We start from the raw sequence: 255,469 nt of genomic DNA on the forward strand, positions 1-255,469 counted from the left end.
AAGTGAAGTTGCCAGCCCTGTCTCCTGATTTGACCCCTCTTGATTTTTTTCTGTGGGGACCAATCAGACATAAAGCGTATGCTCGAATACCAACGACGCCAAGCGTGCGCTGATATCTCACGTGAAACTCTCGCAGCCGTTCACAAATTATTCGAACGGCGACTATAAATGTGCATTGCAGCAGAGGGGAAGCATTTTGAGCACATGCTTTAGTAATGGTTCAAATGGCTCTGAGCACTATGGGACTTAACATCTGAGGTCATCAGTCCCTTAGAACTTAGAATTACTTAAACCTAAGGACATCACACACATCTATGCCCGACGCAGGATTCGAACATGCGATCGTAGCAGTCGCGCGGTTCCCGACTGAAGCGCCTAGAACCGCTTGGCCACCGCGGCCGGCTGCTTTAGTAATGTTTTGTATCATGTACAGTTACGTATTTTGCATCTTTGCGTGTATTTGCTTCGCATTGTGATCAATAGTAAATATTTTCAAATAAAAAAAAAAAAAAAACAAATACATACGAAATACTTGTAACCAATAAGGGCCTCCTCATTTACATTTGTATTTCTTTTACTTAAAATGTATTAACATCTTGTAGTATTTTAATACTGTATGTTGTCTACTATTTTGGTATCACAGTTGTCAAATAACTGAATAATATTTGCGTGACATCATCAGTTAATTTTTGCGCAGAATATCGCAGTACGTATTACTATTGTCGGGTAAATGGGCGTGTTTGTGTAAGGACGGACGTTTACTATGTACTCTTCACAACAGGAAAGGTCGCATTGGACAACGCCGCTTCGAAGGATGGACACGATACGAGAACATATCTGTGTCTCAAAAACTATTCACCTAAATATTATGATATACACATATTTGAAACTGTCTTTTTAAACCCATCATGTTACGCTAAAATTTAACATAGGGTTCCATTTAAAAAAAGCCAAAGATGGCCTCATATCTCTGAAATAAAAAATAGCACAAACATGAGATGTGATGTATTCAAGTAGCCCTTGTCCCTGCAATTTACTGTCCAAACGGCATCTTTGTATCTATTACGGTTGCGTAGATACAAGGGGTGTTATGACTTAGCTGCCTCACCCTGTATAACATTTTTGTTTGAATAAAAAAAACCTTTCAGTGCTAAAATTTTTGCATCATGGTCTGAAAGGCCTTTCACCATTTTATTAACAGAATACCCATCTAGTAATGAAGAATGGATGAAAATGTGGTCTATGGTTGTGCTACTGTTCTCCTGGTCGCTGGTTAGAAAAAACACAGTTTTGCATCACATCATCATATGAATTTTCGAGATCTTCCAACATTCTTTTTCTTGCACAGGCACATACAAAATGAATACTGAAGTCACCACATAAAACAAATTTTTGGTACTTGCTATAAAGTGAACCAAGAACCCTCCCTAGTTTGAGTAGAAATGCTCTGAAGTCAGAGTTAGGGGTCCTACAAATAACAACAATTAAAAATTTCGTTTCACTAAATTCAATTCCCCTTGCACAACATTCGAATGCCTGTTCAATGCAGTCTCGTGATACGTCTACGGACTCAAACGAAATACTTTTTTTTTTTTTTCGCAATCAAACCTCGGTGCCGCGCTGCCGCATATATGATGCTGAACTTTGTATTGTCGCCGTAGCATCATTAGACTGAATCTCTGTCTCTCTCGCCCTTATTTCTCGTAACTTCATCCTGTACTGTGTACGTTAATTTTTCCTGTTGATGGAGTCGTGACCGCTGATCAGATAAGCTGTGCAAGCTGCACCGTCTGAGCACACTTTGCCAGTTCAGTACCGTCACGTCAACTAAGATTCTTGTTCGACCCGCCGCTTTGTAATCTCCCGACCTGTCCATAGTTTTTGGAGGCAAATATAAGCATGTGCATTTTGAGCTTCTCGCGGCGTAATGAATTGTTGTTGTTGTGGTCTTCAGTCCTGAGACTGGTTTGATGCAGCTCTCCATGCTACTCTATCCTGTGCAAGCTTCTTCATCTCCCAGTACCTACTGCAACCTACATCCTTCTGAATCTGCTTAGTGTATTCATCTCTTGGTCTCCCTCTACGATTTTTACCCTCCACGCTGCCCTCCAATACTAAATTGGTGATCCCTTGATGCCTCAGAACATGTCCTACCAACCGATCCCGTCTTCTGGTCAAGTTGTGCCACAAACTTCTCGTCTCCCCAATCCTGTTCAATACTTCCTCATTAGTTATGTGATCTACCCATCTAATCTTCAGCATTCTTCTGTAGCACCACATTTCGAATGCTTCTATTCTCTTCTTGTCCAAACTATTTATCGTCCATGTTTCACTTCCATACATGGCTACACTCCAAACAATACTTTCAGAAATGACTTCCTGACAATTAAAACTATACTCGATATTAACAAATTTCTCTTCTTCAGAAATGCTTTCCTTGCCATTGCCAGTCTACATTTTATATCCTCTCTACTTCGACCATAATCAGTTATTTTGCTCCCCAAATAGCAAAACTCCTTTACTACTTTAAGTGTCTCATTTCCTAATCTAATTCCCTCACCATCACCCGACTTAATTCGACTACATTGCATTATCCTCGTTTTGCTTTTGTTGATGTTCAAATTATATCCTCCTTTCAAGACACTGTCCATTCCATTCAACTGCTCTTCCAAGTCCTTTGCTGTCTCTGACAGAATTACAATGTCATCGGCGAACCTCAAAGTTTTTATTTCTTCTCCATGGATTTTAATACCTACTCCGAATTTTTCTTTTGTTTCCTTATCTGCTTCCTCAATATACAGATTGAACAACATCGGGGAGAGGCTACAAACCTGTCTTACTCCCTTCCCAACCACTGCTTCCCTTTCATGTCCCTCGACTCTTATAACTGCCATCTGGTTTCTGTACAAATTGTAAATAGCCTTTCGCTCCCTGTATTTTACCCCTGCCACCTTTAGAATTTGAAAGAGAGTATTCCAGTCAACATGTCAAAAGCTTTCTCTAAGTCTACAAATGCTAGAAACGTAGGTTTGCCTTTCCTTAATCTTTCTTCTAAGATAAGTCGTAAGGTCAGTATTGCCTCACGTGTTCCAACATTTCTACGGAATCCAAACTGATCTTCCCTGAGGTTGGCTTCTGATACTTTTTCCACTCGTCTGTAAAGAATTCGTGTTAGGATTTTGCAGCTGTGACTTATTAAACTGATAGTTCGGTAATTTTCACATCTGTCAACACCTGCTTTCTTTGGGAGTGGAATTATTATATTCTTCTTGAAGTCTGAGGGTATTTCGCCTGTTTCATACATCTTGCTCACCAGATGGTAGAGTTTTGTCAGGATTGGCTCTCCCAAGGCCGTCAGTAGTTCCAATGGAATGTTGTCTACTCCAGGGGCCTTGTTTCGATTCAGGTCTTTCAGTGCTTTGTCAAACTCTTCACGCAGTATCGTATCTCCCATTTCATCTTCATCTACACCCTCTTCCATTTCCATAATACTGTCCTCAAGCACATCGCCCTTGTATAGACCCTCTATATACTCCTTCCACCTTTCTGCTTTCCCTTCTTTGCTTAGAACTGGGTTTCCATCTGAGCTCTTGATGTTCATACAAGTGGTTCTCTTTCCTCCAAAGGTCTCCTTAATTTTCCTGTGGGCAGTATCTATCTTACCCCGAGTGAGATAAGCCTCTACATACTTACATTTGTCCTTGTATTTTTCGGGCATGCAGCCGTGCAAATAAAATTTCCTCCACTGATATTTCGGCCGCGTATCGTCAGGCCATCCTCAGAGTGGCTGCATGCCCGAAATTTAATGGACTAAATATAAGCATGTTTGCGTGAATCTTATTCTCTCGATCTTGTCTAGAAGTGCCCAGTTAATTCTCCAGCGCCCTTCAAAATCGTAAGGAGTTGCTTGGTGGAAGTATTTGAGGATTTCTGAATTCGAGCCTGAGAGATTTTTTTTATTTGTAGAGCTTTTAGATACATCTGTTGGACGAGAATGAGATTTTCACTCTGGAGCGAAGTGTGCGCCGATATGAAACTTCCTGGCAGATTAAAACTGTGTGCCGGACCGAGACTCGAACTCGGGACCTATGCCTTTCGCGGGAAAGTGCTCTACCATCTGAGCTAACCAAGCACGACTTACGACCTGTCCTCACGGCTTCAATTCTGCCAGTACCTCGTCTCCTACCTTCCAAGCCTCACAAAAGATCCTCTGCGAACCTTGCAAAACTATCAGCCCACACTCCGTTGCAGAGTGAAAATCTCATTCTGAAAATATCCCCCAGGCTGTGGCTATGCCGTGTCTCCGCAATATCCTTTCTTGCAGGAGTGCTAGTTCTGCAAGGTTCGCAGAAGAGCTCCTGTGGGGCTTGGAAGGCAGGAGACGAGGTACTGGCAGAATTGAAGCTGTGAGGACGGGTCGTGAGTTGTGCTTGGATAGCTCAGATGGTAGAGCACTTGCCCGCAGAAGGCAAAGGTCCCGAGTTCGAGTCTCGGTCAGGCACACAGTTTTAGTCTGCCAGGAAGTTTCACACGCTCTCTCTCTCTCTCTCTTTCACGTGGGCACGTGCTGTCGTGAATCACAGCCAGATCTGCCATCAGTCGCAATTAGACTGAACCACAAACAAAGCAACGTATACCTGGTAAACTCCAGCTGTTGTTGTCTTGGAAGTATTCCCTCACTGTATCAGATTGACTGACTAATTAGTTAAATCGATAACCCTTGTGTGGAACAATTTTTCCTTGCCTCCTATTGGTGCGTACCAGGACTGGTGTACTTGGTGGGATTTGATCCTGCAACCTGCCGGTTTTCAAAAGGTACTGGATTCCCCCCCCCCCCCCCCCCTTGCATCCTATTGGTCGATACTTACACAGTTAGGTCATTTGGTAAGAAATCCATGACGTTGGTCCGGCAGACAGTTTTAATCTGCCAGGAAGTTTCATCTGTTCGACGTCGTGCTCTATTCTTTGACTACTGCCCGTAATCATCTTACATCGAGCGTTGTATTTGATATGACGCGGAGTTGCAGAAGCGACAGGAGTGCTTCTAGATCATACGGGAGCGCAGTAGGCCTCAACAGTACACTCATCCGATTGTGGTGTCGTACGGAAGTTGTTTGTTGCGCTCCCCAGCTTGTTCCAGACCGCTTTCTGATAATGCAGTTTCTTCTTTTAGCTCATCCTCTTCTCTTCGAGTATTTCCTGAATAGAATATAAAAGAGAGCGATCGAATATTACTTGTAGTTAAAATGCGAGCCGCGGTTTAAGTGTGCTGTAGTTCTCCTTACGTGCAGCAGTACCATACAGATTTGTCCGTAGATAGCCTCATCCGACAAACTGCGACTGTTCGTCACCTGGCGACAGCAGCACAAACTAGGACTAATTGAAGCGTCACCCATTGGGAAGTGCTCGCTGCTTGCTACAAGACCCGTCTCGAGAGAGAGAGAGAGAGATAGAGAGAGAGCTGGAGATTTCTGGCGGGGCCCCTGCTCAGAGGCAGCAGACTTGCTCGTCTCGCGAGCAGCCACTGCCTCACCGTGAGGCCGCCCCAGCAGCATGCAAAGTCTCTCCCATCAAGGGAGTAGCGCCAGTGCAACGGAACGGAGCGGTCACGGTGTGCTCAGACAGTCTAATGGTAATGCGACTGCTAGTGCAAAGCAGGAGATCCAAAACGGAAGTACTAAGTAATCCAGTTTTTCCGTCCCGTCGACGAGGAGACCTTTAGAGGTGGAGAAGAAGTTCGGCAAATCCAAAGCTGGATCAACAGTCGGGGATTTGGACATCCGTCCTCCCAAATGCAAATCCGGACTGAGTTACAACCACCTTGCTCGGTGCCGGCCACGAATTTTCACTTCACGCTTCAGACAAATATCAACGCGGATACTGTGGCCAAAAAAACGGAATTCACACACACACAGAACCGTTCGAACTAAACTTATTTGAAGCACCTTGGAGCATTTTATTCTTCTGCCGTGGTTCTGCAATAGTATGAACTACTAATAAATTTCCAAAATGAGATTTTCACTCTGCAGCGAAGCGTGCGCTGATATGAAACTTCCTGGCAGATTAAAACTGTGTGCCGGACCGAGACTCGAACTCGGGACCTTTGCCTTTCGCGGGCAAGTGCTCTACCATCTGAGCTACCGAAGCACGACTCACGCCCGGTACTCACAGCTGTACTTCTGCCAGTACCTCGTCTCCTACCTTCCAAACTTTACAGAAGCTCTCCTGCGAACCTTGCAGAACTAGCACTCCTGAAAGAAAGGATATTGCTGAGACATGGCTTAGCCACAGCCTGGGGGATGTTTCCAGAACGAGATTTTCACTCTGCAGCGGAGTGTGCGCTGATATGAAACTTCCTGCAAGTTTCGCAGGAGAGCTTCTGTAAAGTTTGGAAGGTAGGAGACGAGGTACTGGCAGAAGTAAAGCTGTGAGTACCGGCCTGAGTCGTGCTTTGGTAGCTCAGTTGGTAGAGCACTTGTCCGCGAAAGGCAAAGGTCCCGAGTTCGGGTCTCGGTCGGGCACACAGTTTTAATCTGCCAGGAAGTTTCATATTAGCGCACACTCCGCTGCAGAGTGAAAATCTAATTCTGGAAACATCCCCCAGGCTGTGGCTAAGCCATGTCTCCGGAATATCCTTTCTTTCGGGAGTGCTAGTTCTGCAAGGTTCGCAGGAGAGCTTCTGTAAAGTTTGGAAGTTAGGAGACGAGGTACTGGCAGAAGTAAAGCTGTGAGTACCGGGCGTGAGTCGTGCTTCGGTAGCTCAGTTGGTAGAGCACTTGTCCGCGAAAGGCAAAGGTCCCGAGTTCGAGTCTCGGTCTGGCACGCGGTTTTAATCTGCCAGGAAGTTTTTTACTAATAAATTGTATTTGTTAAATACAATTCATTCAATATGAGCCATATTAAAAGAGCAACAACAACTGGCTAATGACTATCTGATACGATATCAAGTACAAAAATCAGTCAAGAACTGGAACTGAAAAGCACAAATGAACAGATAAAGGAATATAAAAATAAACGGAAAGATGATGTCAAAAGAATGAATGAAAGCAGAATGCCTAAAATAGGGATGAATTATCGACCTATAGGAAGATCAACAAGTAGAGCAAGAAAGATATGTAGAGATCAAATACTAACTAACGAAAGACTACAGAGGCACTGGGCAAGATGACTTTACAGCAATTGCTGCAGACTTTAGGAGAGGAGGAGGAGAAAAAGAGAAAGGAGAAGATAAACGTATTGCACACGCGCTACCAAAATAACAAACGTTACACAGGGTGATTCAAATGACCCTACCGCTGTCACTTTATGCAGCCCGAAGTGTTATAGCTGGCATTCATAAACCACGCGCGAGTTTTTCATATTCCCTCGCTCGCTACGTTCAAACTATTAGTCCGACAGAAAAAATGAACAGGACCTCTGTGTAGGAAATTTAATGAAGTTAAGTTTTTCATTAGGATACGTTTTTGCTACAGGCCGTAGTTTTCCAGTTTTTTAAGTACAAACGTGACCTTCAGACGCACTCCTATTCCCACACTCAGCCCCCACCAGTCAAGGTTCCCTTGTTAGTATGTTGTTCATAGTACTCCCTACTTCCACTGTACAAAAATCTCTGACTGCACTAGTTATTCCACCTTTTTGGTTTTCGATGTCTGGCCTTTTTACGCCATTCGCTTACTCACACACTTAGAAATTGTAAAATCGACGTTTGTGTAAACATTACTTAGCAAATTTGTGAATTTTAACAGCATAAAATAAAAAATCACATCATTCTGTTCGACAGGCCTTCTGACGACAAAAGTACTGTGCTTGTAGGGAATAATTTTGGATAGAACTGTTACCGTAATTAGTCCTAGCGTAACGTTTACAAAATCGTTTTTCGATGATTACCGTCACAGGCACGTTTAAATTAATAAAGTTAAGGAACTAGCCGACTATGCTGATGGTGTAATAGCCCAATCAATACAGACCAAAAAATGTTGAATATCGGGCATAGTTCGTGTAGTCGAAAATTTTTGTCGACTAGTAAGAAGGAGTGCCGTGATGATAGAAAGTCTGACTGGTGACGTCTGAAGATAACTTTTGTACGTTTGTTTTTTAAAAAAAAAATAACTTGACAAACGTGGCCTCCGGCGAAAATGTGTTCCAGTACAAATTTAAGTACATTAAATTTCCTACAAAAAGATCCTGCTCGTTTTCTCTGTAGGACTAACAGTTCGCGCCAAGCGAGCAGGAGAGAATATGAAAATCTCGCGCGTGGCTACAGTTACCTATAAGATTGCGAACTGCATGAAACGAAACGGTTAGCACTGTACGAAGCTACTGATGGCTGAATTCCGTGTCGGTTCCGTATTTCGTCTGGAATCTTAACTAAGTCTGTTAGCGTCTCTTGCTCAATCACCTTTCTTTTAGGGTCGGTAATGTTCACCTTTAAAGAGCACGATGTACATGTAACTCTGAAGAGCAAGACCAACACTATGCGAGTGCAAAGAGGCACTTTACACTTGAAGCTATTCTGTGTTTATTTCGCATGTTCTGAGGTCCTTGTAACTCAATGTTTGCGTGGAGCGCTTCCCAAGCGCCTCGGACATCTCTGTGGATTGCAAATACAACACAAACTGCAATGTCACTTTACCACTTTTATTGCTAACTTTCGGCTCTGATATTTAATGATCCAAAAGGCTGATTGACACATCTTTCCATTCAAGCTGAAATTTGTTTTTGTTTAAATCTCCAGTCCATGACATCGATGACGTTCAGTAGTCTGCAGAGGCTTTTTCTTCCCACTGTATTTGAGGCTAGCCAGTTGGGAAAAGAGCAATCGGGTTTGGTTTATCCCAAGCGTACAGTATGGTTTTGTTTACACATTCTTGCCAAGAAGTTATTTTACCATACAAAAACCTATTCGACGCCGATGCCCTTGCAACACTGGTAACACAATTTGCCGTCGGATCACCAAAGTTAAGCATGTCTGGCTCGGCTATAACTCGGACTGTGTGACTGTCTGGGTCTGCCGAGTGCTGTTGGCAAGTGGACTGAATCCAGACCTTGTGGGGCCAATTGAGGAGTTGATTTACTGACAAGAAGTGCCTCTGATCACGAAAACTGAGAACAGCCGAGAGAGCGGTGTGCTGACCACGTGCCCCTCCATAAGCGAATCCAGTGATGAGGGTGACACGGCGGTCGGTCGATGCCGTTGGGCCTTCCGAGGCCTGTTCGGACAGAGTTTAGTTTTAGTAACAAGCTAATCCTACACTGTTCATTTACTACTCATCACCAGCCACTGCACACACCAAACATAACACTCTCAGCTGACATCAGACCATGTCAGTGATGTTTGGTTTCCATTTTGTGTATTCAGACTTAGCAGTTACTTGCCTGGAAAACTGAAGCAGCATCTCACCATAATGAGTTGTATATCGACCTCAGAAAGAAGATAAGATGTTACTATTATCCACTGCAGTCGTTTGTTGGAATATTCCGCAAGCAGAAAGACAATGTGCAGAAGGGTATTGTGAACAACATAAGTGTTTCATTATTACTTACTTGTGTTGCATTTTTGTTACACCTCTACTTTGTGTTGCCTCAGCAATCCTTCACTGTACAGGAAGTATCGCTTAGCTTCACTCTTTGGTAGAAAATGCTATTTTGAGCTTTTGATTATTCTTTCTTGATAAATGTAATTTCAGTCTAGATGTTGTTCCGGCCATGGCTGTGGAGTAACCTGCTTTTGCAGTAATTATTAATAATATTTTTGATGTGCTTGATTGATTGGTATATTTAATTTTTTAAGAAATAAAATTGTTACTATTTATGGTAAATGTGATTTAAAAAGAAATAAAACCAATTACTATTTACTTTTAAAAGTGGTTTTCCAAAAACTTTCATCAAAATTCATAATATACATATTTTCAGTGTTTATAGCAAAGGTGGCACTGTCTTCTTATGACAGTACTTCCACAGAACAGAAAAAAAAAACATTATTGGTTGCACAAGATAGGTTTATTTAATCTTCACATGTGACGATCGATGGTGCCTATGACAGCCGAAACGTGTTAAATGTAAAGATTAAATAAACCTATATTATGCAACCAAGACTGCTTTTTCTGTTCTAAAGACCTATTACGGTTGCTATATCAGTGCCACTACGGTAGTTATGGAGTATATTTCCATAGCTTCCCCAGCTTCATTATTTGACTGTGTGTCTGAAATTTGGTAAAACATGTTTTTCTATTTTTTTTTTATAATAGCCATTGCTACTCTGTGGCCATGATAGTGTTCCATCGTCGATGTAGGCACACAAGTGGTCTTTTGAAAGATTCTCATATAATTTACAACTAAAGGTGACCTGAATCACCCGCAGTTTTCCATATTAACTGTTGCAATATATTTCGGCACACTGCCGCCATCAGATTCCAGAAGAGAGGAATAATCAATGAAAGATAACTTTGGCAAAATATCTTACCGTAATTATTTCTATCTTCTGTAAGCTGATGATGGCAGAATGCCAAAAAGCTTATAATAGCTGATGCTAAAAAATAGTGCTGTTCAGACAGTTCTTTCGTTGAGTAAATGCACTGTCACTGCTGATCGCATTCCAGATATTCTGCCTCTCACTCCAAAAGAAATGCACACTATTTTTGTAAAAATACAGTTTTCATTCTGCTTGTGTGAAAGTTTTACAGTGTGTAGATACATCCTTCCTGCTTGTTTTCAAACTTAGTTCAACGTGTTCCCGTGAGTGGCGCCGTCACAGCATGTCTTCAAGTTGGCTGCTACACTTGACGTTCGGCAGAAGCAACGTGCTGACATAGAATTCCTGTGATGTGAAAACGAGACAGTGGGAGAAATCCACAAGAGGTTGAAAAAGGTGTACGGAGATGCTGCTGTCGATCGCAGTACAGTTAGCCGGTGGGCAAGCAGGTTACGTGATGAAAGCGGGCACGACAAGATTGCGGATTGTCCTCGCAGCGGCAGGCCTCGTACTGCACACACTCCAGACAATGTGCAGAAAGTTAACGAATTGGTGACTGCTGACGGACGCATCACAGTGAACGAATTGTCACGCTACGTTGGGACATGGGAAGGAAGTGTTTGCAGAATACTGAAAGTGTTGGCGTTAAAAAAGGTTGGTACCAGGTGGGTTCCCAGGATGTTGACAGTGACTCACAAAGAGACAAGAAAAACGGTATGCAACGAACTTTTGGAACAGTACGAGAATGGTGGAGATGAAATTCTTGGAAGAATTGTGACAGGTGGTGAAACATGGCTCCGTCATTTTTCACTAGAGACGAAGAGGCAATCAATGGAGTGGCATCATGCAAATTCACCCAAGAAAAAAAATTTCAAAACTTCACCTTCTGCTGGAAAAGTTATGGCTACGGTGTTTTTCGATTCCGAAGGACTCTTGCTTGTGGACATCACGCCAATTGGAACCACCATAAATTCTGATGCATATGTGACGACACTGAAGAAACTTCAAGCTCGACTGAGTCGTGTTCGACCACATCGGCAAAAGCAGGATGTTTTGCTGTTGCACGACAATGCACGGCCACATGTCAGTCAAAAAACCATGGAAGCGATCTCAAAACTCGGATGAACAACACTCAAACACCCGCCTTACAGTCCTGACTTGGCTCCATGTGACTATCATCTCTTTGGGAAAGTGAAAGACTCTCTTCCTGGAACAAGGTTTGAAGATGATGACTCCCTTGTGCAAGCTGCCAAACAGTGGCTCCAGCAGGTTGGTCCAGAATTTTACCGTGCGGGTATACAGGCGCTGGTTCCAAGATGGCGTAAGGCAGTTGAGAGGGATGGAAATTGTGTGGAGAAATGAAAATATTGTTGCTAAAGGATGTATCTACACACGGTAAAAATTTCAAACATGTAGAATAAAAATGGATTTAAGAAAATAGTGTGCATTTCTTTTGGAGTGACCCTCGTACATCATGTCTTTTGTGTATATCAGAATCCTTTATAATCATCACATTATTTAAAGTTTTATTTTTGCGGGTGTCTGTCGCTTCAATGTGGTTTGAGAATGAAAACGTGGCCCAAGCAGGCTGTATTTTGTTTATTATCTGTGCAGTTAGCCAGTTTCAACCGTGGGTCATTTTCAAGCAACTATTTTAAGGCTCACGCTTCATTTCACATTTTAATATATTGCTGGTACATGCGGCCAGGTATAAGTCGTACTTCGGGGTGTATGTAACTCAAAAGAAATAGAATAGTGTACACAATTACATCCATTCGCCAATGCATACAGAAAGCTGCAACATCATAGTATGAGCACAGCTCTTATGGTATGACTAAAGATGTTGAGAGCCCTATAAATTACATCCCCTAAATGAAACTACTTTCCTCGAAACTGTAACTACTATTTCCATTTCACATCAGCTTGTACCTTGTACAATGCATAGGTCAGGCACGCTGCATGGTTGACCTTGACACTATAACTGTTCCACATGGCTTACTGTCGCAAGCAGGTGAACAGGTCCGCCAGCGGATCTGCCCTTACAATGCATCACGCTCACCTCACTGGTACTAGTAGGGTAAAGACAGTTCTGGGGCTCTCTTGATATCAAATTGATGTGCTAATTTTTAGTTAAATTGAACAAATAAACCACCTCTCCCCCTCCCCTACTCATTAATCTGTAGTTATGCTAATTGTTTTACGATGTCCTGGGGATAATCCATTTGTCTGAGAAATCTTGCAACCCTCCCACTCTCCTCTGACATAAGGGACACAAGTTTTTGGTATCCCTTCAAGTTCAGATCTGAGACTCCTTTTCCCCTCCTGGGAAATCTCCCAGACCTTCCCTCCCCTCCCCTCCCTCACTCCCCTTCCCCACATGGAAATTCGTGGGGAAAGGACTATCTGTGCTGAGCTGCTGGAGAGATCGGATCTCATGACACAAGACTGAAATCAGTGCAAATATATAATGCAAATCAATTTGTATATTCTTTATTTAATCAGTTTTTGGCTAACAGGGCACCTCCTCTCCCCCTCTCCCCTCCCCACTTCCCATGATGTAATAACTATTAAATACCACTGGCAGCGGACTAGAAGTCGGCATCCTTTGATATTTGATACCCAGGAACTACCTCTGCTCTCTCCCTCTCTCTTTCCCCTTCTCTCTCTGTTTGTCTGAAGTGGCTGCTTCCTGTTGTAACACTTACACCTCAAACCTGTAGACAAAGGTGACAACCCTACCTACCCGATGAAAAAATGGTTCAAATGGCGCTGAGCACTATGGGACTCAACATCTATAGTCATCAGTCCGCTAGAACTTAGAACTACTTAAACCTAACTAACCTAAGGACAGCACACAACACCCAGCCATCACGAGGCAGAGAAAATCCCTGATCCCGCCGGGAATCGAACCCGGGAACCCGGGCGTGGGAAGCGAGAACGCTACCGCACGACCACGAGATGCGGGCTACCCGATGAAACTCCATTTGTTTTTGTAGCCCTGAACAAAGCATCAGGTGGTGGCATTCCTTTATCAGGAAATTCCAGGCCCGTATCCTGTCTCTCTGAAGTGGCTACTTCCTGTTAATGTGTGAATCAATGTGTTCAAACACACAGATATAGGTTTTCGTCCCTCCGCAGAATACTGCACTCCTGTTAATTAATGCTGGGAACAAAGGGACAGCTGGCGAAATTGCGATATCAAAAATCGCTGGAAATAGTCAATTTGTAGTATCCTATCAAATTAATTGTTTCATAATGCACAGGAGTCAAATAGATATCTTTAAAGTACCCACCACCACCTTATGATTCTTCTTAATAAAACATATTTTCGACGTTTGAGAATCACACGCAAACATTTTGCAAATGAAGTAATTAAAGTTCCATCAAATTATAGCTTGAAACACTAAATGTATTTGAGATTTTGTATTCACTGACAATTGATAACAGAAACACCCTCTTCCCCCACAACGACTCCACCTTACACTAAACATATCTGATGGAGAACAAACCTGACTGCACACACTAGTGGTCAGGCAGCACACGCTGTCTCCTGACTTGTGGTTAGCGGTGCTTTCACCGTCTGGAGACATCCGTAGCTGTGCCAGCAGGCCGACAGCTACACCCCACTCCCCGGCATCCACATGCCGGCCATATCAGACGTTCAGAGGTCGGAGAGACTGTCACCACGACCACCAAGCAGTCAATCTATTAATATACATTGGGGGGAGGGGACTGCAGGAAAAAAATTACTCACAATGCAAAGAGGCTCTCAGAATCACTTTAACTGATTAGCCAATAAATTTGGTTTCAATATTGTGCTTCCAGGCGGGTGGAAGTGAGGGCGAGAGTACGATGGATATGATTTGCGAGTTGGAGCAGTAATCAGGGGTTTTATCGCTGTGGGAAGATGTTTCAACAAAGTTTCAATCTGCCACCTACACAGGGAGAGATGGCCATTACAATAAAATCAGCTATCTTACCGAATTTATAAAGTGATACATAGTATTAACCTGATATTTACCACTCCTTTGTGCTGGTACCTTAAGACTTTGCAGGTAATGAGGCATTGGGCTACTTTAAGCGACTTTGAAAGAGAGGAGGTTTCATGTGACAGGGATAGAACATGTTCTTAGCACTCCATCAAGATCCAAAAGTGAGTTTAACATTATATTCATGTGATGGAAGACATAAAAAATACTAAGTTGATAAGAAGACATTTTTTTACCGGGTGAGAAAATAATTAGAGGAAATATAGTCTAAGTCATACTGTTATATAGGATTTTCACAACAAGTAACTATACTTTAGCAATGTAAAAACGTGTCTATGTCGTGATTTCCTCCATACTCAAAAACAACTCGCATAAAAGGGAGGAATACACATTTTTCGTGAGAAATTCGAGTTGTATGGACAACAAAATCCCTGTTTCGGATTGGGTAAAATGGAATTTTTAAACTGCAGTGAGTATGTTGTGGGGCAGGGGGTAAAACTATAATTCCAAGTTGCAACTGCTGGTCTCACAATGTGCTGTGTCAGTTGCAGGAGAGGGCATGGGCACAAGGGTTCGTTCGACCAGAAGCCGCAGCTTAGCCTGTGATGACCAGTTAGCTACAAAGAATGCTCTGAGCTGTCAGCTTTTGCCCACAGACATAAGGACAAATCGCAGTGGCAGCGCCCTATAGATGGGTGAATAGCTAAGTAACCAGTATGTTGAGTGAGCGGCGACATAAAAAACGAATGTGTGTGTTACATGAGAAGATTCAATATGACGAGTATTTGCATTGGACAATTATTCCCCCCTCCCCATGTAAATTGATTGGTTGACTGCTTGGCAGTCATTCTTTCCAACCTCTGAGTATTCAGTACAGCTGGTGGGGACGGAGGAGCCGAGAGGATGGGGGGCTTCTCAGTAGGAAGTATTGTCCCTAAGGAGTCATAAATTAATTACCATAACGAAAGGTAAACCCATTAAAATCCATGGAGAAAAAATTAAAACTTTGAGCTTCGCCGATGACATTGTAATTGTGTCAGAGACAGCAAAGGACTTGGAAGAGCAGTTGAATGGGATGGACAGTGTCTTGAAAGGAGGATATAAGATGAACATCAACAAAAACAGAACGAGGATAGTTAAGTCGGGTGATGCTGAGGGAATTAGATTAGGAAATGAGACACTTAAAGAAGTAAAGGAGTTTTGCTGTTTGAGGTGCAAAATAACTGATGATGGTCGAAGTAGAGAGGATATAAAATGTAGACTGGCAGTGGCAAGGAAAACATTTCTGAAGAAGAGAAATTTGTTAACATCGAGTATAGATTTAAGTGTTAGGAAGTCTTTTCTGAAAGTATTTGTATTAAGTGTAGCCATTTATGGAAGTGAAACAAGCACGATAAATAGTTTGGACAAGAAAAGAATAGAAGCTTTCGAAATGTAGTGCTACAGAAGAATGCTGAAGATTAGATGGGTAGATCACATAACAAATTAGGTATTGAACAGAATTGGGGAGAAGAGGAGTATGTGGCACAACTTGACTAGCAGAAGGGACTGGTTATCAGGACATGTTCTGAGGCATCGAGGGATCACCAATTTAGTATTGGAGGGCAGTATGGAGGGTAAAAATCGTAGAACGAGACCAAGAGATGAATACACTAAACGGATTCAGAAGGATGTAGGCTGCAGTAGGTACTGGGAGATGAAGAAGCTTGCACAGGATAGAGTAGCATGGAGAGCTGCATCAAACCAGTCTCAGGACTGAAGACCACAACAACAACAACAGGTATCCCCAGGGAGGCATAAACGACTTACCAGAACAATAGGTTAATGGATGTGGGAGAGGAGGTTTAATGGATCAATTTAAATTGTTAGCATATCTATGATTCATAAAAGCGCCAGGACTCTCTTTGCCCTACTACTTGTGGCAGCTGTCCTTTAGATTCCCCCAACCAGTTCATCTGCCTCTATCATGATGTCTGCTGGTGGAGCTATAAGTCTGTTCCCCCTGAAAAGGCGACGTAGGCCAAAAATAGCCAAGCTCTGGTCGTGACATCCAATACAAAGCCAAACAGAGCACCAGAGACTTGGGGAGCCTGACACTGCTAGGTCTGCTGGAGGGTCCAAGGGCTATGGCAATGGTCGGTCCATTGGCAGAGGCGAGGCCACAACCACGAGCAAAGAGGGAGTGGACGGGTCAAAATCTATGAACCCCACATTAATGGGTGTGATAGCAGCTGGGGTCCAAGCCTGCAGGCAAAGGGATAGCAGCAACAGGGAAACAAATCACTGGACTGGAAGACCACAGTGACAATGACACATTGTGGCAGGGGCATAACTGATTTGCACAACAGGTCAGCTACTCTAGACCAACAACCACCACAAACAACTGCTGTACTTTTTTGATATTATTTTAGCAGCAGCCGCCGCTACTGCTGGCCAAAAGACAGTGCCCAAACAGAAGTTGTGGGGGGAAAATGCAGCAGGACACTATGGTCTAGCGGAGGTGGCTCAGGATGCAACAAGTCCAAGAGACCATCCAACTGGTGCCAATACATACAGTCTACCACACTGCATCCACTGACTGGATTTCCCCAGTAAATTACCAGAGAACTCGACCGTATATGGTATGGGAAGAGGTAGACACTACTTGTTCATTTCGGTCTGGAACATACACATGAGTTGGTACACCTCTGTGTAGAAGCTGTTTGAAACATAATGGTCGTTAGTTGCTGCATACCACTGCAAATGCAAAAGTCGTCAAACTACCACAATACAAACTGCCAGCTGTTATCGGACTGAGGGTCCTGGAGCATTCTTTGACTACAAAATTGACCAATCATGTGCAAATAGTGACAGCTGATGTGCAGACAGCTTGAAGTTGTGCGAGAAACTTGGTAATGGCAGCGTATCTTGTTTCTGCACACAGGCTCTGAAAGCCTGCATCTGATGTTCAAAGTTGCGATTATTTCCTGGCCAGTGGACGTGACTTTGCGCCAGCTCCTTCATACGAGTCATACTGCAGCATGACGTGTGGAGCACTCGGAGTATGCAGTACACAAAACTGCTAGGGAGACAACCACCTAACACGTTTGCTCCTCTGCGGCCAGCAAGAAGACCCCCCCTGGACAATGGGGAGTTGATCAAGGGAAGAGAAAAAAGTACTGTGCCACCACATTGGGTCAGCGGCTGAAGCACCCCACACAGTTACTGCAATTTCGAAAAAGCAGCAGATTATACTGGGCGATTTGCCATGTCCAGTTTGCAAAGTGGACTGGTAAATGCTACAGGGAGAGGCAAAAGTGAATGTCAGAAACACACACACACTGCCACGTACTACAATAAGCACTGGAGAGAGAACCTCATTGGCTTGGCTTTATTATTGAGAGTTGTCCCTAACCTGTTATTCACTGCCGGTGAAGATTTCGAGTTTATGTGCAAGAAATTAGTTGTACTTTGACAAAGTAATGCTTAAGGTAATGAGATATGCTGATCGTGACTGGAAACGATACCCTCTGTTGCAGCGGGCGAGGCGGTCAGCGGTCAGCGGCAGGTGAGCGGCGGCGGCCCGCCGCCATGCGGCAGCGCCGGCCCCGGCGGTCGTGTCCCCGGCCATGCTGAAGCACACGGCGCAGGCGCAGGGCCCGCCCACGGCCACCAACACGACCAGCTCGGGGACGCCGGCGTCGCTGCTGCTGGCCGACCTGCCGCGCGCCGTGGGCCCGGCCGCCGGCGCCGCCGTGGCCCCGCAGCAGGCGGCCGCTGCTCTGCGCGCCGCCCACCACCACCACCACCACCAGCACCAGCACCACCACGCGCACCCGGCCGCCAACCTCAGCCTCAACCTGTCGCAGCGCCTCAACCACTCGCACCTCTCCACGCTCAGCACCTCCAAGCACTCCCTCGGCAATGCCAGCAGCGTCAGCCCCGGAGGCGGTCAGTATATCTACACTGTCTCACATCTTCTACTTGTAACCTGCTATTCACTCGGTTCCGACGTTTCTGAAGGACTAGTGGCAGTCGGCGCCTATCCCAATGCCCCCGGCGTAAGCCTCGGCACTCGTTTGCAGAATAAGTCATCGCGGGGAGAGACGGAGAAGCGAGGTAGTTTCGCTCTGCCACTCAATTCCCCAGGTTGCATATTACCTGAGACTCTCCATGAACCGAGCGAGGTGGCGCAGTGGTTACCACACTGGACTCGCATTCGGGAGGACGACGGTTCAACCCCGCGTCCGGCCATCCTGATTTAGGTTTTCCGTGATTTCCCTAAATTGGTCCAGGCAAATGCCAGGATGGTTCAAAAATGGCTCTGAGCACTATGGGACTCAACTGCTGTGGTCATAAGTCCCCTAGAACTTAGAACTACTTAAACCTAACTAACCTAAGGACATCACACACATCCATGCCTGAGGCGGGATTCGAACCTGCGACCGTAGCGGTCGTGCGGTTCCAGACTGTAGCGCCTTTAACCGCTCGGCCACTCCGGCCGGCTCCAGGATGGTTCCTTTGAAAGGGCACAGCCTACTTCCTTCCCCATCCTTCCCTAATCCGATGAGACCGATGACCTCGCTGTTTGTTCTCTTCCCCCAAAGAACCCAACCCCCAACTCTCCATGAAGTGACAGTAAGGACCGGGACACTACTGGTGTTTGACAATAATACTATGGTGTCACCGCCAGACACCACACTTGCTAGGTGGTAGCTTAAATCGGCCGCGGTCCATTTAGTACATGTCGGACCCGCGTGTCGCCACTGTGTGATCGCAGACCTAGCGCCACCACGAGGCAGGTCTCGAGATACGGACGAGCACTCGCCCCAGTTGTACGACGACGTTGCTAGCGACAATACGGACGAAGCCTTCCTCTCATTTGCCGAGAGACAGTTACAATAGCCTTCTGCTAAGTCCATGGCTACGACCTAGCAAGGCGCCATTAGCCTTACCTAGTTTGAGAGTTATCGTATAAATGTCTCCAGAAGAACGTTGTAAACCCACAAAGATTAAAAGTTAAGTATAAAGCAGCTACGTACTTTTCTTGCTACCATTCAATAGTTATCCTGTTCCAGACTTGACGCCAGTCGGCGTGAGTGTACGCGTGCCTTTCGGCTCCCTTCTCAATGTGGCGTAGCTAGCTTGTTACGCCACAACAAATACCTTGCTCGACGGAACCCATTCTCCGTCGCTCTGCACAGGACGACGTGTGAAAGTTCCCCACCTGTTTTCTGGGTAGAAAGGAAGGCACACAAAGCTAAGGTTTCATCAAACCTGACGTTTCAGATGCTGCTTGGGCCACTTCCTACGTTACACCACAATTACAATACAGGAAAACAAAGTGATGTCATACAAAGAAACAGATGTCTTAATCACTCCCATCAATGTGATAATAACATTTTCAACGACTTTACAGTTTTGACAAGTGTGTATGGGAGTTCAGAAGATGATTGCATGAAAATTACAAAACGTACAGAATAGTAACACATATTAGTGGACAGAGCACCTCTCCGAATTTACATTCATAAGACTTATATTTGATGTAGTTGCACTAGTGGGTAGGCATGTCAGAACAGGTAGACAAATTATCTCCTCGATATTGTCACATCGAATTAATTTTCACCTGCAATAGGCAAAACAACAGATCTGAAGGGGGCTATTGTCGTGCCTTCAGGGCTGACGTCTCAGCGAATTCAGTGAATTGCACACATGTGTTGGCATTTTCTGCATCACAAATGCTGCCCATACAGAGCATCTGTAATGTGAATTAAAAACTTAGTGAGATGCGATATACACTGGTACCTGTCTATTTTCTGCACACTTCATAATTTTCAAGCAGCCATCTTCTGTAAAATTAGATATACTTATGAATAACACTGTACAGGAGGAAGATCGTGTATATAAAAGCTGATTTCAAAATAAATTCCATGTTTTATGACTCAGATGTGATACATCTGTAATAAACAGGCACATTATGAGAAATGGTAAAGCAGTATGCTAATACATTGAAACCATTTTAATTTTTTTGTAAACAGAGTCTTTAAAAATTGTTTTGAAATTCTTGTTATTGTGCCACACAATAAATTATTTTCATCAAAAAGTGGATATACTGTAGACACCACACACCTGAAGAAACGTGCTGACTTCCCTTCTCACAAAAATGTGACCATTTAGAGGCTAAAGGCAGTGGCAGTATTTGCGCGATATCTACCAGAGGTGACTGATTTTTTGTCAACTTTACTTGGGTCTGGATGCCAGACATAGAAGCTAAATGACGAACAGCCTGATGTGGCAACAGATGGGTTGTTTTGAATGGTGTGTGCAAGCAGGTATGAATAACGTTGTGTACCTGTTGTATGGATTACTAAGTGCCAGCAGGTGAGAGTAGCTGGGTGTACCAGTAGTGCAAGTGCTTTGTGTGCCTACAGGTATGAGTAGCCTGGAGTGTCAGTTGTATGGGTATGTAGTGCACCTACAGGTATGGGTAGCTTGGGGTGTCAGTAGTATGGGTGTACAGTGTGCTCGCAGGTACGAGTACACTGGGTTGCAGTGTGCTGGCAGGTTTGAGTAGTCTAGTGTGCCAATGATGTGTGTGTTGTGTGCCATCAAGTATGAGTAGCCTGGTGTACCAGTGTTGCTGTGTGATGTCAGGTATGTGTAGCGTGGTGTGCCAGTAGTGTGGGTGTGCTTTGTGCCAGCGGATGAGTAGCCTCTGTTGGTGTCTGCTAGCAGGTATGAATAGACTGGTTTGCCAACAGTATGGCTGCACCATGTGCCTGCAGGTATGAGTAGCTTGTGGTGCCAGTAGAATGAGTGCACTGTGTGCAGGCGGGTATGAGTGCCTGGGTTGCTGTGCACTGGGAGCTGTGAGTAGTTTGGTGTGACAGTAGTATAGGTGCATTGTGTGCCTGTGGTATGAGTGACCTGATGTATCAGTAGTGTGCATGCACAGTGTGCCAGCAGGTATCAGTAGGTGTGTCGTATGTTGGCAGGTGGCGGCATCGTGGTGGCCAATGGCGGGCCGGGCAGTACAGCGGCACTGCCCAAGATGGCAAATGGTGGCCTCCACATCTCACGGTCCTCGGCCCACCACACACAGGGAGCACATACTATCTCGGGCCGGCACCACACCTCCGGACATGCCTCACCCACTGGTACGTACCTCCTTCTACCTCTTGTTCTCTTATGCCCAGATCACACTTGTCCAGCAGTTGTTTATATGGTACCTACCGTGTACATAGCAGATGTATGGAAAAGCATATAGCGGCTTTCACATGTACAGGGTGCTGGCCGGTACCATCTAAATGGCAAGCAGTGGCCATGGAGCTGCTGGGCTCTCTTAATCAGTCTGGCATTAGTGTAAACACTGGCGTGTTCACAACTTTCAGAAAAGACTTTGCATAGCGATCCTTGAGGCTACAATAGCGTGTAAATCATGTCATACATTCAATTATTATTTGCTTTTCTTTTTGTTTTAGTAATTTCTCCTTGTACAGCTGCAAATAGCTTGGGAAATAGATGGATGGTTAATTTCCTTTGTAGAGGACGAAAGAAAATTGAGGAGGTAGCAGCAGTTGCCAGAGGAAGATAGAGGACCAACACTGTCCTCGTGAATGTGGGCAAAGCATTGTGTGACACCTGGGAAAGTGGTGATGAGGGTGCGTACGTGGTAGCCAACACCAGCCTGCTGACAGGTGTGGGCTCAGGTCCTGCAGACCCTATGAGTACCTGGGTACAGATACTCCTTTCTCAGCTGGGAGCCCACGTACAATGAAGGTGGAGTCGGAAAGTGGCATCCAGGGCGAGTTCTGGGTGATGCTCCTGGGTGGTGCTAAGCGCCTCATAGTCCAGGAATGAAGTGATGGTGCAGGTGCAGCTGGAACATTCAGCAACAACGTTGTCAATGCTGGCGAGGTTACATATGTCAGTAGTAAATTCAGACACGAGCAACAGCTGCCCCAAAATTGACATCGGTAGCACTGGTCAGTGTCTTTCCAGTGGGAAAATGTTACAGGCTCATGATTCGTTAAGACTGTTACATGATGGGCCTCCTCTGATAGCCAAAAGTATTTCATTGCATATGTGCTCTAGTAGTCTTGTGAAACCCCAGAGATAACTGTGAATAAACCTGTGCTCAGCAACATTTATTAACACCAGTATGAACAACTACATTTTTTTAAAAGAAGGCATATAATTGAGGTTTATATTTATATGATTTCCAATTTTAAAAATAATGTTGTAGGGGCGATATGTACTAATTTATTAGGGTTGTTTTCAGTTGGTATTACGAGGTGCATTCAAGTTCTAAGGCCTCCGATTTATTTTCTAATTAACTACTCACCCGAAATCGATGAAACTGGCGTTACTTCTCGACGTAATCGCCCTGCAGACGTACACATTTTTCACAACGCTGACGCCATGATTCCATGGCAGCTGCGAAGGCTTCTTTAGGAGTCTGTTTTGACCACTGGAAAATCGCTGAGGCAATAGCAGCATGGCTGGTGAATGTGCGCCCACGGAGAGTGTCTCTCATTGTTGGAAAAAGCCAAAAGTCACTAGGAGCCAGGTCAGGTGAGTAGGGAGCATGAGGAATCACTTCAAAGTTGTTATCACGAAGAAACTGTTGCGTAACGTTAGCTCGATGTGCGGGTGCGTTGTCTTGGTGAAACAGCACACGCGCAGCCCTTCCCGGACGTTTTTGTTGCAGTGCAGGAAGGAATTTGTTCTTCAAAACATTTTCGTAGGATGCACCTGTTACCGTAGTGGCCTTTGGAACGCAATGGGCAAGGATTACGCCCTCGCTGTCCCAGAACATGGACACCATAATTTTTTCAGCACTGGTGGTTACCCGAAATTTTTTTGGTGGCGGTGAATCTGTGTCCTTCCATTGAGCTGACTGGCGCTTTGTTTCTGGATTGAAAAATGGCATCCACGTCTCATCCATTGTCACAACCGACGAAAAGAAAGTCCCATTCATGCTGTCGTTGCGCGTCAACATTGGTTGGCAACATGCCACACGGGTAGCCGTGTGGTCGTCCGTCAGCATTCGTGGCAGCAACCTGGATGACACTTTTCGCATTTTCAGGTCGTCATGCAGGATTGTGTGCACAGAACCCACAGAAATGTTAACTCTGGAGGCAATCTGTTCAACAGTCATTCGGCGACCCCCCAAAACAATTCTCTCCACTTTCTCGATCATGTCGTCAGACCGGCTTGTGCGAGACCAGGTTGTTTCAGCTTGTTGTCACACTATGTTCTGCCTTCATTAAACTGTCGCACCCACGAATGCACTTTTGACACATCCATAACTCCATCACCACATGTCTCCTTAAACTGTCAACGAATTTCAATTGGTTTCACACCACGCAAATTCAGAAAACGAATGATTGCACGCTGTTCAAGTAAGGAAAACGTCGCCATTTTAAGTATTTAAAACAGTTCTCATTCTCGCCGCTGGCGGTAAAATTCCATCTGCCATACGGTGCTGCCATCTCTGGGACGTATTGACAATGAACGCGGCCTCATTTTAAAACAATGTGCATGTTTCTATCTCTTTCCAGTCCGGAGAAAAAAAAATTGGAGGCCTTAGAACTTGAATGCACCTCGTAGTTACTTACCACAACCAAAAAATATATTTTTGCTGGAGCAGAAAGTGAGTGGCTGCCAGGAGTTGGTAACATGCTGCTGCAGGAAAGCACCAATGACCGTCTGGCTGGCATCAACCACAACAGCGAGCAGGGCAGTGGGATGGGGTGTTGCAGCATCCATGGCACCAGCTTGTTCCCCTTTATTTTGGCGCTCAGAAGGGCAGCAGTGAGCGACTCTTGCGTAGCAGTGGCATTCCTTAGTTGACGGTGGAAGAAGTTTAGGCATGCTGAGGAATCAGCAGAGATACTTGAATGTGTCGTGGTGTGTAAAATCAGACATTTCTATGCCATGCTGGATAGGAACAATAGCCAGTGACATGATGTGGTGAAGGGGGAACTTCATTGCAGAGGTGAAAGGTCATAGAGCAGCTCTCATAGGGTCTAAACGGCATGATGTTGGTGGTCTTCTGGATGTCCTCAGGTGCAACTGGAATCTGGATGAAAGCACTGGTGCAGTCGTTCATGCTGAAGATTGCAGACTCGGCCAGCATGCTGTTTTAGCTACATAGGAGTGGCACTGGCTACCACTCAGGGGTGGTACAGGCATTTAGCTTCCAGTAATCTTGGCATGGGCGCCAGGAGCCAAACTTCTTATTAGCAAGGTGAAGAGCGGATGCCCACAGGCTCTTCAAATGAAGCAGGATTCCAGTAGCGAGCAGCTCGTCAAACTCAGCCTTTGTGATCTTGACTTTGTGCTGTGGTAAGAGAATCGCAGACATCCAGAAGTTCGCTGGACAGGTATGAGAGAGCAGAAAATTTCGCCAGGAGGTCTACATATGGGCCAGAATATGCCACCTACTTTACATCGAAAAGAACAGCTAAACAAGTGGTGCACATTTTTGATTTCGTGGTGTCATTAAGGTACCAGCCAGCAACATCAGGTAGCAGGTGGTAATGTCCGATGTGGGCCACCCTGTTGAAGGGGTCAGTGAGATCGAAGATGGTGAAGGTCAAGGAGAGGTTATGTTGAAGGCTGAGGTCGAGGGCATGATGATGTATGGCAAAGGTGTCGATGGTAGAGTTATTAACTGGCCTCAGTAGGATGGCTAAGGCAGTGCTAAGGCACTGTATGAGCTTCTATGGGAAGACAGAAAACTCAGAGTTGGTGTCTAGCAGGAGTGGCGTGGCAGAATGAAGGCCACAGATGAATAGGTGCTGGGAGACCGAGCAACAGTGTTTGCCCAATCCTGATTGCCTGTGGCGTTTGGGTGCTAAGAGCAGGGCTCCCTGCAGTTCACAGTGTCCGGTATCAAAACACTCGTGGTACCAGAAGAGGCCACCCATGTCGCAAGAGGTGTTGGCAAGGTGGCTTCAGATACAGCACTGGTCGCTGTCATTGCACTGGCGATTGGGGATGCTCAGGCAGCTGTGATCGGAATCAAGGCAGGCCACTGCCGCCTGCCATGTTGGGAAGGATTCATGTATAATCCCACCTGCTTCGTGCTTTTCTGAGGGCTGGTGACGATAGGACTGGCCAGTGATGTCATTAGCAGCACACTGATTGGCGAGGGGGAGCTCATAGTGGGGTGGCTGGCAAAGTGATGGCCACCTGACTGCAGAGGACATGGGTGAGGTGGTGACAGTTGCAGGCAGTGTGGCCAGAGTCGCACACACCCTGCCTGCAAGGCTGGCAGTGTCAGAGAGAGATGCTACAGGTATCAGAGGTGGGAGGCTAGCCAGCTCGATAGCACATGTGGCCCCATCAGGCTTCATAAGTGCTGTTGTAATTGCGACGATTGCCAGTTCCAACACTGCTCGAGGGAAAGGGGGGCCTGGATGTGCTGCATTTTCGACAATGTGAGTTACATCACGAGGTGGTACTGGAAGGTCTCATAGCAGTCTGTGGCTGGGGGCGACAAGATGATGTCATGGACCATCGAGATGGCTGATCACAAGAGGGAACTTGGTGGCATCCTGGGTGATGCCACAACTGATGAAGTTGGTGTCTGCTGAGGAAAACAATGTGTGGGGGTCCCGTGGGTTGAAGGGCGGCAGGTGAGCCACAACAAGGCCAGATGGAGTGGTGGCAGGATGTAGGGGATCAGGTGTCAAAGTGTTGACAATGGGAGGAATGGCGGTATTGGGGGTGCCAAATGCAGCACTGGTGCAGACGTCGGGGTGGAGTCTGGCACCAGGGATTGGGTAGCGTCACCACATGTTGTGCACGCGGGTCGGCATTGCAGCGTTCCAATTCTAGGAGCCTTGTGGTGAGCTCGGTGTTGATGTTGTGCGGAACTGGAGTGGCAGGCACATTTGGCAAAGTGTTGGTTGGGCTGATGGTAGAAACCGTGGTCGCTGGTAGGGTGGGGAAACACACACAAGAGATAAAGCTCATGATGTGAACTAGTGTCTGTAGCACAAAAATGGCAGTTACTGGTGGGGTGTGCAAGAGTCAAAATGTGCACAAATAGGATGAGGCAGCCACAAACATGCCGAAAAAGAAAACAAAGTTGACTGAGTTATGATCGGGGTCACTGTTGTAGGAAGGTTTCCCTACCTAACTTGCTAAATTAATAACGAAATCAAGAACGAAGGCATGATGGTACTGCAAAAAATTCAATGTCCACCCATAATTAAGAATTAAAACATTTATTGAAATGAGTAAACTACTATAAAAACACATGAAATGTTCTCAAAAATAGCAGTCAAAGAATGTCACTTGTAGATGTGATTCACTAGATAAAATCACAGCACGGGTGAGAATAGCGAACACCAAACTAAGTCACTTCTTCGTCCCAGAGCTTCCACCATCACCTCACTGAATTTTACTGTCACAAGACGTGGAGTTAATTGTCTCTCACAGGAGACAATGCCTGGGCAAGATAAGAATGGAAGGCACACGGTTAACACTCAAGCAAGACTGCAGTGAGACTTTTGAAAGAATTGTTAAAGGAGTTTTTGGAATTTTGCAGTGAGTTTGATTTCACCTTGCAGTAAATGTACTCGATATCTTAAGATGCATAGCAACCGACAGATAGGTTACTGATTGTTGATATTATGAAAGGTTGCATGATAGTGTGAATGTATTGGTGCGAAATTCAAAATTCAAATGAACAAATGAGTTTTAACAGTTACGAAAGTATTTTTATAAAAAATATACTTTTTTGGTTGTGGTAAGTAACTAATACCAGCTGAAAACAACCCTAAAAATTAGTTCACATCGGCCTTACAAGATTATTTTTAAAATTGGAAATCACATAAATATAAACCTCAATTATATGCCTTTTTTTTAAAAAAAAAAAACCTAGTTGCTCATACTGGTGTTAATAAATGTTGCTGAACACAGGTTTATTCACAGTTACCTCTGGGGTTTCACAAGACTGCATGAAAGCTACAAGACATACGAAAAACTGACACACATCAGTGGGCACAGTGTTTATCCAAGTTTTGACTTGTAATGTGTGCAGTGCTTAGTTGCACTAGTGGCATCCATTTCAGAATCATCCCTTCCATATTGCCGCATCGAATCAGTTCGCGCCTGCAGTTAGACAACCCAATGAACAATTTCCAAAGTGTGCTGCTGTCGCGCTTTCCCAGGCAGTTCAATCAGTGACCTGTGCCGTGTCACATGTTGTGCCCATATTGTGCACCTGTGATGTCAGCTAAAGGAGAGCTGCTCTATTCTCCCCTTATGTCCTGTAGCTGTCATGCAGTTATCTTCCGAAATCCCTTATGTACTTATGAAAACCCTGTACTTCAGTGATTTCATTTGTTATCTTTTTTTTTAATTTCTGTAGTACGTTTAATCAAAATTTTATATTAAAATTCTATACAATTAAATTATAAGCTGTCTATGTTGCATTGTAGCTCAGTGGTAAAGTGGCAGGCTACAGATGCAAAGGCCTTGCATTGGATTCATTCTTAGTTTTCGGATTTTTACCTGACATTTATCAATTCTTTAGCCTCTGTAAATGTTTGCTGAAAAGTGTTGAGCTGCACCATGGTTTGGAGACCATGTCAAACTGTAGTTAATCCTATAACTGGCTGGGTGAGTCAGTTCAAAGGTCGAAAGAAGGCAACAATACTCCACCTTCAACAGAATTACGCCTGGTAAAGGGCTATAGTGTCGAAGCCAACCGCAGATTCAATGACAGCTGTAAAATTTCTCATGGTAGCGACTGAACTGTTGCTTCAGCTTAGGAATCTATATCTATAGAGCCTAAATATGGGATTGCACTTATGGATTAGGTTCATAGTTCGAGTCGTGGTCCAACATTCAGTTTTAATCTGTCAGCAAGCGTCAAAATAGAGTGCCCACCACTAAAAGGTGAAAAATACATTCTGGGTGATTTTCCCGTATTTGTACAAACATGTTAGTTTTCCATCTTCTATGACAAAACACGAAACCATGAAAAAGACAGCAGCGTCTCAGTAAGAAAAGCAGCAATATGTTTAGTTTCTTGTAGAACATATGGTCGGTCATTGTTTCTTCCAGTACTCCACAGTATTTTAAATTGTTTAATTATATCATCGAGTTTAGGATGATTATAGAGGTGAGACTTCTCAAAGTCCCACCAGTATGCTCTCATTCACTGCGAATGCAATGGGTGTCTCAGAGCACATGCTGTAAACTGACGCACCCTCTAGTGCCCCCACCACATGATACAGAGGCACTTTACTGTGAGAGAATTCTTGCAGTAGGTTATCAGTGCCAGTTTGGGCCAAGATTCAAGGAACTAATAAAGGAGACAGTTGATAAGGAGGTATCAGATGGCACACCCAGTGGGCGACTTAAAATCGAGGACAAGCTCCCACTCTCAGCACCCCCCTCCCCCCCCCCCCCCCCCGCCCCTCTCTCCCAGGGAACCACTGGGAACTGATCAAGAACACCCAGATCAATCTCCTCCCCTTCGCCTTTCATCTCGCTGCTCCACTGAAACTGTAGCACATTGCTCCACCTTCGTCTTGTAGCACGGGAACACAGAGTGGGTGGGATTCACTATGGAGCTGGCTACAGTACTCGATTTTATGATTCTGATGCTTCCAGCAGAAGATATTATGTGTGTAAGAAATAGGATAGCACTGCAAAAATATGTCCCTATAGAGAGAGCTGACTGGTATCTGCAATCAACCCAGTGAAAAGCATGTCGCATGGTGAGTAGCCCACCTCTCTAAAGACTATGTTTGGAATATAGTTATGAACACTGCTCCAACCCACCAGTTACCAAGAAATTTCCATGATGCCTGTGTAATCGCCTCCGGCCTGGTGGCTGGGACAAAAGGCACTGTGACGCAATGAGTCATACAGGGAGGGGACATCTCGCCACAGCAGACCAGTCGTAACTCGCAGATGACTAAATGTTCAACAGTGGAAATCTGTGGACGACTTTGCGGATAACCGTTGTTGACAAGTTAAGCGCCAAACACTCTCTTCCGTCCCATCCCACCTTTCTCTTTGAAGCAACAAGAAGCAAACTCCCCCTCCTCCACAGCCATCATTCTTTTAAAACTGGCACTTATGCGTGGGCGACCCCATTTTCAGACAGACTGCAATCCCTGGTGGAATGAAGACATGTAATTATAATTGTATCTAAAAAATAAACTGTACTGTATTAGTAGTATATACAATATTACTCGTTTATTAACTACAGGAAAATCGGAGTATGCCCATCACTATTAACGTAATTTCGACTGCTCCATACAATTTCAAAGACAGATGCCAGATAGCTAGCACACTGCACAAAAGCGAGAATACTACTAAAACTTAATATGTGCATTAATACTGAGTGACAACGCTCGCGCGCACGCACACACACATACACACACACACGCACACACACACACACACACACACACACATATATATATATATATATATATATATATATATATATATATATATTAGTTTGACTGCAATACTCTCTTTCAAATTCTGAAGGTGGCAGGGGTAAAATACAGGGAGCGAAAGGCTATTTACAATTTGTACAGAAACCAGATGGCAGTTATAATAGTCGAGGGACATGAAAGGGAAGCAGTGGTTGGGAAGGGTGTGAGACAGGGTTGTAGCCTCTCCCCGATGCTATTCAATCTGTATATTGGGCAAGCAGTAAAGGAAACGAAAGAAAAGTTCGGAGTAGGTATTAAAATCCATGGAGAAGAAATAAAAACCTTGAGGTACGCCAATGACGTAATTCTGTCAGAGACAGCAAAGGACTTGGAAGAACAGTTCAACGGAATGGACAGTGTCTTGAAAGGACGGTATAAGATGAACATCAACAAAAGCAAAACGAGGATAATGGAATGTAGTCTAATTAAGTCGGGTGATGCTGAGGGAATCAGATTACGAAATGAGACACTTACAGTAGTAAAGGAGTTTTACTATTTGGGAAGCAAAATAACTGATGATGGTCGAAGTAGAGAGGATATAAAATGGAGACTGGCAATGGCAAGGAAAGCGTTTCTGAAGAAGAGAAATTTGTTAACATCGAGTATTGGTTCAAGTGTCAGGAAGTCGTTTCTTAAGGTATTTATATGGAGTGTAGCCATGTATGGAAGTGAAACATGGACGATAAATAGTTCAGACAAGAAGAGAATAGAAGCTTTCGAAATGTGGTGCTACAGAAGAATGCTGGAGATTAGGTCGGTAGGTCATATAACTAATGAGGAGGTATTGAATAGAATTGGGGAGAAGAGGAGTTTGTGGCACAACTTGACTAGAAGAAGGGATCGGTTGGTAGGACATGTTCTGAGGCAGCAAGGGATCACCAATTTAGTACTGTAGGGCAGCGTGGAGCCCAAGAGATTAATACACTAAGCAGATTCAGAAGGCTGTAGGCCGCAGTAGGTACTGGGGGATAAAGAGGCTTGCACAGGATAGAGTAGCATAGAGAGCTGCATGAAACCAGTCTCAGGACTGAAGACCACAACAACAACATATATTAGTGCAAAGCCAAGGCTTACTACTAATCTCTAATCTGCCACAACACAGTATATGTACAAATAAACCCTTCAATATTATTAGTTCGTGACGATTCTATAAGACTCGTAAATGCAATCCTGCAAGAAAATTAACTAGGGACGAGATGTATCAGGACTCCCAGGCAGAATTAAAAGACATGTAACTCTCGCAATATAAGTGTGCGACGTAGCTATAAGACTCGTAAATCGATACAGAAATAATCAGAAGTACTGTGGGTAATACCCACAGAGCAGCAACAATAAACTACTTCCACAAACACAGTCATAGACTCACAGAGGTCTCGCTATACGATAAAATACAACCATAGAGAGAGAGAGAACTGCAGAGTTCGTGCACCACCTGATAATAAGTCGATTCTCCAAAGATGAACAATTAACGTACCACCAAAATTATTCAAATTGTGAACAACATACACAGAATTACTGTTGGAAAAAAATGGCAAATACCTGATAACAGCAGAATCACTGCCATTTTTTCTCGATTCCTGCAGATGGCTCCTCTGCTGCAAGCCTCCAGGTAGCTCGGAGATGTCGTCACAACAGAACTCCCCACGTAAATGAAACGCCTAGTCCCAGAGAAGAATCACCGCTGCCTCAACATGCGAATACTGGCTGATGTTAACTGATGGATAACGTCCTGCGTGTCAGAGAACCGCTGCACTGTGTGTCCATCTAGTTCTTGGTCCAGAATTACTTTCCCCCCACCCACAATCCCCGCCTTCAGAACAGAGATGCTGTTCTGCGACCAGCAGTGAAACATATCTGAGGAGAGCCCACGCATTCTGGCGCGTCGTGCGCGCTTTGGGGCCTCTGTAGCGGACAGTTCGCTGATATGTTGCAGTCTAATGTCTTAATGATGGTTCGAAAGGATTCTTACATCCAATGGGTGTTTGTGCACTGCTTTATTTTCGGCTGTTTTAAGTGTCGTGAGCGTGTTTGCAGAGCGTTATACATGCATTATTTTTTGACAGTTTTAGTGTATTGAATGTGTCTGTGTATCAGTGTTCTGCATTATTCTGTGAACACGTCTGTAGGCTGTGCTATGCATTGTTTCGACAGTTTGCAATAAGTGAGTGTGTTTGCAGAACCTTTTAAATGCAATATTTTGACAATGTAGGAGTTGTTTGAGTGTCTGTACATCAGCGTACTGCATTATTTCAGTGATTTACGAGTAGTTTGCAGGTCTGTAGGCTGTGCAATACATCATTTCGACAGTTTACAGTTAATGGAAATGGAAATTTGTGGTAAGGACTATGGTACGAAACTGCTGAGGAAATCGGTGCCTAGGCTTACACACTACTTAATCTAACTTACGCACCCATGTCTGAGGGAGGACTCGAACCTCTGGCGGGGGGAGCCACGCTAACTGTGAAGGACGCCTCAGACTGCACGGCTATCCCACGCAGCTTTACAGTTAGTGAGTGTGTTTTTAGAGAGCATTTTACATGCATTATTTTGACAATTTACCAGTTGTTTGCGTGTGTATACATGAGTGTACTGCATTATTTTGGTAATTTACGAGCAGTTTGCATGTCTGTGGGCTATTTATTGTGATCCCAAGCAAGTCAGGGCGAGAGTTTTATAACAGCGTAATCAATAAATAGACTACGTGAAATTCACCCTAAGTAAGTTGTTCTAGTTTCCCACTGGAAATAAATAATGTACACTCCTTCCTCTCTTCCGCAGCTGGACACAAATTGACTTCTTTTCCCCATTTTTCCCCAGACCGTTATCTCGGATTACATCATGGGAGGGAAAAGAGTGACCTGTGTTGGGAGTACTGTGTACTAGGTATATTGGACTCCAGACCTCGTGAACACACTGGTTGGAGCTACTGCCTATGATGACTCAAATTGCTTAAATAAATAATGTATGCAGAATAAAGACTTATGTCCATCCTATTCAGCAGCTCAACACAGGCTGAGTCCTTTTTCCGCCAGTTCGAGGGAAGAGGTGTTGGTTGGATGACTTCGGTTAGTGGGGATAGCCCAAAGGACCTATTTTCCCGCCAAAATTTTCCTACTATTTTCTTAGGTTAGTGGAGGTAGCTCGAGTGATCTATTTTCCCGCTAAAAGTTTAACTTCCCACCATGGCGTCATCGTGACATTGCCATATCTACCGCCGCCATCTTGGATCCACCATTTTGAACAAATTTTATTACAATGCAGTGTGGAGTGGTGCTGTCTTTGCCCCACTACTCAGATCCCCATACTGGCAACCGACAAAAGCTCCCCTGTGTCAGACAATTTACTGCAATTCCTTTCCTACTATTCCTCTGACTTCGCAGTCCACTTCTGCATACAATTCTATAGACCTAGTCTTATTGGGAATGTCCATAGGTGGACCTCAGGTTCCCTTTGGCGTTTAACATCTGTGGCTTTGCCGGTCCCCTGCCTCTGGAACTACAGTGATATCTGCCTCTACTCCGACATTTCCAAGACTGGCGACGTTGCCTCCTCACATGCTCCATTTGTCCACACCTATAGCACGTTATACTGGCTGAAGACACCATCCATCTAATCTGCACCCAGTCGACATGTCAGTTTCTTTACATTCTATTGCTAATTTGACAGCTGCATGCAGATCAGTCGGACATCCTGTCCGTACCCTTTCTGACACCTCTGAAAGGTGTCCTCTTAAAAATGTGTCATGCGCCATATGCTCAGCCTCTCGTAATATCACCTCATTCACCATGGAACTGTATCCCAACTAGTATGTACACCCATCGATCTTCCTTACTCTGTCTGCAAATTCTTCCATCAATTCTGCGTGCTTCTTCGTTACCGTGCCCAACTGTTCGCTAAAGTTTCACAAGCTCTGTCATCGTCGCGAAAAAACAGTGACACGTATGTGTAATAAGTTTCCTTTAATCTACGTCTGTGGTCACAAACTGTTTGATAACGGATTACCAGTTTTGGTCTTTAATGACCATCATCAGATCTGTTTCATAAACACATTAGGACTTTGTTTTTATGAAACAGATCTGATGATGTTCGTTAAAGACCGAAACTAGTAATCTGTTATCAAACAGTTTGTGACCATAGACGTAAATTAAAGGGAACTTGTTCGCTAAAGTGTCTGGCAATATTCTGCTATGTATAAGACTGGACTAAACCATTCGTAAATTCCTTCAAACTTTCTGGGTCTCTTGAGAGAGTCCATATACCCCGCCAAGTTTTTGCTTCTCCTGTTAATCTCAACTTTGCTACCCTCGAAAGTTCCTTTCATCTCTGCCAAGTTTTTATGATCTTCCACAAATGCTTGCACATCCTCAGTTGATTTCCCTCAGAAGGGTGCAACTGAACTTGTTGCTAACAAATTTATACCTCGCTGTGGTGTCTGTGACTCCACTAGACCATGTAGTTCTGTATTGCCCGTCGTCAACTGTGCTAGCTTTTCCAATAACGTACTCTATTCAGTTCTGACACACCTTGCGTCCTCTGGCTTTTCTAGAAGCCTTGTCTTTTCTGACACACATTTTGATACATTAACAATTACAGATACACACAATAAAATATTGGGTGAAGAAAAAATGCCACACCTGCATGCAATACCTCATCCAGATTAAAGACAAAAGTTTATGTAGCAAAATCAGATACTATGTATTTTGATAACAAATGTATGGAAACAAAGAGCTGGCAACACTGCCACATCTCACAGCGCGTCAGAATGTACAGAGGAATGCGTGTCACCTCACAGCACTGGGCCAGTCGTCGCAGTTCACTGTGTAGACCGCTGGGACATCAAACCCATATACTGCAAGGAGTTGTGGTTCGATCCTTGCCAGGTTCCTTTTTTATTTTTTAGCCGTCCGTTCTCATTACTCAGTTAGTTGCATGTTCCATAGATAATTTGAACGATTCTTTTATCGAAATGTTGTGGGACAAGTCAGTTTACAGGATGTGTATATGAGGTGCATTCAAGTTCTAAGGCCTCCGATTTTTTTTCTACGGACTGGAAAGAGATAGAAACATTCACATTGTTTTAAAATGAGGCCACGTTCATTGTCAATACATCCCAGAGATGGCAGCACCGTACGGCAGATGGAATTTTACCGCCAGCGGCGAGAATGAGAACTGTTTTAAATACTTAAAATGGCGACGTTTTCCTTACTTGAACAGCGTGCAATCATTCGTTTTCTGAATTTGCATGGTGTGACACCAATTGAAATTCATCGACAGTTGAAGGAGACACGTGGTGATGGGGTTATGGATGTGTCGAAAGTGTGGTTGTGGGTGCGACAGTTTAATGAAGGCAGAACATCATGTGACAACAAGCTGAAACAACCTCGGGCTCGCACAAGCCGGTCTGACGACATGATCGAGAAAGTGGAGAGAATTATTTTGGGGGATCGCCGAATTACTGTTGAACAGATCGCCTCCAGAATTGGAATTTCTGTGGGTTCTGTGCACACAATCCTGCATGACGACCTGAAAATGCGAAAAGTGTCATCCAGGTGGGTGCCACGAATGCTGATGGACGACCACACGGCTGCCCATGTGGCATGTTGCGAAGCAATGTTGATGCGCAACAACAGCATGAATGGGACTTTCTTTTCGTCGGTTGTGACAATGGATGAGACGTGGATGCTATTTTTCAATCCAGAAACAAAGCGCCAGTCAGCTCAATGGAAGCACCATGAACACATCGATATGCTTTTGGTGTCGAGTGCAACCAATAACCAAGCTGCCACTGCAGCACATACATATGCTGCACAGCACCCTAATAGGCCCCAGCCCGATAGGAATGCTTTTCGTCACTTGAAGCAATGCCGTCACGAAACCGGTATTGCCAGTCCACAAGTAACTGACAGGGGTCGTTCAAAGGCTAGATGAACTCGACAAACACAGGACGCGATTCTTGAAACCGTTCTTCAGTCACCTCAGTGAAGTTCGCACGACATTGCAAGGCAGTTTCAGACGTATCAAAGACTAGCTGTTGAAGCGTTGCACGATGTGCCATGTGGTCGTCCGTCAGCATTCGTAGCACCCACCTGGATGACACTTTTCGCATTTTCAGGTCGTCATGCAGGATTGTGTGCACAGAACCCACAGAAATGCCAACTCTGGAGGCGATCTGTTCAACAGTCATTCGGCGATCCCCCAAAACAAATTTCTCCACTTTCTGGATCATGTCGTCAGACCGGCTTGTGCGAGCCCGAGGTTGCTTCGGTTTGTTGTCACACAATGTTCTGCCGTCATTAAACTGTCGCACCCACGAACGCACTTTCGACACATCCATAACTCCATCACCATATGTCTCCTTCAACTGTCGATGAATTTCAATTGGTGTCACACCACGCAAATTCAGAAAACGAATGATTGCACGCTGTCCAAGTAAGGAAAACGTCGCCATTTTAAGTATTTAAAACAGTTCTCATTCTCGCCGCTGGCGGTAAAATTCCATCTGCCGTACGGTGCTGCCATCTCTGGGACGTATTGACAATGAACGCGGCCTCATTTTAAAACAATGCACATGTTTCTATCTCTTTCCAGTCCGGAGAAAAAAAATCGGAAGCCTTAGAACTTGAATGCGCCTCGTACTTTGCCTGACGCATTAGAAAACGTTTCACTTGGTGTTCGGTGCCAGCTGTGGTTTCAGCATGAATGAATGTGTGTATGTATGTATCCAGAGAAATGGATTTGTCATGTTGGTCCAATATTCTGATCTACACGTTCCTGGGCCTTAATCCACTAGTGACTGGTGTCACTGCAAGGAGCAAGTTTATAGTACTCCACCAACGGATGTACACGATCTAATAGCTAGCCTGCATGCAATCGTAGACGCAAGTATGTTGTGTAGGGTCCAGTACAAATGTACTGTCTCTTTCTTGTAACAAGAAGTGCAGTAGTCAAGCTTCTTTTCCATGAGTAAACACTCGACAGCAATTAAATGACTCACTGTATCACAGCCTGAAGGTCCAGATGAAGAAGGTGACGTCAGTATACTGGCACCAGTGACACAGGACTAGTTATTTGCTTTTCAAATTCTTTTGTTATGGCTCTCCGCTGTGATTAATTACAAGCAGCGGCAGTATTGTTGAAGCATCCAGCTGCCTCCCATGTGTGTATGTGCGTCATGTCCCGCAATGCTGTCAGAGTGCGGTGTGGCTGATCAGGGAGCTGCTGTCGGCGACGTCCCCGGACTCGACAGATAAGGCACCAGTGGCCGAGGCAGGGTTGACGTTTCCAGCGCTCTGGGTGGCACGCTATATTCCTCGGATACCCCCGCGGCAACGACGTTGCGTTTTGTGTCTCAGGGTGGGCTGCCCTGTCGCAAGGTCAAACTGAGGACTCCGTTCAGCACTCCGGATGATTCCCCAACCATCACAGTCCCATGGTGGTGGTATTGCTGCGATACTAATACAAGATGTTTTCAGTACAAAAGTGGCTATATACACTCCTGGAAATTGAAATAAGAACACCGTGAATTCATTGTCCCAGGAAGGGGAAACTTTATTGACACATTCCTGGGGTCAGATACATCACATGATCACACTGACAGAACCACAGGCACTTAGACACAGGCAACAGAGCATGCACAATGTCGGCACTAGTACAGTGTATATCCACCTTTCGCAGCAATGCAGGCTGCTATTCTCCCATGGAGACGATCGTAGAGATGCTGGATGTAGTCCTGTGGAACGGCTTGGCATGCCATTTCCACCTGGCGCCTCAGTTGGACCAGCGTTCGTGCTGGACGCGCAGACCGCGTGAGACGACGCTTCATCCAGTCCCAAACATGCTCAATGGGCGACAGACCCGGAGATCTTGCTGGCCACGGTAGTTGACTTACACCTTCTAGAGCACGTTGGGTGGCACGGGATACATGCGGACGTGCATTGTCCTGTTGGAACAGCAAGTTCCCTTGCCGGTCTAGGAATGGTAGAACGATGGGTTCGATGACGGTTTGGATGTACCGTGCACTATTCAGTGTCCCCTCGACGATCACCAGTGGTGTACGGCCAGTGTAGGAGATCGCTCCCCACACCATGATGCCGGGTGTTGGCCCTGTGTGCCTCGGTCGTATGCAGTCCTGATTGTGGCGCTCACCTGCACGGCGCCAAACACGCATACGACCATCATTGGCACCAAGGCAGAAGCGACTCTCATCGCTGAAGACGACACGTCTCCATTCGTCCCTCCATTCACGCCTGTCGCGACACCACTGGAGGCGGGCTGCACGATGTTGGGGCGTGAGCGGAAGACGGCCTAACGGTGTGCGGGACCGTAGCCCAGCTTCATGGAGACGGTTGCGAATGGTCCTCGCCGATACCCCAGGAGCAACAGTGTCCCTAATTTGCTGGGAAGTGGCGGTGCGGTCCCCTACGGCACCGCGTAGGATCCTACGGTCTTGGCGTGTATCCTTTCGTCGCTGCGGTCCGGTCCCACCTCGACGGGCACGTGCACCTTCCGCCGACCACTGGCGACAATATCGATGTACTGTGGAGACCTCACCCCCCACGTGTTGAGCAATTCGGCGGTACGTCCACCCGGCCTCCCGCATGCCCACTATACGCCCTCGCTCAAAGTCCGTCAACTGCACATACGGTTCACGTCCACGCTGTCGCGGCATGCTACCAGTGTTAAAGACTGCGATGGAGCTCCGTATGCCACGGCAAACTGGCTGACACTGACGGCGGCGGTGCACAAATGCTGCGCAGCTAGCGCCATTCGACGGCCAACACCGCGGTTCCTGGTGTGTCCGCTGTGCCGTGCGTGTGATCATTGCTTGTACAGCCCTCTCGCAGTGTCCGGAGCAAGTATGGTGGGTCTGACACACCGGTGTCAATGTGTTCTTTTTTCCATTTCCAGGAGTGTATTTATACTGCCACTGGCTACATTCGCTTCGGATTTTCTGTGCCTTGCGGCATGTATACTAGACACTTCCACGTTTTCTGGTGTGGAAAGGCATCCACCTTCTTCGATTAGGTCCTGTTGTGTCAACAAATTCCACGCCTCACCTGGCCGATTCGCCTTGCAATGTGCAATGGTTGTGTAGTGGTTTGTAAGGCATAACATCTGTGCTAACCTACGGTTTATCTGGGTGTAATCTATTTCCTACTTCGCGCATTTCTGACCAAATACGGGCCATGCGCTACATTGTGATAGCAATTACCACTCAGCTTGACATGCAATAATGAGTCAAGGTTACGTATTTAAAGCTATATTTGTAGCAACCAAGGTGTGAGCCAGAAATTGTAGGAGGAGAGCATGGCACGCATCTGACGACACTTTTTCTCATTGCCTGCTGTTACGATTTCATAGAGTAGCTACCTTGTAAAGGGAAGTGCGTGCGAGGCCGTTAACTTCAAAGTCTGTCAAGAAGGCAAAAGTTGGTGTCATTCAAAGGCCTCACGCAGAAATTGATCTTATTAGGCAACCGCACAGTGACGGATTTCTGTGTGGTTTGCGTGTTAAAAGCGAGGTAGGAGCGAGCCTATAGAATTCGAAGACTTACATCGAGAAGCAAAATCACAACTCGGTGCATCACACTATAAACTCTAGGTCAGCTATCCAGTTTCTTTGCTATTTGGCTCATCGGAGTCATGCAGTTTAATGAACTGCCACAAGCAATTATAATTTCTGTAGTACATGATTCCAAATGTCTACTGCATGCAGTTCCTACCATAATGTTCACTTGGAAACAGGCTAAGTGGGTGCGCATTGACTGACAGCAGCAATTCGTGTTGCGTTTGAAACTGATGGTCAGGTTGCTGTCGGTTAGGATCTTTTTACAACGACTTTTGTTATAGTGTGGTACATATATGCGAGTCGTACACTATTCCTAACAGACACGTCCAACAGTCCTCTCTCAATAAGCAACAAATCTGGCAATTTCATCAATGGTGTGGTCACAGGCAGATCAAAATACGTCCATTGCTTTCTCCCACTCCGTCAAGACTCCAAGTCGTTCCATGTGATTGTGGTGATCCCGTCAAATACCTGGCAGATAGGGGCCATTTTACTGCCCGAGTTCATGCTAGAGGGCCACATGACAGTCTGATACCAGCTGTACACGAACTATAGCGTTCCAAAACGACCTGTTCTAATGGGTGACTGCATTTTTGTCTAGTGGACTTACTGTGATTAACGCGAACGCTATTCCTGCTGAGGAATCGACAAGTAATGTTAGTTAGTTTAGTTTAGTTAGTTACGTGTTCCATTGATCAATAGCATGGAAAACCGTTATGATGTGGAATGTATCAAATGTACAAGAAATGCACACAGGAAACAAGTTCCTTTTTCTTTTTTTTTTTTTTTTGTTTACATTATAGTGTTATACCTAAATATTTCTATTATCTATCCCATTCCCTTAAATGGCACAAAATGCATATATTATATCTCCAGATTTATTTACTCGTATTCAACAATTCATCTATGGTATAGACTATAGAAGGAGTTGTCAAGGGGGTATGATTTAAATTTGTTTTTGAAACTATTATTGCTGTCTGTTAGACATTTTATTTCATCTGGTAATTTATCAGAAAGTTTTATAGCAGCATATTTTACCCCTTTCTGTGCCAAAGATAGGTTAAGTATAGGATACTGTAGGTGTTTATTATTTATGGTATTGTAATCATGAATGTCACTGATGATTTTAAAGGTCCATGTTGTTGAGAAAAAATTTCATTACTGAGTAAATGTACTGTGAAGTAATTGTAAGAATTCCTAACCTTTTAAACAGGTGCCTACAAGATTTGCGACTATGAGCCCCTCACATTATTCTAACTACTTTCCTTTGAGCGGTCAATACCTTTTGCCTAAGTGCTGAGTTGCCCCAGAATATTATTCCGTATAACATCAGAGAGTTGAAGTATGCAAAGTATGTTAGCTTACTAATTTCTACATCCTCAAAATTGGCAATTATTCTGATTGCAAAAGTTGCTGAATCTAGTCGCTTTAGGAGATCCAAAATATGAATTTTCCAATTGAGATTCTCATCTATATGTACACCCAAAAACATAGTATGCTCTGCCCTAGCTACTGACTTCTTTTGATGTGTTATGTTTATTGAAGGAATTAAACTTTTTGCAGCAGAAAATTAGATGTAGTGTGTTTTTTCAAAGTTCAGAGCAAGCCCATTTGCAGAAAACCAATTAATAACTTTCCAAAGACCTTATTTGTATCATTTTCTATCAGACTTTCTTTTACTGGATTAATAATTATGCTTGTATCATCAGCAAACAGTGTCAGTTCAGCATATTATTTCACATAAGAAGGGAGGTCATTAACATATATCAAGAACAGGAGGGGACCCATGATCGAACCTTGTGGAACACCTAATGCAATTTCACCCCAGTTAGGTGAAGTGGCAAACTCCTTTGAATCACTTGAAGCATATAACCAGACTTTTTGCTTCCTGTTCTGTAGATATGACTTAATCCACTCATATGCTGTTCCATTTATACCATAGAATTGTAATTTCTCTAACGTAATGTCATGGTTCACACAATCAAATGCTTTGGATAAGTCACAGAATATTCCTACTGGTGACATTTTACTATTTAAAGACTCTATTATATGGACAGTGAAATTGTATATTGCTGTCTGAGTGGAACAGCATTTCTGTTCCGAACTGTGATTTACTAAGTATCCCATTACTGTTAAGATGGCTAACCACTCTTCAGTACATTACTTCCTCAAAGATTTTTGAAAATGCTGTAAGCAAGGATACTGGCCGGTAATTATTGACATCTGTTGTTTCCCCCTTTTTGTAGAGAGACCTGACGATGGCATATTTTAACCTGTCTGGGAAAATACCCTGAGTCAGTGATGCATTACATATGTGACTCAAAACATCAGCTGTAATTGCTCCACATTGTTTTAACAACTTGTTAGAGATGTCATCTGCTCCAACAGAACATTTATTTTTCAAAGATTTAATAATTTTCCTTATTTCACAAGAGGTTGTTAGATGAGACTTCATCTGGAGAGTGCTTGTCATGCATTTATGTCAGTGTGCCACAGAGGAGCAGTAATTCGGAGTGCTCAGTGAACCATGGGCTATTAATTAAACTCAACTGGAGAGTGATGGGAGGGGACTTCCACACGTGCAGCAAGTGTTGATCTCAGTCGGAAGATGACAATGAGCTCGAATGAAGGAAACCTTTACAACATGGCGGATGGACCCACTCGAGGCGTTCTCCCGACCAACCGTGACTCACGACTCGACTTCTGTGGCTGTTCCTGAGATGGGCGTGTGCTGTTGTGTTGTGGCAGGAGGCAGCCGGTTCTCGTGGCGCAGCTACTACCACGGGCAGCTGGGCCCGCCGCGAGAGGCGCTGGGGTCGCTGGGCCTGCTGTGCCTGGCCAGCCTGCTGCTGGCGCTGCTGTCGCTCATCTTCCTGCTGCGGTTGGCGCCCCTGCCCGCGGGGGAGCCCCCCTCGGACGAGTACGTGCTGGTGCACGACGCGACGCTGGCGCTGTGTGCGCTCGCGCTGTCGCTCAACCTGTGCTGCCTGCTCGTCTGTGCCGTGCAGGTGCTCTTCGCCGTCCGCCTCGTGCGATCGCCGCACGGCGCCGAGAGGTGAGTAACCACACTGCACCGTACCACTCTGTGACTCGAATAAAATGTTGTAGTTTTGTTCGTACAATATAAGCTTCCGTGACTGGCACTGAAATCACTTAAAACTTCTGGGCTATTGGGCCGTGGTCCATATACACTCCTGGAAATTGAAATAAGAACACCGTGAATTCATTGTCCCAGGAAGGGGAAACTTTATTGACACATTCCTGGGGTCAGATACGTCACATGATCACACTGACAGAACCACAGGCACATAGACACAGGCAACAGAGCATGCACAATGTCGGCACTAGTACAGTGTATATCCACCTTTCGCAGCAATGCAGGCTGCTATTCTCCCATGGAGACGATCGTAGAGATGCTGGATGTAGTCCTGTGGAACGGCTTGGCATGCCATTTCCACCTGGCGCCTCAGTTGGACCAGCGTTCGTGCTGGACGTGCAGACCGCGTGAGACGACGCTTCATCCAGTCCCAAACATGCTCAATGGGGGACAGATCCGGAGATCTTGCTGGCCACGGTAGTTGACTTACACCTTCTAGAGCACGTTGGGTGGCACGGGATACATGCGGACGTGCATTGTCCTGTTGGAACAGCAAGTTCCCTTGCCGGTCTAGGAATGGTAGAACGATGGGTTCGATGACGGTTTGGATGTACCGTGCACTATTCAGTGTCCCCTCGACGATCACCAGTGGTGTACGGCCAGTGTAGGAGATCGCTCCCCACACCATGATGCCGGGTGTTGGCCCTGTGTGCCTCGGTCGTATGCAGTCCTGATTGTGGCGCTCACCTGCACGGCGCCAAACACGCATACGACCATCATTGGCACCAAGGCAGAAGCGACTCTCATCGCTGAAGACGACACGTCTCCATTCGTCCCTCCATTCACGCCTGTCGCGACACCACTGGAGGCGGGCTGCACGATGTTGGGGCGTGAGCGGAAGACGGCCTAACGGTGTGCGGGACCGTAGCCCAGCTTCATGGAGACGGTTGCGAATGGTCCTCGCCGATACCCCAGGAGCAACAGTGTCCCTAATTTGCTGGGAAGTGGCGGTGCGGTCCCCTACGGCACTGCGTAGGATCCTACGGTCTTGGCGTGCATCCGTGCGTCGTTGCGGTCCGGTCCCAGGTCGACGGGCACGTGCACCTTCCGCCGACCACTGGCGACAACATCGATGTACTGTGGAGACCTCACGCCCCACGTGTTGAGCAATTCGGCGGTACGTCCACCCGGCCTCCCGCATGCCCACTATACGCCCTCGCTCAAAGTCCGTCAACTGCACATACGGTTCACGTCCACGCTGTCGCGGCATGCTACCAGTGTTAAAGACTGCGATGGAGCTCCGTATGCCACGGCAAACTGGCTGACACTGACGGCGGCGGTGCACAAATGCTGCGCAGCTAGCGCCATTCGACGGCCAACACCGCGGTTCCTGGTGTGTCCGCTGTGCCGTGCGTGTGATCATTGCTTGTACAGCCCTCTCGCAGTGTCAGGAGCAAGTATGGTGGGTCTGACACACCGGTGTCAATGTGTTCTTTTTTCCATTTCCAGGAGTGTACACTACTGGCCATTAAAACAGCTACACCCCACGAAGATGACGTGCTACAGACGCGAAATTTAACGAACAGAAAGAAGATGCTGTGGTATGCAAATGATTATTTTTCAGAGCATTTACACAAGGTTGGCGCCAGTGGCGACACCTACAACGTGCTGACATCAGGAAAGTTTCCAACCGATTTCTCGTACACAAACAGCAGTTGACCGGCGTTGCCTGGTGAAACGTTGTTGTGATGCCTCCTGTAAGGAGGAGAAATGCGTAACATCACGATTCCGACTTTGATAAAGGTCGGATTGTAGCCTATCGCGACAGCGCTTTATCGTATCGCGACATTGCTACTCGCGTTGGTCGAGATCCAATGACTGTTAGCAGAGTATGGACTCAGGAGGGTAATACGGAACGCCATGCTAGATCCCAACGGCTTTGTATCACTAGCAGTCGAGACGACAGGCATCTTATCCGCATGGCTGTAACGGGTCGTGCAGCCACGTCTCGATCCGTGAGTCAACAGCTGGGGAAGTTTGCAAGACAACAACGATGTGCGCGAACAGTTCGACGACGTTTGCAGCAGCATGGACTATAATTTAGGAGACCACGGCTGCGGTTGCCCTTGACGCTGCATCACAGACAGGAGCGCCTGCGATGGTGTACTCAGCGACGAACCTGGGTGCACGAATGGCCAAACGTCATATTTTCGGATGACTCCAGGTTCTGTTTACAGCATCATGATGGTCGCATCCGGGTTTGGCGACATCGCGTTGAACGCGCATTGAAAGCGTGTATTCGTCATCGACATACTGGCGTATCATCCGGCGTGATGGTATGGGGTGCCATTGGTTACACGTCTCGGTCACCTCTTGTTCGCATTGACGGCACTTTGAACAGTGGACGTTACATTTCAGATGTGTTACGACAAGTGGCTCTACCCTTCATTCGATCCCTCGAAACGCTACATTTCAGCAGGATAATGCACGACCGCATGTTTCAGGTCCTGTACGTGCCTTTCTGGATACAGAAAATGTTCGACTGCTGCCCTAGCCAGTACATTCTCCAGATCTCTCACCAATTGAGAACGTGTGGTCAATGGTGGCCCAGCAACTGGCTCGTCACAATATGCCAGTCACTACTCTTGATGAACTGTGGTATCGTGTTGAAGCCGCATAGGCAGCTGTACCAGTACACGCCATCCAAGCTCTGATTGACTCAATGCCCAGGCATATCAAGGCTGTTATTACAGCCAGAGGTGGTTGTTCTGGGAACTGATTTCTCAGGATCTATGCACCCAAATAGCGTGAAAATGTAATCACATGTCAGTTCTAGTATAATATATTTGTCCAATGAATACCCATTTTTCATCTGCATTTCTTCTTGGTGTAGCAATTTTAATGGCCAGTAGTGTATTAAACTTTCTACTTCCGTTTCCTCTCCAACTGTGGGAGACACCTTCGGATGTAAAATGTCAAACTGCAACCAGAACTCGACGGAGCGCCGAAGATATGGGCAGGGTAGAGGGCACCACAGTCCATCATTTGACGTCGGCTACGAGATTATCTCTGCTAGTGCCAACATTCTTGATTGAAAGTAATGGATCGTCATTCTTTGCAGTGTTGACATCCAAATATCCATCACGATAATGACATCCAAATATCCATCACGATAATGCACCCACATATTCATCGCTGCTGGTGCGTGACTATTGCACAAAAAACTAAATCACTGTGCTTCCTAATCCTCCATACACTCCAGACCTGGCCCTCGTGGATTTTTTTTATTTCGAAAGTTGAAAACTGCATTGAAAGGACAAAGATTTGCAACGATAGACGAGATAAAATTCGCAGAACAATGCTTTGCGCGATCCAGTAAGAGACGTACCAAGATTGCTTCTGTCTATGGAAATGATGTTGAAAGTGGTGTACCAATTGTGGAGGAGAGTATTCCGAAGTAGGCCATGCATAATAAGTAAAAGATAAGAGTAGAATAATTTTGTGGATAAAGTTCTGGAATTTTTTGAACAGACCTCGTAACAGTACTCGCAGTTGCCTTTTCGAGGCGCCAGTGCTCTTGCTATTTTTCAACGATTTTTGGAACAGCTTACAGCACCTCTGCTGGGTTGTGCAAACTGTTTGAATGAAATTGTAGTTTCTGGTGCCTCCACTGAGCAACATTTACAAAATCTCCATACTCTTTTTTTCTGTTGGTTGGGTTGGGTTGTTTGGGGAAAGAGACCAGACACCCAGGTCATCGGTCTCATTGGATTAGGCAAGGAAGGGGAAGGAAATCGGCCGTGCCCTTTCAAAGGAACCATCCTGGCATTTGCCTGGAGTGATTCAGGGAAATCACGGAAAACCTATATCAGGATGGCCGGATGCGGGATTGAACCGTCGTCCTCCCGAATGCGAGTCCAGTGTCTAACCACTGCGCCACCTCGCTCGGTTTTTTTTTCTGTCCTCTAAGCGGCTGGGTTGAAGTGTAATTTAGAAAAACATAAATTTTTTCAACCTTTTATCGTTTATCGTGGGTTTTCTCACGAGGGTCTGAAACCCTTGCACCAACATGTTTCTGGTATTGTGTTGCTTCCACACACTATGTCTGTCAAAGAACCGTAGGCTGTTCTCAGTAAAGTCGCCTACTACGATAAATTTTCATCTGCGACTGCGACAATTGCTCGTTCATTACATGCATTGCTGCATAAAGGGACTCAGTTTCACTGGTCGCAGACTTGTGAAACCGCGTTTTCCACCAGTAAGGCCATGTTGCACTCTCCGTCCTGCTTAGTGACGTACCATCCAGCCCTCCACTTGGCCCTTGCAACGGACGCTTCACGGTATAGATCTTTGTTTTAGTACCTGTATATGTGCAGTGCCGAAGTCTTGTGCTATTCCTCGAATAGGTGTCGAAAATGTTGAACTCAAATTTATTGATGGACTACCAGACTATTGCAATGCGTCGATAATATTTCGAGATATACGTGCTGAATGTGAGGGATACAAGAATCAGCTATTTTCCAAATACTGTACTGCTGCTGCACTGATTAAAAAAAATCAAGTAATTTTTTTCGATGTTGATGATAATTGTAGATGGTGAATAAATAAATATACACTCCTGGAAATGGAAAAAAGTACACATTGACACCGGTGTGTCAGACCCACCATACTTGCTCCGGACACTGCGAGAGGGCTGTACAAGCAATGATCACACGCACGGCACAGCGGACACACCAGGAACCGCGGTGTTGGCCGTCGAATGGCGCTAGCTGCGCAGCATTTGTGCACCGCCGCCGTCAGTGTCAGCCAGTTTGCCGTGGCATACGGAGCTCCATCGCAGTCTTTAACCCTGGTAGCATGCCGCGACAGCGTGGACGTGAACCGTCTGTGCAGTTGACGGACTTTGAGCGAGGGCGTATAGTGGGCATGCGGGAGGCCGGGTGGACGTACCGCCGAATTGCTCAACACGTGGGGCGTGAGGTCTCCACAGTACATCGATGTTGTCGCCAGTGGTCGGTGGAAGGTGCACGTGCCCGTCGACCTGGGACCAAACCGCAGCGACGCACGGATGCACGCCAAGACCGTAGGATCCTACGCAGTGCTGTAGGGGACCGCACCGCCATTTCCCAGCAAATTAGGGACACTGTTGCTCCTGGGGTATTGGCGAGGACCATTCGCAACCGTCTCCATGAAGCTGGGCTACGGTCCCGCACACCGTTAGGCCGTCTTCCGCTCACGCCCCAACATCGTGCAGCCCGCCTCCAGTGGTGTCGCGACAGGCGTGAATGGAGGGACGAATGGAGACGTGTCGTCTTCAGCGATGAGAGTCGCTTCTGCCTTGGTGCCAATTATGGTCGTATGCGTGTTTGGCGCCGTACAGGTGAGCGCCACAATCAGGACTGCATACGACCGAGGCACACAGGGCCAACACCCGGCATCATGGTGTGGGGAGCGATCTCCTACACTGGCCGTACACCACTGGTGATCGCCGAGGGGACACTGAATAGTGCACGGTACATCCAAACCGTCATCGAACCCATCGTTCTACCATTCCTAGACCGGCAAGGGAACTTGCTGTTCCAACAGGACAATGCACGTCCGCATGTATCCCGTGCCACCCAACGTGCTCTAGAAGGTGTAAGTCAACTACCCTGGCCAGCAAGATCTCCGGATCTGTCCCCCATTGAGCATGTTTGGGACTGGATGAAGCGTCGTCTCACGCGGTCTGCACGTCCAGCACGAACGCTGGTCCAACTGAGGCGCCAGGTGGAAATGGCATGGCAAGCCGTTCCACAGGACTACATCCAGCATCTCTACGATCGTCTCCATGGGAGAATAGCAGCCTGCATTGCTGCGAAAGGTGGATATACACTGTACTAGTGCCGACATTGTGCATGCTCTGTTGCCTGTGTCTATGTGCCTGTGGTTCTGTCAGTGTGATCATGTGATGTATCTGACCCCAGGAATGTGTCAATAAAGTTTCCCCTTCCTGGGACAATGAATTCACGGTGTTCTTATTTCAATTTCCAGGAGTTTATTTACACTCTTAAGTCTGTGTTTGTGTTTTTATTTCTCTAGGCAAAATGTCACATACGTTATTACACGTTAGTGCACATTTATGTACGTTAATGTATGTGACACTCTTCCCTTGAAATATACCACTTGGAGTTCATTCTATCGTGTAGCCTATTGCTCGCCAGCACCTAGCACAGTAGGTATCATGGCAGGCTGAGTGAAGCACCTTCGCCGCAAGGACTTTGTTGTGGGTGACTGGTCCTGTGATGATGACCAAGACCAGAAGACCAATAAGAAGAATGGAGCACTCCTTCCTGACGGCATACGAGCGATAATTGTAGGTCCTTCCAACTGTGGTAAGACAAATGTCCTCATGGCTCCTGTTAACGCACATAGACGGAGTCCGCTTCGAGTACCTTTTGGTTTTCTTCAAAACACTCTTTCAACCCAAGTACCAGTTACTGCAGAAAATATTAGATGGACTAGATGGTGTAACGTACAGAGCATTCAGTGAAAGCGACGACATCCGCCCACCTGAAGTGGTAAAGCCTAACACTGTCTTCATATTTGACAATGTTACTGTTGAAAAGCAGGATCAAATCCGTAGATATTTCTGCTTTGGTAGTGATGTGGGTATTGACGTATTTTATCTGAGTCAGACATATTCCAGGATCCCAAAACAGTTGAGGGATAACGCCAACCTCATTATAGCCTTCAAACAAGACAATCTCAATGTAAAACACATTTACCAGGCTCATGTAGGGACCGACATGTCATGCAATGAATTTGTAAAGATATGTGCGGATTGCTGGAATCATTCACAATACGGGTTTCTCGTTATTGATAAACTCGAAAATTGAGTGACGGTAGGTACAGCTGGAACTTACAGTTGTTTCCCCATATATAAATGTACAAAATAGGTGAGTGTATCAGTAGACACTGCAACACGGACAAATTTGCATGCATGGCGGACGCCCAGTCTGAATGCTCGCATGTACACAAATATGAAATTTAAAAATCTGGAGGGTGGAATCGGTAAGGCTGTAAGGGAATTAAAGGACACTCAGAAACTTCTTGCGCTTCACCAAAACCGGCTATAGAACAGAATTAGCGCAATTGAGGGGGAAGATACAAGCTGAGGTTGTTGTTATTGAAGAAGGGGATGCAGGAAAGAAGAAGAACAAAGCATATATAAAACCATGTGATATACAGAGCTCAGCTTAGTATGTGCTGAAATGTCGACAAAGGTGCGCAAAGCAGGTCGAGAGAAATTACGCTTCTTGAGGTTGGGACATATGAATCGGGAGCAAACACTGAGAGAAACTTTTATACCTGTTACCGAATCTATCAGGAAGATGGCTTCATGTGATAATGATCCAATCACTGAATTCACTAGCCGGTATGCGGTGGGTAGGATAGATAGAATATTTGGTTGGTGTCAGGAGGGAGATATCGAACATGCTAGGCTCTCAAACTATAAATTTAACCAATAGCACAATACGTATTGGGGATAAAGAGTTTAAAATAACACCTGGCTTAATTAATCTAATCTTCCTAAGGCCATCAAAAAACTTAAAATGCTCTACCAATGATCGCAGAGTCTATGGTGAAATCCTGCAGTTGACAGAGGTGCATAAAAAACCTGACAGAACACTGAGAAACCTGAAAAACTCTAAATACACAACCATTATACAATCTTTACTGAATGAGCAACCTGTGAGTGTGTAGACATTCAGCATAAAGGAGTGAGCAATCAACTCCCGCAGTATGTATATTACGATGAGCCGGATGAACTAATAGACAGACTTCGACTGTTGAAGGCTTTGGCTGTTGCGGGCAATACAGCAAACTCGAACGAGGTTACCTCAGTAATTTCAGAACTTAGAGAGGAATCATTGAATAATAATAGCGAATATGGAAACAGTGGTTCAGCAGCTGCACAAACTGGAAGAACATACCTGCGCAGACATGTAATGATTAAAGGACTAGACGACTTATGGCTGGCAGATCTTGTGGATATGGGTCTCTACTCCCGTAAGAATAAAGGTTTCAAGTATATTTTAATGGTAGTTGATACATACTCTAAATTCACATGGGCATTTCCTGTGAAAACTAAAACAGGCATAGATGTTGCTGTGGTGTTTGACCATTTGCTGCAGACAGGAACGAATCGATGCCTGGACAATCTTCAAACCGATGATGGTGGCGAGTTTTACAATGAACACTTCAAGAGTGTGATGGAGCGGTGCGGGATACACCATTACTCCACATTTACCCACCTGAAAGCTAGCATCGTGGAGCGTTTGAACAGAACAGTCAAAGCTCAAATGTGGATGCGGATTAATCTTCGTTGTTCATACAAGCGGACAGATATTCTCCCACAGATAACTGCATGATATAATCGAACCAAACGTAGTACAACAAAAATGAGACCAATCGATGTTTCCGATAATTCACTCATGGACACAGTATATTTCCGCATTAAAATGCTGGACCCATGCAAGCTGAGTTTCAATGTAGGCGACTTAGTATGTATTTCAAAACATAAGACAGCTTTCGAGAAATCGTTCTTACCAGACTGGTCAGCGGAGATATTCACAGTATCCAAAGTGCAGAGAACGAACCCTAGGACATATATCTTAAAGGATGGCAAGAGTGATGAAATTGCAGGATCCTTTTACACGGAGGAATTGCAGAAGAGTTCTGAACCAGATGTATTTCTCATCGAATGCATCATAAGACATCGTGGGAATAGAGCGCTAGTTAAATGGTTGGGATTTCCATCATCAGAAAACAGTTGGATTGCCACTGATGAGTTAGTTTATAACAGGGGGAATAGACCTCTATGTCGTCAGTAGCGTACCATGCATGATAGGAAGCACACCATAATAGGAGGTGGAGGTGCTATTCTCGACAAATCTCCTGTGGAATTGCACATTCCAGGATATAACTTCTGTGGACTTGGAACAAAGCTTCAGAAACGCCTGGCACGTGGTTATAAAGCTATTAACCTACTAGACTGCCTAGAGCATGACATCGCATATGCTGCAAATAAGGATCTCCCAGCATGCCACGTCGCAGACCGAATATTAGCCGATAAAGCAAAGAAAATAAGATGAAGAAAAGATCTCAGAATAGGTCAGCGCATTGCTGCATTCATAGTTGATAAAACCATGCATGGAAAAAACTAAGTTAGGCTTCAGGGAGATGAATTTCAAACGAATTATGAATGCAGCGTGGACAGCTTTGGAGGCGAAGAAGAAGAAACCCGCTTGTTTGAAAAGCTGTATTCTCACTTCGATGTGTGCAGCTAAATATATGTTGAAGGGCGAGAAGAAGAAGAAGGAGAAGAAGAAGGCTGCAATTAAACCACCTAGGGTCCTACCACTACCAAAGACATCAGGTGGAATTATTCCATTCCTCATTCCAGCTCTTGCAGCTTTTGTCAGCAGTAGGTTCACTTACAGGCGGAGCTGCAGCTATTGCCAAAACGGTCAAAAACGCGCCGAATGCGCAGGCGCAACTAGAGGAAACAAGACGACATAATCAGGCTGTGGAAGCAGCAGCTATCGGAAAGGGTCTCTACTTGAATCCATACAAGAAAGGACGAGGTCTCTTCATATATAAAAAAAAGTCCGTCAGTTATCCTAACTGATCGAGCGCTCATGAATAAAGATCTGATTAAGCTTGTTAAAGAAAAACTTCACATTCCCGGATTCCGTGGCGTCTTTGTGCGGGATACTTTACCAAAGACCATGTGGCGAACTAATGAGTGCGGAATTGTAAGTTTAGATGTTGCTGGGGGTCCAGGGACCCATTGGGTGGCATAAGTTAAGAAAAGTGCAAATACAGTTCAGTATTTCGATTCGTTTGCAGATTTACAGCCGCCTGAAGAATTACAACGCTACTTCACCAGCAAAAGACGTGTCTTCTACAATTCCTGGAGATATCAGGACTTTAACACATACCTGTGTGGACATCTCCGTGTTATATTCCTCCTCACATTCATGACAAATTAGCGTGCACCTGCAGCAGCGGACCTCTGGAATGAGTGCTATATTTAGACCAGGCGGATGGATGTCTGGAATGCACAATTTTTCCTCCTCAAAGCAGGTGAGCCAACATCCACACATATAAAAGAGCCATCACTGAACACACACCCATCATTTGAGGTTTAGATGCAATGTCGTACACTCTGACTTTAAAAAAGAGCGAGGATCAGTATTACGTCCAAATTTCTTTTCACCAATTGATTTAAGTGCATGCGGCTGGAATACTGTGCTGATTGGTCTGGAGACGTGTAACAGCATTCCAAATTTCACAAAGAGTAACAATAAACTGCATCTGGAAATTAAAAGTTGGAAGGAGATTCTAGAAATACAACCAGGTGCCTACAATACTGATGATTCAAATGAAGTCTTAAAACAGTCTGGGAAAGGTATTGAACTATTGGCAAACATCAATACGCTTAAATCTGAAATACGGGCAGAGAGTGCTATGATCGGCGTTAGGCGGAGATATTCAATAGGTCCACTGCTAGGTCATGTTTTGATGAAGGACCCCAGTAAATTTTACGCATCAGATCAGGCTGTGGACATACTTCCAGTCATACCTCAATGATAAATTGATTCACTCAATTTACAGATTCTTTCCTACAGTCGGTACTGGGTATAAAATAGTTCAAGCCCCCACAAACGCTATATATCTCCCAGTGACAGTTCAGACATTGGACTATCTAGAACTGTATGTTGTGGACCAGAATAATCAACTTGTTAACTTTCGAGTAGAAGAGATCATTGTATACGAGGTGCATTCAAGTTCTAAGGCCTCCGATTTTTTTTTCTAATTAACTACTCACCCGAAATCGATCAAACTGGAGTTACTTTTCGACGTAATCGCCCTGCAGACGTACACATTTTTCACAACGCTGACACCATGATTCCATGGCAGCGGCGAAGGCTTCTTTAGGAGTCTGTTTTGACCACTGGAAAATCGCTGAGGCAATAGCAGCACGGCTGGTGAATGTGCGCCCACGGAGAGTGTCTTTCATTGTTGGAAAAAGCCAAAAGTCACTAGGAGCCAGGTCAGGTGAGTAGGGAGCATGAGGAATCACTTCAAAGTTGTTATCACGAAGAAACTGTTGCGTAACGTTAGCTCGATGTGCAGGTGCGTTGTCTTGGTGAAACAGCACACGTGCAGCCCTTCCCGGACGTTTTTGTTGCAGTGCAGGAAGGAATTTGTTGTTCAAAACATTTTCGTAGGATGCACCTGTTACCGTAGTGCCCTTTGGAACGCAATGGGTAAGGATTACGCCCTCGCTGTCCCAGAACATGGACACCATCATTTTTTCAGCACTGGCGGTTACCCGAAATTTTTTTGGTGGCGGTGAATCTGTGTGCTTCCATTGAGCTGACTGGCGCTTTGTTTCTGGATTGAAAAATGGCATCCACGTCTCATCCATTGTCACAACCGACGAAAAGAAAGTCCCATTCATGCTGTCGTTGCGCATCAACATTGCTTGGCAACATGCCACACGGGCAGCCATGTGGTCGTCCGTCAGCATTCGTGGCACCCACCTGGATGACACTTTTCGCATTTTCAGGTCGTCATGCAGGATTGTGTGCACAGAACCCACAGAAATGCCAACTCTGGAGGCGATCTGTTCAACAGTCATTCGGCGATCCCCCAAAATAATTCTCTCCACTTTCTCAATCATGTCGTCAGACCGGCTTGTGCGAGCCCGAGGTTGTTTCGGTTTGTTGTCACATGATGTTCTGCCTTCATTAAACTGTCGCACCCACGAACGCACTTTCGACACATCCATAACTCCATCACCACATGTCTGCTTCAACTGTCGATGAATTTCAATTGGTTTCACACCACGCAACTTCAGAAAACGGATGATTGCACGCTGTTCAAGTAAGGAAATCGTCGCCATTTTAAGTATTTAAAACAGTTCTCATTCTCGCCGCTGGCGGTAAAATTCCATCAGCCGTATGGTGCTGCCATCTCTGGGACGTATTGACAATGAATGCAGCCTCATTTTAAAACAATGTGCATGTTTCTATCTCTTTCCAGTCCGGAAAAAAAATCGGAGGCCTTAGAACTTGAATGCACCTCGTACTTGCATCTAAGGAACGATGGGGCTAAAGTATAAAGCTAGCACACCGAGCTCACAACCCGTTAGTGCAATGCAGAAATGCAAGGTAATAACAAGTCTTAATTATAAATACCTTATTTCAGCAGGTTTCAAACCGCGAAACGACATCGCTCAATGTAACTCAGTCGGTAGAGTATGATGATCGAATTGTATGTCATGTATACCACTCATACAAACCCTACACATCAACCATATTTAATAAAAATGATGAAATTAGGATTGTTATCCAGCATCAGGGCCAGCCGGAGTGGCCGAGCGGTTCTAGGCGCTAGAGTCTGGAACTGCACGACCTCTACAGTCGCAGGTTCGAATCCTGCCTCGGGCATGGATGTGTGTGACGTCCTTAGGTTAGTTAGGTTTAGGTAGTTCTAAGTTCTAGGGGACTGATGACCTCAGAAGTTAAGTCCTATAGTGCTCAGAGCCATTTGAATCAACCAGCATCAGGACGCTGTAGCACTGCCTTGCAAGAGCTTCCCGTATCTGAACTGCACATTTAAGAAAGCTGACGGCACTGTGGTAATGCTCTCAAAGCTGATGCATAATGCTCTAGCATTCCGTTTCAGGAGATACGTTATGAACTTAATGGTATCTAAATCGACCACACATGTTATGTTGGTCTAGCATCAACCCTTAAGACATAAATTTCAGCCTCAGCGTCTGATTCAAACAGCTTGGAAAATGTGGATTGGTTCATAGATACCCCAGATGGTGAGGGGGGATACAACCGATTTACCGCATGTATGCCACTAAAAATACTTATGGGGTACTTTGAGGACATGCAGCGAATTATTATGAACGCTAACAGTAACTTATTTTGGTGCAGAGTGCAAATGACGCGAATTCATTCTTTCAAACAGCTGCAGAGAATTTTCAAATCAAGATTGATAGTATAGTATGGAAAATACCTCACATCAGTGTTGCTGACGAGGAACGCTAGAGGCTCTTAACTAACCTTTGGCTCATCGGAGCTTTTTGAATACCCAGCCCTACGTACAGCATCCAAATATATGTGGGCTATTAAAACATCAGTGCAGTTGGCAGTACCTCAATTCATCATACTCGCATTTCAAACTCAAAGGTGTGGGAATGTATCAAAGGAATCAACTGAATTTGACCACTGCAAGTTAACTAATGCCAGGGTCTGCTTGAATTCTGAATACTACCCATATGAGAATCAACATCTACAGTGGGGCAGCAATGTATACAGTCTGGCATGTGACATGTTTGAGAGATTCCGAGCATCTTACTACGAAGGTGTTGAAAATGACGGATGCCTACTCAGTCCACAGAATTTCAAGAAGCTAGCACCAATAACCGTGATTGACTGTTCAAAACAGAATGAGGTAATTAAATCAGGGCCTGTAGATGTGCGGTTTGAAATTGAATCTTCAACAAAATTCCAGATCACACTTCAGCATATGCTCTAGTTCCGCATGATTGTGTTGTTAACTACTGCCCACTCACTGGTGTAGTGCAATGAGTTTTATGAATTAATGGGTGCTCTGATAGCTCTAAGGCAGATCATGATGTTACCCCAAGGTGTGAGGATCGTAGTTGACGTTCAAGGATTTTACTACAATGAACGCAGGCGATTCATATTTAAAGACTGTGCATTAATAGCATTCACACAAAGTAATGGAATAATAGGAACATTTGCATCAAGCATTGCATCGGGGAAACCATTCAAGGATGTGAAGTGCATTAAAACATGTAGAAGTACAATGTGGTTAACACACTTCTATCATGGAATTCACTGGGATGACCCAGGCATCTCTTATAAAGATTTGGTGCGAGTGCTCCGAGTATTTAATCACAAGGAGACAATCATCTACGTTAAAGGTGATGAGAAGATTACCTGCCTGAGTAGAATCTACAAGTACGCTGCTATTCAAAACCTGGAATACTACGGATGTCCACCCTACCATCAACGTAGACGGCGAACATGTGAAGAAGAAAATACCGTTGTGTCTGCATATGAAAATGTAAAATTACTTTTAAGTTGGATGGTGATGTCCAAATAAATGAAATTTAATTGAAATAATTTGTGTTATTCTTTAATCTTCCATTAAATTCACAACTCTCTCTAATTGAAATAGTGTTTAAAGCAACATACCTTACAGACCTGTGCAGTGCAATGCGGATGTAACCGCTCATTGTACTGGAAATACATTTATGATAAATTCACAACTGTCTCTCTCTCTCTTTGAAATAGTGTTTAAAGCCACAGACCTTATAGACCTATGCAGTGCAATGTGGATGTAACTGCCCATTGTACAGAAATACATTTATGATTTTAATTAAAATAATGGTGATTGAGGTTTGAAATAACAAGATCCTGCATTTTTACAAAAAAATAAGTGAATTTATTATTAAACTCAGATTTACTTGTGAATATGTGATTCAGCTTTAACAATGTTTCGCGAAATATAAGTTTACAGATACGTGATTCAGATTTAACAATGTTTTGAGAAATATCAGTTTACAGGTATGTGATTCAGATTTACATTTTTTTGAGAAATATCAACATTCTGCTGTATACAGATACATGATTCAGATTTACATTTTTTGAGAAATATCAACATTCTGCTGTTTCCAGATACGTGATTCAGATTTACATTATATCAGTTTACACCTAATGCAGAGGTACTGCTACAAACTAATTACACTATCTTACAGGCTAAATACTACCACTAGTGAAATTCCACCAGAAACAGAAAAGACTTTGAGGTAAAGCTAAACATTTCTTTCTTCCAATACAACAAGCAGTTGAACATATTTCCCTGAAGTTGGTTGCTCTAAACATTTTCCGCTACCACAAGCAAGTGAACATATATTTCTGAAGTAGGTGGCTCTAAACATTTTCCACTACCACGTGCAAGTGAACTTATATAAAAAATAAACAATTAACTGTGTGGAACTCACATACTTAAAACTAGTTCTGACTGGATGGCTGGTGGCAGTTGAAACTTAGAAACTAAAATCTAATCTATAACCACCCACACACATACACATATGAAATCCGAAAACTTCCATGACACTTTTTGTTAAATTTTTCTCGGTTTCCCTTTTTCTTGGCATATTAATTACTAATAAGGATGAAATATATTTACATACAGACTTTTTTCCTTGACAGTTTTTAGTTTTTAATTTTTTTTCGTCTTTATGATTTTTTTTCCTTGGCATATTAATTTCTACTAATGAAGTTATATATTTACAGACATACATTTATTTCCTACACACAGCCTCCCACACTCATCCACTCACACACAAAAGCATGCAGACTGATACACATCACACACACAACCAATAATTACACTATGATAAAAGAGCCATACTATTAGATGCATAAACCCCTCATCCCATTCACACACTCATTCTCTCTATATATCTCAATCAGAGTCCCTCACCCCCTACTTTTGCTTCAAGTAAATAGTCTGAGTATGGGAGGGTTTCCACCCCATTCTCACAAATGTCTCTTTTTTCTCATCGTCATGAGAAGACAATCCGACTTTAGACTGCAGTACAGTGTACACTTTGTGACCTCTCCATCGAATACTAGTTTGCCAAACGATGTGATGAGGAGAACCTGGAATGCTGCGACCACACAGGCACTGCAAATAGTCTTCAGGCGTAAGTACTGAAGATGCTGCACATCTAACACCCTTTGCCCTCTTCTGGGTGCCCCCATTTATTGTATGATATGCATACATCTTGGACCTCAATCCCACAAACTTTACAACTGGTAAACCATTCGCCTCGTCTTTCATGAGACCGATAAACTTCTTATTCTTAGGAACAATACCATAAGGATTATCGAACTCTTATGGAGATGTGTCGAATTCTTTACCGTGGCACCTAATTACTTCATATGGATCGCAGTTCTTGATACAGTAGATAAATCTGTCTGTATCCATATAAAGCAACTTTGGTTCTATAAAATCAGGTTTTGCAACCACATAGTGGAAGCAGTACATGTATGCACAAACCCAAATAAATAGGCTTCATAAACTCTACTGCAGTCTTTGACATCTCCACAGCAATAAAGTTTTCATTGAAGATAGTGGCACACTTAAAATTTGGCCTGGCAATACAATTTCTCACGCCATAACGCCCTTCCCATGCGGTTCTAATCAAAATATCGTGTTCTTTTCTTACATTCTGCATAGTTCTCCCGAAAATGAAATTGTTCATTAATTTATAAAAATCTTTTTCAAAATCATTACTCGCGACCAGCCTCCATCAACCAGGGGGATTGCTTGAAGGAGATAGTCCGGATGATTCTAACAAGCTTCAGCCCTAAGCTGAAGCACTGCTGGAGCTTACGATAATGAATAATATACCTCTGCTTATCTCCAACAGTATCCAACAGTTTAGGGATGGTGCTTCCTCACGTAATTTGTTGCTCTGGACATAATGGCAAATCGCTTGTCTCTCCATGCAAATTATTAGGATATGTGATGTCTGCCTTAAGCACATATCCTACATCAGAATCTGCCGCAAGACCCATTATTTTCCACCTAACCGCTTCAATTCGTTTTCAGGCACCCATCGAAACCCACCAACCGGCAGTGGTTGCAATGTGGCACGCCGGTATAAGTTGTTCACATCTAAGTACATAATGTAACTCGAATCAAGGGATGCATTAAAGCTGACACCCATCCATGGGTTATTTGCCTTGTCATGCCTGTGGACGCATTGACAAAGTCCCACACGGATCCCGTGCTCAAAAAATAGAAGCATTGCAGCATTAGTCAAAAGTTCGATGCTGCCCCCCCATTTTTTTGAGCATAGCATCCCAGGACAACCCAGGTGCCGTGTAATAAAAGGTGGGGTTCAGAGAGTACGTCGCCATACATACACTCAGGAACTTTCCGAAAACACCTGCAAGCAAATGCACGTCTGTGTCCGTGTGTAGTCTTGCATATTCCCCCAAACTGGGGATGTTGAATTCCCGCCAGACATTCACGGCATGCTCATAATTTGCTATAGTTACAGCATCGCATGTGAGAGTACTGGTAAATGCAGATATGTTGGCAAGCTTGGTTTCATTGAGTTTTGCCATACTATTAACTTATTCGTATGGGAAAACTCCTTTCGTAGTCGCAAGTTGGAACTCTTCCTCATCAGGAAATGCAGATCGAGTGATATGCGTATCATTCTGAGGTAAAGTTTCAACGAGTTTCTGGAGTGAAGTGCATAAAGCGTAAATAGTCAAGGAAGTGGAGCGTAATTTTTGGCGTCATTCGTTTTGAGAAAGAAATGTACTTCTCAACAGTTTCAGGGAGGACACTGACCTGATCATTCTTCATACCGAAATTAGCCAGGTACTCAATGAGAACCGGCCGCGGTGGCCGTGCGGTTCTAGGCGCTGCAGTCCGGAACCGCGGGACTGCTACGGTCACAGGTTGGGATCCTGCCTGGGGCATGGATGTGTATGATATCTTCAGGTTAGTTAGGGTTAAGTAGTTCTAAGTTCAAGGGGACTGATGACCTAAGATGTTAAGTCCCATAGTGCTCAGAGCCATTTTTGAACTCAATGAGAAAATGGGCGTCATACCCATTCAAGTTATGAAGAAATACAGGTACATGCCATGGTAACTTGTACTTCAAATTGCATGCCTTATGAGCTGCACTGTGGAGCTTCCCGGTAAGATGGTAATGATCTCTACGGAGAGTTTCCACTTTTCTATCTAACGGTAGCCCACAAATATGACAATTAACCGCCTTTTCATACAATTCATCATCTTCTTTTGATATGGTCATGGGCATGTTGGTGATGTAGAGCTTATCAACTTCCCGTGAACGGTTTTCAAGCTCAGCGAGGAGCCAAACTACAAGATCATCTCCGACATAAGACTTGTAGTGGTTAAGTTTAAAGTCATATCCACATACAAGTTGGAACGCTGCTGCATAAGGTATGTGTTTTTGTGTGAAGGTTGCATGTGAGGCCAAGCAGGCCACAATGAGCCAGCAGGCATTCAAAGTCGGCGTACACAACTAAAGGACATCACTGCTGGTGGTGAGCATTTTGAAATTTAATGAAGTTATTTTCCTCTTTGGGCATAATAACACGTATCGGGTCCTTGGAAGCACAGTCTAATAGATGTATTGCTAATAACTTTTCTGATGAAAAATAATTCAGACACCTTAAACAAATATGCTTTTTACACCAGTTGTTACTTAACTGGGAATAAAGGAGGCGGGACATGTCTTTCATCCAAACTTAGTGATAATTATCACTCTATGAGAAGAGAATCATGTTTACGTGCAGCTCTCACACCCCTGCAAATTTTGAGAAATGGAGGGGGCCGACAATGGTGTGCTTGTCTTGCTCATTGACTTGTCGTTATTCTTATCCAGACCATAAACGGTATTCTGCACCTCAAATTTAGGTATGTCCTGGGTCTTAAATTTATAATATGTCTTAATATCACTGACTTTGTAACTGTTTGGATGCTGTGAATCTTTCTTGTAATTTCTCTCGCAAGCTAGAATTGTCCATGCAAAACAAGCTTGATCCTTTGTATTTTGGACATTAATGCATGCCTTCTTGTTAGCTATATCCTCAGGGAGCTTAATATCACTGGACCCTCCATTTACCGGATCATATACATGTATATGGATGTCAAGGTGTGGTATATGGCAGAGCACTTTAGCAGACCCATGTACTTCCATTGCGGAAAATCGGCCCATAATAGCACTCAAGGTGGATTCGCGATAAAACGCAGCAGTGGATGTGCTCCACGAAGTAACTCCATTATCACCCCATATACAGGGTGTTACAAAAAGGTACGGCCAAACTTTCAGGAAACATTCCTCACACACAAAGAAAGAAAAGATGTTATGTGGAGATGTGTCCGGAAACGCTTAATTTCCAGGTTAGAGCTCATTTAAGTTTCGTCTGTATGTACTGTACTTCCTCGATTCACCGCCAGTTGGCCCAATTGAAGGAAGGTAATGTTGACTTCGGTGCTTGTGTTGACATGCGACTCATTGCTCTACAGTACTAGCATCAAGCACATCAGTATGTAGCATCAACAGGTTAGTGTTCATCACGAACGTGGTTTTGCAGTCAGTGCAATGTTTACAAATGCGGAGTTGGCAGATTCCCATTTGATGTATGGATTAGCACGGGGCAATAGCCGTGGCGCGGTACGTTTGTACCGAGACAGATTTCCAGAACGAAGGTGTCCCGACAGGAAGACGTTCGAAGCGATTGATCGGCGTCTTAGGGAGCACGGAACATTCCAGCCTATGACTCGCGACTGCGGAAGACCTAGAACGACGAGGACACATTAAATGGACGAGGCAATTCTTCGTGCGGTTGACGATAACCCTAATGTCAGCGTCAGAGAATTTGCTGCTGTACAAGATAACGTTGACCACGTCACTGTATGGAGAGTGCTACGGGAGAACCAGTTGTTTCCGTATATGTACAGCGTGTGCAGGCACTATCAGCAGCTGATTGGCCTCCACGGGTACATTTCTGCGAATGGTTCATCCAACAATGTGTCAGTCCTCATTTCAGTGCAAATGTTCTCTTTACGGATGAGGCTTCATTCCAACGTGACCAAATTGTAAATTTTCACAATCAACATGTGTGGGCAGACGAGAATCCGCACGCAGTTGTGCAATCACGTCATCAATACAGATTTTCTGTGAACGTTTGGGCAGGCATTGTTGGTGATGTCTTGATTGGGCCCCATGTTCTTCCACCTACGCTCAATGGAGCACGTTATCATGATTTCATACGGGATACTCTACCTGTGCTGCTAGAATATGTGCCTTTACAAGTACGACACAACATGTGGTTCATGCACGATGGAACTCCTGCACATTTCAGTCGAAGTGTTCGTATGCTTCTCAACAACAGATTCGGTGACCGATGGATTGGTAGAAGCGGACCAATTCCATGGCTTCCACGCTCTCCTGACCTCAACCCTCTTGACTTTCATTTATGGGGGCATTTGAAAGCTCTTGTCTACGCACCCCGGTACCAAATGTAGAGACTCTTCGTGCTCGTATTGTGGACGGCTGTGATACAATACGCCATTCTCCAGGACTGCATCAGCGCATCAGGGATTCCATGCGACGGAGGGTGTATGCATGTATCCTCGCTAACGGAGGACATTTTGAAGATTTCCTGTAACAAAGTGTTTGAAGTCACGCTGGTACGTTATGTTGCTGTGTGTTTCCATTCCATGATTAACGTGATTTGAAGAGAAGTAATAAAATAAGCTCTAACATGGAAAGTAAGCGTGTCCACATAACATATTTTCTTTTTTTGTGTGTGAGGAATGTTTCCTGAAAGTTTGGCCGTACCTTTTTGTAACACCCTGTATAGTGCAGAGTTGTAGCCTCTGCATCACCTAGATGTTTAGGCGGGTGATTCAACTCGCAGCATAGTACTGCACTGCATTTAATGGCGTTAAATCTCGGATCATCTAGGACTTTGAGGAGCTCGGTCTCCAAGACAGGGAGGCACGCCTCTAAAAACCCGACCAGGTCGCAATACCTCCCTCCTGGATTCTCAATCCTTGTGAATGAGATGCACCCTTCAAAAGCCCTAGCAACTGCTGAGTATTCTAGAGGGGTCATTATACCATTATTCTGATGTCCTTCACTATCAATAGGATGGGGGAGAGCACTACCGCTAGCCACAGGATAATCAATATTACTACTACTACTACTGCAGGTAGGAGTCCATCCCATCGATAACAGGCCTGGTGAGGATGCATCAGCTGTAGGGAGGGGTATGCATCTTGATACACACACCTTTCGTTGAATGTGGGGGCGAGCTGTCTGAGGAAGCAGAGGCAGTGATGCTCGGTGGGAACAGCCGGGCTGCGGCGATGGCCCCCAGGGTCTGATGTCCACATTACCAACCACTGAGGTGGGAGGCAGATGCCCATGCTCTTCTTCTTCTGCCGACTGAGTTGCCCATGGGTGCCAGAGGGCTAGTGGTGGTGCGGGGGCAGGTGCTGTTCCTGCCTCTCACGCAGCTGTGATCGGCGCTGTACATGGCGCAACGTGTCTCTTTGGTGTGCGGCTGATTCCCACACCCACAACCACTGCTCTAGGTACACGATGCACTTCGTGTGATAAGCCTGTAACATAAATAACAATAAATAAGTTTAATGATCTAGATTTAAAACAATAAATAATAACACTAAATAATGGTAATTATTTGCTGTAATGATAAAGTTCAAAACTATTCACCTTCTCCACTCTGGCTCCATGGCTTGAGCAACTCATCAGCACATTCAGCGAAGTCTCCCAACCACTCAGGTATATCTGCCGCCTCATCTAAAAGGGCCATGAGCTTGCGCCTTTCGGATTCTTCTTTTTCATCTGCAGCGGCCGCCATCATGTGAACCCAATCATGGATTTCACCCCCGCCTTACACAACACCCTCGGCATCCCCCCTCCCTATGCACAGAATCGTCTAGAAAGAAAAGAAAAGAATATGTCTCAGCTCAATCTAGGCACTTGGGAAACCAATACATATTACACGAAATTATTCTATCTAAGAACTACGTTTTACATATGTACTTACATTCCCACTGTGCCTCAGCCCTCTCGACCTCTAGCTGATGGGTTAGCTCAGACAACATGCGAGGGATGAATTCTAGAAAGACGGAAAAGACTGAGTATAATATCCAGTATGCAAAAAAAAAAAAAAAATCTCTGTAGCCCACACATACACATACATACACACAATCTGTTAAAGGGTGCAGCAGTCTGTGTATAGTACGGTCCAAAACAGATATAACACACACAGTCCATTACAGGAGGCAGCAGTCTGTGTAGACTATGGTCCAAAACAGATATAACACACACAGTCCATTACAGGAGGCAGCAGTCTGTGTAGACTATGGTCCAAAACAGATATAACACACACAGTCCATTATAGGAGGCAGCAGTCTGTGTAGGCTATGGTCCAAAACAGATATAACACACATACAATCTGTTAGAGGTCGCAGCAGTCTGTGTAGACTGTGGTCCAAAACAGATATAACACACATACAGTCCGTTAAAGGACGCAGCAGTCTGTGGATTATGGCTCAAACAGATATTTGAGCACCGAAAAAGTACTTACCAGGTAATTGGTCTTCATCTCCTCAGTGGCACTTGCCGCTGCTGCTGCTGTTGTCGCTGCTGGTGCTGTTAGTACGGTTCATGATGAGGACGAAAGTACAGCGATTGATCTCTGTGTGAAGTACGTAAGCAGACTGAGGGCGAGTTCGGTTGTGGTTTGGCTTATATAGCTTCTATGACGTCGAATCACGTCACTAATGCAGTAGCCAATAGGAATGCAGCATTGTAGGGGTGGGGGGGTGCTACGTCATGAAAGAAAGAATGATGACTGCGCTCCCAGTGGGAAAACCTCCAACTTCTCATTTGATCATTGAATCTCCAAGTGATACATTCAGTTATCGAATATAATTAAAATTGGAATAGAATTAAATACTTAGGTAATTCATATGTTAGATGTGCTCCATTACAATCGTTAGCATATTTACAGAAGACGATCTGTGGCGTCAGTGTGAGCGTGCGGGCTGGAGGCCATGACGTCAGCATTCGCGCGCTCGTGGGCTATACATGTGGCGCATGCCCTTTTAGAAACGCATGAGAGAGAAAGCATTGCAGCATCTCTCTCTCAGCACTTGATTACAGGTCTGGTTTTAAAAAAAAGGGCTTTTTTTTAGTATTATCCATTCCGTGTGCACCTTCGTCAACGGAACGTATGGTCAGTCGCAGGTGAAGCAGATGGCAGACTTTGGTTAAGGAGTAATAGAGTAGGACAATGCAATGAGTCTACCTAAGAGAGAGCTTATAAAATACATGCGACTCGTCCTAGAATGCAGCTGAAGTGTGTGGGATTCGTACCAACTGGTCTAGCAGGGATACTGAATGACAGAAAGCAGGACAGCACCAGTGGTCACAGGTCTGTTGACTTGCAGGAGGGCCGTCACGTGGATTCAAATGGTTCAAATGGCTCTGAGCACTGTGGGACTTAAGTTCTCAGGTCATCAGTCCCCTAGAACTCAGAACTACTTAAACCTAACTAACACACATCTATGCCCGAGACAGGATTCGAACCTGCGACCGTAGCTGTCGCGCGGTTCCAGATTGTAGCGACTAGAACCGCTCGGCCACCGCGGCCGGCCGATAACCTAGACTGGCAGACACCGTATAAATGGAAATGTCGTGTGGCTAGGGCCTCCCGTCGGGTAGACCGTTCGCCTGGTGCAGGTCTTTCGATTTGACGCCACTTCGGCGACCTGCGTGTCGATGGGGATGAAATGATGATGATTAGGACAACACAACACCCAGTCCCTGAGCGGTGAAAATTTCCGACCCAGCCGGGAATCGAACCCGGGCCCTTAGGATTGACAGTCTGTCACGCTGACCACTCAGCTACCGGGGCGGACTGCAGACACCGTAAGACAGACGCCAACTTCTAGGGAAGGACTACTTACAAGTTTGAACAATCATTACTTAGTGGGCAATCTAGGAATTTACTACGGCGTCCTGCGTATACCTCTCCAAGAGCGACAAAGACAAGCTTTGGCTAGTTGTAGCGCGCACAGAGGCGTTTAATCTGTCGCTTTTCTCACGTCCCACACGCGAGTGGAACGGGGATAAACTCTGATGTATAGTGTTACGGGAGGTACACTCCATAGTGCTTTGCAAAGCACGGATGTAGATATAAGGATACAGGTAGTAAGGCACGTCTTTCCTCTGCACCGTTTGTCCAGCAGACAAGTTGCGAGTACGGCTCACTATAGCTCTACGACGTTATTGGGCAAGTAGAGCATTATAGAGATTGCGGCCCGAGGTACCGCAAATGAGGCTATTGTGATTCATTACTCGACGCGAGTCCAACTAAAGTCGGCAATATTGAAGAATGACACTGGCTGCAATAGACTACAGATTTTCTCACAAGTAGTACTGTCCTCTTCTTAGAAGCTCTGGTGTGTGCGTCACGAACTGTACGTTCCCGCGGTGTTAGCGCGAGCAGCGGAGTTCGAACCGGTGACCTTTGGCGAGGCGCTCCGGGACGCTGGTCGTTACCTGCAAGCCACGGCGGGAGCTGATGGAATGCGGCAGATTAGGCGCCGCCGCTAACGTCTCGTCCGCCGTCCATTCATGTCCTCTCCTAGCCGTGCCAGCCCAGCTGCCCAGGAGCTCGTGCGGCAGCCGTGTCCGGCGCGCTGTGGGCCACCCGTCCCGTATTCGTCGCGTCCGCCTTCTGCTTATAATCACGGCGTATTCAGATTTTATGGACTCTGAACTACCGCTTCGGAATATGTGTCAACAAACGTGAAGGTCTGTAGCTGGACTAGAGGCACTAACCGTTTTGTTCAGGTCTGGCCTTGCGCGTGCGTGGCTGCCGGCGTATTTGAAGAAGGGCGAGCGCCTCTTGTGTTAGTTGCTCTCACTGCAATCTACTTAGTATACTAAGCAAACAGTGTCGAGAGAATTTAATACAACCGTAACATGATTCAAATTTATTCATCGACCGTGTAAGAAACGTCTACATCCGCTGGGATTTATTGAGGCACTTTTCTACGCTGGAGAAGAAGAACACATGAACCACATGATGCTAGGATGTCCCGAGCCGAAAACGGAAACTAAATCAACCGAACGCTATACGGTACAAAGACTCCCCCCCCCCCCCCCCGCCGTTCCGCCACCATTGCGTTACCGGCCAGCTGGACACGAGAGACATCGGAGTTTAGAAGCTTCTGTACAGAATTGTCAAAAGATTTATTCTCTGCAGCAGACATCGCTAGGAATATACACTACTGGCCATTAAAATTGCTACACCACGAAGATGACGTGCTACAGACGCGAAATTCAACCGACAGGAAGAACATGCTGTGATATGCAAATGATAAGCTTTTCAGAGTATTCACACAAGGTTGGCGCCGGTGACGACACCAACAACGTGCTGACATGAGGGAAGTTTCCAACCGATTTCTCATACACAAACAGCAGTTGACCGGCGTTGCCTGGTGAAACGTTGTTGTGATGCCTCCTGTAAGGAGGAGAAATGTGTACCATCACGTTTCCGACTTTGATAAAGGTCGGATTGTAGCCTATCGCGATTGCGGTTTATCGTATCGCGACATTGCTACTCGCTTTGGTCGAGATCCAATGACTGTTAGCAGAATATGGAACCGGTGGATGCAGGAGGGTAATACGGAACGCCTTGCTGGATCCCAACGGCCCCGTATGACTAGCAGTCGAGATGACAGGCATCTTATCCGCATGGCTGTAACGGATCGTACAGCCACGTCTCGATGCCTGAGTCAACAGATTGGGACGTTTGCAAGACAACCATCTGCACGAACAGTTCGACGACGTTTGCAGCAGCATGGACTATCAGCTCGGAGACCATGGCTGCGGTTACCCTTGACGCTGCATCACAGACAGGAGCGCCTGCGATGGTGTACTCAACGACGAACCTGCGTGAACGAATGGCAAAACGTCATTTTTTCGGATGAATCCAGGTTCTGTTTACAGCATCATGACGGTGGCATGCGTGTTTGGCGACATCGCGGTGAACGCACATTGGAAGCGTGTAATCGTCATCGCCATACTGGCGTATCATCCGGCAAGATGGTATGGGGTGCCATTGGTTACACGTCTCGGTCACCTCTTGTTCGCATTGACGGCACTTTGAAAAGTGGACGTTACATTTCATATGTGTTACGACCCGTGGCTCTACCCATCATTCGATCCCTGCGAAACCCTACATTTTAGCACGGTAATGCACGACCGCATGTTGCAGGTCCTGTCACGCCTTTCTGGATACAGAAAATGTTTGATGACTGCTGCCCTGGCCAGCACATTCTCCAGATCTCTCACCAATTGAAAACGTCTGGTCAATGGTGGCCGAGCAATTGGCTCGTCACAATACGTCAGTCACTACTCTTGATGAACAGCCGGCCGCGGTGGTCTCACGGTTCTAGGCTCTCAGTCCGAAACCGCGCGACCGCTACGGTCGCAGGTTCGAATTCTGCCTCGGGCATGGATGTGTGTGATGTCCTTAGGTTAGTTAGGTTTAAGTAGTTCTAAGTTCTAGTGGACTGATGAGCACAGATGTTAAGTCGCATAGTGCTCAGAGCCATTTGAACCACTCTTGATGAACTGTGGTATTGTGTTGAAGCTGCATGGGCAGCTGTACCTGTACACGCCATCCAAGCTCTGTTTGACTCAATGCCCAGGCGTATCAAGGCCGTTATTACGGCCAGAGGTGGTTGTTCTGGGTACTGATTTCTGAGGATCTACGCACCCAAATTGCGCGAAAATGTAATCCCATGTCACTTCTAGTATAATATATTTGTCCAATGAATAGCCGTTTATCATCTGCATTTCTTGATGGTGTAGCAATTTTAATGGCCAGTAGTGTACTTTGGACCGATAAAAATCCGGACAAGCTCTGCGGTAGCTACAGTAAATGCGGATATGGGGAGTCCGAGCTGTCAACATCAGGAGGGATAACAAACGAGAAAGACATCGCTTGCAAGCGGCACTCCAACTGTCCTAAATGACACATGATCAAATGGCCGTACACATAATAGTAGGGCATACATGCAGCTAATGTTACTATATCAAATTGTACTACTTATTATTTTCTTTCCTCTTTAACTGCAGGAATTAAAACTTCATTATACAACGCATACCATCTAAAGGTATGTGGCGGGGAAAAGTCTGCTAACACCAACTGACCCCCCTTCCCTGTTCGACCCCCTCACAAATGGAGCCTGGCAAGAATGAATGTCGGCAAGCCTCTGCATTGGTTCTAATTACTCCAATTTTCTCGTCGTGGTCGTTTTGTGAGATGCATGTGGGACGAAGTAACCTATTGTCCGACTTTCGCCGGAATGTACTGAACAGCAAATCTCTCCTTGATGCGCAACGCTCTTGTTAACGTCTGCCACTGAATGTTGTTGAGCGCCTCCGTACGGCTCCCGCGCCGCCTAAACGGACCAGAGACGAAACGCGCCTCTCTTCGTTGGATCTTATCTCTTGTATCAGGACTACCTGCTAAGGACCCCACATTGGTGAACAGCACTCAATAATCGTTCCACCAAACGCCTTGTAAGCAACTTCGTTCGTGGATGAACTACACTTCCTTCAGATTGTAACCTCCCCGTCACTTATCGACCTTAATGACAGTGAAAAATTAAACCGCGTGTACCTAATGGAAATTTGGGAAAAGCAATCGTCTCCGAAGTCAATTTGTCGGTAAAGAGGGAGGAAAGCGTTACATCTAAATGAAAGGAAAAATGCAAATGAAACTGGTGGAAATTAATTTTGAAAAGGGGTAAAGTTAATAAAGAAAGTAAATGTGCGGCCGTTACGTTAACAATTAACTAGCGGTAATTAGATATTTGAGATTTGGGGAAAATTACGGTCGCCAGTCCTATGGACAACTACTATAATAACTGAAAAAGAAAGGTTAATGCACATATAATTAGCACTAAAAGCGTGGCAACTGAAGGTTGACACGTGTTGTGTGAATACTGAATGTTTGTCAGAAGTAATAAATTTCGCTACACTCTGACTTCATTTAGCAAAATAATTATTAAAACCGAAAAATTGAAAGTTAAATTAGTGACTGAAATTAATAGTGAACTTTGTTTCTGAAGCACTATGAAATTAAATAAAATAAGGTTAGTCTTGGGCTACCTCAACAATCATCTCAAAAGCAACGTGAATCTACGCAATTTAGAAATAAGAGATTTAACTTTGAACTTGAATTAAATGATTTTGAACAATAAACAATAGTAAAATTTAGTACGTACCAAGCTGAGCTGTAGTCACAGGTAAGCTAAAATATGATAACAAAACTCGCACTCTTAATTTGTGCTTGTGTAATCTAAATATAGTTTAGTTTGAGTATTGTAGCCAGCTATGAACACCTTAAATGAACTTTGAAATTAAAGCAGTGAAATGGAATGACATTACTTTAATGCTGGCGTTTGAATTTCAACGACACTCGGGTTCATTTCGGAAAAGGAAGGGACCCTGCTCGGTAATGCAATTGGGACAATGAGCAACAAAGATTCATGCTAAGTTGTTGTGTTTTAGTGATGCAAATGGAACAGTTTGAAAAGCTGAGATCTGCCATATAGTTCTAAAACTTTACGTTTTTTCAGTCTTCCTTGTTGGTTGATTGAAAGTTTGAAGTCGTCGATCGAGGAGGTGGCGACAGTCACTTATTGTCGGCCGTCGCTGTTACGGAAGCTGGATGTTGGCGCGCCTTCTTCTCGACACGGTCACCAGCCGAAACGGGCTCTTGATGTGTGCCAGCTAATGCTTCCCGTCCGCGACACCGTGCCAGAAACTATCATAGCAAGTCGAGCGCAATGACATGCTGCCAAACCCCGAAAGCGCGGCAACTCGCGGGAGCGTCACTCAACACACCTGCTCCACCGCCCTACTCCAGCCCGACTCCGCTCTGCCCGCGCTCCACGCGGCAGTGTTAACACTACCAAAGATCCTAAACACTTTGGATCTCCACACGACCTATCGATGTAACCGTTCGGTAGCATAGTTTTCCCTAGGCAAGACCCAGCGTAAAAATACAAATAATATTTACAAAACAAACCAATTATACATCGACACACACACACACACAAATATATATATATATATATATATATATATATATATATATATATATATATATATATATACAAACGGTAAAACAATTACAATATATAAAGACACAGAAATGTCATATGTCATATTTTCGGATAGCAAAACAAGGAAAAAATTTATGGTGCAATAGATGGGAATCGGAGGATACACATTTCCAGCGTCACAGGATTCTTTCTATGAAACTCAGTCTAGCATCCGCTTTTCCTTCTATTTGTTTTATGTGGTCATTCCATTCGCAATGGATAGTTACTCCTAGATATTTTACTCTGGATTCTGTTCCAGAAATCTGTCATCAATAGCGTAGTTGTACAGTAGTGGATTTATTTACCTATGTACGCGCAGTATGTTACATTTACTTACGTTCAGGATCGACAGCCACAATCCGCACCATTTATCAATCCTCTGCACGTTATGCTACACATCGATACTGTCTTCTCGCATAGCTAGTTTCTCATAGATAACCACATTATCTGCGAACAGTCTTAAAGAGCTTCCGACGCTTTCTGCTAGATCATTTACATACGTTGTAAGCAGCAGGGGTCCTGTCATACTTCCTCGGGGGACTCCGCAAATTACCTTTACATCTATCCATTTTGTTACGTTAAGAGCAACGTATTGAGTTGTGTCTGCAAGGTGGTATTGAATCCAGTCGCAAATCTGATACGATACTCGGTAAACTCTTTTTTTTGTTCACTAGAAGGCAGTACGGCACGTTGTCAAAGACCTTCCTGAAGTCAAAGAACACGGCATAAACCTTACCCTTGTTGCTCCAGCGATCTACGATAAACTGCTGCTAGAAGGGAAGAAAGTTGTTCCGCATATATATATATATATATATATATATATATATATATATATATTTAAGAATCTTCTAGGTATCTCATTTGATCCTGATGCCTTTCCACTACTAAGCAATTGTAGTTGCTTTTCTATTCCATTGTCGGTTATCTTAATATCTGCCATTTCGATGTCCGTACGATACTTGAAAGGAAGGACGGTGTTACGATCTTCCGTGGTGAAACAACTTCGGAAGACCGAATTCAATATTTCGGTGTCTTCTGTTTCGGTGCCTGTATGATCACTGAGTGAGTGAATAGAGTATTTCGAACCGCTTATTCATTGTACGTAAGGCCAAAACGGCTAAGGATTCTCGCTCACATAGCTTGACATAATTTACTTTCAAAGTCATCGAATGCTGCTCTCATTGCTTTATTTACGCTTATTTTCGGTTCGATTAGCTTTTCTTTATTAGCTAGATGTCTGCTTCTGTTGAATCTGTGATGCAGCTCTCGTTGTGTACATAGCAGTTTCCTAACACGGCCGTTAAACTACGGTGGTCTTTACCATCCCTTAAGACCATGCTCCGAACATACTTGTCTAAGGCATACTGAACGATGCGTCTGAATTTTTTTTCCATATGCGCTCCACATCTTCGCCTTCAGCACTGAATACAGGGTTATTACAAATGATTGAAGCGATTTCACAGCTCTACAATAACTTTATTATTTGAGATATGTTCACAATGCTTTGCACACACATACAAAAACTCAAAAAGTTTTTTTAGGCATTCACAAATGTTCGATATGTGCCCCTTTAGTGATTCGGCAGACATCAAGCCGATAATCAAGTTCCTCCCACACTCGGCGCAGCATGTCCCCATCAATGAGTTCGAAAGCATCGTTGATGCGAGCTCGCAGTTCTGGCACGTTTCTTGGTAGAGGAGGTTTAAACACTGAATCTTTCACATAACCCCACAGAAAGAAATCGCATGGGGTTAAGTCAGGAGAGCGTGGAGGCCATGACATGAATTGCTGATCATGATCTCCACCACGACCGATCCATCGGTTTTCCAATCTCCTGTTTAAGAAATGCCGAACATCATGATGGAAGTGCGGTGGAGCACCATCCTGTTGAAAGATGAAGTCGGCGCTGTCGGTCTCCAGTTGTGGCATGAGCCAATTTTCCAGCATGTCCGCGGGCTACGCGTGAAACTTGCACGCACGCGTTCAACCGTTTCTTCGCTCACTGCAGGCCGACCCGTTGATTTCCCCTTACAGAGGCATCCAGAAGCTTTAAACTGCGCATACCATCGCCGAATGGAGTTAGCAGTTGGTGGATCTTTGTTGAACTTCGTCCTGAAGTGTCGTTGCACTGTTATGACTGACTGATGTGAGTGCATTTCAAGCACGACATACGCTTTCTCGGCTCCTGTCGCCATTTTGTCTCATTGCGCTCTCGAGCGGTCTGGCGGCAGAAACCTGAATTGCGGCTTCAGCCGAACAAAACTTTATGAGTTTTTCTACGTATCTGTAGTGTGTCGTGACCATATGTCAATGAATGGAGCTACAGTGAATTTATGAAATCGCTTCAGTCATTTGTAATAGCCCTGTATTTGATACTGGCTACTCAGATACTTTGCAATATGTATCATGTCAGTCTTCTTAAGCATAAATATTTTCCGATTTGTTTCAACTTTCCTTGTAAAGCTGTAGTCGTAGTTGCTGTCACAGCCTTAGATTCACTGCTACCTTTCTCTACATTAACTGATAACTTTGGTATTAGTGTGTGTATACAGGGTGTTCCAGGAGGAATTGTCAGCATTCAGGGATATGACAGGAACGACCATTTGAAGGAAAAATTTCATAAGGGGCCATGCCCCATTCTACATCTAAGTGAGTACTCTGCAATACAGACCTAACTGCCTGGGAGAGGGCCCATCGAACCGCCTTCAACCTATTTCTCTAACGTTCCACTCTCAAACAGCGCGGGGGAGAAACGAACCCTTAAATCTTTCCGTGCAAGCTCTGATTTATTTTATTATGACAACCATTCCTCTCTATGTAGATGGGCGCCAACACAGTATCTTCGCATTCGGAGCAGAAGTTGGTGAGTGAAATTTGATGAGGAGATCCTGCTGCAACGAACACTTTGTTTTAATGATTCCAGTCCAATTCGAGTATCGTATCCGTGGCACTTTCACCCCTATTTCGCGATAGATGTAGAATGATACCGAATGATCTCCGAGTCAGAACAATTTCACTGTACATTGTTATTTATTTTCTGTATTAAAGTATAGACTGGCGGGTTTACTACATCTACCACAGTTAATAAACAATACAACATCCGTTTTAGAATCGTCAGTTGAAAAATGCACATTTTTAACACATTCACCTCTAAACATTAACGTACACGTCACATGGCCGGCGCTGTACAGTTCACAATAAATGTTGGAGTGTCTCACTGCCAGCTTCAGTGCAGTTGTGCGGTCTTGAGAGAACACGTTGTGTTGCTTGTCTGAATGCCTCTGCACCTTCCCTAATGAGAGCAGCAGCCCCCATGATGTGTCCAAGCAGTTCATCTCGCGCATTCACCTTTTATTTTTACTCCTCAGACTTCATCCAACCCCACGAACAAAAATCTAAATCGTAAGGTCTGGCGAACTTGGCCATGAGTTGATTGTACTACCGCGACCAAACCAGCGATTAGGGTAAGTACAGTTGAGATGTTACCTTACATGTCTGATAAAAAGTGTTCTGTCTCGGAAACCTTTCGGAATAGGGAATATGTCCATATGAAGATTTTTGCTTCAAATCAGCGTTCCTGTTGTATCCATGAGTACTGACCATTGGTAACACTCACATCTGACTCCTGTTAATGCGTATAAACTGTAGATTGCTGTATGGTAATGGAACTATAGGCCAAAATAACACATAGATTTAGCAAGCAACATTGGAAACGGGGAAGAAATCTGGAAATGCAGTTAAAAATCAAGGAAGCTTTAAGGTTTGCCATTGACATTGTGGTTCTGACAGAGATAGCAAGGACTTGTGTGACACGCTGAACGGAATGGATTAGTGTTTTGAAAGGAGGTTGTAAGATGGAAGCAGTAGACGTGTTTTGCTATCTGAGCAACAAAATAACTAACGACGTGCTTCAACCCGTCGTGACGTTTAGTCCCGTATGCTGTGTAACCATTTGCAGTTCTCCAGGCGCACACAGGCCCACACTGTGTTCAGTCCTACGGCGCACCGGTGCAGACACACACACACACACATACCGACGCTACTGGGGGGCGTCACTCGCAGAGTGGGTGGGGCCAGTCGCTCAGCAGTCTGAATATGTTCAGAACTCTGTGGCGCCTGTTCGCATTTCTTTCAACATACAGTATGCTTCCTATACCTGCACCTACCTTTCAAAAAGCCCCGTATGTGATCGACGTATATCACTGTGACGGTTTGGTATGGATTGTTCCCACGATCCCAGCAGTGCGTTTCCGAACTTCTTCAATGCCCACTGCCTTGCGTAATTAATAAAGATTCCAAACGCTGGAACAACTTGTGACACTCCCAAAGCACAGTCTTTAAATTACAATGTCCGCGTGATCCTCAGGCAAACAGTTCGAAAATAAGGCAATCGATTCAGAAACACAACCTTAATGAGATTGGGAGAAGCACATGTACGCCTCATTTTCTCAGCTTAAAATAAATATACAAGCCGATTTTGATAAATGTAATGCACATCACTATGACTTCCAAGCCCAAAAGTGCTGTCTAACCACAAGAATAGAAAAGAAGAAAATATTTATTGTACTAAAACACGGTTACCGATCAATGATCAACAATTAACTACTTTGTTTTCCCGCCAGAGGTTCTCGTTATTACAGGATGATTGAAAAAGAAAGAATTGCTTTCAATTGTTTATTACAAATTGTGAGAAAAAGAAACACACTGCGCATGTCACTGGATAGAGGAGAGTTCACAGTTTTACGTTCGCACTGATGCTATTTCATACACTCATTATGACTGTCATGCGTTGCTCGAGAAGCATCGAAACGGTAGTCCATTTTATTCCACACACGAATCTTGAGATCCCTGTTTATTCGGCCGACAGCTTCGGCGATTGGATTTCTAAGCTCTTGAAGAATATCTGCTCGGATGTAGGAGCCTCTACATAACGGCGAGAACGTTTACCATTTCTGAGACGTATGTTGAAAGCAGAACGTCGCGATTTCCAGGAGGGTTAACACATGACGGACAGGGTGCCTCGTTAAGACCATCAGGAAGAATGCAATCGGTGTTATTTTGGGATATTTTCCTAAACAGCACCTATTAGCACAAGAATTGCCATACAGACAGGATGAGACATCACAAAATCTCCTACAAAAGCAGCACTTCACTTGGCTTTTATTTACACTACTGGCCATTAAAATTGCTACACCAACAAGAAATGCAGATGATAATCGGGTATTCATTAGACAAATATATTATACTAGAAGTGACATGTGATTACATTTTCACGCAATTTGAGTGCATAGATCCTGAGAAATCAGTACCCAGAACAACCCCCTCTGGCCGTAATAACGGCCTTGATACGCCTGGGCATTGAGACAAACAGAGCTTGGATGGCGTGTACATGTACAGCTGCCCATGCAGCTTCAACACGATACCACACTACATCAAGAGTAGTGACTGGCGTATTGTGACGAGCCAGTTGCTCGGCCACCATTGACCAGATATTTTCAGTTGGTGAGAGATCTGGAGAATGTGCTGGCCAGGACAACAGTCGAACATTTTCTATATCCAGAAATGCCCGTACAGGACCTGCAACATGCGGTCGTGCATTATCCTGCTGAAATGTAGGGTTTCGTAGGGATCGAATGAAGGGTAGAGCGACGGGTCGTAACACATCTGAAATGTAACGTCCACTGTTCAAAGTGCCGTCAATGCCAACAAGAGGTGACCGAGACCTGTAACCAATGGCACCCCATACCATCATGCCGGGTGATACGCCAGTATGGCGGTGACGAATGCACGCTTCCAATGTGCGTTCACCGCGATGTCGCCAAACACAGATGCCACCATCATGATCTGTAAACAGAACCTGGATTCATCCGAAAAAGTGACGTTTTGCCATTCGTGCAACCAGGTCCGTCGTTGAGTACAACATCGCAGGCGCTCCTGTCTGTGATGCAGCGTCAAGGGTAACGGCAGCCATGGTCTCTGAGCTGGTAGTCCATGCTGCTGCAAACGTCGTCGAACTGTTCGTGCAGATGGTTGTCGTCTTGCAAACGTCCCCATGTGTTGACTGAGGGATCGAGACGTGGCTGCACGATCCGTTACAGCCATGTGGATAAGATGCCTGTCATCTCGACTGCTAGCGATACGAGGCCGCTGGGATCCAGCACGGCGTTCCGTATTACACTCCTGAACCCACCGATTCCATATTCTGCTAACAGTCATTGGATCTCGACCAACGCGAGCAGCAATGTCGCGATACGATAAACCGCAATCGCGATAGGCTACAATCCGAACTTTATCAAAGTCGGAAACGTGATGGTACACATTTCTCCTCCTTACACGAGGCATCACAACGACGTTTCACCAGGCAACGCCGGTCAACTGCTGTTTGTGTATGAGAAATCGGTTGGAAACTTCCCTCATGTCAGCACGTTGTTGGTGTCGTCACCGGCGCCAACCTTGTGTGAATACTCTGAAAAGCTTATCATTTGCATATCACAGCATGTTCTTCCTGTCGGTTAAATTTCGCGTCTGTAGCACGTCATCTTCGTGGTGTAGCAATTTTAATGGCCAGTAGTGTACATAGACATGTGACATCAGTATAGCACTGAGAACCTTTTAGCTGCTCCTGCATGGATGAGCTGCTATGCAGACATCTTTCGCTTGACACTGGACTTGCAGGTAGACGACGTCAGTCACAGTAAACATGTGCGCAGCCGGCGGCGTCTCACATGTCCCGTTGGGATCGCTAGGAACATTGTACCCTCTGCTATTCTGGTAAACATTGCAACAGATTTCTATAGTGCGACCCGTGACGTCAATACAGTATTGAGAACCTCTTAGCTTTGGCTGCAATGGTCAGTCACTCGGCGATTACGTCTTCGCAGTACCACAGGTAAAGAGGCATTGTGCCAGCAAAGGTAAACACGTGCGTATCCAAAGGGTGCTCTTAGATCCCTGTCTGACTACTCTCGGAAATCGCTACGTATTCCGAAAAAAAAATGGTGTTTTATTAGTGACAAGAAGAAGTATAAATGTCACTGTCAGTTGTTTCACGCACAATAATTTCATCTTTCATTTCTTGAACGTATGGAAGTCACGAAATCGGAGATACTCTTTACTGAGAAAGCGCTCTCTTAAGTGTAAATTACAACGAATATTTCAGAAAAATGCTTAACTTTGAAGATTAACTAAGCCTCAGAATGCGTTGCAAACACGAAGAGGCAATAAAATATTTTCCCATCGAGCAGTATACGAACCTACGTTCTTTGCCACGGCATTTCGTCGCTTTAACAACTTCACTATAACAGCTCGCGTGCTGCTGCCTCCTTAGTGTTTGTATTTCGAGTCGAGAAAGACGAAGTCACTAGTAATTTCAGGTGACAGTCATGTAATAATATACGTAATCATTTGATATTTAATGATCTTTAAACTCATAACTCTCATAACTGCATAAAATAACAGGTATTTTGAGTTAATATTGATCGAAAACTTTTTTTATTTTGTAGTCATTCACAGTAACAACCTAACCTAACCATATTTCTAACAAAGGAAAATAGTCTATATGAAATCAATTTCCAACCGATGCGTCCTATGGTGATTCTGTAGTAAAACAATCACTAAAACCAAAGCTAAAACTGGTCAGTATGTTTAAAATAACAAATTATTGGTGTAAATAAACCACAGGTAACCGAACGACAGCGCCATACCGAAATCCAAAACCTCTCGGTACAGTTGTGGAAAAATCGGTGGCAGGACTATTCGGTAACAGGTCTCCGAAGCTTACTGAACAGGATATTCGGGTAAAGTACCGAAAATGACGTCACTAGCGAGACTAACCCACTGCACCGATCGGTATGAAGGAGATAGAACAGAGTCCCAGGGCGACACAAACGGCAGTAGCACCGGAGGTTCAGCCTCTTCGGCTCCTACCCGGATCTGTTTAGGAGGATCAGGGAAACGCGATCCCGTCATCTGGAGGTCGAGCAACAGAGCCCTTCGCCCTGCAAGCAGATACTGTGTCTCTCAAACACGAAAAGGAACAGGACTTGCACACGGGACACAGGGCCGGCCAAAATATATGTCGTCCTCATAGTTTTATCTTTTTTTTACTACTTTATGCCCTGACAGGTCCCAGGATTGACATGTTTGTACACATTTTATAAATTTGAAAACAGACTGGAAAGTTGCACAGGTCACACCAATATTCAAGAAAGGTAGTAGGAGTAATCCACTAAATTACAGGCCCATATCGTTAACGTCGATATGCAGCAGCATTTTAGAACAAATATTGTATTCGAACATTATGAATTACCTCGAAGGAAATGGTCTATTGACACACATTCAACAGCCGGCCGAAGTGGCCGTGCGGTTAAAGGCGCTGCAGTCTGGAACCGCAAGACCGCTACGGTCGCAGGTTCGAATCCTGCCTCGGGCATGGATGTGTGTGATGTCCTTAGGTTAGTTAGGTTTAACTAGTTCTAAGTTCTAGGGGACTAATGACCTCAGCAGTTGAGTCCCATAGTGCTCAGAGCCATTTTTGAACACATTCAACATGGATTTAGAAAACATCGTTCCTGTGAAACACAAGTAGCTCTTTATTCACAGAAGTGCTGAGTGGTATTGGCAAAGTATTTCAGATCGATTCCGTATTCCTGGATTTCCGGGAGGCTTTTGACACTGTACCACACAAGCGGCTCGTAGTGAAATTGCGTGCTTTTATGGAATATCGTCTCAGTTATGTGACTGAATTTGCGATTTCCTGTCAGAGAAGTCACAGTTCGTAGTAATTGACGGAAAGTCATCCAGTAAAACAGAAGTGATTTCAGGCGTTCTCCAAGGCAGTGTTATAGGCCCTTTGCTGTTCTTTATCTATATAAACGATGTGGGAGACAATCTGAGCAGCCGTCTTCGTTTGTTTGCGGATGACGCCGTCGTTTATAGACTAATAAAGTCATCAGAAGATCGAAACAAACTGCAAAACGATTTAGAAAAAATATCTGAATGGCGCGAAAAGTGTCAGTTGACCCTAAATAACGAAAAGTGTGAGGTGTTCCACATGAGTGCTAAAAGAAACTCGTTAAACTTCGATTACACGATAAATCAATCTAATCTAAAAGCCGTAAATTCAACTAAATACCTGAGTATTACAGTTACGAACAACTTAAATTGGAAAGAACAGATAGAAAACGTTGTGGGGAAGGCTAACCAAAGGCTGCGTATTATTGGCTGGACACTTAGAAAATGTAACAGACCTACTAAGGAGACTGCCTACACTACGCTTGTCCGTCCTCTTTTAGAATACGGCTGCGCAGTGTGGGATCCTTACCAGATAGGACTGACTGAGTACATCGAAAAAGTTCAAAGAAAGGCAGCACGTTTTGTATTATCGCGAAATATGGGAGAGAGTGTCACAGAAATGATACAGGATTTGGGCTGGAATCATTAAAAGAAAGGCGTTTTTCGTTGCGACGGAATCTTCTCACGAAATTCCAATCACCAGCTTTCTTCTTCGAATGCGAAATTATTTTGTTGACACCGACCTACATAGGGAAGAACGATCACTACGATAAAATAAGGGAAATCAGAGCTCGTGCGGAAGGGTATAGGTGTTCATGCTTTCTACATCTACATCTACATTGATACTCCGCAAGCCACCCAACGGTGTGTGGCGGAGGGCACTTAACGTGCCACTGTCATTACCTCCCTTTCCTGTTCCAGTCGCGTATGGTTCGCGGGAAGAACGACTGTCTGAAAGCCTCCGTGCGCGCTCTAATCTCTCTAATTTTACATTCGTGATCTCCTCGGGAGGTATAAGTAGGGGGAAGCAATATATTCGATACCTCATCCAGAAACGCACCCTCTCGAAACCTGGCGAGCAAGCTACACCGCGATACAGAGCGCCTCTCTTGCAGAGTCTGCCACTTGAGTTTGTTAAACATCTCCGTAACGCTATCACGGTTACCAAATAACCCTGTGACGAAACGCGCCGCTCTTCTTTGGATCTTCTCTATCTCCTCCGTCAGACCGATCTGGTACGGATCCCACACTGATGAGCAATACTCAAGTATAGGTCGAACGAGTGTTTTGTAAGCCACCTCCTTTGTTGATGGACTACATTTTCTAAGCACTCTCCCAATGAATCTCAACCTGGTACCCGCCTTACCAACAATTAATTTTATATGATCATTCCACTTCAAATCGTTCCGCACGCATACTTCCAGATATTTTACAGAAGTAACTGCTACCAGTGTTTGTTCCGCTATCATATAATCATACAATAAAGGATCCTTCTTTCTATGTATTCGCAATACATTACATTTGTCTATGTTTGGTCCTCCGTATCTTGAGGACCACGTTGTCGACGTGGCGTTAACCTCTGATCCTCCATCCTTCCGACACATCAGCTCTTCCACTAAGAGTCCCTGAAAGTGATATTGCGTGTAGGTCCTATTAGAGGTTGCTCCTCTTTGTTATCCCCTTAATACGAGGCGTGTTTTTAGAGTAAGTACCGTTTTGAAATTTAAAAAAAAAAAGAAGTGCTAAGATATCTCAATAATTTTAGTTTTACATGAAAGCTTGTACCTTAATCTACTCTTCTACAGAATTTTCGTCAATATTGAGGCACTTGTCACAACGTTGTACCAGTTTTTTAATACCCTCCTCATAGAAGTCTGCCGCCTGACTTATTAACCACTGCATCGACTTCGTCATCGTCTTGAAGACGCTGACCGCCCAGGTGTTTCCTCAAGTGCAGGAACAGATGGTAGTCACTAGGCGCAAGATCGGGGCTGTACGGAGGATGATCTAGACCTTCCCATCGAAAAGATGTGATGAGATCTTTGGTCTGATTCGCCACATGCGGACGGGCATTGTCTTGCAGCAAAACGAAGCCCTTGCTCTACTTCCATGGACTGTTGCTTTGATTCTGGTGTGACGTAGGCCACCCATGTTTCATCGCCCTCAACAATTTGGCTTAAGAAATCATCACCGGCGTTGTGGTACCGCTCAAGGAAAGTCAATGCACTCTCTAAACTTTTGGTTTTGTGCACATCCGTCAACATTTTCGGTACCCAACGTGCGCACAATTTTCGGTAATTCAAGTGCTCGATCACAATGCCATACAAAACACTACGAGAAACATTAGGAAAGTCATCCCGCAAGGAGGAAATCGTAAAGCGTCTGTTGTCTCACGCCTTATTGTCCACTTCCTGCATCAAACTTTCCTTAACGACCGAAGGACGCCCACTCCGTTGTTCATCGTGCACATTTGTGCGGCCGTCTTTAAATGCTCTCAACCACTTTCTTATCATTCCATCACTCATGATGTTTTCTCCGTAAACTGCACAGATCTCACGATGGATATCGATCGCTTTTAGGCCTTTAGCACTAAGAAATCTTGTAACAGCCCGTACTTCACAGTCGGCGGTACTCACGATTATCGGAGGCATCTTAAACACTCAGTACACAACGTAAACAAGGAAGAATCAGACTGTAACGGCGTCAGTGCGTAGATTAAGGTACAGGCTTTCATGTAAAAATAAAATTATTGATATATCTTAGCACTTCTTTTTATTTCAAAACGGTACTTACTTAAGAAACACGCCCCGTATTTCAACAATATGTGCTCCAGGTGTAGGCAAGTGATCTTGTAATCTGACAGTCCCGGATTCTTCCTCTTAGTTATACACATCATCTTACGTTCAAAGAGAGCGGCCATTAAGTACACGTAGTGGGTACCTGGTGGATGCCTCCGTACGCCCGTCGACGATACTTTCCTGCAGATAACACCACCAGAGCGATCGGTGGGACAGTGCTCCTGAGTCAGCGCGGCGGACTGTTTACGTGTACTCATAAAACTACAACTCCTGTGACTCGCAATGTTAACTTTTGTTTCTGTGCGACATCATAGGCCAGTACAACGTACTGGGTGCTACAGTAAGATTAGATTAGATTAGATTAATTATTCATTCCATAGACTCATAAAAGAGGGAAACCTCCTGGGTGTGGAACATGTCAGATAAACAAATTACAAAAATGTAATTAGAAAAACTTGAGATTCGTTAATTTTAATATTCCTCAGTAAAATTATGTACATGAATTAAATTTAAACTTGTAATATTTACAGGTTTAATACTCACATCTGCTTTCATTAAATCCGTCATTCAGACATTTGTTAGTTTCTTGCTATTACAATCAAGTATTGTCAAAAATTAAAGTAGATTATTCATTTCAGTGATCGTCAGTTAAGAACAGTCAGATTATGTACAAGATCTAAAATTAAACTTCCACTATTTACAGACTTAAGACTTTCATCTGCTTTCCATCATTACACCATCATCATCCTAATACATCCATCATTTACATAGTAGGTAGTTACTTGGCTGTTACTACCAAGTATTGTCAAAAATTAAAGTATAATGAATTTTCATTAAAATCGTCTACTGCACTTGTTGAGAAGCTCATGGATGGAATAGAAGGAGTTGGCCACCAAAAATTTTTTAAAATTATGTTTACATTGTGCCTTGACTGAAACTAAACTCTTAATGGTTGCTGGTAACTTATTGAAAATATCCGTTGCTGAATACTGGACTCCTTTCTAGACAAGAGTAAGTGATTTTAAATCTTTATGTATATTGTTCTTATTCCTAGTATTGATACTGTGTACTAAGCAGTTAGTTGGAAAAAGAATGGATTATTTACAACAAACTTCATTAAGGAATAAATATACTGATAAGCTGTGGTTAATATGCCCAATTCTTTGAATAGGTTTCGACATGATGTTCTTGGATTCACACTACTCATTACTCTTATTATACGCTTCTGTACTCTAAAAAGTTTTCTCTGGTTGTGGAGTTACCCCAAAATGTGATACCATATGACATAATGGAGTGAAAATAAGCAAAATATACCAGTTTTTTATATTTATATCTCCTATGTCTCACATCATTCGCATTGTAAACACAAACTTGTTTAGGCGCTTTAGCAGTTCGTTAGTATGTTACTCCCAACTGAATTTATTCTCAAGTTGTAATCCCAAGAATTTTACACTCTCAACTTCTCCTATTTCCATGTCGTCATATTTTATACACACACCGGAAGGAAATCTCTTGGAAGTTATGAACTGCATATAGTGGGTCTTTTCAAAGTTTAATGACAGTGAATTGGCTATGAATCACTTATTAATGTCAGTAAAAATTTGATTAGCTGCCCTTTCTAAATTTATATTTACTATTTATTGCAATGTTTGTATCATCTGCAAACAAGACGAACTTGGCATCTGGTAATGTAACAGATGACAGGTCATTAATATACACAAGAAACAGTAGTGGACCTAGTATGGAACCTTGGGGAACACCACATGTAATTTCTTCCCAATCAGATGATGTCTGATTGCCTACTGCTGAAGTGTTATGTAATGACACCCTTTGTTTTCTATTAGTGAAATATGACTGAAACCACTTTGCAGCACTACCAGTGACACCATAATATTTTAATGTACTTAAAAGAATGCTGTGATTCACACAGTAAGACGCCTTTGACACGTCACAGAATATACCAGTTGCCTCTAATTTGTTGTCCAATAAATTAAGGACATTTTCGCTGTAAGTGTACGAGGTGTGGCTAGAAAAAAACCGGACTAGTACTGGTGAAACAATAAAACGAATGCAATAAGGCTGAAAGTCGCGTGGCCTGTCACGTGACTCTCGCTCCGCCTACTGCTCGAGTTTCATCTGCCTCCTGCACTCAGTCTGCCCGTGGCGTCTGTTTTAAGTAGTTGACGTTTTGTCTGTGCGTCGGAAAATGTTGAGTGTACAGAAAGAACAGCGTGTTAACATCAAATTTTGTTTCAAACTAGGAAAATCTGCAAGTGAAACGTTTGTAATGTTACAACAAGTGTACGGCGATGATTGTTTATCGCGAACACAAGTGTTTGAGTGGTTTAAACGATTTAAAGATGGCCGCGAAGACACCAGTGATGACACTCGCACTGGCAGACCATTGTCAGAAGCCGGCCGAAGTGGCCGTGCGGTTAAAGGCGCTGCAGTTTGGAACCGCAGGACCGCTACGGTCGCAGGTTCGAATCCTGCCTCGGGCATGGATGTTTGTGATGTCCTTAGGTTAGTTAGGTTTAACTAGTTCTAAGTTCTAGGGGACTAATGACCTCAGCAGTTGAGTCCCATAGTGCTCAGAGCCATTTGAACCACCATTGTCAGCAAAAACTGATGCAAACATTGAAAAAATCGGTAAACTTGTTCGACAAGATCGCCGTTTAACAATCAGAGCAGTGTCTGAGTTAACAGGAGTTGACAAGGAAAGTGTTAGGCAGATTCTTCATGAAAGTTTCAACATGAACAAAGTGTGTTCAAAAATGGTTCCAAAGTGTCTCACAATTGAACAGAAGGAACGCCGAAGAATGATTTGTTCTGACATCCTGGAAAACATTGAAAGTGATCCCACCTTCTTACAAAATGTTATTACTTGCGATGAATCGTGGTTTTTTACTTACGATCCCGAAACTAAACGCCAATCGATGCATTGGAAAACTCCTGGTTCTCCACGACAAAAAAAAGCACGAATGTCAAAATCGAAATTCAAGGCAATGATGATTGTTTTTTTCGACATCAAAGGGATTGTGGACATTGATTGGGTACCAGAGGGACAAACAGTGAATCAGCATTACTACATTAGCGTCCTGGCTACCCTACGTGAGCGAGTACGGAGAAAACGGAACGATTTGTGGAGAAAAAAGTCATGGATCCTTCACCAAGACAATGCCCCAGCTCACAGTGCGTTGTCAGTGAAGACGTTTTTGGCAAAACACAACATTCCCATCTTTGATCATCCACCCTACTCACCTGATTTGGCCCCCTGTGACTTTTTTTCTTTTCCCTAAAGTCAAGTCAGCTTTGAAAGGAACTAGATTTGAGACTGTTGAAGCAGTAAAAGAAAAAGCGACGGAAGTAATGTATGGACTTACGGAAAATGATCTGCAGCATTGTTATGAACAGTGGAAAATTCGTATGGAGCGGTGTAGAGACCGAGGAGGAGAGTACATTGAAGGAGATAACATGAAATTGTAAATAATTGTAAATAAATGTTTTTTCCAGCATCAGTCCGGTTTTTTTCTAGCCGCACCTCGTAAATAGGTTTCTCAATATCAGAACCTTTAAGAAACACAAACTGTGACCTTGACAGTATGTTATTTTCACTGAGGTGCTTAAGCAGACGCTTGAACATAACGTTTTCAAAGATTTTTGAAAAAGCTGGCAAAAGTGAGATCGGTCGGTAATTTGACGGCATTTCTTTGTCCCCTTTCTTGTGGAGAGGTATAACTTCAGCATATTTAAGCCAGTCCGGGAATGTTCCTGTGACAAGTGAATGATTACACAAATAACTTAAGATATGAGTAAGCTCACATGAACACTCTTTTATTAAACTCGAGCAGTCCACGGGTATGCTGCCGGTTCATAGTGTCCAACGGGCACAATATTTCGGCGATCAGACACGTCGCCATCGTCAGGTACGTCGGTGGCGCAGCTTGTCGACTTTCTTCACACTGCGATACATCTCCTCCCCGTAAGGTATATGATGTGACGATGACGACATGTCTGATCGCCGAAATATTGTGCCCGTTGGACACTATGAACCGTCAGTATACCCGTGGACTGTTCGAGCAACAAATACGCCGGGAGAAACTGAAGAATCACATCAATCTTTTATTAACTTTGTAAAAGTTGGCTGCTAATCAGGTTGTGGCACAGTGAAGAACTTGTCAACGTGTCTGTTAGTTTCAAACTCAGGTGGACTGTTTGTAGCAAATTTCGTTAAGTGATCTTCGCTTGAAGACGTAACGAGCTGCCGTTTTAATTCGCCCGCTACAGTGGCTACTGGCTCGTTGGATGACGGTACTAGAAATGGGTAGTTCGCTAAAGAACGGGTGCAAAGGAACGGTTCACCAAGATGAACGGAAGGACCGAGGAACGAATTTCAAGGAACGATCGGTTCATAGTTCACTTCGGTCGCGGCGGTCTACTAATATTTCCCGGGAACGATGAACGATCGGTTCATAGTTCACTTCCGTCGCGGCGGTCTACTTACAGTTCCCGGGAACGAGGAACGATCGGTTCGTAGTTCACTAGTTCACTTCGGTCGCGGTGGTCACTTGAGCAGTTCTCGTTCCAGCCTCGGTCGCGTGCTCGCCTCAGTCCCGGTCTCCCTCGGCCGCACTCGTCGTTCTTCGCATGACCACCTGTCTCAGTTCCACTGCCGACTGCTCCTAGTTAGTTCAGTATCCAGTTGTTCGTTTCGTTCACTGCGCTCGCCCATTTTACATTTGTTCCAAACTGTTCTTGCACTTGGGTCTGGCTATTCAGCGTCCACGACCGGTAATCAAAAAGTATTTTATAGTTATGTAAATTACATAAAAATTACGTTGTATGTAATAGGTACGTCTTTTCAGGTAACAAAAGGGCATATCAGCTCACTTCATTATATCGATGAACAGCGGAAGACATACTTACAACACAGCAGGTTTTTCTGTTATTCATATATTTTTTGGTTTCATCGACTTGATTTAGCAACTAACTTTCAATAATTTGGTTAATTTTTAGTGTAAGAAAATTCATATAAAACGATTTTCGTGTATCTTACATATGCAAAACATTACATTTAGGAAGGCTCTAATTATTTTTATGTTTGGTTGTTTCCAATTTGCATTACCTGCTAGTTTGGTTCCTTTGAAAAAAAAAAAAAAAAAAAAAAAAGAAGTGGGTTGTGGGTCATTTTGGCTCAGTAGCAAAAGCGGTGCCTCTCCGTTTGAAAAGACATAGAGTGCCATAAAATCTTATTTACTTATTATCTCAAAAACATTTGTTCAGAAGGAGGTTTCAAACCAAAAACTTTACTACTGCGAACTTAATTATTATTATTATTGGTGCATTAACTTTAATAATGCAACATAAAAACATAATTTTTACTAAGCGTGTGACTTAAGTATGATGAGAAAACCACATATTAGTTTATGCTTCCATAAAGTCTACTTCGCCTACGAACTCAGAGACAACGTGAAGTATATATAGGGTGTAAACGATTATTGTTTACAACGTAGCATAGCTATGTAGTGGAAGTCGAAACGAAGACTTTTATACAAGACACTTGTGGTCTATTAAGTTGGGAAACCCCTATATTATTTCCCTGCGATCAGCTACACAACGCTGCAGTTGGCTAAACGAGAGATTCTGCAGAATCACAGAAATTACTTCTAAAAGTGTGTAAGAATTCTGTAATGAATAAAAATTCTATACTCCAGGGGGGAGGCAGGTGCCCCCTCTTGGTGCCCTCCATCCTTCAGTCACCTACACTACTAGTTTTCAGTTTTTCATAAGAACCATATACCAAGCACAAATGAACGGTGGACGAGTAAAAATGAACGGTTCCCAAAAGAGAACGATCAACAGTGAACTAGTTCCCAAGGATGAACGAGTTTGCCCCTCTCTAGACGGTACCGCAACAGCAGAGAGTGTCGGGACCCCCCCGCCAACGCCGCCGCGCCGCATGTGTCCCTCCGCCAAGTGTCCGGCGTGTGGTTCGGCCCTGGCCGCCCCTCTCTGTGGAATGCGCCGCGCCGCTCCCACAGGACGCTGCCCTGCCCTGCCCCTTCCTGTTCCTGTTTCTCTCCCGCCTCCCTCTCTCTCTCTTTCTCTCTCTTCCTGCCTCGTCCACTTCTAGACGAGGATAATTCCTTGTACCGTTGCGGCCCGCCCGGCGCGCCCCAGCCTAATGAATGGAATTACTAAACAAACTTATTACAGGCCCTTTTGCCGCCAGCGGCGCCGCTCCCACACGCTTGCCGCGCTCCCTGCACGAGATGGGACGGTGCGCGTCCCCTCCTGCGGCTCCTATCGGGCTCATCGACGTCACGTCGCCTACTCGTAGCGTTGCAGATACGTCATCTATTTTTGTTTACCGCTGTGGCTTTTCTCTTCTGGGAAGGTGGGCAGAGATATATTCAATATCGGCCTCTATATGTTCGCGCACTCCAAATCCTGACCGCCAAAGACTTCTACACTCCGACAGAGCTAAAACTACCATCAACACGGGCCTAAAGTTTAAAGTCCCACACTACGATCAACATATTATTAATTTGAGATTATCAGTCACTGTGCCTGGTATCTGCATTTGACGGCGTGCTAAAATCACTTTTTCCGTACGCGAATCTGAAATTCAAGTCCGTCAACATTATACACTACTGGCCATTAAAATTGCTGCACCAAGAAGAAATGCAGGTGATAAACAGGTATTCATTGGACAAATATATTATCCTAGAACTGACATGTGATTACATTTTCACGCAATGTGAGTGCATAGATCCTGAGAAATCAGTACCCAGAACAACCCCCTCTGGCCATAATAACGGCCTTGATACGCCTGGGCATTGAGTCAAACAGAGCTTGGATGGCGTGTACAGGTACAGCTGCCGATGTAGCTTCAACACGACACCACAGTTCATCAAGAGTAGTGACTGGCGTATCGTGACGAGCCAGTTGCTCGGCCACCATTGGCCAGACGTTTTCAATTGGTGAGACATCTGGAGAATGTGCTGGCCAGGGCAGCAGTCGAACATTTTCTGTATACAGAAAGGTCCGTACAGGACCTACAACATCCGGTCGTGCATTATCCTGCTGAAATTAGGGTTTCGCAGGGATCGAATGAAGGGTAGAGCCACGGGTCGTAACACATCTGAAATGTAACGTCCACTGTTCAAAGTGCCGTCAGAGCCGACAAGAGGTGACCGAGACGTGTAACCCATACCATCACGCCGGGTGATACGCCAGTATGGCGATGACGAATACACACTTCCAATGTGCGTTCACCGCGATATCGTCTAACACGGATGCGATCATCATGATGCTGTAAACAGAACCTGGATTCATCAGAAAAAATGACGTTTTTCTATTCGTGCACCCAGGTTCGTCGTCGAGTACACCATCGCATGTACTCCTGTCTGTGATGCAGCGTCAAGGGTAACCGCAGCCACGGTCTCCGAGCTGATAGTCCATGCTGCTGCAAACGTCGTCCAACTGTTCGTGCAGATGGTTGTTGTCTCGCAAACGTCCCCATCTGTTGACTCAGGGATCGAGACGTGGCTGCACGATCCGTTACAGCCATGCGGATAAGATGCCTGTCACCCCTACTACTAGTGATACGAGGCCGTTGGGATCCAGCATGGCGTTCCGTATTACCCTCTTTAACCCACCGATTCCATATTCTGCAAACAGTCATTGGATCTCGACCAACGCGAGCAGCAGTGTCGCGATACGATAAACTGCAATCGCGATAGGCTACAATCCGACCCTTATCAAAGTCGGAAACGTGATGGTACTCATTTCTCCTCCTTACACGAGGCATCACAACAACGTTTCACCAGGCAACGCCGGTCAACTGCTGTTTGTGTATGAGAAATCGGTTGGAAACTTTCCTCATGTCAGCACGTTGTAGGTGTCGTCACTGGCGCCAACCTTGTGTGAATGCTCTGAAAAGCTAATCATTTGCATATCATAGCATCTTCTTCGTGTCGGTTAAATTTCGCGTCTGTAGCACGTCATCTTCGTGGTGTAGCAATTTTAATGGCCAGTAGTGTAGCTCTAGTCTAGAAACAGATGTTTTTCTCTACTCGTCATTATTTTCCCACATTAAATGAATCTGTTTCGCATATGATGCTCCGTTGCTCGCGTGGGATCACATCGTCATCCACATGATTTTCCCGCTCTTTTTTGTCTGACTGAGTTCGCGCCATTTTCAGTACCTTTCCGTTAATTCTCCATTCGTCAGCTTCAGCCATCATTGGCTTCGGTTAAGCAGGGTTGTTTGGTTCGTGAAACATTATTTTAGCTTGGAGGACATTGGTCATCCGCATGAGCTCTAATGCTACAATGTGAGAGAAAGTGTATGTCACTTTACTGGTTTTCTAGACTGAATCCAACTTTCATGTGCGTGGTTTTAGGTTATCGAAACTGATTACAGTCAATATGTTTTTACCTAGACTACTTATCTATGAAGAATATTCTGTCCGCCTTTAGTTTGTGGAATAAACGTCAAAGTTAAAAAAAAAAAAATCTTGGGCAGATTGTTGCAGAGGTTTTGATGTATGGCTGCAATCGTTCCATAGCTGAGAGATGAAGGTCTTGAGAGAACGTATTTCTTTTAGGAAAAAAATGCAAAGCTAAATGGAGGGAAACTAAATATCCCACCAATGTCAGAACAAGATCTTGTAACATTATTGCGCATTTAACTGGGCCCAAAAATAGAGCTCGTAGACAGGGTGACATTTATTGAGCCATATGAAAAAAAAAATCGTCGTAAATTCTGAACGGTTTGCGTCAGGACATTCTATCTGCACGGTTGGCCGCGGGGCATGATGGGAATTATTATGCACTGTACAGTTTGGTATAGCGACGAAGCCCATTTTCATTTGGATGGGTTCGTCAATAAATAAAATTGGCGTATTTGGGGGACTGAGAATCCGCATTTCGCAATCGAGAAGTCTCTTTAACCTCAACGGGTGACTGTATGGTGTGCAATGTGCAGCCAAGAAATAATCGGTGTTGTGTGATGTTCTTAGGTTAGTTAGGTTTAAGTAGTTCTAAGTTGTAGGGGACTGATGACCATAGATGATAAGTCCCATAGTGCTCAGAGCCATTTGAACCATTTGAACCAAATAATCGGTGTTATATTCCTTGACGGCGCGGTGACTACTGAACGGTGCGTGAAGGTTTTGGAAGATTTCATCCCCATTATCCAAAGTGACCCGGAGTTCGACAGGATGTGGTTCATGCATGACGGGGCTCGACCCCTTCGAAGCAGGAGAGTGTTTGATGTTCTGGAGGAGTACTTTGGGGACCGCATTCTATCTTCGGGGTACCCAGAGGCCACTGGTATGGGCCTCGATTGGTCACCATCTTCTCCGTATCTGAACACATGCGACTCCTTTTTATGGGGCTGTATTAAAGACAAGGTGTACAGCAATAACCCCAAAACCACTGATGAGTTGAAAACAGCCATTCAGGAGGTCATCGACAGCATCGATGTTCCGACACTTCAGCAGGTCATTCAAAATTTCGCTATTCGTCTGGACCATATCATCGCCAATGATGGCAGGTATACCCAACATGTAACCCAAATGCGAATATCTGTAGTGACGTTTACATGTTGAATAAAGTGTGTGCACGCCGTAGTTTGTAACTATTTTACGTTTTTTTCATATAGTTCAACAGTTGTCGCCCTGTACGAAATCGATATTATGAAGTTATTTTTGGATGGAACTATAATAGCCCTTACTGAAAAATGTGCTATTGTTCACATCAATGAAGTTCGTGATATCTTTTCTAGGGAAAGGAATTCTAAACAAACAGATGTTATGGAGATCACAACTTTCGTTGGTCTGTAATATCAGTGTGGACCTCTGAGATGTTCTGGAAAGAATTTATCAAAGTTGTGGGATAACTCGAAAGGGCAACGGACTCGAACCATGCTACTTATGCATGTGTGAAAACCGATTCAGATTGCACTTGAAATGTCTGGGGTTTTATAATATTCTTGATAGACGTGTTCGCAGAGACGATGACAAGTTGGCTCCTATCTGAGAGATACTGGAGCTATTTGCGAACAATCGGCAAAAATATTTATCACCTAGTGTATACCTTACTGTATTTGATAAGTGTATTACATTTAGATTCAAATAAAGTACTCCTAGAATCATTCATTTACACCGTTCAAAGGGTCCAAGCACACCATTTATGTTGTGGATGACACCTACCATCTGGGCGATTGACCGTGTCAGAAATTATCGCGCGAGTAACAGAGGGTTAAACATCACATCTAGAATTACACAACAGCATTCTACGCCGGCCTCTTCAAGCTACTAATAAGAACGGAGCCAGCTGTTTTTACATAGTTTTAAATATATTCCCGGAAAAAAGTTATACGCACTGAGCCTTATTTATTTATTTATTTATTTTGCGTGGCGATCATTTAAGAATTCAGACATTAACAGTTTCGTTTACAATAGTGTGGCCTGGTGCACATCATGACGCATTAAGGAATCGTCAATTTGCTACTGGAGGGAAGCGTGAGGCGTAAAAACTGTAGGGGGACAGGGAGCCTGGAATACAGTGAGCACGTTCAAATGAATGTAGGCTGCACACGATACACTAGCGTGGGCAATTATACCAAACCCGCGTTCTGACTGGGTGGGGTCAGATACGAAGTTTTAAACAGCGGGGACAGGGTGGTTATCGTTGGCGCGTATCCAGCCGCATGCGACCCCACCTCCTTTGCCCTCTTTTACCCTGTTTTAATCGTTTTTAGATGCAGTTTGCCCTGTTTTCCGTTTCTGCGGGAGCACCCCGATGAACAGGCGGGTGCTGTTCCCAACTTAACACCTCGATTATAAAGGAGAGGGGGTGGGAGGCGTAGCCCCACCCACCTGCTGTCTCGGTTATTCCTCTCACCCCAGTCCCATTCACTTCCTGTCCACTGGTAACCCTATGCACCAATCTGTTAGCCAACACTCTCCAGTAGCACCCCGTTTCAAAAGCTTCTGTCCCTTTTCTTTCTGAACTGTTTACCGCCCACGCTTCGCTTCTGTAGAAGGCAACATTCCACACGAATAACTTCGGAAACAACTACCTAACATTTCAATTTATATTGAATGTTAGGAAAATTTCTCCCTTCCGGAAATACTTGTCTAGCTGTTGTCATTGTGTAAGTTGCGTCATTTCTACTAGGGACATAGTGAGTTGGTTTGCTGTCCAAATTGCGAGACTCGTGTACTGCTTTAGGCTCTCATTTGCTAATCTAAGTTGTTAAGCACCTTCTGACTTGCTTCCACTGCTTTCCATTATTCTTGTTTTACGATGCTGATTTCATGCTATAATCTCTTTTCAAGAAGCTGCTAATAGCTGCAGTACTTGCCAATAGTAGGGTATCATGAGGTGTTTTTTAAGGAAGTAATAAAAGTAAAACAAGCAGACTTTTTTAGACAATTTTATTTTTTACCTGAAAGCCTGTACATTAATATACTTCTCTATGTAATCCCCACCAATATTACGCCACTTAACGCATCGTAAAATCAGCTTTTGAATACCATCTTCGTACAAATTTGCCGCGTCACTACGCAACAATTGCATAAAGCGCACTTCTTGGCACTTGAGGAAACTCAGGACATATCTTTGAAATCATAAAGCGTACGTTTTCTCTCAGTTTTTCATCTACTTTCTGCACCAAATCGTCAGTAACGACTGAAGGGCGTAGGGCGTCCACTTCGTTCCCCATTATGCGCGTTCGTACGGCCACCTTTAAATTTATCAATTTCAGTACCATCCATCCCTTCACAAGTGTCAAGAAGTGTGCTTTATTCAATTGTTACAGAACACTTAAATTATCGTTATGCTGAGGCGTCAGATATCTACGAAGGTGGTATTCAAAAGTTGATTATACGATACTGTGTTTGTCGTGAGTAGTTAGAGTGAATCGGCTATTGACAGGGTTATGGGACTTTTTTCATTTTTATTTTTTTCAGTTCGGTTATATTGTCGCGACCCCGACGGTACGCTTACGAGAAACAGTGGCCGTGTCCGGGTGGGGGCAGCAGCGGCTGCTGCCAGACACACACCTGCCTACGTTCAGTTCGCGTGGACAGCGTTCCAGATCGGGCACTGCCGGGCAGCGGAAGCTATTGCGAAAGCACTGCTAACAGAGGGGAGCGTCGAGGTGCCCCACTGCCAGCCAATCGGAGGGCCAGAAACGGTCACATAGGGGACGTGTTTCCGAGCTCCTCTTGTAGGGCACAGAAGTTCCATGCGGCTTTTCGCGGATGATGCTGTGGTATACAGAGAAGTTGCAGCATTAGAAAATTGCAGCGAAATGCAGGAAGATCTGCAGCTGATAGGCACTTGGTGCAGGGAGTGGCAACTGACCCCAAACATAGACAAATGTAATGTATTGCGAATACATAGAAAGAAGGATCCTTTATTGTATGATTATATGATAGCGGAACAAACACTGGTAGCAGTTACTTCTGTAAAATATCTGGGAGTATGCGTACGGAACGATTTGAAGTGGAATGATCATGTACAATTAGTTGCTGGTAAGGCGGGTGCCAGGTTGAGATTCATTGGGAGAGTCCTTAGAAAATTTAGTTCATCAACAATGGAGGTGGCTTACAAGACACTCCTTCGACCTATACTCGAGTATTGCTCATCAGTGTGGGATCCGTAGCAGGTCGGGTTGACGGAGGAGAAGAGAAGATCCAAAGAAGAGCGGCGCGTTTCGTCACAGGGTTATTTGGTAAGCGTGATAGCGTTACGGAAATGTTTAGCAAACTCAAGTGGTAGACTCTGCAAGAGACGCGCTCTGCATCGCGGTGTAGCTTGCTGTCCAGGTTTCGAGAGGGTGCGTTTCTAGATGAGATATGAAATATATTGCTCCCCCCTCCTTATACCTCCCGAGGAGATCACGAATTTAAAATTAGAGAGATTCGAGCGCGCACGGAGGCTTTCCGGCAGTCGTTCTTCCCGCGAACCACACGCGACTGGAACAGGAAAGAGAGGTAATGACAGTGGCACGTCAAGTGCCCTCCGCCACACACCGTTGGGTGGCTTGCGGAGTATAAATGTAGCTGTAGATGTAGATCGTGCGCCCTGTCTGCTGCAGCAGCCTCCTTACGCCACAGGACGCGTAATTTTTATGCCTTACCAGTAAGGTATGGAGGCAAAACCCCTCTTGTGACAGGCATTCGTCTGGTCACGGTCTTCATTTTCAAAAGCTGCTGGAAAACCCGGATGACCGCATCCCGCCTCAATCCCAACTCGGCCGTACCTGCACAGTGATAAATGCCCTAATATCGGTAGGAATTGTGTGGAAAAGTGGGTTAAAGTAGAGATTTTCATGTAAAAATAATACTATGTCCATTATAATTATACGGGCTGTTATGCCGTGGTCGGTTGATGCATTCTGTGTCAATTCCCAACGTTTCGTCCCTGTTTGCGGGGGACATCTTCAAGGGGGTCTGTAGCTCGATGGAAGGTCCAACACACCCACTGGCTCGCTACCGACTGCCGCTAAATTCCGTATCCGAGCGCTCCCGCGCCGAGGCGTGACGTCACGTGTTTTGAAAACGTCAGTGCAATTGGCCGCTGTCCGTCGCCGTAGATCGCCGTTGTCATCACCCAATGGTAGACGGGTGGTACACATCTTCTTCAAAACCGGCATCCATATACCGTCTAATTTCACGCCCTCCTCCTTTCGATTGAAATTATCAGGGTGTTTGGCGATTTCGATTGCCTCCCTGTAGAGCCTTTCGTAATATCCGCTTGTGGACGCTAGTACTTGCGTCTCCTCGAAACGAATATTGTGGTTACCTGGCTGGAAAGCATGCTCCGCAACAGCTGATCGTTCCGTTTCTCCTCTTCTACAATTGCCCTTGTGCTCTTCCAAACGTTTTGAAACAGTTCTCTTAGTGTTACCGACATAAACATCTCCACAGGTGCATGGTATCCTATACACTCCAGCTTTTTCCAATGGTTTGCGAGCGTCCTTGGCAGGCTTAAGGTATACCTGTATCTTCCTGGTGGGCTTGTAAATTACGCTAATATTCCGCTTTGTCAAGATTGTCCCTATTTTTTCCGTTACATTTTTAACGAACGGCAGGAAAACCCTAGACTTTGCAGTACCCTGTACGTCACTACAGACCCCTTGAAGATGTCCCCCGCAGACTGGGAAGAAACGTTGGGAACTGAAACAGAATTCATCAATCGACCACGGCATAACAGCCCGGATAATTATAATGGACATGACATTGCCGGCCGTGAAAGTCTACATTTTGGTAAAAATAATACTAGAATGAGATTTTCAAATGGTTCAAATGGTTCAAATGGCTCTGAGCACTATGGGACTTAACATCTGTGGTCATCAGTCCCCTAGAACTTAGAACTACTTAAACTTAACTAACCTAAGGACATCACACACAGCCATGCCCGAGGCAGGATTAGAACCTGCGACCGTAGCAGTCGCGCGGTTCCGGACTGCGCCCCTAGAACCGCTAGACCACCGCGGCCGGCTGAGATTTTCACTCTGCATCGGTGTGTGCGCTGATATGAAACTTCCTGGCAGATTAAAACTGTGTGCCGGACCGAGACTCGAACTCGGGATCATTGCGTTTCGCGGGCAAGTGCTCTACCAACTGAGCTACCCAAGCACGACTCACGCTCCCTCCTCACAGCTTGCCGGCACACAGTTTTAATCTGCCAGGAAGTTTCATATCAGCGCACACTCCGCTGCAGAGTGGAAATCTCATTCTGTAAACATCCCCCAGGCTGTGGCTAAGCCATGTCTCCGCAATATCCTTTCTTTCAGGAGTGCTATTTCTGCAAGGTTCGCAGGAGAGCTTCTGTAAAGTTTGGAAGGTAGGAGAGGAGGTACTGGCAGATGTAAAGCTGTGAGGATGGGGCGTGAGTCGTGCTTGGGTAGCTCAGTTGGTAGAGCACTTGCCCGCGAAAGGCAAAGGTCCCGAGTTCGAGTCTCGGTCCGGCACACAGTTCTAATCTGCCAGGAAGTTTCAAAAATCATACTGTGGAAAGCAGGCTACATGTTTTATTTTTATTTCAGACGATACCTTTTACCAAACACACCTCGTTTTATTGTAGTTCTGGCCTCAAGCGAGGACTTTGAGCCGAGACCACAGAGCGCGAGACCCCAATTGCCGGTGGCGGGGCAGGGTCAGAGAGCCGCGTGTGTCTGGCTGGCTGGGCCCTGCGAGGGCGGTGCCGCAAAGCCTCGCTGCGGTCTGCCGTGCCCTGCGCTGCCCTGCTGTGTGGCGCGCCCTCTGACACACGCACACACACACACACGTGCGGCGCAGCAGAGCGGCTAATCCGCGCCGCGCAGCCACCGAGCCGCCACTGACGTCTGCCTCCCGTGTGCGCCCCACCACAGAGTTCAAACGCCACAAAACACAAGCCAGCTCCCGGCCGCTGCTGGGCCTTGCCCCTCAGTAAAGGCATCTTCAGCACTTTTGCCCAACTCGTTGGACCGCACGTAAGGATTAACCACCTTCTCTCACAACGCAATCTCGGTTTAAACAAACGCCGGCCGAAGTGGCCGTGCGGTTAAAGGCGCTGCAGTCTGGAACCGCAAGACCGCTACGGTCGCAGGTTCGAATCCTGCCTCGGGCATGGATGTTTGTGATGTCCTTAGGTTACTTAGGTTTAACTAGTTCTAAGTTCTAGGGGACTAATGACCTCAGCAGTTGAGTCCCATAGTGCTCAGAGCCATTTTGTTTAAACAAACATTTCGCCGAAATATATTTATTTTCCTCACATTACAGTCATGCTAATTAACCACCTTCTCTAAGAACGCAACTGCTGTTTAAATAAACATTTCACCGAAATACACTACTGGCCATTAAAATTGCTACACCAAGAAGAAATGCATATGATAAACGAGTATTCATTGGACAGATATATTATACTAGAACTGACATGTGATTACATTTTCACGCAATTTGGGTGCATAGATCCTGACAAATCAGTACCCAGAACAACCACCTGTGGCCGTAATAACGGCCTTGATACGCCTGGGCATTGAGTCAAACAGAGCTTGGATGGCGTGTACAGGTACAGCTGCCCATGCAGCTTCAACACAATACCACAGTTCATCAAGAGTAGTGACTGGCGTATTGTGACGAGCCAGTTGCTCGGCCACCGTTGACCAGACGTTTTCAATTGGTGAGAGATCTGGAGAATGTGCTGGCCAGGGCAGCAGTCGAACATTTTCTGTATCCGGAAAGGCCCGTATAGAACCTGCAACATTCGGTCGTGCATTATCCTGCTGAAATGTAGGGCTTCGCAGGGATCGAATGAAGGGTAGAGCCACAGGTCGTAACACATCTGAATAGTAATGTCCACTGTTCAAAGTGCCGTCAACGCGAACAGGAGGTGACCGACACGTGTAACCAATGGCACCCCATATGAAGACGCTGGGTGATACGCCAGTATGGCGTTGACGAATACACGCTTCCAATATGCGTTCACCGCGATGTCGCCAAACACGGATGCGACCTTCATGATGCTGTAAACAGAACCTGGATTCATCCCAAAAAATGACATTTTGCCATTCGTGCACCCAGGTTCGTCGTTGAGTACACCATCGCAGGCGCTCCTGTCTGTGATCCAGCGTCAAGGGTAACCCGAGACGTGGTCTCCGAGCTGATAGTCCATGCTGCTCCAAACGTCGTCGAACTGTTCGTGCAGATGGTTGTTGTCTTGCAAACGTCCCCATCTGTTTACTCAGGGATCGAGACGTGGCTGCACGATCCGTTACGCCATGCGGATAAGATGCCTGTCATCTCGACTGCTAGTGATACGAGGCCGTTGGGATCCAGCACGGCGTTCCGTATTACCCTCCTGAACCCACCGATTCCATATGCTACTAACAGTCATTGGATCTCGACCAACGCGAGCAGCAATGTCGCGATACGATAAGCCACAATCGCGATAAGCTACAATCCGACCTTTATCAAAGTCGGAAACGTGATGGTACGCATTTCTCCTCCTTACACGAGGCATCACAACAACGTTTCGCCATGCAACGCCGGTCAACTGCTGTTTGTGTATGAGATATCGGTTGGAAACTTTCCTCATGTCAGCACGTTGTAGGTGTCGCCACCGGCGCCATCCTTGCGTGAATGCTCTGGAAAGCTTATCATTTGCATATCACAGCACCTTATTCCTGTCGGTTAAATTTCGCGTCTGTAGCACGTCATCTTCGTGGTGTAGCAATTTTAATGGCCAGTAGTGTATATATAGTCATCGCTTCTGTTCAGACACACAAATGACCAATGAAACGGCAACATAAGAATTTAGCTTCCAACAAACGCCAAACTGACACGAAATGTTGTACATGCTCCGATGTGAAACGATTACGACATTAGCTAGACGGTAGACAATAGGTGTCTACGCTCTGCATGTGCCTCGTGTAAGGAGGTGGAATGCCTTCAGTTTGTGTCCCATCGAGAATGAGATTCACCGTTCTGCGTTATTGGTGTTCGTGTTGTTCGGGATCCCACGACTGTCACGCGAATATGGAATCGATGGCTTCAGGGGTCAAAAGACGTAATCCTCGCTCGGCCGTGCAGGTTCGTACACGAACGTCACCTAAATTGAGTCGGAAAATGGGCTTGTCTGCAGCGAGACAATTATGCATCCAAAGGGGCAGTGTGGTGATGTGTGGAGAGCCGCGAGCTGTCAGCACGGCAAACGCTGTTGCGGCTTCTCTCGACACGTCAGCACCGACAGCGGCAATCCCAACGACACTGCGCACACAGGGGTGGCATCGCGTCTCTTCAGAGGACTCACAGTTCTGCGTACAGGATTGTGACGGACGCATCCGTTCGGTTGGACAAAAGTGTGCAAACATCAACGACACAACACATTACCGTGCGTAATAATGTGGAGGAAACATGTTAGCATTCAAAACAGCTTCCAGTCTTGAAACAGATGAAAACAGGTCCTGTACAGTTATCAAGGAAAGCTTATACCATTCGTCCTGCAAAATAGTGGCAAGATCGGGTAACGGTGCATGCTGTGGACATGTGCAAAAGACGATGGGTGCCGGACTGAGGAAGCAACGAAGAGAAATGAAAGGAAAGTTGCTATCTGAGGGAAAATCTCTGTCTGGCCGAGGCAGATTGACAGAAACTGAAATAGACCTTCTTCAGAGTTATTATGAACTAGCCATTAGACGAACTGCACCTCTGAATGATGTTACAGCAACGGGAAAAGCTGTATGGGCCACCTACTTTCATAAGTTGTCCACAGATGACCACCGTGTTCACAGACTTTGCCCTAAAGAAGCAGATTCTTTGGTGTGGTTACCAAAAATCGAAAGAAAGTGGTCAAATATACCACCATAAGCATTCTCTTGCCGAGCCTGTTATGAATGAAATAAAACCAATTTTTAGAGACCTGGGTGACCCTGTTTTGCTTACTAAATGTCTTCATGGGGGCACTCAGAATACAAATGAAAGTTTCAACCATTGTATATGGGAAAGGTTACCCAAGAATGTTTTTGTAGGGCTAGATACATTAAAAGTTGGTGTACTAGATGCAGTAATATGTTTCAATGATGGAGTGATAGGGAGGCTGGAAGTCCTGAGAAGTGTAGGCATAAAATGTCGCTCAAATATGGAAGATTAGTTGCTTGCGTGTGACAGACAGCGGGTGCATGAAGCTGAAAGATTCGCTCTTCAAGTTACAAAAGAAGCAAGAAGTGATAAAAGGAATGCCAAGAGGAAGCTTGAAGATGAAGAAATGCTGCAGGATGAAGACTATGCTTCAGGAATGTTCTGAGGCACAGTGTAATTGGACTCATATCTTCATTCGCAATTTCCTGCAAGTTTTATTTTTCAGAATTCAGGTATAAATATTTCCTATAGTTTAAGCATTGCTCTCTAATTTTTTTCTGTAACTTGCAATAGTGCACACTTATGTAGTAGACTTAAGCTTTATTGCACAAACAACTAAATTATAGAAAAAATAACATTTTTATTAGCAAAAAAATATAAAAATTAAAATGTACGATGTGATATCTCTTTTATCCTTGTAATATACATAATAGGTGGAATTAAATAGGTCTAGTACCTCAGTCATCATGTCATGCATATCTGGCAAAAATTTGGTCTCCTTCAAATGTAATGGTACCTCAATTTAAGGAAGCATTTTGGAAAAAAATGGTATCAAATTCTTTGTAATTTTTTAAGAACCCTGAGCAGGTTCAAAAATATTCAAAATATTTCTAATTTGTTTTGAAAGTGTGCTGCATTACCTGATATCAACAAAAGTCTGTAAAACATATACATTATAAACAATGCCTGAAAGAAATAGGTGTCGATTTTACATAATATTGAGCCGGAAAAGTACCCTGTGTCCTTAAGGCGAAGGCCGCAATTGAGCTACCCGAACTGGTCGTTGGAGAGCTGGGTGCGTTTAACCTAACCGTGTCGCACTGTGGGTGGGCGAATAGCTGATTGTGTGTGTAGCAAGTATTCTCCGACTTCTATGTGGAAATTTGAGAAGATTCAATATGGCGAATATTTACGCTCGATGATTATTCCCCACGTACGTAAATTGATCAGTTGACTGCCTGTACTACCATTCTACACATTTCCCATCTTTATAAAGTACGAGGATAATGTGGAATGCGTTATATCATTGGCATCAATATTTGTAAGAAAGAAAAACAAAAAAATGGAGTGGAACTTCCACTTTCCCCTATTTTCAAGTTTTCGCGTAAAAATCTTCACAGACAAGATAAATTTCTAGTTACTCAGTGGTTTGCAGGTCGTCCCACATAATGACCTCGCTAAAGTTTGGGCCTTTTAGAGATATAATTTCCACTCTATATCTTCGGAATTATACAGTTCAATCGATCGGTTGCGTACTGCCGTGTGGTTGACATCGAGAACAGTCGCGTAATTGGAATGATATTTTGGAAAATCATGTGAAAACACTTGAAGTTGTGGACATTTTCATGTGCTACTTGATGATATCAGCATAAATGATCACAGATATGTGGTTTTCTGGCGTGTAAAATCGGATACTGCAGCTGATATCGGTTTCGAGATCGGTAAATTAATACGCAATTGGCGAAGCATATCTCATTGAGAGAGATCAGAAAGTAAAAGTTGTTGTAATCCCAGAGTCTGGAGACGGTCGCAGATCGTTGCAGAAACCATGGGAGCAAGCGGGCTAGACCACGCGAACAGTACTGTTAGCGGATGCCTTTGTGCGGTTAGGGGGGGGGGGGGGGGACCAATCCAGCTATAGTACAACAATTTGCTGAGTGATCGCTGTCCGCGAAGCGTGCTCTGATCGCATATCAGGCCAGCATGTGCGCGGGGAAGTGACCATTGGCCGCAGTTGCTAACCGACCTACCTAATAGGGGTATCTAGTACTGCGACTATATATGGTGCCTGTGCTTATGTTTTTCGGATCTGTGTGTCTTTTCGGTATACGTATGAGTGGGTCGTGGTCGACAACTATGCGAAGGATGCAGAGGTGATGATTTTCTACGGTGCAGGATACGAATGGTGTTTGCGGCAACAATGTGGTACGGGGTACAATCGTTTGTGGTGATGTTGCCTGTTTGGTTATCGGTTTCGCGCCGAAAAATTCAAGCTTTCCTTGACAGTAGCACAGCAGTGTAACTGACGAAATATCTTTGGCGATAGTTTCTTTATTTTATGATCTGTAGACCACTTTTGCATGGTTTACTGTCAGTGCAATATGACTGCTGTGTTTTTCGCTCCATACAAAATAGTTTGCCACTGAAATTCTCGTAATTTGTCCATCTGCAGAAAGTGGCGGAGAGTGCTCCACAGCAGCAACAGCAATTTGGCGGGTAAACTCAGTAAGAACCAATCAGAATGCTGAAACCACAGGAAGTTCCACGTCAGAGCGTCAGAAAACATTCTGCTTGGGGGGAGAGGGGGGGGGGGCATAGGAGTCTCTAGAGACTGGTTCGAACAAGACAGGGGCAGAACAAGGCGTTCACGGAATGTTCGTTGATGTCATTGAATCGCATGTCTTCTTTCTTCGAGTGTTCAAATAAAAAATGGCTCTGAGCACTATCGGACTTAACAGCTATGGTCATCAGTCCTCTAGAACTTAGAACTACTTAAACCTAACTAACCTAAGGACATCACACAACACCCAGTCATCACGAGGCACAGAAAACCCCTGACCCCGCCGGGAATCGAACCCGGGAACCCGGGCGCGGGAAGCGAGAACGCTACCGCACGACCACGAGCTGCGGACTTCGAGTGTTCAGAGACAAGTCTAGGCAGACCAGCCCCCGCTGATTCAGACAGGTTGGATACTGTCCGCCCCCCCCCCCCCCTCACCCCCTCTGCCCCGCCCACTGCCATTGTGGCTTTAGAACATCTCCAAACAAGCAGTTGTAGTACATAGAAAATTCACCGAAAATTCCTGCCATTTTTCTCATCTGTAGGACAGTGCTTCGAATTATAGGAAAATCCTTTAGACATCGCATCTGTGATGTTCTGGTTTTTTTTCACTATCTTTTGTGGGATTCGAAGTATGTCATGAACTTATTGACTTGTAATTGTTCTGATTTTCCCGTCTGTGCTGAGACACCAGTGTGCTTCAAAAAGTAAGGAAACTAAAAGCTTAGTGCCTTAACGTCCCCAACTCCAGCTCAAAATATAAACTTAGCCCACTCATCATTTTAGAAAAGTAATGAACACAACATCAGCTGTAGGACTCACAAGTATTTTTCTCTCTGATAGTGCTTTCAAACAAGCAGCTAAAACTCGAAAAGTGGTGAACATTCTATTTAGAATTACATATTAAATATTTATTTATTTACTTCGAGTTGTAGGTGAAGGGAGCGCTCCATGTAGAGATTGAGTCTGCCTGCTACTAGTTTCTAGTGATAATGTGACTTTTTTTAACACCAGTTGTGTGACATTGTCAGTTTCAAGTTGTATTGTGATCTTTAGAAACAAATATATAAACTGTGTGAAACCCATCTCTGCAATTTTTTGAAATAAACAATATCTGCACTGCCTTGTCTTCTGCAAATTGTTTAAACAATATTACAATGTCTTAAATAGTTCAGTGCAGTGTGTTTGTGATATATTAACCTACTATCATAAGATCCTCCCAGAGACTGAGTGATTTTTCCCATCATTTTGTTCTGGGAGGGGTGGGCAGGGATGGGTTCAAAAAAATGGCTCTGAGCACTGTAGGACTTAACATCTGAGGTCATCAGTCCCCTAGAACTTAAAACTACTTAAACCTAACTAACCTAAGGACATCACACACATTCATGCCAGAGGCAAGATTCGAACCTGCAACCGTAACGGTCGTGCGGTTCCAGACTGTAGCGCTTAGAACCGCTCGGCCACCCTGCCCGGCCAGCAGGGATGGGGCGATATGTGGGACATCCTCTGGCGGTGCCATTCCTATTTGTTTAAATTAATTAATTAATAAACAGAGTGAAATTGTTTAAATAAATACTATATTGATCCTACCAGTCTGGTAGCTCAACACAGAGTAAGCACATTTCCTGTCCTCTCCAGGAGAAGGGGGAGGGGGTGATGGGAGGGATGGGCAGGGATTTCCCAGTGGGATGGTGGTGGAAGGTGACACGTGCCTGCCACTGAAAAGCCATGATGTCATCAAGGAATGAGGTAATTAATTGACCAATTAATTCATTTGCATTACTAATTTGATATAAATTTGACACCAAAAGTGTCCCAGAACCTGCTTTGCCCCAGTACTCACGTATGCATTCGACCAGCTTCGCCATTTTCGAGATACTCGTTCATATGCTCCCCGCCATAATAATCTGCTCTTTGACAAAGTCGCTTATCTCAGTGGACTTCTCCATTTGAAGCGCATATCTACACCAGGATAATGCCCCTATCTGTCTCTGATCAGCTTGCTCACTTTCCTGACTGCGTCATGTGCCTGCAACGCCATCAGGGGGCATGCAACCTTGCAGTGGGCAGTGGTCATAATGTTTGACCTATCAGTGTATTTCAAATGCTGACTGCGCCGATATGGTATTTGTTTACGGGTTTTGTACTGAAAACGCGAATTCTTCTGGTTTAGTATAAAATAAACCATTTGCTAACCACAGAGTACCATATTCAAGTGTGCTTACCCGTGTTTCCAGTAATCTGCGTGAGACTGCTGCAGTGTCCAGCGATCATATCCCTTCTGAATGTGCGAGCGAACAGTGTGTGGATGATGTGGAAGACATTATTCAGTTGGCAGAACGTTGGCCTTTGACAAAAACACACACAATTTCCATACGTATCGGTGTTACGTGACTGAAATTTTGCTGTTGACTATTTGCAAATCGCCAACTATCCCCATTAACATTCTTGACGCACACATATTTTCAAGAAAGCTTCTCTATAAACAAGTGTTGTACTGGGACCGACAAGCTGTCGATTGGGCCAGTTGTAAAACTGCTTCGTCTTACAGGGCTTATTATGTAGACTTTTAGGAAAACTAACTTCCAGCTCCTTTGGCTACAGGGATGAGTATATTTTTCCAGCATGATTGGACCCCTGCATATTCTAGTCGTCATAAGGCACACGGTCTAACCTAACAGTTAATGGAAGATGGACCAGCAGATATTGTCACATTAGTGATGAGGCAAGTCGCGTGCTGAAACAATTTGTTAGTGTGGTTGCATACATTCAGGGGCAAACTTGATTGTTTTATGACCTTAACCTATTGTTTTGTTCATTGATTTATCATCACTTTAAGGTTGATTTATGATCCCCAGGGGATAAAATGGTTCAATTGGCTCTGAGCACTATGGGACTTAACATCTGTGGTCATCAGTCCCCTAGAACTTAGAACTACTTAAACCTAACTAACCTAAGGACATCACACACATCCATGCCCGAGGCAGGATTCGAACCTGCGACCGTAGCAGTCGCGCGGTTCCGGACTGAGCGCCTAGAACCGCTAGACCACCGCGTCCGACCCCAGGGGATAATCAGCCCCCTTTTATCACCTTACAGTTTGTCGCCATAGTTTATCGGAGACAAACTTGCAGCGAGTATGTATGTCATGTACTGGAAATATATTTCTTTTGGAATATTAACAGCATTGCATTCCAGTTGGCAAATAGGTCGGAAACCGGGCAGATCTAACATTATAGTGTGTTTAAGTGCAAAACCGTGCAGGCCTTGGACTGTGTGTTTATATTTTAACATCATTTCTCTCTTTCCAATAACTTTTTAGTAAAGACTCCAGGCACTAAAACAATACTCGTGAATAGATAAGATAAGTGATTTACATAAAGTGTTTCAATGTCCGTCCATGTGGATCCCCATCACCCATAAGCCACACATTTCTTCTCCGTCTTAAGTATCAGTTATATCACCACAACACTGTCAAATTTTTTGGACTTGTATATGTTACACACCAATAGAGTGTGCTAGCCTCCAGAGTAAGCAAGCATCTAGTGAGATCATGTGGACTTGGATGCGTACTGTGAGTAAGATTGGTACAGAACAGTCTTCACTGAATGGTAGTTACAATTCTGGGATGAGAATATCGGTCTATTTCACTGGTGTTAGTCGGTTGTGCCAATGTGGAGCAAGTATTATGCTCTTTCAAAGCAGAATATCAGAGTGTATTGAATACCTCTTTCAGTTTCCATATGTTGCAATGTCTTCTACATTTTTTCAATAAGCAAACATCGCCTGTGTCTTTTTTTTTTTTTTCTTCCAACCTGTGTAAATGATGTGGGAGCAGCTTACCACTGTGCAGTGTCCAACTTGGTGAGATAGCCAATCCATCAAAACGTTTTAATATCGGTTTAGCACCTGACACAGACCTGAAAGTCATGGTAGAAAATAAAATAAAATGTATGGCACTGTACACAGATGATGTCATACACAGCTTGTCTGTGATACAGTGAGAAAACAATTTGTGAAACTGCTTATGAAGCTGTAAGACAAGAAACTTCTATTGTGTATTATAGCATGCGGTATATGGTCTCGTTCCAGTACAGGCTATGACACTTTACACAAGTTTATCATAGAGAAACCAGGAAGAATGATGTATGTCATGCACCTGAAAAATATTTCTCACAATGAAATATTAACAATGCTACATTCCATACGACTGATAGGTCGTAAATGCTGGTGATCTAACATTATAGCCCGTTTTAAGTGCAGAACGTAGGTCGGAAATGCAGGCGATCTAACATTATAGCCCGTTTTAAGTGCAGAACGTAGGTCGGAAATGCAGGCGATCTAACATTATAGCCCGTTTTAAGTGCAGAACGTAGGTCGGAAATGCAGGCGATCTAACATTATAGCCCGTTTTAAGTGCAGAACGTAGGTCGGAAATGCAGGCGATCTAACATTATAGCCCGTTTTAAGTGCAGAACGTAGGTCGGAAATGCAGGCGATCTATCATTATAGCCCGTTTTAAGTGCAGAACGTAGGTCGGAAACGCAGGCGATCTATCATTATAGCCCGTTTTAAGTGCAGAACGTAGGCCGGAAAAGCAGGCGATCTAACATTATAGCCCGTTTTAAGTGCAGAACGTAGGCCGGAAATGCAGGCGATCTAACATTATAGCCCGTTTTAAGTGCAGAACGTAGGCCGGAAATGCAGGCGATCTAACATTATAGCCCGTTTTAAGTGCAGAACGTAGGCCGGAAATGCAGGCGATCTAACATTATAGCCCGTTTTAAGTGCAGAACGTAGGCCGGAAATGCAGGCGATCTAACATTATAGCCCGTTTTAAGTGCAGAACGTAGGCCGGAAATGCAGGCGATCTAACATTATAGCCCGTTTTAAGTGCAGAACGTAGGCCGGAAATGCAGGCGATCTAACATTATAGCCCGTTTTAAGTGCAGAACGTAGGCCGGAAATGCAGGCGATCTAACATTATAGCCCGTTTTAAGTGCAGAACGTAGGCCGGAAATGCAGGTGATCTAACATTATAGCCCGTTTTAAGTGCAGAACGTAGGCCGGAAAAGCAGGCGATCTAACATTATAGCCCGTTTTAAGTGCAGAACGTAGGCCGGAAATGCAGACGATCTAACATTAAAGCCCGTTTTAAGTGCAGAACGTAGGCCGGAAATGCAGGCGATCTAACATTATAGCCCGTTTTAAGTGCAAAACGTAGGCCGGAAATGCAGACGATCTAACATTATAGCCCGTTTTAAGTGCAGAACGTAGGCCGGAAATGCAGGCGATCTAACATTATAGCCTGTTTTAAGTGCAGAACGTTGTAGCCCTAGGAGTGCACGTGTTTATGTTCTCTCGTCGCAATACCTTCCAGGTACCGATCCTAGACTCTAGAACAATACTTTAGAGTTAATATATTGGTTGATTTACGTAAAAATGTGTCGAACTCCATCCATCTGGAGCTAGATTGCGCATAAAAATAATTCGTTTCTTGTTCTTCTTAACTGTCTGCTATTACATTGCGGCGCTTTGGAATCTGTTACTATACATCTATTGAGTCTCAATGTTTAGAGGCACAAAACGCGTGGGTGTTTTCTGTGGTGTCACCACCAGACACCACACTTGCTAGGTGGTAGCCTTTAAATCGGCCGCGGTCCGTTAGTATACGTCGGACCCGCGTGTCGCCACTGTCAGTGATTGCAGAGCGAGCGCCACCACACGGCAGGTCTAGAGAGACGTCCTAGCACTCGCCCCAGTTGTGCAGCAGACTTTGCTAGCGAAGCTACACTGAGCAATACGCTCTCATTTGCCGAGACGATAGTTAGCATAGCCTTCAGCTACGTCATTTGCTATGACCTAGCAAGGCGCCATTACCAGTTTATATTCAGTGTAATAATGTCTAAACAAGAGCGATGTTCTCCAATTGTGAATTAAAGTTAAGTATTCCAAGAACTACGTTCTTTTCTTTATAGGATAATTACTTTATCTTGTTCCAGACCTCACGCCAATCTGCGTGAGCTTAACGCTTGGCTGTCTTGCCACGCCACTACATTTTCAGCTCGTTAGTAAATGCAAATAAGTAGGAGGCCGAGTTGACAGGAGCTGAAGGAGTCCAGGTTGCAATGATATGCGGTATGGCACACTGTTAGAGAGAAGGATTATTATTCAAGAAACACATAGTACAATGAAAATTACTTATCTTCAGTATTTTGCAAGACTGCAGCTGTGGCTATGAACTAACAATCTCAAAACATGGAATACCATGAGCTAATACAACATATTCTCAGAGACTAAGCCTGATTGAGTGCCGATTATGAAAGTGCGTCTTCTTGGGTTGAAATCCAGCTAAGAAGTGAATGAGGCACGCTCCAGTTCCGTCGAGCTGCACAGCCCGCTAGAGTGCCCTGTGCTCGGCAGGCGACGAGCTGCCAACCTTGCGTTGGCGCGGTGTTGTAGTAGTATCTGTGGCAATGATACTACACCCCTCCCCCCCAAAATGTCGTGGCGTCGTGGAATAAGGCTTGCGACGTCGGAAGGAGGGAACCGGTGGCGCCAGAAGTGGGGGGGGGGGGGGGGGGGGCGGACGGAGGGACTGCCGGGGATGACTGCCCGCCCGCAGTGCCGCATTCACGCGGGGGACCGAGGGAAAAACCCGGTACAAAAACCTCCTCAGACCGCGCACCTCCCTCAGGTAGGCCCGAAGGGGACGGGCAGAGCTCGACGTCCATGGGCGACGCCGCGGCGGCGGAGTGACCGGCGAGGCGGAAGCCTGAGCCGGCGGGGGACCCAGCGCCGCTGGCGGAGGTGGCGGGGGCGGCGTCCGTCATCTTGAATAACGGTAGTCGCGTCTTCAGATGACGTCATGGATGACAGCGCCCTCTGGTGCCGGTTCTGTGTACTAACTCAGCTGGATTCTGGAGCTCTTGGTGAACACATTGTATGCCGCCATCTTGGATAACGCTACTTGCGTCATCACTTGATGTAATGGCAGCGCCCTCTGGTGCCGGTACTGTGTACTAAGTCCATACCTCGTGGTGAACGCAGTGTTTGCCGCCATCTTGGATTACATCACAGATGAGAGCGCCCTCCAGTGGTGGCGCTTTGTACTAAGTCAGTTGGAGTCCGGATCTCGTGGTGAACACACCGGATGGCCGTACTGCTTGAAATTGTTTCAATATAGTCTTATGTCCAAGTCCTTTTCCCACGAATCCTTAGCAGGAGGAGGCAGTCAGGTGACTGAGGCTAGTGCACGTGTCCTTTCTTTCGCGCCATTTTCTTAGGTTGGTCGCGAAACCCCAAGTGACCTTTCTTTACTGCCAAAATTCATACTTGGCGCCAGTTCCTAGGAAGAGGTGGCGGTCAGGTGACTTAGGTTAGTGGAGGTAGCCCAATTGTCGTATCATCCTGCGATTTTGTTATATTAGTATAGATAAATGTGGTGTGATGCATTATCCTGTTGGAATTTGAACTTGCCGCCATTTTTATGGGGGAGGGGAGGGGTGGATGGCTTGACACTTTCGCACTAAAATTCAAACTTCCCGCCAAAATCCGCCATCTTTGGTGATGTCATGTGCTGTTGCCAAGTATACAAGCCGCCATCTTGGATGACGTCATCGCCGCCATCTTGGATCCATCTGGCGACAATGTAGAGTGTGCCAGCACCTGATTTGTTTCAATATTGATGGAAGATGACTTTCTCCCTTGCTAAACCTGGCATTTTTTCACAAATCTTTTGTGCAATCTGACCAGCATGTTAGCATAGTATTCTCCAGTAACTGGGGGGATAATCTACAAACAGATTCCCCTTCGCATCCCAGAACACTGATGCACATGACCTTTTTCGCTAAAGGAATTGCCTTTGCTTTCTTTGGTGGCGGAGAATGAGCATGTTTCCATCGCTTTGACTGGTGTTTTGTATCAGGGGTATAGCAGTTCACCCAAGTTTCATCTGTGGTCACAAACCGGCGCAAAAAATCTTGCTCGTTTCTCCTAAAACGGCGTAAACATTGTTGCGATGTGTCGATTCTCTTGCGTTTTTGATCCAGTGTCAAAGAGTCGCAGTATCTTGCAGATAGTTTTTTCATTTCTAATTCTTCATTTAAAATGTGATATACCCTTTCAGATGACATCTGGCAAGCGTGAGCAGTTTCACGCACTTCCCTGCGCGTATCATCCTCTAAGCTCTGCCGACCACATTTAAATTCATTTGTCCACTTGGCAACAGTTGAATATGAAGGAGCAGAGTCCCCCAGTGTATTCTGGAAATCGGCATGAATGTCTTTTGCTTTCATACCTCTCTTTAGGAAGTACTTAATCACTGCTCGAGTCTCGATTTTTTCCATCTTCGCAAATCACTACGCGGGAAGACCACCACAGCCACGTGACCGCCACAGCTCTCTTCCAAGAGCACTGACGTGGCACGTCTTTACATGCAGCGGTCCAACGAATATTACGAAAACAGCTCGTTGTGCTACCGCTGACCTATCGTGGTGATTCCTCCAACTCTTCAAACCACCCTCGTAGAAGCCACACTTTTAACTAGCGCTCCCGTTTTTGTTCTGGCACAACTGTGCTTGGAGTCTGTTTTGGAATCAGGAAACGTTTTCTTGAAGAAACGTTCTGCATGGTCACTACATGCTAAAGGCAAGTTGTGCTCGAAAAGGAATGTCGTAAATAACTCTGCGTTCGTTACCAAACTTTCAACTTCCGAGGATTTAGTAAGAATTATTAAATTCATGTTCGTGTCCCTCAGCTTGACTGTATCTGAATGAATTTTTCTGTCCACGTGTTTGCGGCAATCGTTTCGTCCACCATGCGCAACTGAAAAATCCTGGCTACACACACTACAAAACAAGTGTGAATCAGATTTGAGGAGAGCAGTGAAGAGGGCCATGCTTTCGAATGTTCCTTCCCATTTTTTTTATTTTTTTTCTTAACAGTGTCACTAGTCCCGATACCGTCACCATACACATTTTTGCTGCATCACAAAACACTTCATCGTTTATTTCAAAATCTTTCGAATATATTTTCTCGTCACACGCTTAGTATGAACTAAAGGAGGATTGTATGTTAATTTGTTTACGATAAATGCAATAGCCGCTTATTAATATGTCAGACACGCACGCACATACACACACACACACACACACACACACACACACACACACATTATTCAGTAAACAGAGGTTGACTCTAGTTCGTCGTCACAACAAAATGCAGACTCCTGCGCCGGAACTCGCCAGGAAAAGTCATCATGTGACTAGCAAAAAAGAACAACCACTTCATACGTAGTTATTCGGTACGATGAGTGAAGTCATCGACCATATAAGATATTTGGTGTAATCAAAATACAAATATACGAATTGTTTACGAAAAATGTGGAAAGAAATATTGTTGAGAATTTAAGTTGTAAAGAATGGTTTTATCGTGTGCATCCTTTGGAGTATTTTATATGCTTACACCAAAAATCGAAAAGAAATACGATTTTTGCCATGTCATTCATGAAGTTGTAGCTACTGTAGTAAATTCGTAATTATTACGGTTGATTCGTCATAGTTGGTATGTCTGTGTCTACCGTTTATCAACAGGACATGCGTCACGGTTGATGTGGGTCATTGCCAAATAATGATCATGAGAAACTGGGGTCGCCGTACATGTTCCCTGTCGCGACTGCAACGTGGAGATCCACTAGACAGTCATTTTAGCAAAGATCCACTAGACAGACATTTTAGCACATTTTAGCAGGATCGTTTGCGAACCAAAACTGTGTACCATTAGAAGAATTAAAGCAAAGCTACGTCCAAAAAACTGTTAAGTACTTCGTGACGTATCTTTTCCAGGCCTGTAGGAACGAGATGTTGGAGGTGAAATTATCATCATTTCTCCTAATAAAGTGCAAACAACTCCACCATATAAACAGCAGCTTAGTGGAGTTATTTTGTCTACTCGCGTAAGAGAATTGAGCTCGCATTTTAACCCGGATAGTAATTTTAGTTTTGTGAAGTGCAGTGCGACAGAATTCCGTACCAAAAATCTGAGCAGTGTGAGGCGCTCGGGAAAACCTTTAATGCACGGTGATTATTTCGTTCACTGACGAGGTGAACACAGCAAGTGCCATAACCTTATTTCCCAGATATTTCGCTCAGTGGAATAAGCCAACATGTGTCTCGGCTTATCCATAGATACTCGACCGTTTCTGAGAAAACAACCGTCCAAGTTTTAGAGGCACTTTTATATGCATTCCAGTGAGGAAATAATTCAACCGAAGCGATGGCACAGCGTTGCGGTTTCACACTCTTCGATCCCTGATTATCATTTTTGTTTTTATCTTTCATTTATCTACAAATATCCATAGAAGATACTAAACGAATCTTTTCCAATGTACATTGAAACAAGTTGTCCTTATTCATCTACTAATTGTATGTCTAGTGAATGAATTAAAAAAAATAAAGAACAATAAATGAATGGGAAAATTATTTGAAATTGTCTTCGGTGGAATACCTGCGGTGTATCTTGATACGTAATCAATTGCAAGCTCCATTTTTCGGTAAAGTAATCCGTCATGCGTGGTTTGCCGCGAAGTTATTGCCAATGCGTGGAATCTTTAGCAATGTTAACGATCTTTCTTTGCCGAATCACATTCATATGAAGAATTGTCTCTGTGGCAAATCAGCCTTCGTGCGATGCTCGTGGTGTTCGGAATTTCTATGATCGGTATAGTCCAAGGAAATGCACCTATTCTTCCTGAAGAATAAACATAAGAATAAAATTATTTATATAAGAACCCCCGCCCCATGGACCATGGACCTTGCCGTTGGTGGGGAGGCTTGCGTGCCTCAGCGATACAGATAGCCGTACCGTAGGTGCAACCACAACGGAGGGGTATCTGTTGAGAGGCCAGACAAACGTGTGGTTCCTGAAGAGGGGCAGCAGCCTTTTCAGTAGTTGCAAGGGCAACAGTTTGGATGATTGACTGATCTGGCCTTGTAACAATAACCAAAATAGCCTTGCTGTGCTGGTACTGCGAACGGCTGAAACCAAAGGGAAACTACGGCCGTAATTTTTCCCGAGGGCATGCAGCTTTACTGTATGGCTATATGATGATGGCGTCCTCTTGGGTAAAACATTCCGGAGGTAAAATAGTCCCCCATTCGGATCTCCGGGCGGGGACTACTCAAGAGGATGTCGTTATCAGGAGAAAGTAAACTGGTGTTCTACCGATTGGAGCGTGGAATGCCAGATCCCTTAATCGGGCAGGTAGGTTAGAATATTTAAAATGGGGAATGGCTAGGTTAAAGTTAGATATAGTGGGAATTAGTGAAGTTCGGTGGCAGGAGAAACAAGACTTCTGGTCAGGTGACTACAGGGTTATAAACACAAAATCAAATAGGGGCAATGCAGGAGTAGGTTTAATAATGAATAGGAAAATAGGAGTGCGGGTAAGCTACTACAAACACCATAGTGAACGCATTATTGTGGCCAAGATAGATACGAAGCCCACGCCTACCACAGTAGCACAAGTTTATATGCCAACTAGCTCTGCAGATGACGAAGAAATTGAAGAAATGTATGATGAAATAAAAGAAATTATTCAGATAGTGAAGGGAGATGAAAATTTAATAGTCATGGGTGACTGGAAGTCGTCAGTAGGAAAAGGGAGAGAAGGAAACATAGTGGGTGAATATGGATTGGGGGTAAGAAACGAAAGAGGAAGCCGCCTGGTGGAATTTTGCACAGAGCGCAACCTAATCATAGCTAACACTTGGTTCAAGAATCATAAAAGAAGATTGTATACATGGAAGAAACCTGGAGATACTGACAGGTTTCAGATAGATTATATAATGGTAAGACAGAGATTTAGGAACCAGGTTTTAAATTGTAAGACATTTCCAGGGGCAGATGTGGACTCTGACCACAATCTGTTGGTTATGACCTGTAGATTAAAACTCAAGAAACTGCAAAAAGGTGGGAATTTAAGGAGATGGGACCTGGATAAACTGACAACCAGAGGTTGTACAGAGTTTCAGGGAGAGCATAAGGGAACAATTGGCAAGAATGGGGGAAAGAAATACAGTAGAAGAAGAATGGGTAGCTTTGAGGGATGAAGTGGTGAAGGCAGCAGAGGATCAAGTAGGTAAAAAGACGAGGGCTAGTTGAAATCCTCGGGTAACAGAAGAAATATTGAATTTAATAGATGAAAGGAGAAAATATAAAAATGCAGTAAATGAAGCAGGCAAAAAGGAATACAAACGTCTCAAAAATGAGATCGACAGGAAGTGCATAATGGCTAAGCAGGGATGGCTAGAGGACAAATGTAAGGATGTAGAGGCTTAGCTCACTAGGGGTAAGATAGATACTGCCTACAGGAAAATTAGAGAGACCTTTGGAGAAAAGAGAACCACTTGTATGAATATCAAGAGCTCAGATGGAAATCCAGTTCTAAGCAAAGAAGGGAAAGCAGAAAGGTGGAAGGAGTATATAGAGGGTCTATACAAGGGCGATGTACTTGAGGACCATATTATGGAAATGGAAGAGGGTGTAGATGAAGATGAAATGGGAGATGTGATACTGCGTGAAGAGTTTGACAGAGCACTGAAAGACCTGAGTCGCAACAAAGCTCCGGGAGTAGACAACATTCCATTCGAACTACTGACAGCCTTGGGAGAGTCAGTCCTGACAAAACTCTACCATCTGGTGAGCAAGATGTATGAGACAGGCCAAATACCCTCAGACTTCAAGAAGAATATAATAATTCCAATCCCAAGGAAAGCAGGCGTTGACAGATGTGAAAATTACCGAACTATCAGTTTAATAAGTCACAGCTGCAAAATACTAACGCGAATTCTTTCAGACGAATGGAAAAACTGGTAGAAACTGACCTCGGGGAAGATCAGTTTGGATTCCGTAGAAATATCGTAACACGTGAGGTAACACTGACCCTACGACTTATCTTAGAAGCCAGATTAAGGAAAGGCAAACCTACGTTCCTAGCATTTGTAGACTTAGAGAAAGCTTTTGACAATGTTGACTGGAATACTCTCTTTCAAATTCTAAAGGTGGCAGGGGTAAAATACAGGGAGCGAAAGGCTATTTACAATTTGTACAGAAACCAGATGGCAGTTATAAGAGTCGAGGGACATGAAAGGGAAGCACTGGTTGGGGAGGGAGTGAGACAGGGTTGTAGCCTCTCCCCGATGTTATTCAATCTCTATATTGAACAAGCAGTGAAGGGAACAAAAGAAAAATTCGGAATAGGTATTAAAATCCATAGAGAAGAAATAAAAACTTTGAGGTTCGCCGATGACATTGTAATTCTGTCAGAGACAGCAAAGGACTTGGAAGAGCAGTTGAACGGAGTGGATAGTGTCTTGAAAGGAGGATATAAGATGAACATCAACAAAAGCAAAACAAGGGTAATGGAATGTAGTCGAATTAAGTAGGGTGATGCTGAGGGAATTAGATTAGGAAATGAGACACTTAAAGTAGTAAAGGAGTTTTGCTATTTGGGGAGCAAAATAACTGATGATGGTCGAAGTAGAGAGGATATAAAATGTAGACTGGCAATGGCAAGGAAAGCATTTCTGAAGAAGAGAAATTTGTTAACATCGAGTATAGGTTTAAATGTCGGGAAGTCGTATCTGAAAGTATTTGTTTGGAGTGTAGCCATGTATGGAAGTGAAACGTGGACGATAAATAGTTTAGACAAGAAGAGAATAGAAGCTTTCGAAATGTGGTGCTACAGAAGAATGCTGAAGATTAGATGGGTAGATCACATAACTAATGAGGAAGTATTGAATAGGATTGGAGAAAAGAGAAGTTTGTGGCACAACTTGACTAGAAAAAGGGATCGGTTGGTAGGACATGTTCTGAGGCGTCAAGGGGTCACCAGTTTAGTATTGGAGGGCAGCGTGGAGGGTAAAAATCGTAGAGGGAGACCAAGAGATGAATACACCAAGCAGATTCAGAAGGATGTAGGTTGCAGTAGGTACTGGGAGATGAAGAAGCTTGCACAGGATAGAGTAGCATGGAGAGCTGCATCAAACCAGTCTCAGGACTGAAGACCACAACAACAACAACATATAAGAATTGATAGAAAAGAGGAATATAAGAATATGAGAATTTAAAAAGATCGTAACCTCTGAGAATATCGTACACACCTATATTATATAACAAATGTATGACACTTATTGTGAAACCCAGTTGTAGTTTTACAATTAATACAGCGCTCTTGTACCCCTAACTTAAGTAAGTACGTAAACGAAAAAATAAAATAAATAAAAACAATAATCGTTTTTTGAACACGAGGTGCAAACGTGAAAGACAGCTACGCTAGTCACTATGCCACCATCTCGGCTGATATTATAACGCGCTAAAGGCAACCGAAGTATATTGTTTTCTCAGAAACCGTGTAGTATCTACGGGTAAACCGAGACACGAACTCCTCTTCCACCGAGCAGAGTTTCCGAGAAATCAGATTATGGCAGTTGCCATGTTCTCGTGAGCTGCTGTTGCCGGAGAACCAGACTTCGCTGTGTTGTCATCTGGAAGTCGTGTCCAGTGGGCTAACTGCTTGGGATTAGGAACACTGAGTACCAAACGTTCAGCTACACTGGTCCAAGAACTTCTTGTTCAGCCCCTTGGGTAATCTCCGCCAATACGAGACCAAATGGCACGCACAGAGCCTCGGAGATTTATTGCCATAGGAGTGCCTCGATGTGTATTCGTCGGAACAAAAGACGACTTTTGACTAGTTCCACACTGTCCTCTCACCTTTTCCCATCTGCGTTAATCTTTTGGCTGCTATGTAACTAATGCCCCGCAACATGGGCTGTAATCTGTTCCGCATGTTCCAGAGTCTGCTTGGATGTCTCATACAGTTGTCCCTCGTCCCAACCAGTGTCTTCCACAGCCCCTCTTCCTCACCGATTCTTTTTAGTACTCCATTAGTACTCCTGTATTTCTGTATTTTATCTATCGCCTTAATTCTTAATTTAAAAAAAAAAACGAAAGCGTCACATTTGAGCTCACCCAGTTCGTTAACAACGGAGAATTTCACGCTTAAACGGCACTGGCAGTTGTACCTTCGACACTGCACCGAGAGATATATTTTTTCCGCTCGCCAGCTGCAACTCATTAGGGTCGTTGTGCTTGGCGCTCTACCGTGAACAGGGAGCTGTGTGCCCAGCGGCGTGTGAAATGAACGCGAGAGACTACGCCCGCCGTTGCGCCAGCCTGAATCCTATGGCATGCCCTTCGCTCATTGCTTTGAATGGAAATCGTGTACGAATTTGTGACTGAAATTTGGAACGTTTGCTAGCTGAAGTGACACGCTGTATATGCTACAGAAAACTTGCGTGCGAGATATCAAGAACATGAAGGGAACAGGGTAGTGGGAGAAAGTGCCCTCAAACAGAGCAGAGACTGACATTATTCGTGCTTTTCACGAATCTGGACAGTTTCACCTGGCGAACTGTAGTTCGAAGCCCCACTTCAACTGCTGGGGTGTGACTTAAAAAATGAGAGCTCCAGCGGAACTTCTGCAGTCGATTCGAAACAACCTTGGCAAATTATCGCTCAAAAGAGGAAAGGCCGCGGGACCTGACGGGATACCAGTTCGATTTTGTACAGAGTAAGCGAAGAAACTTGACCCCCCTTCTTGCAGCGGTTCTCTAGAAGAGCGTAGCGTTCCAAAAGATTGGAAAAGGGCACATGTTATGCCTGTTTTCAAGAAGGGTCGTCGAACAGATGTGCAGCACTATAGACCTATATCTGTAACGTCGATCAGTTGTAGAATGTTGGAACACGTATTATGTTCGAGTATAATGACTTTTCTGGACACTAGAAATCTGCTCTGTAGGAATCAGCATGGGTTCCGAAAAAGACGATCGCGTGAAACCCAGTTTGCTCTATTCATCCACGAGACTCAGAGGGCCATAGACACGGGTCCCCAGGTAGATGCCGTGTTTCAGGACTTCCGCAAGGCGTTTGATACAGTTCCCCACAATCGTTTAATGAACAAAGTAAGAGCATGTGGACTATCAGACCAATTGGGTGATTGGATTGAAGAGTTCCTAGATAACAGAACGAAGCATGCCATTCTCAATGGAGAGAAGTCTTCCGATGTAAGACTGATTACAGTTGTGCCGCAGGGGAGTGCCGTAGGACCCTTGCTATTCACAATATATATAAATGACCTTGTGGATAACATCGGAAGTTCACTGCGGCTTTTTGCGGATGCTGTATTATATCGAGAGGTTGTAACAATGTAAAATTGTACTGAAATGCAGGAGAATCGGCAACGAATTGACGCATGGTGCAGGGAATGGCAATTGAATCTCAATGTAGACAAGTGTAATGTGCTGCGAATACATAGAAAGAAAGAGCCTTTATCATTTAGCTACAATATAGCAGGTCAGCAACTGGAAGCAGTTAATTCCATAAATTATCTGGGAGTAGGCATCAGGAGTTCAAAAAAAAAAAAACGGCTGGGACTTAACATCTATGGTCATCAGTCCCCTAGAACTTAGAACTACTTAAACGTAACTAACCTAAGGACAGCACACAACACCCAGTCATCATGAGGCAGAGAAAATCCCTGACCCTGCCGGGAATCGAACCCGGGCGTGGGAAGCGAGATCGCTACCGCACGACCACGAGCTGCGGACAGGCATCAGGAGTGATTTAAAATGGAATGACCATATAAAGTTGATCGTCGGTAAAGCAGATGCCAGACTGAGATTCATTGGAAGAATCCTTACAGTACACTTGTTCGCCCACTGCTTGAATACTGCTCACTAATGTGGGATCCGTACATGATAGGGTTGATACAAGACATAGAGAAGATCCAACGGAGAGCAGCGCACTTCGTTACAGGATCATTTAGTAATCGCGAAAGCGTTACGGAGATGATAGATAATCTCCAGTGGAAAACTTCGCAAGAGAGACGCTCAGTAGCTCGGTACGGGCTTTTCTCGAAGTTTCGAGAACATACCTTCACCGAGGAGTCAAGCAGTGTATTGCTTCCTCCTACGTATATCTCGCGAAGAGACCATGAGGATAAAATGAGAGAAATTAGAGCCCACACAGAGGCATACCGACAATCTTGCTTTCCACGAACAATACGAGACTGGAACAGAAGGGAGAACCGATAGAGGTACTCAAAGTACTGTCCGCCACACACCATCAGGTGGCTTGCGGATTATGGATGTAGATGTAGATGGAGAACATACGAGTCTGCTCGCCTGTGCACTGACTGTACCTCCCCAGCATTTCTTGTCCAGTTCTCTTATGTCAGTAGACAAAATAACTCCGCTAAGCTGGTGTTTATACGGTGAAGTTGTTTGCACTTTATTAAGTTAGGACTCAACTTGCAGCTGTTAAGATCTTTTATGTAAAATACGTTTCTATAAACAATGACTGAGAAGTGGATAACTGTGTGCCGTTGTCAGTGACCTTGTAATATTGGTCGGAAAGGGACTGCATTGGTGAATGTGGCACCTTTCTGCTATCACTGACAGCATATTGTAAAGCCGTAAAATTGATCGTAATCACATGGTAGAGAATTAATGAATGGCCAGAAGGTTACTACAATTCTCTCAGCATTAACAGTGTTACTGGCAGATTGCAGAAATCTCTTCCATTCACGAATTGCTAGTAGTAGGGCAACGGCGCTGTGGCCCCACTCTGCATTGTTGTCAAATTTATTCAAGATTGTGGCAATACATGTGGCAATATCGCAGTGATGTCACTGTGAGAAGTTCAAATTTTGGTCAGGGAATAGGGCAATTGGGTTATCTCCACTAACCTAAACCCCCCCCCCCCCCCAATTGTAAATACAGTTTGTTAGGGTTTCAAACACCTAATCAGTTTCGCAGAGGGTCAATAAAGCGATCCATTCTGTAGTTGTATATTGCTGGTAATACAACAGTGTCCCGCAGTTCATCGCCCGTCTGGTAATATGCGTTGGCTGCCGGGCCGTGTTACAGCCCAGCCGCCACACCGGCTGGGCCTCAGCGGTGCATTAATCCCCTCCCCAAATAAAAGCACACTTCCTGTAGCGCAGGAAGTACCTCAGCCTTCTTTCTTTGCGACCACATGAAGCCGGCAGCAGACGAGAATCCACACTGCCTTCCTCTCTGAACCATCCGCGACAGATACAATGTTTAACGTGGTTCACCACAAAAGGGATAGTAAGAAATTTATCTGTATGTCGGATCACAAGCCCAGGTTTGACCCTAAAGTTATAGGCAACCATCTTATAGATTTTGATAAAGTGCCCTTAGCTAAAGAGCGCTGGATTACCAGCTCTGAGACTGCATTACTTTACTACAGAATGAATCACTTGTTTGATCCTGTGCAAGACTGATTGTGTGTTTTAAGTCCTAAGAAACAGTATTTACAATGTGCTTCTCTGTATTCTCCACCAATCGCAACCTTGCGGTATCACCTAAACAGTTGCTGTATGGCAACGTTCTACTTTATGTCTACTGAGGTAATGGTGAGGTAACAGGGAGTTGACCACTGTTTTTGATGCTTTCCTGGAAAAGAGAGAACCGTCTGCCTCTAAACGGACTCGCATCTGCGATAAAGGATGACAGAGAGTGGATGGAGTGATAAGTTGAGGAGGAGTTGTAGCAAGGTACATTTAATGGTAGACTGATGATGCATTTTAGAGAGAGAGAGAGAGAGGTTGTTGCTGCAGGTCATTTGACCACTGTTTTCCATTGTTCTGTCAGGCTGCATCAGTTGTGTGACATAGATTGCGTTCCAATTATATACAACTGCATGTTCTGTATGTAACTTGGAGCACTATCTACCTGTAATTGTTGACAGCAAACGTCTCAGTCATCAGAGAACTTCCAACTTATGTGTAATGATGATGAAACATGTCTATTCTGTTTCAGCACCGTCCTGTAGATGAACAAATATTTGTGCAGTGTATTCCATTCTGTTGTTGCGTCATGGCCATAAAATCGAGTCATCAGTTTCATAACTATGGTGATTTTAAGTTAGTGACACGTGTTTCTGAGATACTGCAATTCTTGTGTATACATCTGCTTGCCAGATGTCCTGTTTATGGGGTTAGTGGGAGTTGTGACGTGTAATTTCACATGTCAAATACCGCTGCTACGCGTTTGTTTCCTTGTGAGAGGCATTCTCCATTACTAACAATCTTTTTTTTTTATTGTACTGATGCGAGCACAGTATTATTTCTCAGTCATGATTGCATATGAATGGTGGACGGTATCACATCTGGAAAGTTATATTGAGCATGTATCACAACACCTCTACTTTTTTTTCTTTGTTGTAGAAGCTATCTTCTTGAAGTTTGTCACTATAGTGAGTGGGATAGAAAACTCGCAGGTTGATGTAAGTCAGGTAATGGACATGTATGACCTGCATTAGAGCGCGTGTGTTTATGTTCTACGATAATTTCTCTTTTAACAATACCTTCTTGGTACTGACTCCAGAAACTAGAACAATGCTTTAGAATTGATAGCGCAGTTGATATACGTTAAATGCTTCAAATTCTGCCCATCTGGAACTCCATCATGCATAAAAACCACACGCTTCTTCTTTTTAACCGTCTGCTATATCACCACAACACTTTCATATCTGCTATTCACCGATAATGGGTGATTACCTCCTTGACATGCTCGCATCTGGAGAGATTTTGTGCACCTGGATGGGTGCCATGCATAAGATTGGTCTGGAACAGTCTTCGTTGAACATCAAGTATAGACTTGCCTCGCTGTGCTCGTTCATGAGTCCTGGAATGTAGCGGTCTAATTCTGGTCAACACAAATTAAATCAGTAACAGTGTTTCAGGGAGGGTTGGTCAAAGACAATGTGTGCAGACCTTTCAATCTCTAACTTTATTCTAAGAATGCGAGAATGCTCTGCGGGTGTGATGTGTATAGGAAAAGACGGCTAATCATAATCGTAAATTACACACTATGGTCGAGGTGCTTGAAATATGTAGATAAGTGTAGGATGCTGTCGGGTGTGTGTGTGTGTGTCTGTGTGTGTGTGGGTGTGTGTATACCAGTGTTTGAGAGCTAACAATGAAACGATGTATTGCACAGTCACCTAGCTACATTCGCAATGGTACTCGCAAAGCAGTGGAGGGGTGGTTTAGCGATGATACAGAAACTGAGAAGCATGCTGATGTGTCATTGGTTGGTGTTGAAATTATGCATAAATAGGTAAAATTGCAAAAATTGGTCACAATATCAACTGTGATGTTTCTTACGGTACATCAATGGTTTCTTTTCCATCCCATCTGTCCACGGGTACAATATTGATTACCACGTAATGATTGACTGACATCACTTGTTTGAGATGGAGAAAGAGTCTTAGTGGAGGGGCAAAACCTGGGGTGATGGCTAGTACCACAACAATGATCACGTACATGACCGCAAAATGAAAAATCAACCAAAATGAAGCACTGAGCTATCTGCTACCCCATCATTGTGAAGGATGAGTTTAAATATAGAGGTCTTCAATCACCTTCGGACAGGTGTTAGGAAATGCTCCACAATGCTGCAAAACTCTTTCAGTTTCCTAATGCTGTGACTCTCTTTTATTTCAATCATTCTGTGTGTGTATTATGAGAGCAGCAGCATAATTTGCACTGTGCAATGTCCAGTTTTCTGTGAGAGGTAATGGATCTAAATGTGTTAATGTAGGTTTATAACATGACACAGACCGCAAAGTAATGGTGGAGAAACCAAAATGTATGGTGGTTGACAAAGCTGTAATCATACAGTACTTGGATGTGTTACAGCAGAAAAAACAACAAAACAGGGACCCTGTCTTGCCACTGACAGTCTGTGGGATATGGTCCTCCTACAGTAAAGGTGATGAAACTTTACTCCAGTTTGTGCAGGTGACTGAGTGGATCAATACACGTGTATTTAATAGGATCACCACATATACACGATGCTAGCGCACACATGGTATTTGCTTTTGATATGTATATATTGTAAGAGAAACATGCTGTAAAAAACTTATTGAGTTCTCTGTCGGATGACATCAACAGAGTTTTTACATTTCATAGTTTTTTTTCTCTGTTGGAGGGTACAAAATAACGATGATAGAATGTTTGGTGAAAGACATGAATGCATCCTGAGGGATGCAGATCTCCTTTGGACTGCAGTACCTTTATGTATTTGGAAACACATTGCACTGCAGCAGCAAAATCCTTGTCCTCCCAGTTCCCATAACTGCTCATACCGCCTTTAATAGTACCTCATGTTGCATGAGAAAGCTTTGTTTGGCACTGGACTTACACTCTATACGAGGTTGGTGGGGCTACATGTTCTCATTTCCACAGAGTGCTCAAAACATGGCCCTGTTGTATTAGCTCACCCTGTTTCTCCACAGTTTGCAGGAGGTAGATATAGCACTCTCCAACTTCTGCTCATTTCAGACTTATATTGGGATGATCAAATGCACAAAGCTGCAGGGAGGGCAGGGCAGAGACTGAGGGAGAGCTACAAGATGCAGAGGGACTGTCTAAAACCCATGTAGGAGTTCTGCTCCATGGGGTCCTTAGCAGATAGGTTCGATAAAGGTGACTGAGAGTGCCACGAATATGATTCTCTAGCGACTGTAATCACTAAAAACATCTCCATAGGATCCAATGCATTTTGTTGAATGGAATCATGGAGATGATTACTGTCGAAATTCGGTGAGTTTATGTTCCAAGTAGAGTCGCGACTCATACTTCCTCCCTCCTTACATGACGAGGATGGGTGTATGTTATACGAAGGCTTGCCCACAGTCATCCACCAATCGCACTTTGAACAGGAAATGGGGGATGTAATAATAATAACGATGATTGCGAGGAGCTCAGCGGTCTGGTGCAAGGCTTTTGCTTCGACGGCTCTTTGGCGACTTACTACCCCAGTAATACTAAAGGAAGCGTTCCAGATTGGGTGCCTTTGGTAGACTAGGTCCTCTCGGTTTTTGTGCACTTCAAACAGTGAGAAAATAATGAAGGAATATCTGGCCACACATGAACGTTAGGTGCAGCAGTTTGTGACGAAAGAACTTCTTATTGTTGCTAAGATTTGCAGACTCCCATGCAAGCACAGTTAAATCGTAGAAGAACTGCAAGTACTGGAGTAGCTCGGCAGCGAGCTGCGTGGAACTGACTCACCTGGCGGAAGTTCCTGTTTACAAATCACTTACAGAGGAGCTTTGAACTTCTGATGAGGATGACGGAATTCTTGTCGAGACTGGCAACAACCCTGTAGCTCTACTAGCCGCCAGGAAACACCGAAGACACACAGAGGAAGAAGACACGGCACATGTGATGATTCGTGACCTGGATTCCCCTTACTGCCGCCCCGATCCGGCATTGGGACTTGTAGGGAAGAAAATTACCAGAGCCGGGACAGTCTCGTAGAGAATAAGTACTCGTTCTGTCTCACTACTCACTTTTTTACTTCAGACTGACGCTGAAAGAATAGAGTGTTAGATAGTATGTGTAATTTTCGAATTTTTCATTGGTCGATTTAGGATAAAGGCATTATAACATTCTACTGTGAAAAAATTGATGTTTCGAACATTCAAATGTTCATATAGGTATTTCCATTGTTTGAACACCTATTGGCGTGTACTGAGACATGAAAACTACTTCTAGCACTGCTGGAGACTGAAAAATTTCGTAAGTGTGCAGGTGCTTGAAAAGGAAAAACGTGAATACACCGCGACTAATGAAATTCTGTTGTTCACTGGGGCTGGAACGCGAATGTGTTGTATCACATAGCAAATGCCCCAACCATTATGCTGTCTGAGCTAGTTTCCAAGCTCATACTTCCTTAACCACTCATGGCACATGTTTTAAATTGTTATTACATCCCCATTATTGATTATGAATGATAAAACTCACTACACTGGTAGAATATTATACAATACTGTAGAATATTACACCAGTGTCGCGGGTTTTTTGATCCATAATGTGTAATATATTTTACGAAGAACGAACTAAACATTCACTTAATGCAAATACTCATTACTGGTTTCGATTTACTTTTGAAGACATCTCCAGATCTTTCACTGCGGCAGTAGTAGGTCTAATTAATAAGTAGGTCGCTTTGCCACAGCTTAGCAAAACTACACTACTGGCCATTAAAATTGCTACACCAAGAAGAAATGCAGATGATAAACGGGTATTCATTGGACAAATATATTATGCTAGTGAGTATCATTTTTACGCAGTTTGGGTTCATAGATCCTGAGAAATCGGTACCCAGAACAACCACCTCTGGGCGTAATAACGGCCTTGATACGCCTGGGCATTGAGTCAAACAGATCATGGATGGCGTGTACAGGTACAGCTGCCCATGCAGCTTCAACACGATACCACAGTTCATCAGGAGTAGTGACTGGCGTATTGTGACGAGCCAGTTGCTCGGCCACTACTGACCAAACGTTTTCAATTGGTGAGAGATCTGGAGAATGTGCTGGCCAGGGCAGCAGTCGAACATTTTCTGTTCCAGAAAGACCCGTACTGGACCTGCAACATGCGGTCGTGCATTATCCTGCTGAAATGTAGGGTTTCGCAGGGATCGAATGAAGGGTAGAGCCACGGGTCGTAACACATCTGAAATGTAACGTCCACTGTTCAAAGTGCCGTCAATGCGAACAAGAGGTGACCGAGACGTGTAACCAATGGCACCCCATACTATCACGCCGGGTCATACGCCAGTATGGCGATGACGAATACACACTTCCAATGTGCGTTCACCGTGATGTCGCCAAATACGGAATCGACCATCATGATGCTGTAAACAGAACCTGCTTTCATCCGAAAAAATGACGTTTTGTCATTCGTGCACCCAAGTTCGTCGTTGGGTACACCATCGCAGGCGCTCCTGTCTGTGATGCAGCGTCAAGGGTAACCGCAGCCACGGTCTCCGAGCTGATAGTCCGTGCTGCTGCAAAAGTCGTCCAACTGTTCGTGCAGATGGTTGTTGTCTTGCAAACGTCCCCATGTGTTGATTCAGGGATCGAGACGTGGCTGCACGATCCGTTACAGCCATGCGGATAAGATGCCTGTCATCTCGACTGCTAGTGATACGAGGCCGTTGGGATTCAGCACGGCGTTCCGTATTACCCTCCTCAACGTACCGATTACATATTCTGCTAACAGTGATTGGATCTCGACCAACGCGAGCAGCAATGTCGCGATACGATAAAGCGCAATCGCGATAAGCTGCAATCCGACCTTTATCAAAGTCGGAAACGTGATGGTGCGCATTTCTCCTCCTTACACAAGGCATCACAACGTTTCACGCCGGTCAACTAATGTTTGTGTATGAGAAATCGGTTGGAAACTTTCCTCATGTCAGCACGTTGTAGGTGTCGCCACTGGCGCCAGCGTTCTGTAAATCCTCTGAAAAGCTAATCATTTGCATATCACAGCATCTCCTTCCTGCCGGCGGGAGTGGCCGTGCGGTTCTAGGCGCTACAGTCTGGAACCGAGCGACCGCTACGGTCGCAGGTTCGAATCCTGCTTCGGGCGTGGATGTCTGTGATGTCGTTAGGTTAGTCAGGTTTAATTAGTTCTAAGTTCTAGGCGACTGATGACCTCAGAAGTTAAGTCGCATAGTGCTCAGAGCCAATTGAACCAGCCTGCTTCGTCCTGTCGGTTAAATTCCGCGTGTGTAGCACGTCATCTTCATGGTATAGCAATTTTAATGACCAGTAGTGTATATTTGTGATAATATTTGAATAATTTTAGATCCAACCTGATTTCGGGCATTTCCAGTCAAATCTGGCTGTGTTAAACAATCTAGATGGATTTAACCTCAATAACGGAGACTATTGGTGAGTGGTCGCCGTAGTTGGCTGACATGCGGAGGACTCGGGCTCGATTCCCGGTACCGCCAAAGATTTTTCCTGAGGAGCTGGCTGGCCGAGTAGTAGCGGCCCCACGGGCTGCAGAGACGGAAACCGACCGAGGGTGGCTGTGTGCTGACGGCATGACAACCCCCCCCCCCCCCCCCCCCAATACCACAGTCGCGTGACTGCGCAAGGCAGAGAATGACACGGCGGCCCGTCGACGTCCACTGAGCGTTCACTGTCTTGAAGAGGAGCTCGTTTAATGGAGAGTATTCCTGTTGGATATTGGGTTACTGGTCGCAAATTTTCCTTCGCGGAAGACAAAAACGGGCGCTTTTCTTTTATTTGCCGCTGGACGGCCGGCGACCGGCAACTTGGTAACTTTCGCAGCGCGCAGTCGTTTCAGTGCAGGGGGGCAACGAGGTTTGCCGACGGTTGCTGCGAGAGGAAAATTCTTTGGTATGTTGTGCTCCACACAAAGCATCCGTTATCAACCCTATCACAGCTCTCGGAAGTGATGAAATTAGAACTATTTCGCGTTCAGTTCTATTCTAAACAATCTAGGCAAGATCGTGACGTAACGCACGATGTACTCGCAAATGGAACAGTAGAGTTTAGAGCTAGGGACATCGGAGAACCCGTAGTCTCCAGCAGTGGCCAATTTTTTTTATAGAACATTTTGAAGAACTTGCAGTAAATTTGGCTGCCCTTCGTCCATCTTCATTTTATCGTTATGCTGTCGACACGTATACAGCTTGGCCACACGGCGTAGAAGCTCTTGAGCACTTTCTGTAACATGTGAACAGCATCGACCCAAACATCCAATTCACCGTCGTGACAGAGAAAGAGGTAAGACTGCCATTTTTAGATGTTTTAGTACAACGAAAGTTAGCTGGATGTCTCGGCCACTCAGTGTACCGCAAGCCGACGCACATTGATTTTTATCTTAGCGCCCGCAGTTTTCACTATCCAGTCCATAAGAGAGCAGCTTTGAATGCGCTGGTACACAGAGAAAAAACCGTTTCTGGCGAGGACCACACGGATTCCGAAAGTAACCATCTCCATCTACATCTACATTTATACTTCGCAAGCCGCCCAACGGTATGTGGCGGAGGGCACCTTACGTGCCACTGTCATTACCTCCCTTTCCTGTTCCAGTCGCCTATGGTTCGAGGGAAGAACGACTGCTGCAATGCCTCCGTGCGCGCTCGAACCTCTCAAATTTTACATTCGTGATCTCCTCGGGAGGTATAAGTAGGGGGAAGCAATATATTCGATACCTCATCCAGAAACGCACACTCTCGAAACCTGGACAGTAAGCTACACCGCGATGCAGAGCGCCTCACTTGCATATTCTGCCACTTGAGTTTGCTAAACATCTCCGTAACGCTATCAAGCATACCAAATAACCCTGTGACGAAACGCGCCGCTCTTCTTTGGATCTTTTCTATCTCCTCTGTCAACCCGACCTGGTACAGATCCCACACTGATGAACAATACTCAAGTATAGGTCGAACGAGTGTTTTGTAAGCCACCTCCTTTGTTGATGGACTACATTTTCTAAGGACTCTCCCAATGAATCTCAACCTGGCACCCGCCTTATCAACAATTAATTTTATATGATCATTCCACTTCAAATCGTTCCGTACGCGTACTCCCAGATATTTTACAGAAGTAACTGCTACCAATGTTTGTTTCTCTATCTTATAATCATACAATAAAGGATCCTTCTTTCTTTGTATTCGCAATACATTACATTTGTCTACGTTAAGGGTCAGTTGCCACTCCCTGCACCAAGTGGCTATCCGCTGCAGATCTTCCTGCATTTCGCTGCAATTTTCTAATGCTGCAACTTCTCTGTATACTGCAGCAACATCCACGAAAATCCGCATGGAATTTCCGACACTATCTACTAGATCATTTATATACATTATGAAAAGCAATGGTCCCATAATACTCCCCTGTGGCACGCCAGGGGTTACTTTAATGTCTATAGACGTCTCTCCATTGAGAACAACATACTGTGTTCTGTTTGCTAAAAACTCTTCAATCCAGCCACACAGCTGGTCTGATATTCCGTAGGCTCTTACTTTGTTTATCAGGCGACAGTGTGGAACTGTATCGAACGCCTTCCGGAAGTCAAGGAATATGGCATCTACCTAGGAGCCTGTATCCAATATTTTCTGGGTCTCATGAACAAATAAAGCGAGTTGGGTCTCACACGATCGCTGTTTCCGGAATCCATGTTGATTCCTACAGAGTAGATTCTGGGTTTCCAGAAACGACATGATACGCGAGCAAAAAGGTATGTGTTCCGAAATAACGGCTATGGGTCAGGTGACATGAAGTTAGCATTCTCCACAAAAAGGAAACGTGAAAATGTTGAAAATTTACGTAACGAGTTGCATTCCCGACTTCCGAAGACGATAAAGTAGATGCTACGCCCTGTTTAGATCAGTCTCGGCCGCAGGATTCCTGGAATTTACGACGTATCTTGTGATTGTGGAAGCAATTAAATCGGTCAGTCCATCCGTACCGCTTCCAACCGCTGTGCACCACGTCATCGACATATTAAAAACAGATAACTGGAGAAATGTGCAGTTACGGTGGACAGCCTCACAAACAAACATAAAATACTGTTTGGCGAAACAAAAGGTTTGTTCCAGGCTGTCGAAATAAAAAAGCATGAGAAAATCTTCAACCGTGACAGCGGACATAATCTTAGCGGTGCGTGGAAGCTAGCTCTCGATGCAGAGAGGACCAAAGATATTCGTCGCAATATTTACGCTGCGGTGGAAGCGGTGGCGCAGACGTTGACACTCTCTGCGACAGCATGACGTAATTACCGACCAATCAGAAGCCGTCTTTGGGCTATGAAGGTCACCACAGCAGCACTTATGGCTATCAGTTGCTCCAGACGAAGACGATGGAGGTAATCGTCGAAAGCTGGAGGTTTTACCCTGAACTGACTCGGCAAGAAGCCCGAGAGCGCTGCTTTTGGAATGTTCGAAAACAATGGCTGAAAACGAAAAATGACGTGGCTGAACGATTTAGATATTTTTATTTTGACTGACAAAGGTCTAGGTAGCCATCAAATGTTTTTAAGCTAGAGAGTGCTGCATTTCCCAGATGTTTTTGGCAGAATATCGACTTTTATCTGCGTTATTGCACTATCCCCAAAGTGTGAAAACAGTAGTCCTGAGCAATAAGGCTACAGCGAAGGCAGCCGACGTACGCAGATCCTTGTCAGCGGCCAGAGCCCACTCTCTTTGGGAAACTCATTGTGTGTATCGCCTGCATTGTACTCCACAATGGACCGCACAGCGGTGGCGGAACGCCTAGCCCTCTCTCGGCCATTTCCCAGCATTGTGTTATGGCGGAAAGCTTGAGAAAGGTGTTCACTGGAACCCGTAACTTCGCTCACTGCAGCCCTTTCATCTTGCTTCTGCTTGGGTTGTGTGAACAGTTCCTATTTGTGACGCGTTCATGCCTGTTCGTAAACATAATCTTTAAAAAAAAAAAAAATTCCCTTGTGTACCTCGTACAGGAAGCTATGAACATGGAGCGGGCTCAAAAATATTCGACGAGAGGAAGTGTGACAGGGAGAATCACAAAAATATGCGAACGTGGGCAGTAGCTGAAGACAAAAAACTGAGAAGTATTATAAGGAACATTAACAGTACACTGATGAAGCAAAACATGAGCACCAGCTCACCAACAGAGTTTCGCACATTGCCAAAAGTTTCGACTGCCTGGTCGCTGGCAACAAAGCTTTGATAGATTGTTTCAGAACATCAATATGTTTCTCGGAACTGCTAAAGAAACTTCAGATGGATTGTACTGTCTCTATGCAGTTTCTGATAGCATTCAGAGAACACGAATCAGTTCACATGGTTCAAATGACTCTGAGCACTATGGGACTTAACATCTGAGGTCATCAGTCCCCTAGAGCTTAGAACTACTTAAACCTAACTAACCTAAGGACATCACACACATCCATGCCCGACGCAGGGTTCGAACCTGCGACCGTAGCGGTCTCGCGGTTCCAGACTGAAGCGCCTAGAACCGCTCGGCCACTTCGGCCGGCCGAATCAGATCAGATACGGCTAGGCTTAAAGGGTGGCCGTAGCAATGTACATTAACAGCCATTGGGCTTTTTTTTTTCTAACGAAGGATAGTGTGTCCCGTAAACGGCCGTTCATTGCGGCTACTCTGTGGTCTCTCTGATCCACCGAAAATTAACACTTATCACCGATTTGTTTCAAATTGTATAATGTTAAGTTCGCCAGCCCATGCCTACTTAAGTTTGTAACAGGTATAAACATCAAGGTAGCTTCACGAACGACATTTCACTCTAAAATTTCATACCGAGCGCACAAAGACAGATGTTCAGTTCTTGCAGTGTTGTCGTTCAGTCAGCAAGAACGGCGAAGCGCTTAGAACTGTTCACTCTGTGGACAATTTGCTTTTTTCTAATATCACCACAAATTTCTATTACCTGGTTTTCTTAGGACCATTTTGAAGATGCCTTTGCGGAAGTAAATCGCTAGCTTCAGTTCGGAACTTCAGGGGAGATCGAAATCCCAATCATTTAACTCACCGTCATGTGACATTAAATTTCCAGAATCGTGTTTGGCACAATAATCCTGTTCCTGCCTGATATTTCAACAACTGTTCTTTACAGGTGCCATCAATATGAGCTTCCTTCACATTTCGTCCGATATCTGGTTTACTACAGCTAATTACTGTGTTCATTGTAACGTCACTTGCGTCAGAATTAATTTGGAGGCTGCTGCTATCAACAGAATTTGCGGTACGCAACTACTTCAGAATGTTCGTTTCTGACTACGAAATCCAATACAAGTAAATGCTTGTCTCCCATCTCCTTCACTGAACTCATTCCATTAAACGCGTTGGTTGGTCACATCCAAAAGTTGAACTTGCAACACTTGCGGAAATCCGACACATACGTATACAGGAAGCGCACTATCTTTCTTCCGCGCCACTCAGTGTTAATAGGATGAACCGTTACACACATCTACCTAGGCAATGCTGTGTGTGACGTAGGTATATGCATTGACGATTAGGAACCTGTAAGATTCATGTTGGTGGCCCACGGTGGGAAGGTGTCCCCAGTCGTCCGCATGCACGCACACTGCAGGTCATTTCCCGATAACAAACGCTGTGAAATTTAATATAGCCTTCCAGAATAACACTAGTTAACTCCTGTACGTTTCAGTCCTATAGCTGAAGTAATTTCAAAGAGATCCAAAATTACCTAAAACCTAAATTTTTTCATAATTACACTACTGGCCATTAAAATTGCTACACCAAGAAGAAATGCAGATAATAAACGGGTATTCATTGGACAAATATATTATACTAGAACTGACATGTGATAACATTTTCACGCAATTGGGGTGCATAGATCCTGAGAAATTAGTACCCAGAACAACCAGCTCTGACTGTAATAACGGCCTTGATACGCCTGGGCATTGAGTCAAACAGAGCTTCAACACGATACCACAGTTCATCAAAAGCAGTGACTGGCGTATTGTGACGAGCCAGTTGCTCGGCCACCATTGACCAGACGTTTTCAGTTGGTGAGAGATCTGGAGAATGTGCTGGCCAGGGCAGCAGTCGAACGTTTTCTGTATCCAGAAAGGCCCGTACAGGACCTGCAACATGCGGTCGTGCATTATCCTGCTCAAATGTAGGGTTTCGCAGGGTTCGAATGAAGGGTAGAGCTGCGGGTCGTAACACATCTGAAATGTAAGGTCCACTGTTCAAAGTGCCGTCAATGCGAACAAGAGGTGACCGAGACGTGTAACCAATGGCACCCCATAACATCACGCCGGATTATACGCCAGCATGGCGATGACGAATACGCGCTTCCAATGTGCGTTCACGGCGACATCGCCAAACACGGATGCGACCATCATAATGCTGTAAACAGAACCTGGATTCATCCGAAAAAATGTCGTTTTGCCATTCGTGCATCCAGGTTCGTCGTTGAGTACACCATCGCAGGCGCTCCTGTCTGTGATGCAGCGTCAAGAGTAACCGCAGCCATGGTCTGCGAGCTGATAGTCCAAGCTGCTGCAAACGTCATCGAACTGTTCATGCGGATGGCTGTTGTCTTGCAAACGTCCCCATGTGTTGACTCAGGGATCGAGACGTGGCTGCACGATCCATTACAGCCACGTGGATAAGATGCCTGTTATCTCGACTGCTAATGATACGAGGCCGTTGGGATCCAGCACGGCGTTCCGTATTACACTCCTGAACCCACCGATTCCATATTCTGCTAACAGTCATTCGATCTCGACCAACGCGTGCAGCAATGTCGCGATACGATAAACGGCAATCGCAATAGGTTACAATCCGACCTTTATCAAAGTCGGAAACGTGATGGTACGCATTTCTCCTCCTTACACCAGGCATCACAACAACGTTTCACCAGGCAACGCCGGTCAACTGCTGTTTGTGTATGAGAAATCGGTTGGAAAGTTCCCTATATCAGGACGTTGTGGGTGTCGCCACCGGCGCCAATCTTGTGTTAATGCTCTGGAAAGCTAATCATTTGCATATCACAGCATCTTCTTCTTGTCGGTTAAATTTCGCGTCTGTAGCACGTCGTCTTCGTGGTGTAGCAATTTTAATGGCCAATAGTGTAGTAATGAATGAGCGTGCGAATCACATTGTGTAAACATGGCGTGAGTTAAGTGGCATGAAACGCTTATTGTAGAACAAACAGTTCAAGAATTATAAAAACGAAACCTTTACTTCTGTCTTTAAATACAAATAAAGATGACGTTGCCTGGAGTTTTTTTTTACTTTTAGAGAGATACAAAGTTTGAGAAATAATTAGATGAAATTCAGAGTTGGTGACTGACAAAGGAAGGAAATTACCGTGCTGCAAGTGAAAAAGTATTAAATTATTAAATGGATTAGCTATATTACATTCCAGCCAATCAGAGAGGAGAACGGCTGTGTGTTCCGGAAGCTGGCGAGATTTGCACTCGCTGCTCGCGAGTAGTGATTGAGCTTTAGTTGCGCGATGACGTTTTGTTCCGTACTCTAATGATGTTGCGCCCCCACCTAATGTGTCTCCTCTCTAATCGTGTCCAGCCACATCTTTCTTGGACGTCTAACTGCTCTTCAGCTGGGCTGCATCCATTCCACATGACCAGACCACTTCAGTCTCACGGTCAATTCCACATGAAGATCTCTCCTGTTTCTGCTCCTGCCTCCCCCTGTCTTTTGAGGAGCACACCTAAGGAATCTCATTTGTAAGCTTGTAGTTGACTTGAGTGTCTTTTCGTTACAACACAGATCTCCAAACTATAGGATATGATGAGTAGCAATGCTGGCCTCTAGGGAGATACTTGTCGTTCGATGAGATTTCGGGATTGCAGCCGGATCACGTCGACTTCTTGCTACGATATTTCGGCTAGCAATGGTCCAGCCATCTTCATGCGAGTGCCCGACACGGGAGATTGCAAGTTCCTGGAGTCAAGTCTATAGCGAAAAATTCGCGCGAAAATACATGCGCATTGGCCTCCGTCACAGGAGCGTCCTCTATCGAAATCCACGCTCTCTGGAGCTACTGTTCTCTCAGTGGAGCGCAGGCGCATGCCTAAAGGTGAAAACTACATGTCCGCCCACTGTCGAAATGCGCGCCCACGTCGCTAAAAACGGACGTCAGATGTCGCCAGACGTGTCATTATGAATAAACTGTGTTCTCTCAGAGGAAATTAGAGAGATCACCGGGTCCCAAATCTTGTCCAGTTGAAAACCGCCATCACGATTTATAAGATTTTGCGCTAGGCGTATATCCACAGATACTTTAATTACTGAATCCCAGAAAGTTTTCGCTGGGGCCGAGATTTTCGTGGCAGAAAAATCCATAGCGTGTCCTGTGGTAATACAGTGCTCAGCTACGGCAACTTACTGGGCTGCGACAGGCGAGTGTGGCGTTCGTGTTCAACGCACCTGTCACGTACTGTGCGTGTCGTCTGACCGATGTAAGATTTGCCACACTGGCAAGGAATTTTATAGATCCCGGCCTTCCGCATACCCAGATCGTCCTTTACTGAACCGATAAGGGCACTAATCTTCGCCGGTGGCCAGAAGACTACTTTAACTTGATGTTTCCTTAGGATCCTGCCAAGTTTAGATGAAAGGTTGCCGGCGTGTGGAAGGAACGCCCTGGACTTGAATAGCTCTTTATCTTCTTGATGTTGTGGGTGGTCTCGCTTCTTCCTTCTTAGCGCTGTTATAATCTGATGTGGAGGGTAACCATCACCTCTGAACACCGGCTCTAAATGTTCCAGCTACTTTGTAAGGCTGTCTCCATCAGAAACAATATGAGCCCGGTGCACCAACGTTCTAAGGACGCCGATAGTTTGCGAAGGATGACGGCAACTCGACGCTTGCAGGTAAAGGTCCGTATGTGTTGGCTAACGGTAGACAGAATGCCCTAATGAACCATCCACTCTCTTAGTAACCAAGATGTCCAAAAACGGCAAGCAACCATCCTTCTCTATTTCCATCGTAAACTGGATGTTCTTGTGGATTGCATTCATATGTTGCAAGAACTGTGACAGTTCTTCTTTACCGTGGGGCCACACTACAAAAGTGTCATCTACATGTCGCCAGAAAACTCTCGGTTTAAGTTGTGCCGAATCTAGTGCCCTTTCCTCAAAGTCTTCCATGAAAAAGGCGAGAGAGGACTGCCCATGGCAACACCGACAGTCTGCTCAAAATATTCGTTGTTAAATAAAACGTAGGTTGAGGAAAGGACGTGATGAGAAAGTGCTGTTATGTCGTCCGTGAACTTATTGCTGATGAGCGCAAGAATCACATGAGATACTTGTCGTTAGATTAACAACCTGACCGGCTCTTTGTATTAGGAATGCGTTAGGCACTCTGACAAATACACTAAGTGTGAAAACACGTCGGATCCAGAGATGCAACGTGCCGATACCGTGCGAAGGCCGAAACAGATAGCTGCGGTAATGTAGAATCCATGAGTCGCTTAGAATGCCTGAGGCTCTACCGCTGAACCGCCAATCCCTCTGCCCCTTCAGAACGACCACGGTATGTCACCCAACTGGTGCCGACTTTCTTCAACTACCAGCGGCACCTTCGAAAAATCTTCTCAGCGTAGTCAAATTACAACTAAGGATCCGTATCCCCGAGTGACTTGGCAGCCTCTGCGATGTTGAATCTGATTTGTTGTTACAAATTGTTCACAGATGGCTCTGCAGAGGGTCGTGTGTCTCTGTAAGGGTCTGTTTTTTAATGATTAAACGGGATGCGGGCAATGTTTCTTGATACTTAGAGAAACACACGTATTAACCGATGAGTTTTTTCCCCATTCATCAATCTGTTCTTTTATCCAGCCGATTTACAAATCAACAAAGTTTTCGTTTGGCGGGCATGTAACTTCAGTTAGTGCGCAGTATGTTTGGCTTTCATACTGGCCACACGCAGGAACTTGCATATTTAATGTTCACTTTGGCTTTACTACTTTTCGACGTGGTTTCGTTATGTATTTCAATGTTTCGATTGAATTAGACTGCCAAAAGCACTCCTGAAGATGAAACTGTATTATTTTGAAATCGATCATGTGAATTAAATATCATCAATAAAACAACTGAATAGATTATCCAGTAACAGTATATTACTTTTTTTAACGCTACTGTAAACTTATATGTTCAAAACTGGTTTTTTTTATTACGTATAGTGCCTTGTATTCTACTGGTGAAGTCCGACAAATGTTGCGTTTAGGTACGGAGTTGTATACAGTACAACTGTATACAACATCCAATTAAGCTCAGCATGTAATTTAACGCCGTACCTAGTCGAATGGGATTTTCCCGAAACCAAAAAATGAAATTCATCCATTCATCCAAATTGTTGACATGGGCGCAGGGGCTTCGTCGAAACGCTTACAATATTACCTGTTGGCATGGTCCTCTGTATTCCGCGAACTCCATTGAGTTGGAGAGACGTGTATTATTATTTACGCGTGTTTATGTACGCTTTGCCTTTTTTGAAAGAGCCGACGTGACGTATTTTAGCCGTGCTGTATGACTCTGACTGAACACAAATTCACTCTCCAGCCGGGCTCCAGACGAGGCAAGTACGGACAGTTTCATTAAGTCCTTTCACGTACTCGTCAGTTGCCATTACCGGTGAGGCAATTTTTCTCCCTTTTCTGGTTGATATAATAGGAACCTAACGGTTCGTGTTCGTAAATATGCAAGACCCATGTATTATTAACTTGGACGACGTTTATCGCTAATACCTTCCGCACCCAGCTGCCCCCCTCCCCCCACCCTCCCCCCATCCTTACCGCCACCTTGTAACTAGCCACGAGAGCTCGTCTGTTTTTGCAGGTATGAAGCCTGCCCCGATCTTTCGCAGTCGCGCACAAATTTTTCTTCTCTGCCGGAAGGAATGCAGACCATCTTGAATCGCTTGTACGCCAAGGAGATCTGATTCGAGATAAGAGAGCAAAACGAGATGTAAAATACTGCCGGTGAAGTGATTCGTGCTTCTTTAACGAAGAACCGTACCTTCCAGATATAGCGTTTTTCGAGGTCGGTTAATAGCTGTGCAATAAAGCAACATTTTCAGCGATGCCTCTATCTATATATTACAGTGAGGCCGTTTAGCGAACAACGGCCGGTCGATTACCGTAATGATATGCCTATGACCGTATATCTTGCCGGATAATTGCGTATAATACCCAAGCGGGAGGGCGTTACAGATTTTTCAACAGATCATCGAACAGTCTACTAGAAAGATGGAATATTAAATCAAGATTAATTACTCCGCGCGAGCGTTACCGTAATGGTAACGGTGGGTAACACACGATGGAAAATCCCTGAATTGAATAAGTTCCCGATCTCCGTATGTTAAAACACGCCTCTCCCATGATAATACTCGAGGCACGTGCCCTAGTAATGTATTCGTCTGTCTTTACTACAACTGGATTTACGGTCGTTTCTGTACTCTTATATACGGTAAGTTTACTTTTTTGAATGTCGGATAATACACGGCCACGCAACAGTGTCTGATGTACACAGACGGAACGGGACAGCTCGTATTTCTAAGAAAGCACAGTCCAGTAGATTGCATGTGCCATTTATGCCGCGACTCGCATTACTTTTACTAAAAGACAGCTGAGGATGCACCAAAACAAGTCTACAAGTTCCAGGAGACAGGAAATGTGTCAGAAGCGGGCAAAAGTGGTCGATTGAAAGTGCTGACACCAGAAAAGGTAATCGACGTGTAAGAGGCATGCCTGAGACTCCAACGAAGTCGCCCATCCAGCCAGTTTGCACTTTTCGTTCGTAGTGCACACAACGCATCCCAAAGAATTCGTGCTGTTACTGTATTTTTGCCCTAAATCAATATAAGACGTGTAGCTTTCTGTCAGTGTTTCACTTCTCTGTAAAGCCCAGATGGGGAAGGAAGATTTCGATGTTTGCTGTAGGTCCAGGGGCGAATACAGTAAGGACTTGGGGGGCGGGGGGGAGGGGGAGACGACGAATGATCCTTTTGCCCCCTCCTCCCCCGGACCTGCCTATGTTTTAGTTTGATATTGATGGATAGATGAATTTACGCATTTGGTCTAGGAAAAAAACACTAGTTGCTTGAGGTCTCTGCACACGCCATAAGAAGGTGGAACTACAGCTGCGCTCAAAATTACTGTTCCGTTCATCAGAAACGCCAACTTTAGGTTCGCAATAAAAAATTATTTTGTCTTTCTGACATCTATGATCCACAAGCTCGTCTATAAAATATCTTAATACAAAAAACTAGGAGTTTAATATGAAGAAACGAGAGCAAAATAAAGAATTGTATACTTTGCATTTCTTAAGAAAACAGAATAACAAGGTGGGGTAAACAATTACCACAGTCCAAGTAATTTGTTATCCTATTTTGGTACTATTGGCTTCTTGGGCGGGAGTGTTTGTTTACCTTCCCATTCAGTATTATAGTTCACCTTCGGCATGTTATAATCTCTCAGGCTTCATTCTCCGTTATCCTTTAACAGGGGAATTAGGAAATTTTCCGTCGGGGTAAAAAAAAATCACCCTGCATTGTCACTTACATACACTCCTGGAAATGTAAAAAAGAACACATTGACACCGGTGTGTCAGACCCACCATACTTGCTCCGGACACTGCGAGAGGGCTGTACAAGCAATGATCACACGCACGGCACAGCGGACACACCAGGAACCGCGGTATTGGCCGTCGAATGGCGCTAGCTGCGCAGCATTTGTGCACCGCCGCCGTCAGTGTCAGCCAGTTTGCCGTGGCATACGGAGTTCCATCGCAGTCTTTAACACTGGTAGCATGCCGCGACAGCGTGGACGTGAACCGTATGTGCAGTTGACGGACTTTGAGCGAGGGCGTATAGTGGGCATGCGGGAGGCCGGGTGGACGTACCGCCGAATTGCTCAACACGTGGGGCGTGAGGTCTCCACAGTACATCGATGTTGTCGCCAGTGGTCGGCGGAAGGTGCACGTGCCCGTCGACCTGGGACCGGACCGCAGCGACGCACGGATGCACGCCAAGACCGTAGGATCCTACGCAGTGCCGTAGGGGACCGCACCGCCACTTCCCAGCAAATTAGGGACACTGTTGCTCCTGGGGTATCGGCGAGGACCATTCGCAACCGTCTCCATGAAGCTGGGCTACGGTCCCGCACACCGTTCGGCCGTCTTCCGCTCACGCCCCAACATCGTGCAGCCCGCCTCCAGTGGTGTCGCGACAGGCGTGAATGGAGGGACGAATGGAGACGTGTCGTCTTCAGCGATGAGAGTCGCTTCTGCCTTGGTGCCAATGATGGTCGTATGCGTGTTTGGCGCCGTGCAGGTGAGCGCCACAATCAGGACTGCATACGACCGAGGCACACAGGGCCAACACCCGGCATCATGGTGTGGGGAGCGATCTCCTACACTGGCCGTACACCACTGGTGATCGTCGAGGTGACACTGAATAGTGCACGGTACATCCAAACCGTCATCGAACCCATCGTTCTACCATTCCTAGACCGGCAAGGGAACTTGCTGTTCCAACAGGACAATGCACGTCCGCATGTATCCCGTGCCACCCAACGTGCTCTAGAAGGTGTAAGTCAACTACCCTGGCCAGCAAGATCTCCGGATCTGTCCCCCATTGAGCATGTTTGGGACTGGATGAAGCGTCGTCTCACGCGGTCTGCACGTCCAGCACGAACGCTGGTCCAACTGAGGCGCCAGGCGGAAATGGCATGGCAAGCCGTTCCACAGGACTACATCCAGCATCTCTACGATCGTCTCCATGGGAGAATAGCAGCCTGCATTGCTGCGAAAGGTGGATATACACTGTACTAGTGCCGACATTGTGCATGCTCTGTTGCCTGTGTCTATGTGCCTGTGGTTCTGTCAGTGTGATCATGTGATGTATCTGACCCCAGGAATGTGTCAATAAAGTTTCCCCTTCCTGGGACAATGAATTCACGGTGTTCTTATTTCAATTTCCAGGAGTATATATATATATATATATATATATATATATATATATATATATATATATAATACAAAGTAGGCGGTACCTTTGTTTGAAGACGTAGAAAATCTCTTCTGTCAAACTAATAAGTACCACGGAGGAAATGATACGAGAATTTGAACGTCAGGAGGCCTCAAATGAATATTATAGTGACTCAAAGAAGATGTGAACGAACCTGAAGATGGTCATATCACCGACGACATGGAGGATGATGAATTCGATCTAACACCTTTTGAGACTGATTCATCAGATGAAGATGATCAGCAGGTAATGGAAATTTTGTATGGCATAAATGGGTGCTGTTGTAACACACACTCTTTCCATAAAAATGCGTCCAAAGTGCTAGCAAGGAATATAGTGGTACGAATACCTCATGGTAAAGCAAGAAAGCAAACATCGCCTCGAATTTGAATTGTTGTTTACTGATCACATGGTTTCACCGTTAGTTACGTATTCAACAAAATTAGTGATGCAAGGACAAAATTTACATCGTCCTAAAGATATACTGTAGATACCAGCCAAAAAGAAATAAAAGCATTATTTGGCAATTTGGCATACTTTTTACGAGTGAGGCTCTAAGGAATGCCCATGGCAGCTGTGTTGATGCTTGATCTGTGGTATACGGGTCCCCGTTTTTCCGAGGTGTTATGACGAAAAACCAATTCGAATTTTTGATCAATAATCTAAGATTTGATGACCAAGAACCACGATTGCAAAGAAGAACAGCAGACAAATTCACCGCATTCCGTAATTTATGGCGTGTGTTTGTCAAGTGCAGTCAAGAACTGCACGCTCTCTTCAGCTCTCCTAACCACTGACGAGGCACTCCTTAGCTTCCGAAGTAAATGCCCATTCAAAATATATCTGGGAAGCAAACCAAACAAATATGGACTAAAGATAATTTATTTATGTGATGTGAAGGCGTATTATTATTAAGGGGCCGCCCCATATTGGGGAAAAGAAACTAGGGATAAAGATGTTTCGATTCCTGCATATTATGTGATCATATTTATGGAATCAGCCGGAACAATGGAATCAGCCGGAACACTGCGATGGACAATTAGTTTGCTTCTTGTAAAGCAGGCGACAAAAATTTGGCAGTGGTGGTACCTTGTGGTACCTTGAGCACAAAAAAAAAAAAAACCCGAATCCCAGCATGCTTCAAAGCAAGAGCAGGTCTGTTTCTTCGCCTACATTCATATGCAGGAAAGAGGAAATGCTACAATCATAAGTTAAGAACAGAATGTTATCCTACTGTCAACGTTGCATGAGATAGGTAAGTAGATGAGGAGGCACAGAAATCGAACATAGTACTTTTCTACAACGATAACTATACCACAATAAGACCACGCCACGAAAAACCAGGCGCTGCCTGTGCTATATATGTGTGGTCTTTTAGATACGGTAGGGATAATCGCCTGTGTGTTGTACAAGGGGAACGGCGGCACAAACAACCGAAGCAATTTTCTCCAAGTCCTTGGCGGTTGGTCTGGTCGAAGGAGAAATGAAAGACAGACTCATGAAAAAAGAAGAGGCAAAAATGCCTAAAGAGCTTCGCATACCGTTGGAACAGATTTTGACGATTTTGCGAGCGCTATTCCAGCATAGTGAACGCATTATTGTGGTCAATGTAGACACGAAGCCCACGCCCAACACAGTGGTATATAATAAGTTCACATGCCACCTAGCACTGCAGGTGATGATGATATTGAAGGAATGTATGACGAGATAAAAGAAATTATTAGATAGTTAACGGAGATGAAAATTCAATTGATTGGGGACTGAAATTCGATAGTACGTAAAACAAGAGAAAGAAAAATAGCAGGTGAATATGGCCTGGGAGAAAGAACGAAAGAGGACGGCGCCTGTTAGAGTTTTGCACAGAGCATAATTTAATCATCGCTAAGATTTGTTTTAAGAATCATGAAAGAAAGCTGAATATGTGGGAGAGACCTGGAGACAATGGAAGATTTCAGATTGATTATATGGCGATAAGACAGAGATTTCGGAAACAGATTTTAAAATACAAGAAATTTCCAGGGGCAGATTTGGATTCTGATCACAATTTATTCGTTAGATTAAAACTAAAGAAATTGGGAACAGCGGACGGAAAGAAATTCAGCAGAAGACGAACGGGTAGCTTTGAGACATGAAATAATGAAAGCAGCAGAGGATCAACAGATAAAAAGACAAGGCCTGATAAGAATCCTTAGATAAAACCAGAGATGCTGAATTTAACTTCTGAAAGGAGAAAATATCAAAACGCAGCAAATGAAGCAGAAAAAAGGGATTACAAACGTCTAAAAAATGAGACTGACGGGAAGTACAAAATGGCTAAGCAGGAATGGCTAGAGGACAAATACATGGATTTAGAACCATATTTCACTAGGGGAAAGATGCACTTCTAGGGGAAAGATGCACTGAAGCACCAAAGAAACTGGTATAGGCATGCGTATTCAATCACAGAGATATGTTCAACAGGCAGAATATCGCGCTGCGGTCTGCAACGCCTATGTAAGACAACAAGTGTCTGGCGCGGTTGTAAGATCGGTTACTACTACTACATTGACAGCTTATCAAGATTTAAGTGAGTTTGAACGTGGTGTTATAGTCGGCGCACAATCGATGGGGCACAGCATCTCCGAGCTAGCGATGAAGCGGAAATTTTCCCATTCGACCATTTCACGAGTGTACCGTGAATATCAGGAATCCGGTAAAACACCAATCTCCGACATCGCTCAGGCCGGAAAAAGATCCTGCACGAACGAGACCAATGACGACTGAAGAAAATCGTTCAAAGTGACAGATGTACAACCTTTCAGCAAATTGCTGCAGATTTCAATTCTGGGTCATCAACAAGTGTCAGCGTGCGAACCATTCAACGAAACATCATCGATATGGGATTTCGGAGCCGAAAGCCCACTCGTGTACCCTTAATGACTGCACGACACAAAGCTTTACGCCTCGCCTGGGCCAGTCAACGCCCACATTGGACCGTTGATGACAGGAAACATGTTGCCTGGTCGGACGAGTCTCGTTTCAAATGGTATCGAGCGAATGGACGTGTTAGGATATGGAGACAACCTCATGAATCCAAGGACCCTGCATGGAAGCAGGGGACTGTTCAAGCTAGTGGAGACTCTGTAATGGTGCTGGGCGTGTGCAGTTGGAGTGATGTAGGACCCCTGATACGTCTAGATAAGACTGACAGGTGACACGCCACCTGCATCTATTCATGTCCATTGTGCATTCTGACGGACTTGGGCAATTCCAAGAGGACAGTGCGACAACCCGCACGTCCAGAATTGCTACAGAGTGGCTGCAGCAACACTCTTCTGAGTTTAAACACTTCCACTGGCCACACAACTCGCCAGAGATGAACATTATTGAGCATATCTGGGATGCCTTGCAACTTACGGATTTATGGAAAGCCCTGCAGGATTCATGGTGTCAGTTCCCTCCAGCATTACTTCAGACATTAGTCGAGTCCATGCCACGTCGTACTGCGGCACTTCTGCGTGATCGCGGGGGCCAAACACGATATTAGGCAGGTGCACCAGTTTCTTTGGCTCTCCAGTGTATAATAAGAATACAATAAGCAGATTCAGAAGGGTGTAGGTTGCAGAAGTTATTCGGAGATGATGAGGCGTGCACAGGATAGAGTAGCATGGAGAGCTGCATCAAACCAGTCTTCGGAAACTGAAGACCCCAACAACACTCCAGGATCAGCAACACGAGAACCAATTAAAAAAAAAAAAATACTGTGTCTGTTCGAAGCCAGTGTGCAAATTTTTGTCAAAAATGTTGTAACAGTTTGGTTGAAAATATTTTGAATATATAAAATTTCATCAAATTTTGAAATTAATTTATTTGCATTCGAAGTTGTTAGCTTTATTTGTTTCTGCCGATATACAAATTACTGTGCTAAATAATACTTTTTTTGATTCAGTGACTCTCCTTGTGTTTTATGACATATTCTCCTGTGTTTTGTAATGTTATAATAAAACGATTAATTTATTGCAAAAGATAAGTACTATCTCATAGCTCCAAAGATTGGAACAATGCTATAATAAAACACATTGACATTATAATTATTATTGGCTTTGTCATTTTGTAAAAATTAACAATACCTTGTAATAATTGTTGTATACTGCTCGTTTATGACTTTATTTCACTCCAGAACCTTTTTTTAACAGAAGTAATTTAGAAAATCATGGGTTAAATTTTTATCACATTTTGTTATTCATGTCCGGAATTTGTACCTTGTTATTCTAGGGGTGCTATACTGATGAACCAAAACATTATGACCACCTGCTTAATAGCTTAATAGCTCTTTGGAACGAAATACATAATTGATTCTGCGTATCAGCGATCCGACAGTTTGTTGGTAGATTTGTGGAGGTACGTAGCATTAGATGTATACATACAGGTCATGTAATTCGCGGGAAAAACGTACCGCTGATTTGCGTACGCGGTGATGGCGCCCTATAGCTACCCAGATGGGTTCCATTGGATTTACATCAGGCAAATTTGGTCGCCGAGGCAGCAACGTGAGTTGCTTCTCAAACCACTGTAGCACAGTTCTGCTTCCGAGACACGGACACTTTTACATCCTGTGAGCCGGTGTAAAATCAAGTGTAGCTACATACTGTGTTTATTTGTGTACATAGCGTATAAATGCACGTTATACGAAGCAATCTGATGTGAATACCACAAGGCAGTGCAGTCCACACTAGCACCGCATCTAGCTACACTTGGTCCACTAGACAATGTTTCTCTAACACCCCTATCTGAAGATGAGCCTCCAGTGGCTCGAAAACATGAATAAATCGTAAAAAAAGAAACTGGTTGCATATTTATTAACAGATAAACGCCAATTTAAATCACAGTCACAGTTCATCATCCACAATGGATATACTGAAATTAAGAGGAGTAAATCCAGATGTGAAACATTATAAAAACTACTGCACTGTATTAATAAAAGTTATTAAAAGTCCAGAAGTATGTGTATTATGTTTGAGATTAGTACATCTGTAAAATTAAAACAATTTGGAATATAGATGAAAGAGAAATGGGGCAACCTAGAGCACAGGAAGCTGTATTTCTATCAAACCCAATGAAAAGTTTGTTAACAAGAACTCAGAAGTAGAAAACATTTTTATAATCATTTTTAAGTGTTGTAGAGAAAATACACTCCTGGAAATGGAAAAAAGAACACATTGACACCGGTGTGTCAGACCCACCATACTTGCTCCGGACACTGCGAGAGGGCTGTACAAGCAATGATCACACGCACGGCACAGCGGACACACCAGGAACCGCGGTGTTGGCCGTCGAATGGCGCGCTAGCTGCGCAGCATTTGTGCACCGCCGCCGTCAGTGTCAGCCAGTTTGCCGTGGCATACGGAGCTCAATCGCAGTCTTTAACACTGGTAGCATGCCGCGACAGCGTGGACGTGAACCGTATGTGCAGTTGACGGACTTTGAGCGAGGGCGTATAGTGGGCATGCGGGAGGCCGGGTGGACGTACCGCCGAATTGCTCAACACGTGGGGCGTGAGGTCTCCACAGTACATCGATGTTGTCGCCAGTGGTCGGCGGAAGGTGCACGTGCCCGTCGACCTGGGACCGGACCGCAGCGACGCACGGATGCGCGCCAAGACCGTAGGATCCTACGCAGTGCCGTAGGGGACCGCACCGCCACTTCCCAGCAAATTAGGGACACTGTTGCTCCTGGGGTATCGGCGAGGACCATTCGCAACCGTCTCCATGAAGCTGGGCTACGGTCCCGCACACCGTTAGGCCGTCTTCCGCTCACGCCCCAACATCGTGCAGCCCGCCTCCAGTGGTGTCGCGACAGGCGTGAATGGAGGGACGAATGGAGACGTGTCGTCTTCAGCGATGAGAGTCGCTTCTGCCTTGGTGCCAATGATGGTCGTATGCGTGTTTGGCGCCGTGCAGGTGAGCGCCACAATCAGGACTGCATACGACCGAGGCACACAGGGCCAACACCCGGCATCATGGTGTGGGGAGCGATCTCCTACACTGGCCGTACACCACTGGTGATCGTCGAGGGGACACTGAATAGTGCACGGTACATCCAAACCGTCATCGAACCCATCGTTCTACCATTCCTAGACCGGCAAGGGAACTTGCTGTTCCAACAGGACAATGCACGTCCGCATGTATCCCGTGCCACCCAACGTGCTCTAGAAGGTGTAAGTCAACTACCCTGGCCAGCAAGATCTCCGGATCTGTCCCCCATTGAGCATGTTTGGGACTGGATGAAGCGTCGTCTCACGCGGTCTGCACGTCCAGCACGAACGCTGGTCCAACTGAGGCGCCAGGTGGAAATGGCATGGCAAGCCGTTCCACAGGACTACATCCAGCATCTCTACGATCGTCTCCATGGGAGAATAGCAGCCTGCATTGCTGCGAAAGGTGGATCTACACTGGACTAGTGCCGACATTGTGCATGCTCTGTTGCCTGTGTCTATGTGCCTGTGGTTCTGTCAGTGTGATCATGTGATGTATCTGACCCCAGGAATGTGTCAATAAAGTTTCCCCTTCCTGGGACAATGAATTCACGGTGTTCTTATTTCAATTTCCAGGAGTGTATTATCCAGCTATTCATTAGAAACTGCGAGGCAGTATATGGAAGAGGCAATACCTATCCAATTTGATTACAGTGAAATTCAACCCACTTCTCCTACTGAAATTAGGAAAATAATAAATTCACTCAAAGGTAAAAGCTCACATCTAATTGATAGCATTTCCAACAAAGTACTAAAAGCTTGTTCCCTACAGATAAGAACGATTCTCAGCCAAATATGTAGTAGCTCACTGAAACAGGGCATTTTTCCAGATAGACTGATATATGTTATTATTAAACCATTGCATAAAAAAGGGAATAGCTCAGATGCTAACAACTACTGCCCAAACTCACTTCTAACAGCTTTATCCAAAATTCTTGAAAAAGTAATGTATTCAAGAGTAGCATCACACCTTAGTAAAAATGAAGTACTAACAAAATGTCAAATTGGTTGTTCAGCAAGGCTTTTAAATAGAAAATAATATAAATGATTTCACTGTTCAAATATTAAATGCATTGGATAACCTAACATCACTCATTAGAATATTTTGTGATCTCTCAAAGACTTTTGATTGTGTGAATCATGAAATTCTTCTAGATAAGCTTAAGTTTTGTGATATGAGTGCGACAGTGCACAAATGGTTTAATTCATATTTAACTGGAAGAATGCAGAAGGTTGAAGTTAACAGTACAGATAGTCTGCAAAAATCAACAGAGTCCTCTAACTGGGGAAATGTCAAGAACAGTGTCCCACAGGGTTCAGTTTTGGTCCCTTATTGTTCTTAATATATGTTAATGACTTGCCACTTTATATTCATGAATAAGCAAAGCTAGTTCTTTTTGGAGATGATACAAGTACAGCAATTACGCCTAACAAACAAGAATCAGCTGAGGAAATTTTAAATAATATCTTTCAGAAAATTATTAATTGGTTCGTTGCAAATGGACTCACACTAAATTTTGAGAAAACGCAGTATATACAATTCTGTACAGTGAATGGCATAACACCATTGATAAATGACTATGAACAGAAGTCAGCTGCTAAGGCAGAATATACACAATTTCTGGGTGTGTGTGTTGATGAGAAATTGAATTGGAAGAAACACATCAACGATCTGCTGAAATGTTTAGGTTCAGTTATGCAATTAGGGTCATAACAAATTTTGGTGATAAACATATCAATAAATCAGCCTTCTGTGCCTATTTTCATTCACTGCTTTTGTATTGCATCATATTTTGGGGTAATTCATCATTAAGAGAAAAAGTATTCATTGCACAAAAGCGTGTAATCAGAATAATAGCTGGAGCCCACCCAAGATCAGTTTGCAGACATTTATTTAAGAAACTCGGGATATTCGCAGTAGCTTTTCAATACATATATTCACTTACGAAATTTGTTATTAATAACCCATCCCAATTCAAAAATAATAGAGAAGTGCATAGCTACAACACTAGCAGAAAGGGTGATTTCACTATTCTGGGTTAAATCTGACTTAGGCACAGAAAGGGTTGAATTATGCTGCCACAAAAATCTTTGGTCATTCGCCAAATAGCATTAAAAGTGTGACAGAGAGCCAACCAACATTTAAAACAAGTTAAAAGAATTCCTGAATGACAACTCCTTCAACACAATAGATGAATTTTTAAATATAAAGTAGTAGCTTGAGAAAAACTGTTTTGTGCACAGAGAACTTATGTTTATAGCGACATGTTCCACATCATAATGAAACGTCGGCCGCGCGGAATTAGCCGAGCGGTCTTAGGCGCTGCAGTCATTGACAGTGCGGCTGGTTCCGGCGGAGGTTCGACTCCTCCCTCGGGCATGGGTGTGTGTGTTTGTCCTTAGGGTAATTTAGGTTAAGTAGTGTGTAAGCTTAGGGACTGATGACCTTAGCAGTTAAGTCCCATAAGATTTCACAGACATTTGAACATTTTTTGAACGAAACGTCGTATTCATGATCTATGGAACATGCATAAATATATGTATGTATTTATGTATGTAGGGGAAGGCGTAATAATACTATTTCTCAATAGCAATATAACTTTGGCCGATTCGTTTTTTATGATAATCACGAATATAAACGCATTCCTCGTATGGCAAGTTAGTAAGTATAAATGACATCATGTTTATTTGGTATAGTGTAATGTGCATGATCCATTGAAATGGATGTGTGGGAGGATGGGAGGTTAAATTGCAGTCCCATCTTAAATAAATCATTAGAATTGGCTGCAGCAACATCATTGACAGTTTATGATTTTTCACATCATATACAGTTTCTAATTCTATAATGCAAACACTGAATTAAACAGAAAAACATTGTTGCAGACAACAATCCACAAATCAGTTGCCCATTAAAGCAAAATTTCCTCTAACTTGGCAACCCTGCCGGAACGCAATTCTTTTAGCACCCCCCCCCCCTTTTGTTCAACCCAGTGTTTAATTTCCAAAATTTTTGCTGCAGGAACACACCTGTTCAACCACTCAATCTCCAGCCATAAAAATCATCGTTAAGATTTTTGGAAACTAGTGATAAAACCTAAAATGAGAAATCCTTTTTTTTTTTTTTTTTTTTTTTACAAAATGCTGTTCTGAAATTCAGTTTTCTTATAATCAAACAATAAAACCATAATAATTGATACAAACAACAGGTGCCACCATCTGTTCTCGTGACAGTGTCACTTTGCTCCTTGGTTATGCTCGATACCATCTTCATAAGGGGAGGGACCCTCCCCATGGTATACATTCACTGCAAAGAAACTTCTAAAGAAACGGAGAGTACTGCATAATACAAAGTCTAGGGCTACAGATACAGACATGCTGAATGAAACGCGTTTGGCTGTCACGAAAGCAATGCATGACGCCTTCTGTGACTATGGTAGCAGAATATTGTCAAATGGTCTTCCACATTACCCAAAGAAATTCTGGACGAACGGAAAGGTTAATAGTGGTACCAAAGTTGGCGCCCAGTTCCTAGCGAATGAGACAGGAACTGAAACTAAGGGTAGCAAAGCAAATGCTGAAATGCTTAATTGCGTTACCAAATGTTCTTGTACAAAGGGAAACGCAGGAGCATTGTCCCAATTTAATCCTCGCACCACTGAGAAGATGAGTGAAATAAGTGTTAGCGTTAGTGGTGTTGAGAAACAGCTGAAATAGTTAAAACTTAACAAAGCTCTAGGGCCCGATGGAATCCCTGTCAGATTCTATACTGAATTTGCGGCTGAGTCGGCCCCTCTTCTAACTATAATCTGTCCTAGATCCCTCGAGCAAAAAACCGTGCCCAGTTCTCGGGAAAAAGCACAGGTCACACCCATCTACAAGAAGAGTAGTAGAAGTGATCCACAAAACTACCGTCCTATATCCTTGGCATCGATTTATTATAGAATCTTAGAACATATTCTGAGATCAAAGATAATGAGGTATTTTGAACAGAATGACCTCCTTAATGCCATCCAGCATGGATTCCGAAAACGTCGATGATGTGAAACCCTACTCGCATTTTTCTCGCGTGACATACCGAAAGCTTTGGATCAAGGCAGTCAGGTAGATGCAGTATTGCTTGATTTCCGAAAAGCATTTGACTCAGTCCCACACCTACGCTTATATTCAAAAGCACGATCATATAGGGTATCAAGTGAAACTTCTGACTGGATTGAGGACTTTTTGGTAGGGAGGACGCAGCGTGTTGTCTTGGATGGAGAGTGATCGTCAGCTGCAGAAGTAATTTCAGGTGTGTCCCAGGGGAATGTGTTGGGACCGTTGCTGTTCACGCTGTATATCAATGACCTTGCAAGACAATATTAATACTAACCTCAGACTTTTATGCAGATGATGCAGTTATCTCTGATGAAATACCGTTTGAAAGAAGCTGCATAAATATTCAGCCTGATCTTGACAAGATTTCAAAGTGGTGCAAAGATTGGCAACTGCTTTACATGTTCAGACATTTAAAATTATGGACTTCAGGAAACGTAAAAACGTTGTATCGTATGACTATAATATCAATGAGTCACTATTGGTGTCGGCCAACTCATACGAATACCTGGTTGTAATACATTGTAGGGATATGAAATGGATTGGTCACATAGGCTCAGTTGTGAATAAAGCACATGGTAGACTTCGGTATATTGGTGGATCTGGGGAAGTGCAAACAGCCTACAAAGGAGATTACTTACAAATCACTCGTGCGACCGGTTCTAGAATATTGCTCAATTGTGTCGAACCCGTACCAAATAGGACAACAGGAGATACTGAACGTAAAAGAGAAGGGCAGCACAAATGGTCAGACGTTTGTTTGATCTGTGGCAGAGTGTCACAGAGATACTGATGGTACTGAACTAGAAGACTCTTGACGACAGATGTAAATTATCCCGAGAAAGTCTATTAACAAAGTTTCAACACCGACTTTAAATGATGATTTTCGGAATATATTACAGTCCCATACGTATCGCTCACATAGAGATTGAAAAGATAAGATTAGATTAATTACTGCAGGTACAGAGGCATTCACACAATCTTTCTTTCCGCAGTCCACACTGAATGGAACGGAAAGAAACCCTAATATCTGGTACAAAGGGACGTACCCTCTGTCACACACTTCGCGGTGGTTTGCAGGAATTGTCGTAAATGTAGATCTTGGTTATACTACAGATCTCTGAGGTTGCTGGCAGTCGTAAACAAAAGACAGTCGACACGAAGATTACCGGTACGTTCCGATCACAACTTCGGAACTAAGCTCAACTTATCTTGTGTATGCTGTACACACACATCACCTCGCCTTACACCCCTGCCCATCGCATCACGCTGGGCCGCCCACTGCCACGTTCACTGCTGCAAATTATAGTTACGTACATTACTTCAAATCTGCGGAGCCGACTTGTTCCAGTTAGTTCGAAAAAAGGTTCCTGGACGTTGCCAGCCGAAAGTAAGCCCTGGTTCAACCTGCGGATTGAACAGCATGGGAGATAACTTGTCTCACTCCTTTCTCAGCTGCTAGTTCCCTTTCATATCTTTTTACTTATCTGTAATTTGGTTTCTGCACAAGTTGTAAATAATCTTTCGTTCCCAGTGTTTCATCCTTGCTTACCTTCAGAATTCGAAAGGGTATGTTGCAGTCGACATGGTCGTAAGTAGGCCTGTTCTCTGAACTCACAAAAGCTGTAAGTGTTGGTTTGCCTTTATTTGATCCATCTTACAAGATAAGTGGTAGTGTCAGTACAGCCTTACGTGTTACATTTCTCTGGAACCTACAATGATCTTCCCTGTGGTCAGCTTCTACCAGACTTTCGATCTTTTGCAAAATAATTCGTGTTAATATTTTACAATCATGACTATCAAACCAATCGTTTGATAACATTCGCACGTGTTCTTGGGAATTGCAATTGTTACAGTTGAAATGTTAAATTGTACTGTTGATTTACTAATAATTTCAAATGAATCATTTATAAAACTTTATACAGAATACTATCTGCTGTCTGTATATTGACCAAGTCAAGATTTGATGATACAAACATTGGAGTTAAGCAGAATTTACATCCCTGAGCCCAGTTCTTCTGATAAATCATGGGAGTCGTTACTTTGTAGTTGAACGTAAGGCGATTATTAATTTCCCGCCTGATGCCCATCGGCAATCTATTATATTTTCAACAAAACACAAATCATCATTCTGAACTACACATAGGGTTTCAAAAATTATATATTTTTATAGATACCGTTATTACTTCATGTTAACAAAACAGCAAAGGAAAATTAGCTGCAGTGGGCAGTCCAATTCATTTCAATAGCAGCAGCGTGTTTCACTACATATTTTTGGAAAAAACTCAGTGTAAAAAAACCGAGGCTATGTGACTAGGAACATGACAGACGCCGTTAGGAAGGGCTTGTAAGAGACAAATTCCTGATGAGTCATGTTATTTGCTACGTATTTGTTGCTCTAGACTTCTTCAGATGCTGTCTGGTAGGATTTCATGCAAACATACGAGGGTCACTCCAAAAGAAATGCACACTATTTTTTTTAATCCATCTTTTATTCTACATGTTTGAAAGTTTTACAGTGTGTAGATACATCATTTAGCAACAATATTTTCATTTCTCCACATAATTTCCATCCTTCTTAATTGCCTTTACGCCATCTTGGAACCAGCGCCTGAATACCCGCATGGTAAAATTCTGGACCAACCTGTTGGAGCCACTGTTTGGCAGCGTGCACAGGGGAGTCATCATCTTCAAACCTTGTTCTACAAAGAGTCTCTTTCAGTTTCCCAAAGAGATGATAGTCACATGGAGCCAGGTCAGGACTGTAAGGCGGGTATTTCAGTGTTGTCCATCCGAGTTTTGTGATCGCTTCCATGGTTTTTTGACTGACAAGTGGCCGTGCATTGTCGTGCAACAGCAAAACATCCCGCTTTTTCCGATGTGGTCAAACACGACTCAGTCGAGCTTGAAGTTTCTTCAGTGTCGTCACATATGCATCAGAATTTATGGTGGTTCCACTTGGCATGATGTCCACAAGCAAGAGTCCTTCAGAATCGAAAAACACCATAGCCATAACTTTTCCAGCAGAAGGTGTGGTTTTGAATTTTTTTTTCGTGGGTGAATTTGCATGATGCCACTCCACTGATTGCCTCTTCGTCTCTGGTGAAAAATGATGGAGCCATGTTTCATCACCTGTCACAATTCTTCCAAGAAATTCATCTCCACCATTCTCGTACTGTTCAAAAATTTCGCTGCATACCGTTTTTCTTGTTCCTTTGTGAGCCACTGTCAACATCCTGGGAACCCACCTGGCAAAAACCTTTTTTAACGCCAACACTTTCAATATTCTGCAAACACTTCCTTCCCCTTTCCCAACGTAGCGTGACAAGTCGTTCACTGTGATGCATCTGTCAGCAGTCACCAATTCGTTTACTCTCTGCACATTGGCTGGAGTGTGTGCAGTACAAGGCCTGCTGCTGTGAGGGCAATCCTCAATATTGCCGTGCCCGCTTTCATCACGTAACCTGCTTGCCCACCGACTAACTGTACTGCGATCGACACCAGCATCTCCATACACCTTTTTCAACCTCTTGTGGATGTTTCCCATGTCTCGTTTTCACAGCACAGGAATTCTATGACAGCACGTTGCTTCTGACTGAACGTCAAGTGTAGCAGCCATCTTGAAGACGTGCTGTGACGGCGCCACTCACGGGAACAGGGTGAACTAAGTTTGAAAACAAGCGGGAAGGATGTATCTACACACTGTAAAACTTTCACACATGCAGAATGAAAACTGTACTTTTACAAAAATAGTGTGCATTTCTTTTGGAGTGACCGTCGTATATTAGCAGTCATTGCTCCCGGCATGTATTCAAAAATCGTATGAAGAACAGTAAATGGTGCAATATTAACTGCACAGACATGACATTACATAATGCAGGTGACACAGAAACTATCTTTTATGTTTTTCTTTCCTTTCGGCGATAATTCCCGTTAACTTTGTTTTAGTGAAGCATCGAAAATGTATGTCCATTTTGTAAACATATTGGATGACTTTACACTGTAACACAAAAAAAGCAACGATGCACCACGAACGTTATCCGAATGGGGCAGAAATCAGTAGATGTTGTATACTTGTACAGATAAATGATTTCAATATCAGAAAGAATTAATTATTTATTCAACAGAAAGTGCTTCACAAATTGACCAAGTCAATACCGCATTGGTATTCAAGCAGTTACTTGGCTTGGCACTGAGTGATCGAGTTGTTGAATGGCCTCCTGGGGGAAATCGAGCCAAATTCTGCCCAATTGGGGCGTTACTTTGTCAAACTCCCGAGCCAGTTGAAGAGCCCTGCCTGTAATACTCGAAACGCTCTCAATCGGGGAGAGATTCGGCGACTTTGCTTGCCAAGGTAGGGTTTGACAGGCACGAGGCCACGCAGTAGAAACTCACACTATATGCAAGTGGACATTATTTTGCTGAAGTGTAATCTCAGGATGGCTTGCCATGTAGAGCAACAAAACAGGGAGTAGAATATCGTTGATGCATCACTATGCTGTAAGGGTGCCGCGGATGACAACCACAGGGGTCTTACTATGAAATGAGATGGCGCCCCAGACCAATCAGTCTTGGTTGTCAGGCCATATGGCGGGCTACAGTCTGGTTGGTATCCAACCGCTGCTCGGAGAATCTCGAGACGGCACGTCTTTGCTGGTCTTCGGAGCTGGACTCATCACTGAAGATAATTCCACTCCAGTCAGTGAGATTCCAGGCCGAACATCGCGGCACTACTGCAAACGGGCTTGTTGGTGTTCAGAGGTCAATGTGGTCAGTGCAAGGGGCGCCGTGAGCTCAACCCCCTTTCTGTGAGCTGCCCGTTAATGGTCCTTGTGGTGACTGAAACACCAGTTGCACGTCGGATCAACGATAACGATGACCCAGGGCTCCGAATGCCTCTCTGACAATTCCCGTCTTCACATTCTACGTCGACTGCTGTGTTCGGCACGGTTCACCCATTCCTGCCAACACGGTTGAATAGTGGCATCGCTCCTATTCAGATTGTGCTGATTACTACCCCTTTCAGCCCAACTACAGATCCTCTCTCAAATCTGCATACGTTGCTCACACAACTGTATGTGAGGCATAGTTGCTGTCCAGCTGAGTACATGGAACAAAATTTATAATGACTTTGTGCCCTGATATCGAGATGTCCCCTGTTAACTATTCTTGCCAGCTGTGCAGTGAAATTGCATTGCAGCATCACACATTCGTCTGTCAGCCGCAAAAACATGCAGGTTTGCATTTTCTGTCAAAGCCTGTATGAATATTAATTTGTGGCCAATTTACTTAACACCTTGGTGAGACATCATTTCTTTTTTGTCTTGGTTTGTATGTTATGTCGTGTTAATTTCTTTTATTAACAGAATATGTCATTTTTGTTCCAGAACTAACAAGTACCTGCAAAAATCATCAATAACAAGAATGTGCGCAGTAAGCGGATTCTTCATTTCCATTCCTGTTTTCCTCACAGGTAAGGGAGTCAATTATATATATCTTCTGATCTTGACCGTACTATTTTTGTAAAGGAAGCATTTTAACTCACCTTATTGTTTATCTTTCTGATAATGTGTTTCTTCACCATACACACTGTCCCAGCTAAGCCTCGGTACATCTGTGTATGTCTTGCAATAGTTAACTCTGAAGAATGACTTTGTCTCTAAGCTCAGCAACATTTTTGGTGGTGTTTATGTGTCAGATGACTGTTCGGTGCCTCAGCTTTATAGTGAGTGGTTGCCCTTACACCTTCCATTATTTACGCCCCACTCAGGACTGTCCAGCATCATATTAATGACTATTTATTACATAATGAGGAGTTGCTCTTTTTTAATTGTAGCCCAATGACTTGTGGTAGCATCTTTTTCTTGTCTGTTATTTCTTTTCATAATCTTTCATGCCAAAGTATGCCACTACTACACAACAGTTCTTCTGGTGTACTCTACTTTAAATGTAGGCAATCAGCTTAGATTCTGAAATTAATGTCTGCAAACATAATTTGCACTTTTTCACATGATATCCACAAAGTTATGGATCAATCCTGAAAGAATCCAGGTAGTTGGGTGGATGCAGCTTTCCTTCACTTCTGAATAGAAGTAAATTTGTGTCTAGATTAAGGACTCTTGGCACGATAGGTGCAGCACATTATCTGAGATGGAGAGTCATTGACAAATGTGGAAGTAATTTCATAAATGCCCTGGGAAGTATGTTGTGACACTTGCTGTTATCATTACACGGTTTAGTAATCATCTTTCTGATAACTTTTAGTAGATGATGCAGTTATCTGTAATAAAGCACTGTCTGAGAAAACTTCATAAATATTCCATCACTGTTCATAAGGTTTCAAAGTGCTGCCAATTTTGACAACTTGTTTAAAATGTTCACAAATGTAAAATTGTACATTGCACAAAATGAGAAAAGTAATATTCTATGACTGCGATGTGAGTATGTCACATCTGGAATTGGCAAACTCACACAAATAGCGAGGTGTAACATTTTGAAGGGTTATGAAATCAAATGGTCACATAGGCTCAGTCACAGGTAAAGCAGGTGGCAGACTTCGGTTCACTGGTAAGGTATTAAGAAAATGTTATCTACACAGTAAATTGCTTACAAAATACTCATGTGACCCATCCTAGAACATTGCTCAAGTGTATGTATGAGACCTGTGTCAGGTAGTACTAATGGGATATTGAAAATACATACACATAGGGTCATCACATCCATGCAAGAGCGTCATGCGACACGATGCATACATTGCAGCGACATGATGCATGCCCAATTCTTCAGTCAACATTCGTTGATATGTCTCATAACCAATACCCACTTCGTCCTCAAGGTCTTGAATGGTTTGAAGGCGATCTGCACGAACCAATTGTTGAAATTTGGCAACAATGTCTGGCATTGTGTGGGTAACAGTTCTTCCAGTTTGAGCATCATGTTCGACGTCTGTACAGCCGGCCCCGAACCGAGCATGCCACTCAAACACATGCGTACGACTCAGTCTCTGTCCTCCAAACACTTGTTGAATGATTGAAAGGGTCTCCATATCACTTTTCCCGAGATTCACACAGAATTTGATACACGCGCTCTGTTCTGTTCGCGGATCCATCATAAAATCGCCAACCACCAAACACAGAGTATTATGGAAATCACTGTGGACACACAACATGTCCTCCCAGCTGAATGCCGCTCCACACACAGACTCATCAGATACGCAGCTCTCGCCACCTAGTGGTGCAAATATCTACTACTCATACTTTCCAGATGGCAGCACCAGGCATGAAAATTTGGAATCCACCTCGTATGTAATTTTTGCCATGAACTTTTACAGTGTATCCTTGTGGCATGTTAGTCACAGCTCGAGCCACACAACAGCACTTTATGTACTGTGCTTAGCCTTTAGAAAACAGTAATTGAAATTATCTTCATACAAGCTTAAGCAGAAGTAACTACATAACTTTCACATTTGAAGGGCTTACCATTATGGTTTGAAGCGCAATAAAAATCAACAGATACAAGGGCTCCTGCCCATTTATATGAGGAACTGCCAAATTACATACATATGTATGTCTGTATGTATGTGTGTAAATGTGTATGCATACACTTGTGTATGTGGATTAAAACAACATATGCTGGAAGGATGATAAAGGCTTAGTGTTTCATTGAAAAATAAATCATTAGAGTTGAGGACATGTATATGTACACTGCCTAGGTAAAACAATTACATGGAGTTGTATTCTGAATTTATACTAGCAGCATTAAATAAAAAAATAAATGATATACAAATAAAGGCATTGTGAGCACAACATTTTTTTGGGGGGGGGGGATATAAAAATAGCTGGGATTAACATTTGTGTGCAAAAAAGTGATAAACTAGCCACTAGACAAAGGAGTGTAATTCATAATTCTTTATGAATGCATCTGCGAATGAAATATGACATCAAGGGATCACCAATTTAGTATTGGAGGGCAGCGTGGAGGGTAAAAATCATAGAGAGAGACCAAGAGATGAATACACCAAGCAGATTCAGAAGGATGTAGGTTGCAGTAGGTACAGGGAGATGAAGAAGCTTGCACAGGATAGAGTAGCATGGAGAGCTGCATCAAACCAGTCTCAGAACTGAAGACCACAACAACAACAACAACAACAACAACAACAACAACAACAATGTCCAAAATAGAAAGAGGCTTAAGAATGAGAAAACTTAATCTACTGAGAAAATAATAAATTTTTAAACATGAAAAGAAGAGGTTCTGGGATATTTGGGTATGTTTTAGAAGTCTGAAGAAAAAATGAAGGAATACCATTGCACCTGGAGGTGATAGTGGACATGTGTCAATGATAGGATTTCAAGTTGCAGGTGCTGAATTCAAAAATGAAATCAGGTTTTGTGGACATAATTTTCTCTTGGCGACCTACCCTCTATGTATTAACATTCTTGATAACACTACACGATGGTTGTTCTTCTGTGGCATAACATAAATATTCCACTAATTTAACTGTTGCAAAATAATAAAAATATGTACAAGGGATTTCCACACATGACCCTCAGTTCAGGAGTCAACCTTCAGGAAATTTGGGTGGTTTGGCAGCACTGCCACTGAGTCATGCGTGAACATGTAGAATCATGTTGCATTTGTTAGCATTTTCATTTCAGCATTTCGAATTCTGACAATTGCTGGAAGTGAATGCTTGCTATTTTAAGTACATGAAGGTTGTGTTCGTCTGATAGGAAGAAATGCTTTGTATCAGAGTAAATAATACAAATTCTTTATGTTACATCTGTACGGAGTTAACTTTGAAATCGCAAAAGAAGAATCTTAATCTTCTTGTTAAGAATTACTGTGAATTTTATTTCAGGTGGAAGGTTGGTGCCTCAGGACAAGAACTGTCATCCTGCTGCCGCCCCCCCCCCCCTTTCCCACCTTATATGCTTTTAGTCATGTTATACACTACTGAAAAGCTGGGTAAAAAGGTAATGTCACATGATCTTTGCTGTTCCCATCATTTCGAAGAGATTAGATTAGATAAGTACTTGTTCCATAGATCATGAATACGACAGTTCATAATGATGTGGAACGTGTCAGGTTAATAAAAGATGCCTATCCAAGATATTACATTACACAAAATATTACATGACATTTAATTTTTTTTTTTTTTTTTTTTTTTTTTGTGTGGGGGATGGGGAAATTACCCACTTACTATATCCAAAAATTCATCAAATGAGTAGAAGGAGTTGCCATTCAGAAATTCTTTAAATTTCCTTTTAAATGCTATATGACTATCTGTCAGACTTTTGATGATATTAAGTAAGTGACGAAAGACTTTTGTGGCAGCATAATTTACCCCCTTCTGAGCCACAGTTACATTTATCCTTGAGTAATGACGATCATCCTTTCTCCTAGTGCTGTAGCCATATACACTGCTATTAGTTTTGAATTCGTTCAGATTGTTAATAACAAATTTAATAAGTGAATATATATATTGTGAGACTATAGTGAAGATCCCTAGCTCTTTAAATAAGTGTCTGCAGGATGATCTTGGATGAGCTCCACCAATTATTCTGATAATACGCTTTTGTGCAATGAACACTCTTTTACTCAGTGATGAGTTACCCCAGAATATGACGCCATACGAAAGCAGAGAATGAAAATAGGCGTGGTAAGCTAATTTACTGAGATGTATATGGCCAAAATTTGCAATGACCCTAATAGCATATGTAGCTGAACTCAAACGCTTCAGCAGATCTTCAATGTGTTTTGTCCAGTTCAATCCCTCATCAATGCATACACCTAGAAATTTTGAATATTCTACCTTAGCTACCGATTTCTGATCGAAGTCTATATTTATTAATGGTGTCATTCCATTTACTGTGTGGAACTGTATATCCCGTGCTTTGTCAAAGTTTAACAGACCACACAAAATACTCACATTTGTCTGACAGAAATAGATGGCATCCCCTCAAAAACAAGCAAAATTGTACAATATTCTAATTAACCATTTGCTCACTGTGAAGAACTCCCAATACCAGTGTCCTCTGCAGAAGTCAGAGATAGAGATATGTATGCTGAGCCAACAGTTCGAGGCCACTGTGAATCATATGTGCAACACTTTTTGTCTGAAGGGATTTCAGTGATATTATTCTTGATTTAAATATGTCAATGCAACAGGCTGAGCTTCTATCTTCATGATTAAAAGGATGGAATCTTCTTATAAAAGTGAGTTTTTATCATGACTGTCATGCTGTTTTTTCTGAACATTTCTCTAATGAAGGTGCCATGGTTTTTCATAATGATATTAAGTCCATCATCCGACTCTTCATCATGATTTCTGTGTAAATGAGTTGTGCTTGTTCATATATTCCGGCAAAGTTTGTCTGAAAACAATAATTCTCCACGATGAGAACAAGTTTTCTTCTTTCCGAATTACTTATGAATGATGAATACAAAAGAGAAATTTAAATTGCCACTGGTGGGGAGGCTTGCGTGCCTCAGCGATACAGATAGCCATACCGTAGGTGCAACCACAAGGGTGGGGTATCTGTTGAGAGGCCAGACAAACGTGGTTCCAGAAGAGGGGCAGCAGCCTTTTCAGTAGTTGCAGGAGCAACAGTCTGGATGATTGACTGATCTGGTCTTGTAACATTAACCAAAACAGCCTTGCTGTGCTGCTACTGTGAACGGCTGAAAGCAAGGGGAAACTACAGCTGTAATTTTTCCCAAGGGCATGCAGCTATATTGTATGGTTAAACGATGATGGCATCCTCTTGGGTAAAACATTCCGGAGGTAAAATAGTCCCCCCATTCAGATCTCCAGGCGGGAACAACTCAGGAGGACATCGTTATCAGGAGAAAGAAAACTGGCGTTCTATGGATCGGAGCGTAGAATATCAGATCCCTTAATCGGTTAGGTAGGTTAGAAAATTTAAAAAGGGGAATGGACAGGTTAAAGTTAGATATAGTGGGAATTAGTAAAGTTTGGTGTCAGGAGGAACAAGACTTCTGGTCAGGTGAATACAGGGTTATATAAATACAAAATCGAGTAGGGGTAATGCAGGAGTAGGTTTAGTAATGAATAAAAAGTAGCAGTGTGGGTAAGCTACTACAAACAGCATAGTGAAGGCATTATTGTAGCCAAAATAGACAATAAGCCCACGCCTAGCACAATAGTACAAGTTTATATGCCAACTAGCTCTGCAGACGACGAATAAATTGAAGAAATGTATGATGAGATAAAATAAATTATTCAGATAGTGAAGAGAGGCGAAAATTTGATAGTCATGGGTGACTGGAATTCGATAGTAGGAAAAGGAAGAGAAGGAAACGTAGTAAGTGAATATGGATTGGGAGTAAGAAATGAAAGAGGAAGCCACCTGGTAGAATTTTGTACAGGGTATAACTTAATCATAGGTAGCACTTGGTTTAAAAATCACGAAAGAAGGTTGTATACCTGGAAGAGGCCTGGAGACACTGGAAGGTTTCAGATAGGTTATATAATGGTAAGACAGAAATTTAGAAACCAGGTTTTAAATTGTAAGACATTTCAGGGGCAGATGTGGACTCTGACCACAAAAATATTGGTTATGAACTGTAGATTAAAATTGAAGAAACTGCGAAAAGGTGGGAATTTGAGGAGATGGGATCTGGATAAACTGAAAGAATCAGAGGTTGTAGAGAGTTTCAGAGAGAGCATTAGGGAACGATTGACAAGAGTGGTGGAAAGAAATACAGCAGAAGAAGAATGGATAGCTTTGAGGGATGAAATAGTGAAGGCAGCAGAGGATCAAGTAGGTAAAAAGATGAGGGCTAGTAGAAATCCTTGGGTAACAGAAGCAATATTGAACTTATTGATGAAAGGAGAAAATATAAAAATGCAGTAAATGAAGTAGGCAGAAAGGAATACAAACATCTCAAAAATGAGATTGACAGGAAGTGCAAACTGGCTAAACAGGGATGGTTAGAGGACAAATCCAAAGATGTAGAGGCATATATAGATACTGCCTACAGGAAAATTAAAGAGACCTTTGGAGAAAACAGAACCACCTGTATGAATATCAAGAGCTCAGAACGTAGATGAAGATGAAATGGAAGACATGATACTGCATGAAGAATTTGACTGAGCACTGAAAGACCTACGTCGAAACAATACCTCAGGAGTAGATAACATTCCATTAGAGCTACCGATAGCCTTGGGAGAGCCACCCCTGACAAAATTCTACTATCTGGTGAGAAAGATGTATCAGACAGGCGAAGTACCCTCACAATACCCTCACACTTCAAGAAGAATAAAATAATTCCAGTCCCAAAGAATGAAGGTGTTGACAGGTGAAAATTACTGAAGTATCAGTTTAATAAGTCACATGTGCAAAATACTAACACGAATCCTTTACAGAAGAATGGATAAAATGGTAGAAGCCAACCTTGGGGAAGATCAGTTTGGATTCAGGAGAAATGTAATGTGAGGCAATGCTGACCCTACGACATCTCATAGAAAATAGGTTGAGGAAAGGCAAACCTACATTTATAGCATCTGTAGATTTAGAGAAGGCTTTTGACAATGTTGATTGGAATATTCTCTTTCAAATTCTGAAGGTGGCAGGGGTGAAATACTTACAGAGGGGCATGAAAGGGAAGCAGTGGTTGGGAAGGGAGTGGGACAGGGTTGTAGCATATCCTTGATGTTATTCGATCTGTATACTGAGCAAGCAGTATAGGAAACAAAAGAAAAATTTGGAGTAAGAATTAAAATCCAGGGAGGAAGAAATAAAAACTTTGAGGTTTGCCGATGACATTGTAATTCTCTCAGAGACAGCAAAGGACCCGGAAGAGCAGTTGCATGGAATGGACAGTGTCTTGAAAGGAGAATATAAGATGAAAAGCAAAATGAGGATAATGGAATGTAGTCTAATTAAATCAGGTGATGCTTAGGGAATTAGATTAGGAAATGAGACACTTAAAGTAGTAGATGATTTTTGCTATTTGGGCAGAAAAATAACTGATGATGGTCAAAGCAGAGAGGATATAAAATGTATACTGGCAATGGCAAGGAAAGCGTTTTTGAAGAAGAGAAATTTGTTAACATAGAGTATAGATTTAAGTGTTAGGAAGTCTTTTCTGAAAGTATTTGTATGGAGTGTAGTCATGTGTGGAAGTGAAACACTGACGATAACTTGTTTAGACCAGAAGAGAATAGAAGCTTTCGAAATGTGGTGCTGCAGAAGAATGCTGAAGATTAGATGGGTAGATGACATAACTAATGAGAAGGTACTGAATAGAATTGGGAAGAAGAGGAATTTATGGCACAGCTTAACTACAAGAAGGGATCGGTTGGTAGGACATGTTCTGAGGCATCAAGTGATCACCAATTTAGTATTGGAGGGAAGTGTGGAGGATAAAAATCATTCAGGGAGACCAAGAGATGAATACACTAAGCAGATTCAGAAGGATTTAGGTTGCAATAGTTACTCGGAGATGAAGAAGCTTGTGCAGGATAGAGTAGCATGGAGGGCTGCATCAAACCAATCTTGGGACTGAAGACCACAACTCAACACACTTACACTTATCCGTACCAAATATGAAAAATACAAACAGTGTGTATGTGGAGAACTCAAGGTAGTTATAACTCTTCTTGGCATGCACATCAGAACACAAAACATGGGTGCTTTCTATGCGAGTAGTGCGGTAGAGAGAGAGGAAAAAAAAAACACACACACACACAAACAGTTATGGAAAAATGGCCTACTAGGAACGAACTACTGCCTGGACAGATCAATGTAGTGTACACTTCTCTTGTTGTATCTACTTCCACAGAACATTAAATTGGCACTCGTAAAGACTTTGTGAAGCCGTGAAAAGAAACTTCACTTGGATTGACATACTGGTGAGAGAAGGTTTCAAGAATCAATGGAGCAAAAATAAATGGAGGAATGTTTGTAGGACCACATATTAAATAAAGGACATCTGATGAACATTGATTTGTCGAGTTATTTTAAATGAATGGCATGAATGTCTTTCACAAGTGTCCTCGAGACAATTTTCGACAACCATAGGGTGGAGAACTGACTCAATACTGGCGAGAACTACTGAGATTATGCCACCTTATATGATGTGATTTGTCAATTAAAATACATTTTTTGAGCGATCATTTTGACTACTTCCCAGATAATCTTGGTGCAATTAGTGACAAACATGGAGAAAAGTACCACCAGGGCTTTCCTCAAATGAAAAAGCATTATCAAGGCAAATGGAGAACCACTATGTTATCCATCTAGTACTGGTCCTTATAAAGTGATGCTCCTGAGGCAAATTATCACAAGAAATAGTTTTAGATATGATTCTTTATCTTTCTTTACTCTTACTGTAGATTTTATTTCATTCCTTTGCATACTGACAGATTATTTGCTGTTCGCATATAGAAATCTTGTCGAAAGACTGAGTCATTTTGTCAGATACGTTTAATTACAGGCTGCCATAAACATTTACAAAAACTATTATTACCCAAAAGCTGTGGCTAGTGCAGAAAATCTGAAATTAGATCTGAATTCAGAGATCGAATAACAGTTTATATGGTTCTTGTAACTAAATTTTTTAAGGAAATTTCAATGTTTTGGTTGATCTATTTAATTAGCATGTATAGGATCATTGTTGCACTCTTCCATCCAGGTATTTATTTCCTGTAGTTAGCCAACAGCCATCCCCATGTGATGTGTGTTCTGCAGCCCTTTGAGTTGCAGGAGCCAGAAGCAGGATTATCTGCCACACAAATAATATTGCGACCACTCCTCAAGTCTGTGTCCACATAGTTGGAGTGGCAGGATATTTGAAATAACAGATCAGTTGGCCTTATATCCTAGGAACATCAATTCTTTTTTTACCAAGATGTTTTCTTTATCTGCACTTCTATAGTTACACACATTTTTGTCTCTGTAATTCTTGATATATATTTTGCTGGTGGCTCCAATTGATATTCAATCAGTTTTATTCTTAAGTCTAGCAGCAGTAATTCATAATTAATAATCAATAATTAATGTTATTTCACTACATGCTAATTACTAAGCAAATTTCTCTCTTTCCAGGAATCATCTTGTACACATTCATCCAATTCCATTCAACTCCAGCCATAATAACCAGCGTATTTATTGGTGTTGGTATTGTGTTCTGTGGTTGTGCCATGGTTCACAATGTTTTCGTGTGGCAAAGGGTAAGTTTTACAAGGTATTTCATCATTGATTGAGTCAAATACGAAAGATATCTAAAAAGTAATCCTCCATTTTCTTGTAGCATAGGAAGTAATGTGGGGGTACAGAACAGCTGCTACAATCATGCAGTAGATGAGTAAGCTTAGAGCTGCAACATTAATTCTTTATGGCTCCAACGTTTATTTGAAACAAAACTAGCAATTAAATATCCCTCCAAATGTGATACACATTCAGTAATACTGAGTTTGCGGTTCGATGTGAAATCTGTGGTGCATACATCTAACAGTACAAAAAATTCAAGAAATTCATAAATTTATGAAATTATGAGAATGATTCTGGAAGCAAAGCTGAATGGAACTTCGTGATGAGCCATGGTAAATCACCACATGATGGAATTACTGGAAAAGCAAAATGACTTATAGCATGTGCAGGCTTTGGCAGCCCAAGGAAAAACAAATTTTGATACTGTTTGACTCGTTCACATTTTATGATAAGAATGTGCATGGGATCAAGTTTTGGAAATGACGAAATCACTTGTGAAAGAGAGACATTCACCAAACTGTGCCAATTGATGGAAACCAAATTCAGATCAGCAAAGTTTAAAATGATACAGCTTTTTTATAGCTAAACTGACCATTCCATGACAAGCTGTTTTGGGGAAAAGATTTTCAGTCTCCAATCTGGACAATATATAACCTGTATTCATGATGATAAATGGTGGATTTCCTACACAACTGAACTGACCAGAATGAGAAACAAGGCTGGAAGTGACAGGTTATGTGAAATGTGTAACAAGCTTGTAAAACACACGGACGTAAGTGTGATTTGTGGACTGTGGTGTAGGAACTTCTTTCACAGTGTTTGTGTTAACCTTACTAACAGCAAAGTTCACTTGGTAAATTGTTCAAAAGAATGAATTAAGTTCTGCTGTGATGAATGTGAAGCTAAGTAGTAGTAGTAGTAGCTTAATTCATCCATAGATCTCTTTTTACTAGGATATAGGAAATGTCAAAGAAATTACAAGTTTAGACCAAATTAAAATAAGTTAAACCATATACATTTACAGACTTCTAGTTGGAGACAATCATTAGATTTACTCCTGGTATACAATACTTTTTTTACAAATAAATTATTAAATAATGTAATGCTACACTGTTCACTCATATCTCACTATGTCACTACACACACAAACATACCCTGGTAATCTCTGGGCCATTTTCTGTACCACAACTTCCCATTTGCTATCCTGAAAAACTGAGTCAGCATCCCTCTATAATAAGTGGTATGTTGCACTCAGAAAGAGGAAGAGGTGTTAGTATTGTGCAATGCATAGCTTGGGGACAAGCTTTTTTAGAAAAGGAAGAAAGAAGGGAAAAACATAGTGTGAAGGTGTTATGTGGAACATTGGATGTTTTATAATCATTATTACTATTTTACCAAACCCCTACTCTGTTTTATCTAAGTAATCCTTCAATCTATAAAATGTATTGCACAACAGGTACTTTGTATCTGCCTGTTTAAATAAGTGTATTTTTGCAATTTTTTATCTCTTTTGGAAATTTTTTGTACAGTTTTATTTCTCGGTAAAAAATTCTGTTTTGAGTTTTATGTTTATTTTTTCTTGGCAAATGTAAGTTGAGTCTTGTTCCATGGCCATGGACAGAACAGTAATTACCAATGTTATTTTTGATGTGTACAACTGACTGGTAAATCTTTTCACACGGAGCTGTTAAAATACCCAGTGTTTTGAACACATCTTTACAATGAGCTTAACTACCACTTTTGGTTATGATTCTTATGGCTCTTTTCTGGAGTTTGAAAATTGTGTTCATATTTTGTGGATTTGTTCCCCAAAAAAGTAATGCCATAGCTAAGAATTGAGTGTACATATGAATAGAATGTAACTAAAAGACACTGCATGTTACACACTGATAAGAGGATTCTAAAGGCATAACATGCTGATGATATTGTGTTTGCAAGTACCTTTGTGTGTTCACACCACTTCAACTGAGAATCAATATTCATTCCTAGAAATTTTGCATTTGTTACACAGTCTATAGAGGTGTCATTTATGTTTAATTTAACATTGTCATTTTCCCTCTTCAAACTGAAATTCATGGCATTAGTTTTCTTTATGTTCAATGTCACTTTATTGCTTATTGACCAATCATAAACTTCCCTGTGAGCTTCATTTGCTTTCTCTGCAAGGAGTTCTTTTGTTTTCCTAATGCTGAGATCTATTTGAAGTATGTGTTATCTCTACTCTTTGTACCCTGTCTGCTAGATATGACCGAAACCAGTCATTGGCCACCCCTCTTATTCCTAATGATTCTAATTTATTCAATAGAATCTTGTGGTCACTGTATCAAAGGCCTTAGAAAGATCCAAAAATATGCCTGTGACACACTAATCTTTGTCAAGAACAACAAATACAACCTTTGTGAATTCTACTATGGTTGGCTTTGTATTTTTTGCCACTTCGGAAACCAAACTGTGATTCACTTAAAAGATTGTATTTATTCAGGTAATTCATTAATCTGTCTTTCATTACGGCTTCTGTTATTTTTGAGAATGGTGACAGCACGGAAATGGGCCAGTAACTTTCTGTCTTCTGTATTACCTTTCTTAAGCAAAGACACAACTCTTGCCTGTTTTAACTGCTCTGGAAATGTCCCTGATGTGAAGGATTCATTTATTATATTTGTTAAGGGGCATTGCATAATCTCTATGCATTGTTTCAGTACACACATTGGTACTTCATCTAAGCCTACTGACATTTTATTTTTTAAACAGTTTTATTGACTTCATTCTCTGTGGTCGGAAGTAACATCATTGTATTTAGTGCAACATTATTTGCAGGTGTTATATTTGTTTTGGGGAATTTTTGCTGTAACTTCTCTGCAATACTTGAAAAATGCTCATTTACATAGTTTGCTAAGTGTTGTGGATCATTTATTACCTTATCCCCCTCCCTTAGCAGTATGTTATTCTGCATTTCTTTGACTCTCCCCATTTCCTTTTTTTATAACATCCCAGACTGTTTTGCGTTTATTCTCTGAATTATATATTATTTTGTCATTAAATGACTTTTTTTGCAGCAATCAGCACCTTCCTATAGATCTTTTTGTATCTATGACAGAAATTTAAGAATTCTGGATCATTGCGGCTCTTTTTCATAGAACTGAGGTATTTAAGTGTTTGGGAGGACTTCTTAATACCTGCTGTTATCCATCTGTTTTTGTGAGTTGTTGATACAGACATGCATACTTTTGGAAATGCCTTTTCAAAGTTCAATTTAAATAATGTGGAGAATTTAGAGAATTTCATATTCACATTGGTTTCCTTATACACTTCATCCCAGCTTTGTTTTGTTGATTCCTATGAAAAATCTTTTATTTTTATTTCTGACAGATGTTGTTTGTAGGCTTGTACTTTAGGGAATGATTCGATGCCTGGTTTTACTGTTCTTATTTGACAGAAATGGTCTGATAGTCCGAGATCTTTTACAGCTACATCATATTTTTACCTGTCCATATTTGTGGCTATATGGTCAATTACTGATGCAGTCACTGTAGTAACACTTGTTGCACTATTGACCAATGACATGCCAAAACTTTGAAGCATATTTATGAGGGTGCTGCTGGGTTCATTTATGATATTAGTGTTGATGTTAATGTCCCCACACAGAATTACGTTGACCTTTGTACTTGGGACTTTATCTAGAACTTCTATTAATATATTGAAAGAAGTGTCCGCACTATCACAGGAAGATCTATACACACATAAAATGAATAATTTCTTGGTGATATCAAGCCCTGTGAATTCAATAGCTGATATTTGAAAGTGTTTGTCTTCGCTTGCTTTACTGAGGTCATGTCTTGATTTGAACTGTGTTCCTTTTCTGATATAAATGCATGATCTTCCACCCCTTGAACCAGTTCTGCAGTAAGAGTTTGCCCTTTCATATGATGATAACACTACATGCTGGATTTCTGTCTCTCTGCACCAGTGCGCAGTAACACAAACTACTAGACTGGAGCTCAACTTCTAATAGTTGTATTTTATTTTTTATTGATTGCATGATGTTTTAAGTCGGTGAAATGCCCCATTTTACTCTTTCCTATTGTTTGTTTTTCTTTGTGACATCTGGTATGTGTGATATTTGGAGTTATAAAATCTGTCTTGTGAGTGATTGTTTCAGTATTTTTTAAACTACTGGAGATACTCTTTAGGTGGGGGAACCTGTTGTCTGGATTTATCCTAAAAAAGACTTACTTTCCCTATCCATGACAATAGGTATTTGGCCCTGTGTGGCCCGAGATCCACCGCCTATACCTGTGTGTATCAACTGTACCAATCTTCCCTTCCCAGCCCTGTTTCGGTGTAGGCCATGCCTAGTGAAACCCCACCTGTTGATAGTTCCGACAGGCACCAGAGAAACTTGAGAAAAGTTGGCTGCCCTCAGAGCCATCCCTAACCCCACACTGATTCGCCTCACAGCCCCATCATGGTGTGGTTGATTATGATGCTGGAACAGCTCAAGAAAGTGTGTGTTGGTGCAGTGAGTCAGGGAAGCTATCTTGTTCAGGTCACCACCTATGTCATATGCCCCATCCTTGTCCAAACTGTTTCCCACCCCACCCACCATCGCTATCACCCACTTTTATAAAGTCCTTACATAAAGACCGTAAGTCTTCTATCACATGACTTAGCCCTGCATTTGGTTTGGAGATACTGGTGGCCTGGTACACTGCCCCTAAACTTTCCTGTAACTGAGGGCCTTCACCTCACCCACAGCTACTATCTACCAGCAGCACTTTCTTCTTCCTAACACTTTGTACACGCCTAGGCCTCTTGGCCTCGGTTGAAGTGTGCAGCACATTTTCTGCTATAAGTTCCTTCCTCGCTTCCTATTCCCAACCTAGATGCAGTTCCAGGAGAGAACCTCTTCTGTTCTCCCAACATTCTCCCCACTGAACCACCACCCCACCCCCCAGTGAAAATATTTCCTACGAGACTAGCAACAAATCCTTCTACTCACTAATCTATAAAAGCTCCCACATTTCTCACTCATGGTCAGTTTCGAAGGAATACTTAAACAATGTTTTAAATGTAAGTTTAAAGAATGTTTTAAATTTGTCAAGGATGCAAGATTGGATGTATGTAAACAAATAACGACACAAAGGTCTTATGTGCGGCGGTTGTTGTTTTTGTACTGATTTAGAGATACAATGACAGAAGAATGAATTAGTAATTACCTTTGCGTTTAGAGAATTTACGTATCAAGCGTGTATGGTTAGGTTTTTAAATGTTTATAACTTGCAAAATTTACGTCTAGATCGCATCTATCTAACTAGTAAACAGTACGAAGTGAGTTAGTTAAATGTGATTTAGAAACGTTAATTACACTTTTATTGCGACGAAAGACACTGATGAAACTAGCAGCTGTTTTTTTTTTTTTTTTTTTTTTTTTTTTTTAATGTCACGCAAAATTTCTTGTTATGTCGCGATTATCGGGACTTCAGATAACCCTACGTTTTTTCAAGAACAAGCTCTGCTTGGACGTTAATACTCAGTTGTGCGGCAAGAACGGACAGTGCAGCAAGTACACGAAGAAAATTTAAAATTTACGCTATTTCCTCTTAAATAAGTTATTTTAGCTGACGAAGAAAATACTTGTGATCTCACTCGTAGGCCATCTTGGAATTTGCCTTAAATTTCTATATTTCTCATATCTTCAATCAGTACTTCGTTAGGATAGTGAAAAATACTGTCAGTGGAATTCCCGACTCTGGCTTAGATTGTATAGCTCATATACAAAATTCCAGTTGTTGCACTATTTAAAACTGGAATTTAATGCATCCGATGGACATTGTAAAGATAGTGAATTCATACGAGCATTAAGAGAGTGCAGATAGCCTTGCCTTGCTCAGTCCCAAACAAAATTATGCTGCAGCTTGCTCAGCCACCAACCATATAAATCGACAAATGTTTACCGTTTGGTGTCATGCATGAATTTCCGAAACTGGTACAGACTGTACCAGTCTACAACAAAGGTGAGCCATGTGAAGTAAACACTCTTAGACCGATTTCAATAATCCCACATTTAGCTAAAGTTATGGAATCTGTGATGAAATACCATACACTAAGTTACTTTCAAGACAATAGACTCTTCCAGGACACACAGCATAAAGTCAACACTTACAGCAGCATTGGATTTAATTACAAAGAAAAGTAGGGTTTTGAGGACAGAGAAAATGTGGTGCTGATACTCTGTGACCTTAGCAAGGCATTTGACTGCATCTCGTACAAGATGCAGCTTAATAAGTGAAAGATGTTGTTCTGGCAATTCTTCAATCTTACCTTGCAAATTGAAGGCAAGTAGCATCAATCCATGGAGCAATCTCCTAAGAACAAAAATTGGAGCTTGGCATACACTAGGGATCTTCCGTGCTTCTTATTCATGTCAATGACATAGGCCTTAACAACCACATGTTAGTTTCCTGATGACACCACCCTCTTTGCCACAGGAGAAACTGCTGCACAGGTTCTAGAAGTAACAGATGTGCTTTTTAAAAACATCAAAGAGTGGTTTCTGAAAAATAAAATAAAAATGAAGAAAAAAATGCACCATCTGATATGCAGCCTCAGCATTGTTGCATGCCAGGATAATGTGGAGGCTGCCAAACTGCTGGGCTCCATGACTGACAACAAACTATCAATGAATGAGCAAAAAGATTATGTGTGCTGCAAGCTGTCCCAATGGGGAGACCAATGGTTGTATTAACTGACCAGTACCTTACATCATTGTATTATGCACTATTTCACAGCCACATTAATTGTGGCCTGCTGTTACAGGGACACTCCTCATGTTGCAAGGGCATGTTAATGCTGAAAAAAAAAATGCTGTAAGGATCATCACTTCAAGCAAAAGATTGGAGTATTGCAAGCCTGTATTCACGCGGATACAAATAATGACCATTTTCAGCCAGTATGTGTTGTTTTCCAATGGTTGCTCACAAAAATGTTCAGCAGGCTGCCTCAGGAAGTGCAACGTCTGCCACCAGAATTATTCAAAAGGAAAATTGCATGTGACTTGAAACAGCATCTAATCTACTCTATTGGAGAATTTTTCAACAGTGAGCAAAATGACTAACAAAAATAAAGTTCTTTTATCTGTTATATGTCCTTATGGTGAACAATTTTCTTTAAACATCTTATAAAAAACAAAAAAAACTCGTATGTGTGTACGTAATATTGAGACAGTCCATCCAGTTGTGACTGGAAAATGATGCAAATCTGGGATTAAAGTAATATTTAGTCAGTTGTTTCAAATGAGTATCATGAGAGCACTAAATGCTACTTAAGCAATTTCTGCACACACTGTACCAGCCGATCTGATGAAAATAGGGAATAAGAATTTGGGTAAACTTTTGAAGGACCCAACCTGGCAATGGCCAGGTAAACACTGACCACAAAAATGGAAGTAGCTGACAGAATATTTGAACCCTGTTGTCGTATCAGCAGTGCTGCATTCCAATACTTTTATTCTCAATTCACTCCTTGTAAGAGAGTGACTTTCTATATCATATTGTGGCCACCTTTCTTGTTTTGTATTTACTTTTTATAGATATTTAAGACAATCATACCTTTTTTAAGATTGTGTTCCATTTCCTGTATACATAATCATTTGAGTCAGTAGATATTTCAGTGTCTACTTACACTGATGTGCAAAAACATTATAATCACTGTGCTTAACAAAGAAACTACACCACAACTGGTGAATCAACAATATTTTATTGCATACATGGCCACTTTTGGAACACTTAAAAAAGTTCCATCATCCGGTATAAACTGTGACAATGAAAATATTATGTTACAAGGCATTGGGAGGGCACCCTAAAGTTTTTAAAAGTTCCATATAAAGGACAAGCTAGTGGACACTGTTCTGTTTTCCAAGATGATGTAATAATATTAACAGAATCTTCCGTCGGTTCTTGGTAGAACAACATTATAATAAATGAAAAGCACCAGTTTGCTTTTGTTCTACAATATTACTTTTATTGTAAGCCGAAAACCGGTTTACAATAAAAGTAATATTGTAGAACAAAAGCAAGCTGATGCTTTTCATTTATTATGATGTAATAAGATAGATAGACAGATATTCAGCGATCACAGGCTCTGCACGCCACGCACTGCTTCCACAAACTGTCTCCACTCCTTCCCGTTTTGTGCCCGGTTCCTCCAGGTGTCTGCAGTTCCCAGGGCTGCTAGGTCCTTCGCCAGGTTGTCCATCCAGCTCTGCCTTGCTTGTCCACGGGGCGTTTGGTGTTTGGTTTACCGGCAAGTGCCATCTTTGCCTGTCTGGCATATGGGCTACATGGCCCACCCATTGTATTCTTTTGCTCTGTATCTTCTGTAGGATAGTTGGTTGTCGCATCAGAAGGTAGATTTCCTCGTTTTTCCTCCTCCTCCATTCTCCCTTATCTAAAACTGGTCCCCATGTCTTCCTCATTACTCTTCTTTCAAATATTAATAGTTTTTCCCTTTCTTGCTTAGTCATGCTCCATGTTTCTGAACCATACATTACTGCTTGGCATATCACTGTGTAGTAGATTTTCATCTTACTGTTCACTGAGATCAATTTAGAGCCAAGCATCTCTCTGAGGGAATGCATGCATTTCGTTCCCACTGCTATTCTTTCCTTGATGCCCATTTTTATGTTGTCTGTGGTAAACAAAGATCCCAAGTATTTGAACTGGTGTACTCTCTTGAACCTCTTGCCATCTGTCTCAAGAAGTTCTACCTGCTCTTGTCTTCTTCCTAATTGCATGAACTCTGTTTTGTCTCAATTCACTTTGAGCCCTACCTTCTGTGCATTATTGTCCATTTTCTGCTACATTTCTTTCAACTCGTGCTTTGATTCACTTAACAGTACTATGTCATCTGCATATGTGAGACAATTGAAGTTACCGTCCATCTCTACTCCAGCCCACTTCTATTGCCTACACTCCTTTATTACTTTCTCTAAGATGGCATTGAACAGAACACATGACAGAGCATCCCCTTGTCTGAGGCCTGTCTCAATCTTGAATGTTTCTGATGTGGCTCCTCGGAAACGTACCGCTGCCTTTGACCCTTCCATACAAGCTTGCACCATTTTCACTAGCTTCTCAGGGATTCTGAAGTCCCACACTGCATTGTATAGGCTATTCCTGTGGATGCTGTCATATGCACATTGAAAATCAACACACGGGCTGTAGATATCTTTATCGTATTCCCAATGTTTTTCAAACAATTGTCGTAGTGTGAAAATGTGATCTGTTGTCAATCAGTTTGGCCGAAAGCCAGTGTGGTACTCTTGTATGTTGTTCTTTATGAATGGTTGCAATTTTCTGAGGATAATGATGGACAGTACCATATACATTACATTCAACAAGCTGATTCCTCTGTAGTTACCGCATTCCATTTTGCTTCCCTTCTTGTGTATTGGGCATATTACAGCCAATTTCCATTCTTCTGGCAGTGTCTCCTTCTCCCATATCAACTGGATCAGTTTATATATCTCTATTTGTAAGCTCTCACCTCCCTCCTTGATTAATTCTGATGTTATTCCATACTCCCCTGGGGCTTTGTTATTTCTGAGTCCTTTGATTGTGGTTTTCAGGTCTTCTTCACTAACTTCCCATTCTTTTTCGTCTTTCCTTTCTTCCGTAGTGTTCACACTAAGGCCTTCTTTATTCTGGAGAGCAATCAATGACCCCCTAAAATAGAGTCTGAGACTGAAAATAAGGGCCTCGGATTATCACACAAAAAGGATATTAGTGCTGACAGTAACACACCTTTCGTTATAGAAAGTGTTTAAGTTATAAAACCAAGTTCAACCTTTTATCATTCTTTACAGAAGAAGTGAAACCAGATGTTTGATATATCTATGAGCAGTGGTTGACTGGGGCAGAAGGTGACTATTACAGAGTTGTTGAATATTTGGATATTGAACTACTACAACTAATGGCGGCCTGTCAATGTACACAAACTTTTGGTGCAAAGGAAATCAAATCAGTTGAATCTGGTGGTCAAACATCAACATGAGTTTGCTATCATGCTCTGCAAAGCTCTGTAGCATGTTTCTGGCTTTGTGACATGGACAGTTATCCTTCTGAAAAACGGCATCGCCATCAGCAAAAACATCAAGCATGAAGGGATGCGCAGTAATGTTTGTGCAGTCCACAGCTGTCATTGTGTCTCCAATTACTACCCCAAGTCCCACAGAAAACCATGTGACTCCCCCACTGGCTGGTGTGAACAACATGGTGCATTATTCAAGCAGCCATTTGCTTGGATTATGGTGTACCCAGATACAACCACTGACCTGGTATTACAAGAAATGTGATTCATCGGACCTAGTGACACATTTCCACTGATCCACGTTTGAAACTTGATGATATGGCTCCTAGTACAATCATTACCGATGATGGTGATGATGATGTGTTGTTGGGTCAAAATGGAAAATGTAGCGATCACCTGCTGTGAAGCTCCTGGTGAACAGTGTCCTCTGAAACACTTGTGCCTGCACTAGTGTTATACTGTCATAAAATCTGCTTTACAGGACGGGCGAGCCTCTGCCCTCCACATGCAGTGATGAGGCACGGGTGTCCAGCAACTTGACAGCTACTAACAGTTTTGCCATCCTTCACCCACTTTCTGTAGACTCTCACAACTGTACCGTGCGAACGGCCAGCCAACTGTGCCATTACCGAGTTGTTCATCCCCAGGTGCAGGACCCTAACAATCTGCCCTTTGTCAGTGGATTTCTCCATTTGTGGCTAGTGCTATCACAAGAATGCCTCCCCATTCGCCTCAGCTCAGCTCTTATAATTCCCTTACTGTGCCACATGTCCACAGTGCCAACAGGCGTGACTCAGTCTCTGGTGGGCCATGGTCATCAAGTTTTGGCTCATCAGTTTATTCCCATTGACTAAGACAACATCAAAACATAAGTTATCTTCCATCTCTTCAGTTCTCAGTACATTATTCAGTCCTCTTTCTAGTTGCATATTATTCAGAATGCTAATTTTCAATGAATTACGAGTAACCTACAACAGCACATTGTATAGCTTACCGGTGCTACAAAAATGGAAAACACATTACAAATTTAAAGAGACATACTTATCCAGTGACGGCAATAGGAATTGATTACAACAAGTCAAACATATTAAAATATTTAATGAAGTACAATGAGTGTTATTCCTGTAGTTTTTTGCCAGCTTTATCTGCATGTCGGCAGTAATTTCTCAATCTGTATGTCAGCTTGTCCAAAGACAGCACTTTTTGCAGCAGTTTGAGACAATAGAGGGATTTATATTGACATGAAATCTAGAAAACCGCAAATTTCATGTACCTGAGACAATAATTCATACATCTCATCTCACTATTATGTCTTTGCACTTACTTCTCTACAATGTTTCAGCAAGGCAACATTTATTGTGATGAAAAAGAATTGACCATTCAACCAAGCAACAGTTTGGAGCTCTTGATGAACCAAGAGAACAGCGTACCTTGTGCCCCCATGCTTTTTTGTGGCAATGTATATTCTGCTGGGGGCCCACCGTCAACAGCCAAAATCTCTGTCCAAAGATGACAAACTGTTGTTGAAGGACTGTGATTCCAGTGATGCAATCTGACGTGGTACCTCACAGTCTCACAGGCATTTATTATGTTTGAAAAACCTTTGGTCACAGCAAACAGTTGAAAGTTTGAACCCACACAAGTTCTGGCTCCCTGCATAGGGTCCAAGATGGAGTCTGTCCACCCTTTACTTCTGTAAATACTTTCTTGATTATTCAATAATGATTGTTACTTTCCAATAATACTTCGCAGGTTTGCATAATTTTTGCCAAACATGAAGTATCTGGTGAAAATAAGGTGGACAGCATTAGTAAAGCAACAATTCTATAAGATGCTGATGTACTTGTTAATTATGTAAAACGCTGATTTGTAGTCTTTCTTGATGTGGGGTAAGGTACCCTCAATAAGTAACACATCCCACTTGTTGTAAATGATTAAAAGATGTTATAATAAACCGTTAGAAGCAGGCCATTAAAGGTGCACTGTTATTATATACTGTATTTTAAGTCATTCTTTATGCCTGAGTGTGTTCATTTATGATGTGGAAAGTCACATATGAATGACACAGTGATTGAATGACTCAGTGACGTGATTGCACTTTCGATCATTCTGATTGGTAATGGTACTTACCTTGCCAACAGCTTCCTCAAACCCAAATATTTATGGAGGGTGTCATATACCCATTTACTTCAAATGTATACTCAGATCTGGTCACTTTCTAATCTGTACTCAGCCATTTTCCAACACAATGTCATAGATTTTTACCCATTTCCTCACTTGTCACTTTCAGTTTCTTGTCAGTTTGTTGAACATTTTCTTCATGCAAGAAGCAGTATTTTGGCATCATTCAAAACCCACTTTTCCTCATGCCTACAAGATATAATACGCTCTTATGCCACAATTTTTTTCACTTAAAATTCTGTCAAATGAACTGATCCAAATTTATGTAATCATGCAAAAAAAAAAAAAAAAAAAAAAAAAAAAAAAAGTACCATCAAAGACAAAGTGAACATTCACTTTGAGTGTGATTTTACCCAAAAGTCTTTCACATTCAGAGACTGGAATACTGTTTAATGCATGTTAATTAAAATTGTTACCCATTTCACTCGAAACTGGTTGTACAATTTTTTTTTAAACATTTTTTTAAACTAGTCTAAATAAAAGGTAGCAAGATACGAATATCACAGTTGCACATTTGTAAGTTCAAATGTAAGAAATAAAAATTCTGTTTTGAAAATTCCACCTGTTAGTGTAACATTTCATTTCTATTCATGTTTATAGGAGAAGACAAATGCAGTTCGTGCCTTGGCACTACAGCAACAGCAACAGCACCAACACCAACCGTCGCTTCGCCAGCCGACGTCCCCCACACCGTCAGTGGATCTTTCCAAGGTTGCCTCTGGCCTGCCTCGTGAAGCGAGTGGTAGTGTGAGTCCGGGTGTTCCTGTGGCTACTCTAGACCTCAGCACAGCTGTGTCACCACACGAATTATCGACACTTGTGTGAAATGTCAGTTTCATAAATTTACTTGTGTAACTGGTGCTTGGTGATTTTTTTTGGCCTGCTCACAAACATGTTTTACAAATAGATATCACAGGATGAAATGTGTCAGTGCCAGTGTTATTTACAAGGTGAAAATAATCAACGAACTGATTTGCTTGCACTTTGGGTTCCTGTGCAATGTAAGCTGCCCCCGCTCGTGTGGTCGTGCAGTGAGAGGCAGGCTGCTGAGAGGCTAAACGTGGGTAGTCTCTGGAATTCTGAAGTCCACTAGATGGTACCTAGTGATGTCTGATGTACCTGGGGCTTGTGTCGTACAAGTTCAGAGTCCACCTTTGTGTTTGCTTTTGGCATTTTGAACACACATATACCCTTTGTGGTCCTTCAAGAGTATGAAACAACACTTTGACCTTACACATGCACTATTCCCAACATTTTGTTGCATTTATGATACATATTAACTAAATGTAAAAAGACATAATATATTCTGTGTGAGAGTTATAGCATTCCATTCATATTGCAAACCAGACAAAGGAATTTTTTTCTGGAAAATTAACTCACTGTCAGTATTGTGCTCAACATTTATATCTCACATAGGCAGAAATTCATCACAAAGATAAAAACGGATATATAATTTATCATCTTGAAGCAGGTTGTAGTAAATCTCCAAAAAATGTCATTCTATTCCTACATCCATAAGATGTATACAATCTTTTTTAAATGATGCTCCACAGCTTTTATAAAAGACACGTGGATTATACCAGTGCAAATCTGTCAGGACCATTATTATACTGCATCTAGTTTGGACAGATGATGATGTAAACTATTTGGACAGATGGTGTAAACTGTTGAAACAGGTTGCAGTACAACAATGATTTTAGCAGCTTTGTGACAGTATACATAACACTGCCATAAAATCCAGGTACCTATCACAATATTAATTACTCACCCAGTAAAAACTATTAAGTATTAGCAAAATCAAAGATAAAATAATTACAAATAATTTGTGCTCTTCTCTGTTCTGTTACTTTTGTGTTTATTCAGTTATGTTGCTATTCCAGACAGTCTGTATAACAGTTATTGTGAAACACTTGTTGAATGAGATCACGTGGCAGATTAAAAAGATCTAAGAACTGAACGTTATGTGGAAACTGTAAGAAGTATTTTAAAGAAACAATGAAATGAATGAATTAATTAATTTTATATGAAATGATTGTTGGGTCCTTTAATGTTGTGGAATATTTAGAACTGATAAAGTTCTATGCCACAACCAGTTACATATCAGATGCTCTGAAGGGTAACTTGATAGCTTTGTTTTTTCAAAATGAAAAAGTTGCACATCTTTATATGGCAATAAATAAATCTCTATTTATTTGAAATGTGCCACTTAAAGCAAGTGAAATATAACAAAGTGATATAAGTTGTATGTTCTCATTTGCATGGAGAGCAACAACAAGAGATGCTAGTCATTTTTCCATAATAGTTGTGTATTATGAGGGAGCAGAGTAGCTATAAGTATGTGACACATCACTTACAAAATAAGCCCCCAAGAAAAAAGATAGTTGTTATGAATATTAGATCACAGGACTCTATTGAACGTAAATATTAGGATTATGAGGTACCGTGGGGACATTTTCCAGTATACCTTTTTCTCTTTCCAAAGAAAGTGATACAAAATGGTATGTAATCTTATTGTACAAAGTAAATATGAACATAATAGTGAAGACTCTATTGCAAACAAGAGCTCTTAAAAATACTTGTGTAATATAACCTATTTGTATAAATATCCTTTAGTATATGTAAGTAATTGTAAAAATATCTGAAAGAGGAACAAAATATGGGGTAGCATACATCGTATTGTATCTATTTCTTGTGTAATGCTAAAGGTAACTAGATTACTCATGTTATTTTACTGCAGCAGTTCCAGTCATCAGACACCTATCTTCTTCCCAAAGAACCTAGGAAAGGTTGGTCTCCAGTGAGATACATTATTTATATTGAAGCTGAATGCCTAATGAGTCAAATTTTTTTCTGGTACTAAATTGCATTAAGAAGTAGAAAAAGCCAGTTTTTGCTTTACATTCACATCAGTTTGGACCATGATGAATTAACATGTGTCCATCTCTCTTGGTTTTGTTGTACAAAAGAAGTCATTCAAGCACCATCATCTCCAGACATTTTAGGGAGGGAGATGGGAGGCAGGCAGCCTCTGAAACTTCCATTCTGTGATAAACAAGCTGATCAGTTAAAGACGACATACCACAAGAAGTAAATTTTATAGATGATATAAAGAGCTTCATATCCCATGGAGCTAATGGTTATACACTCAATATATGTTACAGATGGATTTCGTAATGAATAAAAACTCTGTACTTCATATTCTCATATTCTGGTTCTGGGGGGAAGGGCCAGGCAAGCACTCCCTCTTCAACCCCCCCACCCCCCACCCCCCTCCCCCCCGCCCCACCCCACCCAAAAAAAATATCCCTTGAATCCCTTGTAGATGACTACGCAACATGGTCAGTCATTTATGTTTTGTATTCAGAGCTGCAGCAGTACACAACTCAAAAGTGGCCACATTTGCAAACCTGATACATAGAGTTGCCACTGCCTATCAGTGCCCTTTCACTTGTCAGCAATTTTGCCACATACAAAATTCAGTTAATTTTACTTCAGAACAGAACTAAATAATGAAAAATTATCGTTTATTGTGGAAAATGATCGTTTATTGGCTTTCAGTATGTTTATGTACTCTTATTTAGCCTGACTACTGGTCTTCTTAAACACAATGAAATTACTTCTCCTTTCCAAATGCTTTTGTTTTGGAGTTTTGAGTTTTATCATCTTTCACTAAAACAGAGTTCTTGTACATAGCTGCAAGCAAAGAGTGAATTCATCTATGTTGCTTTTACTGTTGTAAAATATCTTTGACACATTTTAATATAGAAAAGTGATATCATAACAGTTCCAAGACTCTCTATACAAGTACAAATTTCAATTAATCTGTAACAGATTATATTTGTGTAGCATATAATTCCACCATAGAAGACATACAGTTACCTATTGACACTGCCATATGGCATTTTGGGATGAGTTGTAAGTCCTGCAGTAATGCACTAGTTATGTTTCCACAGCTGATCCCTAGCTGCCCACAGACTGTATCCTCATTCATTCTGAAACTACGTGGACAAAGTAAGAGCAAAGAAATTCATCTTTAATAACATGGTATCCAGAAAAATATGAATGAACTACAGTCCATAACTACATTCACTATTGCTTGCTCTGCTTTCACTTTATTACATTATCAATGCTTCCAATGTCCTAAAGTACATTATATAGTAGATAAAATTCTGTATCAGAAACATTCCTCTCTTTTCATTTCTTCAAATGCACATGGATAAATCGTACATCTGTCTGTATTTTCAATCTGCAAATTATTTATAGAAAATTGTTACCAATCTTGTGTTACTTATATCCTACATAATTCATATCCACATTGTGTTTCATATGTCACAGTTTGAAAGATTTTGGAGTCATGGCTTCACTGTAATACAGTATTTCCACTATATTCTGGTGACAGTTACAGAGGATCCTATTATTGTTTTTCTGCAACCTGTTTGAGAATGCTATAATGATTTTATTAAGAAAGTGAGAAACAGTAGAAATTTTTGTCTGGTAGTATGTTTTCCAAGATTCCTGTGAGAAAATTGAGAAATTATGTTTATGCTATACTGGCTAGGGAATTTATTTAAAATGTCTGGTTATTTAAAAACAATTCCTTTCTTAAAATTTTTGACAGCATATTATATTGCCTGGAACACAGTTAACAACTCAGAGTTTAGTTTATATGAAACAGATTTTAGTCATGTTTTGTTTATATCTTCACAGTTAATGACCATCAGTTCAGTTTGCATAAAATTAATTTTTGTCGTATACCTAGCAGAAAATACTTTGATGACATCTTCTTCTTGACAACTGTCCTCTGTGATACAATCTTTTTGTACACCCTATATTTTGATACTGTTATGTGAATAAAATTCTAGTGGAACAAAGTTTTACAACTTGTATAATGCAAAATGTGAATTTTTGTGTTTTTGTTGTTGACATATTATAAACTGTCATTTACATAAGTGTTATATCCCAAATGAATGTAAACATCAACAAATTTCATTTATTCTTTGAGTTCTGATGTAAATATATAGTCAGATACAATAATACAAATGTATGAAGAAGAGTCACTGAACAACCTGATGATTATGGACTGTATTATGATTTATTTATTATCATAGCTTGCAGATGGAAATAAAAAATGTTACACAATTTAAAACTACTATTTGTTTTTCATTTTATACATTAAAAAACTGATTAGTAATGAAATATCTTCAGCACTAATTCTCCTCCTGTCTGTGTTGCCAGTACATCTTCATGGTGGTCACTTGAGAACTAATGTTTTTGTTGGCCATTAATATTATTTTTTATTGTCTGGTAGAAATCTTTTAACAGCAATCTTAGAGATTTCTGTCTACTCAAAATTGTGAGGATAAAGGCAAAACCACATAATTACAGCAATTCTGTACCCAGTTCCACAACATTCAGTTCAAACTCACTTGAGTGGGCATAAATAAAAATAAATGTAATTTCCCTTCATTCTCATGGCTGTTTTAGAGACTGAAACATATGTTAATTGAGAGCAGATTGCCTTGGAGTGGAGATACTAACGCATTAGAGAGGGAAGAAAGAAAGAAGACAGAAAAGCCCAACGAAAACACACAATTTTCAACTTTTTGTTTATGTACCTATTGTTCATGATCCATGACACACACTGCTGAATTAACATGCTTTAGTTAGGATGTGGCAAGTTTATGGAATGCACAAGATTATACACAATGGAACTTTAGAGAACAGCAACAAGGTAAAACAAGTTCTCACCGACGGAAAACAAAGAGCTGACACACATCCTCATAGCAATTATTATTGAATTAGCAATTTCGAGAAAAGGTTGTCACTAATAACCAGTAATAAAAGCTTTATCTAACACTGCCTCTAAAACTTCTGGTTACTGACATTAAGAATGTCTACCCTACATCATGCCAGATAAATGACACTAATGTCCCCACTCCTCACACAGTGTATTTCCGCATCCACCGAACATACACAATATACTTCCCCATCCTTACACAACTCCTGCTTCCAACCCCTTACGTCATGGCTCATACCCCTGTAATAGACCTAGATGCAAGACCTGGCCCATACAAGCCTCCACCACCACTACCTACTCCAGTCTGGTCACAAACATCACCTATCCCATCAAAGGCAGGGCTACCTGTGAAACCAGTCATGTGATTTACAAGCTAAGCTGCAACCACTGTGCTGCATTCAATGTAGGCATGACAACCGACTAGCTGTCTGTCTGCATGAATGGTCACCAACAAACTGTGGCCAAGAAACAAGTGCACCACCCTGTTGCTGAGTGTGCTGCCTAACATGATATCCTTCTTTTCAATGACTGCTTCACAGCCTGTGCCATACAAATCCTTCCCACCAATACCAGCTTTTCTGGATTGCGCAGGTGGGAAATTTCCCTGCAATACATCCTATGTTCCTGTAACCCTCCTGGCTTCAACCTTCGTTGGTCATTGTCTTCACTCACCCAGACCCTTCCCTGTTCCCATTCCAGCACTACACAGCTGTCATTCCACCATCACACCCAGTCTTTTTACTTCTCCCCTTTGCTGCTACTTCTGCCCCCCCCCCCCCTCCCCACCCCGTCTCTCCGCTACCCTCTGCCTAACCTGCAGCACTTCACTGTCCACCACCCCTACCATGCTATTGCTTCTCCTGCCCATCCCAGCCTTCTCATTACCTCCACCCAGTCACCACTCCCATCATGCACTGGTGCTGCTGCTTGCAGTGTGGTTTCAGTTGCCTGAGACTACCTATCTGCAACTCAGCACCTCTGCTATATGGCGAGTAGCAACTTTCCTTTTCATAACAGTGTTACACAGAATGGCTTTGCAGAAATGTCTGCCACTTGACATTCACTTGATACATGTTCAACGTGCATTTTATCTTCTCGAACTAAGTCTTTCACACAGCAGAAATGCGCATCAATATGATTTGAGCATTTGCGATATTCACCTTCCCTTGGCAACTGCACAGTGCTTGTAAGTGTCCACTCATATAATGGGTACATCTTTGAATGGTGCAACTTCACTGAAGAGACGAGCCAACCATACAGCATCTTTTCCAGCTTCACTGGCAGCTACAAACTTAGCTTCAGTTGTCAACAGGGACATAGAAACTTCACACTCATTACCCCTTCTTACTGCTCCATTGCTGTAGTTGAAGAAAGTCCAGTTATGGGACAATGAGAGGTTGTTTCAGAGGCATAATCACTGTTACTAAATGTTTCACACTCTCAAGATAGTTGAAAAGCTCTGTGCCTAAGTCCAAGTGACAACATCCCTTACATATATTTTAAAATACGTTTTACCAATGATCAGTGACTATCTTTTGACTTCTCCAGAAATTAATAGATAATTTACAGGAAGACTGATGTCTGCTTGTGTTGCTACTGGCAAATACATCAAACAATCCATTATTTCTCAATGCGGAGATACCTGAAAATTCTTCCAGCTGCAGATATGTTTCAGTTGGTGTTGAGACAAAATTGGCTTCTGGTGTATTAAACTGATCGTGCGTACCATCTGCATAAGCCTTTTTACTGGTAAAAACTAACATACTAACTAACATACTGAACTACTGGACTGAATATTTCATGGTAGTCAATGCCTTCATATTGACTATAGCCCTTTTAATGATAAATTTCCCCATTAGCATCTGTTGTTCTTGTGGTCTTTAGTCCTGAGACTGGTTTGATGCAGCTCTCCATGCTACTCTATCCTGTGCAAGCTTCTTCATCTCCCAGTACCTACTGCAACCTACATCCCTCTGAATCTGCTTAGTGTATTCATCTCTTGGTCTCCCTCTACAATTTTTACCCTCCACGCTGCCCTCCAATACTAAATTGGTGATCCCTTGATGCCTCAGAACACGGCCTACCAACCGATCCCTTCTTCTGGTCAAGTTGTGCCACAAACGTCTCTTCTCCCCAATCCTATTCAATACTTCCTCATTAGTTATGTGATCTACCCATCTAATCTTCAGCATTCTTCTGTAGCACCACATTTCGAAAGCTTCTATTCTCTTCTTGTCCAAACTATTTATCGTCCATGTTTCACTTCCATACATGGCTACACTCCATACAAATACTTTCAGAAATGACTTCCCGACACTTAAATCTATACTCGATATTAACAAATTTCTCTTCTTCTGAAACGCTTTCCTTGCCAATGCCAGTCTACATTTGATATCCTCTCTACTTCGACCATCATCAGTTATTTTGCTCCCCAAATCGCAAAACTCCTTTACTACTTTAAGTGTCTCATTTCCTAATCTAATTCCCTCAGCATCACCCGACTTAATTCGACTACATTCCATTATCCCCGTTTTGATTTTGTTGATGTTCATCTTATATCCTCCTTTCAAGACACTATCCATTCCGTTCAACTGCTCTTCCAAGTCCTCTGCTGTCTCTGACAGAATTACGATGTCATCGGCAAACCTCAAAGTTTTTATTTCTTCTCCATGGATTTTAATACCTACTCCGAATTTTTCTTTTGTTTCCTTCACTGCTTGCTCAATATACAGATTGAATAACATCGGAGAGAGACTACAACCCTGTCTCACTCCCTTCCCAATCACGGCTCCCCTTTCATGTCCCTCGACTCTTATAACTGCCATCAGGTTTCTGTACAAATTGTAAATAGCCTTTCTCTCCCTGTATTTTACCCCTGCCACCTTCAGAATTTGAAAGAGAATATTCCAGTCAACATTGTCAAAAGCTTTCCCTAAGTCTACAAATGCTAGAAACGTAGGTTTGCCCTCCCTTAATCTTTCTTCTAAGATAAGTCTTAGGGTCAGTATTGCCTCACGGGTTCCAACATTTCTACGGAATCCAAACTGATCTTCCCCAAGGTCGGCTTCTACTAGTTTTTCCATTCGTCTGTAAAGAATTCGCGTTAGTATTTTGCAGCTGTGACTTACTAAACTGATAGTTCGGTCATTTTCACATCTGTCAACACCTGCTTTCTATGGGATTGGAATTACTATATTCTTCTTGAAGTCTGAGGGTATTTTGCCTGTTTCATACATCTTGCTCACCAGATGGTAGAGTTTTGTCAGGACTGGCTCTCCCAAGGCTGTCAGAAGTTCCAATGGAATGTTATCTACTCCGGGGGCCTTGTTTCGACTCAGGTCTTTCAGTGCTCTGTCAAACTCTTCATCTACATCCTCTTCCATTTCCATAATATTGTCCTCAAGTACATCGCCCTTGTATAGACTCTCTATATACTCCTTCCACCTTTCTGCTTTCCCTTCTTTGCTTAGAACTGGGTTTCCATCTGAGCTCTTGATGTTCATACAAGTGGTTCTCTTAATTCCAAAGGTCTCTTTAATTTTCCTGTAGGCAGTATCTATCTTACCCCTAGTGAGCTAAGCCTCTACATCCTTACATTTGTCCTCTAGCCATCCCTGCTTAGCCATTATGCACTTCCTGTCGATCTCATTTTTGAGACGTTTGTATTCGTTTTTGCCTGCTTCATTTACTGCATTTTTATATTTTCTCCTTTCATCAATTAAATTCAATATTTCTTCTGTTACCCAAGGATTTCTACTAGCCCTCGTCTTCTTACCTACTTGATCCTCTGCTGCCTTCACTACTTCATCCCTCAAATTTACCCATTCTTCTTCTACTGTATTTCTTTCCCCCATTCCTGTCAATTGTGCCCTTATGCTCTCCCTGAAACTCGGTACAACCTCTGGTTCTTTCAGTTTATCCAGGTCCCATCTCCTTAAAGTCCCACCTTTTTGCAGTTTCTTCAGTTTTAATCTACAGGTCATAACCAATAGATTGTGGTCAGAGTCCACATCTGCCCCTGGAAATGTCTTACAATTTAAAACCTGGTACCTAAATTTCTGTCTTACCATTATATAATCTATCTGAAACCTGTCAGTATCTCCAGGCTTCTTCCATGTATACAGCCTTCTTTTATGATTCTTGAACCAAGTGTTAGCTACGATTAAGTTGTGCTCTGTGCAAAATTCTACCAGACGGCTTCCTCTTTCATTTCTTAGCCCCAATCCATATTCACCTACTATGTTTCCTTCTCTCCCTTTTCCTACTACCGAATTCCAGTCACCCATGACTATTAAATTTTCGTCAGCCTTCACTATCTGAATAATTTCTTTTATTTCATCATACATTTCTTCAATTTCTTCGTCATCTGCAGAGCTAGTTGGCATATAAACTTGTACTACTGTAGTAGGTGTGGGCTTCGTATCTATCTTGGTCACAATAATGCGTTCACTATGCTGTTTGTAGTAGCTTACCCGCATTCCTATTTTCCTATTCATTATTAAACCTACTCCTGCATTACCCCTATTGATTTTGTGTTTATAACCCTGTAGTCACCTGACCAGAAGTCTTGTTCCTCTTGCCACCGAACTTGACTAATTCCCACTATATCTAACTTTAACCTATCCATTTCCCTTTTTAAATTTTCTAACCTACCTGCCCGATTAAGGGATCTGACATTCCACGCTCCGATCGGTAGAACACCAGTTTTCTTTCTCCTGATAATGACATCCTCTTGAGTAGTCCCCGCCCGGAGATCCGAATGGGGGACTATTTTACCTCCGGAATATGTTACCCAAGAGGACGCCATCATCATTTATCCATACAGTAAAGCTGCATGCCCTCGGGAAAAATTACAGCCGTAGTTTCCCCTTGCTTTCAGCCGTTCGCAGTACCAGCACAGCAAGGCCGTTTTGGTTATTGTTACAAGGCCAGATCAGTCAATCATCCAGACTGTTGCCCTTGCAACTACTGAAAAGGCTGCTGCCCCTCTTCAGGAACCACACGTTTGTCTGGCCTCTCAACAGATACCCCTCCGTTGTGGTTGCACCTAAGGTACGGCTATCTGTATCGCTGAGGCACACAAGCCTCCCCACCAACGGCAAGGTCCATGGTTCATGGGGGGCATTAGCATCTAATGTGTCACATTAGCATCTAATGTGACACAAAAAACACAATGATTTAGAGACTGCTTTGCACCCTGGTGATACTTTTGTTAAAGTCAAACAAAATTCTTTCTCCAACAATACATTTCCTTTTCCATTGCTGATTTCCAACTCTTAATTTTTCAGAATAGATCCTTGGCTCATCTACTTCTATTCGCATACATTCAGTCGCACATTTGGGTTTTTGAATTTGCTCCTTGTTTTGAAGTTGAATATGTGCTCTTCCAGATCGTTCTGAATCCACTGTATCGTACTGTGATGATTATTTTTTGATAAGCATATCTTATGTGTTGCACGATAGCTTTTTCTTTTCTTTTTTAGCATTTCCAAAAATTGCTTCTGACTGCACAGAGCTCACCAGTGAAGCTACAGTCTTTTTAAAATTTTATTTAGTTTTTCTATTTTTGCAATTCAGCTGGCATCGAAAACATGTTCTATTAGATTATTGAACATAAAAGCACGTAAAACAAATCTATACATGAACCTGATATATATCCAAGGTATTCCATGCCATAAGATAATCATAGCCTTGGTGGAGAAGTTAAATACATCATGTATTTGTGGCCAGTGCAGTTTGTCTAATGGGAGGGACACTGTTGTAAGATAATTGCAGTTGCTTAAGTAGAATGGAAAATGTCCTAGTGAAACACTATCATTGGATAAGTAGTGAATATGCACCACAGCAGTTGTATTTACCATAAATCTCTGTCTGTATTGACATACTATTTTATACCTGAATATAACACTTTTAAAATTGAAGTATTGGAGCTCATTAGAGTAATGAGGGCTTGATGCAGTTCACTGGAGGAGCAAGTAATATTTGTGTCAAAAATTCAACATAAAGTATCAGGAGTAATTTTAACGCATTAAAAGCAGCAACTGTGCATGCAGATGTGGCCATTGTTTCATGTTGTGCATAAGCCATAGCTTAACAGTAGTATAAAGTAAATTAATTAGAAACCAAAAATTTTGGTGCCTGGGCCAGTATTCCTCTATCCTTAACAGAGTCTATGTTGTGATTAACAATCAATGACAGATTAAAATAGTGTCCTGGGCCAAGACTCAACTCCACTGGAAGGAAAGAGTGCTGATAGACCAGCACTACAGCAAGATCTTCTGTAGAGCTCCGAAAATATGGAGGAAAACAAGAAGCACGTAGAAACTTTGAGTTGGTGCCTAAGACTTGCATGGATAGTGTACTTAGTAGCATACTGCATGCAAAAGGTGTTGGGGTTCCAGTTTCAAGCTGTGCTCCGGCACACTATTTTAATATGGAAATGTTTTTCAGACACTGCTAACAGTCTCTGAAAAACCTTTTCATGTTTTTGAAACAGTTGTGACAAGTTAACAGTATTATGGCTTTAAAAACACTATTTAAAATTTTTCAGGTTGTAGCTTTGGCTCATGTTATTGTTTTTTGGAAGTTGAAATACACAAAGCATAGATGACACTTTTTTGAGAGGGGACAAATATGTTGACAAAGAAGATAATTTGTGCCACGATCACACACAGCAAATTTCATGTTGTTCCACAAGTCAGAGGGGTACCTCTCACACACAAACATCTTCATTTGGATATCTGTTACTAATAGAGATTCCAGTTACTAAATTTCCAAACATGTATAAAAAAATTATATTGAAAAATACATTTTGCACAATACTTCAAATTATTTAAAGTTATGGGGATGGGTGGGCTGGTTCTCTTGTCTGTTTGAACTGTTTACTGTCAATGTTGTTGTTGCGGGAAGGTATTATCTATGGATGATTCTAAGGAAACACACAACTTGAGATAGGTGACTTCTTTATTTTTGATTCCAGAACCTGTATAAACTTGATAAATGTTAAAACGGTGGTTATGCTGGGACTGTAAGCTTTTGTCAAATTTAAAATTTATTTATATATCCCAGTTTTTGTTTTAGGGGACACTATCAAGTCTTACAAGAAGCAGACAAATACATCAGCTGTGCAGTGGTCGCATTATAGTACGACCATTACAGAAAGGTGGGGTGTCGTTTTTCTCATCATTCAGGATGGTGTAAATGTTTTCCCACCCAAGTGTTGTGAGCTTGATGGGTTGGCAAGGGAGACAGGAGTCTATTGGAAGTGAGAATTGCCGCATAAAGGTAGTTCGTATTTGGAGCTTATGAAAATTCTTTATTATTATTATTAATCAGGCTGGAGGAAATAGAGGTGCACATCCTCATCTGATAGGCACAGCACGATGTCATTCCGTGAGTCTTTGTAGTGGTGCAGTAGAGATGGTCATCTCTGAAGGTCATGCACTCTGCTGGGAGGCAGTGCAGTTGCTTGGTGGTGATGGTAGCCACAGAGTGGCCTCACCCTTTTCATTTGATGGACAACAGCCATGAGACTGCACTTGTTGAATGCAGGATGACTTTACCGGCTAAGCCAGGAGTATTTGTACTCCCTCTAGCTGGTTGTGTTGTCAGAGGAGGCAGGCTCCCATCACATACATGAGTGTGGAATGCCAGTTTGTGCTACCATGTAGCAATAAGGTCAGAACACAGTGTTTCTGGTTTGGTTGGTTCGACGACTGCTTGTGCCAGCACTAAGCAGTCTGCAGATGACCTGCATATTATTCAGTAGGTCATGAAGGCCCACTTCCACTTGCAGCTTAGACCAAATCACTACTGGTGCCTTGGAGAATTCGATTATGTGAATTCCAGATTGCTGCTAAACCTGTGCACTGGTTAAAATGATGCGGTACCACTGTGTCTACAGGTTTCCTTGCCCTCTCTCCCACACAACTATTAACATTTTTTACACTTTATTCAGTCTTCACTGTATAATACATTACTATACACATGGCAACTGGTACACCTAGATGTTCCATCACTTACCCTTTGTTTTTGGGGCTTTGGGTTAGTAGATAATGGACTGGAAGACTGGGTGGGCAGACGACTCTCAGCTGATGGCAAACAAAAGCCACACAAGAACGGTCAGAATGTCGAAGTTTCCACTATCATGACATCGTGCTGATACCCACAGCAGTATTACTCGATATGCTGAAATAACTATTCTGCACTAAAGCTCTCATTCTGTGCTGTTATTTGTTTTTCAATGTTAAGTATGCAGTGATCAAGATAGCATTTAGGCAGGACAGGTTCTTGGCTGGCAGTATTTCAAATAGATTACTGAGTAGATACAGTAGCTTGCACATTAGTTTCAGTGTCTTAGTCCCTATTATTACCAGTGGTAGTTGAAAAGTTGGTCCACAGATGTTACATAGAATTATGTTTAACATTGTAACTATGTTAACTATGACTAATTGTACACTGTGTACACCCAGTATGATCTTTCTGAAAATATGGGTTGGTGTGTGTGTGGGGGGGGGGGGGGGGGGATGTCCTGTTTTGGGATGTCCTATGGGCTCCTCCCTAAATCTGTTCCCCAAAGGAATAGTTCTATTTTGCATGGACCTACGATAGTGGAGGGGAATATGGTAACCTCTGCCTTCTGGCAATGAAGCAAAGTTGAAGTAACATCTTCCAATATCTGTGAAACTGATTAACTTACTGGATAATTAATGTTAAAGCTCAAGAGCACCTGCATTTTCCAAAGCAGATTGGGCAATTATACTTACTTGATTCCACAGTTTACTGCTGTATTTTTGTTGTCCTATTTTTTTTCCAAATCAGATGACACTTTTCACTACTCAACTGTGCCATTAATTAAGAGATGCATAAATTTGTGTTGATTATTATAGATCTAAAGGCAGTGCCTGCACTTGTAAAAAGGTTATTCCCAGCATGAATTTACAAAATAGTTCCATGCTCTTTTTCATTTTCCTAAACCACTACATATTTTGCAAACCTGATTACTGACATAACATACAGACCATCCAAATTAGCGAAAACTAACCCAGCTGTTTTTAGAGCAACATGTGTTTTTCAAAATACTAAAGTGTTCATACAGCAGTCATTATAAGACCAATCCCACACCAAAACTTTCAGTCCAGGTTTGGAAATCTTAGAGGCAATGTATTTGCGGAAGTTTGAGGATTCGTAGACTGTCAGTGTCTGCAACTGATCACTATATGACAAACATCATAAAAATTTGCCATCGCATTCCTGTAATTAGCATCTTTGTAGTAACGTGTGCTATATTCAACTCCTCTGAGTCACTCAATGAATGAGATTAATTCTGATAGAGTATTTTTGTCAAAATCATGAACATCTGTCCTTTATTGTCATGTACCTGGAAATTTGGTGTGTTAATGGGGTGTGTATTTGAAAACCAACTTTGATACTGAACTATGAGAATTTATTTGGGAAAGTGCACTGTAGGTGATTTGCCACTGTCATACTGTGTGATGGGGTCATGAAAGTGACTAACTTTAAACAATCTTATGTTAAGGGCTGGACCTGGTCACTGTACTGTTTACAGTGATATTGGAAGCTTTCCTATAGTTCCAGTTTTACAGCAATTCAGCAGATGTTCTAAAATGAGACACCAGGGGCAAAATAAAAATTTGCAGGTATATCATGTTTGGACAAGCAGTTTACATGCTCCAGGGATAAACTTTCCAGCCGTGTTGCAGCTTTCCTTACACGGAACAGTGCCCCATCGAGTTCTACCATACACCAGCCATGGAAGTCAATTCTAGTGTGATGTTCAAGCAAGAAATTTAACACCGAGGCCGAACCATAACCATTACTTATAAGAGACAAAACTTCCTGCAAGCTTGAAAATGTTTTTCTCTGACCTGAAAACTTACCAAGCTGAATTCAGCAAACTTACATTATTTCTACCTGCTTCACTTAAATTACACTGTGAAGCCCAACATCGTATTCCCCACGAGGTCCAAATTTGCCACAGACACCAGCTATCCCCCTCTGGTAGATTTCTCTCTGCATTCCACATTCCGAATGCCCTATTCATCTGTATTTCCTACATTGCAGTTGACAGCATTCCTGCCCCATGTGGCCTATCTCTCAACATCTACCACATTTAGCTCCTGTGATGAAAACTCTCATCCTATACCGAACTTGGGACACAGTGTTTATCTCCTCTAATGCTGCCACACTGTCACAATAGCTATGGCTTACACTAAGTTTTTAGAAAGTCTCCCGGTACTTTTCTTGACACATCATGTGATAATCCGTACAAAGATGCATATAATGCCCTCTATTCTGACTTCTACAGGAGGTCCCTGTTGGTATCATTATTCTCCATTAATTTCTGTGTTGAAGTTTAGCTTTGATGACAGACATACCCCTTCAGTACAAAAAGTTTTGAGACTGGATTAATAAAAAAAAGAGAGAAATGTTAAGACAGTGATTTTAATGCTTCAAGTGTTCTACATAGTCTCTCCCCACATGAATACAACCATGTGAAACTTCTGAAATTTTCCTGGCATATTTCTTCTTCCAGTAATTTTCGGTTTTGCAACCGGATCCCATCAACATTCTGCCACGATATTTCAGCCCAGAGACATCCGGCCATCCTCAGATGAGTAGACGAAGTACTGATGAGACCTGATGCAGTCATGGTATTTATAGCGAGTTCTGCACATGCGAATGAATCGTACTGGCAGTTTATGGCGCATGTGTTAGGGGGTGACATGCGCGAGACAGCCAAGTTGTGTGTCCTGCCCCCAGTGGTGAAGTAAGAACAGACTAATCGCTGAGTATTGACTGAGCATCTCGGTTCCATTGTGACTGCTTAATTGTAATAATATAATTCCAATTTTTATCAGGCTGAAAGCCATTATCACAATTCATTAAATTATCAGCAAGACATATTTACACGGATTCTTTAATTACAGAGTCCCTGAAGCTGGAAACTGTTGTTAAAATTTGGTATTATTGTGTTCCGTTGAATGTCCCATGGAAATGCAATGTTCTGCCACTGCTGATTTTAAAGGTTGCCGCATACAGGTGTGTCTTTCGTGTTCTACACAGCTTTCCTGGACTGTTCGTGTCATCTGACCTATATATGCAGAGTCATACGCACAGGGTATTTTATCAACACCCACCTTCCTCAACTGTAAATCGTCTTTAACGAATCCGACTAAGGCCCTGCTCTTTGCTGGTGAATGGAAGATGACATTAATGGAGGAGATTACTGTTTAACGTCCCGTCGACAACGAGGTCATTAGAGATGGAGCACAAGCTCGGATTAGGTAAGGATGGGGAAGGAAATCGGCCATGCCCTTTCTAAGGAACCATCCCGGCATTTGCCTAAAGCGATTTAGGGAAATCAAGGAAAACCTAAAGCAGGATGCCCGGACGCGGGATTGAACCGCCGTCCTCCCAAATGCGGGTCCAGTGTGCTAACCACTGCACCACCTCGCTCAGTGATGACATTAATATTATTTTTCCTAAGCAATCTGCCTATTTTAGAAGACATGTTCCCAGCATATGGAAGGAATATAGTTGATTTATAGTCATCATCAGTGTCCTCAGAGCATTCCTTCTTGGTCTATAATTGTGCATGGCCTTCTGTATTTGATGTGAAGTATAGCCATTATCTTTAAAAAACCTTCTCCATATGCACTAATTCTTTGTGAAGGCTATCAGCATCCAAAATTACACGTGCACAATGAATTCAATGAATTAAAATACTGAGAACACCAGTGGTTTGTGCGGGGTGATGGCAGCTGGATGCCTGAAAAATACAGATCTGTATGTGTGGGTTTTCTGTACACCAAATGTCTCAAAGACCCATCATTCGTATGGCGTACTAACACATTTAGAAAGGGTAAAGTCCCATCTTTCTCAATCTACATGGTAAACTTGATGTTCTCATGTAAAGAGTTTAGATGACAAAGGAATTTTTCCAATTCTTGTCTGCCAGGAGACCATAAAACGAAAATATCATCTACAAACTGCCAGAAAACCATAGCTTTTAAGATGGCAGACTCAAGAGCTTTCTCCTCAAAGTCTCCCATAAAAAGACTGATCACCACAGGGGACAAGGGACTCCCCACGGTGACACCGTCAGTTTGTTCAAAAAATCGTTATTAAATAAAAAAATAAGTTGAAGAGAGAGTATGTTCAGACAAAGCCATCAAATCATCACTGAACAAGTTACCAATAAGATGTAGCGAGTCAAATAAAGGCCCTTTGGTAAAAAGGGAGACCACATCGAAGCTAACTAGTAAATCCGAGCCTCTCAGCTTAACAGTCTTCAAACGATTGATAAAATCCTTAGAATCATGTATATGGTGTCAGCACTTGCCCTTATACAGCTTGAGTAAGCAGGCAAGATGTTTTGCAGTTGAATAAGTAGAAGCACCAGTATTACTCACTGTCAATCGTAGTGGAACCCCATCCTTGTGAATCTTGGCAGCCCATACAGTCTTGGTGGAACAGCATTGTGTTGTTCAGCTTCTTGATAACTAGTTCAGGTAAAGAACTATAATTTACAAGAGCAACAGTTTCTCTGGATATGTGGCTCGCTGGGTCCTCATCGATTTTGCAGTACATAGAATCACGTAGTTGACTGTATATCTTCTCGTTGTAGGCTTCCCTTGTCAAAAGGACTGTGGTATTACCCTTATCGGCAGGGAGTACGACTGTACCAATATTTTCATGGAGGTTGCGAAGAGCAGCTCTTTCCCCTGGAGAGATATTACTCCGTTGTGGCGCACATTTCAGCAAGGTACTACATCATTCCTGATGAACTTTGTCTGCAGAATCCACGGGAAGCGGTCTAACAGCCTCCTCAATAGAACTGATGAAATCCTTTAAAGGAGGTATAGAAGGTGTAGCAGCAAGTTTAAGCCATTCGCAAGCACTGACATTGTTGCACTGTCAAACGCTTTCTCCGTGAGATTCACAATGGATTGCCCAGAAGAGGCTTCTTTTGACGTCTAAACTCTTTATATGAGAACATCAAGTTTACTATGGAGATTGAGAAAGATAGGACTTCACCCTTTCTAGATGTGATAGTACGCTGTAAGAGTGATGGGTCTTTGGGACATTCGGTGTACAGAAAACCCACACATGCAGATCTATATCCTCAGGCGTCCAGCTGCCATCACCCTGCACAAACTGCCCATATAGTACTAGGGACCAAAAGTTGGCTGAAACCAGACGTAAACAGTAATGAAATCCTAAACTCAGATTGGAATGCATACCGCAGAGACAGGCTGGACAGTCAAGGGGGAGGCGTGTTTATAGCGATAAGAAGTGCAATAGTATCGAAGGAAATTGACAGAGATTCGAAATGTGAAATAATTTGGGTGAAGGTCGTGGTTAAAGCAGGCTCAGACATGGCAAATGGATGTCTCTATAGGCCCCCTGGCTCAGCAGCTGCTGTGGCTGAGCACCTGAAGGATAATTTGGAAAATATTTCGAGTAGATTTCCCCACCATGTTATAGTTCTGGGTGGAGATTTTAATTTGCCGGATATAGACTGGGAGACTCAAACGTTCATAACGGGTGGCAGGGACAAAGAATTCAGTGAAATTTTTCTAAGTGCTTTATCTGAAAACTACCTTGAGCAGTTAAACAGAGAACCGACTCGTGGCGATAACATATTAGACCTCCTGGTGACAAACAGACCCGAACTATTTGAAACAGTTAACACAGAACAGGGAATCGGCGATCATAAAGCAGTTACTGCATCGATGATTTCAGCCATAAATAGAAATATTAAAAAAGGTAGGAAGATTTTTCTGTTTAGCAAAAGTGACAAAAAGCAGATTACACAGTACCTGACTGTTCAACACAAACGTTTTGTCTCAAGTACAGATAGTGTTGAGGATCAGTGGACAAAGTTCAAAACCATCGTACAATATGCGTTAGATGAGTATGTGCCAAGCAAGATCGTAAGAGATGGAAAAGAGCCACCGTGGTACAACAACCGAGTTAGGAACTTCACAGCAAACACAAACATAGCCAAAGCCTTGCAGACAAACAAAAATTACGCGAAGCGAAATGTAGTGTGATGAGGGCTATGCGAGAGGCTTCCATGAATTCGAAAGTAAAGTTCTATGTACTGACTTGGCAGAAAATCCTAAAAAATTTTGGTCTTATGTCAAAGCGGTAGGTGGATCAAAACAAAATGTCCAGACACTCTGTGACCAAAATGGTATTGAAACAGAGGATGACAGACTAAAGGCCGAAATACTAAACGTCTTTTTCCAAAGCTGTTTCACAGAGGAAGACTGCACTGTAGTTCCTTTTCTAGATTGTCGTACAGATGACAAAATGGTAGATATCAAATAGACGACAGAGGGATAGAGAAACAATTAAAATCGCTCAAAAGAGGAAAGGCCGCTGGACCTGATGGGATACCAGTTCAATTTTACACAGAGTACGCAAAGGAACTTGCCCCCCTTCTTGCAGCGGTGTACCGTAGGTCTCTAGAAGAGCGTAGCGTTCCAAAGGATTGGAAAAGGGCACAGGTCATCCCCGTTTTCAAGAAGGGACGTCGGACAGATGTGCACAACTATAGACCTATATCTCTAACGTCGATCAGTTGTAGAATTTTGGAACACATATTATGTTCGAGTATAATGACTTTTCTGGAGACTAGAAACGTACTCTGTAGGAATCAGCATGGGTTTCGAAAAAGACGGTTGTGTGAAACCCAGCTAGCGCTATTCGTCCATGAGACTCAGAGGGCCATAGACATGGGTTCACAGGTAGATGCCGTGTTTCTTGACTTCCGCAAGGCGTTCGATACAGTTCCCCACAGTCGTTTAATGAACAAAGTAAGAGCATATGGACTATCAGACCAATTGTGTCATTGAAGACTTCCTAGATAACAGAACGCAGCATGTGATTCTCAATGGAGAGAAGTCTTCCGAAGTAAGAGTGATTTCAGGTGTGCTACAGGGGAGTGTCGTAGGACCGTTCCTAATCACAATATATATAAATGACCTTGTGGATGACATCGGAAGTTCACTGAGGCTTTTTGCGGATGACGCTATACTATATCTATAGGGAGTAACAATGGAAAACTGTTCTGAAATTCACGAGGATCTGCAACGAATTGACGCATGTTGCAGGGATTGGCAATTGAATTTCAATGTAGACAAGTGCAATGTGCTGCGAATACATAGAAAGAAAGATCCCTTATCATTTAGCTACAATATAGCAGGTCAGCAACTGGAAGCAGTTAATTCCATAAATTATCTGGGAGTAGGTATTAGGAGTGATTTAAAATGGAATGACCATATAAAATTAATCGTTGGTAAAGCAGATGCCAGACTGAGATTTATTGGAAGAATCCTAAGGAAATGCTATCCGAAAACAAAGGAAGTAGGTTACAGTACGCTTGTTTGCCCACTGCTTGAATACTGCTCAGCAGTGTGGGATCCGTGCCAGATGATAGAAGAGATAGAGAAGATCCAACGGAGAGCAGCGCTTCATTACAGGATCATTTAGTAATCACAAAAGCGTTACGGAGATGACAGATAGACTCCAGTGGAAGACTCTGCAGGAGAAACGCTCAGTAGCTCGGTACGGGCTTTTGTTAAAGTTTCGAGAACATACCTTGACCGAAGAGTCAATAAGTATATTTCTCCCTCCTACGTATATTTTGTGAAGAGACCATGAGTATAAAATCAGATATTAGAGCCCACACTGAAGCATACCGACAATCCTTCTTTCCAGGAACAATACGAGACTGGAATAGAAGGGAGAACCGATATAGGTACTCAAGGTACCCTCCGCCACTCGCCGTCAGGTGGCTTGCGGAGTACGGATGTAGATGTAGATGATCTCAGTACTTTAGTTCATTGGGCACATGTAATTTTGGATGCTGATAGCGTTCACAAAGATTTAGTGCATCTGGAGAAGGTTTTTAGATAATGGCTATACTTCACATCAAATACAGAAGGCCATGCACAATTATAATGACAAGAAGCAACACTCTAAGGAGGTTGATGGTGACTATAAATCAACTATATTCCTTCTATATGCGGGGAACGTGTCTTCCAAAATAGGCAAATTGCTTAGGAAGAATATGAATGTCATCTTCCATCCACCAGCACAGAGCAGGGCCTTAGTCGGATTCGTTAAAGACGATTTACAGTCGAGGAAGGCGGGTGTTGATAAAATACCCTGTGAGTGTGACTCTGCATATATAGGTCAGATGACACGAACAGTCCAGGAAAGCTGTGTAGAACACGAAAGACACACCTGTATGCGGCAACCTTTAAAATCAGCAGTGGCAGAACATTGCATTTCCATGGGACATTCAACGGAATACAATAATACCAAAATTTTAACAACAGTTTCCAGCTTCAGGGACTCTGTAATTAAAGAATGCGTGTAAATATGTCTTGCTGATAATTTAATGAATTGTGATAATTGCTTTCAGCTTGATAAAAATTGGAATACTATTATTAAAATTATGCGGTCACAACGAAACTGACATCCTCAGTCGATACTCATCGATTAGTTTGTTCTTACTTCAGACATAAAGGACTCCTGAACACAATCATAGAGGGATATGTCAAGGGAAAAAGACCAAGAGGAAGACCACGACTGAGGTACATGGATCAAATCGTGAAAGATGTGGGATGTGACACCTATAAAGAAATGAAGAGAAAAGCTGAAAGACGCACAGAATGGAGACAAGCTCCCATTGTAGCTGTTGCAAACCAATCCTTGGATTGACCACTACAGAAGAAGACTTCACCACTGAGGGCAGCACACACAACTTGGCTGCATCGTGCATGTCACCTCCTAACGCATGTGCCATAAACCACCAGTACGATTCGCATGTGCAGAACTTGCTATAAATACCATGACTGCATCAGGTCTCTTTAGTACTTTGTCCACTCACCTGAGGATGGCTGGATGTCTCTGGGCTGAACTATTGTGGCAGAATGTTGATGTGATCCGGCTGGAAACCCAAAAATTACTGGAAGGAATATGAGAAACTGCCAGAAAAATTTTTTTTGGGATGTTGTTCAACTCGCACGTTACATTGTTTTGAGTGTCTGTTATATTGTCAAAGTGTTGACCACTCAAGTGAATTTCTGCATGTCGATGTTTCATGGTAGATTTATATCAATAACATTTTGCATTTCAATCAAGTTGCAGCAGGTGTCCACATGTTGTTTTTGTTCAGGAGTCAGTGTCTGTAGGACAAACATGTCTCATACTTTTCTCTTCTTGCAAATATTCTGAAGAATGTCTTGAACACTTTACTTAGAGATACTGCTCCACTGCAATTAGTGGCACAACAACACTGACACACTAGGGTTGCATGTCCAGTACGTAACACTGCTTGCTCACAACTGACAGTTCAAATACATGTTTTATTTTATTTTATTTTCAGTAAACTTCACCAACAGCTGTATACTTTAAGATATTTTATTTTATTATGAAAGCAACTAGTTTCTGCAATTCATTTTGCCGTCTTCTGGCCCCATATGCTTTTATCCAAATATATGAACATATCATGTAGCGCCATAAAACACTGGATATCGTGAATTCCAATCGTTATACAAATGCTTCATTTGAAGACCTGACAGGAACTCAGTTGTGGTATAAGCAAGAAATTATGTCACAAATATTAATCAGTCTAATAATAATAAGATTATTTCTGGAAAATTACGAGAATAATTACTTCTCTAAAACCCAAAAGTTTTCTTAGGTTTGATAATAATTTAAGGAGCTTGCTCTGCTGAGACAGCTACTTAATTCACCCATGTATGTACTTCATTTTTTTCACATAGATTCTGTGTTCCACTTTTTATTCATTAGCAAAGTTTATCTAAACTCTGTACAAAGCAGGTAATGTAATCAGCAAAATGAAGGTAATTCACTTTTCATGAAGATATGCTCTCTCCTCTTTTTTTACAGTTTAGGGACCTAAAACTTCCTCCTGAGTTGCTGACTATAGTTTTGGAGATATGGACTCTCCTTGCTTCACTCCTCTTTTAATTTTTGATTTATCACTTTCTCTGAATCTTTTTTAGAAGCATTTGTATTGATGTACACGAAATACGTTCAAAAAGAAACTGAACGGTTGCTACAACATCTTTATTGCTTATTGTACAACAATTTTAGTCCCCTTTACTGGTGAGACACCATTCCCATTGTCTCTTCCAATTTTTGAGAACCTGCTGGAATACGTTTTCTGAGGTGGCACAAAGGTCTCTTAATGCCTTTGTAGTCAAAGAAACTCAATTAACTTTTTTTTTCTTTTTTTTGTGAGGAGACCTTATGCCCATCCACTGTGTTGATTGCATCTTCAGTTCAGTAAGCAATTACAATATCTCTGTGAAAGTTTGTAGCAAAATTACACAGATGCATTATTCTTCAAGTTCTTTCATTATCACTAATCCAATGAGCAGTTTATGCACCTGCTCATTTCAGTGGCTTAAGGTCAGAGTGAAACACAGAAAATGGCAGTTTGTTGTTTAAACCAACCCCTATGTAGGCTCACTAGCCAGAGTACACCCCCTCTACCTGTTAGTGAGCTGTTTGAAAAGTCTGGTTTCCTTTTGAACACACCTTGTATGTTCTTCAGTATACTAACATAAGTTGAAGCAATGCCTTGTTTCAGGGTGGTTGGTCCATAAGCGGTCTGTTCAAAAAAGTCCGGAACTTTGTCCACAAAATTTTCCTGTGCTTATCTTTTACCTATTGTGCATGGTCTCCTTCAAAAGACTCTCCTCCACAATTGATACACTGCTGCCAATGCCATTTCCACTTCTGGAAGCAGTCTTGGTACGCCACTTGCTGGATCACGTGAAGTTCGTTTTTTGTGCGATAGACACGGGCCAACAGAAATGAAAGAGTGAGCACGTTATCGTGATGCAAGAGCCAGGAATTATCTCGCCACATTTCAGGCCATTACCTTCTCATAGGCACTGCAGCACAGTTTGTCCCTGTGGCACGAATTCATGAAGAACAAATCCTTCAATGTCAAAGAAAGTTACGAGCATGGCTTTGACATTTGAGCTGATGAGCTATTTTTGATCTTGGAGAATCTTTCCCGACCCTTTGTGAAGACTGTACCTTGGCCTCAACATCATAACTGTAGATCCACAGCTCATCGCCAGGTACGATTTTCTTAAGGAACAACGCATTCTCATTTGCGCGATCCAAAAGCTCTTCACAGATTGCGAGGCGAAAGTCTTTCTGGTCTTGACTCATGAGCCTTGGGACGAACTTGTCGGCAACACAATGCAATCCAAAATACTGTGTCAGGATTTCATGACATTATCCAACTGAAATATAAAATTTTTCTGCAATCTGTCAGACAGTCAGTCTTTGATTGGCACACACAGTTTTGTTGACGTTCCTGTCATGAGCATCGTCGGTAGATGTCGAAGGGTGTCCTAAACAAGAGTCATCTCTAACTTCCATCCAGCCATTTTTAAACCATGTGAAGCATTTGTAACACCGAGTACAGCTTACCAACTCATCACCATCGCTTCCTGCATCACTTGGTGTGCCCCTGTAAAGGTTTTCTTATGTTTCATCCAAAATTTAATGAAGATGTGTTGCTCCTGTAACTCTGCTATCTCGGAATTCACAACCTGTACGACACAACATTCTACTCAATACAGCACTGAACAATAACTAGCAGACATGCAACAAAGAAACAACAATAAAACATCCGGCAGTTACACATCAAACACATTGGATTTGGCACGAAATTACGAATATTCCGAATTTTTTGAACAGACCTTGCATTTTGCTGAAACTGTCTGAACAGCTGTCTCACAGTCTATGAATCCTGTACAGAGTTGTAATCTATACGCACTGCTCCCTTCTACAACTTCATTCATGACTTGAAAATGCAGTTTTTACCTTGTGCTGATTTAAATACAGCGTTTTTCTTAAGTGGTTAGAGATCCATCTAATACAGAACTTATTCATCAAGAAGAACCTACTGTTACATTTAACAATATTATGAGAAGGAAAGTTGCTACTCACCATATAGCTGAGTAGCTGAGTTGCAGATAGGCACAACAAAAAGACTCTCACAATTATAGCTTTCGGCCATTAAGGCTTTCATCAACAACAGACAGACATACGCGGGTGCACACACACACACACACACACACACACACACACACACACACACACACACACACAGGACTGCAGTCTCAGGCAACTGAAACCACACTGCGAGCAGCAGCAAAAGTGCATAATGGGAGTGGCGACTGGGTGGGGGTAAGGAGGAGTCTGGAGTGGGGAGGGGGAGGGATAGTATGGTGGGGGTGGCAGAGAGCGAAGTGCTGCATCTTAAACTGAGGGCAGGGGAGAGGTGGGGAGCGGGGTTGGGGCGGAAGTAGCGGAAAAGGAGAGAAATAAAAAGACTGGGTGTGGTGGTGGAATCATAGCTGTGTAGTGCCGGAATGGGGACAGGGAAGGGGCTGGATGGTTGAGTACAGTGACTAATGAAGGTTGAGGCCAGGAGGACTACAGGAATGTAGGATGTATTGCAGGGAAAGTTCCCACCTGTGCAATTCAGAAAAGCTGGTGTTGGTGGGAAGGAGTCAAATGGCACAGGCTTTGAAATGAAGGATATTATGTTTGGCAACGTGTTCATCAACAGGGTGGTCCACTTGTTTCTTGGCCACAGTTTGTCGATGGCCATTCATGTGGACAAACAGCTTGTTGGTTGTCATGCCTACATAGAATGCAGCACAGTGGTTGCAGCTTAGCTTGTAGACCACATGACTGGTTTCACAGGTAGCCCTGCCTTTGATGGGATGGGTGATGCCAGTGACAGGGCTGGAGTAGATGGTGGTGGGACGATGTATGGGACAGGTCTTGCACCTAGGTATATTACTGGGGTATGAGACATGAGATAAGGGATTGGCAGCAAGGGTTGTATAAGGATGGACGAGTATATTGTGTAGGTTAAGTGCACGGCGTAATACCATTGTGGGAAAAGTGGGAAGGATAGCAACATGCACAACGCCACCTCAAAAATCTCTCCATCCTGCTTACTTCTTACTCCTGCCTTGGATTACCACCGTCCACACGTCTAAAACAACCTCCAAACCTCCCCCATATCCCCTCATAGCTGACAAACCATGTCTCGCAGACCTACTACACTTACCCCACCATCCAAAACGCCCTCCCACCACCACGCAGAATCCAGAACGTAAACAGACCTGCAACACAGTCATCAACCTTTCCTCCAGAAGCCTTAGCACTACAGAAATATCAGGCCTTTCAAAGGGCTTCCCCTTTTGCCCCACTCCCAAATTCAATTTTGCAGGACTTGTTACAGACCTTCTCTCCTTCTTCCGATCCCTACAGTGGGAACACTTTTTGGCCACCAACCCTACCAGTCGGACTGAACCAAAGACCAACACTGAACCTTGAATAACTCAGTTCACTCCTCCATCAAACTGTGCTCCACCCCCACAGCCCCCAAACGACACCTTGTTAACTTTCCAGAATTTCTTAACCTCGAATCCTACCTCACCATCATAGCGCAAATCCCTCAACATGCAAACTAGCCCAACATCCGCAGAAAGAACTGCAGTCCACCATCCAAAGCCTCATCCTGTCCTTATAATCCTACCTGTTGGCAAAGGCTCCACTACTGTTGTTTTGAACCGCAAAGATTACTAGTGGAGGGACTCCGCCAGCAGTCAGATGCTTCCACTTACAAAGCTTGCCACAGTGACCCCATTCTAGTAATGCAGCAGGATCTCCAGTCACTACTCAAATCCTTAGGCTCACCCCAGAACCTCTCCCCAGAGTCCATTTGCTGCACTCCTACCTTCTACATGCTTCCTAAAGTCCATAAACCTAATCACCCAGGATGCCCTATTGTGGCCAGTTACTGTGCCCCCATTGAAAGAATCTCTGCTCTTGCAGACCAACACCTTCAACCTATTACCTGATTCCTACCCTCCTATATAAAAGAGACCAACCATTTCCATCACCGACTCTCCACAGTTCCTGTCCCTTTACCACATGGTGCCCTGTTCGTCACTATTGACGCCACCTCCCTGTACACTAACATCCCAAATGCCCACGGCCTTACCACTATTGAACACTACCTTTCCCAAAGCCTGAAAGATTCCAAACCAACAATCTCCTTCCTAGTCGCCATGACCAACTATATCCTCATCTAAAATTACTTCTCCTTTGAAGGAATTACCTACAAACAAATCCGGGATAGTGCTATGGGCACCCACATGGCACCATCCTATGCCAACGTATTCATGGACCATCTAGAGAAATCCTTCCTAAAAATCCAGAATCTTAAACCCCTCACCTGGTCCAGATTCACTGACGACATCTTTGCTACCTGGATGGAAGGTGAGGACACCCTATCCACAGAACCTCAACAACTTCTCCCCTGATTGCTTCACCTGGTCCTACTCAACCCAACAAGCCACCTTCCTAGATGTAGACCTCCACCTCAAAGATGGCTACATCAGTCCATATCAAATGTACTAACCATCAGCAATACCTCCACTTCGACAGATGCCACCCGTTCCATACCAAGAAGTCCCTTCCGTACAGCTTAGCCATCTGTTGTCGTTGCATCTGCAGTGACAAGAGTCCCTCTCGAAATATACCGAGGGTCTCACTGTGAAGCCTTCACTGCCGCGCGGGATTAGCCGAGCGGTCTAAGACGCTGCAGTTGTGGACTGTGCGACTGGTCCTGGCGGAGGTTCGAGTCCTCCCTCGGGCATGGATGTTTGTACTTATGGACTGATGACCTTAGCAGTTAAGTCCCATAAGATTTCACACATTTTTAAGCCTTCACTGACCATAATTATCCTCGAAACCTTGCACAAAAACAAATGTCCCGTGCCTTATCTTTCCATGCCCATGTAATAGACCTTAGATGCAATACCTGTCCCATACATCATCCCACCACCATGTACTCCAGCCCGGTCACTAACATCACCTATCCCATCAAAGGCAGGGCCACCTGTGAAACCAGTCATGTGGTCTACAAGCTAAGCTGCAACCACTGTGCTACATCTACATCTACATGGTTACTCTGCAATTCAAACTTAAGTGCCTGGCAGAGGGTTCATCGAACCATTTTCATACTGCTTCTCTACCATTCCACTCTCGAATGGCGCGAGGAAAAAAGGAACACCTAAATCTTTCCATTTGAGCTCTGATTTCTCTTATTTTCTTTATGATGATCATTTCTCCCTACGTATATGGGTGTCAACATAATATTTTCGCATTTGGAAGAGAAAGTTGGTGATTGAAATTTTGTAAATAGATCTCGCCGCAAATGTAGGCATGACAACCAAAAAGCTGTCTGTCCGCATGAATGGACAGTGACAAACTGTGGCCAAGAAAGAAGTGGATCGCCCAGTTGCTGAACACGCTGCCAAACATGATCTCCTTCATTTCAATGACTGCTTCACAGCATGTGCTATATGGAACCTTCCCACCAACACTGGCTTTTCCGGGTTGCCCAAGTGGGAACTATCCCTGCAATATATCCTATGTTCCCATAACCCCTTTTGTCCTCAACCATCCAGCCCCTTCCCTGTTCCCATTCCAGCACTGCATAGCCATCATTCCACCACCACACTCAGTCCATTTATTTCTCTCCTTTTCTGCTACTTCTCCCCCACTCCCACCCCCTTGCCCTCAGTCTACCCAGCAGCACTTTGTTGTTCGCCACTCCCAACATACTATCCCTCCCCCCTCCCCCCCCCCCAATCCAGACTCCTCCTTACCCCCACCCAGTCACCACTCCCATCATGGACTGGTGCTGCTGCTCACACTGTGGTTTCAGTTGCCTGAGAATATAGTAGTGTATGTGAGTTGCGTTCATGTGCATGTATGCATGTGTGTGTGTGTGTGTGTGTGTGTGTGTGTGTGTGTGATTTGGGGGGGGGGGGAGGTGCATGTCTGTCTATTGTTGAAGGCCTTACCGGCTGAAAGCTATAATTGTGAGAGTCTTTTTGTTGTGCCTATCTGCGACTCAGCATCTCGGCCATATGGTGAGTAGCAACTTTCCTTCTCGTAATATTGCTACATTCCATCCTAGACTGTTACATTTATGTTTATAGAATATTCTATCAATATTTGGAGGAACATAGGCATATTAAAAAGGTGAATGCACGTATCTTGTGGTATTAAATGTGATGTTCTCCATAGATGAATTAAAAGGCATAAAACTAACACTCTTCAAACATTCTGGCCATTAATAAACACCAATGAAAGAATCTTGACTTGCTCCTTAATGACTGAACACAGTTTCATTATTCATACTAACTAAAGCTGCCAGTTAACATATTTCTCACCTTTAGATAATATGCTCGTTATAACAGTTCCTCACCTACATTCCATAGACTCCCTTCTCCTCTCAGCTTCCCCTCCCCGCTCTTTTTTCGGCCTGTTCATCACATATACCAGTTTCTCCATATAACGTTGAAGTCTGTGCCATTACTCACTTGTAGACGTTTTTGGCTATAAAATAATGTAAGATTTATTTTTCGAAGCTTATTTGGGAACCAACATTATGCTTGTGTTTTTGTATTGTTATATATAATCATAAAATGTCACACGTCTCGGAAAAACAATCTATGTGCAGCTAAACTCCAACTGATTATGTGTGGACTACCTATTAAATATTAAGTTAACCTGCTGAAAGGCGGTTCATAGCGAACTATTAAATATCTAATAGTCTGGAACATCCACACCGTGTATAAAAGTTTTTAATGTATTACACTTATATTTCTCTATCTCTTGCCAGTTTTGTATCTTGCAAAGAAAAATAATAACAACATTCTTTTACTTGTGGCAACATCAACTGCTGAAATTGATGCACACATACAAAATTGACACTAAAAGCAATGAACAGGTATATCTCAAGCTGATTATGGTCTTTGTCTTTCTGTTCCACTACTGTCTTGTTGCGTATGCTTGTGACTGATGTGTTCATATCTTACTGCGTGTGGATCTATGTTAATAAAGTGACGTGGTACATGGCAACAGTATCCACATGTTAATCTGTGTACTCGCTACTAAGAACCTCCCACATTGGTGAGCCATGAGAATTGTATGTTTTCAATTAACTTAGCAAACACGCAGCACTATCTTCCAGCCAAGACAGTGGACACTGCAGACCATCAAAGATTATTGGGAACTTTCGCCAGTTTTGATTGTGCTTCTGATGGACAGCATAGTGCTAGGAACAATATGGAGCCACCCAACCCCAAAGCTGTTAGTGAAAGTGACTACAACTCTTTCCCTACCTGTATACATGGACGTGTAGATTCCATGTGGCAACATTCCTCCACATTAGCTCCCATGGATCTGATCTCCAACACAGTAGCAACAAAGGTTTTCTACTGCATTGCAGCCAATCAATGAGGTTACACCTGACAATAACCTCGGATCGACTTGGTGCCATAAGGAAACTTTAACTGCAATGTTTCCAGTGTTTAGAGTGTGTTATCAAAACTGCTTCAGTTCCTACCAGAACAACCACAAACTTGGTTCGCCATTGTAGAATCAGTGTTCTCCACTCACTGCATCATTGAGTATACAGCAAAATATTCAGGATTAGTTTGTACACAGGAGGACATGCTTCTATCATCTGTGATGTTATACAATCACCACCTGCTTTTAACAAATTTGAAACAGCAAAGACAGCATTACTTCAAAGACAGTGCAAGTCAAACAAGCAAAAGATTCAACAGGCAATTTTCTAGAGCAGCTGAATGGATGAATACCTCACAGTTTTGGTGCCATTTACAAACTCTAGTGGATTGTACATTTACACCAGACCAGTTGCCCCATGGGATCTGAGTGTCCTTAATTTGTAAAAAAAGGATTAGACAAGAGGTTAAATTACAGATTAAATTACCGTGTTTCTGCATTACATGATAAGACGCCATTGTTACCCAGCAGCCACTAGTGGAACATGTACTTGACAGCCATATTGTGCTTCGATATGACAGACAGCTACTGAGCAGAGCTGACAGTGTCCACTGTTTCACAACAGACAACAGGCACCACAGTAACTCTGCCATCCTTATACATATATGATATTATTATATTTTTGTACACCAGATGTGAATTATTTGAGGGAAACCATTTTGTCCATCCACATGATACTAGAAACAAAGAAAATTTTATGCCCCCCATCCACCGCCTCAGACTATATGGCCAGGGACCTCAATAAAATGTTCAGATGTGTGTGAAATCTTATGGTACTTAACTGCTAAGGTCATCAGTCCCTAAGCTTACACACTACTTAACCTAAATCATCCTAAGGACAAACACACACACACACACACACACACACACACCCATGCCCGAGGGAGGACCCGAACCTCCGCCGGGATCAGCTGCACAGTCCATGACTGCAGTGACTGAGACCGCTCGGCTAATCCTGCGCGGTGGACCTCAATACGTGGGAATGAGAATCTGTAATAAATTAAATGGTAACAAGTTGATGCAGATGAATTTAGGTTCACTTAAAAAAAAGCTATATGAGGTACTGACACTGAAGTGTTATTACTCAGTGGATAAATTCATACAGAACAAACTTGAAATTTGAGCTGGATACAATGTGTTACACATTCCAAGTATATCCTTAAAGTGTTATTTATTGTAGTGCTATTATTTATTAATGTAAAAATCATTGTAACAGTATTATAAATTTTTGAGATATCTCCTGTACGCAAACCAAATGGACTGCAAATGTACGTCATGAGATGAATAAAACACAATTCAGAAAATCCTACAGAGTTGTGGCAGCCATCTTCGCCTCCATGGCAGGTGGTGGTCAAGCAGAACCAAACATATCCAACAATGCTGGATGCTCCCACTACAGGTCAACGCCTTCCAGCAACAGATTGTGTGATGGTATTGGTTCCACAGTACATTTCGGATGTGTGAAGATTATACAGCCCTCAAGGCTCAAACAATTCTCACGCGGTATACCACACCAAACAAACAGGACTTCTCTCCGGAATGAGATTTTCACTCTGCAGTGTGCGCTGATATGAAACTTCCCTGGCAGTGTCAGACTGAGACTCGAACTCGGGACCTATGCCTTTCGCGGGCAAGTGCTCTAGCAACTGAGATACCGATGCTCGACTCACGCCCCATCCTCACAGCCTTACTTCTACCAATACCTCATCTCCTACCTTCCAAAAAAATGGCTTAAATGGCTCTGAGCACTATGCGACTTAACTTCTGAGGTCATCAGTCACCTAGAACTTAGAACTACTTAAACCTAACTAACCTCAGGACATCACACACATCCATGCCCGAGGCAGGATTCGAACCTGCGACCGCTACCTTCCAAACTTTACAGAAGCTCTCCTGTGAACCTTGCAGAAATAGCGCTCCTGAAAGAAAGGATATTGCGAAGACATGGCTTAGCCACAGAATGGGGGATGTTTCCAGAATGAGATTTTCACTCTGCAGCGGAGTGTGCGCTGATATGAAACTTCCTGGCAGATTAAAACTGTGTACCGGACCGAGACTTGAACTCGGAACCTTTGCCTTTCGCGGGCAACTGGTAGAGCACTTGCCCATGAAAGGCAAAGATCCCGAGTTCGAGTCTCGGTCTGGCACACAGTTTTAATCTGCCAGGAAGTTTCAAGTTTCAGGAATTCTCTCATTCATCATTGGTTGCTTCAATCTTCAGGGCTATAGATGACATTACAAAGATGGCTATAATTACCCCCTTCAGGTTTTTTGAGGTTTTGTACATGCTGTTTGAGTTGAAAAACATGGCACAGACTTGGTAGCACTTCACTGATACCACTCTGCCTAAGATTCCCTTCTGTTTTCGATAACTTGAGTAGATACTAATTTTTTCATGTTCACCACAAGAACATGAAGAATACCTCCGACAGGTTTGCAGTACTCTGTATCAATTAGCCATGGTGGTGAACAAAGGAAAATGTCAAATATGGTAACAGACAGTGACATATTTGAGTCATTCTCGGTCGGCAGAAGGGATCAGACTGATGGAAGAGAGGTGCTTAGACCTTTAACGTACCAAGAATTAATAAGATTTTTACATATCTAAACCTTCTGTTGGTGACATATTCCACAAGCTGCATAAATCCATGCTTCACTAACCAACACCCTGACCAGAAAGAATACAAAGAGAAAAAAAACTGTACTGTAGTGACAGAGATGCTACATGCTTTCAATGTGATGAAATAGATGTTGTGACCTTCACCCATCCATCAACTACTGCACATTTGTCTATTATGGCTGATGTGAGCAAGTCTGCTATTTGCGCAGTTTTGCGAGACAGTCAACGGTATCCAGCAAGCCCTATGATTCTTTTCCCGTACACTGAGGAGGATGCAGTGGTTGCGGTTGCCTTATGACCATGAATTGGTAGCATCATATGTTGCGGTGAAATACTTTAAAGAGGATATTATATGATGGGGTGATATACTTTAAAGAGGCTGTATGGGGTTGGCCCTTCACACTTTTTACAGACCACTACCTATTGGTCTATACTACCTTAATCCAAGTCGTGATGTGTTCCCCTACTGCTTTGGACACCTGGTCTACAATTTACCATCAACATACAGCAAGCAAATTGGAGGGGGGAGGAGGGAAATGTGATAGCAGATTACATGTAATGAATTCATGCCCTTGGTGCTCCGATTGATTTCGGCGAGTTGGCAATGGAGCAAAAGAAAGATGGAGAGTTACGGCACTCTAGGAATACTCCAGCATGACCTTAGAGATGCAACACAAGTGATAGAGATGCTACATGCTTTCAATGTGATGAAATAGATGTTGTGACCTTCACCCATCCATCAACTACTGCACATTTGTCTATTATGGCTGATGTGAGCAAGTCTGCTATTTGCGCAGTTTTGCGAGACAGTCAACGGTATCCAGCAAGCCCTATGATTCTTTTCCCGTACACTGAGGAGGATGCAGTGGTTTTGGCACCTTGTGATATATCACAAGGTGCCAAAATTAATTTTGAACAGTTCTGTGTCATTACGTAAATAATATGATCGCTTCAATCTATTATGACAGCAGCAAAATGTCGGAAAGCAGATAAAGAGTAAAAATGCTTTATTTCTTGTAACTAAAATCAGTGTGTGTGTGTGTATATATATGTTCTAGAAAAACCAATATTGTAACCACATGTACAAGTGTTCACCCAGAATTGGCGAAGACCATCCATGCAGAGATGGCTGACAGCTGCAACATGCACCACAGATCATCCTGGGCGAGCTGGCTGCTATACAATGAGATGACAGCCACAAGAAATTATACAGGGTGATTCAAAAAGAATATCACAACTTTAGGAATTTAAAACTCTGCAATGACAAAAGGCAGAGCTAAGCACTATCTGTCGGCGAATTAAGGGAGCTATAAAGTTTCATTTAGTTGTACATTTAGGCGTCAGCGTCAGTTGATGCTAAGATGGCGACCCTTTTTCTTCGAAGGTGCTACTGTAACATCTTTCTTTTGCTCCATTGCCAACTCGCCGAAATCAATCGGAGCACCAAGGGCATGAATTCATTACATGTAATCTGCTATCACATTGCCCTCCTCCCCCCTCCAATTTGCTTGCTGTATTTTGATGGTAAATTGTAGACCAGGTGTCCAAAGCGGTAGGGGAACACATCACGACTTGGATTAAGGTAGTACAGACCAATAGGTAGTGGAGATGTTAGAGAATTGGCTGTTCCCTCGGCTCGAACAAGAAGCACAACAATTCATATTTCAGCAGGATGGAGCGCCACCACATTGGCACTTATCTGTCCGTAACTACCTGAATGTCAACTACCCGAGGCGATGGATCGGCCGCCAGGCAGCCTGTGACAGAGCACTTCATCACTGGCCTCCAAGAAGCCCTGGTCTTACCCCCTGCGATTTTTTCTTATGGGGGTATGTTAAGGATATGGTGTTTCGGCCACCTCTCCCAGCCACCATTGATGATTTGAAACGAGAAATAACAGCAGCTATCCAAACTGTTACACCTGATATGCTACAGAGAGCGTGGAACGAGTTGGAGTATCGGGTTGATATTGCTCGTGTGTCTGGAGGGGGCCATATTGAACATCTCTGAACTTGTTTTTGAGTGAAAAAAAACCTTTTTAAATACTCTTTGTAATGATGTATAACAGAAGGTTATATTATGTTTCTTTCATTAAATACACATTTTTAAAGTTGTGGTATTCTTTTTGAATCACCCTGTATATTGATTGTTAAAGAATAATGGTAGTGCCCTATGTTTGTCTAGATTCATGGTTCAGCTATGGTTTTATGGAAAGAAGCAGTTAGTCACCATCGAGGAGCCGAAGACTATGTGAACTTGACAAAGACTATGTGAACTTGAGTCGGTAAGATGACAGTAGTGTTACTGAATGTAGGTCAAGACATGTTGACATGTGTTCCTATTGGTATTTTGCTAGGAGAATTCGGTATTGATTATCAAGACAGTTGGAGATATTCCATGAATTTTGTTGGAATAGTTTCGGAAGCTTGTTATGAGTTGATTTAGATTTTAAATGCAAGATGAGATAATGTAGTGATGACACTAGGGCTCAATCAGGGGAATTGTTTGATGAATTTTATTTGAAAGCAGCTCCTCATAATTTTCTTTGTATTTGACCTGTAGTCAAGCGATCTTTGAGTGACGGGCTTACTGTAGTGTTGCAGGTATGCTGCGTTAGTTTGAAGACTGGTATTTGTGTGTTGTAGGTATGATAGTAAATGAAAGTTTTAGTGTCAGCAATATTGTCTAATGAGGTCTGGTTTTGTTGCTTGTGATAGTTTGTTGTACATGCCAAACGATCTGGGTGCTGCATATAGGTTGGAGATTTAGGGATAGGCACACTCTAATGCAGTTGAGTTTAGCTCTTTGTGCAGATTTGTGGACAGCGTTACTATCCAACTGTTAGTGACGTAATTATAGAGAGTCCCTTACCAACCTGAACCAGTTCAAGATGGAAAATCCTACCATTATCATAGTAGTATGTGGCGAGTGACATTCAATTAGATTTGTAGTGGGTATGCGGGAAGCCAACGCCTGAAGTGACTGAGTTCTTCAAAATTTGATTTTAAGTTCGAGTTTGAAACTGTTGGTGGTGCTTAGGTTTTATAATATACTCTGAATCGTTAAAATTAAGACTAATGCCAGAACATCACATAGATCGCCTTTCTCTCGGGAAGGTTACATTTATCGGCTGGATATTTATGTCACGTACTCAGGTATCCTGCATCTTCGTACTGTAGAAAATAGAAAGTTCTAAGTTAATGCAATCAACAAGTAAGCCTTATTACAGTTCAAGTCTTAGTTATCGAAATTTCAATTACTGACAGCTTTAAGTGCCTTGTCGTTGACTAGGATCTTAAGATTTTGCACGAGACGAGGTGTACCAGCCATATTACACGAGAAAACGCGAGAAGTAATAATTTGTTGTAAAAACGTAAGAAAACCTCTCGTCTTTGTCTTTTGTTTCGTACTGACGTAATGGCAAACATCACATCGCTCGCCTTCTCTCGGGAACTATTACATTTATCGGCTGGAAATTTATGTCAAGTACTGAGGTATCCACTCTCTTAGTTCTGTACAAAATAAAAGGTTCTAAGTTAATGCAATCGACTAGTAATTCGTGTTAGTATTTTGCAGCTGTGACTTATTAAACTGATAGTTCGGTAATTTTCACATCTGTCAACACCTGCTTTCTTTGGGATTGGAATTATTATATTCTTCTTGAAGTCTGAGGGTATTTCGCCTGTCTCGTTCATCTTGCTCACCAGATGGTAGAGTTTTGTCAGGACTGGCTCTCCCAAGGTCGTCAGTAGTTCTAATGGAATGTTCTCTACTCCCGGGGCCTTGTTTCGACTCAGGTCTTTCAGTGCTCTGTCAAACTCTTCGCGCAGTATCATATCTCCCATTTCATCTTCATCTACATCCTCTTCCATTTCCATAACATTGTCCTCAAGTACATCGCCCTTGTATAGACCCTCTATATACTCCTTCCATCTTTCTGCTTTCCCTTCTTTGCTTAGAACTGGGTTTCTATCTGAGCTCTTGATATTCATACAAGTGGCTCTCTTTTCTCCAAAGGTCTCTTTAATTTTCCTGTAGGCAGTATCTATCTTACCCCTAGTGAGATAAGCCTCTACATCCTTACATTTGCCCTCTAGCCATCCCTGCTTAGCCATTTTGCACTTCCTGTCGATCTCATTTTTGTGACGTTTGTATTCCTTTTTGCCTGCTTCATTTACTGCATTTTCATATTTTCTCCTTTCATCAATTAAATTCAGTATTTCTTCTGTTACCCATGGATTTCTACTAGCCCTCGTCTTTTTACCTACTTGATCCTCTGCTGCCTTCACTACTTCATCCCTCAGAGCTACCCATTCGTCTTCTACTGTATTTCTTTCCCCCATTCCTGTCAATTGTTCCCTTATGCTGTCCCTGAAACTCTGTACAACCTCTGGTTTACTCAGTTTATCCAGGTCCCATCTCCTTAAATTCCCACCTTTTTGCAATTTCTTCAGTTTTAATCTGCGTGTAAATGTTGAAACACGTGAGGCAATACTGACCCTACGACTTATCTTAGAAGAAAGATTAAGGAAAGGCGAACCTACGTTTCTAGCATTTGTAGACTTAGAGAGAGCTTTTGACAATGTTGACTGGAATACTCTCTTTCAAATTCTCAAGGTGGCAGGGGTAAAATACAGGGAGTGAAAGGCTATTTACAATTTGTACAGAAAGCAGATGGCAGTCATAAGAGTCAAGGGGCATGAAAGGGAAGCAGTGGTTGGGAAGGGAGTGAGACAGGGTTGTAGCCTCTCCCCGATGTTATTCAATCTGTATATTGAGCAAGCAGTAAAGGAAACAAAAGAAAAATTTGGAGTAGGTATTAAAATCCAGGGAGAAGAAATAAAAACTTTGAGGTTCGCCGATGACATTGTAATCCTGTCAGAGATAGCAAAGGACTATCAGTTGAACGGAATGGACAGTGTCTTGAAAGGAGGGTATTAAGATCAAAAGCAAAACGAGGATAATGGAATGTAGTCGAATTAAGTGATGCTGAGGGAATTAGATTAGGAAATGAGACACTTAAAGAAGTAAAGGAGTTTTGCTATTTGGGGAGTAAAATAACTGATGATGGTCAAAGTAGAGAGGATATAAAATGTAGACTGGCAATGGCAAGGAAAGCGTTTCTGAAGAAGAGAAATTTGTTAACATCGAGTATAGATTTAAGTGTCAGGAAGTCGTTTAAGAAAGTAATTGTATGGAGTGTAGCCATGTATGGAAGTGAAACATGGACAATAAATAGTTTGGACAACAAGAGAATAGAAGCTTTCGAAATGTGGTGCTAGAGAAGAATGATGAAGATTAGGTGGGTAGATCACGTAACTAATGAGGAGGTATAGAATAGGATTGGGGAGAAGTGAAGTTTGTGGCACAACTTGACTAGAAGAACGGATTGGTTGGTAGGACATGTCCTGAGGCATCAAGGGATCACAAATTTAGCATTGGAGGGCAGCGTGTGTAGCACCCACATTACGCAAGAAAACGCTGAAGTATTAATTTGAAGTAAAAATGTAAGAAGAACTCTCGTTTTTGTCTTTTTTCCATACTGACGTAATGCCAGAACATCACATTTCTCGTCATTCTACCGGGAAAAATTACATTTATCAGAGGAAATTACGCTTGGAGTGCCTTGCAGTGGACATAGGATTTTGAGATTTGGCATGCCACTAGGTACAGCAGCCACGTTACACAAGAATGCGCGAGAAGTATTAGTTCGTAGTAAAAGCGTAAGGAAACCTCGCGTCTTTGTCATTTGTTTTCGTAGTAACGTAGTGCCAGAACATCACATTGCTCGCTTTTTTCTCTGGAAAGATTATATTTGTTGGCTGGAAATTTATGTCACGTACTGTGGTATCCTGTCTCTTCGTCCTGTACAAAGTAGAAGATTCTAAATTAATGCAATCGACAAGTAAGCCGTATTACAGGTCATGCTTTAGCTATCGAAAATTTATTTACTGACCGCTTTAAGTGTCTTGTAGATGACCTAGGTTCTTAAGAGTGTAGCTGTCACATTACACGAGGAAATGCGAGAAGTATTAATTTGCAGTAAAAACGTAAGAAAACCTCCCGTTTTTGTCTTTTTTTCGTACTGACGTAATGCCAGAACATCACATAAGTCGCCTTTCTCTCGGGAAAGATTTCATTTATCGGCTGTAAATTTATGTCACGTAATCAGGTACCCAGTCTCTTCGTTGTATACAAACAGAAGGATGTAAGTTAATGCAATCGACAAGTAAGCCGTATTACAAGTCATGGTTTAGTTATCGAAAATTAAATTACTGACGGCTGGAAGTGCTTTGCAGTTGACCTAGGACCACAAGATTTTGCACATGAGGAAGTGTAGCCGCCACATTACACGAGAAAACGCGAGAAGTATTAATTTGAAGTAAAAACGTAAGAAAATCTCCCGCTAATGTCATTTCTTCGTACTGACGTAATGCCAGATCAACACATTGCTCGCCTTTCTCTCAGGAAATATTACATTTATCAGCTAGAAATTTATGTCACGTACTGAGGTATCCAGTCTCTTCGTTCTGTACAAAATAGAAGGTTCTAAGTTAATGCAATCAACAAGTAAGGCTATTACATGTCATGTTTTAGCTATCGAAAATGACCTAGGATCTTACTACTTCGCACGAGACGAGGTGTAGCCGCCGCATTGCATAAGAAAACGCGAGAAATATTAAATTGAAGAGCACAAGGCAAAAATGATGATAATCAATTTTTTCCCATTTTCAGGTTAGAACAGGAATTTGTAGCTCAAATACGGCCGAATTTGTAGGGGGCTGTACTCGGCAAGAAGGCTGGCAGTTACTAAGTTATTTGCCATTTTATTTTTGTTGTGCACGGTAAAACCAATGAATGTCATCTATGTTCACGGCACATATGATGAGAGTCATTTCATAAGGTTGGCAAAATCTGCTTGATCAGGAGTTCAACGTGCTGTCTTCATTGTTTTGTTTACTTTGTGTTTGTGGCTAGAAAGTTGCCAAAGTTTATAGCTTGTGTTCTTGTTTCTGTGAAAGTGAGAGAATTAAGTGAGTGAAGTGTGGATGAATATTGTGGAAATGTCAGTATACCTAGCACAAAGAAGAGAAAATCCCATGGTAGGGTGACAGATGTGATGAAGAAACTTAGAGTGTGTACTCACAAAACTGGGCCCGTTTGCAGATGGAAAAGACTACAGTGTTTTGATAGTTTGTGAAGGTGAAAGAAAAAGATTAAGTTCTCATTTTAATAGTTTAGAATCTAATGATGCTCAGTCCACGTACTTGGCTGCGCTTATCAATGTTTATGACGTCAAAAATCGCAGACCAAGAAAGCCTGCAAATTAATCACGTTTTAATGATAAGAGCTACACCTACAAAGTAAGAATAAAGGATGGTGATAATTTTATTGACATCCCTATTTTTGGTGTAACTGGGAGAAGAGTTCAAACTATTCAAACGAGTCGGAAAGAAACAGGTGAACCCCCAACAGACAAGAGAGGAAGGTATGACCACAACCATCGTAGGACCTCACAAGAAGTTAAACAAAGTGTCATTGATCACATTGCATCGTTTAAGGGCTGTACAAGCCATTATAGTTTTGATAAAACTAAAAAAAACATACTTGCCAGACACTTTAAATTTGAAAAAAATGTACACATTGTACAAGACAGGTAGGCCTAGTGGTAAGATTGTGTCCTATGAATATTATAGACAGATATTCGTATTTAAGTTTAACATAGCTTTCGGATATCCCAGATGCGACACCTGCAGTGCATGTGACAGGTACCAAGCAGAAATGAAGGCTCTAAACCTCCAGCTGGAACAGACTAATGATGACAAGGAAAAAGCAAATATTTTAAGCAGCATTAAGACAAAACAATGTGAGAATGAACTACACTTGAGGAAAGCTAACATGTTTTATGACACAAAGAGAAAATGTAGGAAAATTTCAAAGAAAAGGGAGGATACTGAGGCACTTAACCATTGATTAAAAAAAAAATAAACTTACTTAATTTGACCACAAACGATGTTTACTACCGCCGTCAATTGTCATTGTATTTGTTCAATGTCCACAGCCTATCTACGGGAAATGCAACTTTTTTTGCTTACCCAGGAACAGAAGGAGGTAAAGGTGCAGACGAAGTAGTATAGATGTTGCACTATTATATCTTCACCATGTTACAGTCCAATGTCAAAAACTTGTACATATTTTGCGATTCTTGTAGGGGTCAGGACAACAACTACACCATGTTTCGCTTCTGTCATTATGTGGTATAAATCCTAAAAAACTAGACTGCATAACAATAATATTCCCTATTCGCGGCCACTCTTACCTAGAATGCGATAAAGATATGGCCCTGATAAACGGCAAATTTTCCGCAGAGACAGCAGAACAGTGGGTAAATGACATAAAGAATGCCAGAGTAAAGCCTTCGCCTTTCACTGTGATTGAAGCTGACCAAAACCTATTTAGAAAATGGACTGTTTTTTTTTAATCACTATCACAAGAATTGCCCATTTGCTACATGACCAATTCGTGAATAAAAATTTTCGAAAGACCATTGTAGGTTAGTTGGACACAGATCATCTTACACTGGGTACTTTCTTATGTCACCGATCCTAACACAACACCAAATTACCAAGCTTTCAAGAGACACAGAAGACCCTGGTGATAATACACTCCTGGAAATTGAAATAAGAACACCGTGAATTCATTGTCCCAGGAAGGGGAAACTTTATTGACACATTCCTGGGGTCAGATACATCAAATGATCACACTGACAGAACCACAGGCACATAGACACAGGCAACAGAGCATGCACAATGTCGGCACTAGTACAGTGTATATCCACCTTTCGCAGCAATGCAGGCTGCTATTCTCCCATGGAGACGATCGTACAGATGCTGGATGTAGTCCTGTGGAACGGCTTGCCATGCTATTTCCACCTGGCGCCTCAGTTGGACCAGCGCTCGTGCTGGACTTGCAGACCGCGTGAGATGACGCTTCATCCAGTCCCAAACATGCTCAATGGGGGACAGATCCGGAGATCTTGCTGGCCAGGGTAGTTGACTTACACCTTCTAGAGCACGTTGGGTGGCACGGGATACATGCGGACGTGCATTGTCCTGTTGGAACAGCAAGTTCCCTTGCCGGTCTAGGAATGGTAGAACGATGGGTTCGATGACGGTTTGGATGTACCGTGCACTATTCAGTGTCCCCTCGACGATCACCAGTGGTGTACGGCCAGTGTAGGAGATCGCTCCCCACACCATGATGCCGGGTGTTGGCCCTGTGTGCCTCGGTCGTATGCAGTCCTGATTGTGGCGCTCACCTGCACGGCGCCAAACACGCATACGACCATCATTGGCACCAAGGCAGAAGCGACTCTCATCGCTGAAGACGACACGTCTCCATTCGTCCCTCCATTCACGCCTGTCGCGACACCACTGGAGGCGGGCTGCACGATGTTGGGGCGTGAGCGGAAGACGGCCTAACGGTGTGCGGGACCGTAGCCCAGCTTCATGGAGACGGTTGCGAATGGTCCTCGCCGATACCCCAGGAGCAACAGTGTCCCTAATTTGCTGGGAAGTGGCGGTGCGGTCCCCTACGGCACTGCGTAGGATCCTACGGTCTTGGCGTGCATCCGTGCGTCGCTGCGGTCCGGTCCCAGGTCGACGGGCACGTGCACCTTCCGCCGACCACTGGCGACAACATCGATGTACTGTGGTGATCTCACGCCCCACGTGTTGAGCAATTCGGCGGTACGTCCACCCGGTCTCCCGCATGCCTACTATACGCCCTCGCTCAAAGTCCGTCAACTGCACATACGGTTCACGTCCACGCTGTCGCGGCATGCTACCAGTGTTAAAGACTGCGATGGAGCTCCGTATGCCACGGCAAACTGGCTGACACTGACGGCGGCGGTGCACAAATGCTGCGCAGCTAACGCCATTCGACGGCCAACACCGCGGTTCCTGGTGTGTCCGCTGTGCCGTGCGTGTGATCATTGCTTGTACAAACCTCTCGCAGTGTCCGGAGCAAGTATGGTGGGTCTGACATACCGGTGTCAATGTGTTCTTTTTTCCATTTCCAGAGGTGTATGTCCTTCTCTTTACCACCAATTCTGCTTGAAGGCGAGAGAAAATGACCCAACACTTTACCTTTGCTTTCACATGTCAATAATCTATAGACCATTAATGAGTTATAGAATAATACCTCATAACAATAGTGTAACCTTGAAAGTAATGAAAATTTATCAGTACAGGAAATATTTTTGCCGTAATTGCAAAAGATATTTAGCTAGTTATGAGTTAAATTCACAATACGCTATGTAAGTAGGTGGGTTACTATTTTATGACAAAAACCACCAGCAGGTTACCTTGTTTTAGCCCAAAAGTTTGCTTATTTCCAGATCTGATTAAATTAAAACCTGGAAAGTATCAACACCTGCAACACCTGAAGCAGTTTTGCAGTCCATCTGCTCAAAGGTACTTTGAAGAACTTCCTCATTGACAAAACATAAGTTGCAAGTAACAGTATTAAAATAAAAATCTATCTGGGCCTAATGTGTTAAAATGTAGAATATTATAAATCTTATAAAATAAACACTAAACAGAATCTGTTTACAGGTTACAAGATCCACTGAAGAAGCACAGAAAGATAGTGGACTTTCATCGTTTTTACCAAGTTTTTTATGACTACCATCGCTTTTACCATGTTTTTTGTGTACCTATTTAAGATCTTAATTAATAAAGTACCTTAAAATTAAAAATGTGTTTATTGTATTACATTTATTACCTAAACAAGCAGATATAGAACAATAAAAATATTGTTGTGATAATTATACGGTGAACGTTTATGATTTACGAGAGACTAGAGCAGAAAATTCGTCGTCCTGAAAAGTTACAAAAAAGTGACTATCATCATCTTTGCCTTGTGCTCTTCAATTGTAGTACAAACTTAAGAAAACCTCCAGGTATGACATTTTTTTTCGCACTGTCGTATTGCCAGAACATCACATTACTCTCCTTTGCCTCGGGGAAGATTACATTTATCGGCTGGAAATAAATGTCACGTACTGAGGTATCCAGTCACTTCGTTCTGTACAAAACAGAAGGTTCTAAGTTAATGCATTGGACACGTAAGCCGTATTACAGGTCAAGTTTTAAATATCGTAAATTCAATTACAGACTGCTTGATGTGCCTTGCTGTCGACCTAGGACCTGAGGATTTTGCACGAGTCGAGGTGTAGCAGCCACATGACTCGAGGAAACGCGAGAAGTATTAATTTGTAGAAAAAACTTAAGAAAAACTCCCGTTTTGTCATTTGGTTTCGTTCTGACCTAATGCAAGAATATCACATTGCTCGCCATCATCTTGGGACAGTTTCCATTTATCGGATGGAAATTTGTCACTTACTGATGTATCGAGAATCTTCGTTCTGTACAGAAAGAAGCTTCTGAGTTAATGCAATCTTCAAGAAAGCCATATTACAGGTCATGGTTTGGCTATCGAAAATTAAATTATTGACGGGTTTAGGTGCCTTGCTGTTGACTTAGCATCTTAGGATTTTGCACGTGACGAGGTGTAGTAGCCACACTACACGAGATAACGCAAGGTGTATTAATTTGTAGTAAGAACTTAAGTAAACCTGCAGTTTTTTCACTTGTTTTCGTACTGATGTAATGCCAGAACATCACATTGCTCGCCTTTCTCTTGGGAAAGTTTACATTTATCGGCTGGAATTTATGTCACATCCTGAGGTGACCAGTCTCTTCATTCTGTACAAAATATAAACTTCTAAGTTAATGCAATCGACAAATAAGCCGCATTGTCATGTTTTTGCTATCGAAGATTCAGTTACTGACCCGTTTAAGTGCCTTGCAGTGGCCATAGAATCTTAACAGACGAGCTGTAACATAATAATTACATGAAAAAACGCATGAAGTATTAATTTGCAATAAAAACTTAAGAAAACCTCCCGTTTTTGTCATTTGTTTTCGTACTGACGTATCATCTGAACATCACTTTGCTCGCATTATATTGGAAATTTGACATTTATCGGCTGGTAAATTATGTCACGTACTGACGTATGCAGTCTCTTCATTCTGTACAAAATAGAAGCTTCGAAGTTAATGCAATCAATAAGTAAGCCATATTACAATTCATGATTTAGATATCCAAAATTAAATTATTGACGGGCTCAAATGCCTTGCAGTTCACCTAGAATGTTAGGATTTTGCACGAGACAAGTGTTGTGGCGGATTCTGCCACCAAATGTATCAGGATTACCAAATGTAGCGAGAAAACACCAAATGTAGTGGGTGGGTGCCAGGAGGTGCCGTATTAAAACTTTCCAAATGATTTGTTTACACTAAAGTGCTCCATTAACCTCAGTCTGACTCAAAGGGCACTGCGATGCTGAGGAAGCACCCCAGCGGCCTGTGCAATGCAATGCTGTATCGTGCAGCCTTGTCCGGCCCACGGATTTCTGATAATGTCAGGATGACTGCGCCAGCAGCCGACTTAGCAGCCACCATCCTCATTGACTCCAAGCTGCTCCGACAGGAGCCATAGGCCGGCCCAGCTGCTGCTTCTTCCACGCTGGTGTAGCAGAGAACGCAGCGACAATGACCGCCCACGATCCAGCGTCCGAATATGCGGCCCTCGCCTCGGAAGTCTACGGTGTGTGTCAGTAGCCGAGACGACTGCCCACTGTAGCAAGCCGAAGAGTGGCCCACCGCTGGCTGGCTGCGGACCCCACGTTGGCCTCAGAGGGGCGAACCAACGACCCACCGTGGACTGGGATGCTGTCTCCCCATCTGTTGCTGTGTGTAGCCCGGCGGTGTGACACGCCTTGCTGTCCAGGAGAGCTGTCACACTTCAATGAATCTCGTTAGAAATCGGCACCTATTTATACTCGGCTGTGCGCCGCTGTTTTGTCAAGAGTGCCGCTTTGCGTCACGTATGCGTAACACTTAGGTTGGCCAGTGGCCCTCTTCTACATGTGACTTGCACCATGGAAACTGTTGTGTGCGCCCTTTCCAGCAGTTCTATGCCCCTGTGGCCTCTATTTGCCTTGGCAAATGCTGGTATGAGTAACTTACTGCAATGTGGCCTGCACCTGGCTGTAACTCGTGCTCTAAATATTGCTCAAAACTAACTTTCCCTATCCCAAACGGTGGTGCCGCTACATTAGTCCCCTCTTCGAAAAGATCCGGTCCCCGGGTCGTCCTTTAACTAACTCTTAAACTTGTTTGGATTGGCACTGATGTCATAACTTACTATTAGAAAACTCTGACGTGGTCTAGTGCTCCTAAGCACATGCATATAGGGGCTGGACAGCTTTAGCCATTGCCCCACTTCATACTGGGGTTAACTTCCTTTCAGCTTTACTGTGTCTTCCTCCCTTTCCAAAGCCTTTGTAGTCGCCTCTTGTACCTGTTTCCAAACATCCCGAATTGTCCTGGCGAATTGACATACAGATTCACCAGTCCTTCCTTTCTGTAGCTTCACTAAATCAAACGGTGACAGCATTTTTCGCCCGTACACTAACTCATATGGAGACAAACCGGTATTTGTATGGACTTTTGCATTGTATGCACATACAGTATGCTTCAAATACTCGTCCCACTGATGGTGATGAGAATCCACATAAAAACTCAGCATCTTCCTGATTGCTCTGTGTACCCGTTCTGTCCTTCCGTTGGCCTGTGGATGCAATTTGCTCCTCCTCAAATTTTTTACGTTCAACAATTTTCACATTTCCTTCATTAAATCCGACATGAAGTTGGTCCCCTGGTCAGTAATTATTGTCTCTGGTTCACCAAACTGCAAAATCCAGTTGTTTACTAATGTCTGCACGACCATTGCTGCCTGTTGATGTGGCATAGCCACCATCACCACATACCTCGAAAAATGGTCTATTATTGTGAGAACGAATCTGTTCCCTGATGGTGTTCCCCCTGTGGGTCTGGGGGTTAGAATAGGCCTGAGGTATTCCTGCCTGTTGTACAAGTCAACTAAGAGGAGTTTCACACATCTTGGCCTTTATGTGATGGTCCCCTGTAGAGTTTGACCTCCATTCTTCACAATTTTCCCGAAGAGCGAGCCAATTGGTGGAGCAGTTGCGCACGTCTGATCTGCAGTGGAAGGATACCAGCCTCCACCAGTACGCTGGTCACCAGACTCGTCCTGAAAGCTCCTGTCGCTAATTGAACCCCACAGTGGTGCAAAGGGTCGAGTAAATGCAGTGCTGAAAGAGCTGCCTAACCATAAACCACACTCCCATAGTCAATTCGGGGTTGGAAAAGGGCTCCGTAGAGCTGCAGCAGCGTACTGGGATCTGCACGCCAATTGGTGTTGCTCAGGCAATGGAGGGCATTGAGGTGCTGCCAGCACTTCTGCTTAAGCTGATGAAGATGAGGGAGCCAAGTCAATTGACCATCGAAAACCAGTCCTAGGAATTGATTTGTCTCCACTACAGTGAATGGATCATCATTAAGGTAAAGTGCGGGTTCCGGATGAACGGTACAACGCTGACAGAAATGCATGACATACGACTTTGCTGCTGAAAACTGGAAGCCGTAGGACAGAACCCATGACTGCACCTTGTGGATGGCTCCCTGGAGGCGCCACTCAGCAACAACAGTACTGAAGCAGCAGCACGAAATGCAGAAGTCGTCTGCATACAGAGCAGGGGAGACGGAGGGCCCAACAGCTGCTGCTGTTGAGATCTTTAGCCCACTTTCTCATCGTCGCATTGCAGTCCTGCCCATTCTTCATCTCTTGGGCGAGGCCATCTTCCTGGGTGCGTTTTCCAACATGCACTATGCAGTGTTGATTTCTGCGCCGACGATGACCATGGACTTCTTTGCACCTGGTATCCAGCACGGTAGCCAGTCCATTGTGGTGGGCCCGTCATGTACACTGTTGGTTGTAGCCCCTTGACCACACAGGGATCGCTCTGTTGACGCCTGCGCCGTTAACTCCCCATGTATGCCAAGGGGTAGATGTCCATCCCCTTGGGGCATCGGGACTTCTGGCAATGGCCATCTTGACAGGTGACCTTTGCTGCGGCTGGGTAGGGGGGGAGGGCCCCTGGTCGGAATGGGTGGCATCAGAGCGGATGACACGCGATGAAGCGTAGTACACTCCTGGAAATGGAAAAAAGAACACATTGACACTGGTGTGTCAGACCCACCATACTTTCTCCGGACACTGCAAGAGGGCTGTACAAGCAATGATCACACGCACGGCACAGCGGACACACCAGGAACCGCGGTGTTGGCCGTCGAATGGCGCTAGCTGCGCAGCATTTGTGCACCGCCGCCGTCAGTGTCAGCCAGTTTGCCGTGGCATACGGAGCTCCATCGCAGTCTCTAACACTGGTAGCATGCCGCGACAGCGTGGACGTGAACCATATGTGCAGTTGACGGACTTTGAGCGAGGGCGTATAGTGGGCATGCGGGAGGCCGGGTGGACGTACGGCCGAATTGCTCAACACGTGGGGCGTGAGGTCTCCACAGTACATCGATGTTGTCGCCAGTGGTCGGCGGAAGGTGCACGTGCCCGTCGACCTGGGACCAGACCGCAGCGACGCACGGATGCACGCCAAGACCGTAGGATCCTACGCCGTGCCGTAGGGGACCGCACCGCCACTTCCCAGCAAATTAGGGACACTGTTGCTCCTGGGGTATCGGCGAGGACCATTCGCAACCGTCTCCATGAAGCTGGGCTACGGTCCCGCACACCGTTAGGCCGTCTTCCGCTCACGCTCCAACATCGTGCAGCCCGCCTCCAGTGGTGTCGCGACAGGCGTGAATGGAGGGACGAATGGAGACATGTCGTCTTCAGCGATGAGAGTCGCTTCTGCCTTGGTGCCAATGATGGTCGTATGCGTGTTTGGCGCCGTGCAGGTGAGCGCCACAATCAGGACTGCATACGACCGAGGCACACAGGGCCAACACCTGGCATCATGGTGTGGGGAGCGATCTCCTACACTGGCCGTACACCACTGGTGATCGTCGAGGGGACACTGAATAGTGGGCACGGTACATCCAAACCGTCATCGAACCCATCGTTCTACCATTCCTAGACTGGCAAGGGAACTTGTTGTTCCAACCGGACAATGCACGTCCGCATGTATCCCGTGCCACCCAACGTGCTCTAGAAGGTGTAAGTCAACTACCCTGCCCAGCAAGATCTCCGGATCTGTCCCCCATTGAGCATGTTTGGGACTGGATGAAGCGTCGTCTCACGCGGTCTGCACGTCCAGCACGAACGCTGGTCCAACTGAGGCGCCAGGTGGAAATGGCATGGCAAGCCGTTCCACAGGACTACATCCAGCATCTGTACGATCGTCTCCATGGGAGAATAGCAGCCTGCATTGCTGCGAAAGGTGGATATACACTGTACTAGTGCCGACATTGTGCATGCTCTGTTGCCTGTGTCTATGTGCCTGTGGTTCTGTCAGTGTGATCATGTGATGTATCTGACCCCAGGAATGTGTCAATAAAGTTTCCCCTTCCTGGGACAATGAATTCACGGTGTTCTTATTTCAATTTCCAGGAGTGTATGTCATCTCTTGCTGGTGGTGAAACACCAGCAGTCTCTGAGCGAATGCGAGCTCAATTCAGTGCACAGAAGTACGACTCCAAATCATTCCCCTCCCTGGCTACACCATGGGAGGAACGTTACGCTAAGGATGGCAGTAGATCTTATTTGCCCCACTACCTCGTATGTTTGAGAGCTGATGGGGAATCTTTCATGACAATGAAGCCTCAGTTTTTTGTTGAGCATTTAGAAGACAAGTTTGGGGAGGTGGAGGGCTTGTCCAAAATGAGATCTGGGTCAGTCTTGATCAAAACAGCATCCTCTAGCCAGTCACAGGTGTTACTCGCTTGTGACAAGCTGGAGGATGTTTCTGTGACCACCATGCCCCATAAGAGCTTAAATATGGTCCAGGGTATCATATTTCACAGAGACCTTCTTTTGCAGTCCGACGATGAGCTGAGCGCCAGTTTAGAGCAGTGAAGTGTACATTTCGTCCGGCGTGTCCACCGGGGTCTGAAGGATAATCAGGTTGCCACCGGTGTCTTCATCTTGGCCTTTGAGGGTGATACATTGCCCGAGAAGGACAAGGTGATGGTCTACTGGTGTCATGTAAAGGCCTATATCCCTCCCCCGATGCAGTGCTTTACGTGCTGGAAGTTTGGCCATATGTCTTCCTGCTATACTTCCAGCATCACATGCCGAGATTGCGGATGCCAATCATATCCAAATACTCCATGTGCCCCGCCTCCCATTTGTGTCAACTGTGGAGAGTACCATTCACCTTGCTCACCTGACTGCAGGATTCTCCAGAAAGAAAGGAAAATCATGGAGTACAAGACCCTGGACAGACTGACCTACACTGAGGCTAAGAGAAAATTTGAATGCCTGCACCACCTACTTCGAGAGCAACACCCCTCCCTCCAACTATTGGGGACGTCCGTCCCACCTTCTAAGCCAGAGAAGTGTAAGTCCTCTTCGGCTTCTCTCGCTTTGGAAGGGCTCCCTTGGGTCACTCACTTCCCAGGTTTCTTCTAGTGGGAAAGACGACACCCGCCAGTGATTGAAGAGCCCAAAGGCAGCTGGTCGTAGGGCTTCACGCTCATCCTCAGTTCCTGACACTGAGCCAGTGAAGTCCTCCCAGCCAGGAAAACCCAAGGAGCAGCGAGTGAAATACAAAAAGAAAACCCCTAAGACCAAGGAAATTGCGGTGGCATCCACACCACGCTACGTACAGGCTCTGTGGCTGAGCATGGGGTGGAGATTTTGGCGTCCACTGAGGACCTAGATCTCGCCAGACCCTCAGACACAATGGATATAGACTGTTCAGACAATAAATCGGTGGTAGCAGGTGACTCTGAGGCGTAAACTGCCTCATTGGATGTTCCATGCCTTCCCAGTCTCACGATGTCATCCTCCAGTGGAATTGCGGCAGTTTTTCCATCGCCTGGCTGAGCTATAGCAACTGTTAAGCTTTACACCTGCTATCAGCATTGCCCTCCAGGAAACATGGTTCCCGGCAATGCGGACCCCTGCCCTCCATGGTTATAAGGGATTTACAGTAACCATAGCGACTATAATCGAGTGTCAGGTGGAGTTTGTGTTTATATCCTAAACTTGGTCTGTAGTGAACATGTGCTCCTTCAAACACCTCTTGAAGCTGTGGCTGTCAGAATGATGATGCAGGAAATAGCTGTCTGTAATGTATATCTTCCTCCAGATGGTGCAGTAGCCCTGAATGTATTAGCTGCAGTGACTGATCAATTGCCTAAGCCTTTCCTACTTCTGGGAGATTTTAATGTCCATAACCCCTTGTGGGGTGATACCATGCTTACTGGCTGAGGCAGAAATGTCGAAATTTTCCTGTCGCAATTCGACCTTTGCCTCTTAAATACTGGGGCCGTCACACATTTCAGTGTGGCTCATGGTAGTTACTCAGCCATTGATTTATCAATTTGCAGCCCAGGACTTCTCCCATCTACGCACTAGAGAGCACATGACGACCTGCGTGGTAGTGACCACTTCCCCATCTTCCTGTCACTTCCCCAGCGTCAGGCCCATGGGGACCTGCCCAGGTGGGCTTTGAAGAAGGTGGACTGGAGAAGTTTCACCTCTGCTGTCACCGCTGTATCTCCACCACGCTTTAACATCGATGTGATGGTTGAACCGGTGACTAACACAACTGTTTCTGTGGCACTCGCTATTTTGGATGCCCAAGGTGTAAGGCAGTCCCTTGGTGGTCGCCGTAAGTCGTTGAAGCAATTAAGGAGCGTCGGCGAGCTCTACAGCGCCATAAGTGGCACCCTTCCCTGGAGCGCCTCATAGCCTTTAAACGGCTCTATGCCAGTATTCGCTACCTTATCAAACAACGGAAGAAGGAGTGTTGGGAGAGATACGTCTCCACCATTGGGTGCCACACATCACCTTCCCAAGTCTGGGCAAAGATCAAACATCTTATCGGCTACCAGGCCCCAACAGCTGTCCCCAGTGTTACCATAAATGGCGAGTTATGTACCGACGAAAAAGCAATTGTCGAACACTTTGCTCCTCTACATTAGAGAATTGCCCCCATCCTTTCACACACTCAAACGTGGCTGGAAGGGAACTTCCTCTTATTCACTACGCGCTGCAGTGAATCCTATAACGCCCCATTTACAGAGTAGGAGCTCCTCAGTGCCCTTGCACATTGCACCGACACAGCTCCTGGGCCTGATTGCATCCACAGCCAGATGATTAAACGTCTCTCATATGACTACTACCGACATCTTCTCGTCATCTTCAACCGGATCTGGTGTGATGGTGTCTTTCCATTGCAATGGCGGAAGCGCACCATCATTCCGGTGCTCAAACCCGGTAAAAACCCGCTTGATTTGTATAGCTATCAGCCCATTAACCTCACCAATGTTCTTTGTAAGCTGGACCTTCCGTGTCCAAGTTGGTGACTCCCATAGTTCCATCCACATCCAGGAGAATGGAGTCCCACAGGGCTCTGTATTGAGTGTCTATTTTTAGTGGCCATGAACGGTATAGCAGCAGCTGTCAGGCCCTCCGTCTCTCCTGCTCTGTATGCAGACGATTTCTGCATTTCGTACAGCTGCTCCTGTACTGTTGTTGCTGAGCGGCGCCTCCAGGGAGCCATCCACAAGGTGCAGTCATGGGCTTCCAGTTTTCAGCCGCAAAGTCATGTGTCATGCAGTTCTGTCAGCATTGTACCATTCATCCAGAACCCGCACTTTATCTTAATGATGATCCATTCATTGTAGTGGAGACAAATCAATTCCTAGGACTAGTTTTCGATGGTCGTTTTACTTGGCTCCCTCATCTTCGTCAGGTTAAGCAGAAGCGCTGGCAGCAGCTCAATGCCCTCCATTGCCTGAGCAACACCAATTGGCGTGCAGATCGCAGTACGCTGCTGCAGCTCTACGGAGCCCTTGTCCAACCCCGAATTGACTATGGGAGTGTGGTTTATGGTTAGGCAGCTCCTCCAGCATTGCATTTACTCGACCCTCTGCACCACTGTGGGGTTCGATTAGCGACAGGAGCTTTTAGACGAGTCCGGTGACCAACGCACTGGTGGAGGCTGGTATACTTCCATTGCAGATCAGCCATAAGCATCTGCTCGCCAGTTACGCAGCACACATTCATAGTTCCCCTGAGCATCCGAATTACCATCTCCTTTTCTCGCCCACGGCAGTCCATCTACCGCATCGGCGGCCCAAATAGGGCCGAACAATTACGGCTCGCATGCAATCCCTTCTCTCCGAACTGGAGTCCTTCCCTTTCCCACCTCTACTTGCGGTCCATTCACGTACGCCTCCAAGGTGTACGCCTCGGCCGCAGCTCCGTCTGGACCTTTTGCATGGCCCTAAGGACTCCGTTAACCCCGCCGCTCTCCGCTGTCACTCCCTCTAGATTCTTGACGTGTTCCAGGGCTCTGAAGTGATCTACACCAATGGCTCAGTGGCTGATGGTCACGTAGGCTTCGCATATGTTCATGGAGGACATAGAGCAGCTTTCCTTGGCAGTTGGCTGCAGTGTTTTCACTGCAGAGCTGGCGGCCATATCTCGTGCTCTTGAGTGCATCCGCTCATGCCCTGGCGAGTCATATCTCCTGTGTACTGACTCACTGAGCAGCCTACAAGCTATCGACCAGTGCTACCCTCACCACCCTCTGGTAGCTTCCATTCAGGAGTCCATCTATGCCCTGGAACAGTCTGCCATTCCGTGGTGTTTGTGTGGACCCCAGGACACGTCGGAATCCCTGGCAACGAACTTGCCGACAGGCTGGCCAAACAGGCAATGCTTCTGCAGATAGGTACCTCTGAAGCTGACCTGCGTTCTGTCTTACACCGCAGGGTTTTCGGCTTTGGGTGTATGGAATGGCATAACAGCACGCACCACAAACTGCATGTCAATTAGGAGACTATGAATGTGTGGAAGTCTTCCATGCAGGCCTCTCGCAGGGAATCAGTTGTCCTCTGTGCCAGCTCCTCATTGGCCACACGTGGCTAATGCATGGTTACCTACTCCATTGTGAGGACCCACCTCAGTGTCGCTGTGGCTCAAAATGACAGTTGTCCACCTCTTGCTGGACTGCCCACTTTTAGCCGCTCTGTGGCAGACTTTTATCTTTCCCAGCACCCTGGCTTCTGTGTTGGGCGACAATGCCTCCAAAGCAAGTTTAGTTTTACATTTTAACCGTGAGAGTGGGTTTTATACTTCTATGTAGGTCTTAGTGCATGTCCTTTGTCCCTCTGTGTCCTCCACCCTAGTGCTTTTACCGTGGAGGTTTTAATGTGTTGCAGAGTGGCTGGCTTTCGCATTGTATTCTCATGATTGGCCAGCCACTGTAATCTGCTTTCATGTTTTACTCTCTTCTGTTTCTAGCGTCTCTCTGTTGTTTTCTTGTCCTCTTTTGTTCCTTTTAGCGTTCGTTGCCTTTCCTTCGTTCTTGTGACTTTTCCTTTCTTTCCGTTTTGTGTTATGTTTCGTCCGTTTTATCTCACTTGTGGCATTGTTTCATTAGGCACAAGGGACCGATGACCTTGTAGTTTGGTCCCTTCTTCTGTCTTTAAACCAACCAACCAACCCGATGGTGTTCGCCTAAAAAGTTCTAAGACATCAATCCCCAGAAAAGAAAATGGACATGTCGCTTCCGGTAATCATTGTAGCTGTATCTGTTTCCGACTCAAATCTGCTCTCTGCGCACATGGTATACAATTCTTGACATACTGATCCACATCTCCTTTCCTACCTCTCCACCAATACCTCTCCGCTACTCTCCTATTCGTCGCTCTACACCCTCCATGACTGGATAAGACGTGATCGTGTGCTTCCTTTAAAACCTCATCCCTCAACTCCGTTGGCACTCTTAGTTTCCCTGCACAGAAGACGGTCTTACGCATTAAACTGTGGCTGTGTCCAATACAATTTACAATCGTTGTCCGCTTCCTGTAATTTTTGCCATACTGCTAGGTCATGACCTATGTCTTGTACTTAGTGCATCCGCATTACCCTGCTTCTTCCCACCTCGTAGTCGAATTCACTAAGCCTCACAGCCCATCTAGCGAGCCTAGTGGACGGTCCTTCAACCCCAACAACCACTTCAACGCAGCATGATCTGTCACTACCCGAAATCTTCTCCCATATAAATAACATCTAAAATATGTGATTCCATAGATTACGCTAAGCATCTACCTCTCTCTTGTTGAGTAATTCTTCTCTGCTGCATTCAATTGCCTAGACGCAAAGGCTACAGGATGTTTTTTCCCATCAATTTCCTGACTAATGCTTGATTCGACGCATCGCACGCTAGTATAAACTCCTTTCAAAATCCGGAAATAGAAGAACCGGACTTGGTGTTAACACTTCTTTCAGTTTGTCAAACGCTTTCTGATACTCTTCTGTCGACTCAAATTTCACACCCTTCCGTAACAATCGCGTCAACGGCTGTGCCAAATCTGCAAAACCATTCACGAACTTTCGATAGAAATTGCAAATTCCGATGAATGGCTGCACTTCCTTAACTGTTATCGGTTCCCGAAAATCCCTTCCAGCCTGTACCAACCCCGGATCTGTCCCCACTCCGTACTTACTGATAATATGACCCAAATATTTTACTTCTTGTAATGCAAAATGATACTTCTCCAGGCTCAACGTCAAACGAGCTGCTCTTAACCTCATAAAGACTTCCCTTAACCGCTGTCTATGTTGCTCCATACTACTTGAAAACACTATAATGGCATTCAAATAGACAAGACATTGACGTGGTTTCAAACCCCTCAAGACACCGTCTAGCAACCTCTGAAACGTTGCCGGAGCGCTTTTCAAACCGAATGGCGTTCTGATGTACTGGTAATGGCCTCCAGGAGTAGACAAAGCAGTTTTTGGACGATCCTCTGGAGCCAGCTCTAACTGGTGATAACCACTTGTCAAATCCATCGTAGAAAAATACTGGCACTGTCCTAAATGATCCAAAGTCTCCAATATGTTTGGAATGGGGGTATGCATCTGTTACTGTTTACTATTGAAGTATCGGTAGTCACAACAGAACCTGTATTTCTTAATTCCATCCATAGATTTTTTTCGTCACAACGACAATGCCCGCTCCCCAGCAACTATTGCTATGCCGCTGATCAATTAAATCCTCCACAATCGGCTGCAAATACCTCTGTATTCTGTATGGTTTACGGTAAACAGGTGCTTCATTTCCTGTTGGTATCCTGTGTTGAACTAATGGAGTTGCTGGTAACGGCTTCTGTGGAAAAAACAAATCCTTAAATTCGTACAATAATTCTTCCATATGCTCTCTTTCTCCTCCTTTCAAATGCTTAATTTTGTCATGCAATGCAGTTTTATCAGCAGTTAGTAGTTGATGGCTTCGCCTACCTCTCGAACACCAGTCGTCGCCACCTGGCACATCCTTATTTGCTACTAAAACTCCTTTCCTCAAATTCGTGTCTACAGCGCTAAAATTATCCACGTTCACAGGAACTATTCGCCCATCGTTCCACTCCTGTACCCGTACAACACTACGTTTCACAAAACAACCCAGGACCCAAAACGTCATTATCCTTGAATGGTTCAATAACACATACTGCACCCATAGGTAAATTCGACTCCATACTTACCCAAAGTGAGTTCCCGATGGCACTATACACACACTCATGCGAATTAAGCCTTAATGCTAAGGTACGCGGTTCAATTGGTTTGTTCATTTCATTGAACGCCCCTTGCGACAGCTCTGCAATGACAACAGTTTCCCCTTTCGGAAATAACATTCCACCAAGTTCCACACTTCATTGTCCACGGATGATTTTGGCATGATGTTGATGCAAGAAATCTACTCCTAGGATCATGTCGTAGCCCTCGCTCACACATATGCATTAAATCGGACTTTCCCTATCTGAAAGTGAACTGTGACCTCCTTATCCCCCAGTCCACGCAACCTATAACGTGGTGGGTCTAGCTTCCTTCATCCCATTATATTCTTAGTAGCCACTGACACTTGTGCCCCTGTTCCTACAGATCCTACCACTGAACATTCCACCTCTGCATACGTATTTGTAGCATTGAAATCAAACGGGAGCTCCCTTAGGTGGGTCTTGGGTCGCTTGGGCCATTTAACGCTTGTCCACCTCTCCTATCTTCACTTCTCCTTCCTCCACGCTGCTGATTTCCACCCCTTCCTCTATTCCTCGGTGACTGGCTACATTTTCTGTGTACATATCCCATACGCCCACACTTATAACATTTTATACTCACTGCAAATACTGTTAGCCTCTCGCGTACCCCTTTTGCCACGTCTGTTTCCTCACATTGAATTGCCAGCTGAATGGCCGAATACAAATCTTTCAGAGTCCCTTCACGCACTTTCCGTGACATATGCCCTGGTAACCCTCTCAAAAATACATCAAGTGCCCTTTGCTTGGCCTCCTGCAACAGAACACTATTCGCTTCATCACTCAGACCCCACTCTTAAGTATACTCATTAATTTCCCTTATCCTGTCCGCAAATTTCTCCACTGTCTCGCCCTGTCTCTTTGTCATTGTACTTAACCTCTCCCTAAAGAACCGAGCGCTATTCTGTTTCTTGTACCTTTGTAAAAGCCCTTCCTTTAACTGCTTAAACTGCCCCACCTTCATTAAGCCTCAGAACACCTTACATATGTTTTCGCTTCACCCGTTAATCTTATCTTGGCTCCATGTAACAACTGTTCATCAGATCAACCATTCATTGCAGCTGAAATTTCCAACTTCTCCACAAACGAACGCACATTCTCGGATGCCTTACCAGAAAACGGAATAATCAACCTCACTCCGTATGGATCAGTCTCCTGCTCCCTAGGCAACAATGGCTGATCAGATGCGGTTTCCTGCTCACTTCTAGATGTTAATTCATTTCTCAACTGTGTATTGTCTGCTGTAAATTGTGCTACTTTTTCCGTCAAAATCCGCTTCGCTTCTAGTTCCGACACACCTTGCGTCCTTGACTCTGCCATTGTGTTGCTTTCGTTGTCAGTTAGTCCCAAAACAAAACGATTAAGTACAAGAATAATCTGACTTTCTACAGCTCTGTATCGTCATACTCAGTATCATCATAAACCAATACAAAAGTAATGAAATGCCATGAAAAAAAAAATCTTACTGCCCCAAATACACTAGCACTTACTCTGAAACAAAAAATACTATGGCCACGCAAAACCTCTAAAAATGAGGCTTTTGACACTTTACACTCAATACACAAACAAAAAAGAAAGAAAACGTCCAACACTCAAAAGAACAATTTTGACAGCACTCACCACATCTTGTGACTGTACTGCAGGCAGTGGGCTCGAACATCATACTGGACAGATGACGTCCATTAATCTGCCACCAAATGTATCAGGATTACCAAATGTAGCGGGAAGACACCAAACGTAGTGGGTGGGTGCCAGGAGGTGCCCTATTTAAATCGAGCGAGGTGGCGCAGTGGTAGCACACTGGACTCGCATTCGGGAGGACGACGGTTCAATCCCGTCTCCAGCCATCTTGATTTAGGTTTTCCGTGACTTCCCTAAATCGTTTCAGGCAAATGCCGGGATGGTTCCTTTGAAAGGGCACGGCCGATTTCCTTCCCAATCCTTCCCTAACCCGAGCTTGTGCTCCGTCTCTAATGGCCTCGTTGTCGATGGGACGTTAAACATTAACCTAACCTAACCTAACCTGCCCTATTAAAACCCGTCAAGAACTTTCCAAATGATTTGTTTACACTACAGTACTCCGTTCACCTCAGTCTGCGTCAAAAGGCCCTGCAATGCTGAGGAAGCACCCCAGCGGCCTGTGCAATGCAATGCTGTATCGTGCCGGCCTTGGCTGGCCTGCTGATTTCTGATGATGTCAGGATGACTGCGCCAGCAGCTGACTCAGCGGCCACTGTCCTCGTTGACTCCGCACTGCTCTGTCGGGAGCCGTAGGCCGGCCCAGCTGCTGCTTCTTCCTCGCTGGCGCAGCTGAGAACGCGGCGGCAGTGACCGCCCACGATCCGGCGTCCGAATATGCGGCCCTCGGCTCAGAAGTCTGCGGTGTGTGTCGGGAGTCGAGACGACTGCCTGCTGTAGCAAACCAAAGAGTGGCCCGCAGCTGGCTGGCTGCAGACCCCACGTGGCCTCAGAGGGGCGAACCAACGACCCGCTGTGAACTGGGACGCTGTCGCCCCATCTGTTGCTGCGTGTAGCTTGGCGGTGTGATATACCTCGCTGTCCAGGAGAGCTGTCACACTTCAATGAATCTCATTAGAAAACGGCACCTATTTATACTCGGCTGTGCGCCGCTGTTTTGTCAAGAGTGCCGCTTCACGTCACGTATGCACAACACCTAGGTTGGATAGTGGCCTTCTTCTGCATGTGACTTGCGCCATGGAAGCTGTTGTGTGCGCCGTTTCTGGCAGTTCTACGCCCCTGTGGCCACTATTTGCCTTGGCAACTGCTGGTATGTATAACTTACTACAGTGCATCCTGCACCTGGCTGTAACTCGTGTTCCAAATATCGCACAAAACTAACTTTCCCTAACCTAAACGGTGGTGAAGCTACACAAGGTGTAGCAATAACATTACACGAGAGGTGCAAGATGTATTAATTTGTAGTAAAAACTTAAGAAAACCTACTGTTTTCTTCATTTGTTTTCGTACTGACATAATGGCAGAACATCATGTTGCAACTCTTTCTCTCGGGAAAATTCACATTTATCGGCTCGATATTTATGTCACGTACTGAGGTATCCAGTCTCTTCGTTCTGTACAAAATACAAGCTTCTAAGTTAATGCAATCGACAAGTCAGCCGTTTACAGGTTATGTTTTAGCTATCGAAAAATCAAATATAGACTTACAGTTGATCTAGGACCTTAAGATTTTGCACCAGACGAGGTATAGCAGCCACATGACAAGAAAAAATTCAAGAAGTGTTAATTTTAGTAAGCACTAAAGAGAACCTCCGGTTTTTGTCATCTATTTTCGTACTGACATAACGTTGGAACAACACTTTGCTTGCCTCATGTCACCGGCCGGTGTGGCCATGCGGTTCTAAGCGCATCAGTTTGGAACCGTGTGACCGCTACAGGCGCAGGTTCGAATCCTGCCTCGGGCATGGATGTGTGTGATGTCCTTAGGTTAGTTAGGTTTAAGTAGTTATAAGTTCTAGGGGACTGATGACCTCAGTAGTTAAGTCCCATAGTGCTCAGAGCCATTTGAACCATTTTTTGCCTCATGTCAGAAAGTTGACATTTATTGGCTGGTAATTTATGTCATGTACTGAGGTATGCAGGCTCTTTGTTCTGTACAAAATAAAAGATTCTCGGTTTATGCAATTGATGCGTCCCCTTAGAAAAATTATGAATTACTGTGCTGGTAAATTTCTACGTTATTTGATACAAAGACGGCTGAGTAAAACTGAACGTACTCAGACAGTTCTCTTTTTACTTATTCTGATCATCACTAAACTGATACACGATATTTTTAGCACAACGCAATCTGACTGTCAATAATCCCCACAAAATAATGGCCCTGACTAACAATAACCTACACCTTTCATGAATCACTTGCCTCAGAAAAATCGTTGTTACTCGAACTACTCCAATACAGCGATCGCCAATACTGCCAGCTAAATAAAAGATTCTAACTGAAACTTCCTGGCAGATTAAAACTGTGTGCCAGACAGAGGCTCGAACTCGGGACCTTTGCCTTTCGCGGGCAAGTGCTCTACCAACTTTTTTTCCCCAATATCAGGCTTATCACCTATGCTGACATACATGTTGTTGTACTACCGCATAAATTGTGTCTACAATGTCCATATGTTGACAAATAGTGGCTAATTATAAAATTAATTAATGAAGGAAATGAAGAAAACTGAAAACGCCCAAATGAAAGACAGGAAGACATTGCGGATAGTACAGGTACATCAACTGAGCTACCCAAGCACGACTCACGCCCTGTCCTCACAGCTTTACTTCTGCCAGTACCTCGTCTCCTACCTTCCAAACTTAACAGAAGCTCTCCTGCGAGTTTGGAAGGTAGGAGACGAGGTACTGACAGAAGTAAACTGTGAGGACGGGCCGTGAGTCGTGCTTGGGTAGCTCAGTTGGTAGAGCACTTGCCCGCGAAAGGCAAAAGTCCCGAGTTCGAGTCTCGGTCCAGCACATAGTTTTAATCTGCCAGGAAGTTTCAAATCAGCGCACACTCCGCTGCAGAGTGAAAATCTCCTTCTGGAAACATCCCCCAGGCTGTGGCTAAGCCATGTCTCCGCAATATCCTTTCTTTCAGGAGGTTCGCAGGAGAGCTTCTGTTAAGTTTGGAAGGTAGGAGACGAGGTACTGGCAGAAGTAAAGCTGTGAGGACGGGGCGTGAGTCGTGCTTGGGTAGCTCAGTTGGTAGAGCACTTACCGCGGAAAGCAAAGGTCCCGAGTTCGAGTCTCGGTCCGGCACACAGTTTTAATCTGCCAGGAAGTTTCATATCAGCGCACACTCTGCTGAAGAGTGAAAATGTCATTCAAGATTCTAACTACTGAAGGCACTATCTACTGATGGGCATAGTTAGCAAATGGCAGATTTTGATCGAGAGCAAACAATGCATTTAGCTTAATAGTGTTCAAGAGCCATCATATATACATTTATCAATTCATGAGATCCATTTTTACAAATTTCCTTTTTCTGGCGGACACACGTCCAGGTCGTCCGTTTTCAAAACTCTGGCATCTCTCTCTCCACAACCACCACTGCTGGCAGCTCACCTCCAACTGCTTAACGCTATGCGCTGTTCACATCCAATTGCCCAGCACTACAATAGCGAATATTCCAACAATGCCAACCAGCCACAGACTGTACACAACACAATCAGTGATTTTCATACGGAGCGCTACATGGCGTTACCAACACAAAAACCTAAACAGACTATGTACATAGTCGACAAGTAAGCCTTATTACAGTCATGTTTTAGTTATCGAAATTTCAATAATTAATCAATTTAAGAGCCTTGTAGTTGCCTAGGGCCTTAAGATTATGCACAAGACGAGGTGTAAAATCAACACTACGCGAGAAAACGCGAGAAGCATTAACTTGTAGTAAAAACTTTAGGAAACCTCCAGTTTTGTCATTTGCTTTCGTATTGACGTATACCAGGACATCACATTGCTCTCCTTATGTCTGGAAAGTTCACATTTAAGGGTTGGTAATTTATGTCACGTATTGAGGTATCCAGTCTCTTCGTTCTGTGCAAAATACAAGCTATTAAGTTAATGTAATCGACAAGTAAGCCTTATTACAGGCCATGTTTTCGCTTTCGAAAATTCAATTATTGAAAAATTTAAGTGAGATTGCAGTTGCTTAGGACCTTAAGATTTTGTAAGAGACGAGGTGTAACAGTAAATTCTTAAGTTTACATTTGTCGGCTGGAAATTTATGTCACATAATGAGGTAACCAGACTCTTCATTATACACAAAATAGAAGCCTCTAAGTTAATGCAATCGACAAGTAACACGTGTTAAAAGTCATGTTTTAGCTATCGCAAATTCAATTATTAACCGATCTAAGTGCTTTGCAGTTGACCTAGGATCTTAAGGTTTTGCCCGAGACGGTGTATAGCAGCCACATTACGCAAGAAAGCGCGAGAAGTATTAATTTGTAGTAAAAGATAAGAAAACCCTCCGTTTTTGTAATTTGGTTCCTTACTGACGTAATGGCAGGTCATCATATTGCTCTCCATTCCCTCAGGAAAGTTTACATTTATCGGCTTGAAATTCATGCCACATACTGAGGTATCCCGTCTTTTGTTCTGAACATAATAGAAGCTTCTAAGTTAAGGCAACCGACTAGTAAATCATATTAAAGGTCATGTTTTAGTTATCCAAAATTCAATTGTTCACTGGATTAAGTTCCTTGCAGTTTACCTTAGACCTTGGGATTTTGCACGAGATCTGGCGTAGCAGCCACATTACACGAGAATACTCCAAAAATATTAATTTGTAGTAAACACTTAATATATACTCCAGTTTTTTCTCTTGCTTCCGGACGGACATAAAATCAGAACATCACAGTGCCCGCCTTTTTGTAGGGAAAGTTTAATTTTATCGGCTAGAAATTTGTGTCACCTACTGAAGTATCCAGAGTCTTCGTTCTGTACAAAATAGAAGCTTCTAAGTTAATGCAATCGACAAGTAGGTCGTATTACAGGTCATGTTCTGGTTATCAAAAATTGAATGATTCGCCATTTTATGTGCCTTGTAGTTGATCTACAGCCTTAAGACTTCGCACGAGACGAAGTGTGGTTGCCAAATTACACAAGAAAACGCGAGAAGTATTAATTTGTAGTAAAAACTTGAGAATACCTAATGTTCCCGTCATTTGTTTTCGTATTGACGTGTTGCCAGAACATCGCATTGCTCGCCTTTCTCTCGGGGAAGCTTACATTTATCGTCTGGAAATTTGTAACCTGCTGACGTAACCAGTCTCTTCATTCTGTACAAAATAGAAGATTCTTAGTTAATGCAATCGACAAGTAAGTTGTATTACTGGTCATGTTTTAGTTATTGAAAGTTCAATTGTTGATTTTCACGGGACGAGATGAAGCAGCCACATTACACGAGAAAACGAGAGAAATATTAATTTGTATTAAACACTTAAGAAAATCTGCCGTTTTTGTCATTTGCTTTTGTACTGACGAAATGCCAGAACATGACATTCTCGCCTTTCCCTCGGGAAAGTTTTAAATTTAATTTATCGGTTGGAAATATATGTCACGTACTGAGGTATCCAGTCCCTTCGTTCCTTACAAAACATAAGCATCTAAGTTAGAGATATCGATAAGTAACGCTTACTTGTCGATTGCATTAACTTAATAGCTTGTATTTTGCACAGAACGAAGAGACTGGATACCTCAATAGTGACATGTTTAGGTGATGTGAAATTGAATTGTTGACCGGTTTAAGTGCCTTGCAGTTGACCTAAGACCTAAAGATTTTGCATGAGACGAGGCGTAGCAGCCCTATTACACGAGAAAATGCGAAGAGCTTTAATTTGCAGCAAGAACGTAAGAAAATGTACGGTTTTTGTCATTTGTTTTCGTACTGACGTAGTGCCGGAACATCACATTCCTCTCCTTGCTCTCGGAAAAGGTGTACTTTATCGGCTGGAAATTTATGGCACATACTAAGGTACCCAGTCTCTTCATTCTGTACAAAATAGAAGCTTCTAAGTAAATGCAGTCGACAAATATGCTATTTTACAGGTAATGTTTTTGTTATCGGAAACTCAGTTATTGACCGGTTGAAGTGCCTTGCAGTGGACCTAGGATCGTAAGGTTTTGCAACAGACAAGGCGTAGAAGCCACGTTACACGAGAAAATGCGAGAAGCATTAATTAGTAGTTAAAAGGTAAGAAAAGTACCTCTTAATAAGTCACGGCTTCAAAATACTAACGCGAATTCTTTAGAGACGAATGGAAAAACTGATGGAATTCGCCTCGAGGAAGATCAGTTTGGATTCTGTAGAAATGTTGGAACACGTGAGGCAAAACTGACCCTACAACTTTTCTTAGAAAATAGATTAAGGAAAAGCAAACCTACGTTTCTAGCATTTGTAGACTTAGAGAAAGCTTTTGAAAATGTTGACTGGAATACTCTCTCTCAAGTTCTGAAGGTGGCAGTGGTAAAATACAGGGAGCAAAAGGCTATTTACAATTTGTACCAAAACCAGATGGCAGTTATAAGAGTCGAGGGGCATGAAAGGGAAGCAGTGGTCGGGAAGGGACTGAGATAGGGTTGTAGCCTATCCCTGATGTTATTCAATCTGTATATTGAGCAAGCAGTAAAGAAAACAAAGGAAAAATTCGTAGTAGGAATTAAAATCCATGGAGAAGAAATAAAGACTTTGAGGTTCACTGATAACATTGTAATTCTGCCAGAGACAGCAAAGGACCTGGAAGAGCAGTTGAATGGAATGGACAGTGTCTTGAAAGGAGGATATAAGATGAACATCAACAAAAGCAAAACGAGGATAATGGAATGTAGTTGAATTAAATCAGATGATGCTGAAGGGATTAGATTATGAAATAAGACATTTAAGGTAGTAGATGAGTTTGCTATTTGTGGAGCAAAATAACTGATGATGGTTGAAGTAGAGAGGATATAAAATGTAGACTGGCTATGACAAGGAAAGTGTTTCTGAAGAAGAGAAATTTGTTAACATAGAGTATAGATTTAAGTATCGGGAAGTCTTTTCTGAAAGTATTTGTATCCAGTGTAGCCATGTATACATGTGAAACACGATAAATAGTTTAGGCAAGAAGGGAATAGAAGGTTTCGAAATGTGGCACTACAGAAGAATGCTGAAGATTCAATGGGTAGATCATGTAACCAATGACGAGGTATTGAACAGAACTGGGGAGAAGAGGAATTTGTGGCTCAACTTGACTAGAAGAAGACATCGGTTGGTAGGACACATTCTGAGGCATCAAGGGGTTACAGGTTTAGTATTGAAGGGAAGCATGGAGGGTAAAAATCGAAGAGGGAGACGAAATGATGAATACACCTAGCAGATTCAGTAGGATGTGTGTTGTAGTAGGTACATGGAGATGAAGAAGCTTGCACAGGATAGAGTAGCATGGAGAGCTGCATCAAACCAGTCTCTGGACTGAAGACCACAACAACACCAACAACAACACAGTGCACAGACAACTATAGTGTCATCTGCTGTCAACAGCAAATAAATATTTATTGTATACTGTCTTACTTGGGGCACCTACATGTGCATTTAAGTGGAGTTAAATTACTGTGAATCATTTTTATGCAAATGGCAATATTTATGAAACTAATTGGAATCGCAAAACTACACAGTGACTTATTTATACTTTCCACTTATTAAAGTGCTGTTAGCTTGTAAAATTAGTATACAACAACAGAATGTAAGTGCTGAGGATGTAAGTCATTCAATCCCTTCTCAGTTATCTGTGGTACATATACTTAATATAGAAAAATGCTGGGAACATATATTGCTCAATTTAAACGCTTCCCAGTTCTTTATCATCATACAATTCTCCCGCACGGTTTTCCAACCTTCATCATTTGGAAATCTGAAATCGTACAAGAAAAAAATAGCTACACTATAAGGAAAGAAGTTACACAAATTTGTTGACAGTGAATGGCAAAATAACACGTTAGAGAGACAACTTATACACGGATTGTTATTCCTTTAGATTTTACGTCATTGTTGGAACAATTCATGAACCCCAAAGTTAAGAAAGTCATTACTATAGCTCAAAATCCTCCCAGAAATTAGAATTACCCTATTCGTATAAGCTTAAAACAGCAGTAATTTGGTCAAACCAAGGTAGCTGTTAACGAAATTTCTTGGCTTCACAATTGTGATGTGATGGGCTCTCAACTTTTTTAATAGCTCCATGTAGAACACTTAGAAGAGACAACAGATCCACTACAGAGAGAGCCTACATCACGATTGTCCACTCTCTGCTAGAGTATTTGCTGTGTGTTATGGTATCTTTACTAGAGAGAATTGGCAGCAGACATTGGAAAAGTTTAAATAAGGGCAGCTCGTTTTTTACCTTCATGAAATAAGGGGAGAATGTCTCAGATATGACACACCAGTAGGTGTGGCAATCATTAAAACAATGGAGTTTTTCATCATGGCGAGATCTTTTTAGAAAATTTCAGTCACTAACTTTCTCCTCCATATGTGAAAATATTTTTAATGTCCTATAGATGGAGAAAAGATCATCATAATAAAATAAGAGAAATCAAGGCTTGCTTTCGAAAATTTAAGAGTGCGGTTTTTCCATGTACTGTTTGAGAGTGAAACAGTAGAGAAATAGTGTGAAAGCAGTTTGATGAAGCACTGGCCAGGCACTTATGTCTGAACTGCAGAATGTTACTGAATGATTATAAGTGAACTTTCGATGGTGTAGAGACCCAGAACACGACTGTGATGACGTTGCAAGCAGTTTACTGTAGTAAAGTGAACGAGTGGGCCCAGGGAGTTGATACCGTAGGTCTCCATAGTGTGGAAGCAGTGCCTCTTTTTGGAGCCTGTGCAGGTGAAACTGACAATGTTCATTCTGTAAGATTGTCAAACATCTCTGTCCTTTGGCTTGTCAGCAAAGTACACTCCAGGTAGGGATCATGGGGTGGGAATGGAAAGGGTTCCCCTCTTTGAGAGCTTTCTTTCTTCCATTCAGGTTACCTCAGTCTTTCTTCTCTTTCCTTCTTTCTCTGCCCAAGGATCAACTGTTTCTAAATGTGTTCTAAGAGTGTTATTTTTGTTTTATAACTTTTTTAATTTTTTTGTCTATTGGATCCAAAGACAATACCATGCATGGATCAAGCCAAAGTTGTTACCATAAGCATTAAAAAGTATACACGTCTCTCAAACTAGCATTTAGCAAATTGTCATTGTATATATGAATATTCTAGGCCTATACTACTTCAATTACAATTTTGTTTAGATTATCTACACTATATGTGTATATATTTCTATGCTTTGAGAGTACATATCTCTCTTGGTTTAGGAAGCTTCATCTCATTTTGTATGTAGTATTACATTGCCCTAATCTTACAGAATTTAGTGCACATAAAATAATTTATATTATAGTAATAGTTTTCTATTAAAAGCTTTGAGATATTTTTGTAATCTCTCCCAGATTTAACAGGAGTTTTTCAAGAGCTTTTGGACCTGCATAGGATGGTTCCAATCTAAACTTCATGGTGTTGTATCTGGGATCATGGAAGGAGTTCCATTTCTTAGTGTCATGGCTGTGTTTTGTCTATATATCTCGAGTATCATCACAGCCTTCTCTTTCTCATACACTTTTAAACTGTATTCCAACATCTTGGTACTAAGTCTTAAGATTTCCCAAAGTAAACTGCCTTATAGCTGTAGCATCCTTAAGGACAGTGCATTATGTAACTCTGAATAATCAGTTAAAAGTTTTCAACAAGATGTATGAACTGGGAGTGGCATGAAGCCAGCCAGAATCTGTAGTTAACTATGATGGATAAGAGCTTAAAGTATCGTAATTTAGCATAATGATGATAACAAAAAGTAATTTAATATTTCTGGAAAGGGATATGGAGATCATAACATAAGAAAGTAGACTAATGAGTAAAGGTTTTACACTTGTAAGTAATGTAAAACAAAATTTATAGTTTATTATAGATATAATAAATAAAACTGGGCACAAGAAAATGTTGCCAAGTTAAAAATGTTTGTAAAACTAGTTTAGTAAAATTCGAGCACATTCAATTACAGGGGTGAGATTACGTGAGTGCACAAATTTGCACATATAAATTACATCACAAATGCCACCACATGTGATGGAAGAATGTATAGATGTGTATGGCTTGAAACAATTGCATTCATAGTTATAATGAGCAGTATGATTTTATGTTAGAACAGCTGCTACTACTAGTTTGTTTTCATGATATTTCAGAGGTCACTGGGTATTGAAGAAGTGACACACATGGTCTAGATAGTAGTGACAGACGGTATACATAACCCACAAATCCCTGGTTTTGAGCCACTGTGCAACCAAGACCAGAAGGCCTCTAACTATGGATACTACATTAACTGAAGATAATTTGGAAATATATATGCTCAGTGTACCAGGTTATGTAGGTCATGACACTGAAGCAACACCAGATTTTGCCAATAAACTTGAGTACAATGAAGAATTGGTCTTCTTACTGTAATTTGAAATACACTGTCTGCATAAGGGCTCTAATTGATCCTGGTAGCTGTAAGACAAAGTTTGTAATGAAAGCTACAACCAGCATTGTGTTACTGAGAGTTTAAGGTTGCTGGCGATGGCCAGACACATAGGTCAAAAGTTACTAGTAGAATGACTTGTTCAACATTATCTCAAATGTCAAAAGGAATTCCTTGACACACCGTCATTTCCTTGGAGGATTACTATCATTCAAATCCACAGAAACCACAAAGTAACCATTGAGCTTAATAGTCAAGTAATAAATCAGATGGGCTCTTCTAAATTTCATGATGCTCATGTAGATAGCAGGCTGAACTTGGAAAAAGAGGCTGAATATCTGAGAACTACAAATTATTTAGGTGCTATAATACATGGATAAAAGGGATTAAATCCGGTATTATTCATTTCTAAACGATGCAGAAAACGATCACCGGAATAATGAAAGGAAATAAAATAAGGGAATCATGCAAACCTGTTCCTTTTTTTCTCTACCATATATTTATATTACAAAACACTCCAATTCTCCAAAGACAAAAGACAGATAAGGAACTGTGACATTCACAAACATAATACCACACTGAACATAAATTTCACATAAGCCACACTAATATGGTGCAGTACCAGAAGGGTGCATATAGTATGGTTTAGAAGCTTTTTAACAAACTCAATGATATAAAAACATCAAGGATATAAGACTCTTTAGAAGTTCCTCATGGTAAAATTTCAAGTGCCATTGTCACTACGCAGTCAGTGGATATATGGACTTGCAAAGTATTGTTTCATTTTCAGCTTCCTGTAGCTCTATGATTCGCTTCAATGTACAAGATCAGTGCTATAATGAATTTAATATTATAATGGATGTTTAAATATAGCTATCCAAATAATTACTTATACAAACTAAAAATGTAATAAATCTTGATGGTGATGTTCTCTTCCATTCCACTGACATTTTGTGTGAACAAATTGATCCTGATATCTCCTTCTCCTAAGGCCTGTCCACATGCAATGACCTGTCTGAACAAGCATTAAACAAAGCAACACCTAAAACACTTGAAACCATTTAACTGTCCTGCAGAAGGATTTCACAGAGACAAGCAAGGTATGTCAGTTATGTAACATATCAATTGTAACAAGTTACAAATTACATTTTTATATTATTAGAGATTTTTTAACTTCATATATTCTAATGAATAATAGAAGTGGTCAATGAGGTATCTTTTACTCTGTTTCTGTGTGTATGGGACTCTTCAGTTCCCTCTCTAAAGTCTAGCCACAGCCTTGCTGCAGCAGTGATGCCAGTTCCCATTGAATCACCACAGTTAACTGCTGTCAGGCTTGTCTAGCACTTGGATGAGCGATCATTCAGGTCTTCTGAATGCCATTGGGAAGTGGGGGCACTCATTCCTTGTGAGGCCTGTCGATGAACTACTTGACTGAGAAGTAGTGGCTCCGGTCATGAAAACAGTAGCCAGAAGCTTGGTGTGCTGGCCACATGTCCTTCCATATCCACATTCAGTGGTGCCTATCAGCTAAGGATGACACAGTGGTCAGTCAGTACTATTGGGCCTGTTCAGACGGAGAGAGAAAGACAGAGAAAGAGAAAGACAGAGATCGTGTCTCTAAAGTCCACCACCAACTTTTATATGTGAATACAGAGCTCCAATCTGAACTCTAGATATGGATTCATAGTCTACATGAAAAGTTATAATATTGTGGTAGTGAACCGTACAGTTTACATTTAATTCACTCTTTCTATGAACAACATATTTCATTAGGGAATAAATGTATTGACACATAAGTGTCCCTATGTCACTGAAGACACAGCTGCAAGATGTTCCTTTATCAGCTTAACACAATATTCTGATTTCAGTCTTCTATGTAAGGTATATTTCTAATTTTATTTCCTCTACACTGCCACAAAGGATTATGGTATAGGGCAGTACTGAGTGAAAGTGTCCTTACAGTCCTGTATTTATTTAGGTCAACGTAAAGACAGAGATTTCTAGATGCAAAGCAGGTAAACTATTAATTTTGATTAAGTCCATAACATTTTTAATTACATTTTTCCTATTTGCAGTAAGGTCAACTACTCCAGCTCTCCTTATAGTAAGCAGCTGCCACCTTATCTCATTCACTGTAATCCTTAGTCTTAACTTTCCTCAAATACATGTGCCCTCTGTATATTTCAATAAATTCAGCAATGAACTGCCAAAAGCATTGACATGTATCAGTCATCTTACAATCAATGTGCATGCAAAGAAAAAAATTGCTAGGTTGAAAAAACAATTGATGCCAACACGTTTCATATGGCAGATTCGCGCCATTCTCCTGAGCAGATGCTCCGATTTGTCTGTGCGTATCTAATTAGCGCCCACGGATTTGAGCAATTTTGCTCAGGCCTCCAGCTCTGACTTCCAGGTTTGTGCACGAGAATATCTGTGCAAATCTCATGTCCGAATGCAAAGATGCAAAGACCTGTCTGCCGAGATGTGATGTATGCCGGTATTTGTGCAGACATGTTGGTTCATGTGGATAGGAGGTCTGAGCAAAATTGCTCAAATCTGTAGGCTTACACCACATTGGAGCATACAAATCACAGCATGTGTCTGGAGATCTGACATGTGAAACATGTTTGAGTCAGTCTAGGGTTTCTTTTATTTTGTTTCTGAGTTTCTGACAATTTTCATTTCCCTGCTTCAAATCGACCAGTAACTTGTTATACATTTTTGTACAGAACATAAAACTACACTCTGAACCATAGAGAGGGATTCTCAGTCTGTTGCTTTAAATTCACTCTTATCATGAACGATATATTCCACTAAGGAATCGACAAGTAACTGCAAGGGTCCCTCTGTCCCTGAAGACACTGCTGTAAGAGATTCATCTATCATCTTGACACACTATTGTGATGGCACTATTTTGTAGAATAAGTACATCGATTTTAGCTACACTGCTGCAAAAGATTAAGGCATAGAACAGTACTGAATGAAAGTATGCTGATCAATATAGGCCCACACAGTGACTTCTAAAGCAGATGATGTGAGACAGAGCTTTAGGGATTTCACTGCTGAACTTATTGAAATATGTTGGAGTCACAGAAATTCAAGGAAAGTTTAGAAGAAGAAACCAACACTCGAGATAAGATAATGCTTTAATAGTGAAAATAAGAATAAATGACTTTATGCCAAACACAGAAATCGCAATTTTAAAAAATATATTTGCAGAGTTAACCAAAATGCTCAGTTCTGCCAACTTTTTGTACTTAGAAACCTCTTTCATTACGCTATCCAGCGTACCTTTATTCAATTCTGACCTAAGCTATAATATCTTGCATCAGTGTGGCTAGAGTCGTTGTATTTATTGTACAGAAAATTGCAATCAGAATGTCCCTAGTGGAAACAGCGAATTTAAGGTTGTTGTTTGTTGTTGTGGTCTTCAGTCCTGAGACTGGTTTGATGCAGCTCTCCATGTTACTCTATCCTGTGCAAGCTGCTTCATCTCCCAGTACCTACTGCAACCTACATCCTTCTGAATCTGCTTGGTGTATTCATCTCTTGGTCTCCCTCTACGATTTTTACCCTCCATGCTGCCCTCCAATGCTAAATTGGTGATCCCTTGATGCCTCAGAACATGTGCTACCAACCGATCCCTTCTTCTAGTCAAGTTGTCCCACAAACATCTCTTCTCCCTAATCCTATTCAGTACCTCCTCATTAGTTATGTGATCTACCCATCTACTCTTCAGCATTCTTCTGTAGCACCACATTTCGAAAGCTTCTATTCTCTTCTTGTCCAAACTATTTATCGTCCATGTTTCACTTCCATACATGGCTACACTCCATACAAATACTTTCAGAAAGGACTTCCTGACACTTAAATCTATACTCGATGTTAACAAATTTCTCTTCTTCAGAAACGCTTTCCTTGCCATTGCCAGTCTACATTTTATATTCTCTCTACTTCGACCATTATCAGTTATTTTGCTCCCCAAATAGCAAAACTCCTTTACTACTTTAAGTGTCTCATTTCCTAATCTAATACCCTCAACATCACCCGACTTAATTCGACTACATTCCATTGTGCTCGTTTTGCTTTTGTTGATGTTCATCTTATATCCTCCTTTCAAGACAGTATCCATTACGTTCAACTGCTCTTACAAGTCCTTTGCTGTCTCTGATAGAATTACAATGTCATCGGCGAGCCTCAAAGTTTTTATTTCTTCTCCATGGATTTTAATACCTACTCCGAATTTTTCTTTTGTTTCCTTTACTGCTTGCTCAATATACAGATTGAATAACACCGGGGAGAGGCTACAACCCTGTCTCACTCCCTTCCCAACCACTGCTTCCTTTTCATGCCCCTCAACTCTTATAACTGCCATTTGGTTTCTATACAAAGTGTAAGTAGCCTTTCGCTCCCTATATTTTACCCCTGCCACCTTGAGAATTTGAAAGAGTGTATTCCAGTCAATATTGTCAAAAGCTTTCTCTAAGTCTACAATGCTAGAAACGTAGGTTCGCCTTTCCTTAATCTAGCTTCTAAGATAAGCCGTAGGGACAGTATTGCCTCACATGTTCCAATATTTATATGGAATCCAAACTGATCTTCCCCAAGGTCGGCTTCTACTAGTTTTTCCATTCGTCTGTAAAGAATTCGTGTTTGTATTTTGCAGCCGTGACTTATTAAACTGATAGTTCGGTAATTTTCACACCTGCTTTCTTTGGGATTGGAATTATTATATTCTTCTTGCAGTCTGAGGGTATGTCGCCTGTCTCATACAGCTTGCTCACCAGATGGTAGAGTTTTGTCAGGACTGGGTCTCCCAAGGCCGTCAGTAGTTCTAATGGAAAGTTGTCTACTCCCGGGGCCTTGTTTCGACTTAGGTCTTTCAGTGCTCTGTCAGACTCTTCACGCAGTATCATATCTCCCATTTCATCTCCATCTACATCCTCTTCCATTTCCATAATATTGTCCTCAAGTAGATCGCCCTTGTATAGACCCTCTATATACTCCTTCCACCTTTCTGCTTTCCCTTCTTTGCTTAGAACTGGGTTTCCATCTGAGAATTTAAGGTATACTATACAATTCACTAACAGTACTTCAGTATTAAAAGTAACACTTTTACTATAGACTATGAATACCCATCTATAGTTCGGATTCTAGTTTTATATTGTGTGCAAAAAAAATTATAACAGGTTACTGGTAGACTTCAAACGAGGAATTGAAAATGCCCAGATCCTCTGAGGCACTGTAAAAGAAAATCTCACTGGCCAATTCAATAATTTATCAGGATACCTGATCAGAATTGAGATGCTTCCCTTGTCTTTGTTAAATCCTTATTCAGGACAGTGTAACCTGTATATTACTTCGCTCAATGTTTGTTTGGACCCTAGTGTCAAAGAATCTAAATGCTTGTAACCAAACTTCTTCCTGTCGCCAGCAGTCGTAATGACTCCATCGGCAGTTCGTGTGAACATACTCCCCTCATAGAAGTAGCCTACTTTGTTGTTTTATATGAGGAGTTACGAGCGTCAATAGATATTTATGTGTCTTCATGACAATTCGCAAATAATTTCGCCAGTTTACAGGTTCGCCATATAACTTGCGAAGTAAATTAATAGTGAAAACTGCCGCCGCTTAAAGATACACTGTCTTTACTATTTACGTGGTATTTTCTTTCTTTACGTTGTATTGGATTTTTTTCTTTTAAGGCTAGTTGCAAACACAGACCACAGCAGT

The 255,469-nt window shown here is 43.2% G+C and overlaps 1 protein-coding gene across 1 annotated transcript; it reads left to right on the plus strand.

Moving 5' to 3' along the window:
• Positions 1-18,068: 18,068 nt before the first annotated feature.
• LOC126412627 (uncharacterized) lies at positions 18,069-183,302 on the plus strand. Its single transcript, XM_050082304.1, has 7 exons — positions 18,069-18,152; positions 18,219-18,390; positions 21,435-21,596; positions 42,231-42,537; positions 157,920-158,005; positions 167,607-167,731; positions 180,639-183,302. Exons 1-7 carry the CDS (start codon positions 18,069-18,071, stop codon positions 180,861-180,863), a joined length of 1,161 nt encoding a protein of 386 aa, XP_049938261.1. The 3' UTR covers positions 180,864-183,302.
• Positions 183,303-255,469: the final 72,167 nt, after the last annotated feature.

Source organism: Schistocerca serialis, chromosome 7 (assembly GCF_023864345.2).
Source record: "Schistocerca serialis cubense isolate TAMUIC-IGC-003099 chromosome 7, iqSchSeri2.2, whole genome shotgun sequence".
In the NCBI taxonomy this organism is placed as follows: domain Eukaryota; kingdom Metazoa; phylum Arthropoda; class Insecta; order Orthoptera; family Acrididae; genus Schistocerca; species Schistocerca serialis.

What these genes read in the sequence shown, in the direction of transcription:
- LOC126412627 (XM_050082304.1), top strand. Translation starts at nt 18,069, where the DNA reads ATGCTGAAGCACACGGCGCAGGCGCAGGGCCCGCCCACGGCCACCAAC. An exon ending in CGGACATGCCTCACCCACTG is followed by an intron (nt 21,597 to 42,230) that starts GTACGTACCTCC and finishes GTGTTGTGGCAG; the next exon opens with GAGGCAGCCGGTTCTCGTGG. An exon ending in TCGCCGCACGGCGCCGAGAG is followed by an intron (nt 42,538 to 157,919) that starts GTGAGTAACCAC and finishes TTTTTGTTCCAG; the next exon opens with AACTAACAAGTACCTGCAAA.